A 215,376-nucleotide genomic window follows, 5' to 3' on the forward strand; every position below is an offset into this window, starting at 1 on the left:
TTCATTAACAATCCAAGATTCTTTTGTTTTAATTGAATAACATAAAACTTTCCATGACTTTATAAGACTCTTAATCCAATAACACTAGATTTATCAAAATTTTAGATAACTTTTTACAAATCCACAACCAATAACACCAAATTTTTAAAGAGTTTTAAAAAGTCTTGATTGAATAACAACATATTTTACATAACTTTTAAAGTCATTAAAATTCTTTCTAAATCCTAAACCAATAACCCCTCCTAGGAGTAATAACACATTAACTAAGAGCAATCCAAATAAATAAATAAAAAGACAAATCTATATTAACATTTTGAAGTATAATTTGTGTTATATGTCCTTTTAGTTTTGTTTATTAAAAAAGTTATTTACAACATTAACCCCTAAAAGATTTCCGAAACTAATATTACTTCAAATTTTGTTTCCGAAATATTTTACATTTTATTTCAACTAAATAAATAACAACAATCAATATGGAAATATAAACTATCATATATAAAACTACATATTCTGTTGTGTTTTGAAGATATTCTATATATGAATCCTTCGTAAACGAAGAAAACAACAATTTAATTCCCATTTTGTTTTCCAAAAACTGTGAGCTTTGATTCTTAACGTAAGAAAAACTTCGATTGACATTTATTTAAATATTATAATTAATATAAATAAATTTAATTAAAAAATTAATTATTATGAATATGTAAAATTAAAAGAAAATTAAAATACTATATAATGTGGTTATATAGTAGATGGGTTATAAAGAAGACATGCTAGAATTAATAAAATATTATTAAATTTGTGTTAACACGGGTTAAATCCTAATTTAATTATTTATCAACACTACTAATATTAGAATATTTGACATAAAATCAAGTTGATTTAACTATGATTGTGTAAAATAATTAAATTATTAGGAAAAATGTGACTTAATCAGAGCATATAAATTACTTATTATGTATTTAGATCCCTTATTTTTGTTATAATAATTAAAAATCAAAATAGAATTTCAATTACTAAACAAAACAAACTAAATATAACAAACAAATGGTCATGAAGTAGTGTATTGCGGGTTAAAAAAATAATATAAACATTTCTCCGCACAACAACCGGAAAATTTAGTTATTTCTCTATTTACAAAACATCCAATATTTAACAAATAAATACAACATAAATATAAATTATAATAAAAATTATATACTCACGGTGTACCGCAAGTTAAAATCTAGTGAGCTGAAAATTAAAAAGCCCAAAGGAAAATATGTAAAATATTAAGTCCAACACATCCTTTAGGTATTTATCAAACTAAATTAATATTGTATACACATTGACATTTGAATCTTTGAATATCTATTATTAAAAAAATATTTTGCAGACGTCACGTGTAATTATATATATATATATGTATATAGACAAATACCCACATTTATAAAACTTAGTCATTACCAATCACATATCAAATCTTAATATAAACGTTCGACAATATATATAAATTACCTCACGTGAACTTCCAAAACTTCTTTGATTTGAAACTTTTTCAATTAATCCAAAAGGAGTCGAAAATTGAAGTCATAACTGTGGGATATAAACTGTGAGACCTTGGTAAGTCAAAAAAGAAGGGGAAAACAGAAAACCCCAACATGGGTAAATATGAAGAACTTTTTTGAGTTTCTTCTATTTCTATTAAATGAAATTTTTTTGTAGAAAAACAGTCCACAAATTATTGGTAGATTTCTTTGTTTTATATATAGAGAAAATAATGCAGTATAAAATAAATTTATAGATTGTTTTCCAAATTTACAGCTACATATTAACGCCTCTATAACTTATATCTATATATACATTTTTCAAGTACATTTAGCAAATAAATCCTGAGGTTATCACCTATTTACAAGACTGCCATTATCATTAATTATTAATTTATTTTTCATTTAATTAATTAATATTTCTATTTTTGAAAACAAGATTTCCCATCTTAAATAAATTTCCAAAACAAATGGAACCACTTCTTTTAACATTAAATATTAATTTTATAATTAATTTAATTAATATTAAGTATCCAATTTTACAAAAAAAAATATTTTCTACATACACAAATTTCCTAACCAATCAGTGTAACCAAGAAACAAATTGATTTTCGATTTTAGAGGAGGATCTGTGGCCGAGATTTTTGATCTCAACGCATTAATTTCCCCCTAAAACAAATGTTCAAAATCAAACATAAAATATATCATTAAAAAACTAACGGTATGATTTTAAAAAGTAACAAATATATTTACCATTCAATTTGATATCTTATTCAAAGAATAAATAATAAAATATAAAAGATATTGCTTACTCACAGACTTATTTTTATTTTGTATTACGTATTTAAAAATAATTTTTACTTTCACGGGTTTCATATGATGAGTTTTTGCGTATTAAAAATCTTTAAATATGTTGTCTGACCCGCCTAGCAAGACGGGTTTAGAATATAGAACCAACACTATTACTATTAGTTTATCTCATATATACTATAGATTTGTAATCATAGTTTTGAAAATTAACTTATAAATTATTTAGTATATAAACTACAAAATATTACACATACTATAACATATTTTTAATATTCAAAAAAAAAATACACATAAAAATATACACTAATATACTATATAGGCATATACCTCGGTTTAATTCTAGAGAACAAAACAAACATTGAATTTTATATTCTATCTAATAACAAATTTAATGTAATTAGGTTATAAACTTTATAAAACATAAGAAGTAGAAAAAAATTCTAAATTAATTAGACAAAAAGTTAATTAATTGAAAATTTAAAAACTAAATAAATTAAAAATTATTATTTAAAATACAATAATTTATAACTTAGTCCTGCGGTGTATCGCAGGTGAAATTCTAGTATTGAAACATTTCTTTATTATTTTAATATATAAAACAAATTTTAGATAAAAATCTTTGTATATTTAAGTTTTCAAAGAATTTACAGAATTTCTTGAAAAGGTTATTTTCCACAATTGAAAGTTACAAATGCATGCATGCTCTATGACTTATTGGTAGATCTCTACAGTTAAAACGTTCTATGACCTACTGGTAGAGTTCTTTATATTTATAGTATCCTACGTTTTTTATAAATGAGGAAATACTTCATCTAAAAGTTTACAACCACGCTTGAGTCTTGAACAACGAGTTGGTGCAACAATCTCTCCCGGTCCCAGAGTATATGATTGTTACGCACTCTTATTCAATTGATCAAATCAATATTTTTCCCATCAGGAGACTTTAGGAACATTCCCGGAAGCTAAATTAGAATCATGATTTCTTTATTTCTTTGACTTTTTTCTTTAAACTACAATTAGAATCATGCAGATTGAAACTTATCTATACTAGTATTTTTACAGCAGTTTTTGCTCAAAAATACTTTTTGGAAAGTTTTTACATTTAATGCATTGACTTTAATATTAGTTACCAAAACTTCAAAATTAATTATAGGTAAGATTTTCTAAAAAATAAGAAAATTTTCTACCTCATTCAAACATAAATATATGATTTTCTTTCATTTTTTATTTGAATTTATATTTAAATTATCTTGAATTATTCTATAATACATTTAGTTAATAAAAATTGTGATTTTTTCCTGCATATAATGTAGTACAAAACTTTAAAAACGGACATATATTACTAAATAGATGAATAAAAAAATACGGGTACAATATCTCACATCATCTAAAAAAATTGGGTAATGGTTCAGAGTCATAATATAAAAGAGACCAAAATGATTGCGAATACAAATGAGTGGAAAGTTTGATTTATCAGGCATTCAAACTTTAAAAACTTTTATTTGGTTTATTTGGGTTCTTTATTTTGAAAAATTTTAAAGGTTAAATATAGAAAATATTTAAAACTTTTAAAAAGTTAAATATAATAAATATTATACCGTAGATATACAATAAATATTAAAAATTAAGATGATATAGTGTGAGTTAAAATATCTCGGGATGGGGTTATATAGCGGGACAGGTTTTATTGATATTTATATAAATTAAAAAATATTATTAATTCGGTGTTACAGGGTAAAATATCATTTCATTATTTTGTTAACACTATCGGTATCAAAAAATAGACATATCTAATTAAATTGATTAAATAAATCTTATGTAAAAATAAATTATATTGTGGTATTATATGGTTTATTTAACAACTATTATATAATTATAACATATTTAACCAACAAATACAACTTATAATTTAAATATTTTAGTTATAAATAAATTTGCCCTGCGGTGTACCGCGGGTCCTAATCTAGTTCACTATTTTAAATTCAACGTTATTTAGTATATTGTGTCTCTAAAAGGACATATTGGTAGCCTACCATCATATATAATTGTCACTTATTATTTATTTTTTCTTGGTTTTCTCTAAGTTGATATCACCAATATACTACTTCCAAAGATTTATTAGCAAGCTTGCAACTAATAGATTTCAATCCTGAACCGCTTCATCTGTATCTATACGTGGATTTCAGTACAGAAGTGAATTATATTTGGTTCAAAGTTCAAACAGCTAGCTATAAGCAATGAGACTGTTTGTCAAAAAAAAAAAAGCTACAAGCAATGAGACTCTTGGCCAAAATTAGTTATGAGAGTCTAGTAATACGCCAATAAAATAGCTTCCGTATTTATGTACTACAACTAGAGAATTCTACACCAATACCAAACTTAGTCTTGTATGCGTTACAGACGAAAGTTTCTTAATTACTTGTAATCCGATTTGTCACCATCATTTAGGTAAAAATGCAGTTATATAACTTTGAAATTCTTCATCTCAAAGATCTAACATATACTGTATTATTAATTTATTGTCAACTAAAGTCATGAATCATATTGATGCCAGGGTGATTCATCATTCTTGATCGAGAATATGTACGGATGATAGATATACTTTATTGAAATATATGAACCTAGCTCATAAATTGATGAAGCCCTATTTTACTAAAATATCAACTCTACCCCAAAAGTCCAATCTTCTGTTTGTGTACCTTCGTCAAACGAATATATAAAGTATATATAATCTTTGAAAATAAATAGTTGAAAAACGGGTACCGTTTATAAAGAACTTACATGTGAGCCATGCATGATCAATATATTGTTTTAAAACACCAAACTAACAATGGATTTTTTTCTTTTTTTTTTGCTTTCGCTAAGAATATCCGTGGATTTGAGCCGATAACATTGAAGTCACATATGGCTAAGGCAATCGGTGAATGTTTGTCTGCACCCGATAGTCCATGCTACAATGGGTTCAAATTTCATTAAATTTCCAAATTTCAATGTCTAATCCGCCAAAAATCTCCTCTAGATAATATTTTAAAATGTTGTAATGTGTGCCATTGATTTTATATTAGAATTTTCATTAAAAAAAATATTCAAAGAATAACTTGTTGTCAGTTTAAAATCGGCACAATTTTAATCGCGAAAAGTACAATCCATGACTATTACTTGAAAAAATGTTAAGTTTTTGTGACTACTAGAGTTTGCGTTAATGAAAATCTCGATAAGTATGACATGCTTGTGATGATGAATGACGAATGTCAATCACCAAAAATAAGTATTTTCAAAATTTATGACAAATGATCGTCATCGCTTGATGATGAATACAATATAAAGTAAACTAAAGTTTATGTGTATTTTTGTATACTTTATCTAAGTTGTTGTAAATGAATATTCAGGAAATTAATGATGTGTTTTTACATTCAAAAATTTTGTTATACTAAAGTAGCACAATCCTACTGTCATACAAACTCAAATTGTTTAATATTTGTGGCAATTATATAGTGTAAAAAAAACCATACAGTTAACTAAAAGTATGGTTGTGTGTTTCGTGTAGTCTACACAGCTTAAGGAGTTTTGTGAAATTTCTGCAAATATCAGTAGAGAAGAAGACAAAAGGATAGAAAACGCTAGTTTGAAATAAATAGCATGAGACAAAATCAGAAGATACTTGGTTCGATTCGAATCGATCCAACTTGATGCTATTGATGCACACTCACCATCGGTGCAGAAAGCCATTCCCTTCGATCATAAAATATGGCCTTATTGGCGTTACATGAATATAACATTTTTATTTTATTAAAATTAAGAACACCAAGCTGGACTATGTGTAAGCCGATAAATGCATATAGATCACCAGAAAAGTTAATATGTCGATGATTTTGCAATCAAAATTACATGTTCTTGAAACTGTGTTTTTTTTTTTTCACTCGTGAAAGTAAAAATTAGCTTCCAAAAAATCGTGAACCGGTTTTAACTTGAACTGGAAATAATCAGATTGTTAGGTAGGGCCAAATAACAGAAGAAATTAATCGGGCTTTAATGGGCCTACATGTGGCTAGCAGAAAATGCAAATTTTTTTGGCAAAGGGATGGTGAACGGTCCAATTTGACCGCACAAATTGTTAACTCGGTCCGGGTTTGAAATTCACGAGACGAGCCTTCTTGATTGAACCGGCCGGTTCGTGAGTCAGTTGAGAAAGTTTTAGGTCGAATGAGTTTCTTGTGCAAGCTATCATCAAATTGCTGTGCAATTAGAAGGTCCAGAACCAGAAGCAGGCTTTTCTAACCCATTTTTTGTTTTTTGGATTTGCAGCTTAATCTATCTTTTGTTTCTTTGTATGTGGATTTCTTTTTTGAGTCATCGCCCTTAGTGCTCACTTTTGTCAATAATTAAACAGACTACTATAGAGCCTTCCTCGTCATCAACCCCATTATCATCATCTCAATACTTACAGGGCATTGTTATGAAACCACTGAAGAAGAGAACATACTGTGTTGGGGAAAATATAATCAAGTGCTATCAAAATCTTCGTGCAAACTTAACATATCTTGGAGTTTCGGATGCTTTAAACCCCGGTTGTTCATGTGGTTTTACTAAACTATATTTTAGCAAGATATTTCTTATCCTGTACGCTGGTTCTGATATGGTTGGTTTGCTTAGGGCTGTCCATTTTCTCAATATATACTTCTAGCTACCTCAGAGGATTCTCTCATTGTCAAGTGTTCTTTTTAATATTTTCTCTTAGGGACGCATAACTAAAGTGTCAAAATGGCTCTCTTTTCTTGTAGGAAATGCCCTTTTCCTTAGTTCCGATCGAGCATGTAATTTTGGTTAGCATCATATATTTTCTTGTCCTTGTTTGTTGATAAGTGTCTTGTCCTTGTTTGTTGTTTCTTGTCCGTGTTTGTTGATATGATAGGTGTACTTGGATACTCAAGTGCAAGGGGTGCTGTTTGAGGTAAAGATGGTTTTCAATTCTTATCACGTTTTGTGTAAGAAACATTGATGATATGCTTTGAAACGTCCGGAAGCTTTAGATTTATGGTTTTTTTTTTGTAATGCTCTGACTTCATCCGTTGAATTTAAATTTTGTTGCTCATCTTCACTTTTAGTAATAATATTGAAGAGCAGACGGCAAAAAAAAGAAAAAAAAAAGTAACAATATTGAAGAGCCATGTTCTTTTTTTTTTTTCACAAGTTTACTGTTAATACAAATTAAAGTCTGCCATATACTGTACAACTACACCTATTACCCTCTTGTGCATGAAAGTGATTAGCTAATTTACTCACATTTCCCACCAAATTCATTAATTTTGTCTCTCTTTTATACATATTGCGATATATATCTTCCTTTTTGATGGTGGTTGCTTAGTATTAGATTAGCTGCTACTGCTAGTATTAGTGTTTTCAATTGCTGTAAACGTCTGCCATTTTTAGCTTGAAATCACCTGAACTTATATCCCTATATAATAACTTTCCTCTGAAAAATATGGAATTTGGTTGGTTAGGCACTTTCAAAGCTTTCCCAACTAACAATCACATCAAATCCGTACTGCCTCATCAAGGGCCTCACAATAATGGACTTCTCTCTGCAGGCTACTCATGTCATAGAGTTATGTACACACACGTTTCTTTAAATTTCAGAAGCTAAAGTAAAGCCATGCATTATGTCTTCTATATATGCAGCATGGTTGTGGCTATCCATCTTGCAAAGATCTTAATTCAGATCTCTCTTTTTCTATATGAATATGTATCATAAATCCATTTTCTCTAACACACTGTGTCTTTACCCCATTCAAGGCTTAATGCTGCAACTGTTTGATTATACACTACTGTATCTTCATATCATGGGCCAAGTTAAAATATATCAGTCATGAGCCTCGGTAGATACCTTTACCTACTTATTCAGTTATGGCCATTATATACGGTTGCGTCTACAGTCTGATACATTACATTATTCATAGCTTTCTGCAGCCTCTAAAACTGTAGACTTTAGTTGCGGATCAGTTTCAATCACCAAAAGATGAGCATAAAAATAAAGGATGCATGCAAAGCATTGATATGTTGTAACTTAATTAGGAATTCAGAAGGAAACAGTCATCTCAGTTATCAAACCACATGTTCTTTACTTTAGTACCTTTAACTTTACTACCCAAACCGTCAGTTAGTGCTCTGAGATTTGTACTGTTCGAACTATCATCCTCAGTTTTCTTTTTTGCAACTTTTTTCCTAGGGGTATGGGGTCACACTGTTCTTGATCAGATTCAACCAAGTTCTTTTGCACATATCTTAGAAAAAAAACTGAGCACAAAAGTGTGGTCCTCTAAGGATTGATACAATATTTCTTTATCAGTTTGTACACTTATCACATGCTTCCCTCTTAATTGCAGTAACTGGTATATAGGTCCCCTTTTTGCTGCTACTGATGTTAACTCTTTTTTGACAATATTTCCTTGAACTTCCTATTGTGTCCCATAAAAACTCTCCTGTAATTTCTTAACTAGAACTGTTTGTAGCTGAGGGATATTTTTCTGGGAGGGTAGATATGTCTTGTCATTCTTTCTGTATATTTGTTTTTGTTACTACTCTTGGTGACAATTGAAACATCCTTATTATTGTAATAGTTAAGTTGAAACGTGTCCATAAAATGAATCTGAAAAACCTTATCACTTCACTTTTGACTCTACAGGCTGAAGTTGCACCATCTGGTCCCTTCCCTGTGAAACTGATGGAACCTGTTCCGCAACTAAACTCTTCAGGTCAGGAAAATCGCAATGTCACTTTCTGCAGCCTCTCAAACTTATTTTTAGCTTTAGGTTGGTGTCACTTATGTTAGTTATATCTTAGCCATCATGCTACAATGTTAATTTATAGACATATAATTAGTTAGAGAAAAAGTACAAGAAAAGAGTTTCTGTGATGTTGCATCTGCCTGCATTTTGCCAATAGAGTGTCCAAATATGTCGTTTTGGCATATCCTTTTCCATTTCCTTTCCTAAGAGACTTGATTGAATCAGATTAGCTTACGAATTGCTGCATTATACTGGTGGAGGAGGTATTAATCAATGTTTATGTATGATATCCCTATTACTAAAGTCTTGCCAAATTAATAAAGGAACTCGTATACTCTTTGGGGTAAAACAAATTCTAGCTACGTTGTCAACTATATCTATTAATGTTTTGATTTGATAGTTTAACATAACAAAACTACATGGTTAATTAGGTACATGGATTTTCCCATGTTCTTTTTGTCAAAAAACCTCCTTTTGAATGCCACAATTAAGACTAACCCGTCATACTCATTCGCGTTAGCATCTGTTATGTGGAGTCTACCGCGGGTATGTGAATCACAAATTTTTCGAGTTCATTGATTGTGATATTATATATTTGTTGATTAATGGAAAAAAGATGGCTAGCTACATGAAGTATTGGAGAATGTATGGTCACACATGTCAAGTATAATATTGTATCATCAACTACACGAAGTATATGTATTGCATGACCACATGCATGAACTATATGACGTTATGTTGTCAACAGCATAGACATACAATCTGGTACACCGGTCGAATGATTCCGGCAAAGACCGACATTGACTCCGGCGTTGACCAACATTGACCAAAAAAAATTATATTTTAATATTTTCTATTAAAAAACAAAATAATAAATTATTATATTAAATTATATATGGTTTTTCATGATTAGAAAACACATTCTGTTATCTAATTATTTCTAGATCTCTAATGTATTCATTCTTATAATTAGTTACTTTTATTTTTGAAGTTAAACTAATAGTTAAATAAAATTATTAATAATTATTTTCAAGAAATATATATATATATATAACATATGTAATTATTAATGATTTTATATATAAAAATCTCTGATCATCATATTATTTAAAATTTTAAATACTACAAGAATCAATAAAATCAAATTCAACTATTTTCATTAGAAAATAATATGCAAAAGATTTGAGTATATGACTCTTTACTTTAAAATTTGCATGGTAAAGAGTATACAAAATTTTAGATACTCTCTGGTATAAAAAAAAATTTACATACTCCTAATAACATGTAAACAATAACAAAAAAATTAACACTATTTACTTTTAATAGATAAAATATAATGATACATAATTATTTTCAATATATAATATAAAGGCATTTGCAAAAATCCTCTTATTCTATATCCTTTTGCAAACATATCCTAAAATCAAGATAAAATCTATTAATATCTTGAAAATAATTATTAATTATTTTTATTTAACTATTATTTTAGCTTTAAAAATAAAAATTAATTAATTATAAGAATAAATACATTAGAGATACCTAAGATATTTAGATATTGAATAGAATGTTTTCTAATCATGAAAATTCATAAATAATTTAATATAGTAATTTATTATTTTGTTTTTTCATAGAAAAAAATTAAAATACAATTTTTTTTGGTCAATGTTGGTCAACGCCGGAGTCAACGTTGGTCTTAGCCGGAATTATTCGACCGGTGTACCGGATTGTATGTCTGTGGTGTTGACCACATAATGTCATATAGTTCATGCATGTGGTCATGCAATACATATACTTCGTGTAGTTGAGGATACAATATTATACTTGGCATGTGTGACCATGCATTCTCCAATACTTCGTGTAGTTAGCCATCTTTTTTCCTTGATTAATATATTCCTTTGGATTGCCTAGTCTAAAAGAAAAGATAAGAAATAAACACAAAAGTAGAAAAGATTGAGGAATTTTTCTTTGCTTTAATTAGCTTTTAAAAAAATGTTTTTAACTAGAAATTGCAAGTAAAAAATCAATAATAATAATTTGCAAGTTAAGAGAAGAATAGCTCTATCGCAGACTCTACATTTGTGTGTTTATGGACCACTTCACTCACTTTGTCTCTCTCTACCATTTTGTCTTGTCCATTGTCTTCACTTACCAAGACGCACCAAATTATCATCATCATCATCATCTAAGCTTATATATTACCAATTTTGAGGTTTTATTTGTTTCCAAGACATGGCAATATAATGAGTCCAGTGTGCACTAGATTCGTTTCAAACCTCGTAAATATATATTTGTACTCAAGATGTTTGCTTATCTACTGTTTAACTTATATTGTTTTTTTTTTTTTGTATTTGTTACTTTGGTACTAGATTCTATGATTTAATGATTTTCGTACAGTAAAAATCTATCTGAGTACATTACTCTGACTGACAATTTCCCTGAAACAATAGTGTTCGAAGCTTTTACTCCACAGCTATGATAATTATGGACACGTAAAATGATAAATTCCTTTCCTTCATTGAAGCACGTGTAGCGAACAAAAAAAAAAAAAAGATCGATGAACATTAAACGAAACAAATTACGTGAATGTCACACACATCGTGCCGTTTCTAATTCAGAAAAATAAACACCGCATCATTTTTTTTTTTCACTAAGTTACACTCAGTAAAAGAAGGATACGGATGGGAATAGGTTATAAAAAGTCTTTAAAGTTTTATTTTTGTTTAGGAATCGCTAAAGATGAAGATCGAGACTCACATGATCATGCACATTAGGACTCAAGCCGTACCGGTATGAAGAAGCTCGGGTCTGAGATCCGGGGCCACCCACCTGTAACGGTGGTCGCGCCTGAGAGCCGGCCAACAACGATAATGTTGAGTTAGAAGAAGAAGAAGAGATGTCACTACTAGTAAACGCTGCGTTTGAGTTATAAATGCCTTGAAGGCCAGAGGAAGAAGAAGCCCGTGGTACACGCCATAGTCCTAACGGGCTCCCGTAGCTCGGTCGTGTGTAATACGCCGACGACTGAGGACCATAAAAGTATCTTCCATAGGACCTAGCCGCGGTTAATGGACTGCTAGTCCACGAAGGGTAATGACGGTAACTGTAAAGGCTAGTGTCAGGATGATGAAAGTAAGAGGAAACACCGCGTTTGGCAAGCTGGCGTTCACGTTTGTGAGCGTTTTGGTGTCCACCTAGGGCTTGTGAAGTAGGGAAGTTTCTAAAGCAATAGTGACACTCGAATCTCCTATTGTTGATGATGTTACTATTGTCCTTATCGTTATCTCCGGTTTGATCTTCTTCTTCTTCCTCTTCTTCTTTATTTTTGCTCTGGGAGGGATCGGAGTAGTCTTCTTGACCGGTGGTGCCGGAGAAATCTTTGCCGAAGACACGAATGGGTTTAGGGTTCTTATCTTTAGGACGGCGGATGAAAGGAAGCTGAGACCATGTGCATCGCCGTTGTCTTGGGCCGTCCCTCATGTTTTTGGAATTAAAAATAAATCAAAAATAACCCATTAACCAAAAAATGTATTCTCAACGGGGACGTTTTTTCTCTCGTCGACTTGGCCACGTGCTTCCTTCTGATTGGAAAAAGAAATTGTCTAGGTAAACAGAACAAAAACTTTTCTCTCATATCTCGACGGCGATTCCATCTTCTGTGTCTTCCGAAGGCGATCCGATCATATCTCCAGAAGTTGTCGACGAATTCCGGTAGCCGATCTTCTCTCTATCCCGAAGGTGGTCCGATCTGCAGTCGAGAGGTTCTGTCTTCTCGGGTTTCAGTTTGTCTCTTGAAGACGCACTTCATCTTCTCCAACGTTTCTTCAACTCTTCAAACCAGATTAAGCAGATTCACACTGTCCTCTTTACCAGCAACGCTTTGGTCGCTTCAAGATGGAAAACGAAATGCGTCTACAACACACTCATTCGATCTTATCTCACTACAGGACAATCCAAGACCTCTCTTGCTCTCTTCACCCACATGCTTGCAAGGCAAGTCCGACCAATCAATCTCACTTTCCCTTCTCTGATAAAAGTAGCTTGTTCATCTTTCTCTGTTTCTTATGGTGTTGCCTTACATGGCCAAACTCTTAAACGGGGTGTTCTATGGGATCCATTTGTTCACACTTCTTTTGTTCGATTCTATGGTGAAGTCTGTGATTTGAAGAGCTCGAGGAAGATGTTTGATGGTATTGTAGATCCTTGTGTTGTAGCTTGTAACAGTTTGTTTGATGCTTGTGGAAGAAACAGAGAGATGGATTTTGCTTTCGAGTTATTTCAGAGTATGCCTGTAACTGATGTGGTTTCTTGGACTACTGTTATCAATGGGTTTAGTAAGAACGGGTTACACGCCAGAGCTGTTATGCTTTTTGGTGAGATGATACAGAATGAACGTGAGGTAATAACTCCGAATGAGGCTACTTTCGTTAGTGTGCTTTCTTCTTGTGCTAATTTGGATCGAGGAGGTCTTCGTTTGGGGAAACAGATTCATGTATATGTTATGGGGAGAGAGATCATCCTCACTACTACTTTGTGTACTGCTTTGCTCGATATGTATGGAAAAGCCGGTGACTTGGAAATGGCTAGTACAAGATCATTCCAACATCAGAGCATTATGGTTGCATTGTTGATCTCATAGGTAGAGCTGGACTATTGGTTGACGCGGCCAATTTCATTAATAATTTGCCATCCAAGCCTGATGCTTCTGTTCTCGGAGCTCTTTTGGGCGCCTGCAAGATTCATGAGAATGCTGAGTTAGGAAAAAAGTAGGTAAACAGCTTATCGGACTGCAACCTCAACAATGTGGCCAGTATGTGGCATTGTTGACGTTAAATGCTTTGGATAGCAATTGGTCAGTAGCAGAACAGATGAGGAAAGCCATGACAGGAGCTGGAATTTGGAAAATCCCTGCTTACAGTGTGCTGTCTTAAGGCTTGAGAAGTGAGAAGCACTGTGTGATCTATGTTCTGTTCTACTATGTTCAGTTCACTCATAGCGGCTTTCTATAGAATTCGTTGATAAAGAAGATCAAGAGCTTACTTGAAGACTAAATGTCAGCACACCAGCTTCTACCAAGCACTCTCTTAAGGTTATTCTTCTATGACGTTAACCTTGACGGGAACAAGATCACAAAGTAGACTTGGAGGTCTTTTCTTTCCAAAGGGTCTTTAGTGGGCATTTTGTCGTTTGGGATCACAATCTCTTGACCCTGTTTTACAATATAGAGTTAAGAGTTGTTGAGCGTGAAGCCGGTTAAAGCATCTATAAGAGAGACCTTTCTTCTTCTTGAGAATCAGATGAGATAAAAATGACTACATGTTCTCTTTTTTCATACATGCTTGCTCGAAAGATAAACATATGAGCATATTTGGACTAACTCTGGACATCTCCCGGATAATGAAGATTGATTTTAAAATTTTTATGAGTTGAATAAAATGTTTGTTTTTGTTTTGATGTTTTTATGTTTTATGATTTCTGTTATTAATTTCTTAATTGTATGTTTTTGTTTTGTCAACTTTAAATAATTAATACTTAAACTTTCAAAATATTATTATTTTATTTGAGGGATCAAATACAAATAGACACCAATGCTCATACTAAAAATAAGAAACTTTCAAAATATTATTATTAAATGTGAGGGACCAAAAAAAGTCCCAACCGATGTGCATGGTCTGAGAGAAGGATTCGACGTTCATGAAGTCTTGAGTATCTGTTTCTCCAGTAGACTCGTCCATCGAGAGAGAGATAGAGAGAGAGAGAGGGAGAGAAGCAAGAGAAGAGAGAGAGGAATAATGAGTGGTATAGAGTTATGAGGCTGACTTCTTCAGAGAAATAGACAACGTTTATATAAAACTGGTTGGTTCCCATTTTTTATGGCAATTCATTTATATTTTATTTGTTGTTTGGTCAGAAGGTTGATAACTTCTAAGTTCTAATTATCGAAGCCAAAGAAAGATTGATAGCTTATTATTCATGTTATCTTAATTAGAGTGATGAACAGATTACATACATGTAAAAGTCGCAATTTATTTAGTCATTAACGATGTACAATAAGTTGTGTTAATTAGTCCAATGAAGATGATGGATCTATATAGAGTATATGATGATCCAGGATCAATAGCAGGATTATATATGATATTGATCACTTTGATTATATATGATATTAAAGCTCATTCCTATGAAAAATATTTACATTCCACAATTTACTTGTCATCATAATAGTAATTACTGTTTGAAGTATTACCTTCCTCCAAAAAAATATTAGTAATGTACGTTTTTTTCTTCTGCATCGTTGTAAATATGGTGGTTCACTTTGTATTATTTTTATACGAGATCATATTATATTAATATTTTTTTTTTACGGCAAGGAATATCATATTTAACAAAACAAAACATGCACGATTACCACATTCATCTTTTTTTTTTTTCCAATATTGGTTACCTAGGAAATAAACCTTTGAATACAATAAATTACTGTAGCTTAATTTGTATATATATATGTTCATTCATTTCCCAACAAACAACTTTTCTTCAGAACCATTTGTTCCGCCTGATGGTTCCTGTGATATCTACTTTTGTTTCTTATTAATTTCTCACAAGTGCTTTTACATTACAAACATTCAATTCCAATTCCATTTAGTTTTTAGATTTTTAAAAGATTTATTTTCGATATTGAATTGAAGTGTCTGATGATTTAAAATCTAGGACATATATATAATAATAGTTTTTTGAACAAAAAAAATATATATATATATAATAATAGTTTGGTATAGTCTTTCTTTTCGATACTGATTTTTTAGTGTCTGACTGTTGGATATTTTTTTAAAAAATAAAATTTTAAAATTTATGTTTCAGTCCGGCTTTTACCTTTTCACATTCGATATAAAATTATATTTTTGAAGCATCTACAATGACAGATATATTAACCATATTAGAACTCTTTTGGTTTTCAAATCAGTGTTAATATAATTAAATCATCAATATTTTAGGATTATTAAAAATGATTTTTTAACTTTTAAACTAATTAACAATAACTCAATAAGCATTGAAATTGGAAGGAACATATACAAAATGATAGAGCAGAGATCTATATGGAGTCATGGTAAATTTATGATAGGTTAAAAAAAAAAAAAATTATGATAGGTTAATTAAAAAGCATAAAACTAGGTGAAAGTTATTAGGTAGTTAAATTCGTCCATTACGAATGCACGTGAAAGTTATTAAGTACTCTTCTTCCTCTTTTATCACACATGTGTTTACATATGTACACCGGATGTTACTACTTATAGGTCGACGAGAATTATCTCGCAAAGGACCATCTTTTACTTCTTTCCTCTCTCTCTCTCATGCAAATTTTTCTAGTAGTGCCTCGATAGTAGAGACAGAATGAGAGGAGTGGTCCATACATGCTCTTACTTTGCTAATCAACTTGTTGATGTCATAAATGAAATTGAAAGCCTTTTTGTTGTAATCATCGTCATGTATCAAATATTGTCATGATTTTAATAATAGTTCTATACAAAGTTAAAATTTAAATTTATCCAAGTTGGTAGTTTCATGAATTACGAACCCTTTTATGATTTACTAAACATACGGAAAATAAAGTTGTTTTAGTTTTATAAAGTTTTGGCATTAAATTAGTTTGTGTAGCCATTATAAACTGAACAGTATTTAACTCTTTTTCTTTTTCTCACGCACTCCACGGACACCATATCATTTGTAAATTAGGCTAATATAAATATGGTAGAGTTTATTGGTTTAACATAAGAGTATTAGTTTTGACAAGTACCGACAGGAAAAAAAAACAAATTTATAAATCATACAGAAGGTAGGCCCCGTGAAAGGATTAAACCCCACAAGGCCTTAAAAGCCCACAAAGACTAAAAACCCCTAACAGGAAACGCTTGGTTCCAAACACCTTTGCTTTGCTATTAAAGTCATAGTCATATGCTTCGTAGATAATTAAATGGCTTTATGGGGCATTCTAAAAAATGCCTCTTTTTCCATACCCCTTTTTAAAAATACCATTTCATGTTGATCATTTTTAAAACTACCCCTCTTATATACAAAATGACCAAATTACCCTTTTTTAGTGACAGCAAGAATGTACAGTCATCAAAATCGAAAATATTTTTCCACCAAAAAAATTTCCCGCCAAATTTTTTTTTCCCGCCAAAATCGAAAATTTTTCCCGCCAAAAATATTGAAATTTATATCTTTTAAAAATATTGTAAACGCTTTTAAAAAACTTTTAAAAGCGTTTACAAGGTTTTTAAAAAGTTTTTAAACACATTGTAAACGCTTTTAAAAATCTTGTAAATGCTTTTAAAAAGCTTGTAAATGCTTTTAAAAGGTTTTTAAACACATTGTAAACGCTTTTAAATTTTTAAAAGCGTTTACAATGTGTTTAAAAACCTTTTAAAAATCTTATAAAAACTTTTACAAGGTTTTTAAAATCATTGTAAAAGCGTTTACAAGGTGTTTAAAAACCTTTTAAAAATCTTTTTAAAAACCATTTGAAAACCTTTTAAAAACCTTTTAAAAACCTTTTAAAAACCTTTTAAAACCTTTTAAAAACCTTTTAAAAATCTTGTAAAAGCGTTTACAAGTTGTTTAAAAAACCTTTTAAAACTCTTTAAAAAATCTTGTAAAAGCCTTTACAAGGTGTTTATAAGGTAGAAACCTTATAAAACCTTTTAAAAACCTTGTAAATTTTTTTTGGCGGGAAAAATTTTGGCGGGAAAATTTTTTCGTCGAAATTTTTTAACAAAATTTTTTTGACAAAAAAAATTTTGGCGAGAAATTTTTTTCGCAAAATTTTTGGCGAGAAAATATGTCGGAAATTTTTTGGCGGGAAAATTTTGTTTTTCTTTTTATTGAATAAAATAATTTTTCATCTAAGGGTAAAATGGTCATTAAAAATTAAAAGAGGGCAAAAATAAAAATGGCCAGAAAAGAGGGTATTTTTGAAAAGGGATATATCAAAAGGGGCATTTTTAACAAATTCTCTTTGCCTTTTGGGGGAAGGGACCATTACCTCTCACTTTCTAATTTTTGATGCTTCATTTGCTCCTTTTCTTAGATGCAACTCATCAACTAGAAACACTACTCTTCTATCATCCATGTATGTCTTTTTCCTACGGCATCATATTTTGTGGAAACTTTAGGAAGCTATATATGTTGATAATAGTTATCACATATATGTATCATTATATTGAATTAGTTAAGTTGGAGAGACTAATACAAAGTAAATAGTATTTATATATACATTTTTGAAGTACATTTGGGTTTCACCCTTTTAGTTTTGCTTATTTAAAATTTTATTTACACAATTGATCTCTACATATTTGTAAAAAATCAATAAGTAAAATATGGAAATTCAAATTTGATTACATTAATAATATATCTAAAATATCGAAAATCAATTATTACGCATTTGATTTATAATTTCCTAAAATAATTTTTATTTTTATAAAATCTTTACATTCAACATCATATTCCTAAAATATCTCTACAACATCTTTTTATTTTCCTTTTACAAAACCGTTTCGAAAATTACATTAATTGTTGATTTTTAAAATATTATATATTAATAACAACTAACCAATTTTATATTCTACAGTAACAATAATATGCTCTAGAGATTTCAATTGATTTTGAAATAGAAAAACATTTAATCAAAACTTATTTTTGGTATGTTAAAATTGTTGTTATATCAAAAAAAAAAAATTACAAAATCGATTGAATAGCAATGATTTTATTTAGGTTTTTTTTTGTCAAAAACTTAAATTGCTGGACACACTTTTTCTCCCTATAAATAAAGAAAAACTAGATAATAACCCGCGCTAGTAGTGCGGAGAATTTTCTTTTATTTTGTTATTTGTTAATATTATGTTTATGTTGTATCATTCATTTACATGTTATATAATATAGTACTATATAGTGAATTTTGATTCATATTAAACTACTAATAGGTAGGCCTGAAAACTACTACCGATACCCGTATTGGACCCGTTTTTCGGTTTGTATCCGTCTCGAAAAAAGGTACCCGCAACTTTAGGGTCGAGTGAAGGGTATAATAATTATATTATCCATGAATAATGATCGAGTATCGGATATTAATTTAATTTTTGAGCGTCTCGTTACCCGTCTCATTACCCGTTTTATTATCCGACTCATAAATATACGTTAATATTTTGTAGAATAATGTTACCAGCGTGAGGAAATATTTATGTAAATTTGGATTTGTTTGTTACAAAATAATAGTAGAAATTTATTAGTTCTATACATTTTATAAAATTATATATTTAATTTACTTAAGGTCATACTCTGATTTCGACCCGTAGTTGGTACTACTATTTTGGTTTGGTGCAATATCAAATTCGTTAATTATACATTCGGTAAAACCAAAAATATCCAAAAAAACATGTATTGACCCGTGATTCGGTATTACAAATTGATGTGATCGTGTTTAGAAATCTTAATATACCAAATTTACATATTGAAGTTATTGGTATAACATGTTGTATATTAATTTTATAGGTGAAACTTACAATTAGGTTATGTATATTATCAATATTATACACTTAGTATTGTTTATTAGTGAATATTGTGTATAAACAATTAAGTTTTAGCTAATTAAATAGTTTGTTATTATTTCCTAAGATTTATGAAACAATAAATAGAGTTTTATTATTTTGTAAACAAATCTAAACTTATCTTTTGTTAGTTATTAGAATAATTAAAATATAACAGCATTTTTGTAATATGTCACATCAGAACTGGTTAAATTTTTAACAACATAGCTTAAATGAGTATATAGATATATTTTAAAAATATAAAAAATGTTGTATCCTAATTTTAATATATATTTGTTATTATTAAATGATTTAGATATGTAAATATTTAATCTTAGTTTTCTAAATAAATTTAAGTTTTATAATTTTCTAAATACTGTGTTATTGTTTTCTAAGATTTTTGAAACAATAAATAGAATCTTTATAATTATTTTATTACATAATTTCGAAATAATTTTATTATTATTTTATTAAATAATTTTGTAATTATTTTATTAATGATTTCTTGTAATTTAATAAATTAATAATTACTATTTTTTTGGATAATCATTTTCAGGTTACAACAAATTAATATTAAGATTCTGTTATTATATTTTGGATTCAAATACAGTGGCATTTTGTTTAAAGGGTTATTTGTTTAAAGGGTTGCTTAAATAAGTATATAGATAGGTGTCAGATACTTTCACAATGGTATGTTCTCTCTTCTTCTCCTTTTTTCTGTATTATTATAAATGCATATAAATAAAATTTATATTGTGATATTGCTACTAAATTTTATGGAATATATGCATATATTAGTTTCAAATGTAAGATGATGATGATCACTTTACAAATGTAATACTGTTTTAAAAACTTTTTTCTAAATTAAAAAGTTGAAAAACTAACATTAATTAAAATTTTATTTTGCAGATGAACAATAATAATGAAATAAAAATTTGTACACTTATTTTGTCGAGAAAGCAATGTCGGTAAAGTTTTATGTAGTGTCTCTAAAATGTGTTTATGCTTATTGGAAGCTAGGTAGCAACATCACCACTATCACAATAATAATAATTATCTTCATGTATATTTTGTCATTTTTGCTTAAATATTACTCTCTAATTATATTTATTTATGTTACCAATTCCAGTATTTGATTTCATGATGTCATATGTTTTTATGTATTTCATAATGCTATATATTTTCATATATTATTATTTAACATCCAAAAGTAATATTAGTTTTGCTATAACTTTTAATCATACTTCTTCAGTCAAATTAATAATCCGAATTAATGTTGTAAAATAAAATAGCATTTGTATTTACATTAAATTTTATGTGTAATTAAATCATTGTACCTTATTATTTAAAAATTAAAAGAAATTATCCTAATTACTTAAGTTTTATTATAAACATATGTTTACATCTAAAAAGTATTTATATGTGGGTTTACATAAATTTACAAAATAAAGTTATTTACAAAAGATAATTTCAATTATACTCTACATTGTAAGGCTTCTTCAACAAGCCTAAAAATATTTTTTTCAAAATTAATCTCATTATTTAGTTTTCTAAACGATTTACTGAATATTATTTCAATATTAGATAATCTTCTATAGAAAAAACGTTTGATGCTGAAATCTTTAATTTGTTTAAGATTTTGGAAACAATATTGAAAATATAAATATTCTAAATATTAAAAAACTTCATAAAATTAAATTTAAATGATTGCGGATGTGATAAACCGGGTTTGAGTTTACATTAATATGATTTTTTTACGGGTTGTCCACACAAAATATTTTATTCTGAAATAATATGAGTTAAATGAAAGAGGTTATGTCATCATCATTTCATTATTTTGAATATAAGAGAATCTTAAACAGTCAAAATATGGTTATACAATCTTAAAATTAACAATCAAAATACAGTTATACAATATTAAACACTAAACAAAACAAACAAAATTGATAAATATAACTTAAAATTTAATTTTTTAGTTAAAAAATCGTTATGCGGTGTACCGCGGGTTAAAATCTAGTAACGTTTTTATAGAAAACTCCTAAGGTACAAGAAATCTGAAATGTCCACTCATAAGGTATATATATTAATCCGTCTTCCTTTATTCATCTTCATCCCAACTTTCTTAAATATTTTCATATATTAGATAAAACATTTTGCATATCACTATAACTATATTAAATGATCAACCTAGTTTTTGTATTTCATACTTTTTTATTATACGTTGAGAATTGCTTTTGTTTATGAAACTGTAAAATTTTACTTAAAATTTTATATATTTATTTTAAATATTTAAACACTAATATATATAATAATAATAATATTTGCTATATATATTATTGATATATTAAACCATTTTTTTGCCTAGCTATGGCATCAAAATATCTTGGCACGGCTCTTTTTTTTCAAACCATGTATATGCCTATTTATTTAGTATATATGTTTTCATACATTACTGTCCTTTTAACCATGTGTTTAATTAAGTAGAGGTGAGTTTCGAATTTATTCCATGCAAAAAAACTATCTATGGTATCAAAAAATGGTATATGTATATATATATATATATCTCCTTTATAATAAAACGGAAGTACACAACATTATTTTGGTAGACTTTATAATTTTAATACATGGTTACAAATAGGTTATAAATAGATTATGAATTCATCCATATATTAATTGTAACAAATAAAATCTTAATTGTAACAGAAAATCTTAAACAAGTTATTCCTTTATAATAAAATAGAAGTACACAACATTATTTTGGTAGACTTTATAATTTTAATAAATGGTTACAAATATGTTATATATAGATTATGAATTAATCCATATATTAATTGTAACAAATAAAATCTTAATTGTAACAGAAAATCTTAAACAAGTTATTCCAAATTGATAGTTCATGGATATTCCAAACTTTATTTTCGGAAGATCACATATATGGTTCCAAATATCTAGAATCACAATATTACCAATTTATTTTTCACAGATTTTATTCATAAACCACATCAATAAAAAAGTTATTAAAGGGATAAAAATATATTATCAATCATAAAAAAGGAATCAAATCTCGCTAATTTAACAAGATTAATCGTGATCTTCAGAATCATATTCAGAAATTAAAAATTAAATCTTAATGCTAGATTAGGACCATGCTAGAGCACGGGTTGAAATTTTTACCAAAAAAAGAGCACGGGTTGAAATCCCTTTTATTTATATTATAATTTTAAAATAAAATATAATTTATATGATTGATTTTAAAAGTCTTTAAGGTCCTAATCTAGCATTAATCATGATCTTTGGAATCATATATTATAATATAAATAAACGAAATTTCTATCTGTGCTCTAGTACGGATCTTTATCTAGTATATATATATATATATTATATAGTCCTATAAAACTTTTATATGCATACCTTTTTAGGCTACTTCTTGTGAGAGGTCTTAAATTTGAATCTCCCGTTGTAATATATTCATACAAAGAGTATATGGAAAAAAAAAATGGTAGATCCAATCTAATCAGATAAGTATATCATATGTAATGCAAACCCGGTCTGCATGACTAGTTAGTAGCTATCATGAATGGACCGACCGGACTAGGGATCACCTAATAATTAAAATACATTAAATCACTAATAAGTAACAGTTGTGTGTTGTAAGTAAATGAAAAATAAATTGAAGAAGATTTTGATTTGAATTTTAACTTTATGGGGAACAAATCATGTCCCTTTCATAGCATGTAACCTCACAAGCTATAATATAAGCCTACTTTATAATAGCATGTAACCTCGTAAGCTAAATAATTTGTAGCAGATTAAGGGTTCAATGGTAACCGCGGAATTAGTAGTGCGGGACAAAAATTTTGTTTGTGCGGTACGGTTCAACTGCGGTACGTGCGGGACAAATATATTTGCGGGACAAGTGCGGTTATTCCAAAATAAGCGGTACAAAATAATGTTTGATTGGTGATAAACTATTTGCGGTGCGGATTTCATATGATATTATTAATAATTAGTATAATTATATCTATAGAATAATTTTAGGAATAGTGTTTAGTATTTAGAATTTATAGTTTAATTTTGAAATATAATTTTATTTTGGAATTTTAGAAGTAATGTGCTAAATTTGGAAACAAATTTATTAGTTTGGTGCTATTGTGAGATTTGCCCAAAAAAATATTGCAAACCTTAATTATCTAAATTTATTTAATCCAAATGATTAAATTCTTATATATATGCACAACTGTAAATATTTTGGCAATAAATAATTTCATATAATTTCATATAATCTATGGTTGATTACTTTTTTTTATTAATCATAAAAAACAAAGTACGTAATTGAAAAACGCTGCATAATACTCGGTTGTTCAAAACAAAGGCGGTCCACTAGTAAATCTTCACCAGATGAAAAACGCAACTACTTTTTTTCTTTTTTTCTCAAATAACGCAAATCACATATTCATATGTGAATGGTGACTAAACTAAATTTTTTAAAAATAAGTCTTCAAATCCGCTTTGAGAGAGTCACCATTCAGGGCCTAAAAACAGAAGATATTTATAAACACAACAAATGCAAATGAAGTTGTCAAAAAAAAAAAAAAACAAATGCAAATGAAGTTGTCAAAAAAAAAAAAAAAAACAAATGCAAATGAAGTTAAAGAACATGAGCCCACCAATGTCTTTTACTCTTTTAGAGTTAAACACCCTAGATTCTACTTCTATATGTGCAGTTATACACAATCAATGTCAATTTAAGAATCTTGCGAAGAGACGATTTTAGAAAACTAGACTAGGAAAATGATGCCTATAGAAACTTTCACTTAAACAAATCATTCTTCTAGTATCATTTTTAGTTGGTTCAATATTACTTTTTTTTTTTATCTGAAAGGTAGATAGGTTTCATTTAATGACAACATTTTGTATGGACCACGATTTATGTAATTATGATAAATGGAGAGAGCATCTTTTTCAGATATTGTATGTGGAAAGCTTTCTCGAAGATATTATGATGTCAATATGTCATACATGTTTCCCGACCTCTGTTATCAATGTTTTTTTTTTCTTTTCCTCGTTCCCTTTGATTTTATGACAGAACAGATTGGGCTTAGGCCCAATAAATATAATGATTGGATATCATCTCAATATTCCCCACAATGCCCCCCTCGGTCAAAGGTTCATGTCCAATAGTAGTATTCTTCGTTCACTTTAAAGGGAAAAAAAATAAAACTAATCTTGATTTTTTTTTTTCTTTTTTGTCAAACTAATCTTGCATTTTTGGATGAGTAATAATTGTAAATTCCCCACAAGCAACAATGCGACGTGCTTACTTCTCCAACTGTAAACTGTTTATCAAGTGTATATAGAGACATATATATATATATTTGCATTGTGATAATTGTATACAGATTTACGACAAATATACCAAATATATAATGTGTTACATTTCATCAAATCATGTTTCTCGGTACCATAATTTCTTACAAGAAAATAACATGAAAAATCACAATATCGATCCAAAAACTGGAAAAAAGAAACATTTATTCATCCAACTTTTTATTTCTCGATGTATTCAAAGTTCAAACTAAAACTTACATATTTTCACGTAATTAAACATGGAAAAGCACCAAATTAAAGAAGTCAAACAATTAATGCCATACATAGACATTATACTCGACCACAGCATTTCCGCTCGTAATATTGAACGTAACAGTCTTGGCCTGTGCATATCCTTTCCCGAACCTGAAAGCTCCCGTACCTCCGATGATCGGCATCTCTCTCACCTTTGACATTATCGGATTCCGGCCATACAATGAGAAGGTACTGCCGGAAAATTTACCTGTCGTGAAAACAAAGTTAAAAACCATAAGCAGACTAAACTCCTTCTGGTCGGTCGATGCAAACATTCCTTGCGCTCTCCCAACTTCCCCTGACGTTATTTCAGGTCCCACCGTCAATATGTCGTCAACAATTGCAACCATACCAAAAGCGGTTGCCGAGGAGTTTGTGGTGGGACCTGTAGTGACCACGACGGAGGTTGGTTTGTCTGCGGTGACAATATCGTGTAAGTAGAAGTGGAGGTGGGTTAGCTTCTCTAGTTTATGTCCTGGATATGGTTTCTTCACTGTTGTCGAGAAAGTTTTGGATCCTGTTATGGTGGCGGCCAGAAGAAGAGCTGAGAACATAGAAAGAAGAAGGCTAGCCATGGGGAAGATGGTTGTTTGTTGCTTGAGAGAGTCAACTTATCTTTCAGGCTATGTGTGATTGCGTTTTTGTGGAAGTGATCGCATAATTTATACACAAAACAGAATCATTGATTGAAAGCACAAAATGTTTTGATAATCGATTTGCTTGGTGTACTACAGCTAGCGTCTAGACCCTAGCGAGGCGACGTGCTAACAAACAAATCTCCATTGATGTGGACATAAGTTTAAAGGTTACACAAGTATATCGCTTTTCCAAAATAATATTAAAAAGGAAGGTTACAAGTGTTAAAGATAGAGATAACATATTTTTATGACGTAAACTAAAATAGGGAAAGTCAGAAGCACGTTTGTTGCATCTTGAGAAAATACAACTATTTTAAATTTAAAGTATAACTATTCCATGATTCCAGTAGTACTATGTTTTACTAGTCGTCTCAAGTGATGAGATTTAATAAAGACTATTTAAGTGTACTTTACAGTTTTGAGGTTGTAACCTTTTTTCTTACTTCATCATATTCACTCATTTTGAGGCATAAGGTTGTTATCTCCACTGATGATGTGGACATAATCTTCGTTTAAAGGTTACAAACTTACAATTATCTAGTGAGCATAAAAAACAAATTGAAAAGAATGCTTTTATTACCAAAAAAGAAGAAGATAGAGATATGTTGTATGACTTTTTTTATCTTTTTGGACAAAGTTTTATGACTTTATGTAAAGTAGGGAAAGTCTGCAGAGTACGTTTGTTCATCTACCAAAAATGGTTTTCTAGCATTTTCACTCTAGCGTTTGTTGTTATCCTATTGTACGTACACGTGAATCTCTAGTGTTTCTACTATTCCATGATTTCAGCACTACACTGTTTTACTACTAGTCGTCTAAAATTTATTTCAAGTGATGAGATTTTCAAAAAGACTTTATATATGTTCATATTTCACCATTAATTGTAACGCTGTCTCGCGTTTTGGCGTGCGCCCATATATCTGGGCATGTGTTCTGTTGTTTCTTGATGATCCACTAAGAGTTTTGACCTCAGAGGGACAATGAGATACATAAGGTTAGCTCACAAGTCAAACCAGTCAACATTCAAAGGTTATACTGATATTGTTTTTCGTAAATAGTAATAGACTTTACGACGAGACTTATTAGGGCATCATTAATGGGAGTTACTAATCAAGTGATTCATTAATTAAAAATTAATATAGTGATGAAAGAGAAGAAAAAAATGGAAGAATCGCTGCTCAAATTACTAGAGAAAGAACGGTTTCTCTCAAATAATTAACAGCTATCACTCACATAATGGTTATAATTAATAAAAAATAATAAATAAATAAAATAAATTTTTTTTTTAAAAGGAATATGAGAGGGTTACTGCCGGTAACGATGGTCTTATAGCACGTAAAAGTTCGAATAAATGTTGCAGTTAAAGCAAAGAAATCCATCAACGATTTAATTTACTCAATTTTGGGATGGAGGAATCCATCAGCGTCCGACTTAAGTATAAAGACGATTTATACTTAGTTTGTATAGATTGTTTTTTCTATTTTCATTGGACTACACCATTACATAATATATTTGATGAATAGTAAATAAAAAACAATATATCTAACCCACAAATAAATTTGTTCATCCTAACCGGTGCAACTATTCAAATCCGTAGTGGTAATGTTTTAACCAAAACATTAAAAATGTTAGTTACCAATATAATATTATTATAAGTTGACCATTTTGCGATAAGGAAACAATATCCTGAAGAGTTCAACACATAAATTACGAATTTTTATAACACTCACAATACAAATTAAACGAAAATCACAATATCGGTTAAACAACAACAACAACACAAACCATTTATCCGACATGTTATTTATTTCATCTGATTTTCAAAAAAAAGTGGTGAAACGCATAAAAAAGTGCCAATAGGTTAATGCCATATATAGACATTATACACGACCACAGCATTTCCGCTGGTAGTATTGTACACAAAAGTCTTGGCCTGTGCATTAGTTAAACAGTTGAATTTTATTTTCAACACCCCCATTGTAAATTGTCTAAGTGAGCATAAAGATTTAAAATTGAAAAAATTGCTTTTAATTATTACCAAAAAAGAAAGTAGATAGAGATATGTTGTATGTCTTTTATCTTTTGTTTTGGACAACTTTTTACGACTTTATCTAAAGTAAAGAAAGTCACAGACACGTTTGTTGTCGTCGTATTGTATAAACACGTAAAAATATTTCTATACCTACTATTCCATGATTTTAGTATTACACTGTTTTACTAGCTAGTCGTCTAAAATTTATTTGAAGTGATGAGATTTTCAAAAAGAATAGACAAGCGTTTCCAATTTCGAGGCATTAAGTTGTAACCTTTTTCTCCTACCTCACACTATTTTCACTCACTAAAGCAATAGAAAGTAAACTCATGTGTTCTATACATATTGTAATAGTTAAAAAAATTGTATACCTAAGTAATGTAAGAGACTCGAAGTCCATAAATTGCTTATATGTTTTGAAAAACTTCTTTACCAAAGATTAGCACCTTAGCCATTATTTGAAAATCACTCTTGATATAAGAACATAAAGCTGTCCATGTGGAAAACATTGCAATTTCATACAATCACATAGTAAATTATTAGAATTAATCGTAATCATCTATGTTTTAAACAAATATAAGTACATAGATAAAATATTTATATTTACAAATATAAGCCCACTTCGACATCTGCTAAGATCACTTCTAAGGTTTATCCAGTGAAACTCGTGTATTGTCGCCATGAGTGAACGATCCGCACTTGAATCTTCATAGTCGGCTTGAATGGCTTAATATTAGCAAGGTTCGTGATTCCATTGTTTTGCAGCCTTTTTTTCTTCTATAATATATTAACTGGGTATCGAGTATATTATTGTAAGCTACATTGCTTTAGATGACTCATATATTTATAGTTGAAGACCTAGGTATTTAGAATATACCTAGCATATATTTGGCGAGTAAATGATTATATGAGAATATGGTAAGTAGCAAAGATTTCGCGTAATTTTCTTTTGTTAGTTTAGGTAACATGATTTGAAACGATATTGTTGGTAATTTTTAAAGTTTGGTATAGTTTCTTAAATTGTGTCGTTGTTTTATTTAATTTTATATATTTAGTAAAGCTTTAATTTTAAATGATTTCGGTAGATGATTCTCTTTATTGATTTTGTAATAAATTGGAGATATGCAAATTGGTAATTCGCGTGATTATAGGGACATAAGTATTGTATGTTTCTCATTATTGTTGCTATTCGTAGAAATTATAGGAATTATAGTAGTCAATATTTGTTATTTAAAGAATGCTGTTTTTAGAATATTGTATTTAATGTAATTAGGCCACTAAATGTTTGCATATTGGATATTGATTTTGATGGGCTGCTCGTTTACCATTTTTTATGTCTTATTTATGGGCCAGATGTTTTTCGATTGAATGATATCTTGTTTGGTGACGGAAATAAGTATTGTTACTCTGAACACACAAAACACAATCCGAACTAACAAAAACAGAGTGACAATACGATCCGCGTGTTTTGACTTATAAATTTACTTCAATGTCCTTCTTATCTTGTATGCTTTACTTTATTCAGGGTCATTTTATGTCATATATTCTTATGTTTCATTTTTGCCTTGAAATAATGCTTCCCTTTTAATAGTATAGATTCAAGTGTTTACAATTTTGAGGCATAGAAATGTAAACACTTGAATAATCTTTAAAATCTTTAAATTATGGTTTCTTACTTCACCAATTTCACTCATTGTGAGGCATGAGTTTGTTATCTACATTGATGATGTGGACATATCTTCGTTTAAAGGTTACAATTATTAAGACTATCAACAATGGTTTTAAGATTCAACACCCTCCACATCATATATTTCTTTTTCACATCATATTCTCTTTCTTCCACCTAATTATTCAACATCCACTAAAATTTTACATTCTACAATGGTTTGTTTAATAAAATTCAACACTCTACTCCACTTATTTTTATTTCATAATTTTAATTTCTTTTATGTTTTAGTTTTTCCGATTACGTATCAATAACGACTATCGTTTAAATTTTAATTAATGTAATTAAGAGTTAAATATTTTTATTTTCTTTTATTTAAATTTCATGTTCTTAATTAAGAAAATATAAATAGTAAAAACGAAAATAGAGAGAGTCATTATTAAAACAAATAAAATTATGAATTTTGGGTGTTAGAAGGGTTGTTGTTTGGATCTATTTTTTCAGAGATGACTGAAAAAAATAAAACCAAGAATTTATAAGAGGTAAATAGAAAATTATTATGAAAATATGGTTTTTTTTTCTGTGTCCAAATCTAATGAAACAAGTCTCTATTTATAGAGTATGAAAAATGATGAATTTTGATATAATTTTTTATTTTTTTTAAAGTAATATCATATCAATAATTATTTTTCAATAATGTAGATGTAAAAAAAACTCAATAAATATATTCTATTATTTTCGGATGTATCTATCTATATCTTGTTTGACATATTTTTTTTTTGTCCAATTAACACATGACACATGTAAAAATTGGTCCCTTTCTTTTTCTTTCAATCCGTTAAAATAATTCAACACTTGTGAATCCACATCATTTTTTTTCAATTTTCAACACCCTCGTTGCATTAGTTAAACAGTTGAATTTTATTTTCAATACCCCCATTCTAAATTGTCTAAGTGAGCATAAAGATTTAAAATTGAAAAAATTGCTTTTAATTATTACCAAAAAAGAAAGTAGATAGAGATATGTTGTATGTCTTTTATCTTTTGTTTTGGACAACTTTTTACGACTTTATCTAAAGTAAAGAAAGTCACAGACACGTTTGTTGTCGTCGTATTGTATAAACACGTAAAAATATTTCTATACCTACTATTCCATGATTTTAGTATTACACTGTTTTACTAGCTAGTCGTCTAAAATTTATTTGAAGTGATGAGATTTTCAAAAAGAATATATAGACAAGCGTTTCCAATTTCGAGGCATTAAGTTGTAACCTTTTTCTCCTACCTCACACCATTTTCACTCTCTCTGGCGTTTTGGCGTGCGCCTATATTTCTGGGCATGTGTGCTGTACGTCGTTCCTTGTTGATCCACAAAGAGTTTGGACCTCAGAGGGACTGGGACAGTGAGATACATAAGGCTAGCTCACAAGTCACAACAGTCAACATTCTAAGGTTATAATATTGTTATTCTTAAACAGTAATAAAGTGTTATAACACGTAAGATTCGAACAGTAATAAAGTGTTACAACGAGACTTATTATATTATAACACGTAAGATTCGAATAACTGTTGTAGCCAAAGCGAATCTATCTTTTTTATAAAAAACGATTTATACCTAGTCTATTTTTGGTGGATTACACCGCAAAATATATTTGATAAATAGATAATAAAAAGCAATCTAATTCACAGACAAATTTGTCCACCCTCCAACTATTCAAATCCATAGTAGTAATGTTTTAATCAAAACATTAAAAACAATATAATATATTATTAGAAATTGACCATTTTGCGATTAGAAAACAATATCCTGAAGAGTTCATCACATTTTTTTTTTTTTTTGGGCAACAAAGAGTTCATCACATAAACTGCGAATTTTTATAACACTTACAATACATTACACGAAAATCACAATATCAGTTACACAACAACAGTTACACAACAAAAACAACAACAACAGAAACCATTTATCCCACATGATATTTATTTGAATTATTTCATCTGATTTTCAACAGAAAGTGGTGAAACTAACGCATTAAAAAAATGCCAATAGTTAATGCCAAACATAGACATTATACACGATCACAGCATTTCCGCTGGTAGTATTGTACACAAAAGTCTTGGCCTGTGCATATCCTCTTCCGAACCTGAAAGCCCCCGTACCTCCGACGATTGGCATCTCTCTCACCTTTGACAATATCGGATTCCGGCCATACATTGAGATGGTGCTCCCGGAAAATTCACCCTTGGTGAAAACAAAGTTAAATGCCATAAGCAGACCAACCTTGTTCTGGTCAGCCGATGCATACATCCCTTGAGCTCTCCCAATTTCCTCTGAGGTTATGTCAGGTCCCGTCGTCAATGGATCGTCATCGATTGCAACCAAACCAAAGTTGGTTGCAGAGGAGTTTGTTGTGGGACCTTTAGCGACTAGCACATCAGTTGGTTTGTTTCCGGAGTCAATGACGTGGAAGTAGAAGTGGAGGTGAGTTAGCTTCTCTGGTTTAGGTCCTGGATATGGCGCCTTCACTGTTTTTGAGTAAGCTTCGCATTCTGTAATGGTGGCTGACAGAAGAAGAGCTGAGAACAGAGAAAGAAGAAGGCTAGCCATGGGGAAGATGGTCGCTGGCTGAACTTATCTTTCAGGCTATATGAGTGAAAAGTGATTGTGTTTTTTTTTGTGTGGAAGTAATCGCATAATTTATACTCAATAACAGAGTTATTGATTGAAAGCACAAAATGTTTTGATAACATATTTTCTCGGTGTACTACAGCTAGCCATGCAACGTTCTAAAAACAGACCTCCATTGATGTGGACATAATCTTCGTTTTGCTTTTCAGGGCATCTAAACAAATAAAAAAGTTAGGTGAGCATAAGAAAACAAATTGAAAAGAATGCTTTTATGGTTGACAAGAAAAAAAAAAAAGAATGCTTTTATTACAAAAAAGAAAAAGACGATTTTATGTTCTGGATATGGTGCCATCATTGTTTTTGAGTAAGCTTCGCATTCTGTAATGGTGGCTGCCAAAAGAAGAGCCGAGAACAGAGAAAGAAGAAGAAGATGGTGGCTAGCCATGACGAAGACGGTACCTCAACTGATATTTTAGGCTATATTAAGTGTGAAGATGTGATTGCGTTTTTTGAAAAGAACCAAGACACAGAGGTATGTTGCATAGGAGGAAATGGGGGAAATTAGGGACATATTAAACTCATTTTGAAAAACAATATGACTATTCAAAACGAAAGGTTAGTATTCATCTGCTATAAGTGGGTTAGCATTTGAGATAATCGAACAAAAAAACGTTTCATATCTCTAATGGTATCTACTCTTCCATGATTCCACTATAGTCTTCTAATATATTCCAAGCGATGATATATTCAAAAAGACTATTCAACTGTTACCAATTTGAAGGCATAAGAGAGTGTAACAACAACCTCTTTGCTCCTGTTTCACCATATTCACCTCTGAGCAACAAACAAGCAGACCGCTTTCGTGTTGGAGTTCTTGGTCTAGCGCTGTGGCGCGTATCCATAAGATTGGGCCTGCATATGTCGATTCTTGATGATCTGCAACGAGATTGACCTCAAAGGGACAATAACATCCAAAGGTACAAGTACTTCTTCAAGCTCAGACCAGTCAAGATCTTCAGAATCCCCATCTTCATACTCAACTCTATACCAACCAGATTGTTTGTCGAACTTTGTCACCACACCAGAATAGTAGTGACCCAAGAAAAACTTGCGAACTTGTCTACCCTCGAGCCATTCGCCGCTTCCTACATTGCCACTTGATGATGATGATGATACTGGTTCGTCTTTGGGAACCATACAATCTGTTTGAGGTTCATCAGGTACACCATTGATAACAACAGCAGGCTCTCCAGGTATCTCGAAGATCCCTGGAGGAAGAGACGGTGGTGCTTCTTGCTTAATGTTCCTAGTGTTCTCCATCTTTTTTATCTTCTGCAAGCAAGAAAGCTCACAGAGTTAAGTTAAGATTCAAAACATTAGCTGAATCAGTCATCTGTTGAACCAAGTGCATCTTTCACAGTTTCTGTAGGTTTCAGGACCGATGAAGCAAATTTAAGGCGAATCATTCATATAACTGATACACGAGAATCAGATACAAACTTGAAAACGAACGAATCGATCTCTAAATCTTATACTATGGTGATGAAATTGTCATCTCCGGGAACATTTAAACAATCGATTCTTAGCACAAACCCTAAATTCCCCAGCAATCGGCGAGGCGATTCCAATTTTATACCAATAAAAAACGACGCATCGAAAGACGAGAAGAGGCTCACTTACCAGTAACAGGTGGAGATAGAAATTTACGGGCGGGAGATTTGGGCCACCGTCGTTCGTAGTCTGTCGAGTGTGTACGGCGGCGAAGGGAGGCGAGGCGGGAGGTTTTAAGAGATTATTAAGCCAGACACATTTGTTTGGCAACGCGGACAACTTAACTCTGGATGGATCCACTCAGCAATACTAATCATTTTTTGCTTACCAAAGCTAGCCTTTTTATAAATTAGGAATAATGTAGGTGTGATTCGAATTAGAATGAGACCGTGTCAAGTGTAAACACTCAAAGACCCTTAAAAAATAGATTCAGTGTTTGTTCATTTGATACACCAACTCTTGTTTGCTTCTCTGATCGTGTTGCAAAAGACTATCCATTACCTAATTTTTTTAGTAATGTGAAGATGGATGGGGAAGCTGTTTCTCTTCGGTTTAGTAATGTGGCGAAGCTCATGAATGGCACACGAAATGTTCAGAAGCTTTGCTTACATCTACACTACTCTCGAGGTCACTCTGCTATTTTGTTTTCTCTAGTAATATCTTTTATTTTATCACTGGTCCGTCTAATGGATATAGTTTGTCCTATTTTGTGACGCACGAGGGAAGGTCTAGTACAGTAGAACCTCTATAAATTAATACTTTTTAAATTAATACTCGCTATAAATTAATAAATTCTTCTGGTTTTGAGTTGGGCCGATGTAAAAAATGACATATTTCGATAAATTAATAAGATAATAATTTTTTTGAAAATCCTATGTAAAAATATGGTCTCATCAATATCATAAATCATTAATCAAATAATATATATACATAAGAAAATCTAGTGAAAGATAACTCTATTGTTGTTTGCATATTCTTGAATTTGCATTCTTTTTGGAGCTCATCTCTAATTTTTTTTCATTGTTGTCTTTTCAAATCGCATCCAAAAATTCTGAATATTTCTAAATGCGATAATTGATTCTTTATATGTAGTTGGTTTTAAAATTACCACAATATCTTATTCGACTTCATCATTAACATGAATGATACTAGTAGCAATTTCTTATAAACTCTAAGCTTCTAATATTTATCACTTTTAACTAAACTCAACTTAGCAATTACGATAAACAAGATTATAAATTAAGAACAAAATTTTAAAATATGAATGACAACAAAAGTATCTTATTTTGTAATACAAAAATTTCAAAATTATGAAAATTAAAAATCTCTTCATAAATTAATAATTATTAATTTATCGATAAATTAAAACCTCTATAAATTAATAAAATTTCATGGTCCCGACCTTATTAATTTATAGAGGTTCTACTTTATGTGATTACTAGAGAATACAAGAGTTAATTTTTAATGTTTCAGAGAAATAAAATATTTTTATTTTTAAATTTTATTATTAATTTTAAAATTAAATATTAATAATATAGAAAACTACCATATTTTTAATCCAAATGTTAATTAATAAGATGGCTGAGTTTGATTGGTCATTTAAAATTCTACATGAATGCATTAAAAAAATTATAGAAAAATATCAGAGAAAGAGAATTATAGTAATTAAAAAACTTATAGAAAAATATCAAACTTTTTTTTTGTCAAGTTTCCTCTCTCCAAAGTTCAATATACATATATGATCAGTCGTATTAACATTTTTTGATTAAAGAATTTATGGAAAGTTTCCAAAACCTGGATAACTTAACAGAGGTTTGCTCTTCTCTTTGAACAGTCTGATTGACTGATTTGGTAGAATAGTGGTTCGTGATGGTTTCCCTGATCTGTCTATCTTGTGCCAACTTTTTCAGACTATAAAAGACTACAAAACATACTGGATGAGTATGAAAAAAATAATCCGCAAAGCAAAAATAAAATAAAGAAGGGCGACCATCGAAGAGGATAGAGTAAGAGCAACAGCTTTACTAGAACAATATCGCGAACCAGCGGAAGAGGTCCGGCGTAACATCTTGACTGCAAGAGCAAAGGTTTGTATTTAAGGTATTTTTAATAGATCTTTTGGATCTAGACCAAGAACATGATCATGCATAAGATTGGGCCTGCATATGTCGATTCTTGACATGATCGTTTTGTTTGTTTGTACAAAAAAAATACATGATCGTTTTTTAAAAAAATACACTCCCACCATCAAGACTTGCCATAACCCACCATGGTTTTGGTTTTATGTAGAAGAGACATAAAATACAGTTTGGAGAACCATTATGTATACAGAAAATGGAAAAAAATGATGATAAAACGGAAAATGGTATCCTCCTGATAGAATATTATATTCTATTCTGATTCTGTTTTGGGGGAAAAATTGCCAAACCTTTTAACTACCTCTTAATCGCAAGTTTAGACACAAGTTTGGAGTTAATTCCATTGCAGCTATTCTGAGCAGCTATCCTTTACATACTAATTGAAAAGCATTATTAAAAGTAACTTTGTCCACACGTGTTATTTACAGCATTGCCATATTGACGTGGCGACCTCCAAAACCATTCTCATATAATTATTAGACACAAATGTAGAAATATAAGTTTAATTTACTAGAGTATATAATATTAACATACTAGACACGCGTTTAAAAATATATATTGAATTTTATCAAAACTAATTAAGTTTTAAGTAATATTCTGTATACGGATTTTAGATTTTAGTTGATATATATTTTTTTTTTTTAAACATTATTTTCACACATTCTATCTAGTGTAATACAATATAAGTTTATATTACATCGTAATTAAGTTTCTAACTAGGATTTTACCCGCGGGACTAAATTATAGATTTGTGTATTTTAAATAACAATTTTTAATTTATTTATTTTTCAAATTCTCAGTTTACTAACTTTTGTTTAATTAATTTAGAATTTTTTTCTTCTTGATATGTTTTATAAAGTTTATAACCTAATTACACTAAATTTGTTATTAGATAGAACATAAAATTTTAGATTTGTTTTGTTCTCTAGAATTAAACAGAGGTATATACCTATATAGTATGTTAGTATATATATTTTATGTGTATTTATTTTTATTTTTTTAGAATATTAAGAATGTGTTATAGTATTTATAATATTTTGTAGTTCATATACTAAATACTTTATAAGTTAATTTTCAAAACTATGATTATAAATCTATAGTATATATGAGATAAACTAATAGTTTTAGTGTTGGTTCCATAGTCCAAATCCGTCATGCTAAGCGGGTGAGACAACATGTTCAAAGATTTTTAATCTGCAAAAACTCATAATACGAAACCCGTGAAAGTAAAAAATAGTTTTAAATACGTAATAAAAATAAAAATAAATATGTGAGCAAGCCATATCTTTCATATTTTATTATTATTCCTTGAATAAGATATCAAATTGAATGGTAAATATGTTTGTTACCTTTTAAAATCATACAGTTGGTTTTTTTGAATAATTGTTTAAATTCAGAATTTATGTAGAACAATTACACTGAAATTAATTGCATTTGCTCCTATAACAGTTAACCAAATTTATGTAAAACACTTAATATTAATTAAATTAATTATTAACTGAATTGTGTATGGAGAAAATATATTTTTTTGTATAATTGGAAACTTAATATTAATTAAATTAATTATAAACTTAATACTTAATGTTAAAAGAAGTGGTTCCGATTGTTTTGAAAATTTATTTATGATGAGAAATCTTGTTTTCAAAAATTAATTAGTTTATAATTAATTAATCTTGTTTTCAAAACTTAATATTAATTAAATTAATTAGTTTCTACAAACAATCTGAATTGTGTATGGAGAAAATGTTATTTTGTAAAATTGGAAACTTAATATTAATTTAATTAATTATAAACTTAATACTTAATGATGTTAAAGGGAGTGGTTCCCATTGTTGTAGAAATTTATTTAGGATGGAAAATCTTGTTTTTAAAAATAGAAACTTAATATTAATTAACTAAATGAAAAAAAAAAAATTTAATACCAATGGCATTTCTTGTAAATAAATACCAACTTCAGGATTTATTTTCTAAATGTCTATAAAAATGTATATATAGATTCTATATACTCAATTTCATGAGTTTTTTTTTATTCGTTTAGTACATGACATTTTGTTTGTTTGCACAAAAAGAAAAAGAAAAATACATTATCGTTTTATCACGTAGTTTATCATCATTTTAAATTGATACAAATATTTAATCACTAATTACTATAACCGTGGCAAGTGTTAGCATTATTAATACTAACTGAAGCAAATTTTACATTATTTTTTTGTAAATGATAGTACATAAGAACATTAATTGTAAATACAATAATCGATGTAAATATATACTAGTATTTTTGCAGCAGTTTTTGCTCAAAAATACTTTTTGGAAAGTTTTTGCATTTAATGCATTGACTTTAATATTAGTTACCAAAAATTTCAAATTAATTATAAGTTATATTTTTAAAAATAAGGAATTTTTTCTACCTCATTTAAACATATATATTTATGATTCTTTTTCATTTTTATTTGAATTTATATTTAAATTATCTTGAATTATTCTATAATACATTTAGTTAATAAAAATTATGATTTTTTCTGCGTATGATGTAATACAAATTTTTAAAAACAGACATATATTACTCAATTTACGGATATAATATCCCACATCACCTAAAAAATTTGGGCAATGGTTTAGAGTCATACTATAAAAGAGACCAAAATGATTCATAATACAAAAATTTTGATTTATCATGCATTCAAACTAAAAAAAAATTTATTTGGTTTATTCCGATTCTTTATTAAAGATTTTTAAAAAGTTAAATATTATAAATATTTATAATTTATAAAAAGTAGAATTATTATAAATATTTATATTTTTTAGAACGTTAAACTTTATAAAATGTTAAAAATATTAATAATATTTAAACGTTCATGAAGTTTCAAATTTATAAAGTTTAAATATTATAAATATTTCAACTTTTTAAAAAGTTAAAAGACCTTTAAAATATTAATAATATATTTAAACTTTTACGAAACTTCAAATATGATAAATACTCAACCGTTTTAAAAATTCTAAGTATTATAAATATTTAAACTTTATAAGAAGCGCCAATCTTATAAAATGTAAATGGTTACAATCTTAATAATTAACATAGCAACTCAAGCTAATATTTATAATACAAGACAATAAATATAAAAAAATTAAGATGATATAGTGCAAGTTAAAATATCTCGGGATAAAGTTATATAGCGGAACAGGTTTGTCGATATTTACATAAATTTAAAATATCATTAATTTGGTGTTACATGGGTAAAACATCATTTCATTATTTTGTTAACACTATCTGTATCAGAGAATAGACATATCAAATTAAATTAATTAAATAAATATTATGTTAAAAAGAAATTATATTGCGGTATTATATGGTTTAAACTTTAAATCATAAAATTAAAAATTATTATATAATTATAACATATTTAACCAACAAATAAAATTTATAATTTAAATATATTAATTATAAATAATTTGCACCGCGGTGTACCGCAGGTCCTAATCTAGTACTTACTACAACCGATGCAAATTGTTTCTATTATTATTACACATCATTTAGATAAGTGATGTAAAATTCACTTATAAGTTATAAATTATGTAAAATTTACAAAATATGCAATGTCAAAACCACATTCATTTTTGTAGTGATCCAACCCTTGTTTCCGCCTTTTGTCTAATAGCATTTTTCCGCTTAGGCCTGGGCAAAATACCCGGATCCGAATATCCAATCCGAACCCGATCCAAAAAACCCGATCCGAATCCGTATCCGAAATTGTAAAATACCCGAACGGGTTATAAATCTTTAAATCCGAAAACCCGAATCCGAACCCGATCCGAATCGAAATCCGAATGGGTATCCGAATATACCAACATTATTAATATATAGTAGTAATATATTAGTAATATTTATAATTTTAATAATATAAGTGTTCAAAATATTCAGATTTTTAGATATTTTCAACAGTCTTAAGTATTTAAACTGTTTATTAGTAAATTTGGGTAGAAAATACTCTAAATTTTTAGATATACTGCGTATTATTGAATAATTTAGACTAACTTAGATACTAAAATTTTGAGTTTTGTGAACTTCGGGTAATCCGAATCCGAACCCGAAATGCCCGAACCGAACCCGATCCGAACCCGATCCGAACCCAAAATCTAAAAATACTCAAACGGGTCCTATACCTCTAAACCCGAAAACCCGAAATAGCCGAACCAAACCCGAACGGGTACCCGAATGCCCAAGCCTAGTTCCGCTTGTTGAGAAAACCGCCAAAATCAATTCCAATTATTTGGAAAATACTTTTTCATATCACAAAGTCTGATCCGAATTAGAATGAGACTGTGTCAAGTGTGTAAACACTCAAGACCCTTAAAAAATACTAGATTCCCAGTCTTTTTCATTTGATACACCAACTCTTGTTTGCTTCTCTTACTCTCTGATCGTGTTGCAAAACAGCAAAAGACTATCCATTAGCTAATTTTTTAGTAATGTGAAGATGATGGGGAAGCTGTTTCTCTTCGGTTTAGTAATGTTGCGAAGCTCATGAATGGTACACGAAATTGTTCAGAAGCTTTGCTTACATCTACTACTCTCGAGGTCACTCTGAAATTGCATTACAGTTTATAAATTGACAAATAAAGCAGAATCTGTGGTTTAAAGCAACATGCTGACTTAAAGATTGGCAAATTAAAGGAAGACGTATTGAGTCAAAGATATCTATAACAAGAAGAATCAGTTTGATAATGTTACCTTTTTGGTTCTGAATCTTCTTGATTCTTCAAACCCATAGCATATCAGCCATCTGCACAAAAATAGAGAATTAAAAGAAACTTCCGTAATATATTTGTCTAAGTCTGAATTATAAGAACCAGCCTTAATGAAAACAAAATCTGAGATTATATTGGAAAATGTTCTTTTCATACCTTATACTTAGCTTCAAGCTTTTCATGCAAACCTGCAAAACGAAACATAAACCTGAGATTCTTGTCACACTGTTGGTTAAAAAACAAGAAACAAATAAAACACAATATACATGCTTCTGGACTCCATTTAGCTCAGTAAAATCAAGGGTTTTGCTTTGAATTCTGGTGCCTTGTCGCCGAGTACCGCTTCAGTAGTAACAAAAAAAAACAAGGATCATTGAACAAAAAAAAAAAACAAGGATCATTGGTTGAGGGAGATATATAAACTTGAAACAGAACAAAATAAAGAAAAGCAGAGGACTTTGACATGACTTACAGTGAAGAGGGTTTTACCATCATTTGGGTCAACAATTCAGCGTCATCCCTAATAATATCTCCAACTCCATCATCTAGAGAAGCACAATGCACATGCATGAAAAAAAGAACTCTCAGTCTCACATATGGATGGGGAACTGAAACGAATGTATTGAGTGATTGTGAGTAATGAATCTGACTTGCCTGACTTGACGATTGAGCTTCATCTCTCTACCAAAAGATTGAAGTAGTTCCTTACAAGTCACAACACCAGGATCACACTTGTCATGTCAGAATTGGAACTTTCTTGTTTCAATTTTCTCAAAACATATCAAAAAGGCCATCGTTTGGGGATTAATGGGCCTTTATTTGTTGTTTCTTTTATACTAATATGTTAAGTTCTTTTCATTAGTATAGATTGGATTTGATCTAGTAGTAAACAAAAATATTTCAGAGAAAGAAAATCATAGTAATATATATATATATATATATATATATATATATTTTTTGTCAAGTTTCCTCAGTCCAAATTTCAATATACAATCAGTCGTATTAACATTTTTGAATTAAAGAATTTATCGAAAATTTACATTCTTTTTTGTCCTTTTTTGGTCCGATAAAGAAAGAGTTGTGTGATTTGTAATGAAAATAAACCAAAGCTTGCTTGGTTGGCCCTTTTGGTCGTTTCTTCCGCTCGATTAAAAGTTGCTTTTCGTATCTGGTAAGGGGTTCTCGAACTTAAAGGAATTGATAATACCCTCACTTGTATTCTCTGTAGAAAGTTTCTCATTAGATTAGCTTCTTCTTCACCCTTCACTACTTTGTGGGTTTTAGGTTAGAGGAATCCGCTGTTGATATTTTTCTCCAGCTACTCTACTGGGTTAAAGTTTTGAATTTTCTGTGTTGGCAGAGGAGATCAGAGTGAGTTTCTTCATCGCCGGGTACTATGCAGTTGATGAACTGGATCGCCGAGAAGAAGATGCTGAAGAAGATTAAATTTTGTCAAAAAAGAATAGATGGGTTAAACAATGTGTGTGATTAGATTCTTCTTCACTGTGTCTTCTTCTTACTTGAGCGACAATTGTGTTTTTTTTTTTGGTTTATGCGGCGAAGAGATTTGATTGTGCTTTCTCATTGTTTGTTCATCTCAGGGGCTTGCCAGCGTTGCACATTATGAGCAATATTACCTGGAAGAGGCGGCTACAGAGCTTGAGAATGCTCGCAAATACGAGGATTATCTCGATTTCAAATCGAGTACGACCAAATCTTTTCTTCTTTACTTTTAACTGTTATTATGACCATATATATATATGTTTGTTTGGTTTTTTTTTAACTCTACTAATGTTCTTCTTGTAACTCCATCAGCACATTTGGAATGGAAGAAGATTGCTGAAGAGAGTGCAAAAATCTTCACGGACATGCGGCCGCCTGCTCTTAAACGAGTGAGGCTTTCTTGTTCTGTTAATTTCCCCTAGGCATTTTTAATTATCTTTACAGTGACAGTGATGTGGGCTGCTGCTAACCCAACTAATGTTGACTTTTACAGTTGCTTTCTTTAGAAAGTCTCAAGAAAAGAGAGATTGAAGCATTGCAGCATCGACGAGATGTCACAACCCAAAAGACGAGGCATTGTTGTCTCTTCTTTTAGGGAGTAGGGACAATTCATTTGTTTCAGTAATAAGCTAAGTTTGCTTGCATCATCTTGATTTATATAGGCTATATATATAGCGAGAAGAAGCCTCCTCCTGTAAGCAGAGATCAAGAAGCTCCATTAATTGTTTGCTAGAGTATTCTGAAACGATTCAGGTTGTGTTATGCAAAAAGGCTTTGTAAAAAAAAATGTATGTACACGTAGAAAAGCAGTTGGTCATGAGAAGTGTCTGTCTATAGTGGTTCCTGCTTGGTAGTCCTTCCTTCAAAGCAAAGTAGTCAGAGAGGCTTGATAGAACTTAGATGCAGAAAGAGTTCATGTCTTTTACAATTTTTCAATCTACGACGATACTTGCTCCTCAACATTTTTCTGGTTTACCCATCTTCAAGGCAAGTATAACAAGTATCAATTAAAATAGTGAATTTATATAAAAGGTGTGGTTGTGATGTAAAAGTTTACAATTTTAATGTTGGGTTATTCAAGCTTTTTTTTTTTTTATATGGGGTTTTAAATCTTTACATTGGACGACATAAGTTATTGATAAATTAATTATTATTGTGGTAATTCATAGTTTATATATGTTTCGTTTACATAACTAATTTTACATACAATCATAATGAAGCTATATAATATAATAAAGGAAAAGTATTAAGAATATTCAAAAAAATCAGAAATCAAAAACATAATAAAACCAGTGTATGTACACGTAGAAAAGCAGTTGGTCATGAGAAGTGTCAATTAAGGCAAGTATCAATTAAAATAGTGAATTTAAAAGGTGTGGTTGTGATTTTAAAAGTTTACAATTTTAATGGTGTGTCTTTTTTTTTATATGGGGTTTTTAATCTTTTTACATTAGACGACATATATATATATAAGTTTATTGATAAAATTAATTTTTATTGTGGTAATTAATTCGGAGTTTATACAATAGTGTTTCGTTTACATAACAAAATTTACAACCATAATGTAAAGGTCCGGCGAACCAGCGGAAGAGGTCCGGCGTAACATCTTGACTGCAAGAGCAGAGGTTTGTATTTTAGATATTTTTAATAGATTTTTTGGGTCTAGTTTACTAATTTGTTCCCTTTTTTCCATAAGCTTTCCTTAATCCGTTTAAAGAACACCAAACGTCTGCTCAAAGAGTTGAAGAACTCTGACTCAGCCAAGAGTACTTACTACAGTTGCTACTGGTGCTGCTGGTAAGAATTCTTGAATTCAAGGTTTGCTTTTCTTTGTTTCTGTGATTTATGTCGATTCTTGACATAGATCGTTTTGTTTGTTTGTACAAAAAAAATACATCATCGTTTTTTTAAAAAATACACTCCCACCATCAAGATTTGCCATAACCCACTATCTATACTATTAATTGGGGAGTACACTTAGGCATAAAAAAAAGACAAAAACATAACATATATTTATATTGCCAAACAGATCCATTTACCTACATAATTTTTTTTAAAAAAAATCCTAAACTAATGGTAACAGTTTTTAAAGAAATAAATGATTAAATCTTTTCATAATTGGTTAAACGATGGATACTTAGATTTCAAATCTGATTTTGGATCTGGTAATAACCCATAAATAATTAATTTCGAAAATATTAAGTTTTCTAAATTAAATATTAAACATTTATAGTTTTCTAAATCCAGTTAGTCGTGTGTTAAATTTGATTCAAATTATTCCAGTATTTTAAGAAGCTATATTAACTACAAAAATAATACATCCTATATTTTATGAAATTATATTCAGTATAAATAATAAGTTCAAATATTTTAGGAAACTATATTAATGATTAAGTATAAGAGATCTCAACCTTTAACAAATATTCTAATAATTAAAATTAGAGATTTATACAATTTTTTAAAAACACGATTACAAATTAAAACATGACATTAAATCTCTTTTAAAATGATAACTTAAATTGATGCGAGATGCTAATTAGTTGAAATCAATTAAATATTTCGTAAAATATGAAAAATAATTTTTAAATATATATAACTATACAAAAACGAAAACACAATAATTATATTAAAACATTTATCATCAATTTTGTTATCTTTCTAATATACAAAATGAAAAGATTAATGAGAATAAAAAATATCAAAGATGTTCTGAGGCTTTCTCATATCTTTATCAATTTAAATTAGACAAAGTTATATTTAAATTAAATTAGACAAAGTTAAATTAGACAAAGTTATACTTTCTGCCAAAATTTATGTATAATAGGTCTTCTCACTATTTTTAATAAAATACAAACAATTAAAAAAAAACCCTGCACGAAAGTGCGGGTTGATCCATAGGTTTAGTTTATAGAAATTAACCCCAAATAATTTGAGTTTTACTAATACATAATTAATTAAAAATACTAATGTATAGGGAAGATCGAGTAAGAGACAGAAACGAATAATTTTTTTGAAAAACATTATATAAACTATTTTATAGAAAAAAAGAACAAGAATATATATATATATATATATATATATATATATATATATATATATATATATATATATATATCAAGATGGGATTATAAAATTTGGATAGTTAAATTAAATTTCAAGTGAATCCAAAATTTATGGTGAAGCGATTATTATTCAAACATTTAGAAATTTGATGAAAGAAAACTAATATAAGTTTATGTTATAAATGTTGTACCAAATAATTATATTTACAAATAAAATGTATGTAGATGTGAATCATTTACCTACTTCTTTATTTGTTAGACTAAAATATACAATCTCAAATTGATAAAATCTTATTAGAATTATGGTTATAAGATAGAACAAAACACATGACATACTGTATATGAGACATTATCGTTTTATCACGTAGTTTATCATCATCTTAAAATAATACAAATATTTAATCACTAATTACTATAACCGTGGTAAGTGTTAGCAACTGAACCAAATTTTACATTATTTTTTTGTAAATGATAGTACATAATAACATTAATTCTAAATACAATAATCGATGTAAATACTTACTACAACCGATCCAAATTGTTTCTATTATCTATACTATTAATTGGGGAGTACACTTAGGAGTAAAAAAAAAAAATAAAACAAGTATTCCATTACATGCCCCTACGAAATAAAGTGAGAAAGAACAAAGAAAAAAAAAAGAAAAGGGCAAAGCGGTAAACTTAATTAGTCAAAACACGCGGACCCTTTACCGACCCGGGATAAACATAATCGGATCCTGATTAATAGTGTTTGCTTCGCCAATCATATCCTCCTGTAGCCAATCAGTTGCCTGCAAAATTATTAAAAAAAAAAAGAAGAATTTAAACAATATGTTAGTTAAGAAATGTACGATTAAATTAATATTCCTATAAAAACGTAAAAATTGTAATCCCCATTAATTAGCACATACTATAACAGCTATAAAGATATGCAATCAACAAAATACTAACCATATTTGAAATCTTATCAATATTAGTCATTAAATATAAATTTTGAATATTAAAAAGAAATTTCCAAATCCGTATCTTAAAAAATATGATTAAATGTACTAACTATATTTTGAACTGTTTATTAAGTTTTAAATTTCAAATTTTAAAGAATATTATTTACTTACCAAATGTGTAGACAAGATTAATTACTATCACCTCAATCATAGACATTTACAATTCAAAATCATCGCAAATAAAGGAACGTTCACAATATTTTTGTTAAGATTTTATTTTGAAAATATATGGTATTTATTATATTGAGGAAACCGAGTAACATTCCCTATAAAGATAAAGATTTTATCTCACAGAATTTAGCATATTCTACAATCGACTCACTAAGCCTATAAATATATAATTAGATGCATGACTTAACATCCATACTATTAAAATCATTCTAAAATCTGTACAATTCTTCCATCGTAATGGCTGCAAGTGCTTACAAAATATTGACAGATAAAAGGTAAATGAAGTAACCATTCTACTTTTTAGTAACCATTCTACTTTTTTTGTTTATCATTTTCACTGTACTAATTTCAGGTTAGGTGGAAAACCTCAATATTACCAGAAGTGTCGATGGAAAAATATCTCTCTTTTATTTAGAGACTAATCATGTCAAGGTGATCCCTAACTCTTAATATTTCAACAATTCCTCTAAGCTTATTTAGAAATAACCTTTTTTGTTGTTTCTTCTTAATGATGTTTCTGATCTTCATTCACAGAGATCAGACTAGCAAATCCATGCAAAAAAACTAGAGAATCTGGAAGCAAAAGGGAGTTCATCATGAATCAGTCAAAAGTTATAATTAGTTAATGATAAGGAACTATAAATAGGAGACAAGTCTAGGTTCATAAAAATAAGAAAAAATGAATAATAATGAGAAGGCAGAATATATAAGTCCAATTTCATTTTTGATGTCTCAAAAATCATTACAAATTTTAAGTAAAGTAAAGAAAAAAATGAAATGTCAATTCAAAACTAAAATAATTCCAAATGGCTCTTACCAATTTTAATTTTAGACTAAAATAATTCCAAATGGTTTTTATCTCAAAATATATAACTAAATTAAATATGTTTACATATATAAGTTTAAATTTAATTGCCCGATTTAATAGTAACAAATTTATTTTTTATAAATTTGAATTTTAAATTAGTTGTTTGTAATTGGATAGTTTCGTTTAAATGCATTAAATAGTTTGAGTGATTTTAGAGATTAAATATGTTTGTAGTGAGTATTATTATTTTACCCCTGCTGGATAGGATCCAAATCCTTTCAAACCGGATAGCAGATCCGCGTATTTTTATTTAACCCGACTACAAACGAACCGGGTCACTTTAGGATACGTGGGTTTTTTAGTTTTTTTTTTTTAACCAAACTACCATTTTTTCTGTTTTTTGTTTGTTCTAACTTGAATGACATTACATTTAATAATAGATAACTTTATGACTATATAATGAAAAATATTTCTCTTTTAATAGTATAAATATATTTAGCTAATTTGAGACTCTACATACACTTTTCTATATCTTTTAATATAATCAAATTAAATTTTTTTACATATATAAAATTTTGATTTAATCTATACTAATCGTGATTAATTACTTAAATTTTGTTTAGGAAATATTGCAAAATCTAAACTAAATAATTATTTGTTTTTATCTAATTGTATTAAATTGATTTGTTATTTTCGTAAATATCTCACAATATAAAACCAAATCAAATATGTTTACATATATATATGGAACCAAACTTTAAATAGCTTTCAAAGATATTGAGTAATTATCGGTTCTATTTATATGGCTGTAGAATTAAATTGTGATTTTTTTATATATCAAAAAAATTGATTAAATTCATTCAGATATTATAATTAAAAATCTGAATATCCAACCCGAAACCCGACCCAAAAACTGGATTTGGTTTGGGTACGGATCATCGTATGATTTGCACATACATATGTATATTAATGTGTATATACATACATACATATATACTCCGCACGTTCGTTCATCCATATATTAATGTGTTTCAATTGATAGTTTATATACTCAACGTATGATTTTTATAATTTGATTACAAATTTAGTTTATTGAACTGAATCAGATCAAATTGGTGGAACCAATTTTTTTGTAGGAGACAACTCTCTCTGTTTGTCGTTTCATCTTTTTTCTTTGTTTTTGTCTTTTTATTTTCTAAACAAATAATTATTGAGGAAGATTGAGTGATAATGGGTCATATGTTTACAAAAACACGACACATCTACACTATTAATTTGGACTTCAATATTTATGGCCCATTATTTTATTTTTTGCATTTATATATATTGAATTACATCATATTGTATTTAATATCATTAAAATTAAACATATAAAAGTTATATAAAAGTTTATAAATACTGAAAAATATATATATCCCCACATTCGTGCGGGTCCGTCGCTAGTTATTATTATTATACATCATGATTTAGATAAGTGAGGTAAAATTCACTTATAAATAATGTAAAATTTACAAAATATGCGATGTCAAAACCACATTTATTTTTGTAGTGATCCAACGCTTGTTTCCGCCGCCTTTTGTCTAATAGCCTTGTTCCGCTTGTTGAGAAAACGGCCAAAATCAACTCCAATTATTTGGCAAATGCTTTTTCATATCCCAAAGTCTGATCCGACCAGAGTCTCTCCCAAAGTCCCAAAGTAAGATTCCGACTTAACCAGATTCTCTACTTTGCGTCAAGAGGGAAACTCATACGGATACCGAAGCTCTCTCCTCAATGGTCATCTACCAACATCACGTGCAAATATCTGAGTGAGGTGAGGGGACTGATTCGACGAAGCCGTTTTGGATAAGTAATGTGCTGAGTAGTGGTGTCTTGGATCATCTTCATATTGATATAATTGCTAAAGGTATACAAGTGTTTAAGCAAATGGAACCTTTCCTGGAGAAATTCCCATGTCTTAAGCTGCTCAAAGTCTCTGCTTGCCTGGGAAAAAGATGAAAAAGCAAGGCTGCAACTTGGCACGGATCTGCTAATGCTTCCCAGAGCTCACAAGCTCCAGATAGAGTTCTTTTCCTGATAAACTAACTAATGCATCAAGTGGAACTTTTTGTCCCTCTCTTGTTGCTTAAGTTTGTTCAAACCTGAAAATCTGTTTAAGCACTCTATGTCTACATTTAACTGTCGTCATCAGGCTTGTTTCTATTTGCGTTTTCAACATGAATTTGCATTGTTGTGTTTTTTTTTCTTTCTTGATGTCTTAACTGATCTTCAATCGATTTTCTATGCATAAAATTGAGATCATTATAGCATATATAAATAACCGATTATGGTTGATGACATAACATCATTATATGTTCGTTGACAAAAGGAAATATCACTACAAATTCATCAAAACATTTTGAATCACTAACAGCGGCATATGGATTATAAAAAAATCAAAATGCCAGACAAAGAAAATTAGATGATATTAGGCTTATCTTCAAAGCTGAACTGGGAGAGATCAAAATAGTATCCTCCTCATGCGTGTGAGAGCCTCTAAAGATGGTGAATGATTCGTGTCATCGTCAATAAGCTGCCGAAACAGATGAAGGTCAAGATCCAACTCCTGGAAACCGGTCTGCCACCTCGGCTCATATCTGTTATCGAAGTGTCATCCGCTACTCGACCATTGTTCACTCCTCCCTTACTGCACACCATCATGAGAATAATGTTGAGTTACATAACAATGAGATTAATTATAGAGAGATGTGAATCATCAGTGAACAAAGGTAACACAGAGACTTCATCCATTTCATGTATTTGAACATATCTAAGAACCAAATCCAATTCTCCAAGGACATGATGAAACAAACTTCAATTCAAATCACCAAATTGCTCGAAGATAGTTTGAAATTGATTACCTCGAAGGGTATTTGCAAGTTCCCTGACCTGAAAACACACACACACACGCACACACATGTATCAAATCTGAATCTAAAACTCGAATTTTAAAAACAAGAGATCATCATTATATAATCCTGATTCCACTACCCTAACAAGAAGAAAGGCTTTTTTTAACTTACTGGGATTGAGTGAAGTAAGAGCAGCGTTATTGTTGAAATTGCAAGCCTCATCAGCCTCTCCGTTCTTCAGATAATAATTATTGAAAACGAACGACGCCATTTTCTGAACATCCGTCGGGTCGTTACAAGGTCCACCTTGCTGAATCGGACCACAATCAGCACCGCCTTGACCACAAGCCCACTCAATCGCCGTCTGTAGCGATGAATCTTCCGCGTTGTTCTTCGCTACGCACCATAACTCCACTTGCAACACTTGACCTCCGATCTGTGCAGTCGCAACCACCATCAACATCGCCGCCGTCGCAGCGACCAGAGAGAGACGAGAGAGAGTCATAACGAGTAAAAGGAAGAAGGTTTTGGGGGTTTCTTTTTTCTCCGTAACCGCTGATTTGAGCTGTGAGAGCACTTAGAAAGTTACCGTTAAAGGTATCGGAGAAGATGAAAGAGAGAGAGAGAGAGAGATCTAACAGTGTGACGAATCTGAAGAGTCAAAGAGACAATTATTGTGTTTAGTTGAGTTGGGCCTTTAATTCGGCCCATGAAAGGAGGTAAAAGTGAGACATTAATACCGGCGAATGGAAATTAAGTGCTCGGATTGATGACGTGTCGTTTTGTGATTGGTTGATTAAGTTGAGAAAGGTTTTTATTTTTTTGTTATGTCATCGTTGCGACCGTCGTGTAATTGACTGACTCTCAAGTTTAAGCATTTCCGAGGAAAGAATTAGCTTTCTCTATGGCTTCTTCTTCGTCAGATCCAGATGTAGAAGCAGCTCTTTCTGGGAACCCTAGTTTAATTGAGAAACCGAGTTTAGTAGTAGGTGAGCAAGGAAGTGTTTCGTTGGAGAATGCGAATCCCGTCGCCGACAAAGCCCTAAATCTAGAAGAAACGGAGAAGAGTTTGAAGGATCCGGAGGAGTCAGAAGCCAAGGATCAGCAATTAGAAGCGTCGATTGAAGAAAGCAGGAACGAAGAAGACGATATGGACGCGCCGCTAGCGGTTGGCTCTTATAATAACCGCCGCGGAGGTGGGCCGCCGAAGCGGAAGAAAGTGAATCAGAAGAAAAGGAAACAGCAGGAGAGGGCGAAGGATAAGTTTGAGGTACTTTTGAAAACTTTGAAGCCGATTGCTTTCGTGCCATGTAAAACCCTAGATTTTGCTCGGCACGAGAAGCTGTTGAAGTTGTTAGGTCTGTGGGATTTTGTGCATTTGGAGTTTGATCAAAACATACGTCAAGATCTAGTGGCGAACCTTGTTGCGTATTATAATTCAGAGGGTAGGTGTAGCTATGTGAATGGGTTAAGGATTAATGTCAGCCGTCCTGATTTGGCTCGTGCGTTGAAATTGCCTAAGAAGAAAGAGTTTGATATCACGGAGGAGGAGAGACAACTTCTGGAAAGTGATGAATCAGTTAGGTTTGTTGATGAGCTTCTTTCAACTTGGGTTCTACTGCAGAGAGATGATATGTGGATTATGCCTGTAGAGGTTGTTGAATTGACTAGGGATATTAAGCAAAAGCATTTGGAAAAGATAGATTGGTCTAAATTGCTCTGGTTCATGGTTGAGAAAGAACTGAAAGCTGAGCCTTTACTCGGTGATTGTTTTTTTGCTTCTCATCTCCAGCTGTTGATCAAAACACAGAAAGAAGATTTACTAAGGGAAACACCTGAGGTGGATGAGGATGTTGACGATGATGATGATGTAAAGGAGGTTGATTTTTTGGTGAAATCGCCGAAAGAAGATTGTTTGGAGGTTAAGGAGGAAAATGTTAGTGCTGCAGGTTCAGGAAAGGATGATGGTGTCACCGACTCGAAAGAAGACAAGTATGTGGACGAACATATGATTGAATTGAATCTTGGGCAAGATACTGTGTCAGAAATGGTGTCTGAGGAGGAGAGAGGTCCTGTTGAAGGACAGCCAATGGATGTTGAGGAGAATAAGAAAGATGTGGATGAAAGGTGGGCATGGAATGATGACACTCATGCTGGTTCTCATTTCCTTCGCCGGTGCAATCTTAGTAGTGCTAGGGAGGAAGACGAAGAGGATCATATCGAAGGATCCATGGAAATGGGTGAAGATGAACCAATTGAAGATGTTGGCGAAGACGAAGCTGAGGAAGATAAAGAAAAGCATGATGGGGGTTTTCCTTTTTTTCCAAATGGTGTTTCCCTTCATGGAGTGGGCCAAGAGAACCTCATGTTGGGAGATGCATCTCCATTAGGTTATAACTCCGGGTTACAAATGCATGGCAATTCGATTGGTGGTGATTTCCTTGGTTCTAGGGTTGACATGCATATGGCTATGGGTTCAGGTAGTTCTTCTCTGTTTGGGAATGGTAATAACAGGAGGGAGGTTGAACACGAGAACGATATTACTTATCACTCTCATAACCCCGGCAATAAGAGGTTGAGGACCGAAGAACCCTCTTGGGATGATAAACCACCCTCAGGTGAGGTGATGTTTGATCAGATGGCATATTGGATGGAAAAAGCTAGGTTGTCATTTGCTGAGAAAGAGAGAGAGCGTGAACAATCTGTTATGCACCAGCAGTATCTGATGAATGAACTTCAAACCAAGGCAGCAATGATTCAGGAATTGGAAAGAACCAAGTTTGAGGAGCAACAGAGGAAAGATATGATGATCTACAAGCTTGAGAGTGAGCTTCGTATGATGACAAGTGTAGTAGAGGGTTATCGAAAGGCTTTGAAAGTAACAAAAAAGGCATCAAGAGAGCACAGAAAACATTGCCCTTTGCGCGATGATAAACCGGTCTACAAGGATGTTAAAGGTTCCGGAGGTTTGGTGTTGAGCACTACTGAAATTGAAAAGCTGAGACTGAAGCAAGAAGAGGAAGACAGGATAGCACGAGCTCTAGCAAAGAGACAGATTGAGGAGTTTGAAGGTCGCTGGATTAAAACATTTGAAGAACTCAGGGAAACAGTAGAATCGCAAAACGAGAAACTCATCGAGATTGAAAATGAAGCGAAGATTTTGAGAGAAACTGTTTCAGAAAGCAAGAATCATGAGACATCTGAAGTGGGTGCTGCTACAGAAGAAACAGTTTCGGATTGCAAGAATCATGAGACATCTGAAGTGGCTGCTGCTACTGAAGAAACTTAAGATACTCTCAAGGTACGTTACTCCTTTACCAAAACTTCCAGCATAACTTTGCCCTTTTTTGTTGAAATGGTTACTAGAACGTTATATCCTCTCCCTATAGTCGTTATAGAGGAATCTTGAATTTACTCTTTTCATTTATAGGTGATGTCTATGTATATTAGATGAGCACACAAAAAAGTAAAACGGAATTAGTAGATGAGCATATATGCATAAGATTCTAAATATCTCAAAATGTTCTCATTGTTTATCTCAGAGTGATCCCTGATTAATATCCATCCACCTACTTGGTTATCTTATTCTTTCTCCACCATGGCTTATTGAATATAAAACTTTTTAGTTACTATATAGCTGACTTTTGTCTCAATATTGTAGGTTTATGCAAATCGGTGAAGCTTTTGAAGAAGCTCTTTTGAACAAACATCAATTTACCATCCTCATATTGTATGATAGACAATGATGATCGAATCTAATCTCTTCTTTTATCTTCTCTTAGGAAATGTAAACCAAACGTTTGTGATCAATGCCAAGTCTTAATTAGCAGTAAACATTCAAATCATCTTTTGAGTTTCGTTAACATACTGTGATGAACTACTTGGAGACTTCCTAGTGTTTCGGTGTGTGTGTCCAGTCCGTAGTACATAATCGAGGTCAAATTGATTTAGTGCAGACTTTTGACGAATGGGCTGGTTTGGTCTGATATACTGTAATTTGGTATTGGTTCTGTACATATCAAGCTCTAAATTGTTGTGTTCTAGTTTGTTCTCCCAAAAAGAAAAATATTGGCAGAAGGAGTTTTTCATTTATCTATATAGACTAGTGGAAAGGTGTATGTAAGGCTCAATGAGAGGATCGAATTGGTATTGGCACTGACATGAGTTAAAAACACTGAAACTGACAATATCTCGCTTTCGTACATTTCCCGATAGGACCAGCACAAGACCACTAACCTCTTGTCTTTTTTTCTTTTCTTTCTTAAGCTTATCCTCTTCATTTTTCTACTTCAAAAAAATATATAATTATCCTCTTACATTAACCTTGCTACTTTGTAGCTTTCTTCTGTAACTTTATTCTATCCTCTATTTTAACTTTGACCGTCTCATTCAACTTTCAAAACAAATTAAAAATATATAATTTTGTTTTGATTAAACATTATTTCAAAAAAAAATGTAAAGTAGAGAAAACAAAGCCAATCATGTAGCAAGACCGTAGTGGTCCAGCCAAAGGAACATAGCACGTGAACTTACAGCTTAGCTTTCAGATGTCTCCACGTTCTTCCTTTTTTCCCCTTTTTTCACCCCACATTTTCAGATTTTGACCCACTTTGACCCTAATTTCTCATAAAGTGTTTTGATTCAAAACATAAACTCATTAATCCTTTTTTGTTTATGGTCTGTATTTCCGCAGCTTATAATAATATTTGTGACGTGTTTCTGTTAACTGTTATTTAGTAGATACCATCTAGATTCTATATGACATCATCTACATGTCCGGTCCCTACGTAAGGAAATGGCCACATTGGCTAGTAAAACATCTTACATTTTCACTTTTGCTTTTCAAACGGAAATTTAAAAAAAAAAACTGGTTGAATATATTATTAAATCATCATAATTAATTGGTATTTCCATTTTCCATAACAACGAAACAATTTCGTTGGAGTTTTTAAGGAATGAGAAATCGCTTTCAGTCACTTCAAATATAAATCTTGAAACTATGTGTAAACATTTCATGGTTCCAAAACGATGTTCTTTTTGTCAATCGAAACTAAGTATTAATTAATTGTTATATTTTTATGGATGCCACACTTAAAAATTTGAACCATGTAAAAAGTGAGAATCTTTAACTATTCGATTTCTCTAAATTTGACAATTAAAAAATTATAGAAAAACAAATATTCGGTGAAAACATCAATTAGTACACAATGCTTACACTCCAACCAAAAAAATTGAATAAACAACAAATCAGCTAAATTCTTTTTACATATCTTTCCCACTTTCCCCCCTCCCACTCCATAAGAAAAAAAAAAAAATCAGATACACCAAAAGCAAATTCATCACAACTTAAAAAAAATGTGATAAGATTAAATAAATAAAAAGTCTTCTTCTTTGATAAATTAGTTTCTTGACACAAAGAGGTTTTATAGTCAAGAATCTTTTCGCCTTGAAGAGATAAAGATCTTAAATGAGAGAACAGCTTTAGACATTGAGGAGTTGCTCTTTCTCAACGGACGGTTTGATATCGGCCGGAGATTGATCGGAAACATTATTCTCCATCTTCTTGATGCTTTGCTGATGATATACTTGTCGAAGTCTCTCTATTTCTCTCTTCAAAGCTTCTTGATGAGCTGTAAAATATTAAAAATTACAACAACTACTGTCAATATAGGCCTAATTAACATGCAATGAGTAGTCACAGTGTCACATGTTTCATTTTAATATACATACTTATGTCGTCATATGAGCACACATGGACAGTTGTTCTAGCTTCTTAATCAGACAAAATTCTACTGATCTTTTGATTCATGATCACAATTACTAGACCCAAATTATGAAAATTATTACTAGAGATGTCCATAAACCTTTTAAAAAGAATAGAATATCTACCAAAACAATATATAATTCATGAAATTTTGTGAGTATGAAGCATGCATTGCCGCAAGTACTTCCTTGTATAGTTATATATTCCTAAAGAATAATTTATGGGAAATTTGAAGTAAAGGAAATTACCGTCTTTGAAAATCTTATCTTGGGCTAAAGCTGCAATACGTTGTTTGATAGCGCTATTGTCGACGTTGAGAAGCAATCGCTGGTGATCCAAAAACGCAACTCTTGGCGATAACACTGACACTTCAGTCTTCAATTTTCCACAAATTTAAATGATTTGTTGATCAGTATTTTTTATTCTAATTTTGATTACTAAACACATTAACAAACATATATTATCTAATAGTGTGTAAAATTACCTGCAATGAAGTAACGCTTCGTTCAAGCTCTGATATGTATTGCAGTTTTCTCACCCTTGATCTCTGTGCTGATTGCCTATTTGCTAAAATTCTGTAGAAAAATTCAGCAAAAAAAACACAAAATTTAGATTTTATCGATGTGACACACTTTTTTTAACTATTTTTATAAAAAACGGTATATCGAATTTTATCAGATTATTAATTATAACTGTACGTGCATGCATGACCATCCTTGGGGTTTTTTGGAAATAGTAAATAAGAAGATTAAATTACCTTTTTACCCTTTTAGGATCGTGAATCCGATTACCAGAGCTTCCACCGGAGTTTTGATTCGCCGACGGACCATCCTGTGGCTCCGTCTTGCACTGGCTTTGGACCTCGTCTGATTCGTTGTAATTGTTGCCGGCGGCGTTGTTTTGGTTGGTTATGTTATTGTCCATGTGATGATCATGATCGGACGGTGGTGCTTCTTTGTTGTCATCGTCGCTAAGGCTATTGTGGTCTGACGGCGTAGAGGTGTTGGAGGAGGAACGTGTAGCACCCACATTGCCGTTGAGGCTGTTGTTGGTGTGATGGTGATGGTTGTGGTTGTTGTGTACGTCGTCGTTGAACATGGACATGAATTGCTCGTCGTCGAACCTGTCGAAGTGGTGGTTTCCGACGCCGGAGGAAGGTGGTTCTAGGAAAGCGATGGAGTCGCTGATTGAACGACGGTGTGTCCCACGGCGAGTCGCTGAGAAGTCGAGAAACTCATCCATCCACGAAGGGTTTTGTTGCTGTGGTCCGGCCGTTGCTGCGGCTGCTGCGGTTGCGGCGATGGAAGGTAGTTTCTGGGAGGAGAAGTCAGGCCAATTTGGCGTCGTCATGGTTGGGATTTTTGGAGGGAGTTGTGCCATTAATGAGAGATTTAATGGCACACCAAAATATGTTTTATAAATCAAGAATTGAAGAAAGAAAGAAAGAAAGAAACGAAACGAAAGGATCAAGAAGAATTTAGAAACAGAGGAAGAACCATAAGAGAGAGAGAGAAGGGATGAGAAACAAACCAGAGTAACTAAAATGGCTATGTATAACAAAGAGTAGTTATACAACAAAACAGAAGTAAGAGATATAGAGAGAGGGATGCATGAGATAAGATAAATTTTATAATATAAGGCAAAAAAAAAGCAGCTAAATAAATTATAGAAATGGATTCGATCTCAAAGGGTTATATCTCAGAGTGGGTCACATGGGGGTAGAGAGAGATCGGACAGCTATGAAACAGCTGTTTCGGAAGAAGAAAAAAAAAAAGAGAGAAGAAAAGCTTTAAGATGAGCAAAATGGAGAATCAGGCAGCACGTGCTCTTAGTGAACCCCTCCTCCCCCCTTGATTTGTTTTCGCTAAATTATTTGGTTAGAGACTTTTCTTTTTCTCTATATTAAAACAATGTATGTATGTATGTATGATGTTATTATATTAATCTTTTGGAAACATTCTTATGTTTCTCTCTTCCACATGCCCCCGCTCTTCTCTCCTCCTTTCTCCGCCGTTTGATCATCTCATCCGCCTTGTTTTCTGGCCGTCCGACGAGATGACATTTGGCATAATGCTACCGGAAATATCATATGAATTTAATATGAATACTATGTGTATACCACTAACCGATTGAAGAGTACACTTGTAAGTTTAGTTTCTGACATTTTAAGATTGAACATACATACATACATATATATATATATATATCAATGTTATCATTTGAGTCATTATATAGTAAACACGTAAGCTTTCTCTTATCACTTAGTTTAACTCGCAATTACACCTAAATGCTTTATAAGGTTATATAACACAGTGTGTATGGACATTAATGAGTTGAATGCATAAGAGTGGCCACTTTATCAAATGACAAAGAAGAATAGTCCAATGCAATTAATACACTTCTCTTTCTGTCCTTCACATGTACAATTTAGTTTATATATAGAAGCTTGTGTATATATAAACAAACCCTATAAACAATCAAAGAATTAACTCCCTCTATACTAAAATAACAATCGAATAACAAGGAAACCAATCATCAGTTGTAAGTTGTAACATATATATAGAAATTTATGACAGTGCAATGCTAATTTAGGGGAGAAAAGCATTATAAAATATAAGAGAGAAGAATGAATTTAGTGGGAGGCTGAGAGTAGTGGAAGAGTGGAGAGATAGAGAGAAATGAGCTGTTGAAAGAAAAGGAGAAGTGAAGAAGGAACCATGTTCATGTGTCAGAACATGTGCTTTGTTTTTATTTTGTATAATATTTTGTGACTTGTGAGACCTCTCCCTCTCTATTTTTTTGCTTTGTCCCCAAACCAAAGCCCCATGTAGGCCAATCCATTTGATTATTTGTTTATAAAACAGAAGATCATTTATTGGATCGAAATTTTGTATATAGATGATGAAAAAGGAAACTAAAAAATACAAACTTTTATAAAATAGATGCCTAATGAGAACCAAAAAAAAAATGTAAATAAGAACTTGTTTCGGTTAAAATTAGATTGCTACAATAGTATGTATGTATTAAATTATAAGTTGTTAAAACAAAATTATATGCATCTAGCTAGAAGAAAAAATAAAGGTTATGAAATTATTTCCTAGTTCTAAGTTTTTCAATGGTTCGTCGTTCAAACAGTCTATTGTTTCACTATTCATATGATACATACAATTCAATCTAAATGTTTTTAATACACTTTTTACTCCAAACAATCCAAACATCAATGGTGGTCCTCTAACATAGTACTCTAAGAATATTCTCTTTAATTTCTACATAAGACCAAACTACAAAATTTCTACAACAAGCCCGGCAAAAATATTTTTTAAAAGCTACGGGAAAATGGAATTCGACGATAATTAGTAGAATTTTGAAATAACAGTTTAACCAAAGTATTGGACGTAGAATGATGGCACCTTTTGCCAACGAAAAACTGTTTTAAAAAAACTCAATTAGTGGAAATTATAGCATATACGGCATTGGCGAATCATATGATTAGTTTAAGGGATATAAGTTAAGTGCATTATCAAATAATTTTTAGTTAAAGAGGTGAAAATTAAAAACAAATATAAAAAGATAAGTGTGGCTAAACCATATCGAAACTTGTTTTCTTTTTGAGTTTATACCCGAATTCAAGTTTCTCTTTGAGAGGAAACTTTGTATCAAAAGATAAATATAACCGGAGTTTCTAGCTTTGGTGGTAAAGAACCCTCAGCTGAAGTACCTGCCATCATGAATTCTATACGGGCTGCAGCGTCTAGGAGCTGACACGTGGAGTGCCATTTGGTCGTCCACGTGACTAGTTCAAGCGAACCGATTTATTTCAGGAAGTATTGAAATACTTGGGTTATCAAAAAAAAAAGAAAAAAAAAAAGATAAATACCATGTTGGTCTGAAGTACTATATTTGGTCTGAAGTTACCATGTTTGGCAAGAAATTAATTTTACATATTAAAAAAAAACAAGAGAATTTTCCGGTATACAAAAAAAAAAAGAAGAAGTAATAATTAAGTACACAATAAGTAATATTCTAGTAGGCGTAGTAATGTTTGATTTCACCAAAAAGAAAAAAAAGTGGTAATAATGTTTGCAATTAGTCATTATATAAAACTTGAAAGTGGTTGCCTATGAATACAAACATGTTCATGCAAGTGTGCTTCCATGTGCTTCTCCTCACATTCTTAATCCACCCAATTCTGCTTCACATGTGCATATATATATGCACATATCTTATATAAGCATACTGTGGTCCGCAAGGTTTTGTATAATATTGTTTTTTTTTTTTTGAAAAAGATATATTATTATTGTGAATCGTAGACAACATTGCAAAATTTATAAGAAAATACATTACGTCAAAAATGAGATAATTGAGAAAAAATATAAGCTAAAAGAGATTAAAAGTGAGTTATATTTACATTTATGCAGACCGATCTAATCTAAATCCATTGAAAAACAAACAACAGCTCGAATGTATGGATAAAAAAGATGGGTTTATTTCCAAGTATTATGGAGAAATGAATTGCACAAATTTCAAAAATGCATTTTACTACTAGCTTAGTAATATGTTGATGACCAGCAAAATGATTGAGCATTGAGAATCGCAATATCTGACAAGACCAATCAAATGTGACAGATTATTCGATACACTAGTAATTAATGTAGGCTTAAGGCTTTCATGTCATGACACCAAATTGTTAAAAAAGCTAACTAGGGTTTTAGTTGAAGAGTAAATAAATTACAAAACCAATTTCAGAATATACATCTTGTTTTTAGATTTTCCGTATAAGCCAAAATACGTTCTGTAGAATCTTTCATCTAAAATAATAATAACAATATATATTGTATATATGATCAGAAGCAAACCAAAAACAAAAAAAATTGTAATAAATAAAGAATATGGAGATAAAATTAGTAAGAACAAAAAACATACATACGGAATCTTCCGTAACGATTCGTACATGTTTTTTCACTGTCATATAAGGTCACAAATCACAAGAGTATAGTACTGCATCTTTTCTGATCCAATTCCTATTTAATTACAACCAAATCACAAAAGCTTTATAATATATATGGTGATTATATATCACGCGTTTGTTTTCTGCGAATTATACATCTGACATGAACACAGATACATGGTAAAAACAAGTGTTATGGTTTGATCGTACCATTTGTTTTCGTGATATATATATATATACATATAAATTTTATTGAAAAATCGTAGGTATTTCTTAACTGATGGATGATGATTCACACGGAAGTTACGCGTTCATAATATAATATACTATAGAAAAAGAGAAGAAAAGCATCGAATTTTTAATATAAGTTCAACTTGTGACTAATCATTATGCATGTTACTGTGTTTTTGGTGAATTGGGGGAAAAAAGCTTGATCTGAAAGAATAATAATCAAAAGGCAGTTTGTATATATGATAACAGTATATAATAAGGTGGGAGCATAAGTAACGTGAAGGCAGTTTGATCTGTCGGGAAATTTCTTTTATACTTTATGGTCCTTGTCCTAATTAGATAAGGTAAAGTATAGTTTTAGTTTAACTCGTGAACTCATCATTTTCTTACAAAAGTCCGGCTTCTCTGCACAATCACAAAACAATTTCTATATTTTTGGTTGTTTCATTATATAGTAATTTTATTTATTTTTTGAGCTATTAACTTTTTTTTTACGGTATATGACTATATTTTTTAGAGCCCTTATTAAACCTTTATTTTTAGTTTATTTTAACTTTCTTATAAATTATAGTATTGTTGGAACTTGGAAGTATATTAAAGGGGAAATTATCGTTTAAATTATAGTATGGGTTGTTGAAAGTATTTTTAAGAGTTTTTTTTTTTTTTTTTTGGTTATGTACTAAGGGGCAAAGTCGTAAATACAATCATCTTTCTCCGACGAAGATCCAACGTATGACCCGACTCCGTAATCTGGGCCTGTAGTTAGTTGGGCCCTTTTGAAAGCCCAAATAATTTCGTGAGAAAAAGTCTCCGTCGTATTACATCGATCGCTTCCTTCCTCCCTCTTCGCCGTCGATCAGCCTCCAACGCCGCCTCGTCGCCGTCATCAAGCTCTTACTTTCTCACCCGCAGCTTCTGTAGGTTCTCTTCCTCTTCTTTGGTTTTGTTGTTTCAGTCTCTGATCTCCCCTTAGCTTGATCCTTGGGAATGAGAGAATGTTTCTGTTATGTTTATCTCCAATGTGGATTCATGACTCTGCGAATTTGGGCAAACAAGAGTGTCTTTGAAACTGATTTTCAATTCTACGGTTCTTCATTCATATTCTGAGCTTGATTAGCTTACAAAGTTTGAAACTTTTTGTTTACTTGTCTGCTCTGTTCATTCTTTAAATTGAACAAGTCTCTGAGCTGCTCACCTTAAATGAGTTAAGTTCGACTTATTTGTATGAATTAGATCTATCAAGAAACAAGTAAGACTTATTATTTGTTAGACTTGATCAGTCTTTGTTTTATTACTTTCTTCTTGGGGTTTCTCCATTTCTTCAGAATATGCTGAAAACTTTGTATTGATTCGTATATCATCTATGGTTTCAGATGGCATGGCTTGTGGTTTCTCTTTCTCTGATTGTTATCTGGGTGGCTTCTTTATGCAAAGTTTTCTTCGGAGCAACATCTAGCTCCCGAGCTACTATTCTTGATGATGGCAAGTAGCCAGAAACTGGTTTATTACTGATTTACGTTAATGCTAATATTTGATGCAGAATTTGATATCTCATTGTCTTTGGATTTCAGGTAAAACCCCTCAAAAGAAAAATGTGATGTTCGTCATAGCACATCCTGATGATGAGTCAATGTGAGTTTTTGAGCTTGCATCTCTTCGGATGTTGATTGATCGAGAATAGTAACTTCTGTTTTGCTGAGAGATATGTCTTTGACATTTCTTGACAGGTTCTTTTCTCCAACGATAAACTACTTAACGTCCAATGTATACAATCTTCACGTATTATGCTTGTCTACAGGTAATATGCTCTATCATACTTTTTAGGTGGTTGTTTTACTTTTCCTTTTCAAAGTTGTGGAATTGGTTAGTAAAAGGATTCTACTGAAATGCAGTTTGGAATTCATTTTGGATACTATAGATGAATCTATATGTTTCAGGTAACGCTGATGGTATGGGAAACATTAGAAAAGATGAGCTGCATCAGGCGTGTGCAGTGCTCAAGGTAAATCCAATTTGACAAAGAAAGCATCTGTGACATGTTTCTTGTCCTTTCAGTAAAAGCGTGTTTGCTAATAATATATATATCGAACGTGATGCAGGTTCCGCTTCAACAGTTAAAAGTTCTGGACCATCCAAGTTTACAGGTCAGTGCAAATTTATCTCCCCAGCACATGTTTATCATTCCATATCATTTGAGGGAACAAGTATATAATATTCTCTCTTTCAGGATGGCTTTGGGCAAGTATGGAACCATGATTTGCTAACAGAAATTATTGAAGAAGAAGTCACTAAACACGATATCCACACGGTATGACTTGGCTCTTAAAACCTAGTTAAAGACACTCATCACGGTATAACTTAGATATATTTCCGCATCTGATTCTCTGTGAGCTGCTTTCAGATCATAACATTCGATAACTATGGTGTTTCTGGTCATTGCAATCACCGAGATGTGCATCGTGGAGTATTGTACGTTAAGAATTCTTTCAATCCCTGAGTCATGAAATCGCAGAATCCTTCCTAATCACTCTGTTGTACGTGCAGAACGTTCTTGCAGACTAATTCAGGAAGACATATCAAAGCTTGGGAACTCGTAAGTCATTACTTTATTTTCTTGGAACTGAAAGGTATCTGCAAGCTCTCTTACTCGATTCAGCTAAAAGATTAAATGCTTTGTACACCAGGTAAGCCTAAATATCTTTCGCAAGTACTGTGGACCTGTCGACATTTGGCTGTCAATTTTATCCGCCAAAAAACATCCAAGTAATGTAATCATCATAAACGAGCAGCCTTGGAGAAGCTTCAAAGCAATGGCACAACATTTAAGCCAATGGGTTTGGTATGTCTCCACCAGATATGATATACTTTTTTTTACCTCTGACCATGATGAATGTGAATGGTAACAACTGAAACATGAACCTCTGTTTTTTCTTTGTTTGTGATTGTGCAGGTTTCGGAAGCTTTTTGTTTCGTTTTCAAGCTACACATACACGAATACACTTAATAGAATCATTCCTTGAGTCAGATTTTGAGGCTACTCAGCTAACGAGCTCTTGTCTGAGGCAATGGTTAAACAATTTTGAACAGATACGGTAGTTTGTAATGTTGGTTCATTGACGATTTATTGATTTGGCATTCTGTATAATTATTTTGTGTAAAAACAGTCACAAAAGCTTGCCAAGTTGAAGCATAAGACATAGAGCCACCTTATTTTTATTTCCTTTAATAACAAAAACCAATGTACATATATTTTTTTTATTTGCGAGTAATGCAATTCAGCCAGAAGTAAACAAATTTTATGTTGGAATATCAATGTCAAACATGAAATGCTCATCATCTTACTCGTTCAATCGTGTTTCCTATTACGACTTTTTCTTATGGTTGGTTTATTTGAAATAGTGTCATTTCAGCTAAAAAAAGGTTATGGCATCCTTACTCGTTAATAAGTGCCTTTTTCTCAATGTTATATCCCAGATTAATGTAGAACTACGATTACCTGCAAATCATTGACCTCCTCGTCCGTAAGAGAGCGCTCCATTGAACGGAACACGATTCTGTAACAATGACTCGTCATCCCTTTCTTTAAGAGCTGATGCATACTGTTGTTGTCCAGTTAACACAAAGAATGATTCTCAAAGTCAGAGAAGCTTCTATCATGGAAATTTTCAATACTTTAAATGATCTTTGCTATAAGTTAAGTTATAATCTTCTTTTACCTTTTCGGGATTACAGTATGGTAGCATATCAGTGATACATATTTGGAGGAACCAAAAAATAGCCATCACCAAAGTAAACAGAGAAATTGATTTAAGATATTATATTTCTTGCTTGTAAAACCGGTTTACTTAGTAGTACATAAAATAAAAGGAAGAGAAAGAAACATTACCACTTCAAATTCAAACCGGGTTCTGAACCAGAACCGCACCGGTTAGCGTTTCTCTCCGTGTAAGAGAGAGAGTGAGAGTGAGAGTTAAGATTGAGAAGGAAGTCAAATCGATAAGATGCAGAGATCGATTTCATCGAGACGGCGAATAGATTTGTTCGCCGGAATCTTCAGGGGAAAGGTAATCTTGCTCCTTCTACCTTTGATCTTTGCTGGGGACGAAGAGATTTTGCTGGTGATTATAGAGAGAAAGTGAGTAGAAATGGGATGAGTGATTTAAAGTTAGATGATGCAGTTGGTTTGTTCAGTGAGATGGTCAAGTCTCGTCCACGCCCTCCAATCATTGAGTTTAACAAATTGTTGAGTGCAATTGCTAAGATGAAGAAGTTCGATCTTGTCATCTCCTTGGGGGAGAAGATGCAAAAGCTGGGGATTTCACATGATCTCTATACATACAGTATTCTCATAAACTGTTTCTGCCGCTCTTGTCAACTCTCTCTTGCTTTAGCTATTCTGGGGAAGATGATGAAACTCGGTTATGACTTATGAGCCCAGCATTGTCACGCTTTCTTCTCTTGTTAATGGTTTCTGTCACAGTAAGAGGAGGATTTCTGATGCCCTAGCTTTGGTTGATCAGATGGTTGCAATGGGGTATCAACCCAATACGGTGACATTTACAACTCTTATCCATGGGCTTTTTCTCCACAACAAGGTCTCAGAAGCTGTGGCTTTAGTTGAATGGATGGTTGTGAAAGGTTGTCAACCGAGTCTAGTTACTTACGGTGTGGTAGTACACGGAATATGTAAGAGAGGTGATACTGATTTGGCTTTAAGATTGTTGAAGAAGATGGATCAAGGGAAAATAGATGCCAATGTTGTAATCTACAACACAGTCATCGATGCTCTTTGCAAATACAAGCATGTGAATTGATGCAATTGACCTATTCAATGTAATGGTGGAGATCAAAGGAATCAGACCGGATGTTTTTACCTACAGCTGCCTCATTAGTTGCCTTTGTAATTACGGAAGATGGACTGATGCTTCTCGGCTACTAAGCGATATGATCGGGAGGGAAATCAACCCCGATGTTGTTACTTTCCATGCATTGATCGATGCGTTTGTGAAAGAGGGGAAGCTTTTAGAGGCTGAAAAGTTGTACAAGGAGATGATCCGAAGGTCTCTAGATCCTTATATTTTCACTTACAATTCACTCATCAATGGGTTTTGTATGCACCATCTCCTAGACAAGGCTAAGCATATGTTTGAGTTCATGGTTAGCAAAGATTGTCTACCAGACGTAGTGACATACAATACTCTTATAAAGGGATTTTGCAAGTGCAAAAGGGTAAAGGATGGTATGCAACTCTTCCACGAGATGTCTCAAAGGGGATTGGTTGCCAACACAGTCACTTACACCACTCTTATCCAAGGTTTTTTTCACGCTAATGATTGTGATTCTGCCGAAATGGTATTCAGACAGATGGAATCTGATGGTGTCCCTCCCGATATCATGACTTACAGCATTTTGTTAGATGGACTTTGTAAAAACGGGAAGCTAGAGAAAGCATTGGTGGTATTCAAGTATATGCAAAAGAGTGAAATGGAACTTAATATTTTTATATATACTACTGTGATTGATCGGATGTGCAAGGCTGGTAAGGTGGGAGAAGCGTGGGATTTATTTTGTAGCCTCAGCGTTAAAGGATTGAAGCCTGATGTTGTGACCTACACAACGATGATCTCAGGCTTTTGTGGGAAGCGGTTACTGCACAAAGCTGATGCCTTGTTTAGAAAAATGAAAGAAGATGGGCCTCTCCCAGATAGTGGTACCTATAATACGCTGATCAGGGCACATCTAAGAGATGGTGACGAAACCGCATCAGCTCAACTCATCAAAGAAATGAGGAGTTGTGGGTTTGTTGGAGATGCTTCGACCTTTGGCTTGGTCACTAATATGTTACATGATGGGAGACTGGACAAAAGCTTCATCGATACGCTTTCTTAAAAACAGTTTTATCATCCTGGAGAGATAATAAGTGAGGTGAATTGACTTGTTTGCTTCTATTTTATTGACAAGTTGTTGTAATAATGTCTGATCATTATCAAAATGATTCTGTTTGTTATTTTCCTGCAAGGTTACAGACAAGAGTTTATGCAAACACATCTTTTGTCTTGTTGAGGCAAGACCAGTCTTCAAAGACAGAGAAGCTCCTATCATGAAGATTTCAGACTTCAAGTGATGTTATAGGTTTGATTGATTATTATGAAGCTTCTTCATAATACTCTTGTCTGGTTTCGGATTTGATGTGCAGTGGAAAATAACTAATAACTAATTTTGTTTAGCTAAACTTGTAAGGTCATACTTGATTAAGTTCTAACTAGTGTATCATTCCTTGAGTCAGATTTTGAGGCTACTCAGGTAACGAGCTCTTGTCTGAGGCAATGGTTAAACAATTTTGAACAAATACGGTAGCTTGTAATGTTGGATCATTGACGATTTATTGATTTGGCATTCTGTATAATTACTTTGTGTAAAACACTTGACTAATAACTATTCAGATGTAAACAGTCACAAAAGCTTGCCAAGTTGAAGCATAAGACATGGAGCCACCTTATTTTCATTTCCTTTAATAACAAAAACAAATGTACATCTATTTTTATTCGAGAGTAATGCAATTCAGCCAGAAGTAAACAAATTTTAAGTAGGAATAACAATGTCAAACCTGAAATGCTCATCATCTGTCTGCAATACAACTCTACTTTTCAAAATTCTCACCTTAATTCAACATTTAGCTTCTTCTCCACCTCATCACGCACTTTGCTCTGCATTTCGATAAATCACCATTTCAAAACCCGTTTAACACTTAACAACATATAACAACACAAATGCTACCTTCCTATTACGACTTTTTCTTATGGTTGGTTCTTTGAAAAAGTGTCCTTTCAGCTAAAAAAAGGTTTTGACTTCCTTACTCGTGAATAAGTTTTCTTTTGTGCCTTTTTCTCAATGTTATATCCCGGATTAATGTAGAACGGAGACACAAATATGATTACCTGCAAATCATTGACCTCCTCGTCCGTAAGAGAGCGCTCCATTGAACGGAACACAATTCTGTAACAATGACTCGTCATCCCTTTCTTATTGGTGAATTTGTCAATTAACTTCACCTGTACATCGATGATAAAGGCTATAAACAATCACTCTGAAGAACGTGATGATACAAGTAAAACTGAAAATAAGCTTGATTCTTGGTATTTTCTCCTAACTAATAAAAAGATAAGGTATGTACCTCTTCAGCAAGATCCCCAGCAATTCCTCTAACAACTTCACAAAAGTTATTCTCTGTGAATGCATCACTAATCCAGAAACTGATGTCCTTGTAACAAGGAGGATACTGCAGAACAAGATTTCATTTGCCATCGTTAAAACTTGCAAGACAAATTGGTCTTGAACTAAACTTCATTTGTCTACAAGACATGGACATGAAGATGGAAAGAAACGTTTAACCTTTGAGTATGGCTTGAATTTGACTCCAAGTTCTCCTTTTCCAAACTGCATGTACCATCAAATACATTGATGTGAGAAAAGAACTCACATTTTAGATGATTTATCTCCTTTTTTTAAGTTATCACCTGGGCCGTGAATCGTTCATCGGATGACCAGAAAAGTCTTATATCAGGGATGTCAAACAAAACCATAGCAAGTCTCTCAAGTCCAAGTCCGAAGGCCCAAGCAACCTTATTTTCTAATCCACTTTGTTTCAAAATTACTTGCTCGGTCACCCCACAGCCCAAAACCTCCAACCAGTCTTCCTGAATCGATTACCAGATAAAGCTTACGTTAGTTGAGAAACTGAAGTTTGTAATTTCCAGCCAATAACATCTATATCTTTTTGGGAAAAGAAGACCACACAAAAATAGAAATATGTCTTTTTAAAGCATAGTCATGCAATATATCAGATAGGAAAACAAAAGATTACCTTAAAATATATCTCAAGCTCAAAAGATGGATTGGTAAATGGGAAGTATGTATCAACCCATCTCATCTCCACAGAACCTGGCAGCCAAAAAAATGAAGTTCATATTTAACCGTTTCATATACATTTCCCCACTTTCTTTTGAGGTTAACGAGATCATCATCCTACACTACTATAACAAACTATCATCCATGTAATTTCTATTGTATAATGGATCTTAACTTACCAAATAAGTGGCGTGCCAATCCCTCGAGACATTTCTTTAAATCCTCAGCGGCATATAAAGTGGGATCCATGCCAGACTCGTTCCAGTCCTCAGGAGAGAAAACACAAAAACCTTCCATCTGTAATAGATAACATAAACAACTAGTACAAGAAAGACATGAAGTCTTGCAAAACAACAAACTAAAAAAAACAGAGGGACGTCGAGAGTAGAACACCTGATGGAAAACCGGATAATGAGTAGAATCAATAGAATCTCTACGGTAAACATCCCCAGTAACAAGGAAACGACTATGACCTTTCCTCAACAGTTCAGCTTGGTGAGCACTTGTATGGCATCTCAAAACAGTTTGAGGGTCTACATAGTAGGTGTCATTAAGACTTCTGCTTACATGATCAGCAGGAACTAGCACATCATCAAAGTTCTGGTACCCAAACAAAAAAAAACTCTTAAGAATAATTACATTGAAAACCAAGTGATATTTCCACAAAAAGTACAAACTTTGAGAATGGAGAACTTACTTGCTTTGTGGTAACAATAGGGGAAAGGTCTTCGAACTTCTCAAACTTTTTAGCGTAATTGGAATCAAAGTAGTTGTAGATAGCATTCTTTAAGATCCCAATCGGATGCTTATCTCTTCTGTGTAGCTGCATTCCTAGCTTAGAGAAAATCGAGTCTGGTACATTGTTTGTAGGATCATCATCTTTCACCACATCTGTCAAGTGTACATTGAACACATCATAATTAAGAGTATTAAAAAGATGTTAAATTTAACAATCCCAGAACGAGCTTCAGCTAAAATGAAACAACTTTAGAAAATCAAATCTTGTAAGAACGAACCATTTCTAGCGATTGTGACGCCGCCAATATCAACAGCAGAGACGATTGGATAACGCCGCTGCTTCTTCACTTTAGGGAGTCGTGGAGAATACACGGCGGTGGAGGAAAACGAAGAAGCGAATGAGAACCGCTTGAAGCCATTGCTAGAGAGAAGAACCACTGAAGCTCGACTGAAGATAGTGGAGTGAACTGAGAAAATAGTCATGACGTCTCCAAATCCTGAGAGTTAAAACACCGTCGATGAAGAGAGGAGGAGGAGACAAGTCTCCGATATGAAGAAAATCGCGGCGGCGATTGGCGGCTGTAAAGAGAAAGAGGAGAAAATCTCCGATGAGTGGGAGAGATGATGACGTGTCGAATTAGAAAGCAGTAGGGTTTTGGAAATTTTTATGGATTGAATCGTATGGTTTTACTATTTTACCCCTTTCCTTGAATTGAGGAAAATTGCGTATTGAGCACTTCATAATTCAGGTATTGCACCTTGATGTTACACCTACCTGTATTTTATAGACTTTTCCAATCTTGGTGTGTGTTTTTGAGAAAGACTGAGATAAAAGTTAAAAAAACAGGAACGACATTATCAATGTAAGAAGAATGTGGAATTACGGTTTATGAGATAAATTGGTCCAAGCCTAAACGAAGACATATCTCTTCTCTTCAGCAGTTAACATATCTCTCTAGTTATATCTGAAACTTATCTACAAGTAACAAGCTTTAAAAAGCTTTGCAAAGAAACAGAACCATCTATGAGGTTTTTAGTTCTGCTACGGGTATCTTCTGATCAGTAGTACTCTGCCAACACATGTAGTTGAAGAGCCAAGCTAATCCTCTTGGCTTAGGAACCTCTTCATTAAGCGGCTTAGAAACCTGAACATTAAGCGGCTTAGAAAGCTCTTCTTGAAGCAAGCTGCATCTTTGTTTCATTTCTTCAATTTCTTTCTCCATCTTCTCATGTTTTTGTCTGATTTCCTGGTAAACATAAGCACAGAAGTTAACATGATTGATATCCAAAAGAGATGCAAACAGAGACATCATAGTTTAACATGTGGGGAATATAGAAGAGCTCACAGCTAGTTCTTGTTGTCTCTTCTCTTCTTTCTTCGCTTCTCCTCTGGCATTTCTCTGCACCTCGTAGACAAGAGCCGCCCCTGCAACCTTAAGAAGAGAACAATCTATTTCAGAACCAATTGAATTTGATGAAAACAAGTTCAATTAAGGCGAGGCAAATGATCTTTATTCATGTGATAATGACTTCAACTGCAGGGAATCTTGCAGATGCAGAACAGCTTCATTGAAACAATCAATAAATAACGTCTCCTTTAAGGAGTCCTTTAAGCAATCAAGAAGATCTCTAAGTAAGATACCGTGAAGGCAAAGAGTTCCCCTAGAAGATCAGCAGCGGCTTGAACAGCTCGCTCTTCGTTTAAAGGGCGAATAACAGCATCAGTCACACGACCAGAAGCACGTCTTTGTAACTTTGTTGTAAATCTATGATTCGCCTGTCACAATTTTTTGAGCAACACACACACACACAAAAAAAAAAGTAAATCAATTTAGAAGCTTTTCATAAACCCTTGATTCAGAAAAATCAGGAATTTGGCTATCTCCAACACTATCCAGAGAGAAACTTTATGCAATCAGATCACAGGTATACCAAAGATCGGAGCATTTGGGGGTTTAAGTTCATATACCTGTGCAATGTTGATGATGAATTGACGGAATCTGGGATGAACACCAGCTTCTTTTTTAAGGCGATTAGCGATGGGTTTGCAGATAGTTCGAAGAGCTAGGGTTCCTAGCTTCAGAAGCGGCAGGACCATGGTCTGTTGCACCAGAGACTTCGGCTGGCTCATGGAGAGAAGAAAGGTTTTAGCTTTGGGGTTTTTAGGCCTTACTCTCTTTATTCTTTAAGACCCAAATCAGACCAAAGAAAAAAAAATCAGACCTTGCCCGGCAAGGAAATATAGCATTTTTTATTTTATACAGTTTCTGAAAATTACAGATTCGAATCTTGGATCGGGTTATAATGTCGGGTCGGGTTAAATTCCGGGTCATTGAGGTGATGATTATGATAAGGCAAAAAAAATCAATACTGGTGTGTTGTGTTGTGAGCTAAAAATGGGAGGGAAAGAGAGAGAGACAATGGCGTCCACAGGAATGGCGAAATCCATGGGGAGTTTATGCGTCACCCTCTGCAGAAATCGATCACACCCCTTGAGACTCAATTTTCATTTCTCACATTCGCGTTTGAAGCCCAGAAGAAGACGAAGACGAAGACGAAGAAGAAGAAGAAGCCTCGACGGTTTTGGTGTTTTGGTCTTCTCGATAAGTCTTACAGCTCCGTCGATTGCTGAAGTTTTACCCGTTTCTCACAGCGATTGAGAGAGCTTCATCGACAGGTTTTTTTTTTTTTTTTTTTTCCGTCATGAATCCGGTTCATGGGCTTTTTGATTTTGCGAGATTTATTATTATTATTGGGAGATTTTTGAGGAAAGAGCTAATGTTATAACCCTTGTAGTCTTGGAATCATAGATTTGAATTCTTAAGATTGAACCTGTGTGTATATATGTACTTTACTGTGTCCGCTGAAAGCTTGTGGTGTTTGCTTAAATGCTAGGAAGGTTTACGGGGATGGCTGAAATTGTGGTGGATTCTCATGTTTGGGTGGAAGACCCAGAAAGAGCATGGATTGATGGGGTTGTACTTAATATTAAGGGAGATGAAGCAGAGGTTAAAACCAATGATGGCAGAGAGGTAAAAAGACTTTTTTTTTTTTATCCTAAATGCATACTATAAATGTTGGTATTGCTTGCAGTCGTTTGATACAAAAACCAGTAACTGGACCTTTCATAAACAACTGGTGCTGTTTTGCTTTCCATACTCTGTTTAGGTCGTTGCTAACTTATCAAAACTCTATCCAAAAGACACTGAAGCTCCTTCAGAGGGAGTAGAGGATATGACTAGATTATCTTATCTCCATGAGCCTGCAGTTCTCGACAATTTGGCTACCAGATATGAGCTCAATGAAATTTATGTAAGAATATTTCATTTCTGGTTGTAAACTAAATATTTTCAATCTTGGTCCTTTGGTAAAAATAACCATTAGTTAATGCAGTGATAGGCGAGTCTGTTATAATATTTTGACATCATGACAGACTTATACAGGAAACATTCTTATTGCCGTCAATCCCTTTCAAGGGCTCCCTCATCTCTATGATGCTGAGGTTATGGAAAAGTACAAGGAAGCCTCTTTCAAAGAGCTGAGTCCTCATGTTTTTGCAATTGGTGGCATCGCATATAGGTGATTATTTGTTCATTTTTTATTATTGTTTTCTACGGAAAGTAGCAGAAGTGGGTTTATTTATTAGTTTGAGAAAAATTGCAACAGGGAAATGATTAATGAGGGCAGGAATAAATGTATATTGGTCAGTGGTGAAAGTGGGTCTGGAAAGACAGAAACGACTAAGATGCTCATGCGTTACCTTGCATACTTTGGAGGGCATTCTGCAGCTGAAGGGAGGACAGTTGAAAACCAAGTTTTAGAAGTAAGTTGTGATGATTCAGTTTAGCATTTAAAATTACAGAGCCTCCTACACTGGAGGGGCGAGGTTTTAAACTTGTTGCTTAAATCAAATTAATTTTTAAGGCTATGTCGAAGACTTTCTATCCCTTTTATCTGCTCCACAAATGGGACATTATTGTTTGTTAAACTTTCTTGAGTATATGGTCTGGGTATCGCTACCTTGACATCCTTAGATTGGAGCTTTCTCTTTATGTGATACCACTTGTACCTCTTGATTTGGTTGTTGGTCTAATTCTTTATGCCAATTGGGTTATGTTACAGTCAAATCCTGTTCTCGAGGCATTTGGAAATGCGAAGACTGTTAAGAACAACAATTCCAGGTAAACTTAGAGCTCTTAATATATTGAGTGCTTCCATTTCTCCATCGCTTTGCTTGTCCACCTGTCTCTTTTACCTACTTTTATTGAGATTTATCACTGCTGTTAATAAATATGAATTCTTTTTCTTGTTACAGTCGTTTTGGTAAATTTGTGGAGATTCAATTTGATGACGTGGGTCGAATATCAGGTGCAGCCATCAGAACTTACCTTTTGGAGAGGTCACGTGTTTGCCAAGTTTCAGATCCTGAACGTAACTATCACTGTTTTTATCTCCTGTGTGCTGCTCCTCGTGAGGTAGGGTTTTCTAAGTTGTCTACACCTTTTATCGGAAGAATCTTTGAATTGATAGGTGATAATTAAATTTGCAGGATGTTGAGAGGTTTAAATTGGGAGATCCTAAGTCATTTCGCTATCTTAATCAATCTAGCTGCTATGAACTTGATGGTGTAAATGATGCAGAAGAGTATCTTGCTACTAGAAGGGCTATGGATGTAGTTGGAATAAGTGAAAAAGAACAGGTTTGCAATTTCTTTGCAAATATGCCTATCACCTGTTGATTGCTAATAGGAACAGCTTAAACTTTTTTTTTTCTCTTCAGGATGCAATTTTCAGAGTTGTGGCTGCCATCCTCCATCTTGGAAATATTGAATTTTCGAAGGGAGAAGATGCTGATTCATCATCTCTAAAAGATGAACAGTCAATGTTTCATCTCCAAATGACATCAGAACTGCTCATGTATTTATTATGCGGCTCTTTGCTTTTCCAACTAAGTACTGATTATTGTACTGCGTGTAACTACAACTTGTTATTTTAGGTGTGATCCCCATTCCTTAGAAGATGCTCTGTGTAAGCGTATAATGGTCACCCCAGAAGAAGTTATCAAGAGAAGTCTTGATCCTCTTGGCGCTGCCGTTAGCAGGGATGGTTTAGCAAAAACAATATATTCTAGACTCTTTGATTGGTAAACTTTCTATGTCAATGCCTTTTTCCTTATGCCACTGAGGATGACCTCTGCTAAGTCAGTACATATTTTCTTTATTCCAGGTTGGTAAACAAAATAAATATCTCTATTGGGCAAGATTCTCACTCTAAGCGCTTGATCGGAGTCCTTGACATTTATGGGTTTGAGAGCTTCAAAACCAACAGGTAAGCTGTGAGCATGCATGGGGTAGTATCTTAATTGTTAAAAGACATCCAGTGTCCTATCGTCTAATAGATAAACTACTCTTTCCCCTTGACTTTAGTATGAAGATGACATTGTCTATGATAAACATAGTATTTAGCTTTGATATTACTTAATATTGTGACCTTAGGAAATAATATGGTTTTTTTTTATAAGTTTCCATGACTGCGGAGATATCTATAATATCACTTAATCTAATCTCTACTTCAGTTGACACTGACTTGTTAATATTTTCCGCAGTTTTGAGCAATTCTGTATTAATTACACGAACGAAAAGCTGCAACAGCATTTCAACCAGGTATGAGGTCAGTCGTAGGTTATGGCTGCTGATTTGGCTCAAGATTCTGTTAATTAATCTGAACTCGTTAATATTGTACAGCATGTATTTAAAATGGAACAAGGTGAATATCAGAAAGAAGAAATAGATTGGAGCTATGTGGAGTTTGTTGATAACCAAGATGTCGTGGATCTGATTGAAAAGGTTTGTTTCATCCAATTATCTATTTCCCCTGGTATAAAGACAGATTTGTGGCTTTATATTTGCGACCAATTGGTAAATCAAACACTAGGCAGTAGAAGTTCCCTTCAGAGAGCATTGTGATATCACCTATAATACATTATTATACAGCTCAGCCTATGTTATACGGAAAATGCTTGCACCTGTACCTAAAATCCATGTTTGATATCTTTTCTCTAAAAATATAAGAACTCCCTTAAGTTGATGCAAGAGTTCTATCTGTTTTCAAATATGCTCTGGTATCCTGGCTCACGATGCATTGTTCTGACTTGAAAACACATGAAGTAGTGGGTCTTTTTATTCATGAAACTGTCTGCTATTCATTACTTCGTGCTGCATTTTTTCCCCTGAAAATATGATTTCAATCTTTTTGCAGAAACCAGGTGGTATCATTGCTCTTCTAGATGAAGCATGGTATGATAAAATTGTCTTCACCTGCAGCGACCTTCATGTTTTCTTACACAGTTACTATTTTCTCCAAACACCAATATTATGTGTTATAAAAGTTTATTATCTATGCAGCATGCTCCCAAAATCAACTCCTGAAACATTTTCTGAGAAGCTGTATCACACATTCAAGGATCATAAGCGCTTCATGAAACCAAAATTGACTCGATCAGATTTTACATTAGTTCATTATGCAGGGGATGTAAGTTGCATTTCACGTTCTGTTGCTTTGAATATTAAAAGTAGATAGAGTTATGATTTTAAGTTCTATTCCCACGCTATTCTATTCAGGTTCAATACCAGTCCGATCAATTTTTAGACAAAAACAAAGACTATGTTGTTGCTGAGCATCAGGACTTGTTATACGCTTCCAAATGTTCTTTTGTGTCAGGCCTCTTTCCTCCTCTTCCTAAAGAGAGTAGCAAATCTAAGTTTTCCTCAATTGGCGCTCGTTTCAAGGTAACTTGCCTGCAAATCTATTAACACTATTAACTACTAGATAGGACTGGATGATTGGACCACACATAGGATACTGTTGAAATTTTGATGCCATACTCATCATTTGTACGAGCTGACATGTTCAATTAATTGGTGCAGCTACAATTGCAACAGCTGATGGAGACACTGAACTTTACGGAACCCCACTACATCAGATGTGTTAAGCCAAACAATTTGTTGCAACCAACAGTGTTTGATAATGCCAATGTTTTGCATCAATTACGCTCTGGGGTCAGTGTTTCTGCTGAATTGTTCATATTAGCATGTTTGATGTCTTGAGGTGTTATATCATCTTTTGTCTTATGCAGGGTGTTCTTGAGGCCATCAGAGTAAAATGCGCTGGATATCCAACAAATAGGACTTTCATTGAGTTCTTGAATCGATTTGTCATTCTTGCACCGGAAATTCTGAAAGGAGAGTATGTATCAGTTCTACCCGTTAAGCTTGAAAAGTCTTCCGCTCTTGTCTGCTGTATTGGTCCTTAATTATGTTTATCGCTGCTTCCTTACCTTACACTGTAACAGGTATGAAGCAGATGTTGCATGCAAATGGATTTTGGAGAAAAAGGGGCTTACAGGTTACCAGGTAAGATTCCTACGAAGTTCACTAAATATAAAAGGAATCCCATTTGTGGAGTTCAATACGCGTAGAATTTTCAGTATTCTATGAAGTTGAGTTCCTCAGATAGCATAATTTCCCTAGGTGCGTTGACGATATCATTCTAATTTGCAGATTGGAAAAACTAAAGTTTTCCTGAGAGCTGGTCAGATGGCTGAGCTAGATGCACACAGAACAAGAGTGCATGGCGAATCAGCGAGGATGATACAGGGGCAAGTCAGAACTCGTTTGACAAGAGAACGGTTTGTTCTCATGCGGAAGGCTTCAGTTAATATACAGGCTAATTGGAGAGGTAAGGGCTTCAGTTCATGTACAGGCTAATTAGATCATTTGTTAGCTGTTATGGTTTCGTTGATATGCTGATGAAATTAGGAGTGCCGATAAAGTCTCTTTTTCATATTTTAGGAAATCTTGGACGAAAGATATCCAAAGACAAGAGAAGGGAGGAGGCTGCCATTAAAATCCAGAAAAACTTACGTAGACAGATTGCTATCAAAGATTACGGGAAGACCAAATCTTCCGCACTCACCTTGCAAAGTGGAGTTCGCACAATGGCTGCACGTCATGAATACCGTTATAAATTAAAGACCAGAGCAGCAACTGTGATTCAGGTCCTTTCTCATTATCCTTTTCGTACTTCGCAAATTCTCCTGGAATCATTCTCTCACGAACTAGAAATGACTTTCATCTCTAATCATCTTGCAGGCATATTGGCGTGGTTATAGTGCTATATCTGACTACAAGAAATTGTAAAGAGCTTCTCTTATATATCAAAATAAACTCAGAGGAAGAATTGCCAGAAAACAGTTGGGACACTCAAAGCAGGTATTGCAAAGCAATCTCTGCACGTTGTTTGAATATCAAATGTTTTAATTTATTCCGCATGTAGAAATACGTAGAACAAATTATTTGGTTTTGATTGATGTAAACACATGGGTATAGGCTGACAAAAAAGAAGAGATAGAAAATGAAAGAAAGGCGGAAGTTTTCAATAGAGCAGAAGAGGCAGTGCATTCAGAGCCAAGTGATGATGACGAGATAGGACATAGAAAGACAAAACATTCCATCAAGGACAAGATGGACTTGAGAAGACCTTAGGAATGCATTCAGATCAAAGTGATGATGAAGAGATAAGACATGAAAGAAAGACGAAACATTCCAGCGAAGAGGAAGAAGAAGATGGAATCGAGAAGTCCTTTGTAATGCATTCAGATCAAAGTGATGATGAAGAGATAGGACATGAAAGAAAGAAAAAACATTCCATCCAAGCAGAAGATGGAATTGAGAAGTCTTACAACACTTTTTCTGTTGTTAGCCAAATAACGGATCCTATTCGTGATACAGAAATGGAATCCCTCACTGCAGAAGTTGAAATGCTGAAGGTAATGTTTCTATATCCACCAACATTGTGACTAGCTTTTGGAAACGGCATACTAATTATCTCCGGACTTTCAAGTTTTTCACTGATTTATTAACCTGATATGCAACCCTATATCGTGAACAAAATATATTGTGTGCCTATCATCTTGATCAAATGCATGGAGGGATAAATTGAATCTTTCTTGTACTCTTTAGGCCTTGTTACAAGTTGAGAAACAAAGAGCTGACATTTCCGAAAGAAAATGTGCTGAAGCCCGAGAACTTGGGGAGAGAAGACGTAAAAGATTAGAAGAAACAGAAAGAAGAGTTTACCAACTACAAGACTCTTTGAACAGGTATTATTGATTCGTAATTTTACCAACCTTGAATTTATCTTGCTTCTGACAATTTTGACTGATTTGTTAAAAGCTTTAATATCAAACCCAGTACATTTACTGATGCTAAGTCTTGTTTAGTGTATTCCAGGTTGTTATATTCTATGTCGGACCAATTCTCGCAACTTAAGTCCATCTTGAGATCTCCTTCTATGTCAACTTCAACAATGGCCTCAGCGCCAGTTGTGCGTGATGATCTTGGTGACAGCTCTGAGAACTCTGAAGCTTCATCAAGTGATTCCGATTTCACTTTTCCAGCTCCATCTACTTCCCCAGACAATTTTTCGAATTATAACCCAAATCAGCTGCAAGTCATTGTTCAGGATCTCTCGACCACAGAAGCCAAAGGTCAGTGGTAATAGCACTAAATCCCATGAAAGCTTGCAAGTTACTTGTATATGAAATAATGGCTAGTTTTTAATGGGTTAAGTTGAAACACTTGATTAGTTTCTTCACCTAAAAATATAGATTCAATCTGTTTTTTGTTTTTGTTTTTGTTACACCTGCCTCTAAATCCACCATAATGTAAATCATTTTACACAAGGTATACATTGTTAATTGAATCATCCTTCTTCTCATCTTGTAGAACAATAATATTGCAGGAACAGAGAACTATGACAGTGATAAAGAAGGGGGCTTTGAAGATTACTTTTGATGATCCAGCACGATTTTGATCTCTTCACCAGATATTTGGAGTGCTTATAAGCTCTTTACTCCATTGTTGTGCCACAGGGCAATTGTTTTAGTGTTTTGCACTTAGATCAAACTTCATGTTGTAGTTTCCTCAGGAGTAGATGCTGCAAGAACTATGTAGGGTCATCAAGATATGTCAGGTTCCATGTGTCTTAAATGCATTACACAAGCCATGTTTGTTACTTCAACTAATATACAATTGTTGCTGAATTTCAGAAATACTAATTTGCTTTCATTTGTCCTATGCATTGCGCTTTAAGCGTTTGAATCCCTGTTATAACTAATTTCTTCCCGCAATTTAGAATCTTGGATCCATAACTAACTCAAGATAACTGTGGTATATGCTTCTCCAAGAAGCACCGTGTTATTTAGATCCCTGATCAAGTTAAAACAGGTTTATATTAAAGTCTTATATGAGCTTACGTACAACAAGCACCAGTGGTCTAGTGGTAGAATAGTACCCTGCCACGGTACAGACCCGGGTTCGATTCCCGGCTGGTGCATCAAGTATATTCAATATGCTATTATTTTTTTGTGCTTGACAGCTCCAGAATCTAAACCATCGCTATTATCAAGGGAATAAACGCGCTTTATAATCCATTATATTAAAACTTTTTATAAGTCTATGAAGTTTTTGTCCTCAACCCAAGCAGTGGATCACACTATAACACTGGAGGCATACATTCATTACACTGATCAGGGATAATTAGATTGTACGAGCCAACAGAGAGAGACTGATAATAACATGAGATCATGAATGGATGGTTGGTTTAGGAATATCCCAGGTTTGCCAATTTTACCGAGTAAGATAGTATATGACTAGAAACAAACCCACGAACGATGCCACAAGCGTCAGCATTCTGCGGCTTGACTTTGTCTCAAATACCTGCAAGAATATGATTCAACATATTAAAGACACTTTGCAACACATAAGAAAGCTATAGGCTAAGGGATCTGAGAGAGTATTTATTTCTACTCGGATATATACCGTTTTAAACCGGTCCATGGTTCCTGAGAGAAATCCCCTTGATGAATCCATATCATTGCCCTGCATAGACACCATGGAAAACGTTCAGTAACAATAGCGTCTGTGAGCAAATAAAATATATTACGAGTATCAGAAAACGCTGAGGAAAATACCATTCTGTCAAGCATGCGGTTATGGGTATCGACCTCTTCATTTATATCACCAGATAGCTGTTCATGAATAAAGAAACATATCAGAATCTGGTTCGAACCTAGTCGTGTATAAAAAATGTGAAACTATGCTATGGTTTCCATACTACAACTATGGGCAGTACTGTATGTTAGACAAACTCAGTTTGTTCCTATTAAGTTTGTGGCTATCCCATTGCTAATGTCATTTATCAAGCTTTCATTAGATGCTATGCTCGTCATTCAATAGAATCAGAGGCAAGTATTCAGGCTTACTCGTTTTAAGAGAAGGACTCTGTCTTGCAAACCTTCCAAGGCACGCTCATTGTCATGTTCATTGATTTCATGAGAGTAAGAAGAAGCAGCTCTAATTCCTCCCTCTTCAATGCCATCAAAGAGAGAACTTCTACCACCACGAGGCTCCCTGAAAACAACAATTAGACCTCAGCAAAGGACACAGCTCTAATTCCTCTCTCTCTTTTCACTCGATCATGATACGATAAAGTACTCAAAGCAACTAATCTCTAAAGCTAGAAAAGCTCAAGCAGAGGGCAACATGACTCAGTTGCAAATACAATGAATGAACTCAGATGCTACGCACTGTACATTGATTTAACAAATTCCAGATCCAGATTTTGCAGTTATATAATGGAAACCTAAATTAGTAAAGACGAATTGGGAGTGATCTACATCTACACGGATACAGAGCAAACAGAGTTCTATTCTATCTATATATTCACTGCTTCTTCTTCAGATCCGCCTGATGAACCCTAATCTACAAATTAAAGAACTCATGAGAACACATCGAATCATCAGATATTTCGCCAGATCTTTACCTCCACCAAATTCTAAATAGGAAAAAAAGATAAACGGAGCTAACCTTCTAGGATTCATCGATCAATCGAAGTAACGATCTAATCCTCCTCGCTTCTCGATTTCGCTGCGAAGTTCACCTACCTGGATCTATGGTTTCAGAAACACGAATTGAGGCAAGGAAACGGTTGATATGTCGAAAGAGAAAGAAGCTAAATCATCATCATCATCATCATCAATCAACATATAGACGAAACTGTTTTCATACACGTGTACTACTGTGTATACCGCTCTAAAGATGTAATAGAAACTATGGGGTCAAATTTAAAATTATGAGATTATTATGGTGGCTAAAAAGTAAATTGAGTTATTAGCAGAATAGGTCCCTGCGTTTTATTTCACGAATCGGATTCTCTCCTCTTTCGTATACAAAAACCCTAGTCGTCGTCGTCGTGGTGTCGGAACCCAGAATTTTTTTGAAACTGATTTTAGTGAAGATGGAATCTAATGGATCAGTTTCAACGACGGTTAACTTGGAGAAGTTTCTCTGCGAGCGATTGGTTGACCAATCACAGTCGATCTCGGAGAGATTTAGAGCTCTCTTCTCTCTTCGCAACTTGAAAGGAGCAGGACCTCGCAACGCTCTAATCCTCGGTTTGTTTTTCAATCTCTGCTTCTCAAAATCTTCTCTTTCTTACTAAAAAATTGGTACTTTAGGAAGAACATTTGAGTTAGTTACTCTTATAAGCTTTAAACTGAAGCTGTTAGGAAAAATCTTGAATTTTTCATATGTAAAAAACTTTGATTTGTGTTTTATTTGAAGCTAGAAGATTGAAAGACTTTGCAATTATAGCTATCTGCTTGATGTATCTAGAACTACAAGTTTCCACATTTTCCTTTTTAGTTAATGATTGATCAGGACACAACTTCTTCAGTCTTTATATGGTTTTGTTTACTGTTTGTGATTTGATTAGCTTTGGATTAGTTATGTATTCTGTGTTTTTGTTCATCAGGATCAAAATATTGTTTTTGCGCCATCTGTCTCATTACTGATTGTTTCTCGCTTTGATATGTGACATTTCTTAAACTGTTGATTTTTCTCATTGGATTTTCTTAGAATCTGAAGAGCAAGAGCTGTGTTTATTTAGTTTCAGTAGGGGAAGATTTCTGTCGATCATTGCGCTGGGATTAACTTCTCGTCTATCTATTTTTTTCCTTCTCCTGCAGCATCTAGAGACTCATCTAATCTGTTAGCACATGAAGCTGCTTTTGCATTGGGTCAGATGCAAGATGCTGAAGCAATTCCTGCTCTTGAGTCGGTTCTTAATGATATGTCTTTGCATCCCATAGTTCGACATGAGTTGAGTATACAATTTGATCCATGTGGTGGAGTTTATCTCAGATGATCCTAGTTTCCTCTGTATTAGTATAAGCTCTTTTTGTGATCCTTACAAATTGCTGATTCGCTATTAATTTAACAGGCAGCTGAAGCTCTTGGAGCCATTGGTTTAGCAGGTAATGTTGACATTTTAAAGAAAAGCTTGAGTTCGGATCCAGCTCAGGAGGTTCGAGAAACATGTGAATTAGCTCTCAAAAGGATTGAAGAGTTGGGCAATGTTGATGCTGAGAACCAGTCAACCACAACAGATAAATCACCTTTCATGTCTGTTGACCCAGCAGGCCCAGCTGCTTCTTTCACTTCTGTCCACCAACTGAGGTTCTTCCACTCTTGACCAACTCAAAATCCTTATAGATTATTTACCAGTTTGTAACAGGTTATCCATTAAGATCATCGATTTATAGGCAAATTCTTCTGGATGAAACAAAGTGCATGTATGAGAGATATGCTGCACTTTTTGCCCTACGGAATCATGGTGGAGAGGAAGCGGTTTCTGCCATAGTTGATTCTTTGAGTGCTAACAGTGCCCTTCTACGTCATGAGGTTTGTCAAGTTTCCTTCATTAAGTAACTTTCAGTTTGATCATTGTTTCCTAATGAGAATGCACTGTTCGAAGATGTTCATGAACTTGAATGAGTCGTTTTGTTAAGATAGTTAACCTTGAATCTCTGCTTATTGTTCTCCAACCTTAAACCGTATAAGTGTTGCTTTGTAATTGATGCAATTTTTTATTAGGTTGCTTATGTCTTGGGCCAATTGCAAAATAAAACCGCAATGGCTACTCTAAGCAAAGTACTGAGAGATGCGAACGAGCACCCAATGGTTAGACACGAGGCTGCAGAAGCGCTTGGTTCTATTGCAGGTATCTTTCCCAAAACACACTTCATTGCTTGAACGACCATAATTTCACTGTCTTTTAGTTTACTGACTTCTTCACATTACTCGGCTCTATTCAGATGAGCAGAGCATTGCATTGCTACAAGAATTCTCAAGGGACCCTGAGCCTCTTGTTGCACAAAGTTGTGAAGTTGCATTGAGTATGTTGGAATTTGAAAATTCCGGAAAATCGTTTGAGGTAAACACTTTGATCTCAAAACTCTTACCCTCATATCTGATGAATACTTTGGGACTGTGAATCTGTAACGACACATATCGCAACCTATTTGCAGTTCTTTTTCACGCAAGACCCCCTTGTTCACTAAGGATGCTCAAGGATCTTCACCATTCTTCAAAACATTTACCAACAAACAAAAGAACACAAACTTTAGCAGAAAGCAAACATTTTTCTACAGAGATAGAAGCTACTGTAACAACTCATTATGCACGATTATTAATTTATTACTATAGTTATCTTCATTGTGTGTAAGGTTAAGATACATTGTCTGATGGGTATGGAAGCTTTTCATTGTTTAAGTTAAGAAAAGGGCATGTGAAATCCAAATAAAATTCTGTTTAGCAACATTGGTGAAAGGTTGAGCTATCTTTGGTTATTCTAGGATTATATATACAGATACAGACGTATAGTTGAATTATTAAAAACTGGTTTCAAAGCTGTACAAAATCCATGTGATCAACTGACTTCACATTCAAAACTACTTATGGCATTAGCATCTGTCGGTAAACTTCTAACCGGCACTTTTCCTGTTTACCTGGTCTTCCAGAACACGACAAACGGCAACATTTCCAATGTCCGGCGTTCGGCGATATAAGTCAATATATATAAAAAAAAGATACTAAGTTCTGTTTTGGAGCCTTATCGATCGGCAATATCAATAGAAAAAAGGAAATGAATATTGTGTGAATGTTGCATCTCCCACTATGAATTTGTCTCCGTAGAACCCTGCATGATGACATTGCATTGTCAACCCATTCGCACCCTTTGGTTCACTCAAAAGTTTTTGACATTAAATGCACATTTTTCCTTCAAGTCAAAGAAACCAAATCTCATTTGGGTAGGCAAACTTATTAATATTTAGTAATACTCTATATACGCTATATACTATATATATAACCATTTTAAGCATATTAAGAATTTTAGTACAGTTGGTATAGAAAAAAATGCATGTCTACTTAATGATCATTCTAGGATTTTCTGTATCGACCAAATAAGATATAGCATGTATAGATTACATTATCTTAACGATTGTATACGTTGATCATAATACAAGATTATAACTCATAATTTTTAATACGATCTAACGTGAGGAAAAAAAAAAATACTTAAACAAATTAAATCCTTCATTTCGTAGCCTACTAAAAGCCTAATCGGTCGGTCACTTCAATTTTGTTTTATGAACCCGGAGAACTGATTCAATTAACACGGACACGGCAATGAGATATATAGTAAACTTCATTTACGTCATGAGAAGACTATACATACTATCTTATTCGAATAACGATTCTTTCATCATATACTCTTTATGGACTAAAAGACAAAATAGTATTCAAGTTCTAGTGATGTTCATTTAAAACAATGATAATCTATAAGGGTAAAGGTAACGCAAATGGTAGACAAACAAAAGTAAAACTAATTGATAATATAATCATAGAATACAGGGCAATTCTACATATATAGAATCAAACCAAATACACCAACAACTGCCACCATCCCATCGTATCTTTTTTGCTCTACTTCTCAATCGTTTACTTTAAACCATTTCCGAGTTTGCTCGTGTACAATTCTTACAAAGACAATCTTTTTGTAACTAAGTATAAAAACTTTGTTCAGATGGCATCTAACGGTACCGGAACAGGTTCTCCATGCGGCGCATGCAAGTTTCTGAGGAGAAAATGCGTGATTGATTGCATATTTGCACCGTACTTCTCATCGGAAGAAAGTCCTGCGAGATTTGCGGCCATTCACAAGGTGTTCGGAGCAAGTAACGTTTCTAAGATCTTGCTCCACGTTCCCATCCAAGACCGGCATGAGGTTGTCGTCACTATGGCTTACCAAGCTGAAGCTCGTCTCCATGATCCTGTCTATGGTTGTGTCTCTCATGTCTTCGCCCTCCAGCAACAGGTAAAAATAAAATATTATATTTTTAACGCATAGATCGGTATATAATTTATAGAATTACGTAGTGTTCTATGATTTTATGGATTATTTTTATTTTCCAACTTAATTAGACTGTTGGACATTTTTGTTTATGCTTTCACTCTAGGTTGTTTAACATATGTGATGTATAGGTGGCTTTCTTACAAGCACAACTGATGCAACTAAAAGCGAACCTCGCCCACCAGACAATTTCCACGGTCGCCGGAGATCTGAGCAAGAGATCAGAAATGATGTGGCAGCAAACAAGTGGTTACACGATACCGTACATGCCATACAGTCACGAAAACCCTAATAAACCGGTGTCAGTACCGCTGAGCTCAATCGAATCGTTGGAATACAGCCACACGAGTAGTGAAGTCACGACCAGCGTGCAAGATATTCAAACGGGTCGGTTTGGGTTTCATCAGGACGGTTATCCAAACAAGAAGAGATCGTTGAGTTACTGTAATAGCGATCTCGGAGAGCTGCAAGCGTTGGCTAGGATGATGAGAAACTGATATAGTTATGTCATATGTGCTTCTTTAAAATTATTCTTCTTCTTCTAAATCAAGATGCAATGCTATAACAGACAACTAATGTACTTTTAAATTTTATGGAAAATATTTAAACATCGAATACTAGCTATGAAGTGAAAGATTTCTAAATTTTTGCTTACAACAATAAAACAACAAAAATTATCCACTTTTTGAAACCATTAATTTTCCTGATTATTTTATTAAATGTTTGCCTTTCTGTTTAAGAGAAAATGAAGAAAATAATTATATTCGACATGGCAACTACACACTCGAAAAATTAGTTTAGTATGGGTATGGCCTATTTGTTGACTTTTCTTTATAGATGTGAGGATTTTAGTTATTTGGAAAATTTCAATTGTATAGATGATTGGTTGGTGTCATTAATTCTTATTTTGTTCTTCATTACTCGTCTATCAATGTCTATCAAATTATCTATAATATTTTTGAGTATTAGCAAACTAGTGCTGTTGAGTTGTGTTGTGTAGTCTTATCTTTTAGACGTTGTGCAACTCAACGATTGGAGAGTCAGTCTGTGATTTGTATAGTTTAATTAGTATCTACTCGTTTGTTGTAGGGGTTTTATTTCCTTTTTGATATCATTTTCCTCTGTCGTAGAGCGAAGAAAAAAGGTGTAGAGTCAACATAGTTCTCACTTTAAATTAAGATGACCATTATTAAACATCTTTTTGAGAATCGAACTATTATAGATGAAAATTGTCTTCCGAAGAAGTGATAAGCAAATAAATAAAATGAAACTCTTTATTCATATCTACACTTAATCATAAGAGGACCACACTTTAATTCAATGTTAGAAAAGATTAAACATGTATACCTAACGAGAATTAAGAAATGTCATAGTGATATTGGTATTTTTAGACAAAATGTCCCCTAAATAGGATGCAAGTTAACTACTTTGTTCTTTGTCACTTCCAAATACTTTAATTATCTTTAAATTACTCATCTAATCCAATTTGAAATTTCCCACCAAGAAGCTTCTCTAGTTGATCACTCATAAGATTTCCCAACTAATTAGTGACACCAATGGAACACGAACTCTTGTCCTCTTCTCTGTTCTTAAAAAAAACACTTAACAAATAGAACAAAAAAGAGTTTGACCGAGGAAAAAAAAAAGAACAAAAGGAGGCACAAGGAGTAGCGAAACGGCTGGCCTTAAGTAGAAGACTAGAAGTGGACTTACGTTTTCTAAAGTAGAAGACTAGAAGTGTACTTTGACCATAGACAAGCTCACGCGTACGACAAACGTAAGTACGTAACAAAGCTTTACTTGCACGAGCAGCGGCTTTAGCAGTGTTACCCGCAAAATTATCATTAACAAATTAAACATATTTAAAAACACCTACGGAATAATCCCTCTTTGACTCTTTGTTTTAGTATCCTCTCGAATCGAATTAAATATTAGATTTTTTTTTGTATCCGGAGAAAAACTTTACTGGCATAGAGAAGCATGTCCAATTTCACATATATTATGGGCTTAACAACCCCTAATGTCCATAATGGGCTTAATGGATTATCATCGAGACCATATGATACATATATTTTCTAATGGTGAGTTAGCTTATAGATATTTCCATTTATAGGTTAGCTACACTAACATAGGTAAGTAGACCATAAAAAAAATAAGAAAGACTATAACAAACGAAAAAAATTTGGTCAAGGGTTTATGAGATGAATTTCCTTTGGATTTTGTTTTTTCGGTATTGTAAATCTACTACCGATCAAACTCTTTTCCAGTGATATTCTAAACTAGCTAGTTGATATATAAAAAGACAAACAATTCGTGGCAAAATAATAAATTGGGGTTGTACTTTACATTCAATTTTTTCTATCAAGTAGTTCAAACTAGTTGTTAAGTGGATTGTATGCTCATATACTACTACTTTTCATAACAAAGTATATATATATTATTATATAGTATGTTCGGGTTCAGTGAATTTATCATGTAGATGAACCCTAAATCCATATCCAGTGATTTATGTTTGGATTCGGTTATTTAATTCTAGAACCTCGTTTTACGTTAGTGATATATCAATGAACAAAATATATAATTTAAAATAAAAATATCGCAACAACCAAACAACCAATTAAGATTAGATTTGTTGATAAATAAAATTCGCAATACATTATGGAAAAGAAGAGTTAAACCAATTTTTTTTTTATTTTTTTTGAGAAAGTAGAGTTAACCAGTCGATATTGATAAACTGTGTCTACAAACTTGATGATTATGATGAAAACATCTACAAATCGATGAATATTCGAACAACAAACAGGCAACAAAATTATGTATATTTTAGCACTTCTTGATAAAAAAAGGCCAGTGGCATTCCAATCGATCATGAGCATCAATCATATCGAGGATTATATGTATGTAACATATAACTATCTGCCAATAATTTGAAGAGAGTGTAAATTTTCGAACATGTAAACATAAAAATAGGCCAAAGATCATAATTTACCTAACAGTGATCCTATATCCGCTTTCTCCAGTATTGAGGGAAATTCACAACCAGGACGATTGGGCGTACGGGTACCAGACTGTATGTATACAGTATACGTACGTATTAGCAGAATCTAAAGAATCAGGACAGACAGTTTAACGAGCTGGGGAATTGTCTCGTTTAAGATTAAGATTGGGACACAGTGAAGAAGGAAAACATGATTCTTGTGCAAATATATATAACAGAGAAATTGAAATATATATACACTAAACTGATGTTGAGGATATTAATATATCTTTATATAATTCTAGGGCATCTAGTACTTTTTATTTATGATTACAACAAAGCTGGTTCGTTGAGCTAGGCAACATCATCAATCGCTACTAAAACCATCAAAAAGTCTGAAACATATATAAGCAGGCTATGTATTTATATATTTATATTCTATATAGATCGGATATTGAATAATTATAAGAATCACAGCCCATGTCTTGATATAAACCATATCACGAGAAGGAGATATAGCCAAAATTTGCTGACTGAAGCTCTTTGAGATTATCTTGATTGAAAGTGTTCAAGCGTTGTTCCAAGTCAGAGTAGATGGAGAATTCTCCCATGGCTGAGGAGGTTTCGTTGTGGTAACTATTCTCTGTGGCATCCCCGTGGTGAACCGTCCCAGAACTTCCGGTTTGGTAAACCAAATGGGTCTGATCATGATGATGATAAATGTTTTGAGGTTCTTGATGATCATGATGATAAGGAGTCTTAGTAGTGTCTCCATAGTAACCATTAGGGTTTTCTGATGTCGGTGAATCAGCAAAAATCATGCTTTGTGCTGTCTGTTGCTTGAGGATCTCAAGTTGTGCTTGTAGATTCACAACCTATACCCCAACAAAAAAAAAGTAACTAATTACAAAAAATTCGATCGCCGGCAAAATATTCTTATAGCTAGTGATTAAATATGTTTATATGTAGATTAGGAGTGAAAATAATGATCATGATTAGGGTTTTGAAAGGAAATACTTGTTGTTGGAGAGCAAAGATATGAGAAACGCAGCCATAGATGGGATCTTGAAGCCTAGCTTGAGCTTCATAAGAGATTGTAATAGCGGCTTCACATCGATCACCGATGGGAAGATGAGAGAGCAACTTAGAAGCATTGCTAGCTCCAAAGACCTTGTGAATGGCTGCAAAGTGTGAAGCTCCTTGTTCATGACAAAAGTATGGAGCAAACACACATCCCTTTGCACATTTCCTCCTAAGGAACTTACAAGCACCGCAAGGAGAGCCAGAGCTAGCGCTAGAGCTGGAGCTACTCATGATGATGATGGTGTTGTGATGAATCTTTATATTAGATGTCGAATTCAATTTTGTGATTAATTGTCTTTGTAGTGCTGTTGGAATTAGGTTATGATCTAACCTTGAGTATAGCTTTAAGGGAGAGAGATTTTATAAACAAGGCAAAGGTGGAGATGAAGGTGGGTTACATATATTAGGTTTGTTTAATTACATCTTGTCTGCTTAATGCTCTACACTTCTCATTATTTATTTTTATTCATTCCTTTTGCATTAGTACAACTTTGTTTTTCTTGTTAAAGAAATTGACAATCCTTTTGGATTTTTGTATGCATAAAAACGAGAGATTTATAATACATTGTATATATATATATAGTAGTATATTGCATCGTAGAATGGACGTGTACATTTCTATTAATTAAACCAATTTGATAAACCGAAAGCAAACTATAATGAATAAAATTACACAATAGACTTGGTACCAACAAAAAAATTACACAATAGACTTTTTTTTCTTGTTTCCGGCTCCACAAAATTACTAGGACTTCTAACCTACCCTTCCAACATTCGAGAAAAACTATTTACTTTGAAGAATGTTTGAGTTGATTGGCAATGAAATTATGCAACGTAAATAAGTAGGTGCCTTATGTATCTATTAAAAAATAAGTAGGTTCCAAGTAAATAGTAATCGAATTCAAGTAAAAAAAAAAAATTTGGTCAACAATTGCATTAAAACATAGAGGGAGTTAGGGTTTGAAACCGTTACAAGAAGTGATAAGAGTGGTTAAAGCACTTCATACTCATTCTTTAGTTCATTTTAATTTACTCATTCATTAGTTCTTAAAATGTTTAATAATAAAGTAAAATAAGTACAGTCTGAATTCATTTTAATTTGTATCGTCACACATTGATTTAAGCGAGAAATACATACATCAACAAAAGGTGTTCATCTTTTATGAAAATAGCAACTATCTACATATCTGCTAGAACTCTTAATTTTCGGCCTATATCTACATATAGCAACTGAAGTATCTCATTCACACCCCTTTGGCAATAATCTCTACTTTTTACTATATAAACTATAAACCGTCTAGAACAGTTAGTTAACAATTAATTTGGACACTATAAATAATTATTTTATCTACGTAAATTATATGCTTGGCAAATAATGTTCTCTTAAAAGAATAATGAGTGTTACCGTTACAGTTTAGCATCCTAATTTTAACATCATCTCCATATTCCATCAGTGGTGGTATAGTGGTTGTAAGGATTCAATACTTCGATTCTTAAAAAAAAAAAAAAAAACTTCAATTCTTCAAAAGGCTTCTTGTAATGTTGAGAAAAAAAATGTTTCCATTACCAATACGGAATCCATTAGTGAAGAATAAGGTATTTTAGTTATGTCTATATTACTCTAATTGTGGACCTGCTCCTACCCACCCATATTCTTGCATATAATATTTATATATATATATATAGGTTATTCCTCAGTCCTATCGATATAGATACGATCCCTAAAATTTTATAGGGATCCATTAACTATACACACGCATATGCGTTAAACACTTATGTAAGTATAATATGAACCAACATATCTTGAATCAAAATAAATCGTATTTAACTATACATGCATGTTTTCCTATTTTCTTGTTGATCTATCATTTGTTCTAGTAACATAAACTATTCAAACCATGATCTTTGTCAATCTATGCATACAGTTCAGCATTTTTAATTTCAGATAAGAGAGTATTAAAAAAACAATACAATAACACATGGTAAAGAAAAAATGTATATATATTAATTAGGCCTTCAATTAACTTGTATTTTAAATACCAAAGAAAATATAATGTGCCAACGATAGAGAGACAATGGACACAACGTCTAGTATATGATATATTTGAACAGTAGGGTCAGGGTTGTCGAGCAATATTGAGAATTAAAATTTTAACCTTAAAATAATATAATTACTTTATAATAAAAATTGATCTGTTATTAAGTACATGCTTCAATATATTTATTTGTGTCACGCATAGAAACCAACATGTAGACCCTTTCTCATGTGGCAAATTAATCAGTTCTCACACCCAAGAGCTCCAAGAGTGACATTCTTAATCCCATAAATCTCTCTTGTCCTACCACTTCTCTCAAGTTACTATATAATAATAACACACGAGGGCCAAAATGAACCAACAGTAGTGATCAAAACGGGTCGAAAACTCGTCTTGCTAATTAAGACCAACGATTAATTCATCGCTGTTGTGATTTCATATTGGTAATTCTATACGGATAAATAAGCAGCAGAAAAGTAACTAATTTCCTATAGAATTTGGGATTAAACAGAGCTTGGATTTAGAATCACCTGGTTATAAAAATGTTTAGTCTTTTAAAAGGAAACAGAAGTATATAAAAGAATATATAAAATATTATCAGTACAGTTTAACTAGAATATTCACCGCCATTGACAACGCGGGATCAGCTAGCCAAATCCTATACAGTAAAACCTCTATAAATTAATACTTTATAAATTAATAAACACTATAAATTAATAAATTTTGCTTGTCCCAAGTCGGGCTAGTGTAAAAATTAACAAAATTCGATAAGATAATAAGATAATAATTTTTTTGAAATTCCCATGTAAAATATGGTCCCAATAATATCATAAATTAATAATCATGTAAAATTATATATATATATATATATGTATATATATATATTGATATAATTATGTATGTTTCTCCTAAAGCTCATTTCTATAAAACAATTGTAATGTTATATTTTCAAAATATAACTATATCTCTAAAATATTCTATAACATGTCATAAAAATAATTAAATTTTTAAAGTTTTTAATTTTTATATATGCATCATTTACAACTTGATAATTTGACAGAATATTAAAATAAGAAAATTGATACTATTCATAAATTTGAATTTATGTATGTCATGTGTATAATAAGTCAATTTGTCTATAGTATTTGTAATTAATTATCAATAATTTTTTCTAAATATTACAAGTTCAATTCCTAAACCATAAAATTTACAACATTCGAAAATCTAATCATATTTTGCTAAAATTATCTCAACTCATAATTTTTAAAAATTTAAACAATTAAAAATATATCTATAAATTAATAATTATTATTTTATAGTGTAAATTAATAATTATTAATTTATAGTTAAATTAATATCACTATAAATTAATAAAATATCTTGATCCCAATATTATTAATTTATAGAGGTTTTACTGTATTTTTATGCTATCACATTTGAGGTCTTAATCAACCTTTCCATAGTGATGAGATTCTGGTTCAATATGCAGTTTTAAAATCATAATTCTAACTCTTACATATATACATTACAAAAAAAAAAAAAAGTAAATCACAATTGTGGTAATTACGTAAAGATGTGTATAATTAAAATTTCTTGAACGCTAAATTTCAGTAAGAGAAAATTAAATACTCCCTCCGTTTCATATTAAGTGTCATTTTTTTTTTGTCAACCATTGGGCCACAACTGGTCTACCATTAGCCAAATTCCTACATTCGTAGGAACCGAGACTCGATCCCGGGTGTGATAGTGCCTTCTGCAAATGGACTTACCTCCTGCCACTGCACTAAAGTCACTTCACATTAAGTGTCATTTTATATTGTAAATTTTGTTTCAAAATAAGTGTCACTTCGTATTTCTAATGTAGATGTTTGATAAATTTTCCAATTTTATCCCTACTGATTTAATGTACTGACCAATAAAAAAAGTTTGTATAGTATATTAACAAAAGGTAAAATAGAAAATTTAATGATTTTCTTAATATGTGTGAAAAATCCTAAAACGACACTTAATATGAAACGGAGGAAGTATATATACTTAGTAGTTTTTGCGTGTATATATATATATATATATATATATATATAATTATTTATGCGTGTAGTGTGACTAGTGAGGCCTCTTGGTGTATCGAAAGGACTTAATTTTGTTTCTTCCTACGATCATTTTGTACGTAACTTCAATTGTTAAGAAAAGAATTAGACAGAACAAAAACCTGATTAAGTCATCTTCCATTTTAATTAAGATAGCAAATGAGCTTTTGTCAGCATTATATGTGTAAGCAGACAACTTTTCGTGTTCTCGCGCAACATTTCCTTTCACCTTCTCTACTCTTTCTCCACCAATATTAACTAGTATACGTTTTAAAATAAATCAATTATTTCTTATTTTGATTAAGTTAAATATCATCTGCAAAATTTGTTTCTTAGTCAAATGTTAATTGAATACTAATCCTTGGTGGTGATTAATTATCTGCACCTGATTTTCTTTGAACTACGTGGTAATGTACTACTGAATATATAGGGTAATGTCGGTGAATTAAAAATCATGTTTGCGGTAGTTCAAAGAAAATCAGATGCTCTATATAGTCTGTATATATACATACTGTTGTCTAGTTTGATTTCTTAACAGTGAACTATTGTAATTGAGTTATTTACCAAAATTAGAGTTTTTTTTTTTTCAGTGTCACGTGTCCAATATTTTGCTATAGGCAGCATCCTGTTTTTGTTAAGCTGAACAAACTTTTCGACCAAAAACTTTTATACAAACTTATGTTTACACAAATTCAATTCGTCGTGTGGATATTGTTTCCATAAAGCTGGAATAGAATCTTAGAATAAAACTTTAAATTAACGGTCAAACCCCAAAAAGGATGGTCAATTATGCTAATCCACCCCGAATAATTCGAGATAATTAAACATCAAAAAGGAAAAAGAATTAACCTATCCACACAAACAAACAAAAAACAACACACCGTAAAGATGACAAATAATAAGAACACGAGAAAAGGCCAAAACATATCGCCGCACGGGTTCCTACTTTGACCATATGTCCACGTCACGCGCTTTATCTTTCTAAACAACTCATCGTTCATCCCATTTTTTTCACTTTATAATCATCATTACTACTACTCAACTCAATGTTATATATTCTGAAACTCATATTGTCTTGACGAAGACCCTAGCGGTAAACAATAAAATTACGCACAAGTCATTGTGGCGTTAAGAAAGAATAGTCGTTATTCAATTTCTACGGTAGCTTCATATATATATCACATTGAGATACAGCTAATGAGACAAATTATAGAGTAGTACTAGTATGAATTAGGCTTAACCTCATTATATACATAATACAAAGAGCGTCATTCGTTTCAAGATTAATGTACATATGATATGACTTGTTGGTACGATTAAGTTTAGACTAAATATGTCTATATAGAACTAAAATGTTGGAAAATGATGCTGACCTATCTGACCCTGACGAGGGTCAACCCGACAACATATGACCTCACGTGGGTCCATCACACGTGTCTCGAAATTTAAATCATTTATATACTAGTACTATTTTGAGTATTGAGACTTCAAATTTACAATACGACATGCCAGCGAGATGAACACACATATATCCATAGGTATATTCATTTATAGTTTTTTTTTGAACCAGGTTTATATTCATTTATAGTTGGCACGTAAACGTAGTATGATCTCTGATGTGTGTGGGTTCGTTTGATATGTACAATTAAGTAATTAAATTCTCATACGTTAAACAACAAAATTTTATATATTTATTTTCCCAAAGTGACAATTGCTTTAAAAATAATTAAACCCGAAAACATATTGTATATTCTCCAATAAAAGTAGTTTTAGTCTAAGATTAGTTAAAAGACGGGTATAAATATGTAACTTTGACGAAAAAGCAACAATTCAAAGTCTAAACCACAATATAAGGAGATTAATTGTTTACTCAATTCAATTAAGTTAGCGCGAGTGTGACAAACAAAGTTGTCTTTTAGAAAATAAACTAGTGAAGATTAATTTTGTATTTTTGTGTGAATCGGTGAAATCCATATGTATATTCCAAGTTATATAAAAGACGCGTAACCTATAAATTTGAAAACGATAAAATATTATTTTTCTTTAATAGACGAGTTATCGAGTATACATATCTAAGTATAAACTGCAATTAAGGTTACGCGTCTTTTACTATCCATGAAAAAAAACACAAAATTGAGTAATTCATTATATATCATTATTCCGTGTATGAGAAGTAAATAAATTTATGTGGAGTATATATATGGTGACAGTTTCAAATAAACACAATATTTTCATTTGTAAATTCTCTTTATGTTTAAAGCTTATAGGAAGCTTAGTTCAAAATCCTTTATCGTTTCTACTTTATTCATAGCTATTGTGTGTGGTGTGTTACATGTTAATTAAGTCCGAAATTCTCTATCATTAATTATCTATACTATTAATTGGGGAGTACACTTAGGCATAAAAAAAGAGACAAAAACATAATATATATCCATGTTGCCAAACAGACCCATTTACCTACATAATTAAAAAAAAAAATTCCTAAACTAATGGTAACAGTTTTTAAAGAAATAAATGATTAAATCTTTTCATAATTGGTTAAACGATGGATACTTAGATTTCAAATCTAATTTTGGATATGGTAATAACCCATAAATAATTAATTTCGAAAATATTAACTTTTCTAAATAGTTTTCTAAATTAGCTATTAAACATTTATAGTTTTCTAAATCCAGTTAGTTGTCGTGTGTCAAATTTGATTCAAATCATTCCTGTATTTTAGGAAGATATATTAACTACAAAAATAATACATCCTATATTTTATGAAATTATATTCAGTATAAATAATAAGTTCAAATATTTTAGGAAACTATATTAGTGATTAAGTATAAGAGATCTCAATCTTTAACAAATATTCTAATAATTAAAGTTAGAGATTTATACAATTTTTTAAAAACACGATTACAAATTAAAACATGACATTAAATCTCTTTTAAAATGATAACTTAAATTGATGCGAGATGCTAATTAGTTGAAATTAATTAAATATTTCGTAAAACATGAAAAATATTTTTTAAATATATATAACTATACAAAAACGAAAACACAATAATTATATTAAAACATTTATCATCAATTTTGTTATCTTTCTAATATACAAAATGAAAAGATTAATGAGAAGAAAAAATATCAAAGATGTTCTGAGGCTTTCTCATATCTTTATCAATTTAAATTAGACAAATTTATATTTAAATTAAATTAGACAAAGTTATATTTTCTGTCAAAATTTATGTATAATAGGTCTTCTCACTATTTTTAATAAAATACAAACAATTAAAAAAAAACCTGCACGAAAGTGCGGGTTGATCCATAGGTTTAGTTTATAGAAGTTAACCCCAAATAATTTGAGTTTTACTAATATATAATTAATTAAAAATACTAATGTATAGGGAAGATCGAGTAAGAGACAGGAACGAATAATTTTTTTGAAAAACATTATATAAACTATTTTTATAGAAAAAAAAGAACAAGAAATATATATATATATATATATATATATATATATATATATATATCAAGATGGGATTATAAAATTTGGATAGTTAAATTAAATTTCAAGTGAATCCAAAATTTATGGTGAAGCGATTATTATTTCAAACATTTAGAAATTTGATGAAAGAAAACCAATATAAGTTTTATGTTATAAATGATGTACCAAATAATTATATTTACAAATAAAATGTATGTGGATGCGAATCATTTACCTACTTCCTTATTTGTTGGACTAAAATATATAATCTCAAATTGATAAAATCTTATTAGAACTACGGTTATAAGATAGAACAAAACACATGACATACTGTATATGAGATGGGACGGGTTCCCGAAACAGACATACTATCTTGCTTTTACTACTTTTTAATGTACGTAAATCTAATCATCCTCTTTTCTAAATCAAACTAAAAATAAATTGGCACAAAGTTGGATTATGAATGTTAATAACATTTTTAACAAATAATAACTCTGCATAGTCCAAACCTAATTGCAAACTTCGTTTTTTTTTTTAATTAACCCCGCACGTATGTGCGGGTCCAATCCTCAGTATTATATTAAATGTTATATCTTTTCTAATCGATGTATAGAGAGATAGTGTACATGGACACAAAGAGGTTGCTTTCCTATGCGGGTCTATGTAATTGCATGCTTTCTAATTTTTAACTCTACTTGCCACTGCGAGCTATAACCCTACTATCATGCGCTATCAATCAGTGAATTTAAACCACTTTTCATCAAATCATTAGTTTCACTTTCTAATTCTCAAATACAAGTATACACGAATATAGATTAACCTTGAGTGGAGAAGAAACAAACAGAATTAGGGTAAAACAAATTCTACCTTATTAAAAGGGTGTTTTAGTATTATTTTTTTCTTTATTTTCTTATCAAGTATACACGAATATAGATCAACCTTGAGTGGAGAAGAAACAAACAGAATTAGGGTAAAACAAGTTCCACCTTATTAAAAGGTTTTTTTCCTAACTTGCAGTATGAGATATACTAATATGATCTTCTCCAATTATATCCATGTAACCATATCTGAACACATATGGAATTTTTTTTTAAAAATTGTCGATAACTCAAGTATAGACAATAACACAATACTGGATATGAATCGGATTATAATTTTTTGAGTGGGGATTAAAGGGATAACATAAAAAATATGTGTGACTAATTAATTAAGCCCGACAAATATAGGAGAAATGTGGCTAGAAAGAAAACCTTTGTAATAGTATAATAATACTACAAAGACACACTTAATTTTGTCTGATAAAAGAAGACGACTTTATGTTATGTGATGCACACAAGTTGAAGATTAGTTTTAAAAATATCGATTTAGATGGGACATAATGCATAACAGTTACTTAACACAAATCAACATGATTCATATGTTTACATTTCTTTTGAAAGAAGAACCAATTATATCCAAGGCAACATATGATTATTCTTTTTTACATCTTTTCCTTTTACAGAAACTATAATGATGTTTAATTAATTAATTAATTATGATTGGATGAGTATGTATGGATGGTGGTGTTAAATTAGGTTTAAGAACCCTAAGGCTTACGCTGTTCTAACAATTAACCTCAAAGCAGCTTAACTTCCTTTGCCTTATCTCAATGGATGTTTCTAAAACATAAAACATATTTCAGACAATTTAATTAACACATGTAAAGATTTTCCCTTGATCTAAAGTTCAATGCATCAACAAACTAATTCATGTTAGTAGAAGACTAAAAGTGTTTGACCCACTTACCAACTAGATTTCATTCCTCAATCTTGCAAGAGAATCTTTGTTTATAAGTCTCTATATAATTATATCCAAAACATGGCGGTCTCATACATATAAGTTGTCAAGACTCAAGATCATATCAAGTAAACTTCAACAAGAGATCATTTCCTTAAAAATGTAATAAAAGGAGTTATTTCACATTACTAAAAACTTGGAGCAATTTTTCCTGCCAACAGGAAACCTAAACTCTCTTTTTTAGTAACCAAAGTTTTGAGCTTTGGCTCTCATAATCTAGTTGGAGTGATAGAAAAAGAACAGATAAACCTAGTCTAGAACTTGTGACGACCTTAACGCACTCCTTACACTATTCAAATTCCTTAGCTGACTCCTCTGAATGCTAGCAGTAGTTTCCAAGAGATATTGAATCCTCCAAGTACTATATATATGGAAATCTTTAACTAGCACATCGGCGGCCCGTACTAAAAGGATTCAACATGTGGACTTTAAATGGGCTCATATGTCGGCCTATAAAGATCGGTAAACCAAAAGAAACAAATGGGGATATTTACGTCTTTTTCCACGAGGAAACCCTAAAGAACCCTAATGATATCGTTTCGTCTGTAATTGTGTGTGTATATATATATTTCATCCTAAGTCAATCTTGTCATCAGCTCAGAACTTTACATTCTCGCCGTCTCTGTTTTTTTTCCAGTGTCCCTTCTAACAATTTTTCGATTAAAAAAAGTTGGCTCCTTTATTATATTCTTCTTAGAATACTCTGTTTTTCTGAAAGATTTTTTTGAAAAGGATCGATTTTTATGAGTTTTTTTGTGTGTGTGTGGAAGAAGAAGAGAGATATGATGATTGAACTTTGTTTCCCTATTGGTTTGATAGCCGATATGATGGCATCTAACGTATTAGCTCTATCTGATCTTTCATCTTCTTCTTCTTCGATTTTGACATGATTAGCTTCGTTTTATAAATTCTGATTCGGATTATATATATAATGAGAGGGTAAAGAGAATGAAGTGATGATTGAACTTTGTTTCCCTATTGGTTTGATCGCCGATATGATGGCATCTTACGTATTAGCTCTATCTGATCATTCTCTCCAAATCCTCTCTGTTTTCCAAAATTTAGATATATATATATATATGTTAGGAACATTGTTTCAAATTTGATTCGTAGTCACTATTGTAGTTAGTTCATCATAAGTAACTACTGTCGATCAATTTACTTGGATATTTCTTCAGTATGAGAAATTGAATCCTTTAATCTGATTAGTTGTCAATAATAAAGCATTATGTAATTCTAAATTCGATGTTCTGAATCGGAAACAGAGTGCATGGCTCATCGTCAATAAAGTCTACGAGCAATTGGACAAGTAATAATTAATCAACCCCTAGCTTAAACTGAGCTGAAGAGTTTGATGTTTTTCTTGACAGTTAAACAAAGAGACTCATTTTTACATGCTGACAAATGATAATTGAAAAAAAATAATCTTAATTAGCTCCTATGATGTGTTAAATCATTCATATTGGTTTTGGACGACTAAGTTGCTTTCTTAACATTTGCAAGAACCGATCATTATATCAGAAAAGACTCGAGAATTCCAAAGATGAGAATGTGGACTTGTTATTAGCTTCTTTCCCCCCCATTCAAGACTACTCTTGCAATCGAACCATAGGAGGAATGTGAAGGACATGGAGCCCTATTCCTACTAAGTGGCGCCCAAGTATCGTAGTAGTAACCAAACAGACAAGTCTTGAACTGGAAAGCACATTGCGCCACACACCAGGTGCAAATTCGGGCTATCTTCAGCGTCACAGTGGACTGAGTTGGGCCTATTTATCGCCTCATGATAATTCTTAGATTGCAAGAAACAATGAGTGTTTACGTAACTTCACTAAGAAATCTATTTACATAGTCTTGAATGAAGACAAGCTCGTGCTGCTTGGTTTACAAAAACACATAGCGAGTCCCCCCCACCAAAAAGAGTTACTTAGAGAAAAAGCAAAGAGGAGAATTCTTATGCCCCTTGGATGACTAAGATTTACTGCTCTTTGCACTTGATAACAAGTGACGAGAACGTTAATCACAGGCGATTAAGGTTTTTAAATGAGCTCATCACATTCTCGTTGAAGAGAATTAAAGAGTTATGATAATGGAAACTGCCAAACTGGTTAAACTTTGTACAGTATTAGCCATTCCCCTCCAAGAGTTTCTCTGATATTAACCATAAACCAAATTAAATACAAAATCACAAAGACACTGGTCTCTCTAGCTATAAATAGGTTTCAGTCAGCTCGATGAAATAGACTAATATTGACCATTTATCTCAGATCCTAAGTTTTAAGAGGACTATAATTTGGAAACATATATAGACTCAAACAAACAAACACCAGAACATGCCAAAGTCATACTTAGATAACATCATCCAATGTTAGAGAAACTCTAGCAGCCATCACCTTTGCCTTTTCTTTCTCCAGCAAAGCTTCTATGTCTAAGCACTTCTGCTTAAACTCCTTCAAATCCCCCTCTAATTCTTGAATCCGAATCTCACCATTTTGCTCTTCCACCTTCTTTTCCTTTACATCCTTTAGCTTTTTCTCCAACCAATCCACCTTAAACCCCGAAACTTTCACGTATGTTAGTGCATTGTCTGCTTCCACCAAATCTTCATTGGATAGCCTCTGTGGTGGTTGGCACAATGTCTCGATTAGGCTGAGCAAGAAAGTCATGCATGCTTTCCTCAGATGTGGGTTCTTTGGTCGGAACTCTTTTGCAATGTCCGGATGTTTTTCAAATATACGCTTCACAAAATCCACCTGCCAGTGAATTTATAAAAAGATGAGTATAAATATATACATATCAAGAGAAGATAATGATCTATCTCCTTACAAAGTATTCATCTTTCTAATGTTTCTTTACCTGTGAAGGAAGAAGTTGGAAACCATTGATGTCCATGAGTTCACTAACTGGTGGAGTCTCGTTGAGCAGTAAGTCATTAGACTTCAGACTATCATAATCTACCTTAACCTTTTTCAGAAGTTGTGTTGACTCTTTAAATTCAAGAGATACATCTAGTATCCCAATAACTTCAAGAACATCTACTTCAGCAACAATATTGAGTTCATCGTTCACAAGGAACCCGCCATCTTTGGCATGAAGATTGGGAAGGGGAAGCATTTCTGACAAACCCCATCCTGGAATCTTTTGATCAAACCACTTGCTTGCTTCTGTAAAATCATAAAAAACAGAGAAGAACAAAAAAATCTAATCACTTCACTTAATCATGTGGACTAAACAACAATATCGAAAAAACTTGGAACCAAACTTTAAAACTAAACTAAAAGTCTAAAAACCACCCAAACTTAAACACCCTTAAGAAACATACAACTCCAAGCCCAAGGAGCCAGAAACTGAAACGTCTAACTAAAGTACTTGTTGTAATGATCACGGGGGTGGGGAAATATAATAACCGTTTCGTTTGGAGCTTTTCTCAGAATGTTGATTAACAACACTTAGGAGATAACGTGCACGTATTCTCCATCCAGGTGGCAGTGATTTATTATCAGCCACTTCCAAAAACAGAGATAAATGACAAGACTTATTGAATCCCTCAGGATGGACAAGAAGATGCCTGCGTTAAAAAACAAAAAGAATACGAACCGTCACCAAAACAAAGGCAAAAAAAAAAAAAGGTCCAAATTGAACGAAAAGCATTAGAAGTTGATACATATAGTTCAATCATCATACCATGTGCAGCCACCCATAACGAATTGATCAGAATAAACGGCCTTAGATTGCAGAGAGGAGAAGTTTGGTATCACCCATGTGAACTTGTTATCGACTAGAGTCCCCATTGAAGTCCTCCGCAATCAAACTACCTCAAACTTGTAGTGGGCGTGAAACCCTAGAACCTACCCGAGAGTGGCACTAACAACCCACACATCCAAATTTGTAAATTAGACTTTAGAGACCCCCCCCGCCTCCCCATTATATGGGTTTCACTTTAGGACTTCGGCCCAATTTACATTTTTCTGGCCCATTATCTGCTTTATACTGGAGACAGAGACGACCATAAGAAAGCGACTTAAAAAACAGAGCGTGTATTGACATGGAAATATGTATCTATTAGCAATGAAATAATCAAACAACTTCAATGGTTCTACCAGTGAAGCTTAACGACAGCTGCTTAAAGTCTTGAGCTGATGAGATGTGTCCTGAAATCAACCAAAACATTAAACCAACCTGAAACCTCATAAAAATAGACTCAGTTTACACACACATAACCAGCTCTGTACCAGTGACGATCTGTTTCATAGACTTGAAAATGAGCCATTTAAAAGGCATTGCTTTTTCATTACTAAAAAGCATGCTTTACATTTACAATATCCTACCCATCTTCACAAAAAGTGGAAACTTGATTTCTCGACATGGGTCACTTTACCTTCCTAAGTTACAAGAGGACTCTAATTACGAAATCTAAAGACTCAAATGAAAATCATCCAATGTTAGAGGAGCTCGTGCAGCCAACACTTTTGCCTTCCCTTTCTCCAGAAGAGCTTCCATGTCTAACCACTTCTGCTTAAAATTCCTTCAATTACTCCTCTAATTCTTGAATCCGAGTGTCACCAGTCTCCTCTTCCTCTTCCTTTACTTAATCCAGCTTCTTCTCCAACCAGTCCACCTTAAAGCCTGCATCTTTCACGTATGCTTCTGCTTCCACCATATCTTCACTGGAGAGCTCATGAGGTGACTGGCTGAGTAGGACATTCATGCATGCTGTTTCTCAGATGTTGGTTCTTTGCATGGAATCCTAATGCAATGTCTGGGTATTTTATAAAAAAAAATACGGCTTACAAATTTTCACCTACAAATGGAAAAGGATGAATTAAGTAAGAACTCATATGTAGACATATCCAGAAACACAAGGGTATGCACTTGTGGTGGGTGACTTTTAAGTTTAATTCTCTATAATTAAAAGTGTTCTACTTCTGACAAGTCAAAGAAAGACAAAAACCATCTCTGTCCCAAAACCAACAAAAAGAAGAAGAAGAATTAAAAGTGTTCTTCTTACCTGTGACGGAAGGACGTGAAATCCATGGACATTCATCCTGGTTTCCTTCTCTAGTTGAGTCTCATTGAGTACATCACTAGGAACTGCACCACCATCATTTAGCTTAGTCTTTTTCAGAGGACTGCTTGCCTCTTCAGATTTCTCTCCGGATTTCTCTACAGACTCATCTTCAGATTCCACTAAGACAACAGCTACTTTGCCAAAAACTTTTAAAATAGCTACTGTGATTATAATCTTGACTTCTCCATTAACTAGAAAACCCACTGTCTTTTTTAAGAAGGTCGAAGCGGGGAATCATTGCTTCAAAACAAGCAGCGGGAGTCTGTTGATCAAACCACTTGTATTTCGCTGTAAAGAAAGCAAACCACTTGTTTTGAAGTGTAGAAAGAATTCACCTCTCTCTCTCGATTCTAATTCTAACACTCTCTCTACTGAGTACTGACCTAACCTGAATAGAGATGAGATGTCCAATTCTCAAATTTTGTCAATGGTTGAAACAGTCAAAGTTAGATTGAACCAGGACAAGGAATGTTTTCAGTTTTACTACAAGACTAACTCTAAGACTAACTCTTCTCACTGTAATAACAAGACAGTTTCTCGTGACTCAAATGAGCTCTGCATCGTTGTTGCATGTAAAGTACACATCTTAATGCATCATCTGATTCTTACTTCATATCCAAAGACCACTTGTTTGTACAAGGTGGTAATATAGCTGATTTGATTAGTGCATGGCCTTTGCGTTTAAAAGGTTTTAAGACGCAAAGCGCCCGTTGGAGAAAGTCAGAAAGATGGGCTTGTCTCTGAGCTGGATGCTAAACCGACTCGGGTTTCATTCCCAAAACAGAAAACTAACCTAAAGCAACAAACATTCACACCTAGACAACCAGATTACTCAAAGAGCTTCTAACCCCCAAGAAAAGATGGTGCAACTCACCTTTGGATCTAATAAAATCATGTGGTGGTAGTTCATTTAATAAAGAGTATATCCTAATTATATGACTTACCATGAATTTTTTTCTTGAAAATCTCCACAATCTCCTTAGGATCGATTTTAGTCTGTCCGTAGCCATCAGTCTCGTTCATTTCCTGCAAACATAATACTGATTGCTTTAGCACCAATCACTAATGAGGATAGATATTACCTCTTCTAAATTTATGGAGATGACATATATACATCGATCCCTGCCAACAGGACGTTCTGAAGTAATGCCACACTTTAATAAGCCATTTCTACGAATGCACATGATGCTTCAAAAGTAACAATTTCAATACCTGTTCAGCTAAAATGACAAGTTGATAGATGGCAGCAGGTATACATCTCCAGCAATAAGCATGCAAGACTTTCCCTGTAGATATCATAAACGTTAGTTGTAGTTTGACAGAGAGTAACAAACAATGCCATCAAATCATCTCCACTGTATTTTGAAAAAGCATACCTACTGCTTCCTTAGGTAACAATATTAATGTAGGACCTGAGTTAGCAAAGTGATACTTCTCCTCCACCAATCAATTTCACTAGCTCATCATGTACAATCTGCAACATAGCCAAGATAAGAAGCCACACTTCAGTCAAGTTTAATGTTTCCGAGCCAGCTACCAAGGCTAATAATTCATGTATAAAAAAAATAGCAGTGAAAAAAAATCGAACCTTAGCCTTTGAGTTTGATCTGCAAGCAGCCTCCTCGAGTCCACCAGTCAACAGACAAACTCTTCACTTGGCTCCTAGTGTTATGTGTATCTTCCATGGCCAGCAACAGTCTTCCATTTCACCCAACTCAATAGCTATCGTCTCGCTTCTGAACAGAGAATATCACAAAGAAGACAAAATAACAAAAGAAAAAATTTACAAAACCACCCAACAGAGATCAAAACGAAAAAAAAAAAGAAGCAGAATTGGAAGGCAAACCGTGGAGGAGACAGGAGAGAGAAGCTGAATTACAACTCGTATAACTGGAAGTCAGTACTTTGCACTCATTATCTTCTTCTGTATATCTTCAGCATCTTCTTGACGCATCTTACAACTTCTGTTGCCTTCTCTACAAATGATATCACATATCCCCTTCCTAGAATTTGTCCAGCCATTCGATCTTGATAAAAGGGTACAAGATCCTCCATCCGCTCTCCACGTCCTACCAGTTTAATCGGTTTTCCGTATACCTATTGACACCCAATTAAGAGTAAACTATTAACGTAAAACGTTAATTAAGTAAACTTCTATGACATAATTAATCAAAGAAGAAGAACACAAACCTCCTTTTGACACTCAAAGCAACACCACCTCTTAAATCACCATCTAGCTTTGCCACAATGGCTCCTGTGTGATTCCTATATATTGAATGTTGCCACCAGAGCTGTAGGAAACACATAAGTTTATATTAGTATATGACAGATACAGGTGCAGTTCTGAAACAAAGTCATTTTCAGGATGTTTCGAATCTTCTTGACGTAGAATACAAATAGCATACCTGCAGCTTCTTGTCCAGTAATGGCATCAACAACTAGTAACACTTCTCTGGGGTACACTAATTTCTTCACGTCTTTTAATTCGTCCATCATTGGCTTTATCTATCTGTCACAAAGAGTCAATTTCATAACCAAATCGGCAATGAATTTATGATACAACAATGACTCTCAAAGAAGAAAAAATTACCTAAAGCCTCCCTGCAGAATCCATAATATCTAGATTACTCCTTTTAGCTTCTTTTAGACCTTGCTTTAGCTATATCTGAAGGTTGGTATACATCTTCAGCAGTAAGCATGCAAGACTTCCCCTGTAGATATCATAAATGTCAGTGTAATTTGACTGAGAGTAACCATCAAAATCTCGACTTTATTTTGAAAAAGCATAACTGCTGCTTCTTTGGGTAACAAGCTTGGCATTTGAGTTTGATCTGCAAGCAGCCTCCTCGAGTCCACCAGTCAACTGAACAAACACCTCGGCTTTATAAATAAATCCAAACTATAGTGTTTCTGAATACAATTAGAAATGGAGGTGAAGTGTATGTATACCTGAAAGAAAGCATCCCATCCCAGACAAACCCGAAATCTAAGAAGTTGTTTCTGTCACTAGCTTGAAGCATATCTTCATAGTATACCGCTGCAGCCGCAGGCAAAGTTTTGAGGAAGTGGACAAGGGAAGACAAACACCTATCTATACTTAGCTTCAAGCCTTTCAAACACATACAATTTACGCAAAACTGCAAAACGAAACATAAACCTGAGATTCTTGTTACACTATTGACAAAAAAAAAAAACAGAAACAAATAAAACACAACGTACCTGCTTCATGACTCCATTTAGCTCTCTATACAGGCCCTGCTCTTGTATCTGAAATTGCGTTACGATTTATAAATTAACAAATAAAACAGAATCTGCAATTTAAAGCAACTTGCTGACTTAAAGATTGGCAAATTGAAGTGGACGCGGAAGGAAGACGTGTTGAGTCAAAGACACCTATAACTAGAAGAAACAGTTTGATGTTGTTACCTTTTTGGTTCTGAATCTTCTTCATTCTTCAAACCCATAGCGTATCTCCGATCTGCACAAAAATAGAGAATTAGAAGAAGCTTCGTTAACTATTGATTTAGCTTCAAGCTTTTCTGAACCAAAACAACGATCTAAATAAAAAGCAAAGTTGAGGAAGCGGACAAGGGAAGAGAAAGACCTTTATATACCTTATACTTAGCTTCAAGCTTTTCAAACACATCCAATTTATGCAAACCTGCGCAAAACGAAACATAAACCTGAGATTCTTGTTACACTGTTGATAAAATAAAATAAAAAGCCATAAACAAAAAAAAAAAAACACACAATGTACCTGCTTCTTGACTGTACATTGTATCTTCAATCCTCTTGGCTGCCTTTTCTTCTCCAAGTCCGTATTTCAAAAGCACTGCAGCGCTCAGAATGGTTGACAATTGGTTCGCCTTATCCTGGAAATTCAAAATCATGCGGGTTTATGTATGTTCAGAACCATGTAAAGATTCAAAGAGTCCAGGTCCCTGAATTAAACATGCGGGTTTATGTATGTTCAGACAAGATCGTACTTCTGCATACTCAAAGATCAGATTGTTTTATATTATACCGAATCACTGAGACTGGGCAGCATTCCTATGCTTCCGGTAATCATTGAAGCTTCATCGGATAATATATCACCAAAAACGTTGTTTGTAACAATGGTGTCAAACTGCGTATATGAAACAATTAACCCATTGTAAGTATTTACATAATTCCCAAAGCGCCATCAACACTAACTAGTTTGGCAAATACACCTACCTGTTTGGGGTCACTAAGAAGCTGCATCGTAGCATTGTCAACATACATATGTGACAGCTCAACATCAGGATATTCAGAGGATAGAGCTGTTACTCATTTCATCCGTAAAATTGTGGCCTGCAGAGAAAAAATCGCATTGATATTAGTGTTATATGTGTTCCACAAGAGAGAGGAAAACAAGTAAAAGAAAACGTAATTACCAACCTTGCTTCCAAGACATTAGCTTTGATATCAGAGTTATATGCGTTTCCGAGCAGTCTTGAAGGCAACAAGAGCAACGTATCAATCTGCGAAACATAAGAAATGCTTAAAAATATTAGTCCATAGTACTGAACAATTTATCCTCGGAAATCTGTACCTGAGATTTTCAATCAAGCACCTCGTGGGTCTTTTCAGTATTAAACCAAATTCTTTGCCATTCTCATTGGTCTTTATGCCCCTTGGCTCCCTAAAGTAAATACCTGTTAGCATGAGACATCCTACTTAAAGATATTGTCCCACTACAGAACGAGAAAAAAAAGAATTACGATCAGTTTTAATAAACTAATTAAATTGACCTCATGCAAGCTCTTCTACAACCATTAGATCAACACCTTCTGCTACCTCTCTCTTTATGGTGAAAGCATCCACTTAACTGTACATAAAAAACAATAATCTGAAGTTCATACAAGAAACAAAGTTCAGCAAGAAATATCTGAGATTAGGCTGAGGATGGTTACCTGTGGGCTAGGGCAGAACTATAGCAGGTCTCAGATTTGCAAAGACTTCAAGACATGCACGAAGCTGAAGTAACCCCTTCTCAGGCCTCAGATGCTTTTCATTTTTATCCCACTTGTACCTTAAATTGTACCAACATCAAAATATGAGAAACTGTAAATCCCAAAAAAAAGTTAGAGCAATTAACATAAAAGTTGGGACAAGATAGAAGACAGACCTTCCAATGGCTACAAGAAGCACATTCTTTTGCAGCGATCCGGAAAGGGAACTCCCAAAGCAGCGCTTCCAATGGGCTTCTCCCGGAAGCTAAATTCCACTCCTGATACAGAGCACAGACGCAATGTCTTAAACATATCAGTGGCAAAGATACACCCCCTTTGATTACAACCAAATAAACCCTACCCACAATTCTAAATCCCTTTCTTCAAAAAAAAAAAATCTCGCCATCTTTCAATTAGACAGAAAACAGAAAGTTCTCGCAAATGAACAAGAGAGAGAACCTTCCAAAGATCCAGCTTGCTGAAGCACATTTTTGGCAATTGAGACAACCTCCGGCCGCGAGATCTGAAACAATATCACCAACAATGAACCAGTCAGAATTGTATCGAACTGGAACATCACAAAGTTAAAATGCATTTTGTAAGAATCATTGCAGTCAATACATGAGGAACTGGAAAAATTGTTCCAAATTGGACTGGCTTTACGAAAAGAAAACCTGTCATGGGTGCTGAACAAGATCCATCGCAGCGGTTTCAATCAACAGATGACTCACTTCAACCTCAGGATACTCTGAAGCCATTGCTGTGACAACATTGATCCCTGCACCCAAAGAAATTTCAGGAAAAAACACATGGATTATGGATGTATTTCATCATTTCTAATTCAGCAAAGAAAGACACAATCTTCGACTCTTTCATAACCAAAACAAATGGAAAAATTATAAACACGATCAAGAGCAAAATTATATTTTTGGCTAAACACTTATAGCTCCCGGATGATCAGAAGGTCAACCCCTTCAGCTGTGTCATTTTTTAGATATGTCAAATCAACCAACTAAGGCATAGAAAATGTCCAAAGACAATGAAGTTAAAGACTTTGATGAACATAAGCAGTGATACTGTACCTGTGGTAATACTGTGATCGGTCACAAATACTTCAAAGATCTGCACGAAGCTGCAACACACACCTGTTTCACCCAAAAGAAACAAACAAAATGATTAAAAAGCAAACTCGACTTACTTTTATGGAAGTGGACAAGGGAACAAGAACCAATGTTACCTTTTCATCAGTTTCATGTTGTTACTGTAAGAAAGCCGGCTACCGTTTTTGTTCTGAATCTACTTCATCCCTGAAAAAATCTGAATCATCATTCAATGAATCTACTTCATACCGGCACACATGAACACACCTTTTACCCAAAAGAAAGAAACGAACATATTATTAATCTTACCTCTAAAATATAAATACCAGGTGGAAACAACGCTTTCTCAACAGCCTTTTCATAATTCTCAAAGTAATCACGGAGTCCCACATTTGGATTCTCCACTTAAGACACTTTCGTTGAAGCTATTGAAGATGTCTCTTGTTTGAAGATGAAATTCCTGCAACAGTAAGAAAACGAGTCCTTGTACATTAATAAAACAGATCCATCAAGCTATGAATATGTTCTAATGTGATGATAATCTCTGATGGAGGGTATTTACCTTGAGTTCTGGCAGATGTGGAGAACTTCTTTGTGGTGCAGGCAAAAGCTGGAGCTATGGAGTGAAGAGCTTAATTTGTGTAAGGAGCTTAACAGACATCTTCAACTATTGGCAAGAAACAAGAGAAAAAACAAAAAGTTAGTTAGAATCGTTTATAAGTTTCATGGAAACAATAACTGTAAGGAAACAGAGAATAAAGATTGATGATTACATTCACCATCATCTGCCTGATTATAATCGTCGTCATCATCATCGAAGTCTTGATTCTACAAAAACAAACATTTAAGAAGAAGAAAGTTTTAAAGCAACTTGAGAAGAAGAATCACAATGTTGCATTCCACCATTAATTTGGACAATAAGTGGAACCTGATCATAATCTCCGTAATCAGATTCTTCTCCCTCTAATTCTTCAACTTCTTCATCATTTTCTCCTTCTTCTTTCCCTTCAGCCTAACCAAACATAACTCAAAAACGTTAGTGTGTCTGTGTTCAGCTCAAAAGACAATTTTACTGCAAAATGTTTTGTTTTTCATACCTTATACTTAGCTTCAAGCTTTTCAAACACATCCAATTTATGAAACCCTGCAAAATAAAACATAAACCTGAGATTCTCGTTAAACTGTTGATAAAAAAGAACAAGAAACAAATAAAACACAATGTACCTGCTTCTTGACTCCATTTAGCTCTCTTAACAGATCGTTCTCTTCGAGTATCTGAAATTGCATTATAGTTTACAAATTAACAAATAGATATAACCTGCGATTACGCTAACTTAAAAGATTGGCAAATTAAAGTGGACGAGAAAGGAAGACGTATTGAGTCAAAGACACCTACAACTAAAAGAATCAGTTTGATATTGTTACCTTTTTGGTTCTGAATCTTCATCATTCTTCAAACCCATATAGCATATCTCCAATCTGCACAAAAATAGAGCATTAGAAGAAGCTTCGTTAACTATTGATTTTTTTTGAAGTCTGAACTAAAAGAACAACCTAGATAAAAAGCAAATTTGAGGAATCAGACAAGGAAAGAGACAGACCTATATATACCTTATACTTAGCTTCAAGCTTTTCAAACACATTCAATTTATGCAAAACGAATCATTTAGCTCTCTTCACAGGCCGCTCTTCGAGTATCTGAAATCGCATTACGATTTCTACCTTATACTTAATTTTAAGCTTTTCAAGCAAACCTGCAAAACGAAACATAAACCTGAGATTCTTGTTACACTGTTAAATATTAAAAAAAAAAAAAAAAGCCAGAAACAAATAAAAACACAATGTACCTGAAATTGCATTATGATTTTATAAGTTAACAATTGCATTGACTAGAAGATGAATCTACTAAAACAAATAAAAGAGAAGAGATGGATCAAAATCCAAACAAACCTCCAAGAAGCTCTTTAGGGGAATTTATCAGGACTAAGAAGAAGAAGAGAATCATAGAAAGATCCCTTCTTATTAGACTTGACCTTGGGCTTCAACGAGTCTCGTGCTCTGATATGATTGTGTAAAACTTTGAGAAAAAGCTCTTAGCTTTAAGAGGGGAAATACACAAAAGCAAATTTTGAGGAAGCGGACAAGGGAAGACAAATGCCTATATATATACCTTTTAATCAGTTTAAATGTTGTTATACTAACTGAGTTACTGTTAGAACGCCGGCGACTGAGAAATACGACGATAAATACGCCATGGAAACAACAAGGTCCTCCCATCCTCACTTGCAAAAGGACACTATGTAGCACCATATCAAAATTCATCAAAGATGGTAAGTGTTGATTAGAAGACAAGTGAGTGATCGTATATCAAATTCTCTTAATAATAACAAAATAAACTAACCGAGAATTTTACTCACACAGATGGTGAAAGAAGAGGATTTATTCCAGTGCAGGCATCATCCATAATTCTTCAGATTGGTAGAGCCGTCGAGCTAGTAGCTAGCTGTGATATGTTCACTAGTTTCCCCTGCAGTCAATGAGACAATCAATCAACACATGAAATTAAAAAAAAAAAAAACCAACAATCAGTCAAATTAATAATAAGATGAGAGAGTTAAAGAGAAATACGCCATGGAAACAACAAGGTCATCCCATCCTCACTTTCAAAAGGACATTGTCTTGCACCATATCTAAATTCATCAAAGATTCTGAGAGTTAATTAGAAGACGAGAGACAGTGATCATATATCAAAGGAATTTTACTTACACATGGCTTGATACTCGTGAATCAGATTGGTAGAGGTAACAGCTATGTTTGGAATCTCACATCAATGAAGTCCCAACAATACAATGATTCTTTATTACGCATATCTTAACTCATCACTCAGACCTGCAACCAAAACCATCAATGGTATTAAGAAAAAGCTCATCAATCACTAGAATCAGTTCTAGATTTGGCACTGCACTATGAAGTGTGAAATTGTTACTGGAAATTGTTCTTTTCATACCTTTTACTCAGCCTAACAAAACATAACTCAAAAACGTTATTGTGAAGAGCTCCGAAAAATAATTTACTGGAGGTTGTGTTTTTTCATACCTTAAACTTAGCTTCAAGCATTTTTCAAACACATCCAATTTATGCAAACCTGCAAAACGAAACATAAACCTGCGATTCTTGTTACACTGTTGATTAAAAAAACATAAACAAATAAAACACAATATACCTGCTTCTTGACTCCATTTAAAAAAGAAGAATCAGTTTGACGTTGTTACCTTTTTGGTTCTGACTGAATCTTCTTCATTCTTAAAACCCATAGCATATCTCCGATCTGCACAAAAACAGAGAATTAGAGGAAGCTTCCTTAATATATTCTTCTAAGTCTGAATTATAACAACCTTATTGAAAAAAAATCTGAGATTATATTACTGGAAATTGTTTCTTTTCATACCGTATACTTAGCTTCAAGCTTTTCAAGCAAACCTGCAAAACGAAACATAAACCTGAGATTCTTGTTACACTATTGATAAAACAAATAAAAAGAAGAAACAAATAGAACAATGTACCTGATTCTTGACCCCATCCATTTAGCTCTCTTCACAGGCCGAGCTCTTCTTCGAGTATCTGAAATTGCATTATGATTTATAAGTTAACAATTGCATTGACTAGAAGATGAATCTACTAAAACAAATAAAAGAGAAGAGATGAATCAAAATCCAAACAAACCTCCAAGAAGATCTTTAGGGGAAGTGATCAGGACTAAGAAGAAGAAGAGAATCATAGAAAGAAAGATCCCTTCTTATTAGACTTGACCTTGGGCTTCAACGAGTCCTCTCATTCTCTGATATGATTGTGAAAAAATTTGAGAAAAAGCTCTTAGCTTTAAGAGGGAAATACAGAAAAAAAAAAGAAGCAAATTTTGAGGAAGCGGACAAGGGAAGACAAAGACCTATATATATATATATACCTTTTAATCAATCAGTTTGAATGATGTTGTTACTTACTGTTAGAACGCCTGCGTTACTCAAAAGAAAGAAAACAATTAAAGAGCAAAAAATCGAGTCACTTTTATAAAAAGCGGACAAGGGAAAGACAAAAGACACAATTTTGATTACCTTTTTAATCGACCAGTTTGATATTGTAAGAACGCCGGCGACCCTTTAATTGTTCTGAATCTAAGGGCTCGACTGGTTCAAACGCTGCGGTTGCGGTTGCGGTTGCGGGAGATTGCGGAAGTGGGCGATTGCGGTTTCAAGCGTTATTAAGCGTTTTGAACGACTGGTTTAGCGGTTTAAAATTGGTGCGTTTGCGGGAGGTTTACGACTGGTTGACCAGCGGGTGCAATAGCGGTTGAAACATAAATAAATGTGATATATAATTATATAAATGTTTTAAAATATCAAAAACTTTATTAAACTTGATTTCTAATTAAAATTCATTAAAAATACTAAAATAATTATTTAAAAATAAATAAATTTCATAGTGAAATACTTATTACTTTATGCATTTGACTTTTTACCAAAACTTTAATCAAGTAATTTGATAAATGACTAAACATATGTTTTAGATCGTAAATCTTCTTTCTTAAATCTCACACACTCAATAAGTTCTGTGGGCCAGTATTTGCATCAATAGTTATGATCAAGCAAGAGTTGAGAAGAGTCACTCGTGATTTGTTTTTATATTTTTCACAAATAATCTTATTTTTTTAAATTTCTGATGAAATGTTATATTTATTTAGATTTTTTTGAACTTATGTGCGATGTACCATTAAATTTACATCAAGTTTTCGGGTTATTGTTAATTGAAATCTTATTTTCTTCCAATTGTTTATTTTTTAATATTCTCAATCGTATCCGTAGTTCATTTTCTCCCATCCTTAATGAATAAAATATTTAGGTAAAAGATATATATATATATATAAAATATTTCATTATCATTGATTTGTTTCAAGTTTTTTCAAAAAAAAAAAAAAATTCCAAACGCAAACGCCCGCAACCGCAAACGCTTGCGGGAAGCAGCTTTTGGAATTCAGCGGTTGGGAGCGATTGGAAGCGGCTGGGAGCGATTGAAAGCGATTTGTGTGATTGGCACCAACCGCTAGCAACCACTACCACCCGCAAACGCAGCGTTTGCGGGAAGTAGCGGGAGAACCAGTCGACACCTAAGTCATTGTCCTTCAGGTTGGAACACAACACCTGCTTCACTCAAAAGAAAGAAAACAAACAAACAAACTCTTGATTTTCAGAAAGCAAAAAACATTCACCACGAAAATCAAAACCGATTCATCTTAGGGTTTTAGAAGGAAACACGAAACGATACCTACTCTGAATTCTCCAGTCCGTTTGCTCTCTCTCTGTCTCGCTCTCTCACTCGCTCTGTCTCGCTCTTCCTGGTTGGAACACGAACAAAGACCTGTTTCACCCAAAAGAAAGAAACAAACCCATCAATTAAGAGCAAACCCATTACACAAACAAAAGCGAAACTCTTGATTTCAGAAAGCAAAAACATTCACCACGAAAATCAAAATCGATTCACCTTAGGGTTTAAGAAGGAAACACGAAACAATACCTCCTCTGACTTCTTCATGTCTGTTTGCTCTCTCTCTCTCTCTCTCTTGTCGCCATTATAATCGAACCCTCTCTCTCGCTCTCTGAATAAGTGAAGAGCGTTTGTGAACTGATTATGATTTTTCTACCTGAGACAGAGTCGGTGTATTTATAAACAGAGACGACCGATATAAAAAAAAGAAAAAAGGAAATAACCCTAACGCCAAAAACGAAATCACATTTTTTGCTAATTAAATCAGTAATCACTATAAGAAGCCAAAAAGAACATTATACTAACCAGTTTTGCCACTGGGCTTCTATAATTGGGCCTCACTAATTCGTATTTTTCCACTGGGCCTAACAATCGAACTATGTTTCTCTTGGGAGACAACTCACAATACAATGTACGTATTTTATGTGTCACAAACTCACAAACAATTTATAAATTAGAAGAGATGAAGACATAAAGCGTTAACAATATTATCGGAGAAGAACATAACAAGAAAACTTTTGAAATCAAGGTAACAAAGATGTGGTCTTTTATTCAATCATCCCTGTAATTAGATGACGCCACATATCCTTAAGTACGTACGTAAGACCGTTATTAGGCTTTCATGACTGGTGACTTTCTAATTCAAACAACATCCTCGAAACCAAGTCGAGCACTGTCGGATCTAGCTTCGTTCTCTTCATTCTTCCGTTCCGTTTCAAGAGCCCACAACACACGCCTCTGTTCCACGATCATACCATCCAGCTCTCTCATCCGAGCCCCACGTGCTTCCATTTTCTTCTTCTTCACGCAAAGCTCCTCCAGCTTCTTTTTCAACCAGTCCAACTCGAAACCTACCTCCACCAGTTCATAGAGCGTGTTCTCCGCATCTCTTAGCTCCTCCTCTGTTAGCTCCTGAGGAGCTAAGCAAATTATGTCGATGAGGTCGAGGAGGTTGTTCATGTAAGCATTCTTCACCATTTGGTTCTTCGGACGAATGTTCATTGCGGTTTCTGGGTGTTTTTCAAAGATTCTCCTAACACAGTCCACCTGAGAACGAGATTAACGTAAAAACTACAAACCTTACTTAATAATATGAAGAGAAGATTGGAGTTACAATGGAGATGTTTTTTTTTCTCACCTCTGAATAGAAAATTCGAAAGCCATTGACCTCCACGGTTCCATCACCATTCCACATTGTTACGATCAAAGTCTTTCGTGATACGGAGAAGTTGTAATGACAGAGCTGGCAAAAGGAGTTTTGTGTGTTTGAGGAGTTTCTTGCTGTAACTGATGATATATAAATGAAGAAGATGCATGAATCTCAAATAGTTAAGCGTGAGCTAATAATCGTAACTTATATAAAACTGTCATAATTAATAGCATTCGAATATTAATAGCGTCACACGTCAAGCTACTCGTTTTGGCAAAGACTATATACTCTGTTCATACATCCAACGTCATTTACTTTTTCATCAAGAAACACACAGTGCAATAAAGAAACTTAGACGCAGTCATCATTCATCAACCACAAAACAAAACAAAAATTCCTAAAGTTAATTTTCACAAAATGTCGAACCCCTTAACTGGGATATATTAGTTAAAACAGAACAAAGAGAGACCAGAACACCAAAAAACACTAAAACCAAACTCCACGTCCTTAGGAACAGAAAACGATCAGAAGCTGGGCCTGGGGCCTCCAAAATCTCTGCCTTGGATGCGTTGTATTTATCCATCTGAGCTTTAAAGTCTTTGGACTTCTGCTCGAAGTCATGCAGGTGTTGCCTCTTTTCACACACCCGGACAGATTTATACTTACTTTCTTTTACTTCATCAAGTTTCTTCTTCATCATGTATACCAGAGCAGCTTCTGCATCAGACAGATCATCCTTGGATTGTTCCTCAGGTCCTTTGTGTTCTTCAAATATACACCTCGCTAAACCCACCTTTGAGTAAAAAGAAGGTGTGATCAAAACCAAAACCAATAGGACACAAACCTCACCCTAATCAAATTTCAAAGTTCAAACAGAAACAATTTTTCAAAAAGAAAAACACCACATATTACGCTTCCAAATCAACAAAAAGCAGCTGATGGTGAAGTGTATATCAAGCGAAGTTTGAATCTTTCTCAAGTATTCTTACGTACCTGTGAAGGAAGAACTTGAAACCCATTGACATCCACCAAATCTCCTGGGATGTCCTCGTCATCATTATTGTGCTTCATCGTTTTCAGAGGTTTGGTTGCCTCCTTAGATTCCTCTGGTACATCTAATTTGCCAATAACTTCAAGAACATCTAACTCAACAACAATCTTGAGTTCATCGTTCAAAAGATATCCACCATCTATGTCATGAAGGCAAATCATAGATGTAAAACCCCAGTTTGGTGCCTTCTGGTCTAGCCAGTTTCTTGTTACTGCGAAAGATACATAGTCAAAACAAGCACTACCCAACACAAGTCCTACGACTAAAAGAGAAAAAAGTTATCGGAAGAATAATCACCTTTCACTAGTGAGAGATTCTCATGAAATTGGTTTACTAGAGTAAACGTAAAAGATACGTTCCTTCTACACTCAGAAGGCAATGATTCATAATCAGCAACTTCCAGATACAGAGAAAAATTATTAGGGCTGTTATTTCCCTCGGGATAGGCCAGAAGACGCCTGCAAGCAAAAACCAACATTAAACTACAATGGATGTGACTCACATTAATTGATAGCGTAAACGATATTACAAACTTTTGTTTTTCTTACCACTTGCAGCCGCTGATCACAAATTCGTCTGAATAGATTTTCTCAGATTGCAAAGTGGAAAAATTCTTAATCACCCAAGTAAACTTTTTATCAACTTGATTCCCCATTGAATACTCCTTTTGCAATCAAACTACCAAAACATGAAGAAGAGCTTATTAAGCCCTAGAATCTCGAGCAACAAATCCAAAACAGAGATTTACAGTTGCCTTGAGAAATCGATCGAAGCGTAATACACTCTTAGACATCAATTTATAAAATTACTAACGAACATAGTGCAGGATCAAATCAAAGACTAGAAAGATCAATGGTTCAGGATTTACCAGGAATTATAATAGGACTGATTTCGAGTAGGCACACGAGGATTGCAAATCGCTAAAGGAACTCTTAGGGTTTTACTGTTGGTGGCGGTTCCTTTATATTATGATCACAAGCCACCTACCTAGCCCATCATTTTCTGACATGTCATTTTTTATAAAAAAAATTAAGTAAAGAAAAAATAAGGTAATCCTAATTTTTTCTTTCTAAACAAATATCCTTATGATGTTTAAAAAAATGAAAAAAAATCCTTATCTTTTTAAACCATGCATAATTTTCAAGTTTAATCTTATTAGTGTTGTAAAGCATTGAGGACGGATCTCCATAACCGGTACATACACGTCCAAGCCCATAAGACCCGTGGTCTTGTCTATTTCATATTTCTAGTCGGTTTTGTACTAAGGGTTATCGACTCCTATATATATGTATTATTTCGATTGAATGATTAATAAAAATAAGAGAATACAACTTCAAGTTTCTCTACTTTCACAACACGTTATCATCACGAATTTTCCCTAAACTCCAACTGAGAAAATTCCTAAAACCCTAAACCGCCGCACACCATCCTTTGTTCTTCCAAGCTCTCAACCGGATCAAGTTCGTGATTGTTCAAGCTCGGCGATCGGTTCTAGTTCGAGATCAATCCGTGTTCGTGGTCAGCTCATGTCGTGATCGTTGCTTGTTCGTGACCAGTCCGAGGTTCGTTGCTAGTTCGTGATCAAACTCAAGTTACATCTGAGGTCTTTAGCTCCCGGATCAATTCCAGTCAACCCCCAAACGGTGTTAAGGTAAATAACTCAAACCCATCATACATATATATATATATATCGAACCTGATCTTAATCTATTAGGACATCTCCAATAGTCCTCTATTTTTGCCTCTATAATAGAGGAACTCTTATAAGTGAGTTTTACTCCAATAGTCCTCTATTCTCACCTCTAAAATAGAAATTGCTATTTTTTCCTCTATTTATAGGGGAACCCTATTTTTTTTTACAAAGGTTCCTCTATAAATAGAAAAAAAAAATAGCAATATCTATTTTAGAGGTGAGAATAGAGGACCATTGGAGTAAAACTCACCTCTATTATAGAGTTTCTCTATTATAGAGAAAAAAATAGAGAAAACCATTGGAGATGGTCTTAGAACCCTAAAAACCTGCAATTACACAATCAACATAACCAAACCTTAAATTAAACCCTAAAGTCTAAAACTTTGAAATCTGATTGTTTGAGGTTTAAGAATTGTTTAGGATAGATTAATTGTTGTTGATTGATTGTGATATGTCTTGCTTGGAATACTAAGATCATAAACTTAGAATCGAAATAGTTCTATGTCTTGCATGAAACCCTATAGTTAAAATCCTAAAGAAAATCGGAAACCTAGAGAAATTAGTTTTCCTAAAACTTTTGTCTTAATCCTAACTAGAAAAAAGAAATCTTATCTAGAGAAAAGCAAAACTTAATAAAAGGAAAAACCCCTAAAATAGAAAATTGCTTGCATGTTTCTCTTGTTCATACTAGATCATAAATTTATCTAGGATTGTTTTCATGCATATATTTAAACCACAAAATTATGTATAAAGGCATGGCATGTTTCGGTCTTAATACCGTATGGCCTAGTCTAAATTTGTGGCATGGTTCGGTCTTCAATACCGCATGGCCTAGTCTAAATTTGTGGCATGGTTCGGTCTTAAAAACCGCATGGCCTAGAAGAAATTTAATTGCATGGTTCGGTCTTAAATACCGCATGATAATGATCAGATGCATGTTTTGTATTGTGTAGATGGCAAAGATCAACAATCTCCAATATGCTGCCCTTAATGTCTCTGGAGACAACTATTTACAATGGGCATTGGACACTAAGATTAATCTGAAATCAAAAGACCTATGCGAATGCAGTGAGGATGATAATGATTGCACTGAAAAGAGTAGGTATAAGGCGATCTTGCTAATACGCCACCACCTTGCTGAGAGTCTCAAGAACCAGTACCTTACCATTGAGAATCCTCTTGACCTTTGGACAGAGTTGAAAAACAGATATGGACACCAAAAGACGGTGCTCCTACCAAAGGCTCAATTCGATTGGAAAAATCTAATGATCCAGGATTTTAAATCCGTGGATGAGTATAATTTAGAGCTATTTAAGATAGTCTCGATCTTGAAACTATGTGGTAAGGCGGTTACTGAGGAAGACTTGCTAGAGAAAACATTCTTAACCTTTCGCACCAATAACACACTGCTTCAGCAACAGTATCGTGAAAAGGGCTTTAAGACATATGCAAGTCTCATATCTTGTTTGCTACTTGCTGAGCAAAAAAAATGAGCTATTATTGATGAACAATGCAATGAGACCTCCTGGTTCAGCCCCATTACCAGAAGCTCACAAAACTAAAGTAAACCAAAAGGAGCCTAAAGAGCCTAAAGAGACTAAAGAGTTTAACTACGTTCAGAGAGGCAAGTATCACGGCCGTGGCCGTGGTGGTCGTGGAAATTACCAAGGAAACCACTATGATGGTTATGGCCGTGGGAACCGATCCGACTTTGGTCGTGGTCGAAGTAGAGGCCGCAAAATTTTCAAACTGCAACACAAGACTAAATCGGTTTGCCACCGATGTGGTATGGGAATCATTGGGCTAAGACGTGCAGGACACCTAAGCATCTTATTGATCTCTATCAAGAGAGTTTGAAAAAGAATCCAGAAGCTAATCTGGTTCATCTCGATGGTGAGGGAGATTTCGACCATGAGAAAGATGATTTATTGGATTATGAGTCTTCTGATTACCTAAGAGAGGATAATTACATTTAACATTGGTTATTTTGATTTATTTTAATTCTCTATGTTTTATGGCTTTGAATTTTATTGAATTATAATTTTGGTTTAAATTCAATTATTTTTTTTTTAATATGAAATTGTTTGTTTTATTACTTTATGTTTAAAACATAAATTCTTGTCCATATTAGAAATAGCTGAGGACAAGAACATACTTGGTGGATAGTGGATCAAGTCATACAATTTTGAAGGACAAGAGATATTTTATTAATCTCATTTTGAAAAATGCCAATATTAGCACAATAGCGGGTATAGCAAGTCTAATTGAAGGCTACGGCCATGCTCATATACTTTTACTTAATGACACACATCTTGAAATAAGTGATGCTTTATATTCACCCAGTTCAAAGAGGAGCTTATTGAGTTTTAAGGACATTCGTTTGAATGGTTTCCATGTTGAAACAAAGGATGAAGGAAACCAAGAGTTCCTATATATTACTGAAATCACCCAAGGCCATAAGAAAGTCCTAGCGACTATACCCGCATTATCTACTGGTCTTTACCATGCTAAAATTAATATGATAGAGGCTAATATGGCAATGAACAAGATGTTCAATGAACAATTCACTTTATGGCATGACCGGCTTGGCCATCCCGGTTCAAACATGATGCGTAAGCTAATATTGAATTCAAATGGGCACACTATTAAAGAGAGACGAGTTATCCCTAAAAATCTTACGTGTGTAGCAGGTGCACAAGGGAAACTCATTATAAGGCCATCACCAGTAAAAGTCACTAAGGAGACTTTAAATTTTCTGGAAAGGATACAAGGAGATATATGTGGACCAATACACCCACCTTGTGAGGCGTTTAGATATTTTATAGTCCTTATTGATGCATCGACCAAATGGTCGCATGTTTTTCTATTATCCACAAGAAACCTAGCATTTGCTAGATTGCTGGCCCAGATCACACGTCTGCGAGCCCATTTTCCAGATTTTCCACTTAAGACTATACGTCTAGATAATGATGGTGAATTTACATCCCAAGCGTTTAATGATTATTGTATGTCCATGGGGGTAAGCGTGGAACATCATGTGGCACATGTACATACACATAATGGATTAGCTGAATCCTTCATTAAATGAATTCAATTGATTGCTCGACCATTACTCATGAGGTCGAAGCTTCCTGTGTCGGCTTGGGGACACACAGTATTACATGCAGCAGAGCTTATACGCATCAGGCCATCTAGTGAACATAAATATTCACCATCCCAATTACTAACGGGTCATGAGCCAGACATATCTCATCTAAAGACATTCGGGTGTGCCGTTTATGTATCGATTGCACCACCACAAAGAACAAAGATGGGACCTCAATGGTTGGATATGATTCTCCCACCATTATTAAGTATCTAGAGCCAACTACGGGTGATTTATTTAAGGCTAGATACGCGGATTGTCAGTTCGCTGAATCCGAATTTTCTACATTGGGTGGAGAGACAAACAAGCTGGTCAAAGAAATATCATGAAATCAAACATCCTTAAATTGGCAAGATCCTCGGACTCTAGCATTGAGGCAGAGGTCCAAAAGATTATACATTTACAAAAGCTAGCTAATCAATTGCCAGATTCCTTTGCTGACCCAAAGAGAGTTATGAAATCGTACATACCAGCTTGTAATGCACCAGTACGTATTGATGTTCAAAAGGAACAATCAAGTTGCTACAGATCCTAAGGCATGTTTGAAACGTGGACCAATAGGTTCCAAAGATAAGAATCCTCGAAAATCAGAGAAAGATGCAAATCAAACCGAGGTTAAAGAAATTATAGACATGGCCGCGGCAGACCCTAAGGAACCAATAAATGAGGTTTGGGACGCTGAACCTCAAGGTCCTGAAGGTATTGATAATAATGAGATCTCAATAAATTATATCATGTCTGGAATTCAATGGAACCGTAAAGATGTCGACATTGATGAAATATTTGCATACAAGGTAGCACTTGAAATAAATGAGGATCATGAACCCACGTTTATATTAGAGTGCACTCAAGGAAAAGATTGGTTAAAATGGAAATAAGCCATTGACGTGGAGTTGAATTCATTAAAGAAAAGGAATGTGTTTGGTCCGATCTTAAGGACACCATTCGAATGACTTTTAACTTTATTTACTTCATAAAATAAGTTCATAAAACATTAATACGAAGATGGCGCCAGGCATAAGGCCAAAATACGACAAATTAAATTTTTACAAAAACGACTTGCAAAGGCAATGCAATTCTACATCGGCTGGCCTAACGTCCTGCGCTCCCCCTAAGGATTTTCCCCACTAAGGTTACCTGCAACACAAATATGGAGTCTTGAGTGCTAACACTCAGTGAGTTTGGAAACCTAACAAGAAACCAAACCCAACCCCAACCCCAGCAACCAACACACAACATGCAAGCAAAGAAAATATGAGAGCCTAAGCTAACAACATGCAATGCTAAGCTATCAACATGCAAGACGAAGCTATCAACATGCAAGCCTAAGCAACAACACACACAATCAGAGACAACAATGCGGAAGATAGTGAGCTAAGCAAACTAATCTAGCAAGCAATCAACAATCAAGCAAGCAAGCAATAAAAGCAATTAAGCAATTAAATAAGCAAGCAAGCAAACAACAACTACAACAACAATTAACTTGAATAAAAGAGAAAATTAAATTAATCTTTTAAACAAGTTTTAGTTATGGGCCCGGTATGCTTCCTCTCCTCAATACTCTTGTGAACACCCGTGCTGCAGCCACAAAGGCACGCAACCAGAACATCACTCAAGCTACACCGTCGTGTAGACAACATCGGCCAGGGTAGCGAGCCCAGTAACCTCCAAGCTCTTCGTAACCAACCCTACAAACACACGAACATGGGTTGCATATCGCGGCTGCATGTGGTACAGAATATGAGGACAGCCATACTGAGTCTTACTACGCTAGCCGGAATTTCTCGCGGACTAAACGCATTAAGACTTATAACAATTTTGATACCTTGAGTTTTTATAGTTTTTAAGCTCATAAATTTACAAGTATCCTTACCAAATTCAAGCTCTCCGGCACTAGAATCCTGTGTACGGGCATTTCACCTCGCACACGGTCTAGTACCGAGACTAACTTCTTAGCAAGTGCAATTAAACAAGAAATTTAAGCAAGAAAATCAAGTAAAATGCAACTATGCTACATGCAACTTCAGAAACTATAATGAAATCTAGAGACTAAGCTAAGCACACAACAACACTAACATGCAACATGCACTTCAAAGAATCTAGAGAAATATCTAGAGACTACTTGAGTTCTTATGATTTTGCTCATGCGAACCGTGCAATAGATGGATGTCTTTAATTCCCCATCTAGTCCGGTAAAAAGAGCATGAACTCACACAACAACAAGCATCAAAGATACTAGAATGAAAATTCTAGAGACTAAGAGCTAAAATCTAACATGCAATGCACAAAAGCAACATGCACACACAAACAAGCAACAAAGAAATTAGAATGAAAATTCTAGAGACTAAGCGCTAGACACAACCTCACACCAACATGCAACTAAACAAAGAAACGAGACTTAACTATTTAGAATTTAATCTAGAAGAAAATAAACGAATCTACCCCAAAACCCAACAAAAATGCAAAGATTTAACTCATAAATCCTAAGCAAAACCAACAAAACCCCACCTATCATGTGCCATATCACATGCATCGAAACTCACCTGGACTTGGCTGAAAGGAACATATCCAACAGACTTCTAGTCCTAGCTAGCGACGCGGAACGGCCTAAGCAGACGCGGCCAGCTACTCGCGGAAGAGAAAAGCTGCTAAGGAAGAACACTCTCTCCCTAACTCTCTCTAGCTTTCTCTCTAACTTTCTTATTTTCTCTAAGGAATGAAGACCAACGAAAATGGTCTCTAAGGGTTCTATTTATAGTGGAATGGTGTGAGCTTTGGGAGGCAAATCCAGCCAATGCATGGCAAGCACTTCTCTTCTCTTCTCCACTCCTTTAGGCGCACACTTGGGTAATTTGTGAGCCACAAAAATTGCATGAACCACACTTGTCCAATGGAATTTTCTTTGTCTCCCACCAACTCTTGCATGAATCCTTATTGGCCACTTTTTAGAAAGTAGAAATGATGATGCTTCCCGCTTCTATTTTGTTTTAGAGATGCCATAGAATATTCCACTCATATTCTCCCACTAACTTGCATGCTTCCTCATTGGTCAATTTTGATAACACAAAATTCCCTTAAATTCTAGAATTTGTCGGATCGGCCGGTCGTCGGTCATCTCTCGGCGACACTCGATCCATCTCGACACTCTCGGCAACTCTCTCGGACATTCTCGGCAACTCTCAGACATCCTCGGCAATTCTCGGACATTCTCGGCAATTCTCGGCAACTCTCGGCAATTCTCGGCAACACTCGGACATCTCTCGGATGTCTCGGCAACTCTCGGACTTTACCGTCCTTCTCGGCATTTCTCAGTCTTCCCGCATATGCAGTTTCTGAGTAAACCGCAAACTCCCGATCGGTCTTAGGGTCTCGATCGCACATTCGGTCACTTCGGTCTTGGCTCGGCCATCTTCCGACTCACGAATTTTTCCTCGGACTTCCTCCGGTCGATCTCCTTTATTTTCTCTCCTCTTCCTTTTTGAGTTCTTTCCAAGTCGTTTCTTCGACTTTTATTTTTGGGATTTTTGCCTTTAGTGAGGGTCACTACAGTGAGTGTGTTTGGTTGAGATCGATGACTCAACACATCAGGTTAGATTGTGGCATGGCCGATGACAAGGAACCAACCGTTATATATAAGGACAACACCGCTTGCATCGCACAGCTAAAGGAATGATACATCAAGGGAGATCGGACGAAGCACATTTTACCTAAGTTCTTCTTCACACATGAACTACAAAAGACCGGAGAAGTTCAAGTGGTGCAAGTTCCATCTTGCGACAATTCAGCCGATCTCTTCACCAAGTCATTACCGACATTAACATTCAAGAAGCTCACGCATCAGATTGGAATGCGGAGACTCAAGGACTTTTAGTGATGCTTAGAACATGGGAAGTAATACGTGATGTACTCTTTTTCCTTCACCATGGTTTTGTCCCACTGGGTTTTCCTGGTAAGGTTTTAATGAGACAACATCCCCAAGGGTATTATGGTGATCTCTTAGCATCTGCACGATTATGTCATCCAAAGGAGAGTGTTGTAAAACATTGAGGATAGATCTCCATAACCAGTCCATACACGTCCAAGCCCATAAGATCCGTGATCTTGTCTATTTCATATTCCTAATCAGTTTTGTACTAAGGGTTATCTACCCCTATATATAGGGTTGTAAATTGGTCTGACCATAACCAAATGGGCATGTCCATTTGGACACATACCATTTATGGTTATTTACGGTCAATGCCCAAATATACCCACACCCAAATCTGTCCAAACCAAATTGGACCATGACCAATTGGTTTGTCCATTGGTTAAAATACACCCATATTCATAATTTACTAAAGGTTCATAAACTCATAATTATAAAGGTTCATAAACTCATAATTGGTCTGACCGATCAAGACTCATAATTTACTAAAAGTTCATAAAACAAAGAGATTCGCTGAAGCTCCATATTTATAGTCTTATAGACTTATAGACTTATAGGCTGAGGAGCCAAAGAAGAGCAATCACTGGCTTTTTCTTCCCTCCATCTGATCTCCCCCTCATCTCCAATCACTAATACCAAGAGATTCTACGAAAACAAATATAAGATCCTGATCAATGACATTAACAAATCAACATTTTATAAAGACAGTATCGACAAGTTATAAGAATTAGTAAGTACTAAGTACCTTCTAAGTAACTCTGATCTTCTTTCTTACACCTTCTCCTTCTTTCGTAATTGTGTTAGAGTAAACCCAGAAACTGAAAAATCAAAATCAAACCCAGTATCAAAACCCAAAAACCCAAAAACCCACAAACCCACTTGAGGAATCAAAATCAAATCTGTACGTTTACAACCCTAGATGACGAGATCGAGATGACGATTTGTTTACCTTATACAAATCGAGATGAGGAGATCACGAGAAGCAGAGCCGCAGAGGAGAAAGTGAGATGGAGGAGTTGAAAAGCCAGAGATGGAATCGAGATGAACAAATCGAAATCGCCTGAGAGGCTGAGAAAGTGAGAGAGAAAGACGAGAAAGAGAGAAGCTGCGAAATGAAAAAAAAAAAAGTTTCCTCCAAATTGAAAAAACCCTAATTTTTTAGGGTTATTGGACAGCCCACGTCCGAATTAGTTTGGACCATATATCAATGGGCTAAATTGGTTTTAGGCCCATTTGACCGTTTTAAATTTGGTAATGACCAAAACCAGTCCAAAGATAGCCCATGGTTTTAGAAACCAATTGACATCTCTACCTATATATATATATGTATTATTTCGATTGAATGATTAATAAGAATAAGTGAATACAACTTCGAGTTTCTCTACTTTCACAACAATTAGCGAATAGAGAGAACACGCCTACAAAAAAACCAAACTTCAAGTTCCAAGAACAAACGTCATCAGACAACATCATTAAAATATATTTAAGGAGATGCGGCCTTCTTAATCTCTGCCCTCACAAAACAATTTATAAATTAGAAGAGATGAAGACATAAGCGTTAATAATATAATCGGAGAAGAACATAACAAGAAAACTTTTGAAATCAAGGTAACAAAGATCTGGTCTTTTTATTCAATCATCCCTGTAATTAGATGACGCCACATATCCTTAAGTACGTACGTAAGAAGAGAACGTTAGGCTTTCATGACTGATGACTTTTTCATTCAAATTAAACAACATCCTCGAAACCAAGTCGTGCACTGTCGAATCTAGCTTCGCTCTCTTCATTCTTCCGTTCCGTTTCAAGAGCCCACAACACACGCCTCTGTTCCACGATAATACCATCCAGCTCTCTCATCCGAGCCCCACGTGCTTCCATTTTCTTCTTCTTCACGCAAAGCTCCTCCAGCTTCTTCTTCAACCAGTCCAGCTCAAAACCTACCTCCACCAGTTCAAAGAGCGTGTTCTCCGCATCTCTTAGTTCCTCCTCTGTTAGCTCTTGAGGAGCTAAGCAAATTATGTCGATGAGATCGAGGAGGTTGTTCATGTAAGCATTCTTCACCATTTGGTCTTCGGAAGAATGTTCATTGCGGTTTCTGGGTGTTTTTCAAATATTCTCCTAACACAGTCCACCTGAGAACAAGATTAACGTAAAAACTACAACCATACTTAACATGAAAGAGATATATTGGAGTTACAATGGAGATATTTTTTTGGCTCACCTCTGAATAGAAAATTCGAAAGCCATCGACCTCCACGGTTCCATCACCATTCCACATTGTTACGATCAAAGTCTTTCGTGACAGACTGTTTCGTGATACAGAGAAGTTGTGATTACAGAGTTGGCAAAGGGAGTTTTGTGTGTTTGAGGAGTTTCTTGCTGTAACTGATATATAAATGAAGAAGATGCATATGAATCTCAAATAAGCGTGAGCTAATAATCGTAACTTATATAAAACTGTCATAATTAATAGCTTTCAAATATTAATAGCGTCACACGTCAAGCTACTCGTTTTGGCAAAGACTATATACTCTGTTCATACATCCAACGACATTTACTTTTTCATCAAGAGACACACAGTGCAATAAAGAAACTTTAGACGCAGTCATCATTCATCAACCACAAAAAAAAAAACAAAAATTCCTAAAGTTAATTTACAAAAATGTCGAAACCCTTAATTAACTGGGATATAAGTTAAAACAGAACAAAGAGAGACCAGAGCACCAAAGAAACTAAAACCAAATTCCACGTCCTTAGGAACATAGAAGTCATCAAACAACATCACTGAGAAAAAGATCAGAAGCTGTAGCCTCCAAAATCTCTGCGTTGTATTTATCCAGCTGAGCTTTAAGGTCTTTGGACTTCTGCTCCAAGTCATGCAGCTGTTGCTCCATTTCACACACCTGGACACATTTCTTCTTACTTTCTTTTACTTCATCAAGTTTCTTCTCCAACCAATCCAACTTAAACCCTACACTTGTCATGTATACCAGAGCAGCTTCTGCATCAGACAGATCATCCTTGGATTGTTCCTCAGGTCCTTTGAAGAGCATCTTGATGAGGCTTAGGAGGACATTCATGTATGATGTCCTCAGACTTTGGTTCTTTGTACGACATTCTAATGCAGTCTCTGGGTGTTTTTCAAAGATGCGCCTCGCTAGACCCACCTTTGAGTAAAAAGAAGGTGTGATCAAAACCAAAACCAAAACCAAAACCAATAGGACACAGACCTCACCCAAATCATTTATTTCAAAGTTCAAACAGAAACAATTTTTCAAAAAAAAAAAAAAAAACCACATATTGCGCGTTCAAATCAACAAAAAGCAGCTGATGGTGAAGTGTATTGAGCTTGGAATTTCTAAAAACTTAAGCGAAGATTTGAATCTTTCTCAAGTATTCTTACGTACCTGTGAAGGAAGAACTTGAAACCCATTGACATCCACCAAATCTTCTGGGATGTCCGCGTCATCATCATTGTGCTTCATCTTTCTCGGAGGTTTGGTTGCCTCCTCAGATTCCTCTGGTACATCTAATTTGCCAATAACTTGAAGAACATCTACCTCAACGACAATCTTGAGTTCATTGTTCACAAGAAATCCACAATAATTGTCATGAAGTTTGGTAAGGGCAATCATGGATGTAAAACCCCAGTCTGGTACCTCGTGGTCTAGCCAGCTTCTTGTTGCTGCGAAAGATACAATTCTAGTCAAAACAAGCACTACACAACACAAGCCCTACGACTAAAAGAGTCAAAAAAGTTATCGGAAGAATCACCTTTCACTAGTGAGAGGTTCTCATGAAATTGACTTACTAGAGTAAACGAAATATGTACGTGCCTTCTACATCCAGAAGGTAATGATTCATAATCAGCAACTTCCAGATACAGAGAAAAATTATTAGGGCTGTTATCTCCCTCGGGATAGGCCAGAAGACGCCTGCAAGCAAAAACCAACATTAAACTACAATGGATGTGACTCACATTAATTGATGGCGTAAACGATATTATAAGCTTTTGTTTTTCTTACCACTTGCAGCCGCTGATCACAAATTCGTCTGAATAGATTTTCTCAGATCGCAAAGTGGAAAAATTCTTAATCACCCAAGTAAACGTTCTATCAACTTGATTCCCCATTGAAGACTCCTTTTGCAACCAAACTACCAAAACATGAAGAAGAGCATATTAAGCCCTAGAATCTCGAGCAACAAATCCAATACAGTTTTTTTTTTTTTTTTTTGAAAAAGGAATCCAATACAGTTTCCTTGAGGAATCGATCGAAGCGTAACACTCTTAGACGACATAAATTTATAAAAGTAATAACGAACATAGTACTGCAGGATCAAATCAAATTAAGACTAGAAAGATCAATGGTTCAGGATTTACCAGGAACTATAATAGGACTGATTTCGAGTAGGCACACGAGGATTGCAAATCGCTAAAGGAACTCTTAGGGTTTTACTGTTGGTGGCGGTACCTTTATATTATAATCACAAGCCACCTATGTATAGCTAATCATTTTCTGTCATGTCATTTTTTATAAAAACAATTAAGTAAAGAAAAAGTAAGGCAATCCTAATTTTTTATTTCTAAACAAATCCTAATCAGATGTTAAAAAAAAAATAAAATAAAAATCCTTATCATTTTAAACCATGCATGATTTTCAAGTTTAATCTTATTAGCGAACAGAGACTAGAGAACACCTAAAAAAAAAAAAAAAAACCAAACTTCAAGTTCCAAGAACAAACGTCATCAAACAACATCATTAAAAGATATATCAAGAGATGTGGCCTTCTTAATTTCTGCCCTCTCCTTTTCCAGCTGTTGACCTACGCTTGTGTACTTATTCATCAAGTCTTGCAGCTGTTGCTCCAGTTCAGTCACCCGGTCATGTCTCTTCTTGTTTTCTTTCACTTCAACAAGTTTCTTTTCCAGCCAATTTAACTTAAACCCAACACTTTTCATGTATGCCAGAGCAGCTTCTGCATCGGACAGATCATCAGTGGATTGATCTTGAGTCTTTTTGTAGAGCATCTTGATTAGGGTGAAGAGGACATTAATGTATGATGTTCTCAGATCTTGGTTCTTTGTACAGCATTCTACTGCTGTGTCTGGGTGTTTTCCAAAGATGCGCCTCACAAAACCTACCTGCGAGTAAAGATTGAATAAAGTAAAACCCATATACACATAACCGGTTAACTGAAGGGTATAGTAAGTTTACTTTTAAAGTTGCATCTTTCTTAGTATCTTACCTGTGAAGGAAGAACTTGAAACCCATTGACATACACCAAATCTGTCTTACTAGACATCGCACCATCATCATTTGGCTTTACGATTCTTACAAGTGTCGTTGCCACCTCGTCGGCCTTTGATCTATCAAATAAGGGATCAGTTTCATGAACATTGATCCGAACAACAATTTCGACTTCTCCATCCACCAGAAACCCAGATTGTTTGTCCGTAAGTTGGCTAAGGGGAAGCATGGATATACCCTTGCTTCGTTCCTTTTTATGAAACCAGTGTGTTAGTCCTGAAAAGTCACCAAACATTAAAACTTTATTCAAAACAAGCATTTTCAACAAACACACATATAGATCAATCTTGCAGCACAAGTAATCACCTATCTCTTTTGAGAGTTTCTTGGAGAAATAATTGACTACAGTAAAAGAAAACTTCACGGCCCTTTTCCATTGAGACGGAAAGGATCCAATATCAAGAAGTTCCAGATCCAGATAAAACGACTGATTACCATTTTTTCCCTTGGGATAGGCCAGAATTTGCCTGCAAAGCAAAAAAAATTATGGATGTCCTCGCAAAGCTATAGTGAAAGAAAACATTAATAGATGATAACTTGTTATCTTCTTACCATTTGTAGCCAGCCATCAAGATTATATCTGAATAAATGGTCTGGCAGCTCACAGAGGATAAATTCTTGATTAACCATGTGTACTTGTTATCGACTTGATTCCCCATTACTCCTTGCAATCAAACTACCCGAACATGAAGATGAGAAATGAAAATCCAACCACAATATAGGTAAGATTTTAACAAGGTCTCAAAGACTAGAAAAATCAAAGTGGTTACGGATTTTTACCAAGAAGAGGAATGCGAGTGTTAAGGGCTCCCAGGGTTTAAAATTGTTGCTACTTTATAAAATCTACAATTGCAACCAATCCTCCTATATACAGGGTCAAACTACCTGTTTAGGTTTGATTTAGCAATTACTTGTTGATTTGTGTATATTTTAATCACCCGATTTAAATTTTACTGGAATAATCGTTTAAACCTTAAACAATTACCAGTTTCTGGTTCTGCATCTTCTTGGTTGGACTTGGAGTTTTCTGACTCTGCAGGTGCTACTTTCTTGTTCTTGCCTTTTCTTCACGTAAACTTCCCCAAAGCTTTGTTTTTAACCAATCCAACTTAAACCCTACAACTTCCAGGTCGAAAAGTTTGTTGTCTGCTTCATCTAGGTCTTCATCAGTAAGCTCATGAGGTGATCAGATAAAACATACACTCGAATTTGGTAACTGAACTTATCTTGATATACTCTTTACTCTGTTCAAAGTTCAGACACCCAAGACATATATATATACTTATTCATCAAGAAACAAATTGCACTTCAAGAAACCAAGACAATCATCAACCACAAAATACCACAATACTTACTTAAGTTATTCTTTACCAAAATATGACAACCTCTAACTTACATAGAAGTCTTTTTAGTTTCTTAATTTAAAGGCAGAGGACTCTTAGTTATTAACGAACATATAGAGACCATAACACCAAAAAAAAAAAAAAAAAACCAAACTTCAAATTCCTAAGAACTTGAGTCATCAAAGATAGATCTTAATCTCTGCTCTCTCCTTCTCCATCTGGTTTCTTACGTCTGTGCAGTTATCCATCATGTCTTGCCGCTGCTGCTCCAATTTAGTCAATCGGGCACATTTCTTCTTGTTCTCTTTCACTTCGTCAAGTTTCTTCTCCAACCAATCCAACTTAAACTCAACACTTTTCAGGTATGTCAGAGCACCTTCAAAATCAGACACATCATAATTGGAGTCTTCATATGGAACTTTGAAGAACCTCTTGGTTAGATCGAGGAGGACTTTCGTGTGAAATCTTCTCATATATTCGTTCTTCTTCGTACGGTACTTCTTTGCAGTCTTTAGGTGTAATTCAAAGATACGCCTCGCCAAATCCACCTGCTTAGTGAATTTATGGGATGAATATTGAGTAGAGTAAAACTCATATCTACACATTCAGCAATAAGAAGCTTCCAACAAAAGAAAACCACATCTTGTCCCAAATCGGACAAAAAAGCAGCAATGATGAAAGTTAAGCGAAAAGTATTCTTACCTCTGAAGAACTTCTAACCCATTAACATCCACCAAATCTATTGGCTCTTCAGGCCTATTCAAAGGTTTCTTGGCCTTTACAGATCCATCTGATACACTAAGAACATCTATCACGGCAACAATCTCGAGTTCATCGTTGACAAGAAATCCAACATCTTTTGCATGAAGCTTGCTAAGGCGAATCATAGATATAGAACATTTTGGTTTCATATGATCAAACAAGAAGTCTGCTGCTGTAAACTCACACAAAATACAACTTCAGTCAAAAAAAAAGAAAAAATAGCCTTAATTGCGTACGCACAGAACACAACACATATAAATAGAATCTTGCAGCGCAAGCAATCACCTTTCACTTTTGAGTGTTCCTGAGAAAGTTGATTTACCACAGTGAAGGTTACTTGTACGGACTTCAAAATCAGCATCTACCAGACACACATACAAACAGTTAAAATCTTTATCTCTATGTCTCCTGAAACAGGCATAAAGATACCTGAAAAACATAGAAAAGTAATGGTAAGTATAGCTAGTCCTTGTAAAAACTAGATTGAACGAGAAACATTATTAGATCGCAAAGTTTCCATACCATTTGCAGCCACCGATCACAAATTGATCAGAACGATATGAATTCGGTAGCCAAGTGCAGTAATCCTTAATCAGCCACGTGAACTTGTTATCAACTTGATTCCCCATTGAAGCCTCGCCTTGCAACAAAACTACCTGAACAGGGAGACGAAAATTGAAACCCTAGATCTCGAGTGAAAAAAAAAAATCGACCATTAAAACGAAAATTAGGGTCACTCGAAGCCTCTACAAGTTGGAGCAACACTCGAAATAACGAATAGGGGCGCTAATCTATGAAACGAATCCTCCTAAAAACAGGGTCAAGGAAGTTGGTTCTATTATAATCTGGGATACGCTAACCAATATGATTACATATATATAGATTTGTTTTTTTTTTTAACATCTAACTTTATTGATGTAATATGAAATTTACAAGCAGTCATATAACCATCTAGGAATTACATCAAAAGTTTGTAATATAGATTTGATTTAGCGATTAATTATATTGTTGATTTTTATGTAAATCGTTTAAATGTTTTTAAGATTTTTTTTTCTTTAGTAACAAAAGGAACGAACAGATTGGCGAACTTTATGGTGTTGATTGGTTTCTAAAGCCTAAAATCAAAGAATTTTGATTTATTTGTGTAATTATCGTCCATTGGTGTATAGATATTATGTATACATGACCTAGTGCTATTTGAACAACGAGATATTCCAGGATATTTTTATGTTAAACATACTTTTAACATGAACCCCAAGATCTTAAACATCTATATTAATCACATAATAGAATCATAAAGAGGGTTAAAGTAATACCTCCACTCATTGTAGAAATGATGCTTACTTGAATGGTTTCTTCTTCTTCAATGGCTTGAAGGCTTGAAAAGAAACTCTTAGATGATCTTTAGGTGGAAGATAAGGTTTCTCTCCCCTTTCCTATAAATTATTTACTTTATGTGTTGTTTTTGTTCTTATGATGATTTGTGATGGAGCAAACCATCTATTTATAGGAGGGAAGAGGACCTTACTCCTCATTAGGGTTTTGTCTCATTATTTAATCTCAACCATCCATCATAGTAGAGATGAAGACAATGGTGACAAGTGTGATAACAAGTGTCTAGTATTGCTTCAAACACAACATGCAACTTCACACTTGTCCTCTTATAAGCTTTAGCATGACATGTAGCTTAATACTTGTCCTTATAAGCATAAGCTTAACATGTAGCTTAACACATGTCCTTTTGGTTCCCAAATGATTAAAATATAACAAACCCAATTAAATAACCTACTAACTATAAGACCACATACATGGGTAAGAAATAATTATTTTCTTACATTCTCCCACTTGGTCGTTAGTATAATGGTTTTACTCGGGAATCATAAGGCCGGCATAATATGTTATATTTTTCATTTTGTCTTTCATAAGTGTCTTAGGTAATCTTGTAACCAATGAGAGTCATGGCGGTCACACATCATTTTGCAACATGATTCCTTCCATGTACTACTACATTGACTACTTTTCATAGCTAGACCATAAACATTATTCCATAAGTAGGAGTTATCTTTAATGGTCTCTTTGATGTCTTTTAAGACGTATTCTGTTATCAATAATTCCAACAAACAATAATGTGTGCGCACGTTGGAAATAGAATAGAAGATGTAAAAGTCATAAGAGAGCTCTTATAAATGTCAAAAATAGGCTAAAACATTATCAGACAACATAATTAAGTGCTATCCTCCAGACCTATACTTTCTGCATGCTTCATAAATGTCTTTGGAGGTAATGCTTTCGTAAATATGTCTGCGACCATTAGCTCAGTGCCTATATGCTCAATGACAAACTTTTTTCTTTTAACATCTTGCTTTAATGATAGATATTTGAGTTCCATATGCTTGGCTCCTTTAGATATCCTATCATGCTTAGAGAAGAAGATTGCGGCTTGATTGTCACAGTAAAGAGTTAGAGGTTTGTCAACAAAATTCAAAACTCCAAACTCTGACACGAAATTCCGCAACCATGTTCCTTGAATGGAAGCCTCATAACATGCTACATACTCAGCCTCCATGGTGGATGAATAAATCAATTCTGACTTCTGGCTTTTCCATGAAATGGCACCTCCACCAAGGAGATACACATAGCCGAGAGTACAATGCCTAGAATCTTCACATCCACCAAAATCTGAGTCTGAAAATCCAACCATCTGTGGATGTGTTGATTTTCGATATGTCAACATGTAGTTTCTTGTTCCCTTTAGGTATCTCAAAACTTTCTTCGCAGCTTTCCAATGAGCAAGTCCTGGGTTACTCTGAAATCTACCCAACATTCCGACTGCATGGCTAATATCAGGTCGAGTGCAGACCTGTGCGTACATTAAACTTCCCACAAGAGATGCATAAGGGTACTTTTGCATTTTATTATATTCCAATTCATTCTGCGGACATTGCTTAAGATTAAGCTTGTCACCCTTTTGCATAGGAACATTATTAGAAGAACACATCATCATGCCAAATCTCTCAAGAACTTTATCAATATATGCTTTCTGAGACAATCCTAAAATTCCTAGTGATCTATCACGAAATATTTCAATTCCTATCACATAGGATGCCTCACCCATATCTTTCATATCAAAGTTCTTAGAGAGATAACTCTTAGTCTCATGTAGTAGACCAAGATCATTACTGGCTAATAAGATGTCATCAACATACAAAACCAAAAATATGTTTTCTTTGAAACCGAATTTCGTGATGGTTTCATCAAACTTTAGATACCATTGCCTCAAAGCTTGTTTCAGTCCATATATTGATTTCTTCAATTTGCAAACCATATCTTCCTGACCTTCGATTATGAAGCCTTCAGGTTGGCGCATATAGACTTCTTCTTGCAAGTCTCCATTAAGAAAGGCAGTTTTCACATCCATTTGATGTAACTCGAGATCATACTGAGCTACTAACGCCATGATAATTCTGAGAGAGTCTTTTCTAGACACAGGTGAAAAAGTCTCACTAGAATTGATGCCTTCCTTTTGACTAAACCCTTTGGCTACAAGTCTGGCTTTATATCGCTCTACATTGCCATTACAGTCGAGTTTGGTCTTAAAGATCCACTTACACCCGACTGCTTTGTGTCCATCAGGCAATGGAACGATGTCCCAAACTTCATTCTTAACCATCGAGTCTATTTCATCTCTACTGGCATCAATCCATTTATCAGAATTAACATCCTTCATGGCTTGTGAATAAGAAACCGGATCTTTAATGTTTTCTTCTCCAGATTCTATTTGATAAATCATAAAGTCATCGGAAATAGCAGATCTCCTCGTACGGGTTGATCTTCTTAATGCTGGTTCCTCTTGTGCTTCATGATCATTATTGGCAAGATTTTCATCATGGAGTGTGTGATCATTCAATGGGGTTTCCTCATTGTTTAACGGTTCAACAATGCTAGGAACCCCAACATTCGGAACTAAGGGTAAAGGAATAGCAACCCTAGTTTCCTGAATGGTTATATCACGAACTTTATCACTCCCACTAATCTCACCATTCTCAAAAAATCTGGCATTATTGGTTTCTACTATTCTCGTACTATGAGATGGACAATAAAATCTATATCCTTTAGACTTCTCAGGGTAACCTATAAAGAAACCACTGATTGTTCTGAAGTCTAGTTTCTTTTCATGTGGATTGTATATTCTTACTTCAGCTGGACACCCCAAACTTGGAGGTGTGATAGACTAGGTTTCCAGCCTTTCCACAGTTCAAAAGGGGTCTTCGAAACTGCTTTGCTAGGAACCCTATTCAAAATATAGACCGCAGTACGTAATGCGTCCATCCACAAGGATATAGGTAGGTTAGAATGACTCATCATGGATCTAACCATTTCCATATAAGTATGATTACGCCTTTCAGCTACACCATTCTGCCATGGAGAACCAGGCATTGTGTACTGCGCAACAATTCCTAATTTCTGAAGGAGTATGGCAAATGGTCCAGGATGTTGTCCTGTTTCATTATATCTGCCATAAAATTCACCACCTCTATCTGACCTTATGATTTTCACCTTTCTATCTAATTGCCTCTCAACTTCATTAATGAATGCTTGTACAGCATCCACAGATTGAGATTTTTCATGCAATAAATAGAGATAACAATAACGTGAATAATCATCGATAAAAGTGATGAAGTACTTTTCACCTCCAAAAGTTGGAACGTCAAATGGTCCACAAATATCTGTATGTATGATTTCAAGAAGCTGTGTACTTCTTGTGGCTCCTTTCTTAGTGTGTTTAGTTTGCTTACCTTTAATGCAATCTATACACATTTTCTTATTGGTAAAATCAAGATTCGGAATTACTCCATCTTTTACCAATCTTTTAATTCTTTCATAAGAAATATGTCCTAATCTTTTATGCCACAAGAAATATGAGTCATCAGTACATGTTTTATTTTTAAGTCTACTTTCAGAATACAAGGAGAGATGTGTCTCATAAGGTTGATCAGCCAGTTCTAACATATAAAGACCATCAACTAATATTCCAGAACCAATTCGTTTCGAGTTCAGAAATATATTAAAACAACCATCTCCTTGAGTAGATTTAAAACCAGCCAAATCAAGTTTGCTTACAGAAACTAAATTACGGGAAATAGATGGAACATAAAGAGTCTGATATAAATCTAGACAAAATCCACCATCTAAAATGAGACGATAGGTGCCAACAGCTTCAACTGGTGCCTTGTTTTGATTTCCAATCAGTAAGTAGTTTTCACTTGAATTTATGGTCTGGATCGTAAGGAATCCCTGTACGGAATTCGTTACATGTACATTAGCACCACTATCAATCCACCAAGTTTTGGAAGAAACATAAGTAAGATTAGATTCGAAAAAGCTTACGGAACCCATAGGATTACCTTTCTTTTCGAACCATTCTCTTCTTTTAGGGCAATCTTTCTGAAAGTGTCCAACCTTTTTACAAAAGTTGCACCTGTAATCTTTCTTTGCCTTTTTCTTCGGATTAACTTGATCGGAATCGTTCATTGTGGGTTGTGCTCTTTGATGGCTCTTTTTATGCCTAAACCCAACTTTAGGTCCAGCTCCTTGAACATGATGGGAAACTTTAATTCCTTCACGGCCAAGTCTAGCCTCCTCTTGGACTAGTTTATTAGCCAATTCATTAGATGTCCACCTTTCATCAATTGCATTATAATTGATCTGAAAGGGTCCATACTGAGGAGGTAGTGAATTTAGGATAAATTGGACAAGAAATGAATCGTCCACACTCATTCCTAAATTCTTTAGTTTAGCCGCAAGGTTGGTCATTTCAATGCAATGTTCATGCATAGACCTAATCCCATCATACTTAATGGTTGTAAGATCTGCCATAAGTTTCCCTGCAAGGGATTTGTCTGCAGTCTTAAACCGTTCTTCTATAGCTGCTAGATAATCTATAGCTTTATCTGCATCTGGAAGGGAAGTTTTGATATTGCTAGCTATGGTCATTTTTAAAAACATCATGCTTAATCTGTTCGCTTTCTCCCAAGCTTTATGGAGAGCCTTTTCTTCCTCAGTACTAATTATAGTTAAGGGATCTGGCTCTTCTTCACGAAGTGCCAAATCCATATCTAGTACTCCTAATGTGAACTCAACTTTCTCTTTCCATTCTGAGAAGTTAGTTCCAGTGAGGATCGGAATAGTAGAGACCATAGATGGCAAATTAGCAGGAAATGATGCTGCGATTTAGAGATATAACAAGCTTTAATTGAGGTTCAAAATTTAAACAACACATTAACAAAAGTTATTGAATGCATATGACTTCCAATTATAATGCTCCTGTGGGTAGTCATTATAATATATCCTAATGTCATAGCTTTCAGAATTTTTTTTTTTTTTTAATGATGTATCAGATTAATTAAGCTATCTGTGGATATACTTAATTAACTCATGTACAAACATTCTAATAAATTATTGATCATGTTTTATGTCAATAGCCTACCTGTGGGTAGCTAATTAATACATAAACATATCAAAATTTATATATTTTGGTTTTCTATGCGCATATCATTATATGATAAAACCATTATGGTTATATCAATTTCTTAATTATGCACATTAAGATAAACCAATCTTTTATACATATATATATATTAATTTAAACATATATTGTAACTTGAAACTTAAATCATACAAAATTCAAGTGTACAAACATCATAACTTAAAGCCTTAATTTTCAGTTCATTAAACCATAAATCTATTATTCTTAATGGATTAATTAGATGTTCATAACCATAAGCTCTGATACCACATGTTAAACATACTTTTAACATGAACCCCAAGATCTTAAACATCTATATTAATCACATAATAGAATCATAAAGAGGGTTAAAGTAATACCTCCACTCATTGTAGAAATGATGCTTCCTTGAATGGTTTCTTCTTCTTCAATGGCTTGAAGGCTTGAAAAGAAACTCTTAGATGATCTTTAGGTGGAAGATAAGGTTTCTCTCCCCTTTCCTATAAACTCTTTACTTTATGTGTTGTTTTTGTTCTTATGATGATTTGTGATGGAGCAAACCATCTATTTATAGGAGGGAAGAGGACCTTACTCCTCATTAGGGTTTTGTCTCATTATTTAATCTCAACCATCCATCATAGTAAAGATAAAGACAATGGTGACAAGTGTGATAACAAGTGTCTAGTATTGCTTCAAACATAACATGCAACTTCACACTTGTCCTCTTATAAGCTTTAGCATGACATGTAGCTTAATACTTGTCCTTATAAGCATAAGCTTAACATGTAGCTTAACACATGTCCTTTTGGTTCCCAAATGATTAAAATATAACAAACCCAATTAAATAACCTACTAACTATAAGACCACATACATGGGTAAAAAATAATTATTTTCTTACATTTTACACTATAATCCCTAATATTTCTAGTAGCCGTCCTGTATAAAAAGAGAAGTTGAATGATACATATAATTAAAAACTAATAAATCAAGAAAACCTAAATTTAATAAAACTAAAGGAGAAAAAGCTAAATTTTCTAGTATACGAATTAATATAATAAGTGGAATAACTAATGCCATCGTTGACAAGAAAAAAAATTAATGGGCGTCAAATCCGTTTTGAGAACCCTTTGACCACACCATAGAAAAAACTTCTATACGATATGTGCGAACATGAAGTTTCTTTAATTATCTTCTTAACTTTAGAAGGGAAAACAAGAGAACAGGCAAGACCACCGACCGTAGCTTACTAGCAGAACCTTGCCTAAAAACTCAAAAAAAATCATCAAAGACATTGTCATCAGATAACGAGAGTGGAGTTATGGCAGCCAAAACCTCTGCCTTCTCCTTCTCAAACTGAGCTTCGAGGTCTGAAGACTTCCTCTTCACCTTTTCCAACTGAGCTTCAATGTCTGAACACTTCCTCTTCAAATCCTTCAACTCTCCCTCAATTTCTCGCATCCGAGTCTCACCAGCTACCTCTTTCTCCTTCTTTTCTGACACTTGATCAAGTTTCTTCTCCAACCAATCCAACTTAAATCTGTTAGCAGTCATGGATTCCAGTGCAACATATGCATCGACCAGATCATCCTTCGAGATTTCTTTAGGTGACCGGTGCACAGTCTCGGTCAAGCTGAGTAAGACATTCATGTACCCAGTCTTCAGATATTGGTTATTTATATTGAGTTTTGTTGCAATGTTTGGGTGTCTTTCAAACAAATGGTTCACAGATTTTACCTGTGAGTGAAATAAAATGGACGTAAGAAGTAAAACCTTATCAGATAGCAAAAACATACCAAAAACAAGCAATGTCTTAATTAAGCTTCTATATAAATCCAGACTCTAAAGATGAGTGAATGGTTCTTCTGATTTTTTTTTTACTTTAATTTGTAGTTAGAACTATTTTTTTCTTACTTGGGAAGGAAGAACATGAAACCGTTGACATGTTTAAATTCTGGTTGACCTAGAAAAGTGGATACACACATGTCTCTTGTTATCCCAAGTAAGGAGGCCTAAGAAGGAGTTTATTATCGACCTAAGTGGGATCGGTTGGAGATGGAGTTATCATCTCGAGAAGGCGTGTTAAGATCCCACATTTGGTCCTTGGTTTGAAGGGTAGATTGTTGGGATACAATCCAAGTCCCACATCAGAAGTTTGAAGGAACTATCATTAATATATATGAGTTAGGGGCAATCCACTGTTTTTCCAATTGGTTTTTAGTTAGAAGCCCAAGATAAGCCCAAAATTTAACGACGAACCAAGAACCTTTGGTGAAGGAAAGGAGTCGAAAGAATGGATACATGCTTGTAAGGAGGAAGTTGGATCAATAGAGAAGCTAAAGACTTGAGATCTTGTTGATTACTAGTTAGAGCAAAACCAATTGGTCTCAAATGGGTCTTTAAACTTAAAAGAAACAATTAGACTTCCTATTGATCTTGCAGCTGCACATGGTTGGGAAATCCATCATCTTGACGTTAAAACAGTCTTCCTTCATGGAGAACTAAAAGGAACAGTGTATGTCTCACAACAAGAAGAATTCAAGAAGACGGGAAGAGAAGACAAAGTTTACAGACTTAACAAAGTTCTCTATGGATTACGACAAGCACCACGAGCCTGGAACAACAAATTGAATAAGATTCTCTTAGACTTGAGCTTCATCAAATGCACCAAGGAACCATCTCTGTGTCGAAAGGAGGTTGGAAGAAATTTGTTGATCGTTGGTGTTTATGTCGATGATCTTTTTGTTACAGGGACAAGCTTGGATGTCATTAACGATTTCAAAAAGGAGATGGGATCAAAATTTGAGATGAGTGACCTTGGAAAATTGACATACTATCTAGGAATTGAAGTTGTTCAGCATCAAGGAGGGATAACACTGAATCAAGCACGCTATGCTCAAAAGATTCTTGAAGAAGCTAAGATGGACAAATGTAATCCAGTCAACACACCCATGGAACTTGGTTTAAAACTCTCAAAAGCAGAGTACGAGAGAGAGATTGACGCAAAGGTGTACAGAAAACATGTAGGATGTCTTCGCTATTTTTTTTCACATAAGACCAGACTTGTCTAATTGTGTGGGAATTCTGAGTAGATACATGCAAAGTCCATGTGAATCACATGGTGCGGCAATGAAGCAGTGTCTGAGATACTTAAAGGGAACTACAACACTTGGCCTAGAGTTTGGTAGGAAAAAGATACCAAAGCTTATAGGATATAGCGACAACAGCCATAATGTTGATGAAGATGATGGCAAGATTACCTCTGGACACATCTTTTATCTAGGAGAAAGTCTGATTACTTGGTGTTCACAAAAACATGATGTTGTAGCTTTATCTTCGTGTGAGGCCGAGTTCATGGCCGGAAGAGAGGCTGAAAACAAGCCATTTGGTTGAAAGAACTACTTTGTGAAATCACCGGAGCTCCAAGCGAAAAGGTCACAATACGAATCAACAATATGTCTACGATTGCTTTGACAAAAAAATCCTGTGTTTCATGGCTGAAGCAAACACATACATAGACAATATCATTTTATTAGAGAATGTGTTGAAAAGGGTCAAATTGAAGTTGAGCATGTTCCTGGGAGTGAGCAAAATGCAGACATACTAACAAAGACACTTGGAAGAAATAAGTTCAAAGAGATGAGAGATCTCATTGGTGTTCAAGATTTGAAGAAAAGTGAGTTCAAGCTTAAAGGGAAGAATATTGGATTAAGCTTGAAGAAGACTTGAAGATTTAGGTTGTCCTAGAGAGATTAGGATTGGTGGATGTTTAGGAGCTATCTAAACATACATTACCAAATAGGATTAGGATTAGTTGGTTTTGGTTATATATATATATATATAAAGGGATGCAGGTGTTGTAGAAAAATATAAAAGAGAGTTTTGTGTGAGAGATTTGAGAGAGATTGAAAACTTAAGTTTTGAGAGATTTTTTAAAGCTAATAAAATGAGTTGTACATATTGCACACAAATTACGAAAAACTTGAATTATACGAATATGTCCTTATTTAATGAGTAATTCATCATTTAAATTTAATAAAAATAGCTTTGGGTTAAGGATAAAATAGAAAATTTGATATAAAAAATCATATTGAAAATATAAAATGACAGTTCTTGTGAAACAAATAAAAAACTCCAGAATGACATTCTTTGTGAAACAGAGAGAATATAATGGTTATTCACAGAATCGACTAATTAAAAGATAAATCAAAAAATTAATTGCTAAAACAAACCTATTACAGTAATTGTCTTTTTTTAAACTATAAATAAATGGATTAAATTATCTGGATTAATAGAACCAAATTCCTTGACCCTTTAATAGAACCAAATTCCTTGACCCTTTGTTTAAGGAGGATTCAGCAGTTCAAATGTGAAATGTGTATACCAACAGTAAAACCTATCACTCATTCAGTGCATCGTCAGTTTCGCAAGTTAATGGCGTTATGGCTGCCATGAAATCTCCCAAGCTTTCATCACCCAGAATTTATTGATTTCTTTTCTTTCTTTTCTAAACATTTTTTTTTTGCCATGGAGTCAAAATTTCAGGTTTCGCTACTTTAATTTGTAAACCTGATTATATTTCTATTTAATGAGATTTACATTCATTGTAAAAACAGTAAAGCCCTAGCACTCTAGGAGCCCCTAGCTATCAACTCACATTCCACGTACGTAAATCCTGACCCATGTTGATCTTTTCATATTATTTAATGAAAATACTTTTTGGAAGACTTAAGTAGGCAGGAGTCAACATCGATCAGACGATCAATGGGGAGTGAAGCTGATAAGAAGAAGTTCACTTGGGTGATTAAGAATTTTCCCTCTTTGCAATCTGAAAAACTATATTCTGATCAGTTCGTGATTGGCCGCTACAGATGGTAATTATAGGAAGACAACTTGTCTTTTAATATTTTCGTCCTAATTAATTAGTTTTACCGTTTACGTTTACGTGATATATTAGTTCTCCTTCGTTTTTCTGATTGTTCTCTATGGTTTCTGCTTACATGCGTCTTCTGGCCTTTCCCAAGGAAATTAATAAATCTGATAATTTGTCTCTATATCTTGACGTTTCCTCTTAATGAACTCAATATAGTTTGTGTTTGTTTAATCTATAACAAGATTGTTAAAGTACTATAAGATTTATATATCGTTGGGCCCTTAACCAATATTTTGCAAACGTTGCGTTTCATTATTTTTCCATTCCCAAGAACAAAGAGCAAAACCATGTGAGAGTTCTGAATTTGTGTGCCATTTCGATATTTGTTTCATTAATTCTGAAAAAGTAATGACCTAAAACTGTTAAATTTTACTCTGATACCAAAGGCGATATTGGAATGTGGGGCTATTGTATTCGGTGTTTTATATTAGTTGTTCAAATGTTTCAATTTAAACAAAATTTTCTTCCAATCCTTTGTTAATTTCTCTTTCGGGTTGCGTAACAACAAACCTTATTTTTCAGTGGCACAAAAGATTGGAGAAGTAGATAACAAAAATCAATTGCACGAGCAAAACGCCAACAATAATAACCAAAAAGCAAAGATCCACACTTGTTTGGCCGAAACTTTTCGTCTTTGAAGACCAAAAGCTTGTAGAAAACCGTGAATAAGCAGACTAATCAAAATAAATTAAACAAACTGAAAACTAAACAAGAACACCAACTCAAAAGTGAAAACTCCATAACAAAAGTCCATTGAGAAAAAGAAGAGATCCAACAATGCGTTGCATCATTGACGGATCTATATTAACGCTATAACCATGATGCATATCATCAATAGGGGAAGCCACTTAATTAGGTCATCATTTTTATCAAACAACGAGAAAGGAGCTCTGACGGCCAAAACATCTGCCTTCTCCTTCTTCAGAAGAGCTAGCTTCAAGGCTTGAACACTTATGCTTCAAATCCTTAAACTCTTCCTCAGTATATTTTCATAACAATCCTTAATATTTCTATTTCTAATAGCCATGAAGAAAAGAGGAGTTGACTAGTTGAGAAATCCACTGTCACAACAAAAGGATATAAAAAATAAAAACTAGAGAATCTGAGTCACTGGTGAATTTCATTTTACACAATATCACTGAAATCAAGTGGAGCACGAGCAGCCATAGCCAGTTCCTTCTCAATCTTCAGTTCGTTCTCGAAATAAAACAAACTTTTGTTTCTGCACCTCTCCTTGGAATTCTTTGATCCGAGCGCCACTTTCTTGCTCTTCCTTCTTCTTTAGGTAAACATTCAAAAGCTTCATCTTAAGCCAATCCAATTTAAACCCTGCATCTTCCAGGTCAAAAAGTGTCTTGTCTGCTTCGTCTAAGTCCTCATCAGTTAGCTCATGAGGCGATCGACAAAAAATTCCAATAAGATCAAGGAGGACATCAATGTAAGCTGTTTTGAGCTGTTGTTTCTTTGGACGAAAACCTGATGCAGTGCCCGGGTGCCTTTCGAATATTTGCCTCACCAGTTTGACCTATCATAAAAATACCGTATAAAACAAGAAACAAACAAAAAAACATAAAATTAGCGGAGATTCAAAATTTGATTACCTGTGAAGAAGGAACTTGAAACCCATTGACGTCCACTATTTCATCATTACTCATCAGAATAAAATAACTTAAATTGACTCTCTTTTTTTGTTTTCCGATCCTTTCTTTTGATCACATTGTTATTTCAGGCAATATTTAAACAGCAAGAGCATGAAGAAGAGAAATCCAAAGGATCAATACCCTTGTTGATGAAAATACATGCATCTCTGTTTCCAAAAATTATAATAAAAGAAAATGCATGCATTTGTATATAGACTTATGAGAAAAGCCTTGGCTCCTCGTGATAAATGATGAGACAGCTGATTTAAGAAAAAAATAACATACGTTCGTTTGGCTTCGACTCTTCAGTTTTCCAAGATTAGTTTTTCATCAGGAAAAACAATGCTTTAAAGACACATTGAGAACCCTTAACCACACTGAAAACTTATATGTAATGTGTGAACATAAATTCTCTTAACTGCTGAGAAAAATCTTCTAACTATTTTTTTATTTTTATTTTATCTTTAGAAGGGAGAAAGCAAAAGAACAGGCCAGGTCACTCTAGTACTATAGCAGAACCTAAATCTAATTGCCTAACTTAAAATAACCAATATTATCAAAAAACTCATCATCATAATCATAATCATCATCATCTTCTTCATCTTCATCTTCATCTTCATCATCATCATCTTCATCTTCACCACCATCATCATCAGACAGCGAGAGGGGAGCTATGGCAGCCAAAACCTCTGCCTTCTCCTTCTCCAACTGGGCTTCGAGGTCTGAACACTTAAGCTTCAAATCCTTCAACTCTTGTTCAATTTCTTGAATCCGAGTCTCACCAGCTTCACCTTTCTTCTTCTTTTTAGACACTTGATCAAGTTTCTTCCTCAACCAATCCAACATAAATCCACACTCATTCATGGGTTCCAGTAAAGCATATGCATCTGCCAGTTCATCTTTAGAGATTTCCTTAGGCGACCGGCGCAGAGTCTCAGTCACGCTGAGTATGGCATTGATGAACCCTGTCTTCACATATTGGTTTTTTATACGGCTGTTTTTTGCAATTTCCGGGTGTCCTTCAATCAAACGGTTCAAAGATTTCACCTGCGGGTGAAAACACAAATGATTACTTACTTATTCCTGTAGCGTGTAAATAATATAAAGAAACTGATGAAGGTTTCTTACCTGTGAAGAAAGAACTTGAAACCCCTTGACATCCATATATGATATTGTTTCCTCTCGTACCTCTGCTTTGCCAATAACTTCAAGAACTTCAACGTCGGCCACAATCTTTAAGTCTCCGTTCACCACCCACCCACTATATGGTTAAAGTTTGGTATGAGGAGCCATTGTTGGGAAACCCCAAGAGACAGAATTCAGATCAAACAGGTGGTTTGCTTCTGTAAAGTCACGAAACATATATAAAGCGAATCTAGTCAAAACAAGCCTTTCTTGCACAACAATACATAACTAGAATCTCGCAATAGCACAAGACCGCCACGGCGCCACGACGAAAAAGTAAGAATCATAATAATTAATTGAAGTTTAAAATTCATATTGTAATATATAAGCGAGGGTAGCTAGAAAAATAACACTCACCTCGCACGAAAGAGTTATGCGTAACATAATGTGGTATAGTAAAAGAAAATTTTGCGTTTCTTCTCCATCCACAAGGCAATAATTCATGATCAGCAACCTCAAGATACAGAGACAAATAACCATGTTCATCATAACTCTTTCCATTGGGATAAGCCAGAAGGCGCCTGCAAGCAAAAAAACAAAGAAAACAATCAAGCCGACCAAACGGAGAATATATTATATATATCCTGTAAACCTAAACCTAAAGAAAAGTTCGTCTTCGTACCAGTTGCAGCCATCAACCACGAATACGTCAGAATAGATACGCTCGGATTGCAGATAATTAAAATTCTTAATCACCCAAGTGAAACTCTTAGCAACTGGCTTCTCCATTGATCTTGATGATGATGATGATGACTCGTACTCCAACGACACAACAATCTTGAGACACGCCACAAAAATAAAGAGTAAGATTGTACTTTAATTGGTATATAGCATTGTAAGCAAATCTTTTCCTACAATTTACCACACACACCGTAGAAAACGAAGAGAGTCGATGGAAAAATAATGCTTAGGGCTTTACCACACAGCTTCATAAGTTTTCGGCTCCTATAGTTTGTGGGGTTAAAACATAGTTGGGCCCAGGCGGTCAAAAAATTTATATATAGTTGGGCCCTTAACCAGTATTTGCATTAGGGTTATATTAAATGCTGAAAATTCAAAACAAAATTTTCAAAATAAGCAAAGTAATCAAAATAAAACCAATTGAAAACTAAACAAGAACACCAACTGAAAACTCCATAACAAAAGTCCATTGAGAAAATTAGAAGAGATCCACCAATATAATCATGATGCACAACATCAATAGGGGAAGCCACATAATTAGGTCATCATCTGTAACAAAGAACGAGGAAGGAGTTCTGGCTGCCAAAACATCTGCCTTCTCCTTCTTCAGAAGAGCTTCAAGGCTTGAACACTTCTGCTTCAAATCCTTAAACTCTTCCTCAATTTTTTGCATACGAATCACACCAGCTTCTTTCTCCTTTTTAAACAACTCGTCGAGCTTATTCTCCAACCAATCCACCTTGAATCCTACATTTTTCATGTATGCTAGAGTAGTTTTTGCATCAGACAGATCATCCTTGGAGATTTCCTTAGGTGACTGGTGGAGAGTCTCACTCAAGCTGAGTAGGACATTCATGTACGCTGTCTTCAAAGATTTGTTCTTTATACTGAACTTTGATGCAATGTCTGGGTGTCTCTCAAACAAACAGTTCACAGATTTCACCTGCGAGTGGAAAATTAAAAAAGTATGATTTATAAGTCAACTAGCAAATTTTAAAGATTTTGTAGACCATATATATGCAGCGTGCAGAAGTGATTACGTTTTCATCTCTTTCTTAAGTTTCTTACCTGTGAAGGAAGAACTTGAAACCCTTTGACATCCATGCTTTGAGACTTCTCTGGTTCATCTAATGAGCCAATAACTTCAAGAACATCTACCGCAGCAACAATCATGATTCCATCATTCACCAGGAATCCACCATATTTATCAGCAAATACTTTAAGGTCTAGTATTGGTGGAAAACTGAATCGGGGATTATTCTGATCAAACCACTGTTGTGTTTCTATATAAAAAAAAAAAAAAAAACCACAAAACAGATTTCATCTCATAGGTTACATTTTTTTGAATAACCAGCATCAAACATCATGCTATTTGAATAATAAAATATCAAATTTAGATATGCAGTTGGTAGATCTAATAACCTTGTTGTCGGGAGAATTTTTGTGACAATTGATTTACTAGAGTTAGGGTAATTTTTGCATGTCTTCTCCATCCAGAAGGCAAAGACTCACGAATAGGAACTTCCAGAGACACAGACAAATCATTAAATTCGGTAGAGGCAATAAGACGCCTGCAAGCAAAGAATGTCCGGTAAAAAATCAGTGAGAGTATCTATCTATCAACTTCACATAGATATAAAAATAAAAATATAAACATTAGAAAAGAGATTCTCTTCTTCTTATACCATTTACAGCCACCAACAACGAACTGTTTATTACAGCTAGATTTATGAGCTTGCATAGTGGAGACATTTTTAATCACCCAAGTGAACGTGTTATCAACTTGCTTCCCCATTGATGATCAAGATGAAAGAGTCTTGGAAATCAAGCTACCAGAATATGAACCTCAAATTAGAAAGTCAAACAATCTCTTATCTCGAGCAACGAAACCAAAAACAGAGATTATGATTCCCCTGCCAAAATCAAGAGCCTTTAAAAGTTCCAACAACAGACGAAACAAGGGTTAAATAAGTGTTTACCCCCAAATTATAATGTGAATTGCTTTAGCTTTATCTTTTGAACAGATTCTTCTAGATACAAGAAGGACAATCTGTTAACCCACGTGTTAAAAGGTTTGGTTTAGCCATTAACTAATTGTTTGATTTTTGTTTTTTGGTTGGATAATTGTTTGATTTTCATTACATTATCTGGTAGTATAATTTAATTGACATGACATTTTAATTGATTTGTGTAAAATATACAAATCCTATGTTATTCAATCTTAGATTTTAAAGAGTATATTAAAATCTAATGTTATTAAATTATGATTTAAAAATCAACTTTAAAATTAACAACAATTTTAAAGTTATTTAACAGATGAATTAAAATTTTACTTTAAAATCTACTGTTATTCAAAACAATTTTTGGATTTATATTTTAATAATTTTTAAGAATTTGAGAAGATTTGTTTAGTTAAAAATATAGAAATCCAAATCTCATAATTTTTAGGTGGGATTTAAAAGAATTTTACAATAAATCATATCTACTTCCCTAAAATCATTCAAAACATTTAAAATCTCATAAAAATTCAAACATGCAAAAAATGCTTTCATTTTTAGTTTTTTAGGTAGGATTTTCATTTTTTTTGTCAGAAGAATGTGTATGAAAAAAATGCTTTCTATGGCAAGTAACAAACATTCTGTTCTTAGTTGTTTTGTGGAGTTGGGATATTAAGGCGTCATTGCAACTTTGGTTATTACGACTCTTTTCACCAAGAAACACTCAAATCTCTTAATCTTCAGAAGAAGACTATAAGTAGAAAACACTATTCCTAATTAAAAAAATGGACAAGACTCAAATTAAGAAGTTCAATCCAACGACATTAGTGAAGCGGAAGCTGCAGCTTTCTCTTTCTCTAGGTCGGTTTCAATCTCTTCCAATGCCAGCTTTCGCTTCTTGACCTGTTTCTCGAGTTCTCTGATCCGTGCGTCGTACTCTACCTGTTTTTCCAAAGCCTGATCCAGCTTCTTACGCAACCATTCCAAATTCCACCCTGCTTTTATCAGATCAGAGAGCGTATCATCTGCTTTCTTCAGGTCTTCCACGCAGAGCTCCTTAGAAGCTTTACACAGTGTCTTGATTAGGTCGAGCAGAGCATTCATGTAAGCGTTCTTGATGTGTTGATTCTTTAAACTGAAACCCTGTGCGAGATCTGGATGTTTCTCAAAGAGTGCCTTCACCTCATCAACCTGTGATGATGAATAAAAAAACATGTCAAACAAATTAAATTTATCGATCTCAAACTATTGAAACAAGAGGATATTAATATTACCTGAGAAACAAGAACCTGAAAGCCGTTGACCTCAATAGTTACATCATCTTTGTTCTGGACATCTTCAGATGAAGAGGAATCATCATGAGCTCTCTGTTCACTATTCTCAACTTGTGGTGTACTTAATGTGTCAATGACTTCAAGAACTCCTACTTCAGCAATAATCGTAATCTCCCCATTCAACAAGAATCCACCGTTTATGGGAGTAAGTCTGCTTAAAGGAACCATGTCTCTAAAACCGCAAATCTTAGTGTTCTTATCAAACCAGCGCCATCCTTCTGTAAATTAAACATGTAACAACAAGATCCATCACTATTCATTTATCTAACATAATTCAATGAATCATGATCACAACCATTGTGCATATATATATATGATTTACTTTTATGTACGGTATGCGCCTCACGAAGGTGATTGACTATAGTGAAGCCACATTCCACGTATCTTCTCCATCCACAAGGCAATGGTTCCGTAATAGCTTCCAGAAACAGAGAAAAGTTACCAGCATCGCGGTTTCCGTTGGGATTAGCAACAAGACGCCTGCCGGAAAGAAAGATTAAACCAAAAGATAAAGGATTACTGAATGATTGATTCATGACTGATATAGATATAAGATCACGTTAATAATGGACAAAAGAAACTAAGCATTTACCAGTTAGCGTCACCAATTTGGATTGGAACAGAACAACACGACTCACATCGCAAGTCTTTCACCACCCAACAAAACCTCTTAGATTCTTGATTAACCATTGAAGTGATATAAAGATTCAACTAGAAACAAGAAAACGCTTTTAAAAGTTCAAAACCCTAATCAGACGCACTGAAAAAGAATGGAGACGAAGAACTTTGTTTTTTTTTTTGGGTATAAACGGGAGATGCGGCTCTGCGTCGGACGATCATGCAGAGGAGGAATTTACAACTTGCGCGTCTAGTGTTGTGGATGTTGGTTCTATTTTTATCCGGTTCTTTTAAGGTCACCGACTTGAATCGTTTAACCGGATTGATTAGACTTTGGGCTGCGTCGGTGCTGTGACTTTAATAAACCGGTTCAATCCTTTTGAACTTTAGCAAACCGTTTCAATCAACAATAAGGGTTTTTCGCAAACCGTTTTAATCAACAATAAGGGTTTATTGTAATAAATTTAAAATTCATTATATTCACATATCCAAAATATTAGTGATGATGATTAGTAAAAACTACATTGCCCTCGCATATAAATAGAGGTTGAAAATGCTCATTATGTTGTTACTTGTGCAAATCGATTAAGATTCGAAATCTCAAACGAACCAGCTCCGATGGCGATTCCAACAAGAAACAAGTGCAAAGCAAGATCCTCGCCGGAACGACAAACCCAACCGCCGGAATGGCAAACGCAACCACCGTCGCCAAAACAGAACCGCGACAATCCTTCTTCATCGTCTTCGATCATTGATAACTTCTCTTCTCCGTCGACGAAACCATTCATTTTCCCGCCAGGTTATCAGTTCGTACCGACCGACCAAGAACTCAACTTGCATTACCTGAAAGGCTGAAACCCTTCTTGCAAAACAACAAAAACTCATGGCTCCTCAGTGCTCCCATTCATCACGTGAACATCTACGAGTCAAATCTTTTGATTCGAAACAGAGGATTTCGAGAAGGGTAATGAGAAAGAATGGTTCTTTATATCGGAGAGGACCAAGCAAGGTAGAAGTCTAAAAAGGCAGAAACGTGGTGCCAATGGAGGATACTAACGCAACAGTAGCTGCTAAGAAGATTAATGCTGGGAAAGGCATAGTCGGCTACAAGAAAGTACTAGAGTACTACGTTGGTGAACGACCAAACGGCGTGAAAACGTGTTGGTTAATGCATGAATACTCGTCTGAGTCTTCTTCTGTTGATAACGAGAAGGTATGTCTTTGTTTCTTGGGCTACAAGCTATTAAGGTTGTGATGTTTTGGATTTTTTTCAGTTTTGGGTTGGTGTGTGTAGGTCGATCATGCTTTGATTTATCTGACTTCTAAGGGAGCAAAGAAGAAGAAAGCAGATCAGGAAGAAGAGAATGAGAAGCTTAAGAAAGACGAAGAGGCGGTTGAACATCTGGATTTGCATCAACCGGACCAATCGCAGCTTCATGATATGGTGCATCAACAGCCACAGTACTGTTTACTTGACATGATCGATGCATGGCTAAAAACTGTGGAGGAACAACATAGTGTGAGTGTCGAATGTCGATACTCAGCAGCAACAACAACAAGAGCAATGTACACCGATTCTTCCTCAGGATATGGTGTATCAACAGCCAGAGTACTGTCTACTTCCAGCAGAGCATCAGAAGCCGCAGACGCAGCCTTTTCCTTATAACTTTCCTGAGTTTATCAGCTTTGAGCAGGAACCAGTGATCCCAGAGGATTATGAAGTTTTCGTTGCTGATTTCATTAAGCCACACTCATTTCAATGATCAATTAACCCATCTCTTTGCTTAATAGAAAAGAGAAAAGAACGAAAGATCTCAAAAGAAATACTCCATAAACGAACTTGAAGTACACCAAAATCTATCGAGTCGTCCAGGAACCACATTACTTCTTTACAAGAAACACAATGCATTAAGCAAACCTAACGGCTCATCAAAAACCACGAAATATATAACATCCAACCTAATTAAGCAGCTTATCAGAACTATAAGACCACGAAGCCAGAAGCCGTTAAACAACATCATCGAACGAGAGAGGAGCTCTGGCTACAGACACATCTGCTTTCTCCTTCTCTAGCTGAGCTTCCATGTCTGAGCACTTCTGCTTCAATTTCTTCAAGTCTTCCTCAATTTCTTGCACCCGAGTCTCACCAGCTTCCTCCTTCTCCTTCTTTTCTGATACTTGTTCCAGTTTCTCCTTCAACCAATTCAGATTCAACCCTGCGACAAACAAGTATCCAAGAGCATCATCTGCGTCTGCCAAATCACCCTTGGAGAGCTCTTGAGTGGGCTGGCACAACGTCTCGATTAGGCTGAGGAGGACATTCATGCAAGCCGACCTCAGATGCCGATTCTTTGGACAGAACTCTGCTATCTTCGGGTGTCTTTCAAATATACAGCGCACAGATTCAACCTGAAAGTGATAAGAAGATGAATTAAATATTGAGGGTGCAGTTATTGTCACTAAATTTACAAGTGCTCTCTGGTTACTTGAGAAACAATTAATAAAACAGAGAAACATAAATAGAACATAGATGTCTCTCGTCGTTGGAATTTTTAAGAAACAATTATACCGTTCTTGATTTCATACCTGTGAAGGAAAAACTCGGAAGCCATTGACATCCACGTATTCCTTTACCGATGAAGCTTCCTTGAGCAAATCTTTAGACTCCACTGCATCATTTTCATCTAACTTGCTCAGAGCTTTAGTTGTCTCTTCACATTCCTCTGTAACGTCTAATTTGCCAATAACTTCAAGAACAGCTACCTCGGCAACAATCTTGAGCTCTCCATTGACCAGGAATCCACCATTTTCTTCACGAAGTTCGTTAAGGGGAAACATTGATGTAAAACCAAAGTCCACAGCACTCGCATCAAACCAGTGTTTTGTTGCTGTAAAACAAAACGAAATAAATTCCATTCTTTATCATTGACTTCACATGCATATCTCTCTGTTAACGGTTATACATGGAACGGAACGCTGACTGTTATTAGTAATAAAAAAACCAACAAAACACTACTGAAACAACATATACAGTATAAGAAGTGTGGCAATCATTAGCACCAACGCAGTAGTTAGTGTGTTAGAAACAAAACAATCAAACCTTTAGTAACTAAAGAGAGATCTTCAGAGAGTTGATTCACTACACGTAAGTTAAAATCCACATGTCTTCTCCATCCATCAGGCAAAAACTCACTACCAGCAACGTCTAGATACAGTGACAAATACTCAACAGTACCATTTCCTTTAGGGAAGGCAAAAAGGCGCCTACAGAGTAAGTTTAGTCAATCCCCCAATTTCATGTAAATGTAGATGAGAAATCATATAGAAAAAAAATAAGTTTACATCTTTACCACTTGCAGCCATCAGCGACGAATTCATCCGAGTAAATTTTCCTGGATTGGAGAGAGCAGAAATCCTTAATCACCCAAGTGAACTTCTTGTAATCAACTTCTTTCCCCATTCTTCTCTTGCAATCAATCTACCAAGAAAACAAAGACAAGTTATTTTTAAAAAAACCCTAGAATTAATTTGTAAATAATGAACAAATCAAGCAATAATTTCGAGTAAACATAGATTCAGACACTTAGTATAAGACCATCTCCATTGTATTTCTCTATTTTTTTCTCTAAAATAGAGTAACTCAAAAATAGAGCATTGTTTTCCTCTAAATGTATTACTCTATTACTCTATTTTCACCTCTATAATAGAGTTAGTGTAACAAAATAGAGGTGAGAATAGAGTTGCTCTATATATAGAGCAATTCTATTATTTTCTCTATTTTAGAATAAAATATAGAGTAGAATTGGAACAAATGTTGCTCTATAATAGAGATTTGACTCTAAAATAGAGTGGGGTTGGAGATGCTCTAAACACTCTTAAAACATCAAAAGTACCATAATCAACGTAAGGAAACAAAGTTTACGAAATCAAAAAATTAGTGTTTAAGATTTGACCTTGTGAGTGGAAATTGGGAGTCGGAGAGACTGAACTGAAGAAGAATACCCCCAAGCCCGGGAACTATTTTGGATGTTCTTAGAGTAAATATATTATGAAAATAATGTAAGATCAGTAGTTAAGATTTTTTTGTTAAAAGTTAGTTATTGCGAGAACATGCTTAAGATCACAAGATTTAATAATATAATATTCTTAAACATATTACAATTATAAAAATTTATAAAATAACATTTAAATTGCAAACTTATAAAACTTTTACTAAAATTAAAAATACAATACCAAATTTTTATGAAACAAAAAAAAATTAAAGATAAAAAAAACAAACAAACATATTACTTAATTAAAAGCACACAAACCTTTTATTTAATTAATACATAGTTTAATGTCCAAATTTTAATTTGTGAAAAATTGTTTGCAAAAAATTGTATTCATTCACAATTTGCCACATCAGCTTAAAACTGAGCCAAGATCAGTTCTACATCAAGAACTAAAGTGTTCTAAACCCATTAGAAGAGTAAGCCTAGTGGAACAGTCTAGAAAAAAACCTCTTAAGCGTTTACGTTTTGTTATACCGACACGTTGTTTAACAAGTGGAGCACAAAACTGCACACAGTTTTGTGTTTTTGGATGTTAGAAGCGGCATCAAGCTTAGTTGAGGATACTTAAGTAGAAGAGGAACAAAAACAGAGAGGTTTATAGTTGCAGAAACATTACTTATTCAGCAAGAAACACTCAAATCTCTTAATCTTCTCCGGTTAAAAGAGGATATATTTTCGTTTCTCAAGTCAAATCTACATAAAAGGAAGTTATTAAGTAGAAAACAATATTCCTAAGAAATGGACAAGACTCAAATTAAGAAATTCAGTCCAACAACATTAGTGAAGCGGAAGCTGCAGCTTTCTCTTTCTCTAGGGCGGTTTCAAGCTCTTCCAATTCCAGCTTTCGCTTCTTGACCTGATTCTCGAGTTCCCTGATCCGTGTGTCGTACTCTACCTGTTTTTCCAAAGCCTGATCCAGCTTCTTACGCAACCATTCCAAATTCCACCCTGCTTTTATCAGATCAGAGAGCGTATCGTCTGCTTTCTTCAGGTCTTTCACGGAGAGATCCTTAGAAGCTTTGCACAGTGTCTTGATTAGGTCAAGCAGAGCATTCATGTAAGCGTTCTTGATGTGTTGATTCTTTAAACTGAAACCCTGTGCGAGATCTGGATGTTTCTCAAAGAGTGTCTTCACCACATCAACCTGTGATGATGAATAAAAAACAAAGGTCAACCAAATTAAATTTATCGAACTCAAAATAATCCTCAATATGGTGATTACGTTTTCATCTCTTTCTTAAGTTTCTTACCTGTGAAGGAAGAACTTGAAACCCTTTGACATCCATGCTTTGAGGCTTCTCTGGTTCATCTAATGAGCCAATAACTTCAAGAACATCTACCGCAGCAACAATTATGATTCCATCGTTCACCAGGAATCCACCATATTTATCAGCAAATACTGTGAGGTCTAGTACTGGTGGAAAACTCAATCGGGGGTTATTCTGATCAAACCACTGTTGTGTTTCTATATATAAAAAAACAACAAAACAGATTTCATCTCATAGGTTACATTTTTTTTGAGTACACTACAAGAAAACAGGCAATTTACGACTACGATTGGCGACTAAACTCGTAGTCGCCAAATTTAGTGACTATATACCGACTGTTTAACTACTACTTTACAACTGCTAAAACTTAGTCGTAAATTAGTCGTTTTTTACCGACTGAAATGAATAGTTGGTTCAGTAGTCGTTAATTAGCGACTATTTTACGACTGAAAGACAAGAAAGTAATTTTGTCAGCAAACAGTAGCTAAATTGGCGACTACATGGTGACTACTGCGGCGAGTCGTTAATTTGGCTACTAAAATACGACTAAATTAGTTAGTCGGATATTTGGCGACTACTAAGCGACTATTGAGGTGAGTCGCAAACATGTCGGCCAAAAAGAAACACGTTTTTTTCGTTTGTGGGGTTGGTAAGCTTTGTTTTGTTGCGACTGTTAGTTTGAGTCACATCAGAGTCGTTTTACAGTCGTTTTTCAGTCGCCAAATTTCTCTATATATACCACACCTTCCTTTCTTATTTCATTCACACCACAAGCAAGAGCATTAGCAAGAAAGAAATCGAGAGTAACAAAAAAAATTTTGAGAGTGAGAAAAAAAATAGAGTGAGAAAAAAAAAACAAGAGTGAGAAAAAAAATCAAAAGAGAAAAAAAAAACAAGAGTGAGAGATCTTTAATAATGGCGGGAAGTTCTAATTATAGTCATTTTCGGGAGTGGATGTATAAGAGGCTTGATGAAGTGACGGGAAATTTCACGGAAGAGTTCAGCACCGGGGTAGAGGAGTTCATGGCTTTTGCAAATAGTCAGCGTTTAGCACAAAATAATGGTGGTAAGTTTCACTGCCCTTGTGATAAGTGCAAAAACGGTAGGCGTCTTCCAGGGGGTACAATTTGGAATCATATTTTTTGCTATGGGTTTATGCCAGATTATTATGTTTGGTATAAACATGGGGAAGAAATTAATATGGGCATAGGAACGAGTTATGTAGATCCGACGTTTGTAAGTGGGAATGAAGAAGTGGGTAATGTGGTAGGAGATAGATATGTGGATATGGTGAATGATGCATTTCGTTATAACATAAGTTTAGATGATAATTATCATCAAGATAATTATCATCAAGATAATTATCATCAAGATGGTAGTTATCAGAATGTCGAGGAACCGGTACTTAACCATTCCAAGAAATTCTACGACTTGTTAGAAGGTGCAAAAAATCCATTATATGATGGTTGCCATGAAGGTCACTCACAATTATCCCTAGCTGCTAGAGTCATGCAAAATAAGGCAGATTATAATATGAGTGAAAAGTTAGTGGATTCGGTTTGTGAAATATTGACTGATTATTTACCAGAAGGAAACCAAGCTACTGGTTCACATTATGAGACCGAAAAATTGATGCGCAATTTAGGCCTCCCATATCATACAATTGATGTTTGTATTAACAATTGTATGATATATTGGAAAGATGACGAAAAGGAAGATAAATGTCTGTTTTGTGGTGCACAAAGATGGAAGCCTCGGGAGGGCCGACGTAGAACCAAAGTACCATATAGTCGTATGTGGTATCTTCCTATTGCTGATAGATTGAAGAGAATGTATCAAAGCCACAAGACTGCAGCAGCAATGAGATGGCATGCCGAGCACCAAACAAAGGAGGGAGAAATGAATCATCCTTCTGATGCAGCGGAGTGGAGGTATTTTCAAGAACAACATCCCCGTTTTGCCGAAGAACCCCGTAACGTGTATCTTGGATTATGTACCGATGGGTTCAATCCATTTGGGATGTCTCGAAATCATTCTCTATGGCCTGTGATCTTGACGCCATATAATCTACCCCCTGGTATGTGCATGAATACCGAGTATTAGTTTCTTACAATCTTGAATTCTGGGCCAAATCATCCGCGAGCTAGTCTTGATATATTTCTCCAACCTCTTATTGAGGAGTTAAAAGAGTTGTGGTCTACTGGAGTTGATGCGTACGATGTGTCCTTGAGTCAAAATTTTAATCTAAAAGCAGCGCTGATGTGGACGATCAGCGATTTCCCGGCATATGGCATGTTATCTGGATGGACAACACATGGTAAGTTGTCTTGTCCAGTTTGCATGGACGATACAAAGTCTTTTTATCTACCTAATGGAAGGAAGACATGTTGGTTTGATTGTCACCGGAGATTTCTTCCCCATGGTCATCCTCTTAGGCGGAATAAAAAAGACTTCTTAAAAGGTAAAGACGCTATGAGAGAGTATCCACCTGAGTCTTTGACCGGTGAGCAAATTTACTCTGAGCGATTGAGTGGTGTGAATCCACCAAAAACGAAGGACGTCGGTGGAAATGGTCATGAAAAGAAGATGCCGGGATATGGGAAGCAACACAACTGGCACAAAGAAAGCATATTGTGGCAGCTGCCATACTGGAGGGACCTCAATCTACGACATAATATTGACGTGATGCATACAGAGAAGAATTTTTTGGACAACATCATGTATACTCTTATGCGTGTGAAGGGTAAATCAAAAGATACCATCATGTCAAGATTGGATTTAGTGAAGTTCTGTTCTCGGCCACACTTACATCTTGATAGTAGGGGTAAAGCACCTTTCCCGGCATATGCATTGACAGACGAAGCCAGAACAAGCTTATTGGAATGTGTGAAACACTCAATTAAATTCCCAGATGGTTATTCGTCAGACTTAGCTAATTGTGTTGATATGGAAAATGGAAAGTTTTCAGGCATGAAGAGCCATGATTGCCATGTTTTTATGGAACGGTTACTTCCATTTATTTTTGCAGAACTGCTTCACAAGAATGTCCACCTTGCTTTATCAGGTACTCGTTAATTAATAAATCAAAATTTTATTTGTTTATTAAGTACTTATATAATTCTTAATGTGATATTGAAGTTTGAATATATCTTGTAGGGGTTGGAGCATTTTTTCGGGACTTATGTTCTAGGACTTTGCATACAAGTCGCCTTCAAATTCTAAAACAGAATATAGTTCTCATCCTATGCAACTTGGAAAAGATCTTTCCACCATCCTTTTTTGATGTGATGGAGCACCTGCCTATACATCTCCCTTACGAAGCTGAATTAGGAGGTCCTGTCCAATATAGGTGGATGTATCCTTTTGAAAGATTTTTTAAAAAATTGAAAGGAAAAGCAAAGAACAAAAGGTATGCAGCAGGATCAATTGTTGAATCATATATCAATGACGAGATTGCATACTTCTCAGAGCACTATTTTGCCGAGAACATACAAACAAAATCAAGGTAAATGATCAAGATTTGAATTTATTGTGTGAATATATATTTAATTTTCAATCATTTGGTCAGGTTAACAAGATTTGATGAAGGTGAAAACCCTGTATATCATGTGCCTGGAGTGCCTTCTATATTTACTCACGTTGGCCGTCCAAGTGGGGAAATGCATGAAACATGGCTCTCAAGCCGAGACTATCAATGCGCCCACGCATATGTTTTAAGAAATTGTGACTATTTCAAGCCAATTGAGAGGTATATATATAATTAAGTAGGGATCACTCAAATTATATATAATTTGCTATGATCTCTCATATATTTTTGTTTGTCTTGTATACATAGTATGTTCGAGGATTTTCTTTCAGCAAAATATCCAGGACTTCCCGAGAAGGAACTCTCCGCCAAAAGAGCAGACGAATATCATTTATGGGTTAAAGAATATGTGTGTGACATTAATATTCCATATATAAATACTTATTAAAATTATTGAAAGTAACTTATACATATATATGCAGGTTACTTACTGGAACGCCACAAATCCATTTCCTACTTGGGTTCAAGAGATAGTGCATGGACCTTTGAACAAGGTCAAAACATGGCCAATGTATTTTACAAGAGGCTATTTGTTTCATACAGAGAATCACGGCGCTGGACGTAACACATGTAACTATGGGGTATGTGCTAAGGGTGAAAATTACACGGATGAATCTGATGCAGCGGATTTCTACGGAACCATAACTGATATCATAGAGCTTCAATATGAGGGGATGGTTAATTTGAGAATCACTCTTTTTAAGTGCAAGTGGTATGACCCTGTTATCGGTAGAGGCACTCGGATCAGCAATGGTGGTGTCGTAGACGTACTTTCAACAAGAAAGTACAATAAATACGAACCATTTATTCTAGGTAAGTATATATATATATATGTGTATTTATTTATCTATAAATAAAACATTATGTTGATATGCTAATGTAACTTTCATAATTTGCAAATGCAGCCTCTCAAGCAGAACAAGTGTGTTATATTCCGTATCCATACGTTAAAAAACCGAAGCAAATATGGTTCAATGTTCTAAAGGTGAATCCGAGGGGAAACATTTCTGGAGAATATGTCAACAGTTCAGAGACAACTCTTTTGCAAACCGAAAATGATGATGCTGTATTGATGACTACAATTGAAGATATTGTACTTGACAATTTGGAAGAGGAAGTTAACCCAATAAATCTAGATTACGGCGTTGAGGATGTGGAACCTGAAGATGAATTCTTGTGTAATTTATCATCTTCGGATGATGAAGAACCAGATGATGAAGAATCCTCCTAATTATGTCTATGTCAAATTTGTGGAATAAATAATATGTAATATATCTTGAATTGTGTTCTAAATAATACGTAATATATATTAAATGTTATGTTTAAAAATATATAAGCTAAGCCAAATATATAAATTAAGCCAAATATATTAAATGTTATGTTTAAAATATATATAAATTAAGCCAAATATATAAATTAAGCCAAATATATTAAATGTTATGTTTAAAAATATATAAATTAAATTATATGAATTTAAAAGGATTAAGTTAAGCCACTGATTAGCGACTATTAAGTGACTAAGTTCAAAATACTTGGGTTTAATTACCTCAATCCGTTAATGGACCTGATTATAGACTTCTTAAACAAGCCCAGCCTTATAAAAAAATTAGTCTTTACAAATACCAACTACTTAGAGACTGATAGGCGACTAATTTGAAGCTTATTGGGTTAATTAAACACGAAGTCCATTAACGGCCCATCACACACGACCTAACCCTAATCGTTAACCTAATCTCTATTCATTCTAACATTTCTTCTTCTTTGTGTTCGTCGCCGTTTTCTCTCTACATCGAAACCCTAATCTTTCCCGTTCTTCCCCGTAAATCGCCGTTTTCTCTCTAACGACGAAGATGCCTCTAGTCAAGAAGCCTGGACGCAAGAGAAATGTTGCCCCCAACGCTTCTCTCAGACCCGGTGGCTCTAATCCATCATCTAAGGTGAGAAGACTCAATCCTCTACCGAGTCAATACAACTTCACTCCGGCGGCTGAAAATCCTACGCCTCCGACGCCTCCGACGCCTCAAGAACAAGTCCGCGTTTCTCCCCAGATATCGACATCCGCGGCACCGCAAGTCAGAAACTATCCACCACCGCAAATCCTTTTTCAAAGCTCCGTGAATCGAGTTGGTGTAGAGCATCCATCTCGGTCATCAACCGAAGTGATGAACAATCCACCGGTTCAATCGAATCCGTTGGAAGATTCTGCGAGATCTCCAAATGCAGCCTCTCACGCTCAAAGTCATCCTTCTTCTCAAGGTCACAACTTCGCAGAGTCAGATCCAGTCTTGCCGGAACTCCAGGAGGACACGTTGAGGGCTCTAAACGCGATACTTATGGTGCCGGACCGTCATACGTTCACCACCGTCCTCTCTCCGGAACCGAAGCCTAACACGACTTGGTATGTCTACGTTTTCATAATTTTACAACCGTGTTCTAGTTAGTTGGTTGATTTTTGTTGTCTGTTATTGGTTGGCTTCAGATTGTAGTAAACGAGTGAATGTGTTTAATGTCTGTTTCAGTGTGTAGTAAACGATTTTAACTAACTGTTATGTGACTTGATTCTTTTGTTATGTCTGTCAAAGAACTGACTTGATTCTTTTGTTATTTGAGGTTTACTCGTGATGCAAAATCAGCACTGGTTCGGAAGATTACTAGAGTTTTTACAAACAAATTTGATGGTCCATTCTACAATTGGTCATGTGTGCCTCCGGATAGACGAGAAAGATACTTCCTTGAGTTTGCGGTATAGTTTTATGTTCTGAGTTTCATTCATAGATAGGTTTTGATTAAGTTGTTGTTCACTAATGTAATTTTATTTTCCTTTTTTCATAGAAAACACACACTTGGGATCCTTTAATAACAGGAACAGTGCAACAGTATTTCTATGACATATGCCAACGACGGATGAAAAACATGGTTAGCGACGTTAGGACTAGTCGAGTGCAACCTAAATGGATCGAGGGTGACCTGTGGAAAGTAATGGTTGCTCAGTGGGAGACTGAAGAAGCACAAGAAAGGAGTCGAATCTATTCCAAAGCTCGCATGTCAGACCGTAATGGTCTCGGTCCTCACATGCACTTATCTGGGCCAACATCTTATCAACAAGTCAAACAAGGCTTGGTGAGTAACTTTGTTTTTTTTCTTACACCTTTGCAACTTAAACTTATATCTTAACCCTTTTCTTTGTTTTTGTAACATTCCAGGAAGAAAAACTTGGGAGACCAGTGAGTCTCGGTGAGGTTTTCAAAGAAACTCATACAAAGCCAGATGGTACATATGTGGATCGCAAGGCTGAGAAGATCTTTACAACTTATGAGAAAAACTTACAAGCTAAGCTATCTGAGATTGAGTCAGATCCTTCACAAGTTCATGAGCTCACAGCAGAAGATTATACTGCCATCTTTCTTCAGGTAAAGTTACATTTCTCACAATCTATATTTAAAGAATCTTTAACTTTCATATTCTCTATTTACAGTTTCACCTTTTTTTTTTCTCAGTCCACCGAGAAGGATTCACGAGGTAATATTTTTGGGCTCGGTAGCCTCAAGGATCATCTTCAGGGTCTTCTCAATGGCAGCAGCTATCATCAACAAGGACAGTCATCATCGTTTGTAGCATTGCAAGAGCAAATGAAGGAAGCTCAAAGGATCATTGAAGAACAAGTTGCTTATGCGACAAAACGTGATGCTGAGTTTGCTGCTCGTGAAGCAGAACATTCCAAAGTTGTGGCTGAGCAACAGAAGAAGATAGATCGCTTGGAAAAGTTCATGCAGAAACTTGATCCGGCCTTTCTCGAGTTCCATGAGTCTGAATCAAGTGATGCACCCATCGACCCTCCTACATAAAGTGCATCTCCTCCTTAGGTTAATTCTTAGGCTACTTATCTCTCTCTATTTCTTACTCTAATGAACTTGACAATTTGGGATGATGTGTTCTTCCTTATCACTTAAGAGAATCATAGTGTTAGGTTCTCTCTTTTGGTTGTGACAAAAATATGGTTCTCTCTTTTTGTAATGGCTTATGTGGTGTACTAATTACAATTATGGTTAACTTTTGGTAATTAAAAATGCAAATTTTAAGGCTTTCTTTGATTATAAATTTGAGTTATAAGCAAAACAAAAAAAAAAAGATTCTGGTTTTTAATCCCTATAGTCTTCAAATAGTCATTAAATCTAGATTAACATAGTCGCAACACAGTCGTCAAATAGTCGTCTCGTAGTAGCCAAGTAGTCGCTACATTTGACGACTATATCACAACTATTCTCAAACTAATCTCCTTCACATCGCATTAATCGTTAAACTGTCAGCAAATAGTCGTAAATGTTTACTGACTACTTTACGACTATCTGTACACAACGACTGTTCACATTTTAATTAATCGTAACTTAGTCACAAAACAGTCGTAAACGTTTACGACTATCTTACGACTACTTTTACGACTACGTGGATTAGTCGTAACGTAGTCGCTATTTACCGACTAAATTACGACTGAATTTCCTACCGACTAACGTTTTACGACAACAGTGATTAGTCGTAAAATAGTCGTAATTTATGAAATAGCGACTACGAAACGACTACAAATGCAGTCGTAAATGGCCTGTTTTCTTGTAGTGATAACCAGCATCAAACATCATGCTATCTGAATAATAAAATATCAAATTTAGATATGCAGTTGGTAGATCTAATAACCTTGTTGTCGGGGGAATTTTTGTGACAATTGATTTACTAGAGTTAGGGTAATTTTTGCATGTCTTCTCCATCCAGAAGGCAAAGACTCACGATTAGGAACGTCCAGAGACACATACAAGTAATCCTCAACATCATTAAATTCGGTAGAGGCAATAAGACGCCTGCAAGCAAAGAATGTCCGGTAAATTAAAAAAAATCAGTGAGAGTGGCTATCAACTTCACATAGATATAAAAATAAAAATAAAAACATTAGAAAAGAGATTCTCTTCTTCTTATACCATTTACATCCACCAACAACGAACTGTTTATAACGGCTAGATTTATGAGCTCGCATAGTGGAGACATTTTTAATCACCCAAGTGAACGTGTTATCGACTTGCTTCCCCATTGACGATCAAGATGAAGAGTCTTGGCAATCAAGCTACCAGAATCTGAACCTCAAATTAGAAAATCAAACAATCTCTTATGTCGAGCAACGAGACCAAAAACAGAGATTACGATTCCCCTGTCAAAATCAAGAGCCTTTAAAACAAGGGTTAAAATAAGTGTTTAACCTCTTAAGGATACAAAAGTGCAGAAGTAGCACCCACGTGTTAAAAGGTTTGGTTTAGCTAATTGATTAATTTTTGTTTTTTTTTGTGGATAATTGTTTGATTTTCATTTCATTATCTGGTAGAATAATTTAATTGACTTGACATTTTAACTGATTTGTTTAAAATTTATAAATATTATGTTATTCAATCATGGATTTTAAAAAGTATATTAAAATACACTGTTATTAAACTCTGATTTAAAAAATCTACTTTAAAATCTAGATCATTTAAAAATTTACTTTAAAATCTACTGTTATTAGAAACAATTTGTGGCAATTTGTGGATTTATATTTTAATAATTTTTAGAGATTCTTGAGAAGATTTGTTTAGTTAAAAAGTACATAAATCCAAATCTATTGGTTTAGATGGGATTTGAAAGAATTTTACAATAAATCATATCTAGTTCTCTAAAAATCATCAAAATCATTTAAAATCTCATAAAAAATTTAAATCGCCACTGATTTCATTTTTTTTTATCAGAAGAATGTGTACGAAAAATGCTTTCTATTCCAAGTAACAAACATGCTCAATATTCTGTTCTTAGTTGTTTTGTGGAGTTGAGATTTACAAAACAAAGAATGCAAAAATGCATAAGTAGCCTAAACGCCCAAATTATAATGTGAATGACTTTAGCTCCTCCTAGTGTTTTATCTTTTGAACCGATTCTTCTAGTTACAAGAACAATCTGTTAACCCACGTGTTAAATTGGTTTAGGTATTAAGTAATTGTTTAATTTTTGTTTTTTTGGTGGATTTTCATTTCATTATCTGGTCGAATAATTTAATTGACTTGACATTTTATTCGATTTGTTTAAAATTTACATGTTATTCAATCATGAATTTTAAAAAGTATATTAAAATCCACTGTTATCAAACTCTGAATTAAAAATCTACTTTAAAATCTAGATAAATTAAAATTTTACTTTAAAATCTACTATTATTAAAAACAATTTGTGGATTTATATTTTAATGATTTTTGGAGATTTTGAAAGATTTGACAAGATTTGTTTAGTTAAAAGCACAGAAATCCAAATCTACTGGTTTTAGATCAGATTTGAAAGAATTTTACAATAAATTATATCTAGTTCTCTAAAAATCATCAAAATCGTTTAAAAATCTCATAAAATTTTAAATCGCCAATAATTCATTTTTTTTTGTTTTCAGAAGAATGTGTACCAAAAAAATGCTTTCTAGCCAGTAACAAACATGCTAAATATTCTGTTCTTAGTTGTTTTGTGGAGTTGACAAACATGCTCAATATTCTATTCTTAGTTGTTTTGTGGAGTTGAGATATTAAGGCGTCATTGCAACTTTGGATATTACGACTCATGTGCCATTCTTTTCAGAGGGCAAGGCACATCTAATTTCCCAATAAATTCAAGAACCTTAACTTCGGCAAGAATCTTTAAATCTCCATTCACCAGAAACCCACTATTAAGGGCCTTAAGAGGAACCATTTCTGAGAAACCCTAGTAGACACAGTTGGAATCAAGCCAGTGTTGTCTTTCTGTAAAGTCACGAAAACATAGAGCTGATCAAACAAGCATTTCTTGCAAAATTCGTAACTATAATCACGTATCAGCACAAGTCCCACGAACTATAAAAAATATCAGACGCAGATGCCTTTGGTTTAATATCTTGAATTATCGGTTTAGTTATCTAGTTGGTTTGTTTATTCAGTTTAGCAAACACTATATGTAACCTTTCTCCATTAGCGAGAGAATCAATCAATCAAATAAACAATTTCTCAAAATCCCTAAATCTCTTTGTTAACAATCTATAGATTCACAATCTTACTTAATAGAAAAGAGAAAAGAACGAAAGATCTCAAAAGAAATACTCCATAAACGAACTTGAAGTACACCAAAATCTATCGAGTCGTCCAGGAACCACATTACTTCTTTACAAGAAACACAATGCATTAAGCAAACCTAACAGCTCATCAAAAACCACGAAATATATAACATCCAACCTAATTAAGCAGCTTATCAGAACTATAAGACCACGAAGCCAGAAGCCGTTAAACAACATCATCGAACGAGAGAGGAGCTCTGGCTACAGACACATCTGCTTTCTCCTTCTCTAGCTGAGCTTCCATGTCTGAGCACTTCTGCTTCAATTTCTTCAAGTCTTCCTCAATTTCTTGCACCCGAGTCTCACCAGCTTCCTCCTTCTCCTTCTTTTCTGATACTTGTTCCAGTTTCTCCTTCAACCAATTCAGATTCAACCCTGCGACAAACAAGTATCCAAGAGCATCATCTGCGTCTGCCAAATCACCCTTGGAGAGCTCTTTGACACTAGTAATACAACCAACCCAACACACAAACGACATATAAGAAGTGTGGCAATCATTCGCCAACGCAGTAGTGTGTTAGAAACAATCAAACCTTTAGTTTGAAAGAGATCTTCAGAGAGTTGATTCACTACGCTTAATTTAAAATCCGCATGTCTTCTCCATCCATCAGGCAAAAACTCAGCACCAGCAACGTCTAGATACAGTGACAAATACTTAACACCATTCCCTTTAGGGAAGGCCAGAAGACGCCTGCAAAATTTAGTCAATCGCCCAATTTCACGAGAAAAAAAAAAAAAAAAAAAAACCCTAAACAGATGAAATCATTGGAAAAATTACTTCACTTCTTACCATTTGCAGCCATCAGCGACGAATTCATCCGAGTAAATTTTCCCAGATTGGAGAGAGCAAAAATCCTTAATAACCCAAGTGAACTTTTTGTAATCAACTTCTTTCCCCATTCTATTTCTTCTCTTGCAATCAATCTACCAGAAAACAAAGACAAGTTATTAAAAAAAAAAAAAACCCTAGAATTAATTTGTAAATAATCGAACAAATCAAGCAACAATTTCGAGCAACAAAACCTAAACAAAGAGATTCAGACACTTGGTACAAACACTCTTAAAACATCAAAACAGTACCATAATCAACGTAACGAAACAGATTTTACGAAATCAAAAGATTAGTGTTTTAAGATTTGACCTTGTGAGTGTTGAAAATTGAGGGAGTCGGAGAGACTGAACTGAAGAAGAATAGCCCCAAAAGAAGGAAACTTGTTTGATACGACGACGAACACTGACTTCTTTGACTAATGGCATCATATTTTTAGTCGTACACAAACTTGGGCCGAAGAGTAAGCCCAGTAGAACAGTCTAGAAAAACCTCTTTAAGCGTTTATGTTTTGTTATACCGACACGTTGTTTTAACAAGTGGAGCACAAAACGGCACACAGTTGTGTTTTTAGAAGTTAGAAACGGCATCAAGCTTTAGTTGAGGATACTAATTAGAAGAGGGCAAAAAAAATTACTTATTCACCAAAAAACACTCAAATCTCTTAATCTTCGGAAGAAGACTATAAGTAGAAAACACTATTCCTAATTAAAAAAATGGACAAGACTCAAATTAAGAAGTTCAATCCAACGACATTAGTGAAGCGGAAGCTGCAGCTTTCTCTTTCTCTAGGTCGGTTTCAATCTCTTCCAATGCCAGCTTTCGCTTCTTGACCTGTTTCTCCAGTTCTCTGATCCGTGTGTCGTACTCTACCTGTTTTTCCAATGCCTGATCCAGCTTCATACGCAACCATTCCAAATTCCACCCTACTTTTATCAGATCAGAGAGCGTATCATCTGCTTTCTTCAGGTCTTTCACGGAGAGATCCTTAGCAGCTTTGCACAGTGTCTTGATTAGGTCAAGCAGAGCATTCATGTAAGCGTTCTTGATGTGTTGATTCTTTAAACTGAAACCCTGTGCGAGATCTGGATGTTTCTCAAAGAGTGTCTTCACCACATCAACCTGTGATGATGAATAAAAAACAAAGGTCAACCAAATTAAATTTATCGAACTCAAAATATTGAAACAAGAGGATATTAAGATTACCTGCGAAACAAGAACCTGAAAGCCGTTGACCTCAATAGTTACATCATCTTTGTTCTGCAAATCTTCAGATGAAGAGGAATCATCATGAGCTCTCTGTTCACTACGATCAGTACTAATCTCCTCAACTTGTGATGCACTTAATGTGTCAATAACTTCAAGAACTCCTACTTCAGCAATAATCGTAATCTCCCCATTCAACAAGAATCCACCGTTAATGGCAATAAGACTGCTTACAGGAACCATGTCTCTAAAACCGCAAAACCTAGTGTTCTTATCAAACCAGCGCCATCCTTCTGTAATTAAACATGTAACATGATCACAACCATTGTGCATATACATATATGATTTACTTTTATGGCATATACATTGTAACATGATCACAACCATTGTGCATATACATTGTAACATGATCACAACCATTGTGCATATACATTGTAACATGATCACAACCATTGTGTAATTAAACATGTAAGATGATCACAACCATCGTGTAATTAAACATGTAACATGATCACAATATTCATCACTATTTATTTATCTGACATAGCCAGTCAATGAATCATGATCACAACCATTGTGTAATTAAACATGTAACATGATCACAACCATTGTGTAATTAAACATGTAACATGATCACAATATTCATCACTATTTATTTATCTGACATAGCCAGTCAATGAATCATGATCACAACCATTGTGCATATACATATATGATTTACTTTTATGTACGGTATGTGCCTCAGAAAGGTGATTGACTAAAGTGAAGCGATAATCCACGTATCTTCTCCATCCATCAGGCAAAAACTCAGTACCAGCAACGTCTAGATACAGTGACAAATACTCAACATCATTTCCTTTAGGTAAGGCCAGAAGACGCCTGCAAAGAAAATTTAGTCAATTACCAATTTCACGCGAGAAAAAATAAAAAACCCTAAATAGATGAAATCATTGGAAAATTAAGTTCAACTCTTACCACTTGCAGCCATCAGCGACGAATTCATCCGAGTAAATTTTCGTGGATTGGAGAGAGGAGAAATCCTTAATCACCCAAGTGAACTTTTTGTAATCAACTTCATTCCCCATTCTTCTCTGCAATCAAGCTACCAGAAGGCAAAGACAAGTTATTAAAAAAAAAAAAAAAAACCCTAGAATTAATTTGTAAATAATCGAACAAATCAAGCAACCAAACCTAAACAGAGTTTCAGACAGTTAACACCTCTTAAAACATCAAACAAAGTACCATAATCGACTTAGCGAAACAGAGTTTACGAAATAAAAAATAGTAAAGATTAAGATTTAAGATTTTACCTTCTAAGTCGGAGATTGAAGAAATAGCCCCAAAGGAAGGAAACTTGTTTGATACGACGAACAGTCGAACACTAACTTCTTTGACTGATCTGTATCATGTTTTTAGTCGTAGATAACAGACTTGGGCCGAGGAGTCAAAAAGCCCATTAGAAAAATATAGAAAACCCTCGTAAGCGTTTACGTTTTGTTATACCGACACGTTGTTTAACAAGTTGAGCACCAAACGGCACGCAGTTTTGTTTTTTGATGTTAGAAACGGCATCAAGCTTAGTTGAGGGATACTAAAGCGGAAGAGGAACAAAAACAGAGAGGTTTACACTTGCAGAAACATTAGTTATTCAGCAAGAAACACTCAAATCTCTTAAACTTCTCCGGTTAAATGAGGATATCTTTTCGTACCTCTTGTTTCAAGGAAGTTATTAAGTAGAAAAACAATATTTCTAAGTAATGGACAAGACTCAAATTAAGAAGTTCAATCCAACGACATTAGTGAAGCGGAAGCTGCAGCTTTCTCTTTCTCTAGGTCGGTTTCAATCTCTTCCAATGCCAGCTTTCGCTTCTTGACCTGTTTCTCGAGTTCTCTGATCCGTGCGTCGTACTCTACCTGTTTTTCCAACGCCTGATCCAGCTTCTTACGCAACCATTCCAAATTCCATCCTGCTTTTATCAGATCAGAGAGCGTATCATCTGCTTTCTTCAGGTCTTCCACGCAGAGCTCCTTAGAAGCTTTACACAGTGTCTTGATTAGGTCGAGCAGAGCATTCATGTAAGCGTTCTTGATGTGTTGATTCTTTAAACTGAAACCCTGTGCGAGATCTGGATGTTTCTCAAAGAGTGCCTTCACCTCATCAACCTGTGATGATGAATTACAAAAAAAGGTCAAACAAATTAAACTTATCGATCTCAAAATTTTGAAACAAGAGGTGAACAAGCTTTGTATTATTAATATTACCTGCGAAACAAGAACCTGAAAACCGTTGACCTCAATAGTATCATCTTTCCTCTGCAAATCTCCAGATGAAGAGGAATCATCATGAGCTCTCTGTTCACCACGATCAGTACTAATCTCCTCAATTTGTGGTGTAAGACTTAATGTGTCAATAACTTCAAGAACTCCTACTTCAGCAGTAATCGTAATCTCCCCATTCAACAAGAATCCACCGTTTATGGGAATAAGTCTGCTTACAGGAACCATATCTCTAATACCCCAATTCTTATTGTTCTTATCAAACCAGCCCCATCCTTCTGTAAATTAAACATGTAACAACAAGATCCATCACTGTTTTATTTATCTGACATAGCCAGTCAATGAATCATGATCACAACCATTGTGCCTATATAGAAAAAGTGATCAGCACTGTATATGCTGATCAGATCAATATAAAAATATGATTTACTTTTATGTACGGTATATGCCTCAGATAGGTGATTGACTATAGTGAAGCGATACTCCACGTATCTTCTCCATCCACTAGGCAATGGTTCCGTAATAGCTTCCAGATACAGAGAAAAGTGATCAGCTTGGCGGTTTCCGTTGGGATTAGCAACAAGACGCCTGCCAGAAAGAAAGAAAAAGAAAGTATTATTGAATGCTCGATTGATAATATATATATATACGATCACGTTAATAATGGACGAAAGAAACTATGCATTTACCAGTTAGCGTCACCAATTTGGATTGGAACAGAGCAACACGACTGTCGCAAGTCTTTCACCACCACCCCAAACCTCTTAAATCCTTGATTAACCATTGAAGTGATATAAAGATTCTACTAGATAGAAGAAAACGAGAAAACCCCTTTTAAAAGTTCAAAACCCTAATCAGACGCACTGAAAAAGAATGGAAACGAAGAATCTTGTTTCTCTGCGTCGGACGATCATGCAGAGGAAGAAATAGAGGTTTACAAATTGCGCGTCTAGTGTGGTGGGATGTTGGTTCTATTTATATCCGGTTCGTTTAAGGTCACCGACTTGAATCGTTGAACCGGATTGATATGACTTTGGGCTCTGTAGGTGCTTTGACCTTAGTAAACCGGTTCAATCCTCTTGAGGTTTTGCAAAACCGTTTCAATCAGCAATAAGGGTTCTATTGCAAACCCACATCTTTAGAAAGGATAAAATCATCGCAAAATCTGTTTATATTTTCCAAGTGATTATTATTTTTTGAGTGTATATTTTCGATTACTAGTAGTTGTACGTACGTATATTTTCAATGGACTTGGTTTGTTTATTTACAGGCTCAACCGCTCAACAACAATGTATAAGTAGCTATAAATAGTGATGAAAACCAGAAAAACTACCTTCCACATTGAAGAAAATGAGACTTTTAAAGAAACAAATTAATTGGGGACCTGGAGGATGAGTTACCAGAGACATTACTTAATTCGTTCGGAACTTCTGAACTAAGTTTAAATCAAAACTCTTTGTTTCTCCAAAGCCTTATCCAACTTCTGATTCAACCAATCCAACATGAAGCCTGCTTTTGTCAGATCAGAAAGTGTACTGACTGCCAAGTTCAAGTCTTCCTCAGTGAGTTCCTTAGGCGACTTGCTCAATGTCTTGATTAAGTCAAGAAGAATACCCATGTAGACATTCTTGAGATTTTGATTCTTGACGTTAAAATTCGATGCGAGATCTGGATGTTTCTCAAAGATTTCCTTCACTTGGTTAACCTGTGAAGATGATGTAAACAATAAAAAAAAAAAAAAAAGGTCATATCAGTTTGTGTCAAAACATTGAAACAAGAGTTTAAAATCATTGTAAAAGCTTTATTACTTGTGATTCAAGAACAGGAAAGCCCTTGACTACAACAGTTACATCATCCTTGTCCTCTTCAGATGAAGAATAATAATCAAGAACTGTCCATTCACTATCATCACTAATCTTTTCAACTTGTGATGTGCTAATAGCTTCAAAAGTTTCTACTTCAGCAACAATTATGACCTCTCCGTTCACCAAGAAGCCACTATTTATATCATTAAGTTTTGTTAAAGGAATCATATCTTCCCAACCCCATTCCGGAGCTTTCTTATCAAACCACTTTCGCCCTTCTGCAACATTTCCACCCCATTAATTGGTTAATCAACACTGAATAGACAAATCAAATTGCTACTATCAAAATGACATTAGTGATGAATAGTATCTTACTTATTCACTTTTTCCCATGCATAACGTAACACTCATCAAAAGTTAGACAAATTTACGTACCTCTCTTAACGGAGAATTGCTCGGAAAGTTGATTAACTACAGTTAAGCGAAATTGTGTGTATTGTCTCCATCCACAAGGCATTGATTCGAAATCAACTTGCAGATACAGAGACAAGTGATCACCATTATTTTCCTCAGGATAGACAAATAGACGCCTGGGAGGAAAAAATAAAATTGAACAACCCAAAAAAAAATAAAAAATAATCACCAAGTCGTTATAATATAGATGAGTAATACCATTTGACGTCACGGATCAGAACTGGAACAGAAACATAACAATCTTGTAATTGCAAAGAGGAAAAATTATTTATAACCCAAACAAACTTCTTATCACATGGGTTCATTATTGATGTCATGAAGATTCCTCGTTCGCAAGAAGACAAAACTCTTTCAAAACTCAAATTTATAAACCAAAAAACCCTAATCAAACCTTTTTATGCGTAACCTAACGTAAATTTATATATAGGCGAATATATCTAGCTTTATTTTTTTGTAACAGATATTGTTAGATAGACTTGCACTACAAGAAATATCATTATTGATAGCACATAAGGATAGCACGGTTTTCATAACTGCTATTAAAAGTAAATTTAGAAATTTTGGTACTATGTAACAGCGTTTAAAAAATGCTATACCAAAAAATCACTGAACCAAAAGCTAAAATAACTTATCCATCGATTTGTATGCTAAAATTTTTCTCACCCTTAAACACTTTAAACATTTTTTTCCCTTCAGCATCAATGACCTAAAATTTTTTCTTTCTCCCCAAATTAAAATTAGGGCAATTTTCTTCAAGAAAGTCGGGAGCTGAGATCTCCGTGGTCCTGACCTGAGGAGGAAGAACAGAGAGAGACTCGTAATTTTTCAGAAGAGGAAGACTCATGAGTAAAGAAGAATTGGAAGAGGGGGATCTGGATGAGACGATGGTCTGGAACTCCTATGCAAAAATTGGTTCAACGAAGAAGTGGAAGAGGCAGATCTGGATAAAGACGACGGTCCATCCTCCTTTAATTCCACCAATCTCCATCGTCTTCTGTTACTGGTTCTTCGTCACGAGTTTAATTACCGTCGGAGAAACGCTCGTTTCAACTGGATCCTCCTCCAACCTAAACTCAAAATCACCAGCTCCGACTTTTTCCTCCACCGTGACTGTGACCTTCAGAATCTGCGACTTTTTCCCCTCTTTCTTGTCTTTTAAAACAGCACTAGAGTTCTCTCCATCGCTCGGGGCTGTGACCTGTGCTCCGTCATCGTAACTCCAGCTATATACGTAATCTTCTTCTTTTCTCTGGTTTTCAATTAATTAAATCATATGGGTTTTGTAAAGTCTTGATCTTTGATTTGTAATGTTCCTGTAATGGGTTATGGAGGAACATACACATCAATTGCAGAGAGACTATCCATGTCTTGTGTGAAATCGTTGTGTCGAATACAAACAGATGTTCTTTGATAATTTAGTATGTCTTTATCTCTCTTCTGCTCATATTTCGGTAAGCTACCAGATATTCTTGTGATTTGGATCTGCAATTCAGAGAAGCTGATTGTGTGTCATTTTGCAGTGTGAATTAGTGGTGAAGACTGCGAGGAATCTAACTGTGGTGACAGTTGAGTTCAAGGAGACTATGTAAGTCATTTACCTATCTCGTGCTACTTACATTGTTTAACTTTGCTAGCTAGGGCGGATAATGAGCAAGCCATCTTCCTCTTGAAAGCTTTTCTTCTATGAACTACACATTGGTGATTATAATGTTGAAGTTATGCTGATACAAGGTGAATGCTTTATTTATCCGCTTCTCTACTTGTTTTATAGATAACCTTAATTTTGATTCTACTTACCCCATAAGTCTCTGATTTTTGAGTTTGAGCTAAAATTTCATTTTTTGACCTGTCAACGTTTTGGGTTAGTGAATATCTTCCTTTAATTTACCACAAAAGCACCTTAATATTGTATTAACGAGTTGAAAGTATTGTATTAATTTTGATCAACGTCACATTCATGTGGATTTTCTCAATTTGTCAAAAGTTGGAATCCAAGAAGATAAGAACATACAAAGAGGTAAAACTCTCTTCTCCGTTAATAATTTATGACGTAAATAGTGAGTTGTTTATCTAGGCCAAAGATTTGTTGGTAGTAAAGTTTTCTGTTGTAATGTGAGTTTATCTGTTTTTAATGTTATACAGAGAGGAAACAACTATTAGCGAATAGCGATGTTGGAGGTGTATACAGAGAGAAGCAACAATCATTTTAATATTGGTACAAAAGCTGTAGTTGTTGGTGCTGGATGCCAAGGCATAGTCGAACATTGGGTGTTTCTATTTATGTGGTAATACCAGTTTGTTTTATTGCTCATCTACAAGATGGAACTTGGAGTAGAGGTATGTAACTATGTATACTCTTGAACTCTAATGAAAATCAAATCAAAAACATAAGCTTTAAGTTGATGTGGATACACATGATTACAGGGAATATGGACGAGAATGCTTACCGGAACAGTTCTTCAGACATGTGTAATGCTTTTGATGGGAAGGCGAAACCGATAGAGGAGAAGAGACCGAAGAGATCGAAGTTTGTCTCTATCCTTATAATGTTAACTTTTTGGATAAAACTTGGCAGCATAGTATAAGACTTGGTATGATATGTAAGACTTGTTTATATTAATGTTATGTTATGAATGTTGATGATTTATGAAATTTTTTTTTTATATCAATCCAGTTAGATAAAATCTGCAAAACTATTGTCAAATATATAAATTATAAAAATTAAATTAAAAAAAAAAATATATATATATATATATCCATATAGCAAAATAAAAATGCTACGACATAATATTAGATAGCACAAAATATGTGTTATAAATAACTATATTATAGCATTTGATTAATGTTATAAAAGAACAACATATAATAACATGTCAAAAACGCTATAATAGAGGTGATACCTAAGATAGCTGCGGAGAACATAGCATTTATGAAAACGCTATTAAACACATATGATAGCATTTATTGTGTGCTATGAATGTTGATTTTTCTTGTAGTGTTGAGACATTCCAACAAACTAAATTCAACATACATAAGATTTTTTAGGGATTATAAAGCCTATAAGTCGGAATATAAATCTTGAATACTTTGATTTTTGTATAGATTAACTATACACTTATTTTTACATAGCTATGTCAAAGCATGTATTGACTTCCAATTGCTCTGTTTCTTCATATTAAGGTTTTTTATTTTTTTAAAAAATATTGACTCAAGTACTCTGTTCTGACTTCTGATTTGTTATGTAAAAGATGTATACATATATATATTTCATACTTGATTAGACGTGCTTTATTGAGGAAAGTTAAAACAAAAACAGAGTTAAAGAAACAGAGGAATTTTACCTAGAAACATCAATTAGTGGTAAGGAAGGTTAAAACAAAACAAGAAAGAGAGGAGCTTTACCTAGAACCATCAATTACTGATATCAGACTGGAGTTTCAAACAACATCGCTGAAATCAAACGGGGTTTCAGCAGCCAAAGCCTTAGCTTTCTGTTTCTTCAAATCAGATTCTAAATCCGACAAGTTCAGCTTTCTCTTCTTGACTTGTTCCTCAAGTTCTCTAATCCGAACATCAATGGCCCGTTTTTACTCCTTCCTCAAGAAAGCTTCGTCCAGTTTCTCACGCAACCAGTGCAACTTCAAGCCAGCTTTTGTCAGATCCAGAACCGTTCGATCAGCTTTCTCTAGGTTGTCCATTGTGAGATCCTTAGGCGATGATTGGCACAGTGTCATAATTAGGTCGAGAAGAACACCCATGTACGCATTTTTGAGCTGTTGGTTCTTTATATTGAAATCTGATGCAATGTCTGGATGTTTTTCAAAGATTGCCTTCACCTGGCTTACCTGTGAAACAAGAAAGGTCAAATCGTTTTCTTACACTCGATTTGAAATTAGAGTTTTATATGTAAAGTTTCATGCTTAATTTGTTACCTGCGAATCAAGAATCTGAAACCCATTGACTTCAACAACTTCATTAACATCCTCTGAGGACTCCGACCATTCTTCAGATGAGGATGAGTATCTCTGTTCTTCATCGCTAGATTCACTACTCTCTGTGTTCCTCACCATTGATTACGAAGAAAAATATCTCAATTTCAAAAACTGGAATAGATAGCTGAGGATTAATTGATCTTCAGTGTTGCAGCAAGGAATGGGGACCGGAGAGGATATTTATATTTGCAAAGTTAAGATAGTTATATGAAGAAAGTGCATGCATTTGTGACTTGATACTCTTGTCATACATTACATATTAATGAACTGGTAAAATTCAATACCCAATGGATATTAATGTTGTCCATCCAATGGAGCCACTTTTTTTTTTTGGCCGGCCGTGTGCCACACTCAGACATTACTCTTACAACAAGAAACTTAATGTTTAAAGCATTAATAATTTTATGGAATTCAATTTTTGAGAATGATTATTTTCTACTAGTATAAAATATTAAAATTTCTCGGACTTGATTACAAATACATGTGCTGCGTAAGACCATCAATACTGGCAGTAAGGCTCATCGTTATTCAAAATAATATATTTTAATTATTTTAATTAAATATTATTATATATTTAAATAATAAGTATATGTGCTGCCTAGTATGTTTGTTTTTTCGTTTGCAGCCCTATATGTTCATTTATTGAAGTTCCAGCAGTTACAATGAACCTTTTTAATATGGAGCTCTCGGGTTGACAAACAAACAAAATTTGGAGATCTCATCGAACAGTGTCAAGAAAAGGGTAAATCTCATACCTAAAGTTACAACTTCCACTCACAACTCTCCCTCCTTCTTTACCATTGCAGCATTTAGGAAGCTCCCCAATGATCTTATCTAAACACGTCTTACAAACCGTAAACCATAAGTCACGCGTACACTGCACCATTCCGTACAGCTTCATCTTCCCGAGATTCATCTCCCCCTTCTCGTACAACAATAACTTGTCTGATCTACGAGTAGCTTTCGTTGTCAACTCAGTCAGTAGAGCCTTTGTCTTAGCATTGAACGACACCGGATCACTTACTTTCTTCGTGCTGTACATATAGAACTTGTTCTTGTCATCGATCTTCTCGAAGAAAGCGGTGGGAGAAATCTTGAGAAGACATTTGTCAAACCAAACTATTCCGGCCTTGTTCATTGGACATCTTCTACGTAGCTGACACATACATAAAGATATATACTAATTTACGTATGACATAAGTTTTTTTTTTGTTTATGTGTTAAATGCCGGTAAAATTAGTTCATTTAACAAACTGATTATTGTGGAAATCATTAGATATCTACTAGTGATTATATTTTGAAACATTTCAAAAATTACTAGGCTTTTTTTTTTATTTTTTTTTTTGCAAAACACTTAAATATTTTCTAAACAATTAAAAGCTTTCATAAAAATTGTGGCATTTTGGGCAAATTTTTGTCTTATTTTTGGAAAATAAAAACATTAATTGACGTGTATAAAGTTACCTCGGATGTGGCTGTGGTGAGGCAGGAACCACACTTGGAGCCGTAAGAGTCACCACGGCATTGGAGCAAGATGTAGACGGTATTGGGATCGTCGCCATGATATGCATAGACAAAACCTCTTACAAAAGTGTCTTTATACATGTCTTTGATTAGAAAGTTGAGGTTTCCTTCGTACGGGCTCTTGGGCTTGTATTTCCCTTCGGTCTCAGAGCATTTGTGGTTTAAGTACGCGTTGGTCTGGTTCATGGATGAAACATTGCGTATAAGAAAGACTTGTATGGCTACCACAACCAGATTAAGGACCAAAAAGATGCGTTTTGATATGGAGGATGAAGACATTGTTTCTGATTCTTGATCTTCTTTTCTTACGCAGGAGAATGCTTTATTACAACGTGGTAGACTCGAGGGAGTTTGTAGCTGATTTGGCTTTCATTAGTAGTTACTTAGATGAAATGATTATGTCAAAACGACTCTTTGTGTTTTACCTTACCAAAATTCGGTTGATTTAGAAGAGCTGTTTTTTTGGTTCTGTAACGGATATGAGAGAAGAGTTAGGGAGTTGTGACTTGGTATATGCGGCGAGTGAAGGGCCGATGAAAAAGTCTACTAAATTCAAAGGTTTGACTGAGTTAAAACTTTTTTTTATAAAGTTTTGATTCTTAACCAGAATTTCACACCGGTTAGAGAGAGGAAAAGAAGGGTTGTAGCCAGAACTGCTATTTTCGTTGAACCAAACCGGCAGATTTTATGGTTTGCGTTGATACCGGTTTATGGAAATAAAAATCATGAACAGAGAAGTGATCAAACAACATCATCGAACTTTAAAGGAGCTCCAATGGACAAAACCTCTGACTTCTTCGTCTCGCACTTGTGCATCAAGTCATGAAGCTGTTTCTCTATTCCTTGGAGTATGACCAAACCAGACTGTTCTTTCTCCTTCTTTTCTTTAACTTGGTCCAGCTTCTTCTCCAACCAATCCACTTTAAACCCCGCATCTTTCAAGTATGTCAGTGCAATGTCTACTTCCACAAGATCTTCATTGGAGAGCTCCTCAAGAGATTGGCACAGCGTCTCGATTACGTTAACCAGGAAATTCATGAATGTTTTCCTCAGATGTTGGTTCTTTACTTGGAATCCTACTGCAATGTCTGGGTGTTTTTCAAATATACGTCTCACAGATTCTACCTGCGAAATTAAAGTAGACGTACGCAGCATGTAAAGAGAGAGCATTCTTTGGAAATCTCTAAACAGACAATTAAGACCTGATCTCGATCACCATTAGTTTATTACCTGCGAAGGAAGAACTTGAAACCCATTAACATCAATGCTTTGCTTCACTTCTTGAGTCACTACGTCTTGAGTCTTGTTGACTAAATCATTAGACAGTACAGATTCCTCTGATTCATCTAATGTGCCAATAACTTCAAGAACTTCTACCTCAGCAGCAATCATGACTCGTCCATCTACCAAAAAGCCACTATCTTTGGCATTAAGTTTGGTAAGCGGAAGCATTTCTGCAAAACTCCATCCAGTAGCATCCTGCTCAAACCAACGCTGCGTTTCTGTAACATATTACATCCCTCATTAGTTAATCAACCAAAAAATACTGCACTGCATGTACTATATGCACCATTAGAGTAATATCTAAACAACTCTTCCACACATTAACAATCTCTCAGCCCTAATACTTACTAAAAGTAGACTGATGAAGGAAAATCTAAGATTGTTAATGTCTAGTAAGAAGGATCATCATTTACCTTTTTGGACAGAGAGTTGTTTCGAACGCTGATTTACTACAGTTATGCTAAATTTGACGTATCTTCTCCATCCAGAAGGCAATGGTTGACAATGAGCAACTTCTAGATTAATAGACAAGTAGTCTGCTCTACATCCCCTAACTAAGGCAAAAAGACACCTGCAAGAAAACCAAAAGTAAGAAGAATTTAAATCACCATCTATAAAAAAATTTGGGTTTTATTTTTCTTACCATTTCAAGTCACCGATCACGACAGGAACAGAGTAACACCTCTCATCAGTTTTCAAAGAGGAGAAATTATTTATCTCCCAACAAAACTTCTTATAATCTCCCTTCGCCGCCATTGAATTTTGATAAAAAGGTTCCTTGCAATCAAACTTACCTGAACATGGAGAAATAAGAAAACCCTATATAGTAATACATTTTTTTTTGGTTTTTGAACAAACCCGTAGTAATACATAAAAACAATAAACCCCAATGAAACACACTCTCGATACAAAATAAGACCTATATAAAATAAAAAACTATGATACCACTGCAAGCAATTTTGATATTTATTCAAACACAGTTTTTTAACAGATTAAAGATTAGTTCAATGCTTAGTTGAAGATTATGTTTCAATGTTGAACGAAGACATGACTTCTCGAAATTCGTGTATGGATTTCTTCGCGGTCAACTACAAGAAGACGAAGTGAAGAAAAAAAAAAAAACCTAGAACCTGAATGGCGGCGCAGACACACAACCCCGAAATAGGTTAATCGAAACAATCTATTAACAAAGTAATAACAATCTCGATCAACGAAAACCAACATACGTCTAAAAGACCACCATGGAATCGAACAAAGTCGAGAGAATTAAGAATAAAGGATTTACCACTTGAAAGTTTGTTAGCGAGTCGCTAGGGCTACTGACTATGGTGCAAAAAGAATATATTTTTAGCTTTTACCTTTTTGTACCGCATTATATATATATACTAGGTTCGGACCCGCACATACGTGCGGGGTTATGTTTATAAACTAATTTATTTTAGTAATCATAATCAAACTCATACTAATTGAGATTTTAGTTTGATTTTTTTGGTTTAATTTATTAATGTTTGAAAATTTAAAATAATAATGAGTTCACCAATATTTTAAAATTTGGAACAACATAATGGTTGGACTGATAACAAACTAAATCAGATAAATGATTGGTTAGATTCTATTAAATTAGTGAACTATCAAATCAAATATATAACCGCTAACAACGATGAAAACTCGTTTGAGACAAATACAAATATTTAGGGGTGGACGTAATTCTCTTTCCGTTTTATCATGTTCCATCATGTCCTACACCCGTTCTCAAATTTCCGTTGCATAAAAGAAAACATTCTCAATATGGGACCAATTTGTATTTTCGATCAAAAACATATATTCTCAATAGATATGTAATTTTCTTGTTTTGTAGATGCTATGTCAATTGGATGAACATCCGTTCATACCACAATCCTCCCTTATATACAATCTCTAGGTAAAAAATGTATGCTATCGAAAAAAGTCTTGATTTGTATATGCTTATGTATACGATTGAAAATTATAAATTTAACAATTCATAAGAATAATAAATGATAAACAGGACATAAAACATAGTATTGGTGAACTAAAAAAAGAATATAGTAGATGTTAGTAAGGTATATGCATATATGCAAACTTAAATACAGAGACATATACATTTTTTTTTGTTTTGCAGAAACAAAGAGATAGAACAATAGTGTTAGAGTGGTGTATATGATATGTGAATGTTAAATCGATTACTCTATTTATAGTCTGGAAAGTGTTCGCTAAAATGTTTTTACTTTTACGTTTAAAATAACAAAAATCTATAAAAAAAAAATCTTTTAAAAGCTTATTTATTTTTCAGTTAATGCATATACAATATGTTTGAATCTATATGGATGATTAGATTTGGATAATGAATTAATTGTCTAGATTTTGCAAGTCCTATTAAACCGATGAGAGTATAAATATAAAGTTAGTTTTAGAAATAATCCCTTAATTTTAGATATTTGGTAAACTAATTACTGATTTATTTCAAGATTTCTTAAAATAAATCATCTGTTTAAATTAAAGTTAAGTTATTTTCATATTACTATTAAAAATTAATTAGATACAATTGTTATGGAAATCTTGTTAAATGATAAGTTTTATTAATTGCAAAACTCTCTTATTATTTTATAAAATTCTAATAACTATATAAATTCAAGGAATTGTTAATAGAAATAATTTTGTTTTATTATAATATTTAAATTTTTCATTTTGTAATCTTATTGGCTGTAATTTTTTTAGAGTGACGGTATGTCAAATATTTAAATTTATTATTTGTAATTAATATAATTTCATAAAATATAGGAATGTATCTTTTATAGTTAATATAGTTTCCTAAAATATTGGAAGAGTTAATCATTTATTTCTTTAGTAATTGTTACCATTTTTTTTAGGGAAGTTTACTTATGAAAGAATTAATCATTTATTTCTTTTATAATTGTTACCACTGGTTTAGGAAAGTTTAATTTTTTTTAGTTTAATTATGTAGGCAAGTTGGTCTGTTTGGCAACATGGATATATGTCATGTTTTTTGTTTTTTTTTTATCCCTAAGTGTACTCCCCATTTAATAGTATATATATATGTAGGATTAATTAAATTATGAATTTTTAGAAAAAAATAAACCCGAATAAAAATCTAAGATAGGGGTAGGACTACGCCTTTCCAAAAAAAAAAAGTTAGAATAATTAAAACTAAATCGGTGGTACACCACGAAACAATATTTTATAATAAAAAACTAAATTTTTTAAAAATATGTTTGTTTGTTAGTTTTTTTTGGTTAGTGTTTAAGATTGTATAATTGTATTTTGATTGTTAATTCTAAAATTTGACCAGCTGTATACCGCAGACACGAGAAGACAATTATTTAGTTTTATTTATAATAATGTTACATTTTTACCGTATCGAATTTCTTATGGTTATAAAAATTTAAATTTTTAGAACTTTTTAGATTTAACCCGTGAAATAATTATATCCGTAAAAGTTATTATGCAGTATACCGCAAATTAAATTATATTATAAATACTCCAACTTATTAAATTTAACCCGTAACAAATTATTTTTACATTTTTTGTCAGCATATTAATAACCATTAAAGATTTTAATTGTTCATATAAAAAATATAGTTATTATTCAATATTAGATTTTTTTTAAAGAAAAAAATATTGTGAAGATATTTTTGGCATATGTTATTAAGTGTAATAAATTTCTAAATATATAAATTGTTTTAAGAAATTATAAACCAAATTAGTACATATATTTTAGGAATCTTTGAGATGTTGTTTTTTTGTGCAATTTTTTAGGATTAACTTTGTAAATAAGTATAACTTTAAGGGTAAAACACCAAATGTAATTCAAAAGTGTTAATATCATACAACAATATTAAGTCAATAACAACAATACCATACAATAAGAAGTATTTTTGTTTAATCTTATTAGACAATAAAATATATATTATTTTCTAAGAAACGTTTTTTAAAAAATTGATTAGAGTATTAAGTCAATAACGACAATAGCATACAATAAGAAGTATCACAAAATATTTCTTGTTCACTGTCTTCAATATTATCTCAATGTTACCTACAGCCACAAATGCAATAATTGTGGACAAACATGTATTATACAAAGGGTCAGCAATAATTTTTAAACAAAAATTATCGGTAAAGTACAAAAAGAGGAGAGAGATTAGAGAAGCAGCCTTGGAGGTATCAAGGAGTCTGACTCCATAAACCTTAAGGTTAAGGATCACAAATATTGTAAGACAGACCCCTCACTGACTCTCGTCTCAGATTTCACCACTACTCTATTTAAAACTTAAAACATATTTCGTATTTCTCTGATGAGTTAGACACTCAGTTATAGATTGTTATTTATAGAGGAGTTGGTTTGAGAATATTTTGGAGATCAAGTAAAAAATCTCAGATACAAATTTGGAAGATGAAGAAATCGCTCAAATCATTATATGAATGATACACATAGTTAAGGGAAGTTTACAAAAAAATTATGTCGTATTAATATAGTTATTCCTACGAATGATTTAGGAAGTATTATTAATGTTGTTGTGATAGCATGAAATATTAGAAATAGTTTCCGATTTTAAAGGACTTTTATTTGGAAAATAGCAATAACAATAGCAATAAAGTAGAGATATTATAAGAAACAATAAACCAATATAAATCTTTAGAAGTTTAATTGATTTTTTTCAATTTTTTAAGGAAATCATAATCAAATTGTTAATGTAATCGATTTGATTTCCCATATTTTACTTATTGTTTTCTTGTGCAATTGTTTAGGGATCAACATTGCAAAATAACAATTTAAATAAGTACAAATAAAATAGTATAACCCAAAATATACTTCAAAAATGTATATATAAATTAAAATGCTTAGATAATTCAAATAAAGTACGCATATTCAAAATAAAACAATGCAAAGAAAGTCTCCAACGAAAAGGAAATTGCTGAAACAAGGAAAGCTAATATTAAACTAGGACCTTCGAACGACATCGATCAATCCAGTTCGAGATTTAGCAGCTAAAGCCGCAGCTTTCTCTTTCTTAAGATCCGATTCCAAATCGGACAAAGTCAGCTTACGCTTCTTGACCTGTTCCTCGAGTTCTCTGATCCGAGCCCCACTAACTCTCTGTTTCTCCTTCTTCAAGTAAGCTTCCTCCCACTTCTGACGCAACCAACCCACATTCAAGCCTGCTCTAATAAGATCAAATAGCGTACTCTCTGCTTCGTTTAGGACTTCCATGGAAAGTTCTGTTGTCGACTTGCTCAGTGTCTCGATTAGGTAAAGGAGGACTTCCATAAAAACATTCTTGATCTGCTGATTCTTGAAATTGAAATTTGAAGTGAGTTCTTGACGTTTTTCAAACATTTCCTTCACCTGTTTTTCCTTTGAACCAGTAAATGGCAAATTGAAAAGGTCAAATCGAATTCTCTTCAATAATAATAGTAGAGACTAGAGACTAGAGAGTATGAAGAAAAAAGACTATCACATTTAATTTTTCATGTTCTGTTCGAGAACAGATAATTATAAATTCTTGTGCTTACTTGTGAAACAAGAATCTGAAACCCATTGACGTCAACAGTTTCTTCATCTTCATCTTCATCTTCATACGGAGTCAATTCATCATCTTTGCTATCACTAGTAGGCACATAACTATTTTCTTTTGTCGACATGTTTTATGAGAATTCCTTAGCTTTCAAACTTTTGTTTACGATGAAGCAGAGAAGAAGCCAGATGATCACATATAGTATAAATGAAAATTCTGATTTCTTGGTAAAATAAATGACGAACCTGACTCATCGTAACTTACTCTTTGCCATAATTACTATCAATAAAGTAATATTGGTAAACAGCGATAAATATTAAACTGCATACATCATCTGAAATCTGAATTGAGATGGTTGTTTGGTAGCGACTCTTCATATGACAAACTAGGTTTCTTATTTACACTTTATGGCTATATCATTGACCAAAACAACAGCTTTCCCAAGAAAAACAAAAAAATATGTTCATACACGACATTACTTTATAATCAAGGCATTGAGTAAAATTGACAGAAACTAGACAAAACACTAAAAAAATCTCCTACAACCTCATAGCTACTGCATTTATACATTGGCGCATCGCATTCGATATGCAAGTCATTTTGTGAAATTTGTTTTGAGTTAATATTGATTCTACAATAATCTAGAGATTTACATTTTACAGCATTGTGGATATTTCCAAGACATATGAGTCTCCTTTAGTCCTTTATCTTTCTACGTAGCCCTGGGCATTCGGTTCCCGAACCCGATCGGATTCGGGTTTTCAGGTTTAGACATGTAGAACCCGTTTAGATTTTTTATACTTTCGGGTCGGGTTCAGGTATTATCCATTCGGATTCGGATAATTCGGGTATATCCGAACTCAATCAAACCATGAACAAAAAACAAAAAAAAAAACTAATATTTATTTTTTTATAAATTTTAGAAAATTTGTATATATATAAATATTTAACATTTCATTTTAAGATAGAGAAACTAAGATGGCAAAATGGTTAAAGATGCACCCTTAAATGCTTAAGGTCATGGGTTCAAATCTCTTAAGATGCATATTTTTACATTAAATTCGGATTAATTCGAGTGGGCATTCGGGATCGGATATTACCTGACCCCGATCGGGTATCTGAACCTTAGAAGTATTGAATCCAATCGGGTTTTGTAAAATACCCAAACCGAACCAAACCATCTACTTCGATCGGGTTCGGGATTTGGGTCCAGATAAAATGGCCAGGCCTATTTCTACGTTTGAAGAGGACACTTTAGCAAGAACAAATTATGTTCTTAAAACAAAGAAGAAATTAATTATGAATTTTCTTTAAATCAAGAAGAATTTTTTTTTTTAGGGTGAATTTGCAAAATGACCAAAACAAACTAAGAATATAGCATACTAATGAAAAAAAATAAGTAAATAACTATTGGCTAACGTAAAAAGACAAGAAAGGAGTAACGTGAATAACACGCGCAGCTAACAAAGGTGTTGGAATACAAGCTCAAATTTTTATTTATTTATTCTTTTATTTATTTGGATAAAATAGTTCTTAACTCATTACATTTTAATGTGATATAGTTTTTCAATAAAAATAATTAAAACTTTGAAATTTATCTTAAATTTTTTTTTCTGCATTCGACATAACTTTAATTTTTAAAATCGGAAGTTGAAAACTTTAAGTGATGAATAGTGTTTATAATGAAATAGTATAGAACAAAACTAAATAGTATAGAACGAAATATTTTTCATAAAATATATTGATGGTACTGGTAAGGATGGTATAAAACGAAATAAAAAAAATACGAAACAAGCCGTTTCCTAAGATATATACAACATATGAAATTTAACATGCAGAGTTTAACAATTTCTGAATAAATTACACTATACCCTAAGGGATACAACATAGAGAACCCAAACTATCGAATTAAATGCATACTAAAGTTAGGTTACAAGGAAATTAAATTAATAGAATATTATTGTATTCTATATAGGATAGTAGAATAAATAATTATATTATTTTAGTTACATATTGAGTTAAAGTTGTTCAATTAAAAAATGGAATAAAAATATAAAAAAGGTTTATTTTAAAGTAAGATTGTGAAATCTAAATAATTTGTGTAAATAGAATTATGAAAATTGCTCTAGATTTTATTGTAAAGTATAAATGAATAAAAAGAGATAAACAAGAAAATGAGAAAAATAAAAGAAGAAAGAAAAAAAAAGAGAAGAGGATGGGATGCACATGAGAGAGTGTGTTTAGCTGTTCATCATGTCTTTTTTTTTTTTTTTTAACGGCAAATTAATTTTATTATATCATAAAATTGTTACATGATACATTATACATCCATCCAAATACAACCATTGAAGCAAATAAAGGAAATTGAACACAATTTCGATGAAGAAGTGGAAGTAACCCTGCTTTACAAACGAAAGCCTTACAGGCAACAGATGAAATCTGTAAAGTCCCCTCTTCATATACTCGTTAAGGGCTAACACCTTATAGATGAAACTCCCAGATGCTTTTTGCATCACTTTGATTAAACATAAACACTGATATGTTGCTTGAAGTGGATCTTGATCATGTTTTCTGGGATGCCATACACTTTGCTGCCGATTAGTTTCACACATCACCTTACTGTTGTTCCTATGTAGACTTGCCTTTCCGGGATCCCATATTCGCCGACCAAAACACCAATATAGTCTTTGAATCTTATGCTTTATTCCTTCTTCACAAGAATATTGAAAATATTGGTCATTATGGAGAGTTGACAAACTCTTCACGGAGATCATGGGCTTGAGTTGAATAAATCCAGTAAAAGAATTCACATTTACTCGCCAAGCAATAATCGGCTCCACTATCGGAGAAATAAGCCAGAAACGATTTCGTTTCAGATCACCAAAGTAAAGGACTCTAATCGAAGTTGATTGCGTTTGATTAATTGTTGATGTCGTTGGAAACAAACTCAGTCTTGATTGACTCTGAATCTGATCAATCCAATTCGCTGGTACAGTCACCAACATAACCATCACCATGAGAAAGAGAAAACAAACTGCAATTAGCCATCGTAGAGCACATAGACCTATAATCAAATCAATCGATGTAACCATCTCTGGGAAAGGTGCTTCTGATTTCGGATCTGGCAACGGTTTTGAAAAAAAATTGGTAACCGTTTGTCTCAGTTGGGAAAACGATCACAAACATCGCTGCCATCCTGAAGAAGAAATTTAATCGACAAATCTGATGTAATCCCATACTAGTTATCAGTAAATAAGAAGAAAAATAATGAAAAAACTGAACAGGAACCACCAGCAAACGCCGGCGGCCCGGAAAAAACAAGAATAAAAAGTGGTTGTGTTTGTTCGCTGGACGCCTCGTGAGAGAAGAGAGAGAAGAGAGGATTTTTTTTTGTGATTATTTATTTTTTTCTTTTTCTTTTCCCAGCTGTTCATCATGTCATATAGGCTAAACTGTTATTATTATAGAAAATATAAAATGTATTATAAAGTGATGGTTAGAATGGTTAGTTAATTAATTAAAGTCTTTTTGTTGGTTACTTCTACGAATTTCCCTTTTTTATTGTTATTTCTAGTCCTGGGCAATCGGTAGAAACCGAGAAAACCGAACCGAACAAACCGACAATTTTGGTTTTCGGTTGCTAACCGATTTACTGTTCTTAACCGATCGGCAAAATTATAAATTGATTTCGGTCTTCGGTTTATTCGGTTCGGCACACCAAAACCGATCGGTTTCTTTGGTTTAAGGAGACACATATAAAAATACAAAAACCCTAAAATTATACTCCTCTTATTTTTTCTTCTCACGAGAGAAGAAGCTCTCTCTTCTCTTTCTCCTTCACCCTTCTTCTCCTTTACATAGATTATTATTCATCTTCTTCTTCCCCACCTCTTTGCTTATTTTCTTCTTACCTTCTCCTTATCCTCTCTCTCGTTGAGATGGTTCCCTAAGTTATTCCTCCTTCATTCCCTAATTGCAATTTTCAGATTTGTAACTAGTAAGTTCTTCCTCTTTATTAATAACTGATTATCTTGAAATTTCGATGCTTGTAAGCAGTATTGATGTCTGCTTCTCGTTAATCGGAGTCTTTTGATGTTTTGGGATTTGTTATGTTGATAGATCTGGTGGCTAGGAAGAGAGCAATGGCGGTGAGGGTGAGTGTAGAGCCGTCACAGATTTGATGGAGGTTTTTATTGCCTACGTAGTTGAGAAAGTTGTCTAAAGATCTACAACATTGACGGCAACGGCAACGCTTCAGATCTGTCAAAGAAAGCGGCGACGGCGAATTTGCAGCCGTGATCTCCTTGTTTGTAAAAACCCTAACTTTTTTGATGGGTTTGAGTTTGTTAAGAGGCCCAAATTTTAATTAGGTTAGGTCCATTATTGTGGTTTGTAAATGTAAGTTATTTAAGCCCATAATTTCTTATTTTGGTGTATTTCGGTTTAAATAAACCGAAGTAGAAAAAAATCGGTTTTTTCTCGGAATAGATATAAATCCTTAAAACCGACCCGAATAAACCGACTTCCAAACCGACCCGAACCGAATTTTATTTCGGGTCTATTCGGTGAGATTTTTCAAAACCCGAATTTTCCTTAAACCGAACAATCCAACCCGAATAACCCGGTTAAACCGAACGCCCAGGGCTAGTTATTTCAATAAAAGGGATTAATGACCACGCGTTCCAAAATATTACTTAAATAAATAGGTCAGTCAAATCAAAACATTCATGAATTAAAAAGGTTCGTACAGATACTAAACATAAATCAAGGCAAAACCTTAAAGAACGATTTGATCCTTGTTTCACAACTCACAAGCTATGTAACAAAAATTCAAAATCTGCTGAAACAGGGAAAGGAAAAATAAAAAGATGAAAGACTTCATTCTTCAGATAAGATCGCCGGATCCAATTCGGTCATTAGAAACCAAAGCTGTAGCTCTCTCTGTTCGAAGGTCGGATTCCAAATCGGACAAATTCAGCTTTCGCTTCTTGACCTGTTCCTCGAGTTGTCTGATTCGAATCTCACTAACTCTCTGTTTCTCCTTCTCTAAGTAAGCTTCATCCAAATTCTGACGCAACCAACCCACTTTCAAGCCTGCTCTAGTAAGATCGAAAAGCGTACTCTCTGCTTTGTCTAGGTCTTCCGATGAGAGCTCGTTCGCCGACTGGCTTAATGTCTCAATTAGGTCGAGGAGGACATCCATGTAAGCATTCTTGAGTTTTTGATTCTTCAAATCGAAGTTTGAAGTGAGATCTGGATGTTTTTTAAACATTTCACTAACCATATCTTCCTGTTAAGCAGAAAATTGTAAACCAAAAAAAAAAAAAGGTCAAATCGAACTATCTTCAGTATTTAATTAAAAAGATAAAAACAAAGTGCTGTTAGAGAACAGAGAGTTGAATAATTTCGTGCTTACTTGTGTATAAAGAACCTGAAACCCATTGACTTCGACAGTTTCTTCATCTTCCGACGAATATTCAGACGTAGAAAAATCAACAGCTTCAGTATCGCTAGACTCAAAAGTAGTAAGTTCTTCAAACATTTATTGGATGAGAGTCTCTCAGCTTACAAACTGCAGTTTAGGATGACGAAGGAAAAGCCAAACAATATAACAACGTAGGTGCTAAAACCTTAGCCACAACAGATCAATAATATATAAAGAAAACTCAGGCATTCGTAATTACTATCATATTTATTAACCTTGACTCATCGTGACTTGATACTCTCTTCTGGCATAATCACGAAATAGCCATGGATGGATATTAAATTGCGTCTATCAAGTAGAGCCGCTTGTTTGGTAGCGACTCTTCATCTGACAATGAACTATGTTCATATAATGACCATTAATTAACCAAAAAAGGTTAAACAAAAAATATGTTCATACACAAAGATATTACTTTTTCATCAAGGCACTGGGGAATTTAGAGGCGCGAAACCCTAAAACTGAATCATTCCTATGATAACAAAAAAAAACTCCTACAACTTCGTCGCTGCTTGATTCATTCATCGATGCATTTGATATGAAAGTCATCCTACGGAATTTGTTTGAGTAAATATATTGATTATATATACTCTATGCTCGATCAGTTCTTTACAGAAATCAAGAGATTTACATTTTACAACATTGTGGATGTTTACGAGACATGGGTCTCTTTTATCTTCCTAGGTTTGGAAGAGGACTCATTAGCAAGAACAGCCCACAACACCATGTATAGAACCAAACTCCAAGTGCCATTAAACAATATCATCGAATGAGATAGGAGCTTTTACAGCCGACACTTTTGCCTTCTCCTTCTCCACCAGGGCTTCCATGTCTGAACACTTCTGCTTCATATCCTTCAACTCTTCCTCCATTTCTTTTAGCCCAGTCTCACTAGCCTCCTCATTCTCCTTCTTTTCTGACACTTCATAAAGTTTCTTCTCTAACCAATCCAGTTTAAACCCAGCATCTCTCATGGTTCCCAGTACAGCATAAGCATCCAACAGATCATCCTTGGAAATTTCCTGAGGTAACTGGCTCATAGTCTGAATCAGACTGAGTAGAAGACTCATGTAACCCGTCCTGAGGTTTGGGTTCTTTGGACGGAAGTCTGACGCAACCTCTGGATGTCTTTCAAACATACGGCTCACAGATTTTGCCTGTGATTTTGAAACAAAAAGTAGAATGCATATTCAAGGAGTAGTTTCCCGAGACACCAAACAAGCACCATATCATAGAACACATCATCACAAAAAGTTCTCTTAATTACCAGTGAAGGAGGAAGTTGAAAGCCATTAACATCTACGGTTTCAGTTATTGTTGAAGTTTCCTCTGTTACATCTAATTTACCAATAGTTTCAAGAACTTCTATCTCTACAACAACTTTAAGTTCCCCGTTTAATAGATATCCACTATCTTTGGCATGAATCTCGTTTAGGGGACACATGGATGGAAGACCCCAATTGGCAGTATTCTCATCAAACCAGTTTTCTAGTTCTGTAAAACCGCACCAAAACAAAAGAAAAAAAGAATTCATCAATTCAATTCATTTACTAGGAATAAAGTAATAGTATTTGAACTATGCACCTGTCGTTCTTCTGAATGATAAGAAGATGTGGGATGAAAAGGATTGTTACTTCCTATCTAAATGATTATATATTTTGGGTTTATGATTATGTCTAGAAGTGGGGAGAAGTAATTATTACCTTTAAGTTTTGACTGAGAAAGTTTATCTGATAACTGATTTACTATAATCAGACGAAATTTAGCGTGTCTTCTCCATCCGGAAGGCAAAGAAGTAGAATTAACAACACCAAGAAATAGGGACAAGCAGTTAGTATTATTATATCCCTTGGGATAGGCCCGTAGATGCCTGAACAAAAAAAAAAGCCAAAGAAAACAAAGGACTACATCACGTAATTAAACCCCCAAAATAGACAAAAACAAAAAAAAGAACATTAGAAAAGTTTGTACCATTTGCAGCCACCGACGACAAAAGGATCAGAATAAATAATGTCGGCTGGTAAAGAGGAGAAATTTTTAATCGTCCAAGTGATCTTCTTTTTATCAAATTGCTTCCCCATTGATCTTGATGAAGGTTCCTCTCTGCAAACAAACTAGCAGAACATTTTTTTTAAAAAAAAGAAAAAAAAATCAAAAGAAAAAAACTAGTAAAACATGAAGAGAAGAGAAACCCTATAATCCAAGCTGAGGATCAAATAACAATCTCAAGCAGCATATCCAAAATTGAAAAATTGAAGAATTCATATATATATGGGATCAAAGCCTATAAAAGTTTGAGGGCTAGGTTATGAAATGTCATTCGTTTAGTTTACGTACACGAGGAATATATACGAATTACTTGCGCTCCTCTTAGGGTTACTTGGAGCATAGGCATTATGGATTCCATCTTTGGGTCCTAGGGTTGACTCTTGCTCGATCCTTTTCTTATATGATTATCGACCAGATTCTTCAAACTCTCTCCCAGCTACTTCTTTTCTTTCCCTTTCTTTTTCTCTTGAACACGTTTAACTTCTCTTTTCGTTTTCATCAGTTTATATAATTTTGATTCTTTTTTTTTACAAGTGTAGCAAAAATATACCCAAACTGTACACTGAGTCCAAAATCCTGTTTCCGCGTTGTCATTGTGTATGCACGTTATTGTAAAAAAAAATTAGAGCAAAATTATTTGTAATGATAAGCTTTTCTACAAAAAAAAATTATAACAAAATAAAATTAAATCCATTTAGAAATTGGAAGTGATATATTTGGTACTCTCTTTTCTAGATTACCCTCAGGCCTCAACCACTCTACCTGTGAGGGGTTTTGTAATCCCCAAAGCAGACTATAATAAGGTGAAGATTTTTTTTCTATCTCATTAAAAATCTTTTAATACAACTAAAGAAACATGATCTTATGCTAGCTTACTTACCTTCGAATAAGGAACCTTAAATCCAAATGATGAAAATGTATGTCTCTCAACTCTTCCAGTCGTAACAGTGACTAAGCTTGTAACATTTTGTACTAATTAAACCTAAACTCAGAGAAAAAGAATTTGCTCAAACAATCATGATAGCTCAATAGAAAATGTTCCAATCAATATTGTAAGGCGATATAACGCAGCAAAGTATCTAAACAACATCATAAAACCCAAATCTATCTGCAAAGGAACAGACAAGCTAGTCATCAAGCAGAAGCCTATCAACTCAAAAAAAACATATTAAAACACATCAGAGAATGATAGAGGAGCTTTTGCAGCTGAAACCTCTGTTTTCGTATCCTCCAGCTGAACTTCCAGGTCTAAGCATTTCTGTTTCAAACTTTTCAGCTCTTCTTTGATTTCTTGCATCCGAGTTCCACCAGCTTCCTCTTTCTGCTTCTTTTCCGACAGCTCAACAAGTTTCTTCGCCAACCAATCAACCTTAAATCCAGCATCAGTCATGGATCTGAGTACAGTAAATGCCTCGGCTATCTCAGTCTTGTGGAGCTCGTGAGGCGACTGGCGCAGAGTCTCAATCAGACTGAGTAACAAACTCATGTAACCTGTCCTAAGATTTGGGTTCTTTAAACGCATTTCAGATGCAATCTCTGGGTGCCTTTCAAAGATATGGCTCACAAATCCCACCTGATGAGAGTGAAAACACAAGTATCAATATTGAGAGAGCAGTTTTTGGATCATGCTGTCTCTTGTTGCTGATTAATGTTCAACACAAAAAGGGTATGTAGCATTATCAATTTCTTACCTGTGACGGAAGGAGTTGAAAGCCATTAAAATCCATAGTTTCCATAAGTGTTGAAGTTTCCTCTGATACATCGAAATTTCCAATCACTTCAAGAACCTCTATCTCAGCAACAATTCTGAGTTCTCCATTAACCACAAATCCGCTATCTCTGGCACTGATTTCATTTAGTGGAAACATGGACAGACGACCCCAGCGGGGAGACCGCACATCAAACCACTTTTGTTCTTCTGTAAAAATCACAAACGACAGAATCAATATACTCAGTTCACTAGCTAACACCCAATAAAGCACTAGATACACCTGAACAATGCTAGACTTGTAAAAGGACTACTAGACTTGCAAAAACAGTCTTGTGTTTATGATACTGTCATTGAAATAAATTGGAGACAACATGTTAGAGTAGTGGGAAGAAATAAAGCAGACCGTTTTGTTTGGAACGTTTAACAGCATTTTGATTAACAATATTGAGGAGATAACGAACGTGTCTTCTCCATCCAGGTGACAATGATTCATAATCAGCTACTTCCAAATACATAAACAAATAATCAGCGTTATTTCCCTTGGGAAAGACAATTAAACGCCTGCATGAAACATGTAACAAAAGAATCAGCAACACACATGTGAAAGATACTAATTAACACCCAAATCTACATGGACATGAAAAAACCTAACCACTTGCATCCACCGACGACGAATTGATCAGAACAGATTTTTCCAGTTTGGGAAGATGAGAAATTCTTAATCGCCCAAGTGATCTTCTTAGCAAGTTGTTGTTTCCCCATTGATCTTGACGATGCTTCTAATTAGCTGTCAACCTAGCTGGAGGAACATGAAGAAAAGAAAAACCCTAGAACCCGAGTGCCACACACAACAACAACTTCTGAATCGGAGAATCAAACAACAATCTCGAGGAGTTTAATTACTAGGAAATTTCTTTAGAAAAAATGTAAAAATGCTAATTTGATTTGACTTTGACTAAAAAGCATATTCGATAACTAAATTAATTACTATTCAAAATAAAAAAAATTCCTTTTACGTTTTTGCTTAATATAAAAAATTAGTTGAATGTTGAGTTATTTAACAGAAAATAAATTAAGTATTTATAGTTGACTAAGTTTAGGATTTAATATAAAACAAACTAAATATAATTTGTAAAATTACAAAATCAACTAATAAAATATCTAATTTAAAGCCTCCCTTTTCATAGCGAACTCTTAAATGCCTACGAGTTCAAGTCAAACGAGAAAATATCTAAATGATTCCAACAACAACAACTAAAAAAAAAATGGTTCACCACACTCTGTTCATATACAGAGCAATTACTTTTTGATCAAGTAAACTCATTTGTCACTCCAACAAAATTAAAAATTGATTCCACTAAAAACTGACGTCTAAAGTTTAATAAAGACGAGATTCGGGGACAAGTCGCAACCAAAACACTAACTCACCAGAGTATTGGCACTAAAAACTCTCAAGGATTATTCTCATAACGTAAAACATGCATCAGACAACATCATCGAACGAGAGTGGAACATTGGCCTCTGACACATCTGCGGTCTCTTTCTCCAGAAGAGCTTTCAGGTCTAAGCATCTCTGATTTAATCTGTGCAACTCTTCCTCCGTTTGTTGCAGTCGAGCCTTACCAATCTCCACTTTTTTCTTCTTTGCCTTAACTTCTGCCAGCTTCTTCTCCAACCAATCCAATTTAAACCCTCCCTTTTCCACGTATGACACTGCGACGGATGCTTCTTCCAGATCATCATCAGAGAGCTCCTCAGGTAACTGACACAAAGTCTTAATTAGTCCTAGGAGGACATTCATGTATGATGACTTCAGGTGCCGGTTCTTTGGACGAAACCTTGATGCAAAGTCTGGGTGCCTTTCAAATATACACTTCACAGATTCTACCTGTCATAGAAGTTTTCAGAGACATGAACTGTTTTGTCCAACAATTTTTACATAAATCCAAAAGCTGAAGCTGAAAGACTCAGTTTTAATATATAGTCAACTTCTCTGTTTTTTTAAAATACTTGAGAGACAAACACTATATAAATGTATAACACATATGATCAAGACTATTTATAGAAATGACAAAGGGTTTAGCACTAATCTTATGTCTTCTTACCTGTGATGGAAGAACTTGAAACCCGTTGACATCAATGCTTTCCATTACTGGTGAAGCCACGTTGAGAAAATCAATAGAGACTGCATCATTATCATCATTATCTAGCTTTATCTTTTTCAGAGGTTGGTTTTCCTCTTCAGATTCTTCTGATACATCAAAATTTCCAATGACTTCAAGAACATCTATCTCCACAACAATCTTGACTTCTCCGTTCACAAGAAATCCACCGTGTTTGGCATGAAGGTTGGGAAGTGGGAGCATGGATGTAAAACCCGAGCCGAGGTTTCTCTGATTAAACCAATGTTGTTTCTCTGTTCAAGAAAGATAGAACCCTAGTCAAAACTAACAAAGCACACAATGCATATATAACAAGAATCTTGCAGTAGCAGCACAAGTCACATTAGCGAGTTTAGAAAAATTCACCTCCTCGTTGGGAGAGGTTTTCCGTATGTTGGTTCACTATAGTTAAGGAGAACTGTGCGAATCTTTTCCATCCACAAGGCAATGATCTAGAATCATCAACCACAAGATACAGAGACAAACTATTATTAAACTTATTTCCCTTGGGATAGGCTAGAAGATGCCTGCAAGCAAAAACACAATTGACAAAAGTGGATGTCCTCATGAACCTTAAATTGGACTAAAACAGTTAGAGAAAACAACTAGTCTTTTATTTACTTATGTACCATTTGCAGCCACCAATCACGAATGGACTGGAATAGACTTTATCATATGGCAAAGAGGAGAAATTCTTAATCACCCAAGTGAACTTGTTATCATCATCAGCTTCTTTTTTGTAATCAACTAATTCTTCAGTACTCCCCATTACAGACTCCTAGTAACCAAACTACGTACCTTAAAAACAGTTTCATACATCCAATTCAAAATATATATACACCAGTGGAAACACAAACACATCTCGAGTAACAAAATCAAAACCAAACCTAAAATTCCACTATGGACTCTTAGACTATAAATTCAAAACCAAACCTAAAATTTCACTATGGACTCTAACTACGTTAATTAGACTATAAATTCAAAGGCACAGTTAATCTTAAATTAGATTCCACTAGTAACACTTAGCCGCCATGTCAAGGTCGAACCATGCGCTTTAAAATCGTAAACTAACCTTGAAAATAGTATATGAAAGGTTGTTCTAAGACAAAAGAGACTAAGGGGGAAAAAGGTTTTAGACTCTGAACTTTTACCCTGCAGCACTACTTCAAAACATCTAGCTAGGAGAGAAAAGAGAGACAGAGACATGAATGCATATCTATTGAGTAGGAAAGTGAATCACTTCTATATATCTTAGGAAACAAGATTTCAAAGCTAGAGTTAAGATATATCATAAATGATCAATAGTTTCCCCAACCATGATGATTAGAAATCGCTAAATTAATGTACAAGGATATTCATACTCTGTTTCTCTTGTCACACTCAGTTTCCAAAATTTCCTTGTGCAAAATTTAGGTTGTACGTTGTAGAATATCTAAACACTTAAACTATTCGGGATAAATTAGTTTGGATATGATCAAAGGTTAGAGTTTAGCTCCTATATTCAAGGGATTGCATATAACTAATGTATAAAATATGACGTATTCGGCTAAGATTAATACAGTAGACAATTCCTCATCTCCACCTGTCCATCTTCTTGTCCGTTATTCTCACATAAGCATAACGCAAGGTTTAAAATGTACATACATATCCGTGATCCATGTGACAAGAAGAGAGAGAGAGAGAGAGTCGTCAAGAGCACAATGCGTTATCACAAAAGGCCTAAGAAATAAGAACTCAAGACATCAAACTATAGAGGATATTTGGCAGACAAAACCTCTGGCCTTTATGGCCCTTATCAGAGGCCAGTTTTGGTGATCAGAAAACAGACAATAACATAGGCCAAATTCCAGTTCTCCAAAAAGAGTTTGTTCTATTCATCACACTTGTTTCGGCATATGAACCATTTGTTCACCAAAACCAAGGGACTCCATTAGAAAATATTATGACAAAACAATAATTTATCTTCCAAAATTTAAAGAAGAGTAATTCTTTCTGAGCCAGAAGTATAAAATCAAACTAAAAGTTTAGTAGGATTTAAAGAACATCAAACAACATCATCGAACGAGAGAGGAACATTCGCCTTCTCTATGAAGAATTTCAATGTTCTCTCCACTTTTTGTAGACAAGACTTACCAATATCCACATTTTTCTTCTTTTCCTTTACTTCTTCGAGCTTCTTCTCCAACCAATCAACTTTAAAGCCACCTTGTGCCACGTCAGACACTGCAGCGGATGCTTCATCCAGATCATCATCAGAGATCTCCGCAGGCAATTGGCACAGCGTTTCAACGATTCCTAGGAGTACATTCATGTAAGTTGTCCTCAAAGATCGTTTCTTTAAACGGACTTGTGATGCAATGTCAGGGTATCTTTCAAATATACGTTTCACAGATTCTACCTGAGAAAAGAAAAGATATTATACAAGCTTTTAGGAGTTCTAGTTGTATGCTTACTAATCTTTAAGTTTCTTACTTGTGAAGGAAGAATTTGAAACCCATTGACATCAATGCTTTCTTTCAGTTCTTGAGTCTTGTTGAGTAGATTATAAGACATTGCACCATCCTTATCTGATTCACCTGGTGATGTGCCCATGGTTTTAAGAGCAACAACCTCAATTAAAATTGTTACTTGTCCGGAAACAAGAAACCCGGCATCTCGTGCAAGAAGGTTGAAAGGGGGTGGTGGTACTATTGGATAAGGACAAGTGGGAGGTTTCTCATCATCAAAGTAGAGGTCTGAAACTGTGTCATCACGAGAAGTACGTATTGCATCCAATGAGTACACGTATTAATTTGAATAAAAACATGTCAATTCAATGTCACAGCTTTGCAAGAAACGGTATAACTTAAAAACAAAAAAAGCAACTTTGAAAAAATGTGTAAATAGAATCCTACCTCTCACACTTGAGCGTTTTTGATAAATCCCATTTACTATAGTTAAGCGAACTTTTACATGTCTTCTCCATGTAGAAGTCAATGACTGAGAACAATCAGCGACGCCCATATACTGATACGAGAACTCAAAGTTGGTTCCATTGGGTATGGCAAGAAGACGCCTATACACAGAGACAAACAAAGAAATCACCTAAACTTATAATTAAATGAAAACATAGTTTAGAACAAAAATTGGTACAGGTTATTTAATTACCATCTACTGCCAGCAATGAGAAATGGATCAGAATGAGTCTGCTTAGGTTTCAAAACGGGGAGATTCTTTATTATCCAGACGAATTTTTTTTCAACTTGCTGCTTCCCCATTAAATGTAACCAATATCAAGAGAACAAAGCGAGTAAAGAAATAGACACAGACTCAGAACTCAGAAGTCTGAACCTCTTACACAAGCCAAGCCAGTCTTTGCCTAGTTTGAAACAAAAATTCTGAGATGAAGTTCACAAATAAGGCTCAACCCTAGGAGAAAATTACCCTTAAAACAATTAAAAAGTAGAGAAATAAATCCGATTGCAATATAGAAAGAAAGTGAGAAACTAAAAAGTAAAAACCCTAGGTAGACTTTAGAATTGAGATTGTGTTTCCACTGCTGGCTAAATCCAAGTCACATGCTTCTCACATGTCTTTATATATATGATTTTTTTTTTTTTTTTTTGAATGTCAAACTTCTTTCTTTATATGCCATATATCGTAATTATTGGAAAGATGTTACACAATTTGAATGGGATGTTCATCAATTCTTAAGATCTTCTTGTCTGCAGTTAGTTGGAAATTTCCTTAATATCAGCACAAACTTTTTTTAATTTCCAATATCTTGCCAACCTCGTTTTATGTTCGTTGCTTTCTCAAGATCGTTAGTGAATATTATCAATCAATCATTCTGCTTGTTATGGATTTAAGAATTTGAGCAAAGCACTTTTAATCAATGTCTCCGGAGGGTGATGAGCATGTGGTATTGTCTCCCACAAGCAGAAGTTGGTGATGATGATGCCAGGAATATGGCGAGTTTATGACTCAAAGTTCAGGGAATCCTCCTCTGACCAAAGATACAGAGCATACTCTGTTCAGATACAGAGCAATTACGTTTTCATCAAGTTAACATATTTTAGAACCAATTGTTTACCAAAACCAAGGGACTCACTCCATTACAACAATAGTACAAGGAAATTAGAGATACGATAATTTATCATCCAAATTTTATAGAAGAACTGAGCCAAGACACACCAAGTTTAGAATCAAACAAAAGTTTTTGAGAACATCGAACGAGAGAGGTACATATCTGATTGAAGATCCTACAGATCAACCTAATTTCTGAATGAGTTTCAGCAACTCTTCGTCAATTTGTTGCAACCGAGCCTTAGCAGTGGCCACTTTCTTCTTTTCCTTTACTTCCTCGAGCCTCTTCTCTAACCAATCCACTACAAGGCCTCCCTTTGCGGCATTTGACACTACGGAAGATGCTTCTTCTAGATCATCATCAGAGATAGTCCCAGGAAACTGGCACAACGTCTTAATTTGTCCGAGGACGGCATTCAGGTATGTTGTCCTCCGCCAATTTGTCAGAAGAATTTCTGATGCAATGCCATGGTGTTTTTCAATTTTACGCTTCACTGATCCTATCTGTCAAGGACCAAAGGTGAACATACGATATCAACAACAAAACCTCAAATGCAGAACACACGGTGTTGCTCATATATTGAGGTTTGCGATTAATTTCAAGTTATATACTTTAGTCAAGTACTAATCTTACGTTTCCTATAATTGTTCGGTAGCTTTATTAAACATGACACTAACCTTGAGAACAATCTTCAGTCTTCCAACTTTAAGAAATCCGCCATGTTCTTCAAGATGGCTGGAACGCATGAATCCGATTCGATAACGACAAGTGGGGGACTTCTCGTTGACACAAAGCTCTGAATCTGCAACATCTCAAGAATCAAGATACATAAATACATTGAATCCAAATCATCATTAGAATACATAATTTATATGTAGCACTAAAATGAAGTAATGAGTAAGTAGGAGGTATATAGATATAAAATCACGTACCTTTCACCAAAGAACAATTTTTAGATCGTCGATTAACTAAAGTGAAGCAAAGATTTACATTGCTTGTCCATCTAGAAGGCAGGGACTTATGATCAGCAACGCCTAAATAATGATAGGAGAAGACAAATTTATTTCCCATGGGTGTGAGAATTAAACGCCTGCAGTTAAAAATAAAATAAAATAAGAAGCAACAAAAAGAGTATCATGATTGAATCACTGCAACATTAAATGGATAAAACATATGAAAAAAACGGTCTCTTTGTTACCATTTGCAGCCATCAATTAGAAGTGTATCAGAACAATAGTACTCCTTAAGTTGCTGAGAAGAGGAAATATTTATCCTCCAGACGAATGCCAATCTACCTTTGTTCCCCATTGATGTGATTGAGACTATAAGAGCATGAAGGAATTTCCACTATGAAATCTAAAACCGAAATAGTAAGTTCGAACCAAACAGATTTATTAATCAACTTAAACTAGTTATTATCAGATGTTACACTGTAGTACTAGTTTATAACATGGAGAGGAGAGAGGATAAGGAATGCAAATCGTTTTTAGTACGTCGAGGTAGAAACTCTAGAATTTGATTATGGTTTTATGAACTTAAAGATTGTTAAAAGTATAAACTCACTTTTATTAGCTTAAGAAAATTAGTTCAAAACTTAAGTTCTCAATCTCTCTCTCTCAAAACCACTTACTTTATGTCATGCCTAGACATCTATATATATAGTAAAACATCAATCCTAATCCTATTAGGAAACACGTAAGCTTAGATAACTCCTAAACTTATTTGATCCTTATCACTTTGAATCATAACTTAAATAGGATTAGTGTAGCTTATTCCTCAAGCTAACTTCAAACTTAAATCAACAGAAACTTTATAACGCTTGCGGAACATAAACTTTTATAGTAACTATCTGTGCATGCAAATGCAACGTAATAATAATACATACTGACACTGTACTAGTGATCAATACTTTCCCCAACCGTCACGATGCATCAATGGGTACGATTAATCGTAAATAGGTGAAACAACGTAACTTTAATGGAATACGGCTACTTATTTTCCTTGTCACTCAGTTTTCATACTACACGCATCAAAGACAATTAGATAAAAATGTGATAAAAGATAATTTACGACCAAATATAATTAAACATAAATTTCCTGAAAAGATTAATATAAAAATAGACAAACAGAGGATCGAGCACAAATTGAAAACAGAGTACTCTGTTTCACAGCCGATCCTTCTTTAACTCCATCTCCTTGTCTTAAAATTTCCCTTATGTTTTTGCAGCAGCATTGCTCAAGCCTTAAATCTCATGACGGTAGATTAAAATGAAGTTATGATCCAAGCTTAATGATTTCTGACCTGCTCAAGAAAAGGCCATGTTTTTTGGGTATGTGGGAGAGATTGTGTGAAGATCATTTCTTGCAAAGACTATTTATTGAACAATGATCAAGTAACTTAAAAGATGGGAAAATTAGACTAAACTCGGAAAATAACAAAATCAAGTCTTTATTCATCGATCATAAAGAAAAGTACATAAACAAGAACATCATCAGCACTTGGGACTTTTCAATTTCAGCGTCAAGTTGTTCTCTCAACTCTATCCATACACTAACGATGCAGGGATATCCTCAAAAGGAGAATCATCTCCATAATCATACTCCGCATCACTATCTTCATGGGCATAGCAACCACTCATGTCATCCGCATAAGAATAGTCATGATGATCCCAATCATCATCATATTCGTAGTAGTCACTCCAGTCCTCTGAATAAGCGTCATCATGCTGAACAAAATCCTCATTATCTGCATAACGATCATGAATCTTCTTTATTTCCATTACCATACTGACAACGTTGTTCCCCAATTGAACAAACAGGAATCTATCTGCGGTCAAACTGCAGAAAATGTGCAAGAGAAACCATAAGATCAGTTCTTGGTTTAGGATTTACAACAAACATAACTAGTTGCCATGCTCAGAAAACTGTTAGAGTGTTAGGATCCACGAGATCAAAGACTAAAGGATCAATAAGTATTATCTTATACACTCTTTGCACTACTCTAATATGTTCAGGAAAGAACATAAATTGATACACACTCTGCTATATTCAACATTGATAAGATAACAATCAAAAGTACAGGTGCATGAAGATGACAAACCAGAGGATCAATGCAATAGTTGAGAGTGAAACGGAAAAAAAAAAACGGAGAAAAAGGTACTAAATTGGTAAGAACTAAGAAGAAAAAGAAAAAAAAAGAGAGCATAATAATTGGTAAGAACTAAGAAGTAAGAAGTGCTTTAAACGAGAAAATGTTAAATCTCAATTATTTTGTTCTATTAAATTGCTTTGGTTGACGACAAAAAGTAAATAAATTGCTTTGGTCCAGTTAGAGAGGATTGGAAAAACCGTAACCTAAAAGCTTCGTCCTTTGGGGTTGTGATACAGGAAATGGGAAGGACGTGGAAGTTTAATAGAATGTGATTGGTGGAGGTTTGGGTTATGTGTTGGCAGCTGATGGTTGGCTGGAAATGAGAAGAAGAGCTGAAGCTTTATAAACATCTAAGATCACTTTGTAGAAGATTAGAATTGAAAAAGTTGTTGAGTTTGTTAGGTTTCTCTTATCTCTAGTTCTGGGTTTGTAAACCTTGATTCATCCTCTGTGAAGATCCCTAAGAGGTTCTTACAAGATGAATTATAGTATTCTGCGTTTTATGAACGTTGGATTCTCGTTGGTGTTGAGTAACGATTTGGATTTGGTTGCGTATTGATCGAAGTATTGATTCTGTATTGATTTGGTTTATTTGATACAAAGGCCTTTGAACCATCTCTCGTTAAACTCTTTCCATGAGATTCTTCGGCGAATCTTCTTAACTCGTAACTCCAACGACTCCGCCGTTACAAGAGCCACATCCTCTTCCGCCATTGATTCCGAGGAAAGACAACGCTCTGATACCATTGATACAAATAAACCACAGCTCAATCATAAAATCAATACATAGTCAATACTTCGATCAATACGTAAGGCGAGAGTGAGAGGTTTGTAGGCTAAAAGCTAATAATAATAATATATTTTTTTTAAAAGTCTGAATCAGACTTGCTGATCATTAAATGTGATCATATTAGTTGTTTAAGTTTATTAGGTTATCATAAAATAAAAACCCTAGAGAAAGACAGAAAGTCCAACACATGAGCGAGGAAAGGAAACTTAATGTTATTGTAAAATTCACTTATCATCATCATTAGTCACCATTTCATAATGTTGTGCGTGTACGTAGTGTTAGTATACACGCATTAGTCACCATTTCATCACAATTCACTTTTTCTACACACTGGTTTTCAGCACAAAAAACCAAAAAAGATAATGGCGAACAAAATTGCTGTCATCGTCGCGCAAATTAGTTCAATTCAGAAAAATCAGGTGACGAAAGCATTGGTCAAAGAAGAAGCATCACCAATATTCTTTCTTACTGATGCACAAATCGATTAGGTTCACAATGTGGTTTCCTTAGTACAGGGTCACACTTTGCTGATCACTGATAATAACTTGGCGACAGTCCAAGCGTTTCGTGCTTTGAACCTGAATGTCCACATCGTCGGGGTCACCATCACTTTCACTCGTCAAGAGTTTGCTGAACAGAGCATTGCATTCACAGCGGATCAATGTGATCATATTGTTTAATTGGTTATCATACAAAAAATTTAGAGAAAGTCCAACACATGAGAAGAAAGGAAACTTAATATTATTGAAAATTCATTAAGCAAATTAAAAGGAAAGTAAAAGCAAAAGCAAAGTAAAACAAAAATAAAAAAAAAGTAGAAGATCTGCCATTGATCCAACCATCCGGCAGATCCCAACCGTTTGATCTAATATTACATGGATTTTGTTTTTGGGCAAAACAAATATTTTATTTTCAACACATGGAATCTTTCTCTCTGACTTAACAAAGAGCTTGATCAGTATTTGAATTTTTTTTTTCCTTTCAACCTAACTCAAGTTATCAATTAATGCGGTACAAGGGAATATCTTATTATATAAAGTTTGTTTTACTTAATAAATACTGATTTTAAATATTCTTACAGAAAAAAAATCAAAATAATATAAAAAAGATATTTTAAAATCATCATAAATTTCTAATAAGAAATCAAATTTAATTAAACAATATAACCAAAATCTAAAAATATTACAACATAATTAAATTAAAATATTAAAAAGATAGAATAAACAAATATTGATAGTTAGTAGATTTCGTTTTTTACAATAGGTTTAGAACTTTTACTTTTTAATGTTTTAGTAAATTTAGAAATGACAAATGTCAACATCTTATCGATCTTATTAATGAGTATCTTTGACATCAACTTTATATAATAAGATATATTAATACATAATTAATCCTATCAACTTATGATACATGTATCATGTTCTGAAATCTATAATTACAACAATTATGACTTATGGTATATATATATATATATATATATATATTGTTCTTTTGTAGATTTACAACGACATGTGTCGCAGAATCACAATTTAATAATTAGATTTCATAAATAACATTCCAGAGGAAAACACACCTAAGATCAAATCTATATAACACTTCACACACATATATATATATATATATATATATATATATACAATTTAATACTTAGATTTTATACACTTCACATAACATACATATATACATTCTCTTTAAGAAATATATATATATATATATATGTATATGTATAACTTTACTATAAACAATTTCTTACTTAAAAACTATTTGAATAATTGACAGATCTCAAATCTATAGAATAAATATTATAAACTAAAAAAAGTCACACTATCATTATAAACCTAATTAAAAATAATTAACATAATCTCTTTTAGAGATTTAGTTCTATTCAAGGCTTTATAGATATGATATACATAAATATATGTTTTCATATATAAATGTGTATGCTTCAGATCATGAGTGAAATATCATAAACAAGAAAAAAAAAAAAAGATAACAACTAGTCATCAACTCGAAACAATATAAACGAAGCACATAATCGAAACACCAGTCACGAAATGGAACTGCACCATGACGTAGTCGAACATATTCTAGAGAAACTTCCAATAAAATCATTGCTCAGATTCAAACTTGTGTCAGTACAGTGGAACTTTATAATCGAATCTCAATATTTCAAGAAAAAAAATTTGATCTATCGGCAATCACAAGATCCTGATATCCTTATCTTATATCCCCGTGAATATAATGATGATCATCCTATAAGGATATTAACAATGAGTTCATCCGATTTGATCAAACTTCCTATTCTTTTCCCCCCGTGTAAAAAGACTCATTTTGAGAACTACCCGCTTTTGCGTGTTTACAGATATTCAGTATCTGGAAGTTGTGACGGTATGCTGTGCTATTACAATCACGCTAATTGTATTTATGTGGTCAATCCAGTTACTAGATGGTTTCGAAATGTTCCTCAAGCGAGATATCAAGCAGTTGTTCTCGACACGTTAAATAGAGAAAGATGGAAGTTTATGAATGACCATGCCCAATTGTGTAGTCTAGGATTTGGGAAAGACAAATTCACAGGCACATACAAACTAGTTTGGCTGTATAATTCATTTGAGATAAGCCTTGAAAACACTACAACCTGTGAAGTTTTTGATTTTAGCACAAACACTTGGAAGTATGTTACCGCTGCTCCTTGTCGTATTCTTAATCACCATATTCCAGTACACTTAGATGGATCACTTCACTGGTTCACTGATGAGTCTATTGGGGAAACAAGAATATTATCATTTAATTTTCATACAGAAACTTTTCATATAGTCCTAAAAACTCCGTTTCCTGAAGCACCTTCGTCATATTCTAAGAATATTGTTATGTGTAACCTAAATGATAGGCTATCCGTATCGCAAAAAGAGTGGCTAAGACAAGAGATATGGTCATTAAACAATTCAGACATGATCTGGGAGAAAATTTATTCGTTGAATCTAGATCCTCAATTGTTCAGAAATTTTCCTCCAACGGCTCTCATACCAAATGCTATTCTATGCGTCACTCCTGTCACGGTTTTGAAGAAGACGAAATCACTAGTTCTTTTTGATACACTTACACATGTGGGGAATCGCAAGTTTACCATATATGATCCTGAATTGAGATCTTATGATGCATGTTCTCACAATGAGCGCTACGCTGGACATTATTCAACGGTGGTACCCTTTACTCCAAGCTTGATCTCAATAGTAGAAGAATAACTATTTTAATACCGGTTTTAATTTTAGTTTGATGCTTTTGGGCTGGGCCAACAAAAAAAAAAAAAAAGAGATTCTGTGAGTCTATATGGTCAAGTGATTGTAACTTTGATACTTTTGTTAGCCGTGTGGTTTGGTTTGTTGATTACAGACATTTTAATCACTGCCGAATTTATTTACTGTTAAAATTATGTAGTGATCAGTTTTGGGTTCGTCCTATAAAAGAGAACTTCATGGATTCTATACAAATCTTTTTTTAACATACATAATCTAAATAATCCTATGATAGTCAAGAAACAGAGAAATAATTATCAGCATAATGAGAATAAACATACATTAACTATAATAGTATTTAATAAAATTATAGTCAGACAACTCTTGCATACTTTCTAACCAGCAAACGAAAAAAAAAAATCAGAATAGATATAGAATGTGGGAGGCACAAATGCTAAAAAGGTTTGGTGTCTCCTATATATGTCCTAAGTTATACAAAATTATTCGGAAAAGAATAAAGTTTAAGTATTAATTATCGGCATGGAACTATGGAAGCCTATAGGAAGCTGTGTGGACTAAGTTTGAAAAGATCCATATATGTAAGTCTACTCTAAACTGATCAGTAATTCAATATACATATGCTTTCTTCTTTGAGTTCGGAAATCAAGAATTAACCAAACATGCGTCTCCTAGTATTTACTAACAACAATTTAACCTGTGCTGAATTCAATAGGAGCGGAATGAGATTTGTAACTAAACATTATTTTTATTATATTATATAATATATATTTTTGGAAAAAATTACACATTTATATATCTATATATACATTTTTGGAGACATTTATGAAATAAATCCTCAAGTTCAAACTTGTTTACAATCATATCATTGACATTAAATTTTACAATTATTTTTTACTTTAAATAATATCAAATTCAGAATCTAATTGAAGAAGGTTTTCTTCTATTCAAATTTCCAAAAGTATCGGACCAACACCCATTAACATTAAATATTTATTTTATTAATCCATTTTCTAAAAAACTATTTTATATTTAATTAATCTATTTTCTAAAAAACTGTACTAAATATTAAACACAATTGATTAACCGTAAACAATAATAATAGCCTAGATTTCTGATTAAACTTCTTGATTTAAAAAATTTTACAAAAAAAAACTCCACCATTTTAATCGACTTGCACAACTATAAATACAAAAGTGTTAAATGATATAGAGATAATACATCAAAAATTACAAAATCAAATTATAATATACTCATATAATTATAAAAATAGAATAAATTATGTAATACTATTATCTCTACATTGTAAATGAAAAAGAAAATTCACAAAAAAGTATATTTGTTGACTAAATTAAATTTAATGAACAATAAGCATATCCTAACTATATAATACACCACTACATGTTGATAATGGAAGTTATACACTACATAATATATTGATGTAAAACTATAGTAGATTTAAAATATACAAAAGATATTATTTACATATATATATATATAATATTATAAATAAATTATATATTGCCTTTCTAAACAAAATAAATATAGGTCCTCGGTGTACCGGGTGAATATCTAGTTTTTTTTTTTAAGTATGTAATTATGTTTCATACTAGAAAAAATTTTGGTTTCAAAGGGTGGAGCTTTATTACATGCGTGATAACATTTCAACGTCGTTATTGCATCCTGTAAAACCTAATCTCACTTTGGATTTCAAATGTTTCAATGTCGATATGCTTTTCACGTTAATCTCAATAATTTGTCACACTCCACAAAGAGAATAAAAAAAAAAAAAAAAAAACTCAAGGCAACGAACTTGTTAGAAGAGACTTATTCCGAGACATATCAAAAGACAAGGATTGACCAATTATAAGGCTACAGGAATCAGCAAACAACATCGTTGAACGAGAGAGGAGCTCTCGCAGCCAAAGCCTCCACCTTTTCCTTGTGCAGCTGAGATTCAAGATCCAAGAACATCTCTTTCAGCTTCTGCAACTGTTCCTCCATTGTTTGTATCCGGGCCCCACTACCCTGCTCCATCTTTTTCTTCTGAGAGACCTCATCTAGCTTTGTCTTCAGCCAGTCCATCTTAAAGCCAGCATCAATCAAATCAACAAGTGTGTCATCAGCATTGCTCAGATCATCCTCTGAAAGCTTCTCTGGTGACTGGCACAGCATCTTGATGAGGCTAAGGAGTGAATCCATGTAAGCTCTTCTGATATGTTGGTTCTTTGGACGGAAGTCTATAGCTAAGTCTGGGTGTCTTTTGAAGATATGGCTTACGGATTCTACCTGCCAGCAAGAACAAAGTGAACTATATTGAGAACAAGATTGTTATATTCAGTTTCCAGTTTAGAACTATCTCTCTAATAACAATAAGAAGATCGATCTTGTTCTTACCTGGGAAGAATAAACCTCAAACCCATTGACATCCATTGTTTCCTTTTCTCCTCCTGCCACAGTGTTAACCCCCCTACCATCATCTGCATTCTCTTGGGATGCATCATCATTATCATCATCCAAACCCTCTTCAAAGACGTCATCATCATCATCATCTGAACTCTCTTCGGATGCGACAACATCATAATCATCATCCGTACCATCATCATTATTTAACTTCTCTTGAGATGCAGCATTCTCAGTTTCTTGCGCTACTTGATGACGACAAGGAGAGTCCCCTTTGACAGAAGCTTCTTTGCTATTCAGAGATGCAATCATCTTCACAGGTTCCAATGGTACGACAATGGCTGGTGAAACGTCTACTTCAGCGACGATAGTGAGCCTGTCATCCACCAAAAATCCTTCCAATTTATTACGAAGTTTGTCAAGGGGCAAGAAGTCTACAAATCTGCTGATACTCTTGCTATCCATATAGCATTCCTCTCCTGTCATTATTTCCGAGAAACAGGAATATTTTGATAAGGATCACATCACAAGTAGAGTCATAGTGAAATCAAAAAGATATAAGAAGGAATCATCACGCAATTTGCAGTTTTACCTATTACTTTGTTATATTGAGGGTTAACATTGACAAAAGTGATGCGATATTTCACTTCTCTTCCCTTTCCTGGTAAGGGAGATCCAGGAGCATAATAAAGATACACGGACAAGCAGTCAACATGAGAACCATCTTTCATAAATCCTCCGGGATAAGCAGAAAGACGCCTGTTCCAAAGCAAAGTCACACACATATCTAAAAAATATTCCACACAAAAATATATATATATATACTATGTACGAACAAATCGTTTCTCGCTGTTTACCAATTGCAGCCGCCGGCCGTGAAGGGAGGAGAGTGGCGGTACTTTTCATCTTGAAAAGATGAAAATTTTTCAAAAACCCAAGTGAACTTCTCTTGCATCTTCGAAATCGAACCTGATAACATAATCATCAAAAGGTTATCGCCAAAGCAAGAAAAGAAAAGTAAAAACCCTAATTCCCAAGTAAGTTCGTGAACAAAAATATTAACGTGGTTCCAAAGTCCTGGTAGGGTTAGAAAAATATTATAAGCTTTCACCATTCCATCTTTTCTTATATATAGACTCCGCAGCTGTTTAAAAAAAAAATAGACTCCGAAATAACCATATTTTAATGGGCCCTTTCCAAAGTCGGTTTCAGTTTTTTTTTTTCTCTCAGCCGAACTATAGTCGAACCAAAAAGTAAATTGAATAAAACTAAACCGAACTACGATCTAACCAAAAATAAGTTCGTTAATTGAACCAAAAGTTTCTTTTCTTAGCTTTCAACTTACGTTGAATATTCAAAAAAAGAGCTTCCCTCCAATGTGAATAAACAGTTGTCTACGTCTTAGAAGCAAGATACGTGTGATGTGTCGATCTAAAATCCATCATAAATATCTGTTAACACTCTCCATCTTTCCACCTACTCAGTTAACTAATACTGCAGTAGTTTATAACATGAAGGAGAGAGAGAGAAAGGAATGCAAATCGTTTTAATATCGTCGAGGTAGAGAGCTATAACGCTTGGGGGACATAAAGTCTTAACTATTGGTGCATGCAAAGCTAATAATTCACCAGGTATGAGGAATCGTAAATAGGTAAAACAACATTAATGGAATACGGCTACTTATTTTTCTTGTCACTCAGTTTTCATACTTACAAAGTTAAAGACAATATATATATATATATATATATATATATATATCTTATATAATATGAGAAGGTTTTTCTCAACTTTTGTTAAGGAGATGACACTTGGCATGTTATCTATCTAACACC

General features: G+C 34.0%; 44 protein-coding genes, 3 long non-coding RNA genes, 3 other non-coding genes and 10 pseudogenes across 79 annotated transcripts; 19 read left to right on the forward strand and 41 right to left on the reverse strand.

The window, feature by feature from the left end:
- Positions 1 to 11,619: 11,619 nt before the first annotated feature.
- LOC104712493 (zinc finger protein GIS) lies at positions 11,620 to 14,906 on the reverse strand. The gene is made up of 2 exons (XM_087467289.1): positions 14,794 to 14,906; positions 11,620 to 12,559 (listed from the first exon to the last, which is right to left on the reverse strand). Exons 1-2 carry the CDS (start codon positions 14,848 to 14,850, stop codon positions 11,849 to 11,851), a joined length of 768 nt encoding a protein of 255 aa, XP_087323415.1. The 5' UTR covers positions 14,851 to 14,906; the 3' UTR covers positions 11,620 to 11,848.
- LOC109126321 (putative pentatricopeptide repeat-containing protein At1g10330 pseudogene) lies at positions 12,642 to 14,469 on the forward strand (annotated as a pseudogene).
- Positions 14,907 to 25,207: 10,301 nt separating the features above from the next.
- On the reverse strand, positions 25,208 to 25,989 carry LOC104712494 (dirigent protein 21). Its single transcript, XM_010429408.2, has one exon. It carries the CDS (start codon positions 25,887 to 25,889, stop codon positions 25,332 to 25,334), a length of 558 nt encoding a protein of 185 aa, XP_010427710.1. The 5' UTR covers positions 25,890 to 25,989; the 3' UTR covers positions 25,208 to 25,331.
- Positions 25,990 to 31,502: 5,513 nt separating this feature from the next.
- LOC147939090 (dirigent protein 21-like) lies at positions 31,503 to 32,739 on the reverse strand. Its single transcript, XM_087466550.1, has 2 exons — positions 32,634 to 32,739; positions 31,503 to 32,170 (listed from the first exon to the last, which is right to left on the reverse strand). Exons 1-2 carry the CDS (start codon positions 32,722 to 32,724, stop codon positions 31,701 to 31,703), a joined length of 561 nt encoding a protein of 186 aa, XP_087322676.1. The 5' UTR covers positions 32,725 to 32,739; the 3' UTR covers positions 31,503 to 31,700.
- Positions 31,503 to 34,092, reverse strand: LOC104712495 (dirigent protein 17 pseudogene; annotated as a pseudogene). Of its 2 annotated transcripts, XR_015566556.1 has the most exons (3): positions 33,960 to 34,092; positions 33,084 to 33,611; positions 31,503 to 32,493 (listed from the first exon to the last, which is right to left on the reverse strand). The product of XR_015566556.1 is annotated as a dirigent protein 17 pseudogene, transcript variant X2 (transcript). The 2 variants fall into 2 exon arrangements; XR_015566555.1 differs by lacking the exon at positions 31,503 to 32,493 and having other exon boundaries at positions 32,861 to 33,611.
- Positions 34,093 to 41,732: 7,640 nt separating this feature from the next.
- LOC104712498 (uncharacterized) lies at positions 41,733 to 43,196 on the forward strand. Of its 3 annotated transcripts, none has more exons than XM_010429413.2 (5): positions 41,733 to 41,885; positions 42,075 to 42,194; positions 42,316 to 42,418; positions 42,530 to 42,606; positions 42,711 to 43,196. In XM_010429413.2, exons 2-5 carry the CDS (start codon positions 42,111 to 42,113, stop codon positions 42,810 to 42,812), a joined length of 366 nt encoding a protein of 121 aa, XP_010427715.1. In that variant the 5' UTR covers positions 41,733 to 41,885; positions 42,075 to 42,110; the 3' UTR covers positions 42,813 to 43,196. The 3 variants fall into 3 exon arrangements, with proteins under 3 accessions (XP_010427715.1, XP_087323712.1, XP_019085781.1); XM_087467586.1 differs by lacking the exon at positions 41,733 to 41,885 and adding an exon at positions 41,890 to 41,998; XM_019230236.2 differs by lacking the exon at positions 41,733 to 41,885 and having other exon boundaries at positions 41,975 to 42,194.
- Positions 43,197 to 49,538: 6,342 nt separating this feature from the next.
- LOC104712499 (PLASMODESMATA CALLOSE-BINDING PROTEIN 5) lies at positions 49,539 to 50,658 on the reverse strand. Its single transcript, XM_010429415.3, has 3 exons — positions 50,325 to 50,658; positions 50,163 to 50,190; positions 49,539 to 49,948 (listed from the first exon to the last, which is right to left on the reverse strand). Exons 1-3 carry the CDS (start codon positions 50,656 to 50,658, stop codon positions 49,798 to 49,800), a joined length of 513 nt encoding a protein of 170 aa, XP_010427717.1. The 3' UTR covers positions 49,539 to 49,797.
- LOC104712500 (uncharacterized) lies at positions 50,393 to 53,987 on the forward strand. Its single transcript, XM_010429416.3, has 2 exons — positions 50,393 to 53,454; positions 53,815 to 53,987. Exon 1 carries the CDS (start codon positions 51,058 to 51,060, stop codon positions 53,440 to 53,442), a length of 2,385 nt encoding a protein of 794 aa, XP_010427718.1. The 5' UTR covers positions 50,393 to 51,057; the 3' UTR covers positions 53,443 to 53,454; positions 53,815 to 53,987.
- A 1,329-nt stretch (positions 53,988 to 55,316) lies between these two features.
- Positions 55,317 to 58,079, reverse strand: LOC104712501 (basic leucine zipper 61). The gene is made up of 4 exons (XM_010429417.3): positions 56,675 to 58,079; positions 56,402 to 56,492; positions 56,166 to 56,292; positions 55,317 to 55,783 (listed from the first exon to the last, which is right to left on the reverse strand). Exons 1-4 carry the CDS (start codon positions 57,295 to 57,297, stop codon positions 55,635 to 55,637), a joined length of 990 nt encoding a protein of 329 aa, XP_010427719.1. The 5' UTR covers positions 57,298 to 58,079; the 3' UTR covers positions 55,317 to 55,634.
- Positions 58,080 to 61,437: 3,358 nt separating this feature from the next.
- LOC104712503 (putative N-acetylglucosaminyl-phosphatidylinositol de-N-acetylase) lies at positions 61,438 to 64,390 on the forward strand. 2 transcript variants are annotated; one of them, XM_010429418.3, is made up of 11 exons: positions 61,438 to 62,013; positions 62,470 to 62,578; positions 62,668 to 62,728; positions 62,824 to 62,894; positions 63,034 to 63,098; positions 63,196 to 63,240; positions 63,324 to 63,404; positions 63,498 to 63,565; positions 63,641 to 63,689; positions 63,781 to 63,935; positions 64,047 to 64,390. In XM_010429418.3, exons 2-11 carry the CDS (start codon positions 62,470 to 62,472, stop codon positions 64,114 to 64,116), a joined length of 774 nt encoding a protein of 257 aa, XP_010427720.1. In that variant the 5' UTR covers positions 61,438 to 62,013; the 3' UTR covers positions 64,117 to 64,390. The 2 variants fall into 2 exon arrangements, with proteins under 2 accessions (XP_010427720.1, XP_087323867.1); XM_087467741.1 differs by having other exon boundaries at positions 61,926 to 62,013; positions 63,015 to 63,098.
- Positions 64,391 to 65,106: 716 nt separating this feature from the next.
- Positions 65,107 to 66,834, forward strand: LOC104712504 (uncharacterized; annotated as a pseudogene).
- Positions 66,835 to 67,582: 748 nt separating this feature from the next.
- On the reverse strand, positions 67,583 to 70,498 carry LOC104712505 (phenylalanine--tRNA ligase, chloroplastic/mitochondrial). The gene is made up of 10 exons (XM_010429420.3): positions 70,021 to 70,498; positions 69,702 to 69,895; positions 69,398 to 69,604; positions 69,184 to 69,301; positions 68,961 to 69,037; positions 68,614 to 68,793; positions 68,489 to 68,533; positions 68,271 to 68,375; positions 68,035 to 68,148; positions 67,583 to 67,803 (listed from the first exon to the last, which is right to left on the reverse strand). Exons 1-10 carry the CDS (start codon positions 70,223 to 70,225, stop codon positions 67,753 to 67,755), a joined length of 1,296 nt encoding a protein of 431 aa, XP_010427722.1. The 5' UTR covers positions 70,226 to 70,498; the 3' UTR covers positions 67,583 to 67,752.
- A 102-nt stretch (positions 70,499 to 70,600) lies between these two features.
- Positions 70,601 to 71,976, reverse strand: LOC104712506 (uncharacterized). Its single transcript, XM_010429422.3, has 4 exons — positions 71,712 to 71,976; positions 71,385 to 71,519; positions 71,089 to 71,175; positions 70,601 to 70,989 (listed from the first exon to the last, which is right to left on the reverse strand). Exons 1-4 carry the CDS (start codon positions 71,871 to 71,873, stop codon positions 70,765 to 70,767), a joined length of 609 nt encoding a protein of 202 aa, XP_010427724.1. The 5' UTR covers positions 71,874 to 71,976; the 3' UTR covers positions 70,601 to 70,764.
- A 135-nt stretch (positions 71,977 to 72,111) lies between these two features.
- On the forward strand, positions 72,112 to 79,877 carry LOC104715758 (myosin-16-like; annotated as a pseudogene). Its single transcript, XR_015567300.1, has 26 exons — positions 72,112 to 72,419; positions 72,638 to 72,774; positions 72,911 to 73,054; positions 73,176 to 73,321; positions 73,409 to 73,565; positions 73,865 to 73,923; positions 74,058 to 74,217; positions 74,292 to 74,441; positions 74,522 to 74,658; positions 74,738 to 74,884; positions 74,968 to 75,069; positions 75,347 to 75,404; positions 75,486 to 75,587; positions 76,000 to 76,037; positions 76,146 to 76,272; positions 76,362 to 76,529; positions 76,668 to 76,799; positions 76,877 to 76,986; positions 77,093 to 77,153; positions 77,301 to 77,478; positions 77,592 to 77,797; positions 77,892 to 78,011; positions 78,129 to 78,568; positions 78,762 to 78,901; positions 79,032 to 79,288; positions 79,543 to 79,877. The product of XR_015567300.1 is annotated as a myosin-16-like (transcript).
- Positions 79,878 to 80,065: 188 nt separating this feature from the next.
- Positions 80,066 to 80,136, forward strand: TRNAG-GCC (transfer RNA glycine (anticodon GCC)). Its single transcript has one exon. It is a non-coding gene; the product is annotated as a tRNA-Gly (tRNA).
- Positions 80,137 to 80,209: 73 nt separating this feature from the next.
- On the reverse strand, positions 80,210 to 81,980 carry LOC104712507 (bet1-like SNARE 1-1). 2 transcript variants are annotated; one of them, XM_087467743.1, is made up of 6 exons: positions 81,669 to 81,835; positions 81,479 to 81,563; positions 81,065 to 81,212; positions 80,774 to 80,830; positions 80,622 to 80,681; positions 80,210 to 80,519 (listed from the first exon to the last, which is right to left on the reverse strand). In XM_087467743.1, coding segments are annotated over exons 2-6 (357 nt in total). In that variant the 5' UTR covers positions 81,481 to 81,563; positions 81,669 to 81,835; the 3' UTR covers positions 80,210 to 80,429. The 2 variants fall into 2 exon arrangements, with proteins under 2 accessions (XP_087323869.1, XP_010427726.1); XM_010429424.3 differs by lacking the exon at positions 81,479 to 81,563 and having other exon boundaries at positions 81,669 to 81,980.
- A 118-nt stretch (positions 81,981 to 82,098) lies between these two features.
- LOC104712508 (deoxyhypusine hydroxylase) lies at positions 82,099 to 84,423 on the forward strand. Its single transcript, XM_087467744.1, has 7 exons — positions 82,099 to 82,255; positions 82,829 to 82,966; positions 83,087 to 83,318; positions 83,405 to 83,543; positions 83,736 to 83,862; positions 83,957 to 84,075; positions 84,170 to 84,423. The coding sequence occupies exons 1-7, from the start codon at positions 82,099 to 82,101 to the stop codon at positions 84,200 to 84,202; spliced, it is 945 nt and encodes a 314-aa protein (XP_087323870.1). The 3' UTR covers positions 84,203 to 84,423.
- A 1,121-nt stretch (positions 84,424 to 85,544) lies between these two features.
- Positions 85,545 to 86,691, forward strand: LOC104712509 (LOB domain-containing protein 16-like). The gene is made up of 2 exons (XM_010429426.3): positions 85,545 to 86,019; positions 86,187 to 86,691. Exons 1-2 carry the CDS (start codon positions 85,729 to 85,731, stop codon positions 86,550 to 86,552), a joined length of 657 nt encoding a protein of 218 aa, XP_010427728.1. The 5' UTR covers positions 85,545 to 85,728; the 3' UTR covers positions 86,553 to 86,691.
- Positions 86,692 to 89,298: 2,607 nt separating this feature from the next.
- Positions 89,299 to 90,443, reverse strand: LOC104712510 (LOB domain-containing protein 29). The gene is made up of 2 exons (XM_010429427.3): positions 90,050 to 90,443; positions 89,299 to 89,907 (listed from the first exon to the last, which is right to left on the reverse strand). Exons 1-2 carry the CDS (start codon positions 90,344 to 90,346, stop codon positions 89,533 to 89,535), a joined length of 672 nt encoding a protein of 223 aa, XP_010427729.2. The 5' UTR covers positions 90,347 to 90,443; the 3' UTR covers positions 89,299 to 89,532.
- A 9,875-nt stretch (positions 90,444 to 100,318) lies between these two features.
- Positions 100,319 to 100,405, forward strand: LOC147939091 (small nucleolar RNA Z102/R77). The gene has a single exon (XR_015567714.1). It is a non-coding gene; the product is annotated as a small nucleolar RNA Z102/R77 (small nucleolar RNA).
- An 84-nt stretch (positions 100,406 to 100,489) lies between these two features.
- Positions 100,490 to 100,576, forward strand: LOC147939092 (small nucleolar RNA Z102/R77). Its single transcript, XR_015567713.1, has one exon. It is a non-coding gene; the product is annotated as a small nucleolar RNA Z102/R77 (small nucleolar RNA).
- A 1,072-nt stretch (positions 100,577 to 101,648) lies between these two features.
- On the reverse strand, positions 101,649 to 103,445 carry LOC104712511 (MATH domain and coiled-coil domain-containing protein At3g58210-like). The gene is made up of 4 exons (XM_010429428.3): positions 103,228 to 103,445; positions 102,951 to 103,111; positions 102,400 to 102,707; positions 101,649 to 102,296 (listed from the first exon to the last, which is right to left on the reverse strand). Exons 1-4 carry the CDS (start codon positions 103,332 to 103,334, stop codon positions 101,892 to 101,894), a joined length of 981 nt encoding a protein of 326 aa, XP_010427730.1. The 5' UTR covers positions 103,335 to 103,445; the 3' UTR covers positions 101,649 to 101,891.
- Positions 103,446 to 103,795: 350 nt separating this feature from the next.
- LOC147939093 (MATH domain and coiled-coil domain-containing protein At3g58220-like) lies at positions 103,796 to 107,104 on the reverse strand (annotated as a pseudogene). Its single transcript, XR_015566271.1, has 6 exons — positions 107,017 to 107,104; positions 105,824 to 105,897; positions 105,556 to 105,637; positions 104,552 to 104,844; positions 104,349 to 104,445; positions 103,796 to 104,302 (listed from the first exon to the last, which is right to left on the reverse strand). The product of XR_015566271.1 is annotated as an MATH domain and coiled-coil domain-containing protein At3g58220-like (transcript).
- On the reverse strand, positions 105,823 to 109,464 carry LOC104715759 (3-isopropylmalate dehydrogenase 2, chloroplastic-like). 15 transcript variants are annotated; one of them, XM_087467753.1, is made up of 17 exons: positions 109,384 to 109,464; positions 109,206 to 109,287; positions 109,031 to 109,113; positions 108,827 to 108,943; positions 108,636 to 108,737; positions 108,369 to 108,483; positions 108,216 to 108,272; positions 108,038 to 108,089; positions 107,831 to 107,878; positions 107,561 to 107,748; positions 107,202 to 107,474; positions 107,017 to 107,120; positions 106,802 to 106,902; positions 106,458 to 106,708; positions 106,200 to 106,347; positions 105,988 to 106,085; positions 105,823 to 105,897 (listed from the first exon to the last, which is right to left on the reverse strand). In XM_087467753.1, exons 4-9 carry the CDS (start codon positions 108,872 to 108,874, stop codon positions 107,848 to 107,850), a joined length of 405 nt encoding a protein of 134 aa, XP_087323879.1. In that variant the 5' UTR covers positions 108,875 to 108,943; positions 109,031 to 109,113; positions 109,206 to 109,287; positions 109,384 to 109,464; the 3' UTR covers positions 105,823 to 105,897; positions 105,988 to 106,085; positions 106,200 to 106,347; positions 106,458 to 106,708; positions 106,802 to 106,902; positions 107,017 to 107,120; positions 107,202 to 107,474; positions 107,561 to 107,748; positions 107,831 to 107,847. The 15 variants fall into 15 exon arrangements, with proteins under 15 accessions (XP_087323879.1, XP_087323882.1, XP_087323883.1 ...); XM_087467756.1 differs by lacking the exons at positions 105,823 to 105,897; positions 105,988 to 106,085; positions 106,200 to 106,347; positions 106,458 to 106,708; positions 106,802 to 106,902 and having other exon boundaries at positions 107,090 to 107,120; positions 107,561 to 107,648; positions 107,736 to 107,748; positions 108,226 to 108,272; XM_087467757.1 differs by lacking the exons at positions 105,823 to 105,897; positions 105,988 to 106,085; positions 106,200 to 106,347; positions 106,458 to 106,708; positions 106,802 to 106,902 and having other exon boundaries at positions 107,090 to 107,116; positions 107,202 to 107,322; positions 107,402 to 107,474; positions 108,226 to 108,272.
- Positions 109,465 to 109,545: 81 nt separating this feature from the next.
- Positions 109,546 to 116,455, reverse strand: LOC104712514 (uncharacterized). Its single transcript, XR_015567302.1, has 20 exons — positions 116,220 to 116,455; positions 115,999 to 116,096; positions 115,846 to 115,879; positions 114,797 to 114,856; positions 114,649 to 114,696; positions 114,408 to 114,522; positions 112,296 to 112,438; positions 112,110 to 112,163; positions 111,909 to 111,959; positions 111,782 to 111,828; positions 111,613 to 111,696; positions 111,458 to 111,512; positions 111,247 to 111,351; positions 110,994 to 111,144; positions 110,822 to 110,891; positions 110,667 to 110,729; positions 110,259 to 110,362; positions 110,044 to 110,107; positions 109,761 to 109,862; positions 109,546 to 109,664 (listed from the first exon to the last, which is right to left on the reverse strand). It is a non-coding gene; the product is annotated as an uncharacterized LOC104712514 (long non-coding RNA).
- A 409-nt stretch (positions 116,456 to 116,864) lies between these two features.
- On the reverse strand, positions 116,865 to 117,417 carry LOC104712516 (MATH domain and coiled-coil domain-containing protein At2g42465-like). Its single transcript, XM_010429429.2, has 2 exons — positions 117,361 to 117,417; positions 116,865 to 117,269 (listed from the first exon to the last, which is right to left on the reverse strand). Exons 1-2 carry the CDS (start codon positions 117,415 to 117,417, stop codon positions 116,865 to 116,867), a joined length of 462 nt encoding a protein of 153 aa, XP_010427731.1.
- A 223-nt stretch (positions 117,418 to 117,640) lies between these two features.
- LOC104715760 (MATH domain and coiled-coil domain-containing protein At3g58270-like) lies at positions 117,641 to 126,086 on the reverse strand. Of its 3 annotated transcripts, none has more exons than XM_087467745.1 (6): positions 125,805 to 126,086; positions 119,292 to 119,406; positions 118,972 to 119,101; positions 118,721 to 118,881; positions 118,366 to 118,634; positions 117,641 to 118,165 (listed from the first exon to the last, which is right to left on the reverse strand). In XM_087467745.1, exons 3-6 carry the CDS (start codon positions 119,076 to 119,078, stop codon positions 117,776 to 117,778), a joined length of 927 nt encoding a protein of 308 aa, XP_087323871.1. In that variant the 5' UTR covers positions 119,079 to 119,101; positions 119,292 to 119,406; positions 125,805 to 126,086; the 3' UTR covers positions 117,641 to 117,775. The 3 variants fall into 3 exon arrangements, 2 of the variants coding, with proteins under 2 accessions (XP_087323871.1, XP_010431441.1); XM_010433139.3 differs by having other exon boundaries at positions 119,292 to 119,410; positions 125,805 to 125,986; XR_015567301.1 differs by lacking the exons at positions 117,641 to 118,165; positions 118,366 to 118,634; positions 118,721 to 118,881; positions 118,972 to 119,101; positions 119,292 to 119,406 and adding an exon at positions 124,182 to 124,398 and having other exon boundaries at positions 125,805 to 125,986.
- Positions 121,070 to 121,973, forward strand: LOC147939094 (uncharacterized). The gene is made up of 2 exons (XM_087465854.1): positions 121,070 to 121,536; positions 121,598 to 121,973. Exons 1-2 carry the CDS (start codon positions 121,070 to 121,072, stop codon positions 121,971 to 121,973), a joined length of 843 nt encoding a protein of 280 aa, XP_087321980.1.
- A 2,829-nt stretch (positions 126,087 to 128,915) lies between the features above and the next one.
- On the reverse strand, positions 128,916 to 129,465 carry LOC104715761 (MATH domain and coiled-coil domain-containing protein At2g42465-like; annotated as a pseudogene).
- Positions 129,466 to 129,830: 365 nt separating this feature from the next.
- On the reverse strand, positions 129,831 to 131,323 carry LOC104715762 (MATH domain and coiled-coil domain-containing protein At3g58270-like). Its single transcript, XM_010433141.2, has 4 exons — positions 131,213 to 131,323; positions 130,962 to 131,122; positions 130,595 to 130,872; positions 129,831 to 130,354 (listed from the first exon to the last, which is right to left on the reverse strand). Exons 1-4 carry the CDS (start codon positions 131,317 to 131,319, stop codon positions 129,959 to 129,961), a joined length of 942 nt encoding a protein of 313 aa, XP_010431443.1. The 5' UTR covers positions 131,320 to 131,323; the 3' UTR covers positions 129,831 to 129,958.
- Positions 131,324 to 131,881: 558 nt separating this feature from the next.
- LOC104712517 (MATH domain and coiled-coil domain-containing protein At3g58240-like) lies at positions 131,882 to 136,046 on the reverse strand. 2 transcript variants are annotated; one of them, XM_010429432.3, is made up of 5 exons: positions 135,918 to 136,046; positions 135,124 to 135,257; positions 132,803 to 132,963; positions 132,435 to 132,712; positions 131,882 to 132,330 (listed from the first exon to the last, which is right to left on the reverse strand). In XM_010429432.3, the coding sequence occupies exons 2-5, from the start codon at positions 135,228 to 135,230 to the stop codon at positions 131,935 to 131,937; spliced, it is 942 nt and encodes a 313-aa protein (XP_010427734.2). In that variant the 5' UTR covers positions 135,231 to 135,257; positions 135,918 to 136,046; the 3' UTR covers positions 131,882 to 131,934. The 2 variants fall into 2 exon arrangements, with proteins under 2 accessions (XP_010427734.2, XP_087323887.1); XM_087467761.1 differs by lacking the exons at positions 135,124 to 135,257; positions 135,918 to 136,046 and adding an exon at positions 133,049 to 133,286.
- LOC147939095 (uncharacterized) lies at positions 133,827 to 134,754 on the reverse strand. Its single transcript, XR_015567303.1, has 2 exons — positions 134,542 to 134,754; positions 133,827 to 134,387 (listed from the first exon to the last, which is right to left on the reverse strand). It is a non-coding gene; the product is annotated as an uncharacterized LOC147939095 (long non-coding RNA).
- A 6,330-nt stretch (positions 136,047 to 142,376) lies between the features above and the next one.
- Positions 142,377 to 147,692, reverse strand: LOC147939096 (MATH domain and coiled-coil domain-containing protein At3g58250 pseudogene; annotated as a pseudogene).
- Positions 147,693 to 148,202: 510 nt separating this feature from the next.
- On the reverse strand, positions 148,203 to 149,591 carry LOC104715764 (MATH domain and coiled-coil domain-containing protein At3g58250). Its single transcript, XM_087465855.1, has 5 exons — positions 149,485 to 149,591; positions 149,220 to 149,383; positions 149,008 to 149,071; positions 148,806 to 148,938; positions 148,203 to 148,724 (listed from the first exon to the last, which is right to left on the reverse strand). Exons 1-5 carry the CDS (start codon positions 149,589 to 149,591, stop codon positions 148,203 to 148,205), a joined length of 990 nt encoding a protein of 329 aa, XP_087321981.1.
- A 315-nt stretch (positions 149,592 to 149,906) lies between these two features.
- On the reverse strand, positions 149,907 to 151,543 carry LOC104715765 (TRAF-like family protein). The gene is made up of 4 exons (XM_019230266.2): positions 151,229 to 151,543; positions 150,966 to 151,114; positions 150,612 to 150,826; positions 149,907 to 150,486 (listed from the first exon to the last, which is right to left on the reverse strand). Exons 1-4 carry the CDS (start codon positions 151,336 to 151,338, stop codon positions 150,022 to 150,024), a joined length of 939 nt encoding a protein of 312 aa, XP_019085811.2. The 5' UTR covers positions 151,339 to 151,543; the 3' UTR covers positions 149,907 to 150,021.
- Positions 151,544 to 152,295: 752 nt separating this feature from the next.
- LOC104715766 (MATH domain and coiled-coil domain-containing protein At3g58280-like) lies at positions 152,296 to 153,564 on the reverse strand. Its single transcript, XM_019230299.2, has 4 exons — positions 153,467 to 153,564; positions 153,197 to 153,354; positions 152,815 to 153,092; positions 152,296 to 152,731 (listed from the first exon to the last, which is right to left on the reverse strand). Exons 1-4 carry the CDS (start codon positions 153,562 to 153,564, stop codon positions 152,351 to 152,353), a joined length of 915 nt encoding a protein of 304 aa, XP_019085844.1. The 3' UTR covers positions 152,296 to 152,350.
- Positions 153,565 to 154,534: 970 nt separating this feature from the next.
- LOC104715767 (uncharacterized) lies at positions 154,535 to 155,255 on the forward strand. The gene is made up of 3 exons (XM_087465856.1): positions 154,535 to 154,705; positions 154,787 to 154,936; positions 155,040 to 155,255. Exons 1-3 carry the CDS (start codon positions 154,535 to 154,537, stop codon positions 155,253 to 155,255), a joined length of 537 nt encoding a protein of 178 aa, XP_087321982.1.
- A 47-nt stretch (positions 155,256 to 155,302) lies between these two features.
- On the reverse strand, positions 155,303 to 157,495 carry LOC104712518 (MATH domain and coiled-coil domain-containing protein At3g58270-like). 2 transcript variants are annotated; one of them, XM_010429433.2, is made up of 5 exons: positions 157,446 to 157,495; positions 156,843 to 156,970; positions 156,593 to 156,756; positions 156,079 to 156,380; positions 155,303 to 155,901 (listed from the first exon to the last, which is right to left on the reverse strand). In XM_010429433.2, the coding sequence occupies exons 2-5, from the start codon at positions 156,950 to 156,952 to the stop codon at positions 155,500 to 155,502; spliced, it is 978 nt and encodes a 325-aa protein (XP_010427735.1). In that variant the 5' UTR covers positions 156,953 to 156,970; positions 157,446 to 157,495; the 3' UTR covers positions 155,303 to 155,499. The 2 variants fall into 2 exon arrangements, with proteins under 2 accessions (XP_010427735.1, XP_087323890.1); XM_087467764.1 differs by having other exon boundaries at positions 156,843 to 157,090; positions 157,366 to 157,454.
- Positions 157,496 to 158,307: 812 nt separating this feature from the next.
- Positions 158,308 to 167,707, reverse strand: LOC104715768 (MATH domain and coiled-coil domain-containing protein At3g58260-like). The gene is made up of 4 exons (XM_019230064.2): positions 167,366 to 167,707; positions 167,088 to 167,248; positions 158,795 to 159,009; positions 158,308 to 158,688 (listed from the first exon to the last, which is right to left on the reverse strand). Exons 1-4 carry the CDS (start codon positions 167,473 to 167,475, stop codon positions 158,308 to 158,310), a joined length of 867 nt encoding a protein of 288 aa, XP_019085609.2. The 5' UTR covers positions 167,476 to 167,707.
- On the forward strand, positions 159,728 to 160,728 carry LOC147939097 (uncharacterized; annotated as a pseudogene).
- Positions 160,928 to 162,449, forward strand: LOC147939098 (uncharacterized). The gene is made up of 2 exons (XM_087467762.1): positions 160,928 to 161,876; positions 161,969 to 162,449. The coding sequence occupies exons 1-2, from the start codon at positions 161,072 to 161,074 to the stop codon at positions 162,319 to 162,321; spliced, it is 1,158 nt and encodes a 385-aa protein (XP_087323888.1). The 5' UTR covers positions 160,928 to 161,071; the 3' UTR covers positions 162,322 to 162,449.
- On the forward strand, positions 162,427 to 163,629 carry LOC147939099 (uncharacterized). The gene is made up of 4 exons (XM_087464069.1): positions 162,427 to 162,560; positions 162,648 to 162,747; positions 162,821 to 163,211; positions 163,304 to 163,629. The coding sequence occupies exons 1-4, from the start codon at positions 162,472 to 162,474 to the stop codon at positions 163,627 to 163,629; spliced, it is 906 nt and encodes a 301-aa protein (XP_087320195.1). The 5' UTR covers positions 162,427 to 162,471.
- On the forward strand, positions 163,826 to 166,480 carry LOC147939100 (uncharacterized). The gene is made up of 5 exons (XM_087467763.1): positions 163,826 to 164,796; positions 165,009 to 165,141; positions 165,231 to 165,518; positions 165,602 to 165,808; positions 165,896 to 166,480. Exons 1-5 carry the CDS (start codon positions 164,249 to 164,251, stop codon positions 166,241 to 166,243), a joined length of 1,524 nt encoding a protein of 507 aa, XP_087323889.1. The 5' UTR covers positions 163,826 to 164,248; the 3' UTR covers positions 166,244 to 166,480.
- A 1,795-nt stretch (positions 167,708 to 169,502) lies between the features above and the next one.
- On the reverse strand, positions 169,503 to 170,787 carry LOC104712519 (MATH domain and coiled-coil domain-containing protein At3g58270-like). Its single transcript, XM_010429434.2, has 4 exons — positions 170,675 to 170,787; positions 170,324 to 170,457; positions 170,067 to 170,224; positions 169,503 to 169,908 (listed from the first exon to the last, which is right to left on the reverse strand). Exons 2-4 carry the CDS (start codon positions 170,431 to 170,433, stop codon positions 169,700 to 169,702), a joined length of 477 nt encoding a protein of 158 aa, XP_010427736.1. The 5' UTR covers positions 170,434 to 170,457; positions 170,675 to 170,787; the 3' UTR covers positions 169,503 to 169,699.
- A 195-nt stretch (positions 170,788 to 170,982) lies between these two features.
- On the reverse strand, positions 170,983 to 172,951 carry LOC104712520 (MATH domain and coiled-coil domain-containing protein At3g58280-like). 2 transcript variants are annotated; one of them, XM_010429435.3, is made up of 5 exons: positions 172,879 to 172,951; positions 172,544 to 172,670; positions 172,290 to 172,447; positions 171,569 to 171,861; positions 170,983 to 171,484 (listed from the first exon to the last, which is right to left on the reverse strand). In XM_010429435.3, the coding sequence occupies exons 2-5, from the start codon at positions 172,651 to 172,653 to the stop codon at positions 171,104 to 171,106; spliced, it is 942 nt and encodes a 313-aa protein (XP_010427737.1). In that variant the 5' UTR covers positions 172,654 to 172,670; positions 172,879 to 172,951; the 3' UTR covers positions 170,983 to 171,103. The 2 variants fall into 2 exon arrangements, with proteins under 2 accessions (XP_010427737.1, XP_010427738.1); XM_010429436.3 differs by lacking the exon at positions 172,879 to 172,951 and adding an exon at positions 172,760 to 172,848.
- A 267-nt stretch (positions 172,952 to 173,218) lies between these two features.
- LOC104715769 (MATH domain and coiled-coil domain-containing protein At3g58280-like) lies at positions 173,219 to 174,792 on the reverse strand. The gene is made up of 4 exons (XM_010433147.3): positions 174,535 to 174,792; positions 174,276 to 174,433; positions 173,831 to 174,123; positions 173,219 to 173,731 (listed from the first exon to the last, which is right to left on the reverse strand). Exons 1-4 carry the CDS (start codon positions 174,627 to 174,629, stop codon positions 173,351 to 173,353), a joined length of 927 nt encoding a protein of 308 aa, XP_010431449.1. The 5' UTR covers positions 174,630 to 174,792; the 3' UTR covers positions 173,219 to 173,350.
- A 467-nt stretch (positions 174,793 to 175,259) lies between these two features.
- LOC104715770 (MATH domain and coiled-coil domain-containing protein At3g58280-like) lies at positions 175,260 to 176,441 on the reverse strand. The gene is made up of 4 exons (XM_010433148.2): positions 176,323 to 176,441; positions 176,086 to 176,240; positions 175,654 to 175,928; positions 175,260 to 175,550 (listed from the first exon to the last, which is right to left on the reverse strand). Exons 1-4 carry the CDS (start codon positions 176,439 to 176,441, stop codon positions 175,287 to 175,289), a joined length of 813 nt encoding a protein of 270 aa, XP_010431450.1. The 3' UTR covers positions 175,260 to 175,286.
- A 2,961-nt stretch (positions 176,442 to 179,402) lies between these two features.
- LOC104712521 (MATH domain and coiled-coil domain-containing protein At3g58280-like) lies at positions 179,403 to 180,275 on the reverse strand. Its single transcript, XM_087467766.1, has 2 exons — positions 180,057 to 180,275; positions 179,403 to 179,969 (listed from the first exon to the last, which is right to left on the reverse strand). Exons 1-2 carry the CDS (start codon positions 180,192 to 180,194, stop codon positions 179,712 to 179,714), a joined length of 396 nt encoding a protein of 131 aa, XP_087323892.1. The 5' UTR covers positions 180,195 to 180,275; the 3' UTR covers positions 179,403 to 179,711.
- Positions 180,276 to 180,722: 447 nt separating this feature from the next.
- LOC104715771 (putative cysteine-rich repeat secretory protein 61) lies at positions 180,723 to 182,082 on the reverse strand. Its single transcript, XM_010433149.3, has 2 exons — positions 181,581 to 182,082; positions 180,723 to 181,272 (listed from the first exon to the last, which is right to left on the reverse strand). The coding sequence occupies exons 1-2, from the start codon at positions 181,917 to 181,919 to the stop codon at positions 180,835 to 180,837; spliced, it is 777 nt and encodes a 258-aa protein (XP_010431451.1). The 5' UTR covers positions 181,920 to 182,082; the 3' UTR covers positions 180,723 to 180,834.
- Positions 182,083 to 182,342: 260 nt separating this feature from the next.
- Positions 182,343 to 183,680, reverse strand: LOC104712522 (MATH domain and coiled-coil domain-containing protein At3g58340-like). The gene is made up of 4 exons (XM_010429438.2): positions 183,568 to 183,680; positions 183,338 to 183,495; positions 182,871 to 183,142; positions 182,343 to 182,765 (listed from the first exon to the last, which is right to left on the reverse strand). The coding sequence occupies exons 1-4, from the start codon at positions 183,678 to 183,680 to the stop codon at positions 182,382 to 182,384; spliced, it is 927 nt and encodes a 308-aa protein (XP_010427740.1). The 3' UTR covers positions 182,343 to 182,381.
- A 4,222-nt stretch (positions 183,681 to 187,902) lies between these two features.
- LOC104715772 (MATH domain and coiled-coil domain-containing protein At3g58280 pseudogene) lies at positions 187,903 to 188,603 on the reverse strand (annotated as a pseudogene).
- Positions 188,604 to 192,227: 3,624 nt separating this feature from the next.
- LOC147939101 (uncharacterized) lies at positions 192,228 to 192,980 on the forward strand. Its single transcript, XR_015567305.1, has 2 exons — positions 192,228 to 192,473; positions 192,596 to 192,980. It is a non-coding gene; the product is annotated as an uncharacterized LOC147939101 (long non-coding RNA).
- A 209-nt stretch (positions 192,981 to 193,189) lies between these two features.
- LOC104712523 (MATH domain and coiled-coil domain-containing protein At3g58280-like) lies at positions 193,190 to 194,099 on the reverse strand. The gene is made up of 2 exons (XM_019229547.2): positions 193,893 to 194,099; positions 193,190 to 193,766 (listed from the first exon to the last, which is right to left on the reverse strand). Exons 1-2 carry the CDS (start codon positions 194,016 to 194,018, stop codon positions 193,362 to 193,364), a joined length of 531 nt encoding a protein of 176 aa, XP_019085092.2. The 5' UTR covers positions 194,019 to 194,099; the 3' UTR covers positions 193,190 to 193,361.
- Positions 194,100 to 194,516: 417 nt separating this feature from the next.
- LOC104712524 (protein RESTRICTED TEV MOVEMENT 3) lies at positions 194,517 to 196,276 on the reverse strand. Of its 2 annotated transcripts, none has more exons than XM_010429440.2 (5): positions 196,151 to 196,276; positions 195,930 to 196,072; positions 195,662 to 195,828; positions 195,226 to 195,452; positions 194,517 to 195,115 (listed from the first exon to the last, which is right to left on the reverse strand). In XM_010429440.2, exons 2-5 carry the CDS (start codon positions 196,037 to 196,039, stop codon positions 194,711 to 194,713), a joined length of 909 nt encoding a protein of 302 aa, XP_010427742.1. In that variant the 5' UTR covers positions 196,040 to 196,072; positions 196,151 to 196,276; the 3' UTR covers positions 194,517 to 194,710. The 2 variants fall into 2 exon arrangements, with proteins under 2 accessions (XP_010427742.1, XP_010427743.1); XM_010429441.2 differs by having other exon boundaries at positions 195,930 to 196,061; positions 196,151 to 196,245.
- Positions 196,277 to 196,959: 683 nt separating this feature from the next.
- LOC104715774 (MATH domain and coiled-coil domain-containing protein At3g58360-like) lies at positions 196,960 to 198,591 on the reverse strand. Its single transcript, XM_010433151.3, has 4 exons — positions 198,371 to 198,591; positions 198,122 to 198,279; positions 197,699 to 197,925; positions 196,960 to 197,580 (listed from the first exon to the last, which is right to left on the reverse strand). The coding sequence occupies exons 1-4, from the start codon at positions 198,478 to 198,480 to the stop codon at positions 197,176 to 197,178; spliced, it is 900 nt and encodes a 299-aa protein (XP_010431453.3). The 5' UTR covers positions 198,481 to 198,591; the 3' UTR covers positions 196,960 to 197,175.
- A 463-nt stretch (positions 198,592 to 199,054) lies between these two features.
- Positions 199,055 to 201,224, reverse strand: LOC104712526 (MATH domain and coiled-coil domain-containing protein At3g58370-like). Its single transcript, XM_019229545.2, has 4 exons — positions 200,510 to 201,224; positions 200,247 to 200,407; positions 199,824 to 200,134; positions 199,055 to 199,606 (listed from the first exon to the last, which is right to left on the reverse strand). The coding sequence occupies exons 1-4, from the start codon at positions 200,647 to 200,649 to the stop codon at positions 199,202 to 199,204; spliced, it is 1,017 nt and encodes a 338-aa protein (XP_019085090.1). The 5' UTR covers positions 200,650 to 201,224; the 3' UTR covers positions 199,055 to 199,201.
- Positions 201,225 to 201,924: 700 nt separating this feature from the next.
- Positions 201,925 to 203,125, reverse strand: LOC104715775 (MATH domain and coiled-coil domain-containing protein At3g58380). Its single transcript, XM_010433152.2, has 4 exons — positions 203,028 to 203,125; positions 202,775 to 202,935; positions 202,353 to 202,621; positions 201,925 to 202,278 (listed from the first exon to the last, which is right to left on the reverse strand). Exons 2-4 carry the CDS (start codon positions 202,881 to 202,883, stop codon positions 201,925 to 201,927), a joined length of 732 nt encoding a protein of 243 aa, XP_010431454.2. The 5' UTR covers positions 202,884 to 202,935; positions 203,028 to 203,125.
- A 1,003-nt stretch (positions 203,126 to 204,128) lies between these two features.
- LOC104715776 (MATH domain and coiled-coil domain-containing protein At3g58380-like) lies at positions 204,129 to 205,254 on the reverse strand. Its single transcript, XM_010433153.1, has 4 exons — positions 205,145 to 205,254; positions 204,879 to 205,036; positions 204,624 to 204,748; positions 204,129 to 204,449 (listed from the first exon to the last, which is right to left on the reverse strand). The coding sequence occupies exons 1-4, from the start codon at positions 205,252 to 205,254 to the stop codon at positions 204,129 to 204,131; spliced, it is 714 nt and encodes a 237-aa protein (XP_010431455.1).
- A 4,598-nt stretch (positions 205,255 to 209,852) lies between these two features.
- LOC147939102 (F-box/LRR-repeat/kelch-repeat protein At1g09650 pseudogene) lies at positions 209,853 to 211,393 on the forward strand (annotated as a pseudogene). The gene has a single exon (XR_015567304.1). The product of XR_015567304.1 is annotated as an F-box/LRR-repeat/kelch-repeat protein At1g09650 pseudogene (transcript).
- A 1,434-nt stretch (positions 211,394 to 212,827) lies between these two features.
- LOC104715777 (MATH domain and coiled-coil domain-containing protein At3g58440-like) lies at positions 212,828 to 214,639 on the reverse strand. Its single transcript, XM_010433155.2, has 4 exons — positions 214,402 to 214,639; positions 214,137 to 214,303; positions 213,539 to 214,023; positions 212,828 to 213,430 (listed from the first exon to the last, which is right to left on the reverse strand). The coding sequence occupies exons 1-4, from the start codon at positions 214,527 to 214,529 to the stop codon at positions 213,023 to 213,025; spliced, it is 1,188 nt and encodes a 395-aa protein (XP_010431457.2). The 5' UTR covers positions 214,530 to 214,639; the 3' UTR covers positions 212,828 to 213,022.
- Between the last annotated feature and the right edge of the window lie 737 nt (positions 214,640 to 215,376).

Source organism: Camelina sativa, chromosome 9, assembly GCF_030686135.1.
Source record: "Camelina sativa cultivar CO46 ecotype springtype chromosome 9, ASM3068613v1".
Lineage (NCBI taxonomy): Eukaryota > Viridiplantae > Streptophyta > Magnoliopsida > Brassicales > Brassicaceae > Camelina > Camelina sativa.

Excerpts from the sequence above, each read along its gene's own strand:
- LOC104715775 (XM_010433152.2), bottom strand. The coding sequence starts at position 202,883 with ATGGGCGTCGCTGATTGTTCTCAGTCATTGACTTCTACATGGAGAAGA. Across the intron at positions 202,622-202,774 it reads AAAACGCTCAAGTGTGAGAG|TTTCAGACCTCTACTTTGAT; the intron begins GTAGGATTCTAT and ends GTGATGACACAG. Across the intron at positions 202,279-202,352 it reads TTCAAATTCTTCCTTCACAA|GTAGAATCTGTGAAACGTAT; the intron begins GTAAGAAACTTA and ends TTCTTTTCTCAG.
- LOC104712516 (XM_010429429.2), bottom strand. The coding sequence starts at position 117,417 with ATGTGGAATGGTGATGGAACCGTGGAGGTCAATGGCTTTCGAATTTTC. Across the intron at positions 117,270-117,360 it reads TTCGAATTTTCTATTCAGAG|GTGGACTGTGTTAGGAGAAT; the intron begins GTGAGAAAAAAA and ends TCTCGTTCTCAG.
- LOC104712501 (XM_010429417.3), bottom strand. The coding sequence starts at position 57,297 with ATGGCACAACTCCCTCCAAAAATCCCAACCATGACGACGCCAAATTGG. Across the intron at positions 56,493-56,674 it reads GATCCTAAAAGGGTAAAAAG|AATTTTAGCAAATAGGCAAT; the intron begins GTAATTTAATCT and ends ATTTTTCTACAG. Across the intron at positions 56,293-56,401 it reads GAAGCGTTACTTCATTGCAG|ACTGAAGTGTCAGTGTTATC; the intron begins GTAATTTTACAC and ends GGAAAATTGAAG.
- LOC104715764 (XM_087465855.1), bottom strand. The coding sequence starts at position 149,591 with ATGGAGAAGCCAGTTGCTAAGAGTTTCACTTGGGTGATTAAGAATTTT. Across the intron at positions 148,939-149,007 it reads TTTACAGAAGCAAACCACCT|TGGGTGGGTGGTGAACGGAG; the intron begins GTTTGATCTGAA and ends TTAACCATATAG. Across the intron at positions 148,725-148,805 it reads TTCAAGTTCTTTCTTCACAG|GTGAAATCTTTGAACCGTTT; the intron begins GTAAGAAACCTT and ends TTTCACCCGCAG.
- LOC104715768 (XM_019230064.2), bottom strand. The coding sequence starts at position 167,475 with ATGGGGAAGCAAGTCGATAACACGTTCACTTGGGTGATTAAAAATGTC. Across the intron at positions 159,010-167,087 it reads AAAATTCCCCCGACAACAAG|AAACACAACAGTGGTTTGAT; the intron begins GTTATTAGATCT and ends TTTTATATATAG. Across the intron at positions 158,689-158,794 it reads TTCAAGTTCTTCCTTCACAG|GTTGATGTGGTGAAGACACT; the intron begins GTAAGAAACTTA and ends TCATCATCACAG.
- LOC147939100 (XM_087467763.1), top strand. The coding sequence starts at position 164,249 with ATGCCTCTAGTCAAGAAGCCTGGACGCAAGAGAAATGTTGCCCCCAAC. Across the intron at positions 165,142-165,230 it reads GATACTTCCTTGAGTTTGCG|AAAACACACACTTGGGATCC; the intron begins GTATAGTTTTAT and ends CTTTTTTCATAG. Across the intron at positions 165,519-165,601 it reads AACAAGTCAAACAAGGCTTG|GAAGAAAAACTTGGGAGACC; the intron begins GTGAGTAACTTT and ends GTAACATTCCAG.
- LOC104715770 (XM_010433148.2), bottom strand. The coding sequence starts at position 176,441 with ATGACATCAATAATGAACCCATGTGATAAGAAGTTTGTTTGGGTTATA. Across the intron at positions 175,929-176,085 it reads GCAATTCTCCGTTAAGAGAG|AAGGGCGAAAGTGGTTTGAT; the intron begins GTACGTAAATTT and ends GAAATGTTGCAG. Across the intron at positions 175,551-175,653 it reads TTCCTGTTCTTGAATCACAA|GTTAACCAAGTGAAGGAAAT; the intron begins GTAATAAAGCTT and ends TCATCTTCACAG.
- LOC104715759 (XM_087467753.1), bottom strand. The coding sequence starts at position 108,874 with ATGTATGTTGACAATGCTACGATGCAGCTTCTTAGTGACCCCAAACAG. Across the intron at positions 108,484-108,635 it reads TGCCCAGTCTCAGTGATTCG|GATAAGGCGAACCAATTGTC; the intron begins GTATAATATAAA and ends TTGAATTTCCAG. Across the intron at positions 108,090-108,215 it reads TAAGTATAAGGTATATAAAG|ATCGGAGATACGCTATGGGT; the intron begins GTCTTTCTCTTC and ends ATTTTTGTGCAG.
- LOC104712524 (XM_010429440.2), bottom strand. The coding sequence starts at position 196,039 with ATGGGGAAGCAATTTGATAAAAAGAAGATCACTTGGACGATTAAAAAT. Across the intron at positions 195,829-195,929 it reads GTCGTCGGTGGCTGCAAATG|GCATCTACGGGCCTATCCCA; the intron begins GTACAAACTTTT and ends TTTTTTGTTCAG. Across the intron at positions 195,116-195,225 it reads TTCAACTTCCTCCTTCACTG|GCAAAATCTGTGAGCCGTAT; the intron begins GTAATTAAGAGA and ends TCAAAATCACAG.
- LOC104712510 (XM_010429427.3), bottom strand. The coding sequence starts at position 90,346 with ATGAGTAGCTCCAGCTCTAGCGCTAGCTCTGGCTCTCCTTGCGGTGCT. Across the intron at positions 89,908-90,049 it reads TCTTTGCTCTCCAACAACAA|GTTGTGAATCTACAAGCACA; the intron begins GTATTTCCTTTC and ends GTTGGGGTATAG.
- LOC104712509 (XM_010429426.3), top strand. The coding sequence starts at position 85,729 with ATGGCATCTAACGGTACCGGAACAGGTTCTCCATGCGGCGCATGCAAG. Across the intron at positions 86,020-86,186 it reads TCTTCGCCCTCCAGCAACAG|GTGGCTTTCTTACAAGCACA; the intron begins GTAAAAATAAAA and ends TGTGATGTATAG.
- LOC147939098 (XM_087467762.1), top strand. The coding sequence starts at position 161,072 with ATGTGGACGATCAGCGATTTCCCGGCATATGGCATGTTATCTGGATGG. Across the intron at positions 161,877-161,968 it reads TGTCCACCTTGCTTTATCAG|GGGTTGGAGCATTTTTTCGG; the intron begins GTACTCGTTAAT and ends TATATCTTGTAG.
- LOC104712511 (XM_010429428.3), bottom strand. The coding sequence starts at position 103,334 with ATGGGGACTCTAGTCGATAACAAGTTCACATGGGTGATACCAAACTTC. Across the intron at positions 103,112-103,227 it reads GTTATGGGTGGCTGCACATG|GCATCTTCTTGTCCATCCTG; the intron begins GTATGATGATTG and ends TTTTTAACGCAG. Across the intron at positions 102,297-102,399 it reads TCCAACTTCTTCCTTCACAG|GTGGATTTTGTGAAGCGTAT; the intron begins GTAAAGAAACAT and ends ATTCACTGGCAG.
- LOC104712519 (XM_010429434.2), bottom strand. The coding sequence starts at position 170,433 with ATGGGGAAAGAAGTTGATTACAAAAAGTTCACTTGGGTTATTAAGGAT. Across the intron at positions 170,225-170,323 it reads GTCGCTGATGGCTGCAAATG|GCGTCTTCTGGCCTTCCCTA; the intron begins GTAAGAAGTGAA and ends TAAATTTTGCAG. Across the intron at positions 169,909-170,066 it reads AGATCTCTTTCAAACTAAAG|GGTTGAATCTGAATTGGTTG; the intron begins GTTTGATTGTTT and ends TGTTTGTCGCAG.
- LOC104715762 (XM_010433141.2), bottom strand. The coding sequence starts at position 131,319 with ATGGGGAATCAAGTTGATAGAACGTTTACTTGGGTGATTAAGAATTTT. Across the intron at positions 131,123-131,212 it reads GTGATCAGCGGCTGCAAGTG|GCGTCTTCTGGCCTATCCCG; the intron begins GTAAGAAAAACA and ends TTTTGCTTGCAG. Across the intron at positions 130,355-130,594 it reads TTCAAGTTCTTCCTTCACAG|GTGGGTCTAGCGAGGCGCAT; the intron begins GTACGTAAGAAT and ends TTTTACTCAAAG.
- LOC104712498 (XM_010429413.2), top strand. The coding sequence starts at position 42,111 with ATGCAGTTGATGAACTGGATCGCCGAGAAGAAGATGCTGAAGAAGATT. Across the intron at positions 42,419-42,529 it reads TTATCTCGATTTCAAATCGA|CACATTTGGAATGGAAGAAG; the intron begins GTACGACCAAAT and ends TAACTCCATCAG. Across the intron at positions 42,607-42,710 it reads GGCCGCCTGCTCTTAAACGA|TTGCTTTCTTTAGAAAGTCT; the intron begins GTGAGGCTTTCT and ends TGACTTTTACAG.
- LOC104712520 (XM_010429435.3), bottom strand. The coding sequence starts at position 172,653 with ATGGGGAATGAAGTTGATTACAAAAAGTTCACTTGGGTGATTAAGGAT. Across the intron at positions 171,862-172,289 it reads GGCACATACCGTACATAAAA|AAGGATGGCGCTGGTTTGAT; the intron begins GTAAATCATATA and ends GTTTAATTACAG. Across the intron at positions 171,485-171,568 it reads TTCAGGTTCTTGTTTCGCAG|GTTGATGTGGTGAAGACACT; the intron begins GTAATCTTAATA and ends TCATCATCACAG.
- LOC104715771 (XM_010433149.3), bottom strand. The coding sequence starts at position 181,919 with ATGTCTTCATCCTCCATATCAAAACGCATCTTTTTGGTCCTTAATCTG. Across the intron at positions 181,273-181,580 it reads TCACCACAGCCACATCCGAG|CTACGTAGAAGATGTCCAAT; the intron begins GTAACTTTATAC and ends TGTATGTGTCAG.
- LOC104712521 (XM_087467766.1), bottom strand. The coding sequence starts at position 180,194 with ATGGTGAGGAACACAGAGAGTAGTGAATCTAGCGATGAAGAACAGAGA. Across the intron at positions 179,970-180,056 it reads TTCAGATTCTTGATTCGCAG|GTAAGCCAGGTGAAGGCAAT; the intron begins GTAACAAATTAA and ends CTTGTTTCACAG.
- LOC104715766 (XM_019230299.2), bottom strand. The coding sequence starts at position 153,564 with ATGGTTAATCAAGAATCTAAGAGGTTTTGTTGGGTGGTGAAAGACTTG. Across the intron at positions 153,355-153,466 it reads CAAATTGGTGACGCTAACTG|GCGTCTTGTTGCTAATCCCA; the intron begins GTAAATGCTTAG and ends TCTTTCCGGCAG. Across the intron at positions 152,732-152,814 it reads TTCAGGTTCTTGTTTCTCAG|GTTGATGAGGTGAAGGCACT; the intron begins GTAATATTAATA and ends TCATCATCACAG.
- LOC104712517 (XM_010429432.3), bottom strand. The coding sequence starts at position 135,230 with ATGGGGAATCAAGTTGATAACAAGTTCACGTGGCTGATTAAGGATTAC. Across the intron at positions 132,713-132,802 it reads GAAACTCTCAAAAGAGATAG|GACTAACACACTGGTTTCAT; the intron begins GTGATTACTTGT and ends GTGACTTTTCAG. Across the intron at positions 132,331-132,434 it reads TTCAAGTTCTTCCTTCACAG|GTAGGTTTTGTGAGGCGCAT; the intron begins GTAAGATACTAA and ends CTTTACTCGCAG.
- LOC104715765 (XM_019230266.2), bottom strand. The coding sequence starts at position 151,338 with ATGGGGAAGCAAGTTGATAACACGTTCACTTGGGTGATTAAAAATGTC. Across the intron at positions 151,115-151,228 it reads GTTGTTGGTGGCTGTAAATG|GCGTCTTATTGCCTCTACCG; the intron begins GTATAAGAAGAA and ends CTTTGCTTGCAG. Across the intron at positions 150,487-150,611 it reads TTCAAGTTCTTCCTTCACAG|GTGAAATCTGTGAACTGTTT; the intron begins GTAAGAAACTTA and ends TTCCACTCGCAG.
- LOC104712505 (XM_010429420.3), bottom strand. The coding sequence starts at position 70,225 with ATGACTATTTTCTCAGTTCACTCCACTATCTTCAGTCGAGCTTCAGTG. Across the intron at positions 69,038-69,183 it reads ATTGGCACGCCACTTATTTG|GTTCTGTGGAGATGAGATGG; the intron begins GTAAGTTAAGAT and ends TTTGGCTGCCAG. Across the intron at positions 68,534-68,613 it reads ATGAACGATTCACGGCCCAG|TTTGGAAAAGGAGAACTTGG; the intron begins GTGATAACTTAA and ends TGGTACATGCAG.
- LOC104712526 (XM_019229545.2), bottom strand. The coding sequence starts at position 200,649 with ATGGGGAGTACTGAAGAATTAGTTGATTACAAAAAAGAAGCTGATGAT. Across the intron at positions 200,408-200,509 it reads GTGATTGGTGGCTGCAAATG|GCATCTTCTAGCCTATCCCA; the intron begins GTACATAAGTAA and ends TTTTGCTTGCAG. Across the intron at positions 199,607-199,823 it reads TTCAAGTTCTTCCATCACAG|GTAGAATCTGTGAAGTGTAT; the intron begins GTAAGAAGACAT and ends CTTCTATGACAG.
- LOC104715767 (XM_087465856.1), top strand. The coding sequence starts at position 154,535 with ATGGAGGATACTAACGCAACAGTAGCTGCTAAGAAGATTAATGCTGGG. Across the intron at positions 154,706-154,786 it reads CTTCTGTTGATAACGAGAAG|GTCGATCATGCTTTGATTTA; the intron begins GTATGTCTTTGT and ends TGGTGTGTGTAG. Across the intron at positions 154,937-155,039 it reads AATCGCAGCTTCATGATATG|CAACAACAACAAGAGCAATG; the intron begins GTGCATCAACAG and ends GATACTCAGCAG.
- LOC104712518 (XM_010429433.2), bottom strand. The coding sequence starts at position 156,952 with ATGGGGAAAGAAGTTGATTACAAGAAGTTCACTTGGGTGATTAAGGAT. Across the intron at positions 156,757-156,842 it reads GTCGCTGATGGCTGCAAGTG|GCGCCTTTTTGCCTTCCCTA; the intron begins GTAAAGATGTAA and ends CTTACTCTGTAG. Across the intron at positions 156,381-156,592 it reads TCTCTCTTTAGTTACTAAAG|CAACAAAACACTGGTTTGAT; the intron begins GTTTGATTGTTT and ends TTTGTTTTACAG.
- LOC104712523 (XM_019229547.2), bottom strand. The coding sequence starts at position 194,018 with ATGTTTGAAGAACTTACTACTTTTGAGTCTAGCGATACTGAAGCTGTT. Across the intron at positions 193,767-193,892 it reads TTCAGGTTCTTTATACACAA|GAAGATATGGTTAGTGAAAT; the intron begins GTAAGCACGAAA and ends TCTGCTTAACAG.
- LOC147939094 (XM_087465854.1), top strand. The coding sequence starts at position 121,070 with ATGGCAAAGATCAACAATCTCCAATATGCTGCCCTTAATGTCTCTGGA. Across the intron at positions 121,537-121,597 it reads AACACACTGCTTCAGCAACA|CAAAAAAAATGAGCTATTAT; the intron begins GTATCGTGAAAA and ends CTACTTGCTGAG.
- LOC147939099 (XM_087464069.1), top strand. The coding sequence starts at position 162,472 with ATGCATGAAACATGGCTCTCAAGCCGAGACTATCAATGCGCCCACGCA. Across the intron at positions 162,748-162,820 it reads ATTTATGGGTTAAAGAATAT|GTTACTTACTGGAACGCCAC; the intron begins GTGTGTGACATT and ends ATATATATGCAG. Across the intron at positions 163,212-163,303 it reads ATACGAACCATTTATTCTAG|CCTCTCAAGCAGAACAAGTG; the intron begins GTAAGTATATAT and ends TTGCAAATGCAG.
- LOC104715769 (XM_010433147.3), bottom strand. The coding sequence starts at position 174,629 with ATGGTTAATCAAGGATTTAAGAGGTTTGGGGTGGTGGTGAAAGACTTG. Across the intron at positions 174,434-174,534 it reads CAAATTGGTGACGCTAACTG|GCGTCTTGTTGCTAATCCCA; the intron begins GTAAATGCATAG and ends TCTTTCTGGCAG. Across the intron at positions 173,732-173,830 it reads TTCAGGTTCTTGTTTCGCAG|GTTGATGAGGTGAAGGCACT; the intron begins GTAATATTAATA and ends TCATCATCACAG.
- LOC104715776 (XM_010433153.1), bottom strand. The coding sequence starts at position 205,254 with ATGGGGAACAAAGGTAGATTGGCATTCGTCTGGAGGATAAATATTTCC. Across the intron at positions 204,749-204,878 it reads AAATTGTTCTTTGGTGAAAG|ATTCAGAGCTTTGTGTCAAC; the intron begins GTACGTGATTTT and ends GAGATGTTGCAG. Across the intron at positions 204,450-204,623 it reads GACTGAAGATTGTTCTCAAG|ATAGGATCAGTGAAGCGTAA; the intron begins GTTAGTGTCATG and ends GGTCCTTGACAG.
- LOC104712522 (XM_010429438.2), bottom strand. The coding sequence starts at position 183,680 with ATGGCGGCGAAGGGAGATTATAAGAAGTTTTGTTGGGAGATAAATAAT. Across the intron at positions 183,143-183,337 it reads ACAACTCTCTGTCCAAAAAG|AAACGCAGCGTTGGTTTGAG; the intron begins GTAAATGATGAT and ends AATATGTTACAG. Across the intron at positions 182,766-182,870 it reads TTCAAGTTCTTCCTTCGCAG|GTAGAATCTGTGAGACGTAT; the intron begins GTAATAAACTAA and ends TTAATTTCGCAG.
- LOC104712500 (XM_010429416.3), top strand. The coding sequence starts at position 51,058 with ATGGCTTCTTCTTCGTCAGATCCAGATGTAGAAGCAGCTCTTTCTGGG.
- LOC104715777 (XM_010433155.2), bottom strand. The coding sequence starts at position 214,529 with ATGATTATGTTATCAGGTTCGATTTCGAAGATGCAAGAGAAGTTCACT. Across the intron at positions 214,304-214,401 it reads ACGGCCGGCGGCTGCAATTG|GCGTCTTTCTGCTTATCCCG; the intron begins GTAAACAGCGAG and ends GCTTTGGAACAG. Across the intron at positions 214,024-214,136 it reads TCAATATAACAAAGTAATAG|GAGAGGAATGCTATATGGAT; the intron begins GTAAAACTGCAA and ends AAATAATGACAG.
- LOC104712493 (XM_087467289.1), bottom strand. The coding sequence starts at position 14,850 with ATGGACGAGTCTACTGGAGAAACAGATACTCAAGACTTCATGAACGTC. Across the intron at positions 12,560-14,793 it reads TCATGAACGTCGAATCCTTC|TCTCAGCTTCCTTTCATCCG; the intron begins TCTCAGACCATG and ends CGATGCACATGG.
- LOC104712499 (XM_010429415.3), bottom strand. The coding sequence starts at position 50,658 with ATGACTCTCTCTCGTCTCTCTCTGGTCGCTGCGACGGCGGCGATGTTG. Across the intron at positions 50,191-50,324 it reads TCTTACTTCACTCAATCCCA|GTCAGGGAACTTGCAAATAC; the intron begins GTAAGTTAAAAA and ends GTGTGTTTTCAG. Across the intron at positions 49,949-50,162 it reads ACTTGCAAATACCCTTCGAG|TAAGGGAGGAGTGAACAATG; the intron begins GTAATCAATTTC and ends GATGGTGTGCAG.
- LOC104712494 (XM_010429408.2), bottom strand. The coding sequence starts at position 25,889 with ATGGCTAGCCTTCTTCTTTCTATGTTCTCAGCTCTTCTTCTGGCCGCC.
- LOC104715774 (XM_010433151.3), bottom strand. The coding sequence starts at position 198,480 with ATGGGGAAACAACAACTTGCTAAGAAGATCACTTGGGCGATTAAGAAT. Across the intron at positions 198,280-198,370 it reads GTCGTCGGTGGATGCAAGTG|GCGTTTAATTGTCTTTCCCA; the intron begins GTTAGGTTTTTT and ends TGTTTCATGCAG. Across the intron at positions 197,581-197,698 it reads TTCAACTCCTTCCGTCACAG|GTGGGATTTGTGAGCCATAT; the intron begins GTAAGAAATTGA and ends CACTCTCATCAG.
- LOC147939090 (XM_087466550.1), bottom strand. The coding sequence starts at position 32,724 with ATGGCTAGCCACCATCTTCTTCTTCTTTCTCTGTTCTCGGCTCTTCTT. Across the intron at positions 32,171-32,633 it reads CGAAGCTTACTCAAAAACAA|CGCCATATCCAGGACCTAAA; the intron begins TGATGGCACCAT and ends AAACAGTGAAGG.
- LOC104712506 (XM_010429422.3), bottom strand. The coding sequence starts at position 71,873 with ATGAGCCAGCCGAAGTCTCTGGTGCAACAGACCATGGTCCTGCCGCTT. Across the intron at positions 71,520-71,711 it reads TCATCATCAACATTGCACAG|GCGAATCATAGATTTACAAC; the intron begins GTATATGAACTT and ends AAATTGTGACAG. Across the intron at positions 71,176-71,384 it reads GGGAACTCTTTGCCTTCACG|GTTGCAGGGGCGGCTCTTGT; the intron begins GTATCTTACTTA and ends TCTCTTCTTAAG.
- LOC104712503 (XM_010429418.3), top strand. The coding sequence starts at position 62,470 with ATGGCATGGCTTGTGGTTTCTCTTTCTCTGATTGTTATCTGGGTGGCT. Across the intron at positions 62,729-62,823 it reads CATCCTGATGATGAGTCAAT|GTTCTTTTCTCCAACGATAA; the intron begins GTGAGTTTTTGA and ends ATTTCTTGACAG. Across the intron at positions 63,099-63,195 it reads AGGCGTGTGCAGTGCTCAAG|GTTCCGCTTCAACAGTTAAA; the intron begins GTAAATCCAATT and ends AACGTGATGCAG.
- LOC104715760 (XM_087467745.1), bottom strand. The coding sequence starts at position 119,078 with ATGGGGAATCAAGTTGATAAAAAGTTTACTTGGGTGATTAAGAATTTT. Across the intron at positions 118,882-118,971 it reads GTGATCAGCGGCTGCAAGTG|GCGTCTTCTGGCCTATCCCG; the intron begins GTAAGAAAAACA and ends TTTTGCTTGCAG. Across the intron at positions 118,166-118,365 it reads TTCAAGTTCTTCCTTCACAG|GTGGGTTTAGCGAGGTGTAT; the intron begins GTACGTAAGAAT and ends TTTTACTCAAAG.
- LOC104712507 (XM_010429424.3), bottom strand. Across the intron at positions 80,682-80,773 it reads ACCGCATGCTTGACAGAATG|GGCAATGATATGGATTCATC; the intron begins GTATTTTCCTCA and ends GTGTCTATGCAG. Across the intron at positions 80,520-80,621 it reads CCATGGACCGGTTTAAAACG|GTATTTGAGACAAAGTCAAG; the intron begins GTATATATCCGA and ends ATATTCTTGCAG.
- LOC104712508 (XM_087467744.1), top strand. The coding sequence starts at position 82,099 with ATGGAATCTAATGGATCAGTTTCAACGACGGTTAACTTGGAGAAGTTT. Across the intron at positions 83,319-83,404 it reads ACTTCTGTCCACCAACTGAG|GCAAATTCTTCTGGATGAAA; the intron begins GTTCTTCCACTC and ends ATCGATTTATAG. Across the intron at positions 83,544-83,735 it reads GTGCCCTTCTACGTCATGAG|GTTGCTTATGTCTTGGGCCA; the intron begins GTTTGTCAAGTT and ends ATTTTTTATTAG.